Consider the following 203,580-nt stretch of genomic DNA (forward strand, 5'->3'; position numbering starts at 1 on the left):
CGCCAGCCACTCTGTGTAGAGCTGTTTCAATGCAAGGCTGGTTCACACAAACATCCAATAGCTGTAGCACAGAGGTCAGCCCTTCTGGAATTATTGCCAGGTCATTTTTTCCTTTACTTCTCAATTCCTTTACAGTGTCTGTTGTATGCCCGCGATAACTGTCGAGTACAAGCAGGCTGTTCTTCTCCAATAAAGCTCCCGGGCACCATTCCCCAGCACACTTCAGCCAGTCCTCAATTAGTTCACTGTCCATCTAGCTGGATTATTGGGTTTGAACTAAAATACCAGACGGCAAATTTCCATTTGGAAATTTTTTTTTCAGAACCACATATGGAGGAAGTTTAGTTCCGTCAGCTAACATGCATAACATTTCCGTGTAACGTTGCTTTACGTTATCACCTGTCCTGATAGTAATGCTTTTAGAGCCCTTAATGTGAACCACATTGATCAGCTTTCCCAATTTGAGAAAGCAAATAGGAATTTTGCTTCCGCAAACAAATAACGTTTTTACAATTTACGAACTTCATCATATAGATCCATATTGATACAGTTTTAATTAAGAACTAGTGTTAGGTTTAATGGTCCACCCAATCAATACACTTCAGTTTACAAGTAAAAACTATTTAATATAATACTATATTAAACATTTTTTGGAACATGTTTTGTTTCATTCGAGACTTCTTCAGCCATAACGTCTCCTAGCAGATCACGGTGCTCATTGTTGCTGTCTAATACTTTTAAAACGGAAGAACCCGTCCTTTAAGAACTGTTTGAGAATGCACTAAATATAAAATATACTGTATACATTATTTACATAAAATTGTCCATCACTTCTTGCAAAAGATTTTTTTTTAATCTCCAGTGTTAAAATTTGAATGACATTTGTTGAAAATATGACATCCCAGCCATAACGTCTTGTAACAGATTACAATGCTCATTGTTGCTGTCCGATAATGGTTTTCACTTGTAAAGTGAAGTGTATTGATTGGGTGGACCATTAAACCTAACAGTAGTTCTTAACAAATAACGTGGCGATGAAAGGCTATCAACTTTCCTTCATAGGCAACACGGAGGTGAAATAGATGTACGTCTTTGCATACACAATCCGTCTTCAATAAAAGTTACTTATCCACCCACGAGTTCCAGTAAAACCCTCCTTTTTAAGTTCCTTTGCAAACTCTAATGATTTTAGGTGACACATTTCAGTTGATACACCATAACAGGTTCACGTCTTTCATTCTAGTATTCATAAAGCCATTCTTCAATTTCACGAAACTGTGCACTCTGCCCTCTGAAACCTCTATGATCACTGTTACTTTTTAATAACATTTCCTTCTTCTTCTTCCTCCAGTCGCAAATACATGATTGATGAATATCGTATTTCTTCTTCTTCTTCTTCTTCTTGCGTTACGGCCTCTGTAGGACCACGGACAGCTCCTTCACGGATTGCATTTTCTTCTTCTCCTCCCAGAACCTCTTCATCCTTTCTCTTCTTCTCTCCCGCTCTTCTTCCGAGATATTCAGTATCCTCTTCTCTTGTCTACTCCACTGGTGACTCTCAATCCTTTTCCTGTATCCATCCCTATCATTGATCTCTGGCATATTAGTCGGTATGTACTTGCTTTTCCAATTTTCCTTTTCTTCCACCTTGATCCCCAATTCTGACCAATCTTTCCGGAGTTCAACTACCCACTTGGTTCCTGTCTTTCCTCGTGTCCTCGCTGTTGTTTCCCATACTCTTTTCGTCATTCTATCCATATTCATCCTGATTACATGTCCCGCAAACCGTGCTCTTTTTAGTCTGATTTCTTCTGAGATTGTCCTCATGTTCCGGTATAGTTCTTCCCTGGGTCTCCTCATCCATCTCTCACCTCCTCTCTTAGGGCCTAGTATTTTCCTCAATATTTTTCTCTCTTCTTTCTCTAGTTGTTCCGCACCATTTCTTCCTAGTGCTATTGTCTCAGCAGCATATAATACAGCATTTCTCACCGTTGCCTTGTAATGTCTGATCTTTGCGTCTGTAGATATATTTTTTTTTTTTTTTTTTTTTTTCTTCTTCTTTTTTTTTTTTTTTTTTTTGAATATCGTGTTTTCTGCTGGCGGCTCAGTTACCAATAGTTTCAGTTGCAACTTTTAAGTTTCACACTCACAGTAAACGACCGCAAATGCCTTTTTGAATTGATCCCTCCACATAGCGTATCTGGCCACAAGTCTCGACACATAATGCCAGCTCCAAGCCGTTGGAATAAGGCTAGGAAGAGGATGATTTATATGGTCTGCTGTTCCTCTTTGGAGCTGGCCTCCTCCCGTACAGTTGTTAGATGGTATTGACTATGGAAGATTCTGATGATCCTTATTGCAGTTTAAGAAGTGTTCAAGTTAAGATTATCAGCTTCTTGTCTGAGAAAAGAATGGTGTCAGGGTTGGACGAGAACGAGAGAGGAGTCGTTTTACAGAATCATCTGTGTGATGCGTGTAGAAGTAATGTTACAGTCATACCTCTCCTGGCAGGTGAGACTCATATCAAACTCTTGTTAACAATGCCTAAGAAAAGATCAAAGTGTCGTGTTACAGCCGTGATGTGCTTTTATCAAATGTTTGCAATAAATACTTTTTTAGTGCCTCTTTGAATTCTGTACTTTGTTATGGGGAGTAATCCAGCAGCTTATGATCTCGTAGACGTATGTACAGCACATGTAATAAAGTATAAGCTCTTTGTTATTCGCTACTTTTTTTCCAGCATGCTTCCAGTCCCCAACCTCCAATGTGGTTCCTTTCCATAAGTCATAATGGGAGAAATTGCTGCCTTACACCAAAACATTATAAAGTCACCTTCCTGGTAGGTGTCTGTGTTTGTGCGGGCTAATCTCAAGAATCACGGAACGGATTTTGATTGTATAGATCATTCAATGAGAAAGGTTTAAGTGCATGAAACATTGATCTACAACAAAAGGACCGCAAACCTGCTACGCTGGCGTAGGAGCGACCAAGGATGATCAAATTAGAACCATGAAACTACTTGTGATTAGTACCACCATGTGGGGTACACCATGGGTCACTTTTACTTGCGCATAGTACCACTATGTTGGGTACCAAATAGGTTTGTGATTAGTAGCACTATATGAGCGACACCATGGTTCTGGCTTGCCTATGATTAGCACCCACTACCTGAGGAACATCACGGGATAGTACGAGTCCCTGTGCTTAGTACCATACATTTGCGTTGCCTGTAGATGGCGCCGCAATGTGCAAAACAGCATAGGTCTGTAATACATGTGCAAATTTCCTTATCTGTGAGTAGTACCATAATGTGTGGAATACCGCGAGCCTACGCTACTCTTGATTAGTACCGCAACATGACTAATACCATGGTTCTACGATCAGTACCATTGTGAGGGGCCACTGACTTGGATTTTGGACCCCTTTTGACTACAAGTGTCATCGATTCAGTATTGTGCTATAGAAGTAGTCCCTTGGTCAGTAATTCTATTGTTCTACGCCAGCTTCTGTGCATATGAGGCACTGTGGATCGGTTCCACTGATCGTTTTAAATTCATATCCATCCATTCATTCTTTGTCCTCACGTTTTGAATTGTGGTCAATGGATGTTTTGGGGCTTTTAATTTGTCATTTCATTTCGTCTCATTTCATACCATTAGGGGCCGATGACCTAGATGTTAGGCCCCTTTAAACAACAAGCATCATCATCACAATAAAAGGAAGCTGATCAGTGGCCATTTTACTGGAGGAAATCAAAGACTAACCGGCCATACGAGCACTTTCATGCCTTACATTGTCTAAACCATCAACAATATACCCCAAATTTGTGTTGAAAATTGTTGAGCATATAAAGCCCTATCCTGAGCTCTCTCTTGAGAATCTGGAAACCTATTCTCCTGTGCTGCAATATGAATACTGTCGCAGTAAGTTCAAGCGTAATCTTGACAGTATATCAGCAGTAACCTTCTCGTATGGAAACGTGTGTGCCGATAATTTTGTCAAAAGCCTGGTAGTGTACTCAATGTTCTACCGTGAACCCCTTAATACTATTACAAAAGTGAAAACAGAATGTCGTGTCTTGAAAGGTTCACAAGTTATTTGATGTGGGCATTTTAGCTGAATAGCCCTGCATCTTCTACAGTATATACATATAAGAGTTTTGTCTGTACATTGCTCAGAATTTAAAAATGGTATTTCTCTATCGTTCATGTCCACAGTAACAAGGAAATGCACTTTTTACTTTTCTGTAATTTCTGCCTGTATGTATGTATATACATGCATCACGAGCAAACGGCTGAAGAGAATTTCTAAAAATTGGTATGTAAAGTCGGGGGATGAGCCACTACAATCTACGCTATAAATCATTTTATTCACGCTGTGTGAAATGGTAGTTTAGAGGAAGGCCTAAAATTTAATTCTCAAATATTTATATTATTAGTGATCCTATTGATAAATACTACATAACTAAGTTATATAGAATTAAATTTCTGATCATTTAAGTCTTATACATGTTTACCGGACCAGCTATGATAACACAGATATTCATGAATTTGTATTTTTGTTGCTAAATCCATATCAACGCCGAGCCACGAGAAAATGGCTTAACAGAATTGAATTAAAATTGGTATATAGAGTCGGGGAATAAGAAACTACAGTCTAAGCTATAAACAATTTTATTCACCCTGGATGAATTGTAGTTTAGGAGAAGGGACCTAAAAATTATGTACCTATGTTATTGGTCCTATCGAAAAGTACTACATAACAAAAGTTATGAGAATACAATTTCTGATCATTTATGTTTTATCCAGTTTTACCATACCGAGTATGATAAGAGTGGTATTTCAGAGTCGGAAGAAAACTAAATGTGTAGGCCTACAATATCGAAAGTACATAACATTGATCAGCAATAACGTTACATTGACTATTGTTTGTTGTGATGTTCTTTGTCTCTTATGCTGCCACTCAGTTTCGATAGATGGGATTATTGTTGCATACCGAGTATAACAGCCTGACTGAATATTGGCGGGAAATAGCTGGGGAGTTAGAAAACTTGAATTTAGCATGCCATTCCTCTGGTTCATACATTTTCTGATAGTGCTGGTACGTAACACACTGGTTCATCATAATATTCCAGCTATTCGATCCCTACTCTGACGTGCTGTTTTTAATCAGCAGTGTGGACACTTAAGGCAGAGGCTCACTTAGTAGTAGCCAAATTAGCAGTGAAGAGGGGGTTTCTCCTCTAGTTTGGAGGAAACTTTTGCCTCCAAGTCAGATAGATGTTTCCGTCGCCAGTGTAGTGATTTGAGATTTTCCGACTCATCAAGTACTCCTAGGAAACAGATCAGTAAAAGAGAATAGTTTTTGTTCTGTGACTCTCCACTATTCGCTGCCACCCCCCACCCCCCCGCCGAAAAAAGATGAAGTGTGTTCACGGATCATGGCTGGCTCTGGCTTGGTCATTCCAGCTCTGGAAATTTTGACTGTTAAATCGGCAGCGAAGTACTGTTCGTTAAAAGTGAGAAATATGTGTATTTTTCACTTGATCGAGTATTTCATATGAAAGCATTGTTTTTAATTGCGCCATTCCTACTGATGTTATTGTAATGTATGTTCATTTCAGTTGGGAAAACCACTAAGACAGTCTTTGAGGATGTAAAAAGGCAGCTTGAGAGTGAGTGAGTGAGTGCCATTATAATGGAAACTCCCCAACCTCATTTTGACTAATGGTAGGCAAGCAGGCCTAACATTACAATGAAAATTCCCTAACCCAGTCTTCATATGAGAAAAGGTATTTGGCGACTTCCCAGTCGCGTTTATAGGGTAACGTTAAGAGCTATACAATTTAATACAACCTTGCTTACCTAACCTAGAATTCTGTATGCAATGTGGAATTCCGTAGCGAAGCACAGTTTATTAATAACTGTAGATAGGATGTTCTGTACATCTACCTGGATACTTCACAGTTGTTGTCGACAGGGTAGCTTCTTGTGATGCAGATCGGGCTGGAGGTATTCTCTGTGACTATTCCCCTTCGGTGATATAATGTGTTTCAAGCGCTAGATCATCCCAGAAGTATTTCTGCTGATATATTTTACTTCTTTTGTACAAATAACACAGCAGATTGTGTTATGTGGCTTCTCTTTAAAAAACCTACATCTACAACTTATGTTGCATTTCGGACATCATCTTAAAGTTGTTGCGTACAATTAGACACAGTTACACATTGGACTATCACATACCAAAGTACCTTATTATGACACAATGCTCTATAATATTGTTAAGGAATTTTTTCCTTCATCACCATGATGTTGGTAAACACAAACACGGGGCATATGGATATTGAATGTGGAGTCTGATAAATTATGAGTGATAACGATGCATTCTGTACTTAGCGTGCTCATTGGTGTACTTACCGCTGCATACAATAATAGACCTCGGTAGAAGTGAACGGCCTAGTCACTTGTTGACACATATTTATGGAATGGAGAAGGCCTGTGGTTGGCTAATTCACATACTCGGCACATACAACATTCATCTCCATCTACCTGTAGGTCTACAACAAACCCTGTCTCAGACTGCACATTACTAGTGTATACGTGTGCGTAACAGGTAGCCCACTATGAAGGTTTATATGTTATTTCCCTTATTTGTTCTGCCTCATTGATGACTCATAATTCAGCCATCTAGCTGATGTCCATTTTCTCTATTGAAAGCCTTCAGTGCATTACTCGGAGAGTTAATCCATTGTGTTGGTACTCGTCTTTGTGGTGTGGTTCCTTGGACTTTTCCTTCAACAGTCAACCTTTGAAGGCTCATTATATGTCCAAAGTAGTGTATGATCTGCTGACATACATTGCACGACAGACAAACTTTTGTCTGAAGTTGGTTCAGAATCAACATGTTCGTGCAGCGAGCTGTCCAAGGAATCCTCACCTTTTACCTCCTGGTTTGTTACTGAAATATCTGAACTGTTTGAAAGATGTAAGCAAGAAAGATTGCTGTCACACTAAAAGAAAGATGAAAAGAATTATGGCACTGAAAGGTAAGTTGTCAATGACATAATGCTTTTCTCCACTGTATGCAAAGTTATAAACAATGAATTCCAGAACAAGTGGAGGCCTGACATAATTCTTTTCTCCACCGTTCCATGCATCTCGGTCTTATATCTCGAATTAAGGAAAAAAAGTAAAAGTTGCATATTTTGACATAATGCCTTTTTGCTCCGACCAGTTCAATTACAAAATCTGACAAGTCCAATAATGCAGTTGCTCAGCCTTATACTTAGAAGGGTGCATTAGAGTGCTTGAATCTGGGCGTTAACTATCCTTCAAAGATTACCATTTAACATATTTTAGTCATTGCAGTCGCTTAAGTGCGGCCAGTATCCAGTAATTGGGAGATAGTGGGTTCGAGCCCCACTGTCGGCAGCCCTGAAGATTCCGTGGTTTCCCACTTTCATACCAGGCAAATGACGGGGCTGTACCTTAGTTAAGGCCACGGCCGCTTCCTTCCAATTCCTAGGCCTTTCCTATCCCATCGTCGCCGTAAGACATATCTGTCGGCGCGGTGTAAAGCAAATAGCAAAGAAAATTTTAGTCATGCTATCTGCCATTAGCATTATCGTCCTAGATAATTACAACAACAAAAAGTACACTTCATTGTAGAAATCATCTGTACCAGGAATCTGTCACCAAGTATTGTTTCAGTCTTTGACATATAGGACCTGAAAAAGACATCTGCTTATATAGGGGAAGAGTAATAAAAAATTCCATCAAGGGCTATCCTAGGCAAAAAAAAATACGATGGATTTATACCGATTAAAGACATAAAATTTAAGGGCGCCGAACATTTGCTATAGTTCATTAGTCCGGAACACTTTTGTATTTTATAGAATGATTTCACCTGCAACATTAAACTCTGAAGAGGATCATGATGTATATGAGTGAATAAGACTTGAGATGCACACAACAATTAAACTGAGCACTATTGCTTGGTTGCACTTTTGAAAACAATTTATTCAAGTTAAAAATACCCTAATACATAGTAAAAAGTAAGCAAGTCCAAATTCATATTTCTAAAAATAAACTTGGTTATACAAATGATAAGTTCCTGTTTATCTTCTGTCTTGTCATTTTGTTAGTACAACATTATGATAATTGCACTGCAAAACTAAAAAATATAGGAAATGATTCATCTTGCATTGGAGACTCCAATTAATATTGTTTTCACCATGACACTCCCAACAGACAGGGTTGCAATTGATACCATGTGCTTATGAGGTACCCACCATATACAACGGATGTTGGTCACTTAAATATTTCTGTTATTTTCGTACCAAAATGATATTACATTATAAATACCAAGGAAATTGTCATACTTAATTCTAAACTTTCAAACGTAAAAGAACTCCTGCGGGACTAAATTCCGGCACTTCGGCGTCTCCGAAGACCTTAAAAAGTAGTTAGTGGGACGTAAAACAAATAACAGTATTATTAAACTTTCAAACATTACAGGATGTTGGTGTTCCAAATGTCCCTAATATTTTGCAGAACTTTTCTACTTCAGGTTTCACAGAGATCTCCATGGTCAAGCTGAACTCAGGATATCAATAGCGAGTGTTTCTCTAACGAACACCTGTCCGATTTGATTGAAGGGCATTCTTTGCTACCTGACTCAGCTACAGCTTTTTGTTTAAAATATGTTGATTTTTTTATTAAAGGAGAGAGAGAAAGAGTGGCCGAATATCAGGAGCACAAATCCATTAAGAACTACTCTCTCATGACATTTCAGTTAAAAACAATGAAATTGATTTTGGTGGGGAAATTGCCATTGCACTTAAACAACTGGCGTTCTGGAAGGCTGTCTTCCCAGTGGATTGCAAAACTGCAACTCCAGTAATTGCATCAACTTGTAATGCAGACAGGAAAAGAAGCAGAAGTAAACAAAACAGCAAACAAAGAGCCAACCTAAAAGTCAATTAAGCTTTAGCAAATTTCAGTCTTAATACCAGATGTGACCATCTTGGGGCACATCCTAGATTGAAATTTTTTTACAACTATTGTTACACAATGTAAAGAGAGGAATTTATAACGGACGAGGGTCATTATTATTATGAGTGATCCAAGCTCACTAGGGAGCGCTTACGACTAGTTCTTTTCAGATGCTTGCTTTCGTTCCCAATACCTCTTGAGCTCTGCTATTAAGTTTTGCTTCCTTTCCTGTGAAAGAGGTTTGTGAGATTTAACAACCTTAGGTAGAGGAGACAACAAGTTTAATATTTTACAGAATTTGGGGTGGTCTGAGACATCAGTATTAGAAATTCCAGCGGTTTCTGGGGAGCCTGAACTCGTCGTGCAGGGAAAGGCAGAATTCTCTAATACCAGTAACTCAAAATTGAAACCTAAAACCATTACAAACTTTGGGACTATTAACATCCAAACCTTCTGCAAGACCGGAAAACTTAAGCAACTAACAGACGTCGTGCATATGTTCACGAGAACAGTCTTCTGAAGAATTTTGCTCTGCGAAATGTAAAGAATTTCACCTTATTTTCCTGACACGGCATAAGCCCAAAAGTCTATATCATCTATATATATAAAATAACTCGTCCTGACTGACTGACTGACTGACTGACTGACTGACTGACTGACTGACTGACTGACTGATTCATCATCGCCGAGCCAAAACTACTGGACATAAAGAAATGAAATTTTGGGGATACATTCATATTAAGATGTAGGTGTTCGCTAAGAGAGGATTTTTGGAAATTCCGTCGCTAAGGGGGTGAAAAGGGGGGTGAAATTTTAAAATGAGTGTATCTATATCTCCAAACTTGCAAAGTTTACAGACGTAAAAATTGGTATTTAAAGTCTTCTCTAAAAATGAGGAAATACGTATTTTTTTGTTTTCAGAAAATCCCAATAGGAGGGGGGAAAAGGGTGAAAAATGGGTTGAATGCCTTTTATCAGGATACCGGTACTTATATCTCAGAAACTGAAGATATTACAGACCTGAAAATTGGTACTTTTGACCTCTTTTAAAAATAAAGAAACACGTGTTTTTTTGTTTTTGGAAAATCCAATTACTGGGAGGGTGGGAAGGGGGGTGAATTTTTAAAGTGACTGTATCTATATCGCAAAACTTTGAAAGTTTATAGATCTAAAAATTGGTACATAGAATCTACTTTCAAAATAAAGAAACACGTATTTTTTTGTTTTCGGAAAATCCCAATAGGAGGGGTGAAAAGGGGTGAAAAATTGGTGGATGCCTTTAATGAGGATACTTATATCTCAGAAACTGAAGATATTACTGACTTGAAAATTGGTGTTTGGGATCTCCTTTAAAAATTAAGGAACACGTATATTTTTGTTTTTGGAAAATCGAATTAATGGGGGTGTGAAAAGGGGGTGAATTTTTCAAATGAGTGTATCTATATCTCAAAACTTTCAAACTTTACAGATGTGAAAATTGGTACATAGAATCTACTTTCAAAATAAAGAAACGCGCATTTTTTTGTTTTCGTAATATCCCAATAGGAGGGGTGAAAAGGGGTGAAAAATGGTTGAATTCCTCTAATATGGATCCTTATATTTCAGGAACTGGAACCTGAAAATCGGTATTTGGGATCTCCTTTATAAATAAAGAAACATGTACTTTTCGTTTTTGGAAAATCCAAATAGTGGAGGGTTGAAAGGGGGGTGAATTTTTAAAATGAGTGTATCTATTTTTCAAAAATTTTAAAAGTTTACAGATGTAAAAATTGGTACTTAGAATGTCCTTTCAAAATAAAGAAACACGTATTTTTTTGTTTTCGGAAAAACCCAATAGGAGGGGTGAAAAGTGTGAATAAGTTGTTGAATGTCTTTAATGAGGATACTTATATCTCAGAAACTGAAGACATTACAGACCAGACAGTTAGTATATGGAATCTTCTTTCAAAATACAGAAACATGTATTATTTTGTTTTTTGGAAAATCTAATTAATGGGGGTTAAACAGGAGTGACAAATGGGGTGAATTTTTAGAAACACTAAATCTACAGTATATCTCAGAAACGTAAAATGTTACAGGTGTAAAAACTGGTATTTGGAATCTCCTGTTAAAGTAAACAAACAGGTATTCTCGGAAAATCCAATGAAGGGAGGGTGGGTGGTGGGGTATGAAAAATTGAAAAATTAATTGAATTATTTGTAAGAGGATACTTACATCTAATAAAATCTAAAGTTGTTATAGACGTAAAAAGTGGTATTTAGATCTTCTTTAAAAATAAAAAGGCGCGTTTTGGGGGAGGGGAGATCGGGGAATCATCTTTGGGGCGGATGTGAAAAGGAGTTGAATTCGTTTCATGAGGACACATATCTCAAAATCTGAAGATAATCGGTAGTTTGAAGATCCTTTACTATTAAAGAAACAAATATTCTTTGCCGGAAAATTCACTTAAGTGGGTGGGGGAGTGTGAAAGTAAGTGAAAAAAAGTTAAATATTTTTATGGGAATACTTATATCTCAAAACTGAAGGTAACACACGTAAACATTGGTATTTGGAATCTCCTTTAATCATAAAGAAACACGCCTTCTTTTTTTTTGGGGGGGGGGGTAAATCAACTTAACCGCGGTGGGGTGAAGACGGAGGTGAGACCAATTGATTTTACTGTTCCTAATGTACTTATCAGGAGCCTCCGTGGCTCAGGTGGCAGCGCGCTGGCCTCTCACCACTGGGTTTCGTGGTTCAAATCCAGGTCACTCCATGTGAGATTTGTGCTGGTCACTCCATGTGAGATTTGTGCTGGACAAAGCGGAGGCGGGACATGTTTCTCTCCGGGTACTCCGGTTTTCCCCGTCATCATTCATTCCAGCAACACTCTCAAATATCATTTCATTTCATTTGTCATTCACTAATCATTGCTCCAGAGGAGAGCGACAGGCTTCGGCAGCCGGCACAATTCCTATCCTCACCGCTAGCTGGGGGCTTTATTAATTCCTTTCCTGATGCGGTTGAATGACTGTTGATTTTCAATGGACTTATTCTGATCATAAACCGATCATTTTTAATCTTTCCTGGGTTTGTTTTCAAGAGCCATCTTTTCCTTTGGAGAACCTTCTTAGATTACAGTAGATTCTTCTGGCATATATTTAGAAATTTAAAAAACATTTGAAATAAACGATAGGTATAAGATTGACCGTGCAATTGTTCACTTCTCTAATAAGGTCAAAAATACACGGAAGTATGTCATTCGTATCGCCAGAAGTCCTGCGCACTTGCCTACGGGCGACAATGGTGCTGGTCATACTGTCATCAATGACAATGGCAGCAGAAGTAATTTACCGCCAAGTAGAAGTCTTGCATCTTGCTGTGGGGTCCAGAACATCAATAATAATAATAATAATAATACCTGAATTCAACTAATTTCACCCACCCTAATAATAATAATAATAATAATAATGTTCTGGACCGTCGTCAAAATGTGCGGACCGTGCTGGAAACGGGTCCTGGACGGGTAATGACTACGATTGCAGTCCGGCCGCCGGTTCAGTACCGCCAAGGCACCTAAGAGGACACCACGCCGGATCTCCTCAAGAATTTGATCCACATTAAAAATGCTTATAGGAAAGCATGGCCAAGATTTAGGGACCCGACTGACCGGGTGGAATACCTGGACCTAGCCCGGGAAATACGAAATCGATTGCTGGAAAAACGATTGAAAAGTAGGAGGAACTTCGCCGTAATCTCTCAGTAAACGAGTCAGATCACGAATATCGGCGGGTTATATATAAGACATTAAGCATTCAATTATAAATTTCAGTATAATACCGTAGCGAAGCACGGGTATCTTGCTAGTACCTATATAATAAGTTAAGAAGTAGGTGTGCTAACACTCCAATTCACTTTCGAAGGAGCTCTCTCTGCGCGAAGGCGTATCAGTTGTGGTGTTTGATATTTTTCAAACTGTAATTGAAAATTTCTTGATTTAATTTTGTTGTATATTTTTTTGTGTTGTAATCAAATAAATTATTATAACTGAGACTTTGGTATTGGTTCCAGAGTATAGTCCTGTATTTACTGTAAAATAAAACCAATAAGTACCAATAACTACGTAGTGAATGGTTCAGCAACTTAGCCTTTAAACGGCGGAGGCAGCCAAATCAAACATATTAAAGTTATTCTATAATAATCTTACAATAGTGAATAATACCTTTGTTTACATTATTTGATAATATATTGCATATTATATTTCTTTGCTTGCTTCTTTCTTAATCCGTTTACCCACCAGCGATGGTGAGCGATCCCACCTCTACTGCCTCAAGGCCAGTGTCCTGGATCATCAGACTTTGGGTCGGGGGATACAACTGCGAAGGAGGACCAGTATGTCGCCCTGGCAGCCTCACCTGCTATGCTGTACAGGAGCCTTGGTAGGGGATGGGAAGAACGGAAGGGATAGACAAAGAAGGGGGAAGGAAGTGGCCGTGGCCTTAAGTTAGGTACCATCCCAGCATTTGCCTCGAGAAGTGGGAAACCATGGATAAGCAGTTCGAGGATGGCCGAGGTGGGAATTGAACCCCCCTCTACTCAGTTGACTTGTTGGTGGCGGTGGTGATTATTGTTTTAAGAGAAAATATAACTAGGCAACCATTCTGTATATAACACTAATCAGAGAGAATACGTGGAAGCGATCCGACACTTCAAAAATGAAGGTATCGGCTAAAGAAAGACAAGGGCCACGAAGGGCGTGAAAACGAGACTCCCTAGGCCTCGAATGCTCGTAATACCGTCGGGGTCGGAAAAGAATAAGAATTGACCAAGTGAGGAGCCTGGCACATGTAAGTGGAAGCAATGTTAGGACTCAGCTAAGGGCCCCGAGGTCGCCAACCCACGTTCCCAAGTTGAGAGCCCTTTTCAGTCGCCTCTTACGACAGGCAGGGGATACCGTGGGTATTATTCTACCGCCCCCATCCACAGGGGGATCAGTTGACCTCCCGAGGCTGAGCGGTCCAGTTCCAGCACTCGTACCACTTCTCAAATATCGTGGCAGAGCCGGGTGGCAACGAATCACTCTACACCACAGAGGCGGGCTGCATAGGCTATTATCTACCTGCTGTAATTAAATTTATATCAGTTACCGTATTCGTAGGTTTTACATTTTATTGCAGGGGGCCCGTATCACAAGCGTTACGGCCCTGAATGAAGGGTAAGACAAGCACAGGCAGACCTATAAAATAGGTGGCGATGGTTTGACTTGGTTGTTGATGTTCACGACGTAACAGACTTAGAAACAAAGTAAGGCGCAGTATCGGTCTGTAATTAAAAAGTGTACAGTATCTGTACGTGGATCACTTTTTCACACACAAGAGAGTTTCCTGGTGTAATAAATTGTGTACGCAAGGCTGTGTGTATCTGGGCTGCGGAGAGGAATGTAAGACGACGAGGCGGAAGGAACAGAACTGGTTCACCCCAAACGTCCTTGTGACTCATGACGAGAATGTCACAGTTCCGGGATTATAACCGCTAGTTCATTACAGTCAGGAAGTTCACAACACCTCAGATCCGGGGACGGTGCGTTGCGGCCATAAGAACAAGAAACGCGTAGTGTGCCACCCGTGTTCATGTAACACACGGCTTATTGTTCTTCTTCAAAGAAGAGTTGTCCACAGAGAACTGTTCAACTGCTGCAGACGGAAGAAAAAGCCAACATTCTCTTCTTTCCTTTACAGACTCAGTACCGTCGCCAGCACAAAAATGAAATACTGTTTGTGGTGGCGTGGTTAAAATATTGCAGACAGAAACAGGCCTTTTCCTACTAGTTAATACGTCTAGTATGCATTTAACATTTCCTTATCCCTCTCAATCAATCACTACTGATCTGCATTTAGGGCAGTCGGCCAGTTGGCAGATTACCTATCTCTTTTTCACTAAGTTTTTTCTCAAATAATTGCACAGAATTTGGAAATTTATTGAACATCTCCCTTGGTAAGTTATTCCAATCTCTAACTCCTCTTCCTATAAACGACTATTTGCCCCAATTTGTCCTATTGAAATCCAACATCTTCATATTGTGATCTTTCCTACTTTTAGAGACACCATCTACTAATGTCATTCCACGCCATCTCTCCACTGACATCTCGGAATTGATTTCCTTCTTTCGCTTTTTCTTCTCCAGCAGAGTCTGTTGTTGGTGTTCATCTTGTGAAAGAATACATTTTATATTTATTTTAGGTCGCACCAACACAGACACAAAAGGATCGTGGTCTTACTTAAGGTATCTACATCCCCAGGATGTGCTTGGTGTGAAAAATCAGAAACAATGGTAAACCACCTTCAGGGCAGTCGACAGTGGGGTTCGAACACACTAGCTCCCGAATGCAAGCTGACAAGTACGTCATTCAAACCGCGAAGCCAACACGCTCGGTTAAAAACATACACAACTCTTAGTAATTCGTGTTGTAGACTACGTAAACTCATCCTACTGTATATTCCGAATGAAAAAGAAACTCCGTCTTAAATTTTCGACAGAATAATGAGGTCGCTGGATTGGTGCGGGTCGAGGAATTTAATATGTCTAGTAAATCCTTTTTTTTCTTTTTTTTTTTTACGTCGCACCGACACAGATAGGTCAGCATAGTTAATTCATCTGCTGTTTTATATGTCTCTTCATCTACACACATGCCCATACGGGTGGGGGTGGTAGAATAACACCCACGGTATCCTCTGCCTGTCGTAAGAGGCGACTAAAAGAGATCCCAATGGTTCTGAACTTGGGAGCGTGGATTGGCGACCACAGGGCCCTTAGCTGAGGCCTGGTATTGATTCCACTTACTTGTACCAGGCTCCTCACTTTCATCCATCCTCTCCGACCTCCCTTGGTCAACTCTTGTTCTTCTGCGACCACGACGGTATTATAACATTCGAGGCCTAGGGAACCTCTAATTTTCACGCCCTTCGTAAGCCTTGTCTTTCTTTAGCCGATACCTTGATTTTTCGAAGTGTCGGATGACTTCCAATTTTCTCTCTGATTAGTATATAGAGCATGGTTGTCCAGTTGTACTTCCTCTTAAAACAATAATCACCACCAGCATCATCATCTACACACAACACGCTACATCCGTGCACTTAGGGATGGCTTCAGGAAGGTCAGCCAGTCATAAAACACGGCAGTAGCGGCGATTAGGAAGGGCAGTTACCCCCTGACTTTTTGGAGAAAACATTGCATTTTTATCCCATTTTAGCCGGTTGAAACTAGGAATTATTTTTAAAAAAGGATATTTTACAAGCCATGTTATCTAATGAGCTCTTACTTTATTTTCTTAAATTGTTACAAACGTTTTGGCGGAAATACGCTGAAAATGTCGTTTGTCGCGGCTAACCGAATTGTATAGCGCCGCTGCAAGTAGTGAAGACTTTGCATGTGCTTTGAGGAAGGGTAGCAGGTTTTTTACGTAAGTTATGGACACTGAGGTATGATTCACCCGCTTGACGCGTGCATTTGTCAGTCTGGCAGTCTCTTTAGTATACACTGACTGACAGAGCAAATGCAACACCAAGAAGGAGTGGTTCGAAAGGGATGAAAGTTGGAGAAAAAACAGAGACGGCACGGATGAATAATTGATGTTTATTTCAAACCGATATGCAGGTTACACAATGCGCACGGCATCGACTCAGTAGGATGTAGGACCACCGCGAGCGGCGATGCACGCAGAAACACGTCGAGGTACAGAGTCAATAAGAGTGCGGATGGTGTCCTGAGGGATGGTTCTCCATTCTCTGTCAACCATTTGCCACAGTTGGTCGTCCGTACGAGGCTGGGGCAGAGTTTGCAAACGGCGTCTAATGAGATCCCACACGTGTTCGATTGGTGAGAGATCCGGAGAGTACGCTGGCCACAGAAGCATCTGTACACCTCGTAGAACCTGTTGGGAGATGCGAGCAGTGTGTGGGCGGGCATTATCCTGCTGAAACAGAGCATTGGGCAGCCCCTGAAGGTACGGGAGTGCCACCGGCCGCAGCACATGCTGCACGTAGCGGTGGGCATTTAACGTGCCTTGAATACGCACTAGAGGTGACGTGGAATCATACGCAATAGCGCCCCAAACCATGATGCCGCGTTGTCTAGCGGTAGGGCGCTCCACAGTTACTGCCGGATTTGACCTTTCTCCACGCCGACGCCACACTCGTCTGCGGTGACTATCACTGACAGAACAGAAGCGTGACTCATCGGAGAACACGACATTCCGCCATTCCCTCATCCAAGTCGCTCTAGCCTGGCACCATGCCAGGCGTGCACGTCTATGCTGTGGAGTCAATGGTAGCCTTCTGAGCGGACGCCGGGAGTGCAGGCCTCCTTCAACCAATCGACGGGAAATTGTTCTGGTCGATATTGGAACAGCCAGGGTGTCTTGCACATGCTGAAGAATGGCGGTTGATGTGGCGTGCGGGGCTGCCACCGCTTGGCGGCGGATGCGCCGATCCTCGCGTGCTGACGTCACTCGGGCTGCGCCTGGACCCCTCGCACGTGCCACATGTCCCTGCGCCAACCATCTTCGCCACAGGCGCTGCACCGTGGACACATCCCTATGGGTATCGGCTGCGATTTGACGAAGCGACCAACCTGCCCTTCTCAGCCCGATCACCATACCCCTCGTAAAGTCGTCTGTCTGCTGGAAATGCCTCCGTTGACGGTGGCCTGGCATTCTTAGCTATACACGTGTCCTGTGGCACACGACAACACGTTCTACAATGACTGTCGGCTGAGAAATCACGGTACGAAGTGGGCCATTCGCCAACGCCGTGTCCCATTTATCGTTCGCTACGTGCGCAGCACAGCGGCGCATTTCACATCATGAGCATACCTCAGTGACGTCAGTCTACCCTGCAATTGGCATAAAGTTCTGACCACTCCTTCTTGGTGTTGCATTTGCTCTGTCAGTCAGTGTACGTTAGTCTTTTAGTGTGTAGTCAAATAACAAATGATTTTAATTGTATTATTACGCCTTACTTCTATTTAATTGTAATGCATGTGTAATTGTTTCTTTGATGAAAGTTTTATTGTATAGTATTGAATCAAAATCTTAAATATATATAATAATATTACCGTACTTAAGTTGGTAAACTATTACCTCTCTGTCGAAATTCGCTCAGAGAGCATTAAAAAAATTTACCATTTTGTAGTTTTTTTCAGTTTTGATTTATATTCCGCCCCTGTGTACTTTTTGTTGTATGTACAGTTCTTTGCCTCCCCCCCCCCCCTCCACTTCTAATTCCCAATCGCTGTTACTGAAACAAGGCAATTCATGTGTGTGATATGACTCCACCGGAAAGAGCGAAAAAGCGACAGAAGAAGAAGAAAATAATCATTTGAACATTGACCAACATCCTTTCTAAGTAGTATAGAACAGCATTTATAACTGCTTTTTGTCCTGATATGGGTTTTTAGGCACGGCTGTTTTGAAGAGGGAGTATCACATGAAAATTCCACGTAAAAATGAAGATGAAAGTGTCCCGTTTTACTTTTTAAGATTTTTAGAAAATGACCAGCGAAAAACAGTGTCATTTGTCCCACAAATCATAAATTGTGCAACATTTCTGTTTGTACTTCTGTTAGGTCATCAGCCCAGAGGCTGGTTGGATCCTCAAATAGCATCACCAAAGGCTATGCAGTTACAGGGAAACCACAAAAACCAATGGCAGTACCAAAATGAGGCATACTAGTCAAGATGAGGAGTGAGGTAGTTTGCCATTGCTTTCCTCACTGGGCCAGACAGTGCTATTGTAGCACAAGTAACCCTATAAGCAACACCCTTCATGACACTCAGACATACTGTTTGTGCTCTGAATGTCATTACTCAGCACCACCCGTACCCCAGCAGCTTCCATATTGTCACAGCCATGAATGAGACTGGGACTTCAGTGGAAGCTACACTTTGCTCTGGCCTGTGCCAAGAGATGGATTCATGTTTGTACTTAGGAAGCATTATAACTGAAGACAATAGATGCACCAAAGAAAAAAAAAAGAACAGCTCTTGCTAAACAGGCCTTTCAAATTAGAAGAGGTCTTATAACAATTACGTATATAAGTTTAGAACAAGAATGGCTTTTGTAAAATCCTTTGTCTGGAGTGCACTACTTTACGGTTGTTGAGCTGGACTGCTGGAAGCAATTGAAATATGGATTTGGAGGAAAATGACGAGGACATGCTGGAATAAAAAAGAAAAGACAAATCGAGATGATCTAAAGGAAGTTAATGAGCAACGGAGACTGATAAAGTATATGGAAAGAATGAAGTTGAAACTTGTGGGTAGTATCCTGAGACATAATGACTTCCTAGTAAACGTCTTTGAAGGAAAAATACCAGGAAATAAAGCAAGAAGAAGACCAAGAAAGACTTGATGGGATTGTAAAGACAACAAGCGAAGAGAACAATAGGGACCAAGCGAGTTGGCCGTGCGGTTAGCGGCGCGCGGCTGTGAGCTTGCATCCTGGAGATAGTGGGTTCGAATCCCACTGTCGGCAGCCCTGGAGATGGTTTTCCGTGGTTTCCCATTTTCACACCAGGCAAATGCTGGGGCTGTACCTTAATTAAGGCCACGGCCGCTTCCTTCCCACTCCTAGGGCTTTCCTGTCCCATCGTCGCCGTAAGACCTATCTATGTCGGCGCGACGTAAAGCAAATAGCAAAAAAAAAAAAAAGAACAATAGTAATGAAAATAGAATGGTTCCAACGACAAGGCTTAGCGTTCAATACACTTTTTGTAATGACGTGTTAAAACTTACTAATGTCACTAACAAGCTGTCATTATTGGACGTGGTATGATCTAGGACGCCATAGGAATACCCTTGCTGCGAATAGAAAAGTCTGAGAGTCACTTGTGAGAGTAAATGTTGATCACTGAGAAATGATACCAGGAAAGGGTGGTCGCCATAATCATTTGCGAAATGGGAGATAGTTTGTTTAGAAACGGCGCACTGCAACTAAATATCTTGCCTTTCTTCGCAAACGAGTTCCATCAACCAGTCATCGCTGATCTGCATTTAGGGCAGTCGCTCAGATGGCAGATTGCCTGTCAGTTGTCCTAGTGTTTTCTTAAGGGGAGTATGAATGGCCTATCCCGCTAATGTTAAATTTGCTATTTTCATGACCCATTTTCTCAAGAAATACTTGATGAAAGACAATGAAACTTTCAAATATTATTTATACGTGCGTTATGTATATACTCCTCTAGTTTCATTCAATTACATATTTTAGAAGTTGGTATATACATTTTTTCTCTGTTACATTTTTTACACCTTTTTTTTTTTTTTGGCAAATGTTTGTGAATTTTTCTTCAAATATACAAGTTATCTCTACGCTTCTAGAGGTGTGGTATTACAAGAGTATTATACATGAACAGTGAAAACATCAAAAGTCTATCTTCTATATATCCGGAGATAACGGGTCATTTGAAAAAAAAATGTTTTTCAGAAATTGCAATTAAAAATTAATTTAGATTGTAACTCATTTTTCAACGGGAACAAGAGTAAAAAATCGCCGACTGTGTACTGTAGTTTTCATCATCTCCTACATTGTCCGAGTGTATCCTCTTCTTCCTCTTCAAAGATCTTGCCTCCTTGGTCATTTTTAGGCCTGTAGCTCTGCCTTGTCGACTCATTCCTTGTCCAATTCCTTCAGTATGACTCGTGTATTCCAACCAGTCTTCACACCCAGCTCTTCCAAGACTTTCAGTCTACCAGTATTGTCATCATTAAATGTGATGACAGCATCATACACACCAAGCTTCAATGTATGGTACCCAACAAATACACTACATCGTTGAATGACTCATTTATGTTTTGTGTTTTCCCTGTCAGACATTTCTTCAGTAGATCTGGATTTGCCGAATCTCTATAAACTGGCTTTATAGCCAACATAACACCCAGGTATAGAGTTTTTGTGGGTAAACTTATCTAAAGTTCGAGCTGCTTCAGCCTTTTTCGTATTTACACCAATCGCCAGAACAAAGGTTGTGGATTGGCTTGTCATCTGTTGATATTTTATGGAAAAAGGTTGCCCACACAGCCTTTTTCATATCATCTAGGTTAGTTTCGTTGCTTCTGATCGCTTGACCATAGTATTCTGATAGCTGATTTATGGCATTGTCTAGAAGACGACCCCTTTTGTTTTTGTCATGATCAAATGTACTCAAGATCAATATCAGATTAGCACAACAGCACAAAGAATGAAAAAAAAAATGCATGTTATACCAAGAATATAGCGCGCACAACGTAAACAATAAACCCAATTGTTATGCCAGTCCCACCAACTTATGCAGCAACGTTTCCACTAGAATTTAAATCAAACCACAGCCCTTTAGGCCTTATGGTTCTTGAAATATTAAGTGTTTACTGAAAAATTGTTTATGAAATCCTGAAAATGCCCTGCACAATTAATTAAATTAAATTAAATATACTTCTAATCAAGCAAATTTAATAAATCACATACCAAATTAATCAGCAAATTCCAAATAATGTTTTGCCATAAAAATAAAAAATATGATTTTTTTAAAAAAAATGGTCATTTATACTCCCCTTAAGTAAATTATTCCAATCCATAACTCCTCGTCCTATAAATGAATATTTGCCCCAATTTGTCCTCTTGAATTCTAACTTCATTTTCATTCTGTATCTTTATCCATTTCGGAACTGAACTCGGAGGTGGACACTCCGCCTGTATGTTATCTCATGTCATGTCTAATTGTGTGTGATGCTCCAGGTAGTTCAGGTATGATGATTCAACAAACTTCACTCTGTCTTGTCCGTTTGTCTTCCGAAACGACGTCCTTGTCTAAACCACTGGGAGGATTTCGTGACATTTTGCACATTCTCTTTTTGTGAAACTGTTTTATTTCAGAATATTGACACCTGAACTACTGGTCCAACTGAGCTGATATGATATATCTGATATTCATATTGAAGCTCAACTTATAGGATTCCAACAAGATATAGCAGATAGATTCAAGAGACTTCACGCTCTCCTTTACATCCTTCCCTAAATACCCTCATGACCATTGAAGAGATCTGTAACCTTTCTTTTAACTACTTCGTTAATAAGATTACCCAAGTGAAGATCATTCCTCATATTAACACCTAGGTACTTACATTGTTCCCCATGAGGTACTATCACCCCGTTAACACAATAATAGACCCAGTGTATGGTACCCTCACCAGGACTACTTGATACGAGAACTGGGAAAAAATCAAAGAAAAGCAGCACGATTTGTTCTGGGTGATTTCCGACAAAGGAATAGTGTTACTAAAATGTTGCAAACTTTCGGGCGGGAAGACTTGGGAGTTAAGGAGACGAGATGCTCAACTATGTGGTATGTCTCGAGCTGTCGGTGGTGAGTTAGCGTGGAATGACATTAGTAGAAGAATAAGCTTGAGTGGAGGTTTTAAAAGTAGAAAAGAAATCACAATATGAAGATAAAGTTGGATTTCAAGAGGACAGATTGGGGCAAATATTCAATTATAGGACGAGTAATAAGGGATGTTCGATAAATTTCCAAGTTTTATTTATTGGTGACAAAAGGTCCCATGAGCCTCTGGCTCGTGATAGGGACAATACAGTACATACTTTTTTAAGGCGACACAATAATTACATACAATAGCTTTTTCTGTAAAGTGACAAGTACATTTTTGGATAACTAACACATTGCCCCTTTTTTTTTTTTTTACATGGTAGGATCATAGTTTTTCATAAGTATATTCAGATATTGCATGGCTGTAATATATTAAATATGGACAATATAGATATTATTGCATTAAATAAAGCAAATTATACAGAGATTATAATTATTAAGATATCTGTATAAGAGTAATACTGTATTCCTTCAGTTTTTTCTTAAAACATAACCGATTTAGAGTTATTTATAACAGGAGGCAACACATTGTATTCCCTAAACATTGATGTTTCTATGCCTTTCACTCCATACTTTACTGAATTAGAGTGAGAGGGATATATCCTTAATGATCCTCTAGTTTCATATCCATGAATTTCACTAAAATGGGAGAAGTTAACAGTAGAATGGGTTAATTTCCTGTCTAGCTTATACATAAAGACTGCTGTTGAAAATGCAATTTGTTTATGGAATGGCAGAATATGTGACTCTGAAAAAACTTCATGTGACGGTTTGAGGAAGGGGAATCCATACCTGATTTTGATGGCTCTTTTTTGTAGGATTTCCAAATTATTAATGTAATCTTTCTACATATTCCCCAAATAAAGTTTGTGTATGTTAGATGTGGGTGGATCATTGCATAATATATACCCTTCAGTTGTTGGTGAGAAAAATTACTGTATCTTAATCTGTGCATTATTCCTATCAAAGGGGCAATATTTAAGAAAAAGCTCGGTAAACACTTGATAGGGAATCTGCCACCTGGGCGACCGCCCTAAATGCAGAGATTGATTGATTGATTGATTGATTGATTGATTGATTGATTGATTGATTGATTGATTGATTAATTGATAATTAAAACTGAGAGGACTTTTCTTCTTGGTGAAACTTACAACTTGACTTTTCATCCCATTCATACCATTGTCTGCTGTCCATCTCACTGCGTTGTTTAAAGTTCCACTGCAGCCGCTCACAATCCTGCAACTCATTTACTACTCTATACAGTATAACATCATCCGCAAAAAGCCTTAGCTGTGATTCCAGTTCTTTACTCATATCATTTATTATATATAAGAAAACATAAAGGTCCAATGATAGCGCCCTGCGGGACTCCACCCCCACCCCTTCTAATCATTGCGAGATCAGATAACACTTCACCTACTCTAATTCTCTGAGTTATATTTTCTAGAAATGTATCCATCCGTTCAACTCTTCTTTTGTCTAGTCCAATAGGCTTCATTTTCGTCAGTAATCTCCCATGATCTACCCTATCAAAAGCTTTGGATAGGTAAATGTAAATCATTGATTGATTGAGGAAATGTAAGGGTCTATTCTGCCCGAAGGTAGGTCTGAACCTCCGCAGAGGTGTGTCTGAGCCGGAGTTTACGTACGGTAGAGTGGCCAGTTCCTTTCCGCCCCTTAATCCCCTTACCCCCCACTAACAGCGCGTGGCAACCCATCCAAATCTTGACCACGCCCAATTTTGCTTAACTTCGGAGATCTCACGGGATCCGGTGTTTCAGCACGGAGATTGGGTATATTTTATCCGATAGACCCAAAATACTAACACAAAATAAAGCCTCGCTTAAATTCAGTTTTCTACGAGAGAAGTTATATAGAATTTTCTTCTTATTCTTGCGTTAGGGCATACTAGGGACCACGTTCCAATTTCAATTCTTCATCCTTTGTTGTTGTTTCTTCCAGTATTCCTTCATTGTTTCACTATGTTTTTTCTTTCTTCAGAGCATTTTGTGCCGGTTTTCTTTGCCTGCCTCCCTTGGAATCCTTCCATCTTTAAAACTTTCTTCCTGAACATTTTTTGTCCATTACTTCTTCTTCTCTGATGTTGTTTCTTTCCAAGTCTTTCTTGATCTCTTGAATCCAGCTGGTTGTTTACTTTTTCTTCCAAAGATACGCGAAGATGTTTTTATTTAATCTATTGTCGTCCATTCTGTAAATATGTCCAAAACAATAGGAGTCTCCTCTTCTGTACTGTTATAGATATGTTTTCTATGTTCTGATAAATTTCGTTATTACTTCTTAATTTCGAAACTTCTGTAGTTTTATAACCCTCAAGGAAATACGTGTGAAGCGCGCGTTCCACAGCAACTGCCAACCGAGCGCTTACCAGATACAAACAGGAACAACGGGTAGGTTCTGTCTGACAAGAGAGCATGAGAATTCTAAATATGCCATTGAAAGCAGGCGAAAGGCTAAAATCGAGGAAGCATGATCTGACGTCACTGCATGCAGCATTGTTTCCAACATTGTTGCACACGTTTGTGAGTATCCAAACACGTCTCGTTGAATCAACAAATCTGACATTTCGTGGACGTATATTATATGTTCCGCGATATGGGTAAATCTGCTTAGCAAGTTTTTAATGTATCTATAATTGCACTCAAGTATATGGAGTGGGGGAATGACGTCATGGTGGGCTGTCCAGGTAGAACAGCTGTGAGCGCGCTCCGACAGTCAGATAGTGAGTGTGGTTGGAGGACGTCGTGTGCTTGAGCCATGGATATTACCGTGCGGTGCTGCTGCCTCCTAGCGATCCTCCTCACAGCTGTCCGTAAGTCACATTGTTGTTTAAAGAACATGCTAAAAGTACCAGATTCTTTACTTCTGCAACAAACTAATCAAACGAGGTCCGGTACGTGTGGAACTTCTGACGCCTGAGGCTCAATTCCGTGCCAAAGCCCCCTGAGCAACAGCGAAAACGATTTAAAAAAAGATGTAAAATGTTTGGTAGGGAATTTGGCTTTGTACATTGTTTGGACAGAAAGGCGAAACCTCCCAGTAGTCGGTGCTGTGGTTAATATTACGCGTTTTTATAACACCTGTTTATATTCTTTTAATAATTCGAACAATATTGTCTCCGAATGAAAATATTTATTGGTACTTGTAACGAGATAGAATAACTGGCTCATTATCTTGTAAATGTTGTGTTTTTAGTTCACGGTTCTCAGTGAACAATATTGAATGTAGAGGTGTCGAGAAATAAGAATCTGCGCCCGGAGTGGATTGGTCATTCAGTGGAGCGAGGTTGCGTGACAGGTGTGCAGTAGTCGACTGTTGTCTCGATATTCCGAGCATTGGACTAGTGAAACCCAATAATAATAATAATAATAATAATAATAATAATAATAATAATAATAATAATAATAATAGTAATCCACAGTACCCGTCTTTGTGTATTTAGGACACTTCATTAATGAACTAGCTGCCGTGTACGAGTTAGTAGCAGCAAGGATATATCGTGGAGATGACAAATAAAAAGCACACAGTCATTGTAATGTTATCGTGAAGTTTTAGGACATTGTAGGGCTAGATTTTAATGAAGCTTGTAGCTATTTTTTTTTTCTGATAACAATAGAAACGTAGCTGCTGTAGTATTTAGGCTATTTGTTTCATGATAAATGGAATATTTTCTTCTTAATCTGCTTACCCTCCAGGGTTGGCTTTTTCCTCGGACTCAGCGAGGGATCCCACCTCTACCGCCTCAAGGCAGTGTCCTGGAGCTTCAGACTCTGGGTCGGAGGATACAACTGGGGAGAGTGACAGTACCTCGCTATGCTGAACAGCGGCCTTGGTGGGGGATGGGAAGATTGGAAGGGATAGACAAGGAAGAGGGAAGGAAGCGGCCGTGGCCTTAAGTTAGGTACCATCCCGGCATTTGCCTGGAGGAGAAGTGGGAAACCACGGAAAACCACTTCCAGGATGGCTGAGGTGGGAATCGAACCCTCCTCTACTCAGATGACCTCCCGAGGCTGAGAGTGGACCCCGTTTCAGCCCTCGTGCCACTTTTCAAATTTCGTGACAGAGCCGGGAATCGAACCCGCGCCTCCGGGGGTGGCAGCTAATCACACTAACCACTACACCACAGAGGCGGACATGGAATATTTTAATACGTGTTTGTTAGGCTATCTTGCATCTTTGTACGTATAGAATGTTTTTGTTTCCATTTCGAAGATATTTTATCCAGAAATGGTCATTAATCGCATGGTTTTGCTTTTATTTTAATTTCCATTAATATTTCATATTTATTGTACATTCTTTTGCTATGTTTTGAATATATTTGAATAGTTTTTCTCCACGTTCAGTATTTCCTTTTTAACATCCATCCTTATGTGAAGGAGAAGACCAATCACCCCTACGAAGAATTGCAATCATCTGCTCCATATGCAAGGTCCTGTTTGAAGAATTCAGTTCTCACTGGAGGCAGGAGATGACAGTGGTTTAGCGATGTTGTATATTTCAAATATTTTCGTGATTTCAGCTGAGGTAGAAAGGACATTTGCTGTGTGTGTGAGGCTCTGTTAGCCTACAGCCGCGAGAGTTTCAGTGAAAACTGACACATAGCGTTGAAGACCCCCTGAAACACTGAATCGAACCCAAGAGTTAGAAAAACCGGGCGAGTTGGCCGTGCGGTTAGGGGCACGCGGCTGTGAGCTTGCATCCGGGAGATAGTGGGTTCGAATCCCACTGTCGGCAGCCCTGAAGATGGTTTTCCGTGGTTTCCCATTTTCACACTAGGCAAATGCTGGGGCTGTACCTTAATGAAGGCCACGGCCGCCTCCTACCAACTCCTAGGCCTTTCCTATCCCATCGTCTCCATAAGACCTATCTGTGTCGGTGCGACGTAAAGCCATTAGCAAAAAAAGAGTTAGAAAATAACTTTAAGTATTAACAGGGGAGAAATAGTACGGTTGTACCCTTAAGTATATAAGTTTACATGGCAAGGAGTATATATAAAAGAGAACGTAATTTCTCACATTTTCGATATGTTGATTTTTCCCCAACTTTCATGATCCTCCCCTTTCAATCGCGAGTCATCAGTGAGTAAGCTTCACCACCACCGGACTTGTTACGATCTTATCTTCGTACCACCAAAGATACGTCGCTAGACTTCAAGTGTCTCTATGGTGTTAGTGAAATCACTCGTCTGTTGTCTCGTTCTTCATATTGTTCATACCAAATAAGAAGTCAGCTCTGTTAATCTCTACTTATAAACCAAATGAAACCGATCTGTTCGCCTCTGTGGTGTAGTGGTTAGTGTGATTAGCTGCCACCCCTGGAGGCCCCAGTTCGATTCCCGGCTCTGCCACGAAATTTGAAAAGTGGTACGAGGGCTGGAACGGGGTCCACTCAGCCTCGGGAGGTCAACTGATTAGAGGTGGGTTAGATTCCCACCTCAGCCATCGTGGAAGTGGTTTTCCGTGGTTTCCCACTTCTCCTCCAGGCAAATTGCTTCATTTAAGGCCACGGCCGCTTCCTTCCCTCTTCCCATCCCCCACCAAGGCCCCTGTTCAGCATAGCAGGTGAGGCCGCTTGGGCGAGGTACTGTTACCCCCCCCCCCCCCCCGACCCAATGTCTCACGCTCCACGCTCCAGGACACTGCCCTTTGAGGCGGTAGAGGTGGGATCCCTCGCTGAGTCTGAGGGAGAAACCAACCCTGGAGGGTAAACAAATTAAGAAAGAAAGAAAGAAAGAAAAGAAACCGATCTGCTAGCTACTTTTAGTGTGCCTATGTCCTGTTTTCCGGGGTAAACCTCTGCTTCATCTGCCTGTCAGGTTGTATTTGGAAGATGGTGGGTTCGAACCCCACTGTCGACACTCCTGAAGACGGTTTTATCAGAGCAGGTAAATTCTGGGGGTATACCTTAAGTAAGGCTACGATCTGTCTTACTCCATTGTCACCATCGGTGTAACGTAAAACAAATAGTAAAAAACAATAATAATCTTCCTCCGCTGTTCTCACATCCTGGTGGGATCGTCGATGCACACACTACGACCGGATGGTCTTCCTGAGCCTAGCCCTGCTTCATGTAGTATGTTCTATCTGAACGTGATGGGGAGTTTATTGGGACAAATTCAAACACCGAGAGGAATTTACCAAACCCTCAAGGCCGGGAATCGAACCTCGGATTCTTGTTAATCGAGGGTCTCGACGCTAAACATTCAGTCAAGAAGCGGTACAAAACACGCACATCTATTTATATAAAAGAAGAGTTTTGTCTGCACAATGCACCGAATTTAAAAAGAATGTTAGTTTTGTATCTGCCATGTCCTCAGTAACAAGGACATGCACTTTTTAATTTTTCGTTATCTCTGTCTGAATGGATGTATTGTTGGGAGATTAGAAGAATGCACGTGCCCGGTGAGGTACGGGGCGAAGGGGTTTTCACCAGCAGAGCCAGTGACGCAATGGTTACCATAGTAACTCCTCTACTACCCAGGAGACTTTATATTATCTTCTACTGGCAGCTCTTCGCTCTTGTCAGTTGTAATCCAGCAAACTGCAATGTATGAGTCAATGTTTTCGTGTAGCAGATAAGAGCCGATCTGTCTGAGCAGAACAGGAAGTTCGTGCTTGCAGGCCACATGCCCCATTCTTCTCATCTCTACACAGTACGCGCATCACGAGAAAGTGGCTGAAGAGAATTCAATGAAAATCGGTATATAAAGTCCACGAATGAGACACTGTAATCTAGGCTATATTGAAAATCCACAGCCTATTTCCAGTCATTCGACCGGGTCAGGAATGGAGTTAGGCTAATGAAGCCCCCATCTAGCGGCGAGGATAGGAATCGTGCCGGTTGCCGAAGCCTGTCGCACTCCACTGGGACAATGATTAATAACTGACAGATGAAATGAAATGATATTGGAAAGTGTTGCTGGAATGAAAGATGACAGGGAAAACCCGAGTACCCGGAGAAAAACCTGTCCCGCCTCCACTTTGTCCAGCACAAGTCTCACATGGCGTGACCGTGATTTGAACCACGGAAATCTATGCTATAAATAATTTATTTCACGCTGAGTGAAACTGTAGTTTAGGGGAAAGCCTAAAATTCACTTTACAAAAATCTATGTTATTAGTGGACCTATCGATAAATACTATATAACTAAAGTTGTATAGAATTAAATTTCCGATAGTTTATGTCGTATTCATTTTACCGTACTGTTTATGATAAAGATATTCATGAATTTCGATTTTTGTTGCTAAGTCCATATCAATGCCGAGCCACGAGAAATAGGATGAACAGGATTTAATGAAAATTGGTATGTGAAGTCTGGGAATAAAGCACTACAGTTTAGGCTATAAATAACTTTATTCAAGCTGGATGAAATGCCACTTTAGTACAAATATAATTTATAGAAATCGAGGGCATACGTTGATATTATTTTCCTTATCGCCCTTGCGCATTTTATGATGTGTTTAAGAAAGTCACCGTTTACAGGGAAATAAATGGTGAACTGGTCATTGGTTAGACGTCGTGCTGTTAATTTTCTTGCACTACCTCCTAACCTGTGTGTGCCCTCTTGTGACGTCAGTATTGGTCATGACTCGACTGCGTCATTTACATCTCGTAGCCATGTTCCTTCGTTATGTGTACACGTATCTCTGAACACAATTTCCACGAGAGCTCTAGATCAGTCGAGCTCCTCGCTTTTATTGTCTGATATCCCTTGGTGAACTTTTGTTCTATTCCGACCGCGACGACATTAGGTTTGGGACGCCCTTCCTGTTTTTCTGTTTTCGTAAGCGTTGGTAGCCTAGTTGTACTTTCCCTCACCACCAATGATGTAGGCCTATTGTGTTTCTAACTAGACCACAGCAGTCTGATAAGAGTTACCATGTCATCATTTTCAAATGCAGGACATTCTGTTTGAAAATGCCCGACTTTCGGTTAAAAAACAAGACGAATACAGTCAGTTAATGATGATAATGTCGATTATATTGTAATTTTATCTGAGACTGCAAAAGATTTCGAGAAGATACTGAATGGTATGGACGGAGTCTTAGGTAAGGAGTAGAAGATGAAAATAAGTCCAAAACTAAAGTAATGGGGTGCAGTGGAACGAAGTTAGGCAATACAGGTAATATTAGATTAGGAAATTAAATCTGAAAGGTAGTAAATGAATATTGTTATATGGGTAGTAAAATAACTAGCGATGGCAGAAGTAAGGAGGACATTAAATGCAGACTAGCACAAGCAAGGAAGAGCTTTCTTAAGAAAAGAAATGTGCTCACTTCGAACATTGATATAGGAATTAGAAAAATGTTTCTGAAGACTTTCGTTTGGAGCGTGGCAAGTGGAAGATGGACTATAACGAGCTCAGAAAGAAAGAGAATAGAAGCTTTTGGAATGTGGTGTTACAGAAGAATGCTGAAGGTGAGATGGATAGATTCTGAATCGAATTGGTGAAAGGAGATCGATTTGGCTAAATTTGACTAGAAGAAGAGATAGAATGATAGGGCACATCTAAAGACACCCAGGACTTGTTCAGTTGTTTTTTTGAGGGAAGTGTAGGCGGTAAGAACAGTAGAGGTAGACCAAGGTATGAATATGACAAGCAGATGTAGGATGTAGTAGCACATGATAGGGTGGCGTAGAGAGCTGTATCAAACCAGTCCATGGCCTGATGACTCGAACAAAAATGATCTCCATTTAGGGCAGTCACCTAGGTGTCAGATTCCCTACCACTTTTTTACACAATATTTTCTTAAATTATTTCAGACAAGTAGGAAATTTAATTGAACATCTCCCTTAGTAAATTATTTCAATCCCTAACTCCTCTTCCCATAAACGAATATTTGCCGTGATTTGTCCTCTCGAATTCCACCTTTATGTTATGATCTTTACTACTTTTAAAAAACTAGATTCAAGCTTATTCGACTACTAATGTTATCCCGCGCCATCTCTCCACCGACCAGCTCGAAACATTCCGCTTAGTCTAATATTAAAAGGAATTGAAATAGTTTTCGTTGAAATTGTTGAAGTTGTGTCGGTTGATACCCGTCGACATCACTTACTTTTCAGAGCATTCTCTTCTTCTTCTTCTTCTCCTTCTGCCTCCTGGCCTTGAGATCTGGAATGGCCTAGTTTTACGGCAGGATGCCCTAAGTAGAGGCATGTGTTGGTTGGTAGTGTAGAATGGTGTTTGTAGATGAGAAGAAGTTTGTTTATTAGGCCTCGGATGTTTAAGACATAAAAATAGCCCAAATAAGCAAGCAAATAAGACCTCAAAAGTGACGAAATATGACCTTAAACGTGACGAAATATGACCTCAAAAGTGACGAAATATGACCTCAAAAGTGACGAAATATGACCCCAAAAGTGACGAAATATGACTTCAAAAGTGACGAAATGTGACCTCAAAAGTGACGAAATGTGACATTAAAAGTGACGAAATATGACCTTAAAAGTGACGAAATATGACCTCAAAAGTGACGAAATATGACTTCAAAAATGACGAAATATGACCTCAAAAGTGACGTGACGAAATGTGACCTCAAAAGTGACGAAATATGACCTCAAAAGTGACGAAATATGACCCCAAAAGTGACGAAATATGACTTCAAAAGTGACGAAATATGACCTCAAAAGTGACGTGACGAAATGTGACCTCAAAAGTGACGAAATGTGACCTTAAAAGTGACGAAATATGACCTCAAAAGTGACGAAATATGACCTCAAAAGTGACGAAATGTGAAATGTGACCTCAAAAGTGACGAAATATGACTTCAAAAGTGACGAAATATGACCTCAAATCAAAAGTGACGAAATATGACCTCAAAAGTGACGAAATATGACATTAAAAGTGACGAAATATGACCTCAAAAGTGACGAAATGACGCTTAAAAGTGACGAAATATGACCTTAAAAGTGACGAAATATGACCTCAAAAGTGACTGAAATATGACCTTAAAAGTGACGAAATATGACATAAAAATTACAAAATATGACCCGAAAAGGATTAATCTAAATAAAATATGGCCATTTTAAAATAAGTTATAAATCGAAACGGCAATTCCTTTGATACATATTTGTTAACTAAATTCTTTATTACTACTTTCATATTAATTTTCTGAATATACATGTTTAGCAGTTATTCACAGTCTATTGTCCTCGATTCACTTATCAAACATTTGTGAATACGTACCTATCAAGTACTAAGTTCGCTAAGATTGTCAGATCACACAACATTTTAAAGGTCAAAACATGTTTGTACCCTTCATTGGTGGTTTGAAATACGAAGAAAAATAGAAATCAATCAATTTTTTTTAATATTTTGGAACGTTGAAGCCCGGATTACATTAATATTTCTCAAACGCGTTAAAGTGTAAATTGAGCACCACGAAACGAATTAAGCAGATGTCTTTCGATACATCATGATAGGACGGCTCGGCATGTAGTGCAAACTCGCATCACGTTTTTATTCTTCTCCGCGGGTGGTATTGAAGTGTATGACAAGATTCATCTTCAAAGCATCAGGCGCAAAAGACCTCCGATTATCACTTAACACATTCTTGTAAGAAGAGAAGCCCCTTTCTACGTCGCAAGACGTTATTGGTGCATATTTAAATAATGTTAAATCACTGTTGTTGAGTATAAACTCATCTTGAAATATACTGGTATTTTCTCCTCTAAGAACATCATTTATCTTGCACACACAGCAGAAACCGTCACTTCGATTAAGCACATTTTACAGTTTCCATTTTACACTGACGCCAACTATTCCACGTGATTGTTGTGGTGAAAGTTCACAACACTTCTCACAATTTCAATACTTGCATGAATTTCTAAGCTAGCAGCTTCTAAACGAGTAATTGCACTAGATATAATTCCAAAGTTCGACTTAATATAATGCCAGACTTTCTGACAAACTGTAGGAAAACAATTCCTACGTAATCTTGACAGAAGAGGCAGAGTATTCCTTTTGTATTAACTACAGATGTGATACGGAAAAGCAGTTTTGTAAATACTAGTTCTCATTCGGAAAGTTGAAGATGATTTTGCACAGCTACAGCTGTCATTCAACCGCCGAAATATGACCAAAATATGACGTTTCTATGAAAATAGCTCAAAATATGACCTTGTGACAAAAAATAGCCAAAATATGCATTTATACGACAAATAAAAATCACGTAATTGTGACTATAATCACCTGATTTGCATCAAAATCAAATCAGACAAGAAAATAGAGACAAAGAAAAAATATGACTTTTCCTAAACATCTGAGCCCTAATTATTATTATTCAATAGGATTAAGCGGTGGGTTATCAGGATATTCTCACGTAATTCATCTGTCAGTGAACGACGTACTGTATGTGGAAAACTTTTTGAATGTCGAATTAACGAGACCCGTATTTGTTGAGAAAGCTGGAGGAATGTCGTTAGCTTTCTCCACTCGCTGATCATAAACACGCATTCAGATCTGAAAATAGTGGACAGTTACGTAAACACGTGCCAGATGGAAATAGCTTCCTCCGAGGATGCAGTACGGGGGAGAGAAGGAGAGCAGCTGTGAGCTTGCATCCGGGAGATAGCGGGTTCGAACCCCACTGTCGGAAGTCCGGAAGGTGATTTTCCGTGGTTTCCCATTTTCACACCAGGCAAATTCTGGGTCTGCTAGATACAGAATTTTAAGGCAAATGCCTATTTCGATCCTTAAGAAATAACATGTTGACGTTTCATGATAAATCCCTTACATTTATAGAGTTTTATAGCGCCCTAAAATGCCTATTTTGACATTTAGAGCTTATTTTACTATTTTAGTGCCTAAAATGTCTATAATGAAGGCAAAATTTTCAATTCATCTAATGAAAATGTAAGTTTAAACTGACTGAAGTGTTTATAAACTTCAGTGTTCAATAGGTAGGGGATAAAATATGGATAAGTGGGCTAGTGTACTGCAGAAGAATCCAGGTTATTCAGTGCTGAAAAGGGTCGTTGGCTGAACGATCAACGTACTGGCCTTCGGTTCAGAGAGTCCTGGGTTCGATTCCCGGCCGGGTCGGGGATTTTAACCTTAATTGGTTAATTCCAATGGTACGGGGGCTGGGTGTACGTGCTGTCTCATAATCATTTCATCCTTATCACGACGCGCAGGTCGCCTAAGGGAGTCACGTAGAAAGACCTGCACCTGGCGAGCCGAACCCGTTATGGGATATCCCGGCACTAAAAGCCATACGACATTTCATTAGATCATTGATAGTGGAAAAGTAGACTTAACCTACTGAAATTTAACTGAAAAGTGTAGGTAAATTTTCCTATGCCCCTCTAACATCCGTGAGTGTGATTTTAACAGACAAAAGACATAACCTGACTGAAAAATTTGGAGATTTTTATTATTATTATTATTATTATTATTATTATTATTATTATTATTATTATTATTATTATTTACAATTTTGCTTTACCGTACGTCGCATTGACACAGATTGGTCTTATGGCGACGGTGGGAGAGGAAAGAGCCTAGGAGTGGAAGGAAGGGCTTAGGGCTTCTGACCCCAATTTGTCAGGTTCGATTCTGGTTCAGTCCCGTGGTATTTGAAGGTGCTCAGATACGTCAGCCTCGTGTCGGTAGATTTACTGGCACAAAAAGGAACTCCTGCTGGAGTAAACTCCGGCACCTCGGCGTCTCCGAAAACCGTAAAATTAGTTAGTGGGACGTAAATGTTTACCATTTGTCTGTCACTGCTGTAACGTGGAGAAACGTTAGCAAAATCTGTGCATAATAACTTCCAGTCAGTAACCGGGTCAGGAATGGAATGGATGAAGCCCCATCGTGCGGCGAGGACAGGAATTGTGCCGGCTGCCGAAGCGTGTCTCACTCCTCTGGGGCAATGATTAATGACTGACAGATGAAATGAAATTATATTAGAGATTGTTGCTGGAATGAAAGATGACAGGGAAAACCGGAGTACCCGGAGAAAAACCTGTCCCACCTCCGCTTTGTCCAGCGCGCTGCCGCCTGAGCCACGGAGTCTCTGTACATTATCATAATAATAAGGTTCTCAGTACGACTCAGTCTGTGCTTGTTTCAGCAACCACCCAACAGCTTTTCAGCGCTGCATAATACACTAATCTACGACACAAACAAACGAAGTCCTGACAATTTTAGTGAAAGAGGGCAAAGAGAAAGAAAGAAAAAAAAAAACCAACCATTCCAGCGATTTCTTGGCTTTGTTACCTAAACGATCAACAATGAACCACAAGTATCAGTTCAATAATTGAGCATACAAAGCTCTACAAAAATGTAAATAAAAGGACCGCTCAGTAACATTCCTTGTGTTCGCAGTTTGCAATTTACAAACAACCTTAAAACTGGAAACTAAATTTTAAGATTAATCACGTAACGCTATTGAAAATGCATTATATATATTCTCATCAATAATCTTATTAAAATAACAGTGGCGGCTGGTGGTATCTGAAGCTGGGTGTTGCACAAATATTTTCAGTGCCACATTTTTATAGCTTACAGAAATAACAAGAAACTCTTATCGTTAAGTAATGAACTACATTCCTAATAAAACTGTAATATATCTGGCAATTACAACCCAGGAAATAAGAGGCTTATTATACAATGTAACTATAGTTACTGTTAATAATAACGTATTGGCTTTACGTCCCACTAACGACTTTTTACGGTTTTCGGAGACGCCGAGGTGCCGGAGTTATTTTACATGCCAGTAAATCTACTGACACGAGGCTGATTTATTTGAGCACCTTCAAATACCACCGGACTGAGCTAGGATCGAACCTGCCACGTAGGGGTCAGAAGGCCAGCGCCTCAACCGTCTGAGCCACTCAGCCTGGCACAGTTACTTTTGCCTCACTTGAATTGAAAATTTGCCGCCCTGTTTTTCATTGAAGCAAGATGTTGGTAATATTGTGGGTGGTCTGGTATGGCGTGGAAGAGAAATTACCCAGCAAGTTGGCCGTGCGGTTAGGGTCTCATAGTTGGGAGCTTGCATTCGAAGTATAGTGGGGTTCGAATACCACTGTCGGAAGCCCTGAAGATGGTTTTCCGCGGTTTCCCATTTTCATACCAGGCAAATGCTGTGGCTGTGCCTTAATCAAAGCCACGGTCGCTTCCCTCAAACTTGTATCCCATCGTCACCATAAGACCTATATGCGTTGGTGCAATGTAAATGAAATTTGTAAATTAAAAAAATTTGAAATTAATTACCTTTGCGAGAGGAGAGAAAGTAGGAATGAAGTAATCTCCGCAGAGTGGCGCAATCTAACGGGGACATTTGGAACTGTTTCTCGGTAGGGGACTTACTAGTCTCGTGCAACTCCCTGAGACCGATATTGGCGAGCGTGCTACCTGAAGCTATGCGGGCTTAGGCTCGTCCCTGCTGAGGTGCATTGCGCCGCGCTGTCCGCTAGAGAGTTGCCGTAGGAAAGCAAACCCCCTAAGTTTGATTCGAAGCCGGCAGCGTTTGTTGGTCCATTACGAAGCATTAGTACAGCGAACGACTGAAGATGGTTGATTTTAACATGTTTTCGAATACATGTTAGGTTTATTAAACTAAAACATTAGAAGAAAAGACAACACATGAAGTGCAAAATTACTGGGAGTTGTACAACCATGCAACAATACCACGCACCGCCCCTGTAAAATAAACATATCCTTTACAATACTGTACGTCATTTACATGACTGATTTAGCAGTTATCGCTGTTTTACTGAAAGCGGAGAAATGCAGAAATGGTTTAAATACATCACGTGGGGATAAAAGAACTGCACAACAGGGGAAAACAACTCATGTCGTAACTTAACTTACGAAGCCTGTCATCGTAAATTCAAATAATGTAGTATGGGTAATTCTGCGCCTGTTTATCCTGTATTATTCATAAGGTAACTATTGTTCGTTTTAGTTCCCTTTGGGAACAATGCCTACTATTATTGTTTAGCAATGATGAAAACTTTTAAGTGGGGTCACCCGATGGGTTGCCTAGTGCAATATTAGTGCGTCATGCGAAACTGATTGCCTCCCCGAGGCTAGACTCTTGCATTTTGGAGCTCAGACTCCTGTGTATTGTACCTGTCCGGAGCAATAATGCTCTTCTCCATGTAATTTTAACGACTTGGTAGGCCTAATTATCTCAAGTTTTCTACCTTATTTCAGGACTTCTAAGTCCCAGATATTGTTACAGTTAACGAGCTCATTATTAACCTGTTCTATTGTTTTGTTATTCATTCAGATTTTCTATCTCTCAATTTTAAGAAAGCAAAGAAATAAAATGTTCAAACTTGTTATGTTAAACGCTACTCTAAGTAATTCCAGCCTTTGAACCCAGGTGCTTCCTATTCCTCTGTGAGCCACGGACAGTCCGTAACAAAATATATAACATATTATGGCGTGTGGCCTTCGGAGAGTTCTGGTGGTCCGTCTCCATGGCTAAATGGTTAGCGTGCTGGCCTTTGGTCACAGTGATCCCTTAACCATAATTGGTTAATTCCATTGGAACTGGGTGTATGTGTCGTATCATCACGACGCACAGGTCGCCTACGGGAGTCAAATCAAAAGACCTGCTCCTGGCGAGCCGAAGTCCTTGGACACATCCCGGCACTAAAAGCAATGCGCCATTTCATTTCATTTAGTTCTGGTGCAGGTTTTTCGTGTTGACGCGTCTGCGAGGATGGGACACACATCTGAGCCATTCAGCAATGGATCCGGACATCATTGCTGCGGAATTCATTCTTTTACTTCTCATTAACACATCTAAGTTTTGAGCGACGCCACGATGGCTTTAATTAGGGTACACCTCCAGCATTTTGCCTGGTGTGAAAATGGGAAACCACAGAAAAACATCTTGAGGGCTGACTACAGTGGGGTTGCAACTAGTGATGGGATAATCGAATACAAAATAATCGCTTATTCGATTATTTCATTTTATTCGATTATATTTCCATTCGATTATTTTTCGATTATTCATTAGAATGAATGAGGCAATCGAACAGTGAATATTTTTTCCATTCGATTAATTTTTTATTATCGACCTGAAACTCCATTAGAATCAATGAGGCAATCGAACAGTGAATTTCTTCATCCATTCGAATGAGGGGCTGCCTGGCCGAGGCGGTAAAGGCGTGCTCGGTTCGCCCGGAAGGATGTGGGTTCAAATCCGCGTCAAGAAGTCGTAAAATTTAAGAAGCGAGATTTCCACTTCCGGAGGTGCACAAGGCCCTGAGGTTCACTCAGCCTACACCAAAAATGAGTACCAGGTTAATTCCTCGGGGGCAAAGGCGGCCGGGCGTAGAGCTAACCACTCTACCCCATCAAGTGCCGAGGTTACGGATAGTGAAAGCTTTTACCTTCCACCCCTCCAAGGGCCTTCATGCCTGTACGAAGATGACTTGGCTTTGCTTTACTCCATTCGAATGATTGAGGCAATTGAATAGTGAATGCTTTCGAAATAATAGAATGAAAAGTGTTGTCATTAACACAGTTAATTCACTCATTTAATTTCAACATTTAATAATAATGTTATTTCCTTTACGTTGCACTAACTACTTTTTCCGGTTTTCGGAGACGCCGAGGTGCCGGAATTTAGTCCCACAGGAGTTCTTTTACGTGTCAGTAAATCTACCGACACGAGGCTGTCGTATTTGAGCACCTTCAAATACCATCGGACTGAGCCAGGATCGAACCTGCCAAGTTGGGGTCAGAAGGCCAGCGCCTCAACCGTCTGAACCACTTTTTTTTTTTTTTTAGAAAGCCGGAACGCAAGAAGAAGAAGAAGAATTTAAGTTTGAAAACAGGTCCTGTGTGTCTGAATTCTACGACACAATCTCACTTTTGTGACAAGATTTCTCTGGGAAAAGTGCATATTCCAATCAAGTATAAATGATATATATTTTCCTTAGATCAATGTTTCTCTTTTAGTCCACATTATAAAGTAACTTGAAGCAGGATAACCAATTCACTTGCAATATGATCTACATAGGGAAGGATAGGCCAAGAACTCCATTATGTTATAAAATCCCAGCTAACCATCACCAACGCCAAATGAAGCACTCACAGTGTTTCGAAGAACATTCTCCACATAATTTGTAAATACAACCACCATTTCTACTTCAGTCTACAAAACAAACACATTTAAGTACAGCAGGCCATATTTGTGATGTTACTACCCAGTGGAATTATGGCAATTAATTTCTTGGCTGCACTACCTAGGAATGTACAGATTTGGGCAATTAATGAAGATGAAGAAGACCATTTCAAATGTTATGACTACACTCTTGCTCTCGTCAAAAGTCAACATGATGGGCAGTTTCTTGTCCCTCCTTCCTCTGGAAACCTCGATCGATCAGTAGAGCATTGCAATCTTTGCGAGAAAGAGGGGCCAGGTCAATTCGTTCCAATTCCTGATTGAATTTGTTGAGAAGTATCAGCTCTGGAGAGGCTCCAGGAATTGGTTTGAAAGTCACATCCTTAAATAATGGAACGTCCTCAAAAATGAACTTTTTCACATCAGGCGGACGATTTAGACGGCAACCCTTGCACCTTTCAGTTCTAGCAGTGGTAACAGTCTTATCTTCAACACTGGCATTTGAACTACAGAGGGATAAGATTACAGGTAGCACTAACACGACAAACTTAACAGGAGCCATTTTGAATTGGGCCACTCGGCCCGGCAGAGAGTTTCAACATTTGGAGATACGTTTGGAAAAAGGCATATTTCTATTTTTCATAAGAGTTCATCTATTCGTTTATCTCAATCGATTATCCATCCAACACACTTAAACCGAAAAATTGATTCATGACGCATCCGAGTATTCTATGCGATACAATTGAAACTCATTCGATTATTTAGATAATCGGATGGAGCTTATTCGATTATTAAAAGTATTCGATTATCCCATCACCAGTTGCAACCCAAGCGCGGTCATCCTCGCTCGGCACCGTTCGTCCTGACAGTTACTACATTTCAGATACAGTATTTAAATGAAGAGGTACGTCCGTGTTTGCAGCTCCCTGCATCTTGAAATGTTTCCTCTATTTTTAGCGCTGCATTATTCTAAAAAGTGCCTGTGGAGGAGGATTATAAATACTGCGCTCACGTCACCAGACCTGCTCAGAAGAACTGTTCACAAGGGAATTGTTTCCGTTTGAAACTACCTTGGATGATCAGTTAAGATCTCCAAGTCCTCTCAGTTTTAATTAGTACTGTTGATGGAGTGTAAGTGCGGTGGAACATCGATATCTCGAATCACCTCGGGAGCTAAATTTTATTTCGAGCTATCGAAATTTCGCAATATAGTGAATACCGTTTGTGGGCATGTATAGCGCATCATATGTATCTATGCGCTTATGCTGAGTACATTATTTTGAAGAGTATTTAAAAATATACAAACAAGCTCTATTTTAGAGCATCACTTTAGTTATAACCCTTATTATAGTAAATTTTAAGACATACAGTAGTGAAAGAAGAAACATACCTCGGTTAACACCTTTGGAAAAAATCCGTTAGTCTCTTCTGCTTATTACTGTTACCTTTTCCTCCCTTCACGTTGAAACTTCTCGTCAATACCACGCAGCCGAGATTCGTAAATGGAGCTTGTCATCCGCGACTTCAGGGGTTGGTTTCGTACAGGGCCGGATTAAGAGGGGGGCTAAAGGGGCTGCAGCCCCGGGCCCCGCGTGCCAAGGGGCCCCGGCTTTTGGCTGAACCTAAAATTGTATTAAAAAGACCTGCTGCTCCACCTCCGTGCATGTATATGAATATTTACGCTCGCAAAATATCGAACACGCGCTCTTCCTTCCTTCTTATCAGCTGTCCGCGTTAATATTTCATCATTGCTAGAATCAAGTCTACGAATCCTCGCTACTTACGCACTCTAATTATTGTAAAGGTTATTGCTGACGACAATTTAAATCTGGCAGCTTGCGAGTACGGTCAGAGGGTGAAGGGGGTGAAAAGGTCTAGAAAGTGAGCGGGAGGGGACAGGGGAAGCACGGTGGAATGCGCATGTTATACTATATCTTTGCATCAGGAAGAGAACTTCCAGTTCACCTCTGATTATTATTGAACCCTTCTTAAGTTACAACTGTAATGTTTTTGTAAAATGGATAGAAAATATCCTAGTGGTGCCAAAAAACGTAAGTTGTGTTTTGTATGTCGATTTGATAGTGATGATGAGACAAATGTAAAATATGTTTTGGCATTATGAAATATTAACATGAAAAATATAGAAAGATTGTAGTCTATTTCAATACTTCCCTATTCATTAATTTAAGTGCAAGTAGTTCTATAACGACTTCAGTATGCTAGTCTTACGTGATGTTACGAAGAAGGGGCCCCACATTTTTAAATAGCCCAGGGCCCCCAAACACCTTCATCCAGCACTGGTTTCGTACGTGTCCGGTAATTAATTCCCACCCGAGAAACAGCGAGGCTTCGCCGATTTTCCGATCACTAGAAGATTTTTTTTTTTTTTTTTTTTTTGCTAGTTGCTTTACGTCGCACCGACACAGATAGGTCTTATGGCGACGATGGGGCAGGAAAGGGCTAGGAGTGGGAAGGAAGCGGCCGTGGCCTTAATTAAGGTACAGCCCCAGCATTTGCCTGGTGTGAAAATGGGAAACCACGGAAAACCATTTTCAGGGCTGCCGACAGTGGGGTTCGAACCTACTGTCTCCCGAATACTGGATACTGGCCGCACTTAAGCGACTGCAGCTATCGAGCTCGGTACTAGAAGTTTTAGTTTTCCGGTTCCCGTCATATTAGCTCCCAGCATCACTGTAACCCTTTCGTTACTTATTAACTGTTCCTCAGTCCAGCTCCACGGCTAAATGGTTAGCGTGCTGGCCTTTGGTCGTAGGGGCCCGGGTTCGATTCCCGGCAGGGAATAATTGGTTAATTTCGCCGGCACGGGGGCTGGGTGTATGTGTCGTCTTCATCATCATTTGATCCTCATCACGACGCGCCTATGGGCGTCAAATAGAAAGGCCTGCATCTGGCGAGCCGAACATGTCCTCGGACACTCCCGGCACTAAAAGCCATACGCCATTTCGTTTCATTTCAACTGTTCCTCACAAACCACAAATACCGTATTGCATAGTTAAAGTTGCACAAAATTCGAGTTACAGACTGTTTTTTGCTTCACGGGAGGGAATATTTGCTTCGAGAAATCGAGAAATTCGTGTAAACGAATAACATGAAGAATATTTTTGCTAGTGGCTTTACGTTGCACCGACACAGATAGGTCTTATGGCGATGATGGGATAGGAAAGGGCTAGGAGGTGGAAGGAAGCGGCCGTGGCCTTAATTAAGGTACAGCCCCAGCATTTGCCTGGTGTGAAAATGGGAAACCACGGAAAACCATCTTCAGGGCTGCCGACAGTGTGATTCGAACCCACTATCTCCCGGATCCAAGCTAAAAGCTGCGCGCTCGTAACCGCACGGCCAACTTACCCCTGTACGTGAGAATAGGATAAATGGCCGGGAAATTGAAGTTACTTCAAGATGCTGAAAATTCGAGTAATGGAAGTTCGAGATATCGAGGTTCGACTGTATCTCGTGGGGATCATTGTAAGGAAAGGTCTCCATTAGGGGAATCACAAAGACGGGATTGTACATAAAGGTTACAGATCTCTTCATATGGTTGTGGTAAGCTTCTAAAAGAAAGGACGTGTAAGTCTCTGGTAAGATCCCAGATAGAGTATGGTTCCGTTGTGTAGGACCCTCACCAGGATTACTTGATTCAAGAACTGGAAAAGATTCTAAGGAAAGCGCGTTTTTTTCTGGGTGATTTCCTATAAAAGTTTGTTGTTACAAAAATGTTGCAAACTTTGTGCTGGAAAGAGGTATGTTCCAAGCTGTCGGTGGAGAGATGGCGTGGAATGCCATTAGACAAATAACCTTGAGTGGAGCTTTTAAAGGTATAATAGGAAAGATCATAATCTATGTCCGGCTCCATGACTAAATGGTTAGCATCCTGGCCTTTACGCAGGTAGAGCCCCATCCTCACCGACGTGCAGGTTGACTATACGGCTCAACTGAAAGGACCTCCACCAGGCCCCTTCCAAGGGAGGTCATGCGCCATTATTATTAATATTATTACTATTATCATAATATCAGACGTGCCAATTCCCCCGATTTAAGCGAGAGACTCCTGATTTCTGGCCCTTCCTCCCTCTCTCCTGATCGCAGGCACTTATCTCCAGATTTTCCTAGCAGATTTAGTATTCCTGCATTTGAAAATCCCACGTTTTTTCCTTGTTCTTTAACAACCTGGAGAGTTGATGCCCAGCGCGCACTGACAGGGTAGATACAACCAGCTGGTCTCATGTATACCGGGCGAGTTGGCCGTGCGCGTAGAGGCGCGCGGCTGTGATCTTGCATCCGGGAGATAGTAGGTTCGAATCCCACTATCGGCAGTCCTGAAAATGGTTTTCCGTGGTTTCCCATTTTCACACCAGGCAAATGCTGGGGCTGTACCTTAATTAAGGCCACGGCCACTTCCTTCCAACTCCTAGGCCTTTCCTATCCCATCGTCGCCGTAAGACCTATCTGTGTCGGTGCGACGTAAACCCCCTAGCAAAAAAAAAAAAGGTCTCATGTAAGGCTTTTTATTTTATGATTTCACATAGTAATTGGCACTGTGAGACTATTGTTAGCATATGTACAAAGACAATAATACAGTTCAAATCAATGCTTCCAGGAAAATATCTGGGGAAAAAAACTTTTAACCTTTAGATGTGCTCAGCAAGGCAAGTGCTTTGAGCATAAATTTAGTTCAGAATTTCTGAAGAGGTCTAAAGCAGTTACGATGAAGAGTTAGTCATGTGTTCTAAAGCTCAGATATATGCAGTATTGGTATTTATCGAACAAAATAAATAAGCGGAATTACATAATAAAGTAGTATAATGTGTCAGTTGTTTCGTAACATGTCGTTATATGTCGTAAAAAGGTCTCCTGATTTTTGAATTTTGAAAGTTGGCACGTCTGTAAATATATGAGAGTTTTGTCTGTTTATTGCTCAATTCTTTTTTTTTAAATATGATATTTCTGTATCAGTCATGTCCACAGTAAGAAACAAATGCATGTTTTACTTTTCCGTCATATATGTATGTATGTATGCACGCGCATCACGAGGAAGTCCTTGATCAAAATTTAATGAAAATCGGTACGTAAAGTCGAGCAATAAGGCGCTACACTTTGGGTTATAAATAGGCCCTAATTTTATTCACGCTGAATGGAATGCTAGTTTAGGGAGAAGACCTAAAATATAATTCTCAAAAATCAATGATTTAGTCATTCTGCCGATAAATACTACATTAAACAAAATTTCCTATAATTTATGTCTTACACATTTTTACCGCACCGACTATGATGACATTTCATTCAGGTATTCTGCCTTTTGGCTGGTCTTCCAATTTTGCTTTCCATAGCCAAGTTTTTAATGTCCGAATATTTCTTTTCTTTGATGTTGTCCAGCATTTCATAACTTTTCCTGCTTTCAGTAGACAGTCCCTCCTCAAGCAATGGCCAATCCAGTTCATTTTTCTCCTAATGATTGTCAATATAGTTCGTTCTTCTCCAGCTGTTCGTAATACCTCTGCCGGGCTGAGTGGCTCAGACGGTTGAGGCGCTGGCCTACTGACCCCAACTTGGCAGGTTCGATCCTGTCTCAACCCGGTGGTATTTGAAGGTACTCAAATACGTCAGCCTCGTGTCGGTAGATTTACTGGCACGTAAAAGAACTGCGGGACTAAATTCCGGCACCTCGGCGTCTCCGAAAACCGTAAAAGAGTAGTTAGTGGGACGTAAAACAAATAACATTATTATTAAGACAAAATGTTCCTTTTCCATTAAAACTTTCATTGAAATTTAGTGCCGAGAGTCTCCGAGGACAAGTTCGGCTCGCCAGGTGCAGGTCTTTTGATTTGACTCCCGTAGGCGACCTGCGCGTTGTGATGAGGATGAAATGATGATGAAGACGACACATACACCCAGCCCCCGTGCCAGCGAAATTAACCAATTAAGGTTAAAATTCCCGACCCTGCCGGGAATCGAACCCTGGGCCCCTGTGGCCAAAGGCCAGCACGCTAACCATTTAGCCATGGAGCCGGACAGAACTTTCATTGATTGTTGTTCAATCGTGTTAACTGGCGAAAGTGGTGTCCTCTTTTTAACAGCACGGAAAGCGTCCGGCCGGATTTTTTAATAACTTTACAAAGGTATTCTTTTTTGGAAGGTTTAAAAAATGATTTAATCTTCACGCGGTATTTAGTTACCAACTTCACCGCCACATTTAAAAAGGCAGCACTTTTTGTTTATAACTATTGTTTGCTTTCGTTTTATTTGTAGGTCAGCATTGTTTGTAGGTTATGTCTGTGCATAAATTGTGTATCAATTGAATTCTGTAAGTTTTATTAAGTATTATTTTGTCGTTTTTTAAAAAAAAAAATCCAAGTCATAATACAAACACAGGGTGAATGTTTTCATTGCTTAACCCGCGAGTGTAACGTGAATGGTCGCTTGTGAGACTTTCTCTCACATTAAAATAAATATGACTTTTTGCACAGTTTTTTGGGGGGGCGTAAGGCTGAAATTTACTACTGAAATGAAACGCAAGTTCTACCTTATATATTTTAGATAAAAATGAAATGATTAGCTGTGTGAGAGAGAGAGAGAGAGAGGTGGCGTATGGCTTTTAGCTCCGGCTGCGGGCCTTCGGGCTGAGCAGCGGTCGCTTGGTAGGCCAAGGCCCTTCAAGGGCTGTAGTGCCATGGGGGTTTGGTTTTTAAGTGTCCGATGACAAGTTCGTCTCACCAGATGCAGGTCTTTTGACTTGACGTCCGTAGGCGACCTTCGCGTCATGATGAGGATGGAATGATGATGAAGACGACACATACGCCCAGCCCCCGTGTCAGCGAAATTAACCAATTAAGGTTAAAATTCCCGACCCCGCCGGGAATCGAACCCGGGACTTCTGTGACCAAAGGCCAACACGCTAACCATTTAGCCATAGAGCCGGACATGATTATCTGTTTATTAAAGACAAAAATTACTACTTAAACATATGCAATGAATAACAAAATAACTTCCGTCCTGAAGTTGTAAAAAAATAATTTCTCACACATGCATTATATCTAGTAATGTTTACGTAAAAAGCAAGGTTTCTGAACACAATGACATTTTCAGAAACAAGAAGTGCTCTTAATACAAATACTAACGCGTAGAAGAGGAGTAAGTTCCCCGCTCCACTTCAAAATAACACCAACGTTATTAGTCGCGCGATCAGAGAATCTCTCACGCAGCGCGCACGGACAAATAGGAACCTTTGTTTTGACTAAGAGAGGGGGTGCTTACCCTTCAAATGTGAATCGCTCTACTCACGGCAGTTATAAACTCAGCTAGAAGAGGGAACAGTCACCTCCCTTTCATCACTGTGAAGTAATATCACAATAAAAAAAATAACGTGAGAGAAAATCATATAGCGACCACTCGCGGGTCACAGTAGACCAACGAGAGAAGCAGGTTCACAACTGAGACTGTGTAGTGTGTTTGCAGTATAATTTCAAACATTTCCGTTGCATCCAGTTTCACCACCATTTGTTGGAGAACAATATATTTTTAGAGAAGATTTAATCTTCAGAAACGTACGAATTGCACACGAAAAAAAACAAAAAAAAAACATTACTGACAAAAGTGATAGCCCAATTGTCTGTGATGAAAGTGAAGCCGAACAAAAGTGATTTAAGGTGCAGTGATTCCATCAGTAGATTGTGTCCTCTTTTCTTAGGTTGGTTAAATGGCATTCCTAGTCATGATTGTCTTTAGGTGAAAAACCTCGTGGTCATCAGCCCATATCGACAAAAAAAACTGTGAAGATGATTATCAAAACGAGGGGCGAAAACATAAAGGAACGGAAGCTTGAAGAGGAACACAAGCGGGAACCATGAAAGCAGGAACGGGGACTGCATTTACATTAGATGCCATAGAGGGCGGTAGTGGCGATTATTGTTTTCAAGGCCAATCTAGGGAGGTCACGACACGAATGTTTCTTATGGAGCCGCCATATTGAGACTGACCTTCATTGTTTGAAGAGGAAGTACAACTGGACAGCCATCTTCTATTAACACTATACACAGAGGGAAAGCATGGAAGGGATCCGACACTTCGAAAAATTGTATTGGTCAAAGAAAGGCAAGGAGCACGAAAAGAGCGTAAAAATGTAGGACTCAAATACTCTAATACCGTCGGGGTCGGAAAAGAAGAGTTGACCACGGAAGGTCGGATAGGATATATGAAAGTGAGGAGCCTGGCACAAGCAAGTGGAAGCAATGCCAGGACACAGCTAAGGGCCCCGTGGTTAAGATCCCCAGCGGCCCCTTTCACTCTCCTCTTACGAGAGGCTGGGGATACCGTTGGTGTTATTCAATCGCTTCCACACACAGGTGGTTGATCGTAGAAGGCTGGTCGCCTTTTCCTCGTGGATGTGATAAAGTCTTTCTGATGATCACAGAACTCATTGTTGTGCCTGATCCTCTAGGTGCCATCCTCTTCTCTTATGGGTCCTAATATCCTCCTTAACTGAGCTCTATTTCCCTGAGTGGGCCCTTCCTCATTCCCATGAGACATTTAGAGGCGTAGAGCAGAGAGGGTCTTATTTCTGAGCTGTAATGTTTAAGATTCATGGAAAAGGTATTTGTATGTGTAAATGCTCTTTCAGGAGTGGTGGACCCCCTCCAACCAACTTGGCTCATGTTTCACTCTCCTAGGTACTTGACTGCAGGCACTCTACCAGTGTAGAGTGGGATCAAGTGGGATCAATCAATGATCTGCATTTATGACTGTAGCCAGGTGGCAGATTCCCCATCAATTGTTTACCGAGCTTGTTCTTAATCATTATCAAAGAACTTGCAAATTTATCGAACATTTCCCTTCATAAATTATTCCAATTCCTTACTCCTCGGCCTATAAATGAATATTTGCCTCAATTTGTCCTCTTGAATTCCAGCTTTATTTTCATATTATGATATTTCCTACTTTTAAAAGCCCCGCTCAAGCTTATTTGTCTACTTATGTCATTCCACGCCAACTCTCCGCTGACAGCTCGAAACATACCTCATAGCCGAACATCTCTTCTCCTTTCTCCCAAGTCTTCCCAGTCCAGAGTTGCCATCATTCTTGTAACGCTGCTCCTTTCTCGGAAATCACCCAGAAAAAAACAGTTCTCGTATCAAGTAGTCCTGGTGAGAGTCCCATTCACTGGAGCCATACTCTTTATTTTAATTTAATTTAATTGACCTTTGTTGATACAACATTTGGTCATCCTCTATGTACAAGGAACACTCACTGCACACATTAAAAAAAAAATTGTCAGTATTATTATTAGCGTATGGCAAGGAAATTATATACATAATATACAATATATACACCATAACAAAAACATTGCTTCACTTCAGGCATTAGTGTTATCTCTTATATCTGAATGTCCAACTTTTCAATCCGCTGTTGGAGATAGGAAGTCTTCCAAACTACGTACCTGGATAAGCCCGCAGTTGACACTCGCTTGCAATGTGGGGAATAGTCTGGCGAGGGGCTCCACAGTCACATTCTGGAGATGGTACAAAGTTCCACTTGTAGAGAGAATCCCTTCACCTTCCATGACCTGTCCTGATCCTGTTCAGTCTGGACCAAGTTGCACGTGGTAGTTGGGATCCATTTGCAATATTTTCCCCTCTGAAGATGTTATGCAGGGGCACGTTGGGAGAGCGGCCTTTCCACTCCTTCAAAGCATTGAAGTTGGTGGACGTTTTCAGAGCAGCATCACAAAGGGGTGGATGTCGTGATTTCAGTCTTTTGAGACTAAGAGCTGGTATGTCATTTAGAACAGGTAGCAGAGGATTCTTGTAGATCTTGTTGTACTCTCGAGCAAGAGCTCTGGATCTTCGTAATGGCCTGTTTACACGCGGACAGTAATTTAGTGGTAACTAAATTTTTAACTTAATTTTAAGTGACTTGCAGCGTGTGAACTGTGACTAGTGGTAAGTGGTAAGTAAACGATTAAGTAACAATTTAGTCAAGTGGAATAGAATCCAGTCTATTTTTCCTTTCAAGTAGACTTCTCACCAGCTGCGCGCGCACCCATCGGAGTAGTGGGGAAGCACTGTACTTGCAACTTACCACGTGCGAACGGGCGCAATTTAGTCAAGTTCATAAGTTATGGGTAAAGCTACGGAGCTGATCATCGTTGTGAGTTCCTGTTTTCTTTTGATCGTTCATTCTAATTGCCGACAACAATGGCTAGATGGACAGAAGCTTTTAAGTCACTGCAGAATGGAAACAATACTAATTATTGTGATAGGTTTTTGATGTGTATTCACTGAAATTTAAAAGCAATAAACCTTTGATAATAGTCGTTTTGCTAAACAATTGCTTATATATAATATTGTAACCAATATGTGTTTGTATTTTTCCTTACCTGTATGAAATATTTCAGAGCAGTATATATATATAGCTTCATATACTTCCGGAAACACTAGATATACTGGCTTTGGAAACTCTGAAGAAATGATGAAGGGTTGGGACATTATTTCCCATCGCGAGAATGTACAGCACGATATGCAGTTTCAGCTTTGCTGATAATGCTCTACGCATGATGGTATCTGTCTTTTGTATCATTGGTTCAACTTTATGCAGTAACTCATTAAATGTTACTTGTGACATTCGCAAGGATAACATAAATATTCCTGTCGATCCTCCTCGGCTAATTCTTAAAAGAGAATTGTACTTGCCCCGAGATTATTCCTTCTGGTAATCCATTTTCGCTCCCATTCTCTTTTTCTCCTAACTTTGGTCACCTCATCCTCAACTTCCTCTAAAATGTTATCTAACACGTTGTTGATGGCCGTCCATCTTATCTCTGCTCTAGTTGACGACACAGGAACGACTGAATCACGTGGCTTGAGTGACAAACTGCCATGTACCACTGTACTAAACGCTGTCTTACGTTTAAACAAGCCTACGTGAGTTAAGTAGTAACTTACCACTTACTACTGGACTAAACACTGTCCACGTGTAAACCAGCCATAAGTCAGGTGGCGTTATTCCTGTGACCTGGAGTTGATCTGATGGTGCCAGATATAAGACGCATGCTGGTATTCAATTGTGGGTCAATATACTTTGTATACGGACTATTAATCCACACTGGAGCACAGTAGTCAGCAGTGCTAAGGCTGAAGAGCGTAGGATGTTTGCAGTAGATCCCCAAGTGGTACCAGTTAGCTTCTGAATAATATTGTTTCGAAATTGTCAGTGTAAATGACAGACAAGAATGAAAATCAGATTGCCACAGTCTTCAAGTAGAGAACACTACACTGAATCTCTCTTCCGGAAGAAGAGGGGGAGAACAAACATAACACAAAACACTACACAACACTGGCAACAATGCGAAGAGCACAAAATCAAATTCTTATTTCCGCGGTTCTCAAAAAGTTCATCACAGCATTGAGAACTGAATTGTTTTCATCGTGCAACACTAATGCAGCGCTGGTCGGGAACGGCACTTGTAGATCAGATAGTTCAGAAAAAAAAAAGCGGCTGCGAGAAGCTTCATAAAGGCCACACTTAAACAAAATGTGGTTGAGATCTCCATCCTCCGCATACTGACATCGACAGCGTGGTGAAGCCGAAACTCCTGTGCGATAGAGATGTGAAGGGAATGATCCATGATTGAGCCGCATTCGGATGACGGATACCGTTAGACCTCGTGACCGATGAAACTTATAATACCATGGTTTATGAGGGATGTTGGGTTGTACGAGAACATAAGCTCTACCTTTATGCAGTTGAGATGTTTCCCATTCTGTAGACCATTTGTGACGAATTTGTTGTCGAATAGTGGGAATAAAATCCATCCATGGAAGTTGCAGCGCTGTAAATAGCCCTTCCGATGCACCACGTTTGACTAGTACATCAGCTTTTTCATTGCCGAAAATTCCACTATGTCCTTTGACCCAAAGAAATGCTATGGAGCAACCTGAAGAGTAGATGTTAAAAGCTTGCTCCGCGATGTCATAGAAGTAACCATGTGTTTGGAGATTCCACTTGAGATTTTGTAATTTCTTTATAACACTTTGGGAGTCCGTAATGATGACAGCAGAATCGAATCGCTTGTTTTGACAAAAACGAAGTGCAGCACATATAGCTAAAGTTTCCGTTGTATAAATAGAGGTTTCGGGCGGCAGTTTGAAGCTACCACATTCTCCTGTTTGTTGGCAGTGAGCCATAATCTAACTGCGGTCTTACCGGAGACTTACACACTCTCTCCTTTACGTCCTTACTTCTTCTTCTTCTTAAGACTTCCTCTCCAAACGGAGGTAGACGATCCACACGGCCAGCTCTGATCTTGATGTTGCAGCCGTGCCATGTGAATTTATTGGAATATCTCTCAGGATCTTTAATGCAGTGGTTTCCCGTTGCCTTCTGCATCCTAATGCCGTTGACCAAACTGGTTCCTCCGCCTTTGGGAACAATTTCTTGTCCCCAGGACAATAGAGTGCCCTTACACATACCCGCTCAGAGACTGTTGGCACTTGGTATAGAGGATCTCCTTATACCGGGAGATAATCGGTCCCTTCATTCGTTAGCCGCCTGCACATAAAATATTATTTTTATATGCAGTCGTTGCCCCTCTCTACCGCGAGGAGGTGAATGTCAGGATTTCACCATCACTGAAACAAGGACCAAATGGCATTTCCTTGTTTCTGTGGTTCTTTAGAGAGGACCACAACCCCTAAATACTCTCTAACCATGTGAAGAGATCTGTAACCTTTCTTAACAACCTCGTTAATTGGATTACTCCAATGAAGATCATTCCTTATATTACAGTGTTCCCCATGAGGTACTATCATCCAAGATAAATGGGGCTCCCTTAATGTTTATACAGTAGATGAACAAGATTCCATTCTACATAATATTTTAGCTTTTTGCTGAAGTATGAAAACGCTAATATTTTGGTGTATTCTCATACCGTACGTGTTACTAAAACTCTGTAGAGCGTGAAATTATCTACGTATTGTCAAAAATCTGATTTTCGCTATAGGGAATTTTCTATCAGCCATCAACTCTAACGTTGATGTTACGGTGAAATGATTTAGATTTAGGAGATAACTAATCGTACATCCAAGTTCCATTGAGTCTATCAGGTCCGACCCAGGTCTAGACAGCAGAGCTTCTGAAGTGTGGGAAAACCACCTCACATTACCGAGACCATGGAAACAAACCATCTATCATAGTGTCAAAGCTCGAGTATTTCCTGACTGTCACAACTGAAGCGGTGTATTGTATTCCTAATGTGATTTTTCTGTTTCCTCATTGTTATTAGACCTATAAGTTTATTCCATGTTAAGAAAACAGTATTGCTCTTATGACAACAGGGTTGCCATATCGAACGGCTCTGCTCAACACCATCACGGGAAAACGGCGGCACATAAATTTGTGAAATTAAGTTAAGTTCAAGATTTTTTTTTTGCTAGCGGCTTTACGTCGCACCGACACAGATAGGTCTTATGGCGACGATGGGATAGGAAGGGCCTAGGAATGGGAAGGAAGCGGCCGTGGCCTTAATTAAGGTACAGCCCCAGCATTTGCCTGGTGTGAAAATGGGAAACCACCGAAAACCATTTTCAGGGCTGCCGACAGTGAGGTTCGAGCCCACTATCTCCCGGATGCGAGCTCACAGCTGCGCGCTCCTAACCGCACGACCAACTCGCCCGATTAGTACAAATTAAATGAGACAGTGGAAAAAAGTGGTAAAATTAAAATGCGCTAAAGAAAGAACAGTAAAATAACAAAGCCAAGCGCAAATAAAACACACGGCTATTTTTTTTATCGGTACAAGTTATGCCATGACGTATCACTGCACACCATAACAACAAAATCGTCAATAATAACTTCTGTACAGTACGAAAATAATAGAACACACACAAATACTATGCAATATACAACCAACTCTCACTCAGCACAAGACAAGTACGCTCTGATTTAAAGTCTAAAAACACACACGCAACAAATAGGCTAAATACTGTAGATGACTTCACTACAGAAGTGAGCTACCGGCGGTTCACAGAGTGAGGGACTACGCGAGGCTTGTACCAGAGCAACACAGAAGAAGAGAAAGAAGGAAGGCAACGAAGCGATGGCTGTTCCTTCCATTGTGCTTCCTCCCTAAGAATATATTTATAAAAACAAAATGTTATGTAGTTATTTTAATAAATCACGAGCAAAAATGTCTCGTCCTTTTTATATGTCTTTCATAATGCATTACAAATGACAGTATAAAATCCCTTAATCACAAGGAATTATGGGTGTCTCAGAGGGGGTGTGTTCACTCCTTGTAGGTCCATAAGAGCAACACTGTTTTCTTAACGTGGAATGAGCTATAAATAAATCAGCCATCTCCCAAATAATATTGTCTCCATTTTCAGATTAGCAACAGAGAAAAACTGTTTTCCTAGGTTAAATTTAAAGTTTTATGTAGAACAAACATTTCGTCACTGAAATGCATTTTAGAGGTACCTTAAGTATGTTTGTTGTAGTATAAAGCCATGTCAGGAGGGAAAAAGCTAAGAGGAACAGGTGGATCATTTGAAGTACCGGTCCCCCTTTCAGTCGCCTCTTACAACAGTCGGCGATACCGCCCCAACTCGCAAGGCATAATTCTGAGATGGTTGGAGACAGAACACTGAAACACACAACATTCTTTTATGAAGCTGTCTGTCCTTGTGAAAACTATCTTTACCTCGAACTGTTTTCAGACAGACTTTACTATACGGGCGTGAAAGCTGGGTCGATTCAGGATGAATTATTGGAAGCAACAGACATTAAGATAGTAACAATGCTTGCTTGCTTGTACAAACAGGTGGAAACAATGGAAAGAGGGTACTCGGAATGAGGAGGGCTAAGTTAGGAAGGAACACCATGGATGAAGCGGTACGCAGTACCTGGGGGCCTGCTCCACGAACGAACTTTGCAACTTTGCACTTTGCACTTTTCAGTTCAGATTTTGTTCCACCATCACTTTTCAGATTTATCTTTCAAAGTGAAAAGTTTGGAATCTATTCACTTTTCAAGCCTGTTATGTTCCTCCATAGGTGCAGAAATGCAAAGTGCAAAGAAATGAAGTGAAAAGTTTTCAGAAATCTTGCAATGAGTCGATTCCCTTTTCAGCTGTTAATTAACACGCATCTGCACTAGTTTCTTGACGTAGAATTTGATTTAGTGATATAAACATGTTACAACGAGAGCCTTAATTATCATCTAGTGAGGATAGTGATGAAGAATCCAACAAGAGAATGTACAAAGACTGGATTTATTTTCATAACCTCACTTTGACGGAATTTTGCGAGTGTTTCCGTGTTATCCCAATACAAGCTGACTATATTCTTTAACTGATTGGTCATTTATTGAAACCTGCAGAAAAAAGAAGTCGATGCCTTTCGGAAAACCAATACATTCTTATATGGTGAGAAAATGGTGCCCAGCTGCACGGTGTAGCAGCAGTCCCTGGGACATCAAAATCAACTATTATTTTGCAGAACTCTTACTAAAAGTCCTAGATGCTATATTAAATGTCATATTTCCAAACATAGTATGTTGGCCTGAATAGTGAAATAATTTCTAATGAAGGGTGGCTTTCCTTCTGTGTGAGGGTGTGTTGACTGTATTCTCGTTATGCTCCTACTGAGCACAAAGAGGTTTATGTTGATAGACATGGGCATCATTCTTTCAATATTATTTTTAAGGTTGCCATACATGATGTCCCGTTTCTCCTTGACAACTTCTAGCACAACCAGCTTCTTGTAATTATCCTTCTTTTCCATTATCAAAACTTTAAAACTACCGGTGCGACTCCCTAGGCCTCCATACGTTATACCGTCGGGCTCGGTAAAGAACAAGAGTTGACCAAGGGAGGTCGGATAGGATAGATGGAAGTGGAAGCAATGTGATGACAGCCTAGGGCGCCGCGGTGCCAAGTTAAGAGCCTCTGGACCAAACAACTGAAGTTCACGGCCAGTGGACTCGTACACAAGTGCATCCTGTGTTTGTTGTAGTTTCCATGGAACCTGTGGCTGATAATGTCAAGGTCACCTAGAGATAGGTGACAGTCTAATGACCACCACTATCGCTGTCTGGATCAGTTCTAGCTGGGACACATGTTTCACATTTTTCTAACCTATTAAATTTGGCTTAGCGATAACAGGCAATCAGGCACTCGGGCAGCACTGGGAATGGTTGGTTCAAAGTAGTTACTCGCCATCGAACTGCGAGGACTGCAAACCTGACTAACAGAGCTACAAACATTGGCTGAGGTTTCGCAGTGGCAATTACATTGGTGTTCTCTGTCCTGCAGCATGGTAAACATTTGCGCGCAACCTTCCCAGTTCTATTTGGACTAGTAAGTAGTAGTAGTACGGGATTTTATGCCAAGCTTTTAACATTCGAAGACCGATCATTACTGCTTACTGACCACGAATAGGCTACTTATTGCAAGGCGCACGTATACTTGTACACGCATGCACAGAAATGGTGTCCCGGCATAAGCAATCAACACTGCCCCACCGAAGAGGAGGGGAAGAAGTGAACAGGTAGTGCTGAAGGGGTCGTGTGTGTATTTCTATACGCCCACCACTGTGCCCATTTTAAGCACGAGTCTTGTTGCGGGCTGTTTACCTACAACAAAGCGTTAAGCAAGGAGGTGGAAGGAAGTTGGTTGGGGGGGGGGGGGGGTGCCAGGCTGTGTTTTTATCGGTACACCACCCTTGTGTAGGCGTGTACGACCGTAGGTGACTGAATGTCAGGTTGAGATTAGGAAGCTGAAGAGGTGGATCATCTCAAGTGTATTCTCCCAGATTGCTACAGTACTATGTAATGTGAAACTGAATCAAGGTGCAGCAAAGCTAATCCATTGAGTTCACAGTTGCGATCTACGGCATTCTGTAAGAAACAGTTAGCCCTCTGTCGTAACTACCTTTACATAGGTCTGTTAGTTGTACGGGAGTGGGTTAACTCGGGATATCTTATTGGAGGCGTGAAGATAAGGATAATGATTTAATGTTTCGTTTCGAAATCCACTCGTTCACTTAATTGTTTGCAGTAGCAGTGTGTACAGTACAATAGTCATCGTTGCACTAATATTAATAATAATAATAATAATTTCGTGTGGCTATTTCTAGCCGGGTGCAGCCCTTGTAAGGCAGACCCTCCGATGAGAGTGGGCGGCATCTACCATGTGTAGGTAACTGCGTGTTATTGTGGTGGAGGATAGTGTTATGTGTGGTGTGTGAGTTGCAGGGATGTTGGGGACAGCACAAACACCCAGCCCCCGGGCCATTGGAATTAACCAATTAAGGTTAAAATCCCCGACCCGGCCGGGAATCGAACCCGGGACTCTCTGAACCGAAGGCCAGTACGCTGACCATTCAGCCAACGAGTCGGACATCGTTGCACTAATAATGAAAATCAAAATCCACAGCCTGTTTCCAGTCAGTGACCAGGTCAGGAATGGAATGAATGAAGCCCCATCTAGCGGCGAGGATAGGAATTGTGCCGGCTGCCGAAGCCTGTCGCACTCCTCTGGGGCAATGATTAATGACTGACAGATGAAATGAAATGATATTGAAGAGTGTTGCTGGAATGAAAGATGACAGGCAAAACCGGAATACCCGGATAAAAGCATGTCCCGCCTCCGCTTTGTCCAGCACAAATCTCACGTGGAGTGACCGGGATTTGAACTACGGAACCCAGCGGTATGAGGCCGGCGCGCTGCCGCCTGAGACACGGAGGCTCATTGCATTAATAACACTCGTATATAAATCGTTGCTAACCAATAAAAAACACCGTAATTCCACTCAAGAGAAAACCACAAAGACTCCAGTGGTGGAATAATTGGGCTATCATTAAGGTATGAAAATGCCAGATCAGTTTGCTGACTAAACTTTATGCCGAAGGAGTTATGAGTGTCCTTTGGCCAGCGACGAGTAATACAATAGGCTAGTTTATTGTTATTGTTGGGGAACAGGGTGGTATAGCATCTTAGCTGCTTGCCGCTCATCCCGGCGACCATGCTTTGATTCCTGGTGTTGCTGGGGTGCAGGCGCGCCGACTTCGGGTAATATTTGGGGGGGGGGGGGGGCATGATTAACGTGAACACAGGAGTGTGAAATGAGGAACAACTATTAATGCGAACATTCCTAGATAATAACAATATTCACAAACAAAGAGAAAAAACAGAATTATAATAGAGCTTGTTTCTCAAATAGATTTTAGAACAAGTCTTATGTGCGGAGTTTTCAATAATATTCACAAGTAAACAGAAAAATAGAACTTTTCATAAATCAGTATTTTGAAGGAATGTTTTATGTGTCCGCCTTTGCGGTGTAGTGATTAGTGTAATTAACTGCCACCCCCGGAGGTCCCGGTTCGATTCCTGGCTCTGCCACGACATTTGAAAAGGGGTACGAGGGCTGAAACGTGTTCCACTCAGCCCCGGGAGGTCAACTGAGTAGAGGTGGGTTCGATTCTCACCTCAGCCATCCTCGAAGTGGTTTTCCATGGTTTCCCAGTTCTCCTTCAGGCAAATGCCGGGATGGTACCTAACTTAAGGCCACGGCCGCTTCTTACCCTCTTCCTTGTCTACCCCTTCCAATCTTCCCATCCCCCACAAGGCCCCTGTTCAGCATAGCAGATGAGGCCGCCTGGGCGAAGTACTAGTTCTCCTCCCCAGCTGTATCCACCGGCCCAAAGTCTCACGCTCCAGGACACTGTTCTTGAGGCGGTAGAGGTGGGATCCCGCGCTGAGTCCGAGGAAAAACCAACCCTGTAGGGTAAACAGATAAGGAAAGAAAGAAAGAAAGAAAGAAAGAAAGAAAGAAAGAAAGAAAGAAAGATGTTTTATGTACGAAGCTATCAAAAATAATCACAAGTAAGAAAATTAGAACTTGTTTCATAAATACATTTTCTTTAAAAATGTCCTATTACTTTATATTATAGATTTCGTGATACGAAATGTGAAAAGCTCTACCACCGGATGTACCGTCTGAACAGTCTCCACTGGGAAATGTAGTTCGCTGAAGGAATGCCCTCTTTCTAATCTCATTTCTGATATAAAACCATCTACCACCTTCTCCGAAGATTACCAAAATCCATGTTTTAAGGGGACTTAACATCTAGGAGGAAAAATGTTTGGTGGGGGGGGGGGGGGTGATAATTGTTTTAAGAGGAAGTACAACTAGGCAACCATCCTCTATATAACACTAATCAGAGGAAAAATATGGAAGGGGTCCGACACTTCAAAAAATGAAGATATCGGCCAAAGGAAGACAAGGGCCACGAAGGGCGTGAAAATGAAAGACTCCCTAGCCCTCGCAAACCTAATAGCGTCGGAAAAGAACAAGAGTTGACCAAGAGAGGTCAGATAGGATGGATGAAAGTGAGGAGTCTGGCACAAGTAAGTGGAAGCAATGCCAAGACTCAGCTAAGGGCCCCGTGGTCGCCAACCCACGCTCCAAAGTTCAGAGCCCCTGGAGCCCCTTTTAGTCGCCTTCTACGACAGGCAGGGGATACCGTGGGTGTTATTCTACCGCCTCCACCCACAGGGGGATGGGGGGTTAAAATAGCATCCTGCCCCCCCAAGATCATTTGTGGTGGGACAGAAAACGTCTTGCCCCCCCCCCCCCCCAAGGTCGGCGCCGCTGCTAGGTTGGGATTTTCATTTGAATATCCCGTGGTACCAGAAGGGGCACCCGACATTAAATCTTCGGCCACAATAAATTCTTTCATGTCTCGGCGTGTGCGGGAACCACGAGAAAGCGGAATAAGCTGATGATTATAGTTATTATTACTTGGCATCCAGTAACAATCATTTGTCGTTTCTTGTATAATCGCAATATACTAGTACTTCGGGGGTGCGAAGGTAAAATTATTGGTTTTGGGGGTACGCCAACCAAAAAGTTTGAATACTTCTGACTTACGATGTACTTATTTCAGGAATGAATTTATACTGGGGCGAGTTTAAGTGAATAAAGCCTTTCTCTTTCGGAAACGAGAGACTTCACCTTCACAACGGCTATGAGCATGTTCTGCGGCAATGAATGGAAAATTGCGTAGCAACAGATCTCCGAGGACCGGTCTGCCTTGAGTGGGAGCAGGACAGGACACCACCTCGGGGGATTTTTGTCTGAACAAGTCACACGTTAACGCCGTCATCACGGGAGTGTTACATGTGGGTTTTAATGCCCGGTTGCAGAAAGGTCCATCAAATCAGTCCTTAATGGCAGATCAGTTGATTGCCAATCAACTTTAATTCCAGAGTGCATTGTAGAAAACCTAAACTCCGATCAACTTTCTCCAACTTACTGACTGAAGATCCGAGAAGGAAATAAATCTTGCAACAGTGTCCACTGCCGTGTTGATTCGTTAAAGATGGTGTCTATTTTATCCTCTTTGGTGTCTAGCAAAGACATCAAAGTGGCAGTGAATCAGGGAACAGCTGATCCTGATCGTGTTTGAGAAAGGTGAAAAAAAGAGCGGATATCTTGATTAGTTCATGGAGGCCAGCTTGAATAACACTGAACATTTTACAGAAAATTTCAGGATATTAAAAATATTCTTAACTCCTGTTAACCACAGGACAATAATTTTACTTCATCAGCTCAAAAAATGTTCAAATATCATGCATGCAAAGTTTCTTCGGTCTGGTTTGAGTATTTTCTCAGAAAAAAGGTACGGTACATCAGTTGAGGAAATTTTTAACAATATTTAAAAAAAAAATAATATTTATAATGTTCTTTCTGACACAAAATATTAAACGTAGAAGCATCATATTCTGCCCAAATAATGATGAGTGTATTCTGAATATATCCAAAGAACATTCAAGGAAATATTTCTGTTAGTTTCTGAGATATGTAACTAAACATCGGAAGTTGCATTTTCCTATCCTTTCACACTTCCTACTTCCTTGAAGTGGCTCTGTCATATCAGAGCATCAGTCTACCAGCATGGCGGTGGGTGGACCGTTTTATTTGTCTTGCGCCCAGCTGCTCATTGCTTACTTATAGAACGCGCCACCAACTGCAAATTGAGAGATATTGAGCTCATTTCCGTCGTTTTAACACTGAGCTCGTCTTGAAACACCTGTGAGTGAGCTTGGAGAACAAAAGAGACCTTGATAATGAGAGCGATGTTATTTAATGTTGACACTGAAAGGTATAAAGGAACTGTAGTCTTGGAGCGAGTACAGTTGTTAACATTATTTATCTAATCACACAGCTGCAAATGAACAAGTGTCGCAGGAGATCGGGGACAGCCAGCACAGAGGCGCCATGTTTAGACGGTCGGTCATTTCAGACACTCTGTTAAACAACCGCGAAAACTTTGAACTGTAACTTATAGAACAAGTAGCCTGCGGTTTGCTTCATGTGGATATAGTGTGCTCGAACCCCACTGTCGGCAGCCCTGAAGATGGTTTTCTGTGGTTTCCCATTTTCACATCAGGTTAATGCCGGGGTTGTACCTTAACTAAGGCCACGGTTCCTTCCTTCGAACTCCTAGCCCTTCCCTATCCCACTGTCGCTGTAAGACCTATCTGTGCGATGTAAAGCAAATTATAAATTTAAAACAAAAAAAGTGAATCACAAGGACTGCATCAGGCTAGAAGTAGCCACACGAATTTGAATTTTGACCGATTTAAACAGGAAATTCCAAATCATATTCTCTCTTCTTAGTTCTCAATCCTAAAATTGGATGACAGCAATTCGTCTTCTCCACTTTTCTCTGTAATCTGCTAATCTCTTCATTTCCACACATGAGCCTGTTCCTACGTCATCTCTGATCTGTCTTGAATATTGCAGTCTAGGTCTTCCTCTTTTACCTTGAATCATTCCTTCCATGACATTAACTATGAAACCATTGTGCCTATAGAGATGGCCAATTAATTTGTCACCGTGCGAGTTGGCCGTGCGCGTAGAGGCGCGTGGCTGTGAGCTTGCATCCGGGAGATAGTAGGTTCGAATCCCACTATCGGCAGCCCTGAAGATGGTTTTCCGTGGTTTCCCATTTTCATACCAGGCAAATGCTGGGGCTGTACCTTAATTAAGGCCACGGCCGCTTCCTTCCAACTCCTAGGCCTTTCCTATCCCATCGTCGCCATAAGACCTATCTGTGTCGGTGCGACGTAAAGCCCCTAGCAAAAAAAAATAATAATTTGTCTCTTCTCTTTCTTATTGTTTCTAAAAAGGATCTCTTTTTCACCTATTCGTCGAAGAACTTCTTCTTCATTTGTGAGTTTTGCGGTCCATGAGATCTTTTCCATCCTCCTCAGCACCACATTTCAAATGCTTCCAGACGTTTCTTATCACATGCACTAATAGTCCACGTTTCTGAGCCATACAAGGCCACACTCCAGACATAGTACTTAATAAATGTCTTCTTAGTCTCCACATTTAAATTCCTTGATATAAGTAGTATCCTTTTCTTGTAATAAGCAATCTTTGCTCGGGAAATTCTGCTCTTTATGTCGACTGAATTTTGGCCATCTGGAATGATTTTACTTCCTAAGTAGATAAAGACATTTACTTGCCTTAGTGGTATATCACTAATTCTGATGTCGACTGCAATATGTTGGCGGTTGCATACCAAATTTCGGTCTTTTTTGTATTAATTTTGATGTTAAATTTCTCTCTCAATATTATAGGATGAAAATCTAAAATATACGAAAATATTTCAGTTTTATCATTATAACTCCCCTTAAAGTTAACGTGGACGACTTTACTGACTGATGACCTCAATAAGTTCGGCGGTTGCCTTCAGAGAACTGTCCTGCCTCAACCTGTGGTAACAGCGGATAAGCACGTTCGATCAATCCCTTTGCCGTATCTGTGGCAGATAGTAAGAGATAAGAAGACTGATCTCATCAACTGAGATAAACTGTCCCGTGGCACTAGAGCTGCTGTTCTGTCGTGTTAAAGACGGTGTGTTCTACAAAGGAGTTATTCCTGTCTAGAACAAACGATAGCCTTGCGGTGATCAACACTCACTTTATTCCCACAATGCTTTGCTCACAGCGAACTTCTCTCAAGGAGATCCAACTTACGAATGGAGAAAGAACTGAATAAAAGTATAGTTACCATCAAGGAGAAGTTTCCCTAGTTGTGTGTTTAGCGTCTCGCTGCCTGCCATTTCTGTCCCACCGCACGTTTCCCTCGTACCTCGCTGTTGTGATCGAAATACGCCACGTTCATGCGTTCTCTCTTAGTCAAACCTCGCCTGACTTCATTCTGTTGAATTCATAGGCTACATTTATTTATTTATTTATTTATTTATTTATTTATTTATTTATTTATTTATTTATTTATTTATTTATTTTAACCTTGCACACCTTCTCAAAGACCGTACTCCATCACACAACAACTTCTCCAGATCCTTTCTATGGCAGATTCAGAGGAAATAAGCATATGTTTTGCCTTCAAGTGTCATGGCTGCCAGTGGTTCAAGTAGATTCAAAGATGGCCATCAGATAAGCAGTCTATATTTTTAATGTCGTTGATTCATTCCTGGTTGCATTTGATTTCGGAGTGAAACCAGGACCGAAGCAGCATAGAAACTGTGGAACCAAAGAGTAATGTACTCCTTGACGTTATGCACATTATGTACTCCTTGGAGGGAAGGAATGGACTGAAGGTTATCATATCTTCGGAGATTCTTTTTGTTGTTATGACTGGATATTCATTGCAAGTGGCGTTCGAGTATAAAATAAAAATTGTAGTATAAAATAAAGCAATCACACATCAGCAATGAAACCCTGTATAGGAAATCAGAAAGGATTTCCGACACAATGAAGAAAAGGAGAATTGACTTCTATGGCTACATCTTAAGGATGGATCCAAAAAGGGTAACTAAAAGAATCTTCGACTATTTCCGTAATAAGAAAACCAAGACGAACTGGTTTAAGGAAACTGAGAAGGACCTACGAGAATTCCAAATTACAGAAGAGATGCTTGTATATGGATCTGCAAAGAAAATAACCAAAGATAAAATAAAGATGTTTCGGGACAGGCTGAAGCCCAAACGACTGTACATAATTTCTGAAGAAGAGAGGAAGGCAAGATCTGAAAGAATGAAAAAGTACTGGGAGGACAGAAAAACACGACTCACTAACCATTGATAGATCTATCGTACCCCAAAGAGGGTGAAACGGACAAGAAGAAAGCATAAGAGCAAAAGATTGAAATAGTAAAAGAATTCAGATATATCGGAAAATAGATTAGTTGGAATACTGTGGAACGCAAAGCAATAGAGGCTAGGAAAAATGAACTAGAACTGGCCTTCATACATACAACAAGAAATCCCTTTCATGGGGGTCCAGAATGAACCATTATAAAACAATGATTAAACCAGAAGCTCTATACGCAGCAGAAACACCAAACATGAATTTCAAAGGTCAAATGGAGAAAATCGAGCTAAAAAAGGACAATTTTAAGAAACATCAAAGGACCAAAATTTCAGGATAATAAGGTCATCTTCTCAGAATGAACTCTAATAGATTAACCAAACAGATCTTTGACTTCTTTCATAACGCGAAACAAAACTCAATTGGTTTAAAGAAAGTGAAAAAGACCTAGTAGAATTAAAAATTACAGAATATTCACTATTCAATCGAACAGCTAAAGTAATAACTGAAGACGAAAATATAAGGTTCCAAGACAAATCTACATTAAAAACCGAACCTGTTATCTCGGAAGATGAAAGGAAACGAATAAATACTGGGCACTAAGATAAGATCAACACACAGAGAGACGATTGATTAAACGTATCCCACAGAGTGTGAAACGAAAGAAGAAGAAGAAAGCATAAGTTCTGCGTTATACTAGCCCCCCCCCCCCCCCCTACAAAACCATTAAGCTGATGGCTAGCAGCCAAATAGATAAACAGTGTAGATAATAATCAGACTCAAGATATTCAATATGGACTGCTACTGACGTAAATATGAACTAAATTTGCTTCATTCATTTAGGTCCTGTATAAACACATGGGTCACTAACGGACCGCTAAGGACTTGGTACCGAGCTCGATAGCTGCAGTCGCTTGCAGTAAGTGCGGCCAGTATCCAGTAATCGGGAGATAGTGGGTTCGAACCCTACTGTCGGCAGCCCTGAAGATGGTTTTCCGTGGTTTCCCATTTTCACACCAGGCAAATGCTGGGGCTGTACCTTAATTAAGACCACGGCCGCTTCCTTCTCATTCCTAGGCCTTTCCCATCCCATCGTCGCCATAAGACGTATCTGTGTCGGTGCGACGTAAAAAAAAAAAAGGGGACTTGGTAGAAGAGCTGAAATGTTTTACCAAACAACAAATTATTTTTATACACATTTTACGTCCATAATGGTAAATGTTCCCTTTCATAAGATTTTGTTCGCAGGAAACATAACTAGATCGCATAACGAGCACTGGCATTCGGATTTGCTCATGATAAGTTGCAAAAGAAGTGACAGGAAGAGGAAAATTCCACCTAGCATATGATTTCACTTTTTATTACCACGAATCTTGCATCAGTGCTAGGTTGTTAACCTATTAGAAAAAATGTATGGTGTTTTTTCCTGTGGCGCTCGTTTGTAACGTCAATCTGTTCTAAATATGTACAGAACTGTTAGGTAGGTTCACGGTAGAACTGTAGGCCATCTAGACAAATTCCGTAGCTGTGGCTAAGAACTCAGCCGTTATTCATGAATTAATCAAACGGCCAGTATTGAGGCCTACATCTACAAGAGCATCTAAGTAACATGGGAGACAGAAGGCATTTCTTATCGTCTATTTCCCTACAGAACGATTTTAGCCTGGCTGCCTCATTACTGCAATTTAGATCCAAGTGCTCTTCTGTTTGTTTGTCCACATTCTTACACTGAACAGATTTCGTCACTTATTTCCAAAGGATCTTCTAGGTTGAAACTATCGTTTAACAGTTCCTACATCAGTAACTCTCATCGAATTTGAAACTATTTAATATCTGCACATGTCTTCATCACCACAATCTGAATCTGTTTCGTCTTCTGGCAATCTTATAGAAATATCGAATTAATAATAATAATAATAATAATAATAATAATAATAATAATAATAATAATAATAATAATGTTATTTGTTTTACGTCCCACTACTCTTACGGTTTTAAGAAACGCCGAGGTGCCGGAATTTAGTCCCACAGGAGTTCTTTTACGTGCCATTAAACCTACCGACACGAGGCTGACGTATTTGAGCAACTTCGAATACCACCGGACTGAGCCAGGATCGAGCCTGCCAAGTTGGGGTCAGAAAGCAAGCGCCTCAACCATCTGGGCCGCTCAGCCCGGCGAAATATCGAATTTGTCTGAAGGATCGGCTACTTCAAGTTCATCTAGAATTTCTACTAGCATTTGCTGTTTTACTCTGCTGCCAAATGCAGACCAATTAGCAAATCCTAACTACAGTATATATTGGCCAAAAAGTACAAGTGAATGATAGTTGTCGGGGAACTGCCCAGCGGGCTAGAGTCACATGCACGTTTGAAAAGCCTTCAATTGCTTCAGGACACCATAAAGGAACACGACTTGTCAGCGAGTTTGGATTCTCAAATCACGATTGCACGGAGATGTTTGAATTTCAAGAACTTGCCTTTAACCGTGAAAATGTAAACATCAGTGTCCTCATACTGCTAGCGGCGGCCCGTCCTAATGTCTCGTACACAGTAAACAGTTACTAATACGATATATGCCTTGAGGAAACACTAATCGATGCGTTTGGTCCCAGTACTATTCTCTGTTACCGCCCGTCTCGAGGCTATGATTGTTAAGCCGTCACGTCTGTATGGTCTGACACCGTTGTTCCCATTCGTGAAAATAAATTTCTCCATCAGAATGTTGGGGAGGTGGTGGTATACAAATTCTAATCAACGCAGTGCGTGCGAAAAGCATGGATTGAATTCGAAACCTTTGCGCAGTGCTCATATCGAGTGAGGGGATGTGATACTGTTGATGGTGATTCATCCGTCGGATGGAGATGTTAAGCCCTGAGCAGACCCCTTGGAGTAGGCCATGTGCCGGCACCGGCTTTCAACGTCACGTCAATTCGCTTCATCGCGTTAGCTCCTTTTTTGAGGTTGACGTAAAGAAGGGCATCCGGTCGTAAAAATTTGCTGCTTCATTCCCCACCACACGCTGTGGGTGGAGGTGATAGAATAACACCCACGGTATCCCCAGCCTGTATTAAGAGGCGACTGAAAGGGACCCCTGGGGTTCTCAACTTGGAAACGTGGCCCTTAGCTGAGTCCTGGCATTGTTTCCACTTTCTTGTGCCAGGCTCCTCACTTTCATCTATCCTATCCGACCTCCCTTAGTCAACTCTTGTTCTTTTCCGACCCCGACAGTATTAGGTTACGAGGCCCGGGAGTCTTTCATTTTCACGACCTTCGTGACCCTTGTCTTCCTTCGGTCGATGCCTTCAATTTTGGAAGTGTCGGTTCCCTTCCGTGTGTTCTCTCTGATTAGTGTTATATAGACGATGCTTGCCTAGTTGTACTTCCTCTTAAAACAATAATTACCGAGCTCGATAGCTGCAGTCGCTTAAGTGCGGCCAGTATCCAGTATTCGGGAGATAGTGGGTTCGAACCCCACTGTTGGCAGCCCTGAAGATGGTTTTCCGTGGTTTCCCATTTTCACACCAGACAAATGCTGGGGCTGTACCTTCATTAAGGCCACGACCGCTTCCTTCCCATTCTTAGCTCTTTCCTGTCCCATCGTCGCCATAAGACCTATCTGCGTCGGTGCGACGTAAAGCAACTAGTAGAAAACAATAAACACCACCAGCACCGCTCTTCTTCCTGGTTTTCTTTCCAGCTTTGTCTGGGTCGACACTCTGTGTACGTTTGTCCCAGGGTTATAGCCGAATACCCTTCCGGACGCCAAACCTTATATGGAAGAATTGTATTTCTGAGTACCAAATATAGAAACAGGAAATGTTGCATTCGTTTTAAGTGTTGTGGTTACGTCAGAGAAGTCCCGAAATATCTGGCCAAACAGCTGTAAAGCCACTTACCAGTCCAGACAGAACTGCACCACAGTAGCTGGCCCACGCTCACCACAGATGATCCAAATAAAAGAGAGCAAATTCCTAACAAAGATCCTCGGCCCACGTCGCCTGAGGCTGTATTCTAAATTTGGAAAGCTCTCGCTTTCTATGAGGAAGCGCTGTCTCATGATTTGCCGTCGTCTCTCTGGAATGTCTTAACACTATCCTTGGAAATGTACCAATCAACTGAGGCACTTGGGCACACAGGATAAGGATCTTCGGAAGACGACCTTGTACAAAGTGGTCTGGAGAGCGAAGGACCGCCTTTTCCACCGCAGTGATCGAAACTATATACAGTAATAATAATAATCTTTGTCGTTGTAAGCTAGTTTCCCATCCGAGTTTTTCAACTGTAAACTTGTTGGATTATACTTCTTTAGAATGCACTTGAAGATTCTGTAGAAGTCGCGTGTGTTACTCCTCTGGAAATCTTGTTCAATCTGTGTTAGTTGATTCTTGTTGTAGGTGCGTTTTACATTGAGAATAGTTTTTGCCGCACATTATCTCTCGTTCACGAAGTTTTCCCAGTTATCTTGGTTCTTTACCGAATTCCATTTTTGCCGGGCGAGTTGTCTTTGTTTTACCACTGAGTCACATTCATCATTCCACCAAGCATGTTTCTTTGACTTCATCAGTGGGCTCTTCCCAGTTCTGGAGATTCAGGGATTCTAATTTCTTCGAAAATTCAGGATATGAACGTAGTATTTCAGTATCAAATCGATTGATCTTCTTTAAGTGGATCTTTCTGGTGTTTCTCGGAATCAGTTTAACTTTGATTTTGGATAGTGATCCGAATCTATATTGGCGTTATTTAGAACCTTCACATTCTGTATCTCTCTTTGAGCTTTACGGGAGACGGCGACGTGATCAATTTGGAACTCCCGAGATTGGGATTCGGAGAAGCTGTAGATTTCATAACCAACTTGAAGGCCTTACATAGTTCCACCAGCCTCTCTCTGTTGAGGTTTGATCTCTGGTGTGCCGGATAGTTTCCGATAATGTTTTGGAACTTTCTCTCTTTACCCAGCTGTGCATTGAAATCACCAAGAAGTATAATGGTGTGTTTGTCTGGGATCTTACAAAGAACGTCCTTAAGATCTTCCCAGAATGTATCTGTTCCTTCTGGGTCTCTCTTATTCACTTGATCGATTGGCGCATGAGCATTGACAGTAGTGTAAACTTTGTTAGTGCTCCGGAAGGAGAGTGTTGAAACTCGGCTCCTAGGTGAAGTGAAGTTAATGACTGAATCCAGAATCTTCCTACTGACCAGGAAACCTGTGCCAAGGTGGGGAACCGTTTTTAGAACACGTTTACCAGTTTTTCCCTTAAAGATTCTGAAACCCTCTGACTCAAAGACCACTTCATCAGTGAATCTTGTTTCTTGAATCGCTGCAATCAATATTTGATGATGGGATAAAGTGTCAGTTCCGGCGTTTGTGTTGGATCTTCCCTGCAGTCTCCGATACAGTGTTGTCAACTTAGCGGATTTTCCGCTAAATTTGGCGGAATTAGAAGACTGTCGGCGGAGAAATATACCATTTAGCGGACAGCGGATTTTTTGGCGGAATTCTAGATTTGTTATAGCGGAATTTAGCGTTTTATCCATTTTACTTTTACTTTAAAAAAATGTACTCCAGTCTGTCTCTTGAGCTATTCCGCATTTCTTGTCAGGAGCTAGCAGTCACGTGAGGACAACATGTTATTTGGATTTGATGTTATGAGATCGTGGTATCATAAATTTGTAATGCGTGAGGAATGGGTGCTTATCTCTTAGTTGACGAATGACGACAGATAATGAAACTGTGAGAGAGTAGCATTTATATTTATGCTATGAAGGACGACCGTTTAATGAACTGGCCTGTTCTGTGTATGGGCATTGAGGTAGGGAATTCACCTAGTTTGCACCCGGCAGTAAAACGCCTACAAGTTTTAGCTCGCCGGCTCGCTGGCACGGGGTTAATCCCAGTGGAACTCACAGATCAGGTGAGTACAGACATTTATTATTATTATTATTATTATTATTATTATTATTATTATTATTATTATTATTATTATTATTATTATTATAAATGTAAGGCTATTCTACGAAATCAGTTCCTTTGAAGAATCGAACTCGAATGTAGTTCCTGTAAATATGTAATCGATGGAAAAAAACAGGCTACGTACTTGCAGTAGACAGAGATCAAGCTTACAATATCAGTCGCTCTGGCGTTCCGTCATGTCCTCAGGTGTTGTGAAAGTGTTCCGGAAACTGGAAATTTGCTGATGTAACACTTGGTGGTTGTTGAGCGCGAACATAGTTCTGAAGAAAACAGGACAGTATCTCAGTCTGTTCGTTTTAGTCATATTATGTTCCGTTCTTCGAGATATAAAGCAACGTCGAACTAAAAATTACTCAGTTAAAATATCTGGATTCGTAGAACTTTGAGCGTCAATTCGTTATGGTATGACATCGCGGTATCTCTTGGTGGAGGTGATTATTGTTTTAAGAGGAAGTACAACTGGGCAACCGTCCTCTATTAACACTAATGAGAGGGAAAACATGGAAGGGATCCAACACTTCGAAAAGTGAAGGTTATCGGCCAAAGAAAGACAAGGGCCACGAAGGGCGGGAAAATGAAAGACTCCCTAGCCGTCACAAACCTAATAGCGTCAGGGTCGAAAAAGAGCAAGAGTTGATCAAGGGACGTCGGATAGGATACATGAAACTGAGGAACCTGGCACAAGTAAGTGGAAGGAATTCCAGGACACAGCTAAGGGCCCTGTGGTCGCCAACCCACGCTCCCAAATTAAGAGCCTCTGGGGTCCCTTTCAGTCACTTCTTACGACAGGCAAGGGATACCGTGGGTGTTATTCTATCGACCCCACCCAGAGGGGGAGTAGAATACATCTTCAGCCAGAGGCTCCTGATTGAGCCTGGCATTTGTTCCACTGTCCGGCCTCTCTTGGTCAATACCCCAGCGGTATTGGCATTCCGAGGAGTCTTTCATTTTCAATCCCTTCGTGGCTCTTCCTTAACTAATAAGCCTCTTCGTTTTTTTCTCTGATTAATCTTAGTCCACTTGTACCGCCCCGGACTGATTTCTGGTCGTTTAGTCACGTCCGCATAGAGGAGCGATATCATACTCTCTCTCTTGTGCAAGATGTTTGTGGGATAAGTACAAATCACCTTACGGAAGGTAGCGACGAATACCTTCAGTTCGTAAAACATGATTTTAAAATATAGCGAATGGGTTATCCGAGGAAGGTGATGTTTGTGAGGTAGGTAGTAGCTTTCTTTGCCCCTTTGCTTATACAACCCGCCGTACCATGCTTCTGGTAAATTGTATGAAAACGTTCTATACGTACAAGAAGAGAATTGTAATGTATGGCAGCAAAGACGTAAGTCGTTCATCATTAAATACTACCTGAGCTACAAACATCAAACTGTCAACTGTTTTTTTTTTTAAATAGGACATTATTTTGACATTACACGTATTCAGGGCTCTATCAATAATCAGCAGATAAAAAATATATACTCTTTCAAACACCTGCTTACACAGATTCGTTTTTGAAAAATAATTCCTTACAATAAGAACAGTTATGTAAGTACTTACAGCTATCGCGTCATCATTAATCAAACAGTAGACGTAAGAGCTAATTGTCAGTATTTTTTTTCGTACGAGTATATTTGTTTTAATCTGGCAATTAATAAGAAATGAATAGTCGTGTCTGATACGTTTCTTGCCATTTCACTACAAGAAATACTGCGAAGTATGTGGCTCCACAATTCCGGTCCTACTGGTTATGTGTTTGTTGTTCCCGGCAGAGTTACATTTACACGATGCGGAAAAATCGACCGAATTATTAGTTTTGTCTCTGACGGTACTGTCTATGTATTAGCCTACAAAGTTTTGTTGAGTTGGTGAAACCTTCGCCTCTATGATGCCAGCCTACAGAAGTGATTAATCGTGTATTCTTCTTCTTCTACTACTAACACCGCTTTTCCCACACCTGTGGGGTCGCGGGTGTGAGTGTGAGTTGAGACAAACACAAAAACCCTGTCCCCGAGCCAGAAGAATTAATCAGTCTCGATTAAAATCCCCGACGTGGTTGGGAATCGAACCTGGGACCGTCTGAACCGAAGGTCTGAACGCTGACCATTCAGCCAAGGAGTTTATTACTTCGGGATATACCATCTTACGGGTTCGCTACTCGTCTGTGAGTGAGAAGTTCCATTTTCCTTTTGATGCTATCAACAATAAATATTATCTACAGACCGCTAAATGACGCTTGCACGTAGCATTTCGACACTGCCTTCTTGTAAACAGGTCGCCATACAGAGAACAGATACTGCTCCTGTTGGCGGAACTAGAAACTCGCAGATAGGTTAATATTTAAAAGATAAAACGTACGTCGAACGGAGAACCGGGGGTTAATTTCAAGTTTCCATCGATCTCTGTTGGAGTCGAGCCCGTGATTTTAGGGGCAAAGTGCCATGACGGTAACCATTCTACCACTAACAGTGGCTTCTTCTTCTTCATTTTTTTTCGGAACTAACTAAGAATATTCAGAGGTAAAAACTGTGAAATGCGAGATATTCATCCCTCTAACTCCAGTCCGAATGGAGAAGGTACTCCAAATGCGGCGATAGAAGGCGCGGTAAGGAAAAATCCCCACTAAGCATAAGTGTAACTAGAACTTTTTCTTTACGGTGTGCCAATATTTGAACCTTATAATTACTAATAAAACTTGATGCGGAGATTGAAATATACTGACATTAAGAAATGTCATATACATTCCACCTACCAAAATCTTCCATGACTGCTTTTGCGTTTCTGCATTAAAATCGTGAATAAATATTTTAAGGAACCATCTTCTGCGATTTTCTTTAAAATCCAAGAGATTGCTTTTCTTTATTTTTTCCATTACACACTTTTAGCTGGCAATCTCTAAATTCAGGAAGTATTACAATTTAACATATATTACAACTGCATTGTTTCTGATATATATTATATCACAAATCATGCAAGTTTTAGATTCTCATTCTACGCCAGGTTTTATATTGCACATACTTGTTAGTTTACCTTTTGATTTTAATGAATGCAAACAAATTACAGCAGCAGGATTCTCTGAGAAGGAGACTACAATTTTAATTTCATCGACAGCTTCGCTGATATCGTTTGATGCTCCTCGTAAATAAACAATAACCCTTCTAACGTATCTTGTTCCAGATTTGCCCTTGAATTGGTTTTAACATGTGTAAATTTAGAGCAGAAACTGTTCGCTGGAATTGTGGCAAACTTCTTAAGTGCATGACAGAACACATTGCATATTTTATATCTGCCTTACTTCTCCAGTGAGTGAAGTCATCGCCGCCAAGCGCGCTGCCCACTTTTCTGTTCTTCGTAGGGCTGTGACTGCTTTAAAGTCTAATATTACATTATTTTGATAGTCTTACATTTTTAAGAGAGGAGAATCATTAGGGTGCCAGGCACACCACTTAGTTCTGCCTATGGACTTGATACCTTGAAGGACGAAGAGATCAACAACAGTGGCGAAGCGTGAACTAAGTAAGGGGGTAGACAGAGATTTTTTAAATTTAGTATTTTAATCATATGAGGCCTATATACGGAATTTTGTTTTCGACGCATACCGATCTATATTCAATATTATATTAATGACTCTGAAACTAAGGAAAACCCTATAAACAGCCTATAACCCCACCCGCACTAGTTTTATTTTTAAATATAGACTAGTTAAGAAGTAAGTATAAATAACCACCTAATCGATACTTTATTAATGCCTCAGGCAAAATTGAATAAAATTAAAACTTACAGGACATGTTTCGACCACTTAGTGGTCCTCTTCAGCTGTATAAATAAAGAACTGAAAAGAAAAACATTGACAATAAGCACAAATAAACGTTCTTTGGAGACTCCTTTGATAAAAATGGAGGTCATCAGAATAGGTCATCTTGCCTCTCGTTCTTGTTTGGAAAAGATGTTTATTCTGCGCTGTCTAGAGGGTCTGTCTTTGAGCGCGACCTGGTGAAGTAACGATGTGATACAGTTTGACAATTCATGGAAAGCTCTGGAGAGAAGGGAAGTAGAGTTTTATCGCCATCTAAAATAACATGTGAGGGAGGAGGGAGATTGGGCTGTGCTTCTGCGATGTCGTGTTTGATTATATCTCTTGTTCGTCTAGTCTGTTTCATGTCTACCCATTCTAAGTATTTGCTAATATTCTCATATAAGATGTTTTTATGCTCGTTGTTTTCGTTGAGATTCTCTTCACCGTTTTCCAATTTATCAAGAACGATGTGGATGTTTTCCAGGTTGTTCATAAGATTACCTTTATTAATCATACAGATAATTTGAAGGTCCTGTTTTATATTGGTGAATTTGTGGTTGGACTCTTTCATATGGGATCCCATGGCAGAGAATCTTTTGTATCTTTCAGCATGGACGTGTTCTTGATATCTAATTGAGAAGTTCCTTCCAGATTGTCCCACGTAAGTTTTTTTTTACATTGAGCACAAGTCAGCTTATAAATACCCGATTCCTGGAATTCGTCATCTTTAAGTTTATTAGCTTTATTATGACTAAAGAATCTATGTTTCGTGTTGTTGTTTGTAGAGAAGGCTACCTTGGTATTGTGTTTCTTGAATAAGTTGGTGATTTCGTAAATCTGCGGGTTATTAAAGGTGAAATTTACATATCTTTTTTCTTTTTCTGAATGCTGTTTAAGTTTAATTTGTTGTTGGTATTTGCATTTAGTGATGATTTTATTGATGAATTTCAAACTGAAACCATTATGTAGAGCCTGTTGACGAATGAAAGAAAGTTCCTTTTATCTGTCTGTTTCTGTTAGCGGAATTTCAAAGGCTCTGTTGACGAAACTATAATAAGCTGATTAAACATCGATACGGTCATGAAATGGACAACTTGTAATATAGACTAGTTGTCAAATAACATACTTTTAGAATAATAAAATAGCAATATATTTAATTGTTATGTAGGGTTAATAAGAGACATAAGAAATAAATAGATTTTCGTACAAGTCACTTTAAACAATATTCAATCCGCCTGCCCTTGAAAAATTAAAACCTACAACCTGTTTTCCAGTCTTTGACGGGGTCAGGGATGTAATGAATAAAGCATATATTATAGGGTCGCCACTCTCAAGGTGATTTATTAATGACTGATAAATGCTATGAAATGATATTGGGGAGTGTTGTTGGAATGAAAGATGACAGGGAAAACTGGAGTACCCAGAGAAAAACCTGTCCCGCCTCCGCTTTGTCCAGCACAAATCTCACATGGAGTGACCGGGATTTGAACCATGGTATCCAGCGGTGAGAGGCCGACGCGCTGCCATCTGAGCCACGGAGGCTCATCCGCCTGTCTTTCAATTCAGCAAGTATATCTATTACTCTCGTCTTGAAGTCAGACGTCTTGCTAAGATGCCACAGCAGTTCCTTCTCTATCGCTAAAGCTCCCAAGTTAGACACTCTCTGGTTGGTCATCGAATTCCTTAAGTAGGTTTTAATTCGTTTGAAGTTACTCATAGCGCGTTCACTAGGAACTAACGCTAACGTAATGTACAGCATCAAGTTAAGCAATTTTGTTGCTTCCGTATAAACACTCTTCTTCTTCTTTTCCTACCGATTTTCCCACACCTGTGAACTGCGTAGCACATGTGGATTTGGTCCTGTTGTACGGCCGGATGCCCTTCCTGACGCCAACCCTATATGGAAGGATGTAACCACTATTGCGTGTGTCTGTACTGGTTGGTAGTGTGGTGAATATGGTGAGGATAGGGTTGGGACGGACACATACACCCAATCTCTGAGGCAGAAGAATTAATCAGAGGCGATTAAAATCCCCGACCCGCCCTGGAATCGAACCCGGGACCCTCTGAACCGAAGGCCAGTACGCTGACCATTCAGCCAACACTCTGGAGTTCATCATTAAGAATGTAAATCAATAGTAGTTGAGGTTATAAGAACGTAACTAATATTGCTGGGCAAGAAAATGCATGTACTTGAAGGGTTGATGCTGTAATTCATTTATCAAGTGTACGTTTGCTATACTTCGTATTTGAATATTAATATTTTATTTTTAGACATGTCTTATAATGAAGTAAATTCAAATTAATTACGTCTTTATCAATCTAACGTGTGGTAGATCTGAGTAATTCCTTCTTCGTGTATCGTATGAGTGAATATTTCTACGAGATGTCAGATCATCGAGTTTTTATTTGAAATGAAGAATGCAATGAAATATGTATAGTGACGGCAGAGTCATAATAGCATATTCTTGAAACATAGGCGTGCATGGCCTTTCCTTTTATACATCTTATTGCCTTCTTTTGCTACTTTAACACATCTTGTGCGTCTGTCGAATGTCCACATAATATAGTACCGTATGCCAAATTTGAATGGAAGAAAGCATAGTATGCACACAACATCTGATTACTATTAACTGTCTCTTGTAGCCTTCGAAGTAAAAATATCCCCCTAGACAGTCTTTTACGTAACTTTTGTGAGTATACCAGGTTAACTTAGAATCTAAATGTATTCCCAATAACTTGACAGAACTATGTTCATTCTCAAGTGAAAAGAAATAACGTCTGTCTTGTTACTATTCAAATATAGTTTATCAGCCTGCAACCAATTGGATGATTTCTGTAGCATCTCTAATAATGTAATAAAAATGCTACTTGCTTTACGTCCCACTGACAACTTTTACGGTTTTCGGAGACGCCGAGGTGCTGGAATTTTGTCCCGCAGGAGTTCTTTTACGTGCCAGTAAATCTACCGACACGAGGCTGACATATTTGAACACTTTCAAATATCACCGGACTGAGCTAGGATCGAACCTGCCAAGTTGGGTTCAGAAGGCCAGCGCCTCAACCGTCTGAGCCACTCAGCCCGGCTGTAGCATCTCTAACCTTTTATTTTCCACATTTGTTGACTCCTTACCACTTGTTATGATAGCGATACCATCTGCATAGAGTGCTGACCTGCAGGGTAAGTTACTTACAATATCTTATATACACGAGGAAGAGAAAATGCCCTATGACTGAACCCTGAACTACTCCTGTTTCTACTTTGAATGTTATAGATGTTTGGTTTTTAACTTGTACGATTTCAGTGGTTTACACGTGTGCAGAGAAAAAGGAACACAACGAAAATTGTTCTGGTAGATTGCATAGCCAAATATGGCTGGGAAGCGTGAAGAGTTTTAAGAAAATTACTGGATAGGAAGTGCATTCTCAGATACGTGTTATTAGAAGTAGGTCATCGATATTCACTCAACGTATAATTCTCCATCAGCAAATGTGATCTCTGTACGGATTAATTACACACATATATGTTACGCATAAAATAGAAATACATGTTGTTAATGTTATAAAATTAATTTTATTGTCACAGTGTAAAACATGTAAAAACAACATCAGATTTATTGAGAATATTACATTTAAGTCTTCTCAGATCTGGGTGACATCTCATAGTTTAGTACAGCAGTAGATTGGGCTACTTTTTTAAATAACAATAGATTTAGTTCAAATACGAATTGAGAGGAAAGCACTCACAAAGCCTTTTGAGTGTTGTGTGGCTGGGAGAGCAATGTATTATGATGATGATGATGTGGTGGGTTTTTTTTTTTTTTTTTTTTTTTTTTTTTTTACGAGGGAGTGTGGAAAATCTTTCATGAGACACTTGTGAAGGGTCCGCACTCCACAAGCGTGTGGGATTCTTACCCACTAAAAACCACACACCCTTTCCCACGTTGTGCACCTCCGCCCCGGAATCCGCTCTCGCATTACTTCAGGGCGGCATCGTGCTTTTGCCCACTCAGGCTTCTTCTTTCTTCGTTTCTTCTTTACTGACGTTCATGAGCATCCAAATCACTCTCTTTCTCTCGTAGAATACTTTCTGCTTACGCAGCTATCTGATCTCAACATTCCTGGTTTCGTAACATCACTAGGACAATAGATTCTGGTGTAATTTCTCCTTGCTCAACTTCTAAACATCTTCGTGTAGATCAATACTCACATACAAGTACATCGTCAGCATCATTACAATAAACACACATCGGACTGTTCGCTTGCCTATTCTAAATGTTCTAAATTATCCATGGCTTGTCAAAAGCTGCGTAAGGTAATAATTAACTTCAACGTGGTATCAGCCGCTTAGTCCATTCTCCTCGTGGATCTTCCTGACATCTTTGATGCCATCGTTCCATTCGTTTGCCATAAGCCACCTTCTGTAATTCTTAAAGCTGATCTCAGCTGTACTGCAGCTATCCTTCGCCGGTATTTTTCATGATGATGATGGTGATGATGACGATAATAGGGGCCTAACATCTAGGTCATCAGCCCCAGATAAATAGACCCTTCTACACTGTTCGCCCCAGGAGCTCTGTACCGATTGCATAAGTAGTACCTCAATTATTTATTCTGGGCTGTGTGAGTCCTGGCAGAGCAGGCACCACCTTAGGCGAGAAGAACCCTGTACAGGGCTCGTAATTGAACTCAGTACCACCCATACAACAGCCAGACACTCTAACCCTCCCTTACCCAATAATATTCTAATGTATGAAATTTGTTACATAATGACGTTCGTACATTACTTCCGGTAAAACCCAGTACCCACACACCCACCCACAAACACACACACAAACCCACCCACACACACACACAAACCCACCTTCCCACACAAACCCACCCACACCCACACCCACACACACACACACACATACAAATACACATCTTAGGCTAATTCACATCTTCTGATGATCATCTGGTGATTCCAAAATCTTGTGATGGTCATCTGGTGACTCCAAAATCTTCTGATGGTCACCTGGCAACTCCAACATCTTCTGATGGTCATCTGGCGACTCCAAAATCTTCTGATGGTCGGCTGGCGACTCCAAAATCTTCTGATCGGCTGGCGACTCCAAAATCTTCTGATGGTCGGCTAGCGACTGCAAAATCTTCTGATGGCCAGCTGGAGACTTCAGAATCATCTGATTATGTCCATCGACAGTCAACTTCACGTCCATCTTGGTAACAACTTGGGAGGATGTTGGTTGCATACAGCAGTTCTGCTATCGAAGGAGTAACAGCCCCAAGCCTTCACAGCACGTATAATACTTCGTATGACATTACTGACATGCGTTGTTGAAGATCGTACTCCTTATGTAATTAAGGTGCGGACCGTACTGTGAACAGCGCCACACGGCAATAATAAGTTTATTATTTACTTCGGGCGTTAAATGTTCCCAGAGAAGAAAGTCTTTTAGGGGTTCCTTCATTTTGTGTGTCAGGTATTTCTTTTATATTTAAACAAATATATGTCAGTATGTAGTAAATACTATACGTAAATAGAGAACATGGTGGATTTTCATTGAAACTGAATGTAAATCTACTCGGCATTTATTTGCATTTTACTGTAAAGTATCACTTTTCGTATGTTACTATTTCTCATAGTATATTTGTCATATAATCATACATTATTAAGTCCCACGAAGGGCTAAGCATATTTAATTAGTTCAAAATCTTCATAGTCCAAAATAAACAAGTTATCAATAACAATATTATTCAAAGAATCAGAACTGTATCCGTGGAAACTAAAACTATTTCCTCCCCAGTGCATAAACATTTGTAATTAAGCTACTCTGCATTTATATGTTTTGTTGATACGGTGTTTGTACTTTCAAGTAATGAGCAGGGGTGTGACGGTTCGGTTCAAGAAAATTCCACATATGTTGCTTACATTGACTCCTGGTTGCCTGCTGAGATGCCAAGTTGTTGTTGTTACCCAGTTATACGCCCCTTAAACTTACTACCTCTTAAAACCGTAGTCGGTTTTTGGCCTCGCCAATTAGCCTCCTCCACCTTTTTCGATCCGTGTATCCTTCTTCGTTTAGTCCCATTCTACTCATATCCGCTCTGACCCCATCTATCCATCTGAGTGGTGGTCTTCCCTTTGGTCTTTTGCCTGTGATGTTTTCTTCCACCACCTGCCTGGTTATCTGAGTGTGGCAATTTGTACAATTCCTGAAGTTCTAAGTTTTTCCTTTTCCTCCATTATCCTCTGTCCTTCACTGGTCCAAAAATCTGTCTCAGCACTGCATTCTCAAATGTCATGAGTTTTCTTTCTGTCTTTTGGGTCAGAGTCCAGGTCTCTGCTCCGTACAGGACCACGGGTTGTATTACAGTCCGGTAGATCCTTATCTTCGTGTGTCTCGATAGAAACCGGGACTTGAGCAGCTTTCCGACTGCAAACCTTGACCTGTTTCCTGCTTGAATTATAGCCATTATTTCTCGGTCTGTCTCATTCCTCTCACTGAGTACTGCCTCAAGATACTGAAATGCTTTTAGTCTTAGAAAGACTTCTCCATCCACATCTGAGGATTTGTTATTGTTTTCTCTGCTCACTACAAGGTATTTGGTCTTTCCCATATTCATATTTAAGCCCACACTAATTGCTTCTTCTTCCGTTAAAACTCTTGTGATTTTAACAAGATCTTGCTCATTCTGTGCTATGAGTACTACATCATCCGCGTATGCCAGGGTGTTGATTCTTCTACCCAGTGAATTCCTATCTCTAGTTTGTTACTTTCCGCAGTACTCTTTCTAGTACCAGATTAAACAGAAACAGTCTCCCTCTCGCACTCCAGTCCTCACTTCGAACTTCTCCGACCTCTTTCCATTCACTTGCACTGAGCATGTTGCTTCTTGTATACATGCTTGTGTTAGTTTTTTAGTTTCCTGGGAACTTGTGCCCTTTCCAGTTCCTGCCATATTGCGTGCCTGTTCACACTATCATATGCTTTTGGGAAATCCACAAGTAGACAGCGTACATCTCTGCGAAATTTGTAATTAATTGAACCTGTTGTGTGTACTTCTTACAACTTAACCTGATGCTTGGTTCTTACACCGTACTGGACAAATAACCTATAAGGGGCGATCAACATGTTTCCGTTCGACGGCCGTACAGTCCTGAATCTGAAAGCCAAGATCCCCCTTGTGGTAAAACACCATGTCCTGCTGCGTGAAGAAGTCCGTAACCGTCTGCTGCATATAAACCTCGACCCATCAAGGCCTTTTTTAGGGAACCGAATGCGTGATAATCGCATGGGTAGAGATCAGGACTACAGGGCGGGTGCTCGAGTGTCTCCCACTTGAGTTGGCGTAATGGATGAGGCTGGCCTCCCAGATCGACCGGCGTCTTGTGTCGAAACGCGACCCACACGGAACTTGGTGCACCATTCCAAAACGGTGATTTTCGACAGACATGCTGCCCCATACACAATCTTCATTTTCGGATGGATGTCCACCGATGTTTATATCCTTTGGCAGCCAAGAACAGATTAGCTGCACGTTGGTCCTGTTTGGACGCATTTGGTAATAACGTCGCCATATTTAAATGGCCACATTTAACGCATTCACCTCGGCACGACACGACTGCCACATGAATCCCCTTGCCTACATGTCCGTGCTTGTATACCCGCATCGGAGTCGCGCTACGTTGCATGTCCGCTGTAGCAACGCCCTCATACGGAAACTTTTTGATCACGCCCTATATATTGGATTCATTTTATTTTTTGTACTTATGCTGGTTTTTAAAACATTAATTCACTTCTTTTTACAGTATTGTTTTTTACCATTACGTGGTGATTATAGGGACCGAAGACTTAGATGCTAGGCCCCTTTAAATAATAATAATAATAATAATAATAATAATAATAATAATAATAATAATAATAATCTTTATCTTTCATCTCACCACATCCTGATTCCGTAGCAGGAAACAGAACGAAGGGGTATAGAGCTGCACCCCCCCCCCCCACATACGGCTGACGTCAGAAAGGACGTCCAGCCGCAAAACTGGAACAAATCCTCATGGGCGACTCCACCAAGGAGTGGGAAAAGTGGTAGAAGAAGAATAGGGGCTGTCAGGACTAGATTTTCAGTAGATTCTATAAGTCTGAAAATATTTTGGGATGAATAGAGAGTAATAATACAACTTGAATCTATTAGCCATAATCTTACAGAGCTGTCTCCTTATAAATTAGATTACTTCCAAAAATACACACAAACCGCATCCTATAGAAAGGAAATATGCTTACTCTAGTCTTGTTCTACCGGGCGAGTTGGCCGTGCGGTTAGGGGCTCGCAGCTGTGATCTTGCATCCGGGAGATACTGGGTTCCAGTCCCACTGTCGGCCGCCCTGAGGATGGTTTTCCGTGGTTTCCCATTTTCACACCAGGCCGTAATTAAGGCCAGGGTCGCTTCCTTCCTACTCCGAGGCCTTTCCTTTACCATCATCATCATAAGGGTAAAACAAATTGTAAATATATATATATATATATATATATGTATGTATGTATGTATGTATGTATGTATGTATGTATGTATGTATCTTGTTCTACTGTGCTTGCGCTTGCCTGGGACAACTCCTTCTTTCCCCTTAACCTGTACGGATGACCAGTAGCTGAAGAGGGGAACCTATAAGAGTACTTCCGAGAAACGAGACTCCATCTGGACATACGGACAACCACTATGAATCTGATGACACGTCCTCCTTATCATATCGGGATGCCGACAACCACGCACGCGTACCGCTGTTCGAAAAACTTGGAGCTAGGGGGGGGGGGGGTTCTCTCGAGCTTGGTGTGTCCCTTATCAAACAGAGAGTACCGTAATAATAATTGAAGACGCTCGGGGGGGGGGGGTAAAAAGTGATAACCCTCATATTTTTGGCTTTTCAATTCTTTATTTAAACAGTTATATTCAACATGAAGTTCCTTTTTATTCTTCCTTATCTAGGGCGGTAAACAAAGCACTTCAGCCAGAACTTCAGAAACAGGTGTTTTCTTGCATTGTCAGTTTACTACGTTTATCAATATTGCATGTGAACAATTACAACCCTCAAATTGATAGGTACATTCAGTGTTTAATATACTCTAATTACCTATATAATACTGGTTCTGTATCTCAGGATGTTATATAAAGAAGGGTTGCATATTCCATTGTACTGAGTAAGATGTTTCAAAGATTCAACGTTTTAGCAGTAAATATTCTGTGAACATTCGTTCCTTTATATGTCAGGGGTTACAAAATGCGGGTTGTCATTATTAACCCCCGAAGTCTTCAATTATGTTTTAAAGAAATAGAGAAGATATATGTCAGAGTACCGATAAGATAGTCACATTTTCATTAGCTGGAATTCGAACCCCGGTCGCCTCGATGAGAAGTCAGTGACTATGCACTCTGTTATACGTCCATGGACACACACTTAAGTCGTATACTGAATGAACCCAGAAACATGTCCCCCCTCAGAAGTGGAAGTAGCATTTCTAGATGTATTTATTTATTTATTTGCGAGTGTGAAATGATGAGCATGATATTTAGGTAGGGAGAGAAGATGAAACCCCAATAACACCAAGGGGTCTGCTCAAGGCTTAACGTTTCCATCCGACAGACGAATAACCATCAAAAGCGTCACATTCATAGGAGGGGAAAAGGAGGAATGAGTGATGTTTTAGGAAAACCATTGTGTACTCATTGTAGATCAGAGGTGCGCTTCGGCCCGCGGGTGAGCACACACCATATAAGTGGGCGGGCGAGCGATCAGTGTGTGCGCTTCAGCGACAGCAACGTTGTGGTTACGTCACACACCGTGAAGGTCAGTGATCGCACTAATATATTTTTTTAATTTCTAGTGGACAGAAATCCAGGTCACTTTCAAACCTACGTTGAAAGAAATTAGTTGCTCCTGCTCTGTTTACGTATACTGAACGGATACAACAAAGACCTTACGCGCACCTCTAAATATTCTGGTAGCCTACGCAATAATTTACGATGTTCACTATTATATTTTAAGAGGTGTATACTTTACAAACATTCCTAACATAAGCAGTAAAACGGATAAACTGTGAGTGTTGTTGATTGAGTTTAAATGCCCTGATAAATTCATCAACAATCCAGTCATATATACCGGGAATAACATGACTTAAATGATATATTAGAACACATAAGTACTGTATATCTACTTGCTGTCCGACTCATGGGCTGAATGGTCAGCGTTGAGGCTTTCGGTTCAGATGGTCGCAGGTTCAATCCTCGGCCGGATTGGGGATTTAAATCTCCTTTGATTAATTCTTCTGGCCCGGAGACTGGGTATTTGTGCTTGTCCCAAAACTTTCCTCCTCATATTCAGACAACACACTACATTAGCAACCGCCACAAGAACACGCAATCGTGATATATCCCTCCATATAGGAAATAGGAAATCAAGCAAGAGATCAAAGGATGTGAACTGGACCGGGTCCTAGGTTCGTAGTCTGTGCAAACTGAGATCATGATCAAAAAATCGGTTTCTTGTTAAAATAAGTTAACTACTTAAGCCAAATGCGGGCACAATTCCGGGCAATGAGCAGCGCTCCGGCTCAAGAGTATGCGCTCTCACGTAAGGTACAGCCTAGCAGCTACTTGTACGGCTCACAGTTACAACTAGTGAAGGGGCGCGTATCTAAACAGATTTGAACTGTTAAGTTTTACTGTGCCTAATATCTCGTAGAGTAGCGTTACAAAAATGTTGCAAAGTTTGGGAGACGAGCTGCTCGATTAAGTGGTATGTTCCGAGCTGTCAGTGGAGAGTTGGCGTGGAATGACATTAGTAGACGAATAAGTTTGAGTGGTGTCTTTAAAAGTAGGAAAGATCACAATGTGAAGATAAAGTTGGAATTCAAGAGGACAAATTGGGGCAAATATTCGTTTATAGGAAGGGAAGTTAGGGATTGGAATAATTTACCAAGGGAGATGTTCAGTAATTTCCCAATTTCTTTGCGATCATTTAAGAAAAAGGTACGAAAACAACCGATAGGGAATCTGCCACCTGGGCGACTGCCCTAAATGCAGATCAGTAGTGATTGATTGATGTCTGAGATGGTAGCCAATAAGAAATGAAAATGAAATGTCGTATGGCTTTTATTACCGGGATATCCTAGGACGGGTTCGGCTCGCCAGATGAAGGTCTTTCTATTTGACTCCCGTAGGCGACCTGCGCGTCGTGATGAGGATGAAATGATGATGAAGACAACACGTACACCCAGCCCCCGTGCCATTGGAATTAACCAATTAAGGTTAAAATCTCCGACCCGGCCGGGAATCGAACCCGGGACCCCCTGAACCGAACGCTGACCGTTCAGCCAACGAATCGGACAGCCAATAAGAGCACCTTTATAACTGAGATCAAAATACTAGCCAATGACAGCAAGAAGAGATGCCGGTGAGTCTGTCTACTGGACGGAGAAATATTGCTATAGCAAAGTAATAGTTCCACAGTCAGCACCTACAGATAGCGTTAGTGTTGCTCTATCTGGCAACCTTGAAAATCAAAGAGAACATACACAGAATAGACAGCGTCTACTTTCGTCTAGCCCGAGCACTGCCGAAATGAGTCGAAAATAAGTAAAGCGGGGAGTACAATAATATCATGAATGTTGTAATAAATAATGTTCTAAAAAAGTAATTGAGTTAACTAGACAATATTTCGTTTTCACGAAATGTTAAGTGTACTTGCTGTCTCCCCTGACGCTTCGCCCTTGATCAACAAGGATTGAGCATGCGGGAGTGAGGGAGGGCCATGGAGGAGTGTGAGCAGGTTGTTCAACGTGTTGCGTGATCACAGGAGAGACACTTGAAGCCTTCGCACACCTCGCTGACGATCGCTCCTAGCATCAGTAATGATTGTCCACCTCAAGGGCGATCACATTGTTGTGTGGCGGGCGCAGTCGATATTACCGGACATCAATTAACTCAGCCAGTAGAATTCCGCTCTGCTAGACAACCGCAGTGTCGCCTGCATGTCAGGAAGTCTGACGCCATATTATTATTATTATTATTATTATTATTGTTACCGTATTTTTGTGGTAGGTAGAGGTGAAAGAAGGTGCGGGGGTGAACAGGTCTCAAGCTACGAAATTAAAGTTAATTTAAAATTTAACAAGGTTATATTTTCTTTCCAAAATTCAGAAAAAACACGAATGGCAGGTACAGAGTAGCAAGGTAACAAATTACAAGTACAGTATTCACAAGGTTTGGGCTTCGAGACCCTAAATCACAATTCTTGGGCAATTAGCCCAACTTTACCCCAAACACAAGTTTCAACAGAGGGGCAGAAAACCCCATTCATGCCCAGGAGCACTTGCTCCAAATTACACAGTAAGGCCTCCTTGAGGCGCGCAGAAAACAAAATTTTCAAGAAAGAGCAACTTGCTCTCAAAATTTAAGCCTGTCAAAGGCCACACCAAATTCCACCTTCATGCTGTCCACTAAGGACATATACACAGGGGTAAAATACCCAACCTACTGAGGTCTATTAAGTGAGAAAAAGGTTAATTACATGACCTCTAAAATAACAATTTGAGAGGAGGCGATCTGCACTCCTAAGACATTTTGTTTAAAACCTAATCTGGCTCTAGGCCGCTAATGCAAGGGCTAATCCCATACTACGGAGGTGACTTTAGAAAAGAACAATTTACATTACATTAAGGAAGAATCGGTTGTGAGAAATAAGTTCATCTCAAAACAATATGAGGAGGAGCTCGAGAGGGTTAAGCACTCTCTATCCCAATACGTAGCTTAAAAGAGAATAGATACTAAGAGTCTTTACATTTTAGGGAAAGTTTACATGGTGAAAAAGCTTCGGACCCGCCCCGAGAGTTAAACTGCTGAGCTAGCAAGAAAAGAAGTTATTATACGGCTATTACCTGGTTGTTGAACTGCTGTCCGAAGAAAGAGGCGCTTCCCGCCCCCTGCTATGTACTTTACACACTGAAAGATGGTACTGAAGTGGCGCAGAGACCCTAAAATCAGCAGTTTATATACTCTCGCGGAAAGTTCGAGTCGTTTCAGGAAAGAAATCACCCGCCCACAATCATTTATTGGTTAGGTTTAAGCAGCATATCCAATTTGAAGAAGAAACACCTTATTGGTCGTAAATTAATTAAAGAAATTCGGGATTGGCTAAATTCAAAACAAGGGGAAAGAAAGGGGAATACAGCCAACTTAAACAATACCAGAAAGAGATTTAACAAGAAACAAACTTTTGAAATAAAAATTTCTCCAAAAAAAACAGTTCTTTCACCTTGCACTAGGGTGCACCATTGTAGTTTTTCAGTAGTGTCCTCTAGAAGAGAAAGTTCACACTTCTTACTACAGGTAAAACAAAAATACATAAAAAATGACCCAGTTCAAAAACTCCAAAATTCCAAGTGGTGACATCTTCTGAGAAACTTGAAAATTAATACATTAGATAAAGTTCAGACTTCCTCCGCCAGAGGAGTTTCAAATGGCGCAAATTTTAAATTAGCGGCGTGGAGGTGTACCGCCCGGTACAATTATTATTATTATTATTATTATTATTATTATTATTATTATTATTATTATTATTGCTGTCCGCCTCTGTGGTGTAGTGGTTAGCGTGATTAGCTGCCACCCCCGGAGGTCCGGGTTCGATTCCCGGCTCTGCCACGAAATTTGAAAAGTGGTACGAGGGCTGGAACGGGGTCCACTCAGCCTCGGGAGGTCAACTGAGTAGAGGTGGGTTCGATTCCCACCTCAGCCATCCTCGAAGTGGTTTTCCGTGGTTCCCACTTCTCCTCCAGGCGAATGCCGGGATGGTACCTAACTTAAGGCCACGGCCGCTTCCTTCCCTCTTCCTTGCCTATCCCATCCAATCTTCCCATCCCTCCACAAGGCCCCTGTTCAGCATAGCAGGTGAGGCCGCCTGGGCGAGGTACTGGTCATTCTCCCCAGTTGTATTCCACGACCAAGAGTCTGAAGCTCCAGGACACTGCCCTTGAGGCGGTAGAGGTGGGATCCCTCGCTGAGTCCGAGGGAAAAACCGAACCTGGAGGGTAAACAGATGATGATGATGATTATTATTATTGCTAAACGGGCCTTTCAGAATAAAAGAAAACCCATAATTATAAGTTTAGAAACAAGAAAGGCTTTTGTAAAATCCTTTGTCTGAAGTGTACTACTTTATGATTGTGAGAGCTGGACAATTGAAAAAAAAAAAGGAAAGGATATTCATTGGAAGCAACTAAAATGTGGATTTGGAGGGAAATGACGAGGACATGCTGGACTCGAAAAAAGGCGAATCGAGATTTTCTAAAGGAAATCAATAATAATGGCGTATGGCCACCGGAGAGGCCTGGTGCAGGTCTTTTTCTAGTAGACGGCCTATTAGGCGACCTGCATGTCTGTGAAGATGAGGGGCCCTACCTACCCTACGCCACACACACCCAGCCCCCAAGCCATTGGAATTAACCAATTAAGGTTAAATCCCCGACCCGGCCGGGAATCGAACCCGGGACCCTCTGAACCGAAGGCCACTACGCTGACCATTCAGCCAACGAGTCGGACAAGGAAATCAATGAGCAACGGAGACTGATAAAGGATATGTAGAGAAGGAAGTTAAAACTGCGCGCGGCATGCGGGTGAATCAAACCTCAATATCCATGACCTTGGCAAATCAATATACCCCTTGTACCCCTGTGCGTGGGGGCGGTAGAATAACACCCACGGTATCCCCTGCTTGTCGTAAGAAGAGACTAAAAGGGGCCCTAGGAACTCAGAACTTGGGAGCGTGGCGACCACGGGGCCCATAGCTGAGTCCTGGCATTGCTTCCACTTACTTGTGCCAGGCTCCTCTCTTTCATCTATCCTATCCGACCTCCCTTGGTCAACTCTTGTTCTTTTCCGACCCCGACGGTATTAGAACACTCGAAGCCTAGGGAGTCTTCCATGTTCACGCCCTTCGTGTCCGACTCGTTGGCTTAATGGTCAGCGTACTGGCCTTCGGTTCAGAGGGTTACGGGTTTGATTCCCGGCCGGGTCGGGGATTTTAACCTTAATTGGTTAATTCCAATGGCCCGGGGGCTGGTTGTTTGTGCTGTCCCCAACATCCCTGCAACTCACACACCACACATAACACTATCCTCCACCACAATAACACGCAGTTACCTACAAATGGCTGATGCCACCCACCCTCATCGGAGGGTCTGCCTTACAAGGGCTGCACTCGGCTAGAAATAGCCCTTGTTTTCCTTTGGCCGATATCTTCATTTTTCGAAGTGTCGGATCCCTTCCATTCTTTTCTCCCAGATTAGTGTTATATAGAGGATGGTTGCCTAGTTGTACCTCCTCTTAAAACAAAAATCACCACTACCACCACCCTTCCTCACAGCACGTGCGAAGTCTCCGCTACTCGCTGTGGCGCTATACAAATCGGTTAGCCGCGACTAACGACATTTTTTGCTTATTTCCGCTAATAATTGTGTTAATAATTAAAGAAAATAAAAGAAAAATTTAGCTGATAAGAGAACAAATTATTTGCCTTAATAATGCCTATAATTCCTACTTTTAGCCGGCTAAAATGGAATTAAATGTAATGTTTACTCCACAAAGTGGACTACTGTTTTGTCCGTATTTCCCTGACATACAATAGCGCTCTCCACACAAGCATCTTTCTAATACACACATCTATGTTTGATGTGAGCAAATTTCTTTTCTTAACAAAGGCGTTCCTTGCTCCTGCGGGTCTAAGTACAAAGAAGTTGGAATTAGTTCAAAGTTTTCTTTCTGTTCGCTATAAATAAAGGAGTGTTGTTGAATTGCCTTTCTTGTCGTCTTAAGAAGGGAAATCCTGTAGTTCCCATGTTAATGACATACTGTACCGTATGTTACAGACAATAGCACGTTTTATGACCAATGTGTGTGTGTGAAACTGTCTGCTCCTGCTTCCCACGTTCTTTCGAAATGCTAGTGATTGCCTCCGGGTACTGCGACTTTCATCATTATTTTATATGTGCCATATTTTAACAGTATCATTACAGAACTCCCAAGTTCCCAGGATACATTCAGTCTTCCTTATTCCACTTGCGGCACAAGGAGTGGCAGGTTGTTCTCTTCTCTTCCAGCACGGGCAGTTAGTTCACTTTTTTTTTTGCTAATTGCTTTACGTCGCACCGACACATATACGTCTTATGGCGACGATGGGACAGGGAAGGGCTAGGAGTGGGAAGGAAGCGGCCGTGGTCTTAATTAAGGTACATCCCCAGCATTTGCCTGGTTGGGAAATGGGAAACCACGGAAAACCATTTTCAGGGCTGCCGACAGTGGGGTTCGAACCTACTATCCTCCGAATACTGGATACTGGCCGCACTTAAGCGACTGCAGCTATCGAGCTCGGTAGTTCACTTTTCTTACGCTTTATCCGTCCATTCTACGTAAAAATGCCATCATCATCATCATAATCTGTTTACCATTCAGGTCGGTTTTTCCCTCGGACTTAGCGAGGGATCCCACCTCTACCGCCTCAAGGGCAGTGTCCTGGAGCTTCAGACTCTTGGTCGGGGGATACAACTGGGGAGTATGACCAGTACCTCGCCCAGGCGGCCTCACCTGCTATGCTGAACAGGGGCCTTGTGGAGGGATGGAAGATTGGAAGGGATAGATAAGGAAGAGGGAAGGAAGCGGCCGTGGCCTTAAGTTAGGTACCATCCCGGCATTCGCCTGGAGGAGAAGCGGGAAACCACGGAAAACCACTTCCAGGATGGCTGAGGTGGGAATCGAACCCACCTCTACTCAGTTGACCTCCCGAGGCTGAGTGGACCCCGTTCCAGCCCTCGTACCACTTTTCAAATTTCATGGCAGAACCGGGAATCGAACCCGGACCTCTAGGGGTGGCAGCTAATCACGCTAACCACTACACCACAGAGGTGGTGGTGGTGGTGGTCATTATTGTTTTAAGAGGAAGTACAACTAGGCAACCATCCTCTATATAACACTAATCAGAGGGAAATAATGGAAGGGATCCGACACTTCGAAAAATGAAGATATCAGTCAAAGAAAGAAAAGGGCCCCGAAGGGCGTGAAAATGAAAGACTCCCTAGCCCTCGCAAACCTAATAGCGTCGGGGTCGGAAAAGAACAAGAGTTGACCAAGGAAGGTCGGACAGGATAGCTGAAAGTGAGGAGCCTGACACAAGTAAGTGGAAGCAATGCCAAGGCTCAGCTGAGGGCCCCGTGGTCGCCAAACCACGCTCCAAAGTTCACAGCCCCTGGGGCCCCTTTTAGTCGCCTCTTACGACAGGCAGGGGATACCGTGGGTGTTATTCTACCGCCCCCACCCACAGAGGCGGACGTAAAATGTCCACAGCAGTAGCGACGCTAAGAAGTCCTCCCTCCCCCCCCCCCGACCCAATAATTTAAAATGGGATCCTTGTTTCCTGATAAGGAACGTTACAAGTTTATTTCGTAATACACTGAACAACAACGACGACAATAATAATAATAATAATAATAATAATAGTAATAATAAGTTACACAACTTAATTTTCAAATCAGAAAGAATAAAAAAAGTACAAAATGTTACCAACACACACAATAAATGCATATTCCAATTATAGTAACCGCCCCAATATTAAGAAATAATAATTTACTACTACCTATTTACAACTCAACGACAATACTAATTTTCATTTTTTCTTTTTTCTCAATAGTATTCTTTGAGGTTTGGTTTGCGTTTTATATTAATAATTCATAGATCTCTCGGTTTTTCTTTCAAAGTGCCATAAATCAACGCATCTCCAACATTCAGTTCAGGTTATTCTTTCTCTGTTCAATTTCTTATCATCTGTGTTTATATTAATATTCATTGAATGTACCATTTATTAACACAATTTCAATAGTTATTTCAGGTTACTCCTTCTATACTGCTAATAATAAGAGTTGCGTCTGACATTTCTTAGAGGGAAGTCCGTTTACTGCCTGCCGAGGTGGGATAAAGGGAGTGGCTGTGTGGTTGCCATGGAAACGAGGGTGGGGTGACTGCGGTTGCCATGGAGATAAAACTTCAGGGTCAGCTCGTCTTGCTGGGAGTTGCCAAACCTGTCACTGTCACTGATAAGAACCTGATTGTTTGTATAAGAGTGATCGCAAATGGGACGACACCGCCTGGCCAGGTAGTCTACAACAGATCACAGCGGTCAGAATGAACGAGGGAACAAGTGAGCCGGAAGTGAGGGGTAAGATTATGTAGAAAGGAATGCTGGAATGTGGCAACATCGTGAAATGGCACGTGCAGTGCTCCTCCCTCCAGCCTTACCTGTCAGACGCCAACTCTTATTATTAGCAGTATAATTGTGTATACTGCATGTATCACAAATTACGACACGATTACAATAAACAGTTCTCTCTTCCTAATCTATGGTTTTCGAGATTAGGGGAGACGGGTATCTTTGACTTTGACTTACAACTCAGCCGTCCATCGTAGGCCTACTGAAATGAAATGGCGTATGGCTTTTAGTGCCGGGGGTGTCCGAAGACAAGTTCGGCTCGCCGGGTGCAGGTCTTTTGATTTGACTCCTGTAGGTGACCTGCGCGTCGTGATGAGGATGAAATGAACCCTACTTAGCTACACTGACTGCCGAGAGTTATAAACAGGCTGGAAACTTCAGTATTTAAAGTTCAGATAAGGAGGATGTCTTTGTTATCGCATCTTCTCTGACTGCTGGGTTCTCAGAACCGGCGAATTACTTCAAAAGCCTTGTTGATTGTTGTGAGTGGCAGCAAGGGATGGTTATTATTGGAAGAGGTTGGGAAACCCACATTCTTTCAGAAATAACTACCGTACTGCTATTGAGGAAAGAAGCTCTGCACTACGACGGCCTAAGTTTGGAATAACCCTCTGTAATACAAATAATACTGTGTTGTGTGCTGTAGCTTTACCAATATGTAAAATCACTCTTCAGCTACCGGGGTCCTTACCGCGGCCACTGGTCCAGAGAGGTATTGGTTAAGGTCTCGTAACCAAAATGTCCTCAGATTTGAATAATTTGGAAAGCACTTTAAGGAAATTGAAACACGGTATGAGGTAAAACAAGAAATAATCAAATCACAATCACGCCGTGAACATCAGACATTTGAACGACAAAGGATGCCGCCCACAACACCCGTCTACAACAACACTTTGGAGATCGCTAAATTTAGCGCACTCTTCACACTCCTCGCATAAGAGGCGTGTCGAAATAATCCGTTTGCCGGACAAATGATCTGCCTAGAAATGTTTCCGAATTTTGAGATAAGATAGTTATTGTTCGACAATCTACAGGACCGTTGTGAAGCTCGTGTTGCATGTTATTATATCGTATCTGGATGTTCTGAACTTCAGTTCGGGTTGTATCGCCGCATACTGCGCCTATTCACTCCAGTTAACACAAAAACACTATAATTACAAATTCTTTCTGCTGTACACCGGGCATTGCACATTTTCCGATCAAAACAGCGTCAATATATGGGCGTTGAATGATCATTGTTTAAATGATGTTCCTGTATAACAACATTGGTTTATTGTTCTGTGTTAATATAACGTAAGCCATCGGTTACGATTTTCGATAACAGACCCTTTAGTGACAAGACTATGGCACGTTAATAATGATTAGCTTTAATTTGACCTTTTTAACACTGACACTGCATATACTGGACAATTCAACATACTGGACAATATGTTTGTGAACTTTATGATAGACTGGACATTTTCCCTCTTGACCACATAAAGTGGACTAAACGTGTTTGGACGTTATAGTTTGGACCTCTTCTTTCTATGGACTTTTTGCATTGGGCCAAATTTCTTTGCTTATAGCGGCCTCTAATTACATTAAATTCGTGCTCAAATATTTTTAAAATAATATTTCTGATCGTAAAGTTAGTTATTAGTTATTACTTAATTGCCTTCTGTCAACAGTTAGCTAAACATTTGGATACTACACTGAAATTACGTAATGGAAAGAAAAAAAGAAGTGACAAATCAAGTTACATAGATAAGGTAAGGTAAGGGTGTATTCTGCCCGAAGGCAGGTCCGAACCTCCGCAGAGATGCGCCTGAGCCGGAGTTCACGTACGGTAGTTACATAGATAGGATAAACACAATTTGGGGGAAGGTGATGGTGGTGATTACTGTTTTAAGAGGAATCACAACTGGCCAACCATCCTCTGTTAACACTAATCACAGGAAAAAAGTGGAAGGGTCCCGACATTTGGAGAAATGAAGGTATCGGCCAAAAACAAGGGCCACGGAGGACATAGAAGTGAAAGGCTTCCTAGGCCTCGAATGCTCTAACACCGCCAGGATCAGAAAAGAACAAGAGTTGACTAAGGGAGATCGGACAGGATAGATGAAAGTTAGGATCCTAGCACAAGTAAGTGGAAGCAATGCGAGGACTTAGCCAAAGGCCCCGTTGTCCCAAGTTAAGGGCCCCTGGGACTGTGGGAGTAGGGACATAAATGATCTTCTAGTTCTGGGGATGTAGACCTGCTCTTCTCAGCTCTGTGCAGATTGTCCTCTTCTCTTCTTCCCACACTAACACGTCATTGTGTGTTCATTTGCATGTTTCTCTCTTTCTACATTAGGTTTTAATAATAATCGTATGACCTCAGCTACAATGTTCGGGGGACGGTGCGTTCCATTTCCACCGCCGGTAGCCCTGAAGATGGTTTCCTATTTTCACACCAGGCAAATTCTAGTGCAGTTGTTACGCCACTGCCTTCCCAATACTAGTCTTTTCCCGTCCTCGCGTCGCCGATGTATTAGTTCGACATTAAATCACTAGCAATAAACAAATCAGCTGCATTTAGTCTCCCTGCGTGTCAAGATGGACGCTCTATTTTCCTCCACAAGATGGCCGAGGTATCAGTTGGGCGATCTTTGGCTGTTTTGTCGGGTAAACACCAAATGTATCACCAGAGATGTCGACATCCTACAACATGGAGTTTTACCTCTATGAAAATGCACTGATCTATAGGCTTCTATCTCGGTTAAGTTCGCAAAACCGTTTTGGTATTTGTGTCATCTGTATAGGCTTGGTGGTGACCTAATGAGGATGAAATGAATGGCGAAGATGTCATAAATACGCAGTCCCCAAGCCAGGACCCCCTGTGGGTGGGGGCGGTACATTAACAGGCACGGTATCCCCTGCCTGTCGTAAGAAGCGACTAGAAGGGCCCCCAGGGCCTCTGAACTTTGGAGCGTGGGTTGGCGACCACGGGGCCCTTAGCTGAGTCCTGGAATTGCTTCCAATTACTTGTGTCAGCTCTTCGCTTTCATCTACATTATCCGACCTCCCTTGGTCAATTCTTGTTCTTTTCCGACCTCGACGCTTGTCTTTCTTTGGCCGATACCTTCATTTATGGAAGTGTCTGATTAGTGTTAATAGAGGATGTTTGTCTTGTTGCACTTCCTCGTAAAACAGTAATCACCACCACTACCGCAGGCCAGGGGAATTAAGAGTACGAGGGGGGTTGATTCTGAGAATTGAACCGGGCCCATCGGACCAAAGACAAGCATTTTATCCATTTCGCTACAAAGCCAGACTTTAATTTGCTAAACCTTGGCTAACATCTTGACTGATCAGGTGTTGATTATTGACAGTAGCATAGGCCAGGGCAGTGAAACAGCACTGACAAAACAGCAGTCTACTCCGTTGGCTATTGGCTGCTGCTCAGAACGCTTAGGGCTCGACATTCACTAAACGAAAAGTGGTAACCTAAGTCTAGTGGTAGCCTACGTCTTGTTCCCAGCATACGCCACTGCGTACTACAACAGCTAAATAACGTCCATGACGCTTGAGCCCGTGCAACAGTTGGCCGTGGATTTCCCTGGTCCGGGCAATATGGCGGCCGCGCGTGACCATTAACTTCAACTCCAGCCACATTCTTTCTGTATTCATGTTTCAATACGAGAATGAGCTACCTCTGATCACCTTGTGCTATTGCTGCGAGCTTTGAGTATGACCTAGAACCACTCACTTCCTACGAGAGGCTCACTTTTCTCTCTCTCGAGATAAGGGGAGAGAAAGAACTGTTGTAAGAGCTTACAAACGATCTCTCTGGTATATATAAATTTCAGATTTTGTATGGGGTTATTCCGTTATCAATGTTCCTGTCCGAAGAAGTATTACGAACATATGCGGTTGACAAATCTGATTGCCGTTGCTGAGGGGACCTAGTATTTACAGTGCACTATGTCTTCTGGTATGGGCTAGAGCAATTTTGTTACTTTCATTCATCTGTCTCTGTCTTATCCTTGGCTTTGACAACATGAAAGCGACTGAGGTATGAGCGATGCTAGTAATGCCATTCCTTCTGCAGCCAGTCCCTGTTATGAATGGTGTGAAAATGTTGCTCATAGGGTCGGTTGGTTGCATGCATTTCAATGGACTTGGCAGACTGATATGCCATAGCAACTTCTGACTCAGTGAGGAAAGCAACGGGAAACTACCTCACTCCTCATTTTCCTGCTATGCCTCTTCAGTGATGCCTAAGCCATCTATGACAGCTGACGGCGGAGCTGTTGAGGATCCAACCAGCCTTAAGGTTGAGGACTGAACATACATACGACAAATCTCAACTGTTTTACATTCTACCTCGATTAAGTTCGCTAAACCGTTTTGGTAGCAAAAGAACTGAAGCGTTTGAATTGTAACTTCAATAAAAACATACATTTCCCCCGGGTTCGAGCCCCATTGTTGGCAGCCCTGAAGATGGTTTTCCGTGGTTTCCCATTTTCACACCAGGCAAATGCTGGAGCTGTACCTCAATTACGGCCACGGCCGCTTCCTTCCAATTCCTAGGCTATTCCTATCCCATCGTCGCCATAAGACCTATCTGTGTCGGTGCGACGTAAAACAAATAGCTATTTTTATTATTACGTTTCCCCCGAAGCCATCCTAAACAATGTTAGATTATATCTTCTTAGTTCGGTAGATTGTCAGATAATATAAAGGCCGTAATTTGATTGCTGCAGTTGGTATTATAATAATTTTTCGCTTAATAAACTCTCAGTGTAAATCTGCCATTTGGGTTATGTAGAAGTTGTTTATTACCGTTTGCGAAAGAGAAAATGCACTACATCTATTCAGAATTTTTAGTCACACACTTCTTTAATTAAGTTAATTGTTTAATTTTGGATAGAAGCAACTTCAGCTAAATATAGTCCCGAAAACATCGATAACCTTCATAGTTTATTTTGACTTATGTTAGTCTTGTTACTAGTTAGATTTAACTTTTGCATGCTTTGAGTTCAACTACCGTTGCTGAACCAGAATGAATTTTGTCTATTTTCGTAAAAAGAGTCGCTAACTCACCGAAAATAGCTTGTTATATCTTATTGTTAACGCAGAATTCTCTTTCATTACGACTTACGTAAATATTTTGTGTGTTTTGTGACTTTCTGGTTAAATACAGGATAAGTGTAATCTCTTGAAACCTCCTCGAGTGATTTACAGTCAACATGGCAAATATCACTGAAGGAGTCGACATTGTGTGTAGAGATTGGGAGGGAAGTTTACTGTTTGGAGGTAAATTTCTACCATGTTCTCTTTTTTCCTTCCTAACAACACCTCTCAGAAAAGATTGGTCTCTATATCAATATGTAGACTTCAGATCTATGCCCTCCCACTTCGTTTCTTTTTATCTCAGATTGTCTCTCTGTTAAGTCTTGAGCTCAAGGGGAAGCAGCCGAAGTGATGGCGGCAGTGTGAGGGGTGCGATAGTTCGCGATTACTTTCCTCACTGGACCAGAAGTGCTACTGCAGTACGACTGGTCTTATGAGTAGCGCCTTGTATGACACCAGGGACACAAGTCCAGTGGCGTATACTGAGGGCTACCGAGGCTATCTGTGAAGCACAAATCTCAAATAAGAACGATGGAAATGTAAAGCACATTTTAATGTAAGCGTCCGACACATTGTTCCATTTACAAAAGTTGAAAGCAGTGAGGAAAGAAATGTCACACGTATTTCTGAGAGCAAGGCATCGGAGACCCATGCTGCAACCTTCGTGAGGGGATATGGGGGGGTGGGGGAGATAGGTGTGCAAGGCTCCCCCCCCCCCACTCATATTATAGCAACCTCAAAAGTTTTGTCATATAATTCCTATTGCTCTGTTTGAACCGACATACTTTCCATTCATTTCTCACCAAACACATCCAACTTCTTCAGAAGTTAAACAGAAAAAACGTAATGCAGAAAGAACTTCTGAAGGAGAAAGACTTATGTGTAATAATTCCGTATAATGCCTTCTCTATAGTTTAGGTAAAAACCCTTCAGTCATAATGACAATATATCGATATCGGCAAGTATCGCAAGTCCAGCAGAAGGGACTCATATCAAAGGACACTGCACACTTCAAGATACACTGGCAATATCCACCCATTACATAATCTAGCAAAAGGATAAAGTTCTTGACCAGGACAACAAGAAAATAAGTAAGAAGTGATGCTAATAAATAGTTTATTATTGAAGAGTAATAACTTCATAGCACAAATATAGCACACAGTATAAATCGAGTAACGTTCTAAATTCACAAAATACACAACTGAACACACACACACAAAAAGCGTCTGAGAAAATTGTGTCATTCCTCTTTAACCTACAAGTGCTCTTGAAAAAAAATGTAAACCTTGATTTACTTAATATTTTAGACTGAATAGAGTTCATCGTAAGTGGCTTGTAGAAAGCGCTTCTTGAATTACAGAATGCCACTACACAACATTTTTATGTTAACCCTAACCATTGCTCACTTTCACAAAAAGAGTTATACAAGTATTTACATAACTGTAAACATCTGTTTTAAGGTGTATTTTCCACTCAAGCAATTCAAACACTTCTGACTCAAAAATATATCTATGCATCATGTACCAGGTTAAACTTGATGGAAGCTGCAATTTTACAGAGTTTGTATTCAAGAAGTGGCCTGTGTGCAGGGTAGAAAAACAATTCAAAAATTCACACTCAAGTACAGTACGTCAAATACGTAAATTTAACCAACAGTTTTTAGCAGCGTCTGTTGAATTATTCTATTTACAGTAACTGAAAACCTGCGAGAGAAGGCTTAAGAAAACCATGTACTGAAAATAATGAAGTATAACAGTCAACGATTTCCTCGCGCACACAGACACATGTTCACTTTGTAGCGAAATTTTCACCACCAGATGACTTCCTTGTGAAAATGTTTACAGGGAACGCGGCATTTTTAATGCGAGAACAAGAACACCACAATAAAATTAGAGACCTTCCACAAGCAAATTGGTAGAAATTTCAGTTATACTCCATGATACCACTGAATAAGTAATACAGCGTTTACACTCTGAGTAGAAAATTGGGCGATTGTAAGCGTAAGGTTCTTAGAATGCTGTGAAAAGATCGGCAACACACACACAAAAACTGAAAGTAGTACAGAGTTTACGTTCACAGAACCCACAATTCTTGAAAATTACATGCTAAATTGATTTTAGACAATTTAGTTCACGAACTAAACAATTTACTTGCACAAACCGTCAGCTCAAGGAATTAGTCTTCTAATGAAGTTCCACAATTTTTCCATCAGCTAGTTGCTAGAAATGGACTTTACCGAGTTGTCCGAAGTCACAGGGATTTCCTTTGGTTTTTCGGGAGGCTGCACAGGTGCTTCAATTGACAATACTCCATTGGGGTTCAGGTACGACTTCAACTCCGCGACCTGCACGTTATCAGGCAAGGTAATCTCCCGAGAAACTTCTTGATAGAATTTGCTGCCATCGTCTCCCGTTCTTTCCATTTTAGCACGTATCGTCAAACATTTGTCCTTAACAGCAACACTTATTTCTTCGGGTTTGAAACCCCTGACGTCGATGTTCAGTCTGTAAGGAACAACTTCATTACCTTCAATAGGTATGGCTCGAGGAACAAGTTTACGGAGAGGGAAATTATCGAATATCTCCCTTTCGAAGCGCTCCATCTGACGATCCATTTCACGAATCATTGAACGAAAGTCTCCTGGACGGGTAAGATCCCACAAGTTTCGAATGTATGTTGCACGCGGTGCCTTAAACACATTCGTACAGACAGAGTTTAGAACTGGAAACAAGTTCTTTGAAGCTTGGCGAAACATGATGGCACAACTTCCACGGACACGTATACTTAATGAATGTAACAACTAACTGATCTCCGGCCCCACTCTCACTAATATTTATACTTCCGAAAAAAATAGACGAGCACGATTTCAGCATACGTAGAAACAGTGGGGTAGAAGTTACCAGAACAGCGACTGAAGCTCATTGGCTACAGGCTAGCATGAAGGGGGTGGGGTGCTTCATTTCAGGAAGTTGATTGGTTAAACGAATGCGCACCGCTTTTCAGATCGCGAAAGGTCGAGAGTCGAAATCTGAGAAACAACAAGTCTGCTGTACGAGAAGCTTCTATGTATATCGGTGGTTGAGTGACGCAGGTCTTACGCCTCGTGCAATTTGGTAAAATGTTCTATGACGCTGAGCGTTTATGATTTTGTTGGAAGAATTTTTATTAAAACTACCGTTCTTAGAAACTAAAGTACTTGTTGAATAATTATAAGATCAATTTACCATACTTGATGACTGCAAATATTTGGAGGCCAAGATTCATTTATGTTAGACCCAAGGAAGGTGATAATGTCACCACTAACAGTTCCATAAGCGTTCCGGAGATTGCATGTAAGTTACGTCAGTAGGTAGTAACATTGGAAACCATTTCTTGTTCAATCATCAATAATGTTTGCGCGTCTTTTTTGCATATTTTAACGGAACAGGAGTTAAAATAGTATTAGATAATAATTCCATCGTGTTTGTATTTTGAGTGATTTGGTAGGCTTTCCTGTCGAACTATTTTTTAATTTTTTTTTTTTTTTTTTTAGATTTGACTGTTTACGTTTGTAATATTTATTGCTGTAGTGTTGCATGCCATGTGTGAATGTAATCAATAGAGGGGAAAATGTGCTACATTTCGCAAACAGCTGTTTTATTGTCATGCAAATGAATAACAGGACTGCTATCTGCCTGATGCAAGATGCAAGTTTGGTTACAACATTTTCGTTAGATAATGAGAGATAAAAGTATGTTTGAATTTAAGAACAATTGTTATAGATGTCGTGAAATACGTTTCTTCTTCGTGATATGCGGTGTTTTAAACCCGTCATTAATGGATTGCTTTAACAAGTTACCCAAGGATCATTTGTTGACCCGTTTTATAATCTTAACACCTCAGTTTCTAGTTTCGTGTGTTCACTCCTTAATGAATCATTTCTAGGTTTCTTACGAATTAATTTCTGGGGCGGTTCATTGGTTATTCAACACATTGGGGCTGTGTGAAAACTCCGGTGGTCTGCGTCATTGTGTATTTTAGGAAGCGATTCGAGCCATAATCGCCCGGAGTTTGCCACAGTATATCCGTCAGATCGCCACTGCTGACTGTCAACCATGCGTTCCTCATCGTATATACTTCACCTCATACTAACAGGTAACAGAGTGCTGGTATTTAACTCCCGTTCACTTCTGCATCCTTGCAGGAAGACACTGCAGGGCTGCTATTATAGGAGTAAGAAAGTATTCTTTCTTATAGGTAGATCTGCTGAAATGAAATGCAGTCTTTCAGGTTTAGTGTTCTCCTTTGTTGGTTGGATCAAACCCGTAATCATGGGTCGCACACCACCCGAGGAAGCTAATAAACCAGAGAACGATGGGCGCGACCACTGGTAATGCTGTAAAATTCAACATTTGAATTTCATAATAATAATAATAATAATAATAATAATAATAATAATAATAATAATAATAATAATAATAATAATGGTGACCTAATGAGGATGAAATCAATGGTGAAAACGTCATAAACACCCAGTCCCCGAGCCAGGGGTATTAAAAGTATGAGGGGGTTGATTCTGAGAATAGAACCGGGGCAATCAGACCAAAGACAAGCATTCTATCCATTTAACCATCTCCACTGACCAAGTGTTGAGTATTGGCAGTGGCAGAGGCCGGGGCAGTAGCTTGTGAAGCAGCCTTGACAACACAACAGGCTTCTCCGTTGGCGATTGGTTGCAGCTCAAAACGCTTAAGGTTTGACATTCACTAAACCAACCATCGAAAAAGGGGACCTAAGTCGAGTGGTAGCCCGCGTCTTGATCCCAGCATACGCCACTGCACAAGTCGTCCTCCGAATGTCATTATTAGAAATTGTATTTATATGCTGTATAAATCGCCAATATAATCATACAACTATGCTGCAGTAAGTGGTGAAATACGGACTTCAATATGAACTTTTTTTTTTTGCTAGGGGCTTTACGTCGCACCGACACAGGTCTTATGGCGACGATGGGATAGGAAAGGCCTAGGAGTTGGAAGGAAGCGGCCGTGGCCTTAAGGTACAGCCCCAGCATTTGCCTGGTGTGAAAATGGGAAACCACGGAAAACCATTTTCAGGGCTGCCGATAGTGGGATTCGAACCTACTATCTCCCGGATGCAAGCTGAACTTATTTTCATGCTATTAAACACTTGTATGAAATACAAACGTAAGATTCCTTTTTACTACACTCTCGCGATTCATCTACACCGATACATAAAATCATGATAATGAATAAACAATTGAATGAAAAACAAAACATCGCTCTCTGCTTACACCTGCGGCTCTTCCACTAGAACAAACAATCCGTGCATGGGCGAGTTGGGGGCGCAGCTGTGACCTTGCATCCGGGAGAAAGTGGCTTCGAATCCCACTGCCATGAAGGTTTTCCGTGGTTTTCCATTTTCACACCAGGCAAATGCTGGGGCTGTATTTTAAAGCCACGGTCGCTTCCTTCGCACTGCTAGCCCTTTCCTATCCCATCGTCGCCGTAAGACCTGTCTGTGTCGGTGCGACGTAAAGCCATTAGCAAAAGCATAATCTGTGAGACGTATCAATCTATCTATATGCACTCTTCTCCTCGAAAAGACAGTGTGTTAATCAATACACATGATCAATCATAATGCTGTAAGAAAACACTAGCGTGAAGAAACACACTTAAATTTACATTCCTCTTTAATTTTACTTTTCCTGTCCATAATTTGCTTTTCAGTGCACTACAGTAACAATACACATATCGTTGGGGACAAAACATGACGGCCTCAGCTGTCTTGCTGACCTTCCCTCAGACAGGGGTGACCAAACTTGTAAATACCAAAAGTATTTTCGGTCCAAATTACATGGACTTCCCCTATATATGTTTCATTGTACGTAGACTGTTATGACTTCCCGTGTTCAGCTGGGAATGACCTACGCGTGTCTTGTTTAGTTCCACACCTAAGAGTCTAACCCTCCTCGCCTTGGTCTCCCTCTATTCCTCTTACAGTCCATGGCAAGTCGCTTATTCCCCTGGGTGACCTATCCCTGTCCATTCACCTCACGTGACCCCGTCAATGAAGCTGGTTTTTACGTACAGCTTCATCCGTCGAGTTTATTTCTAATATAACCTTCATCTCTTCATTGCCAGTACCCTTCTGTCATTGTAGTAGCAGACATCCTTGCTAGTTACATGTCCGTTACTTTCAAATTATGAATAAAATAACTTGAGTCCTCCCAGCTTTCACTGCCATATTATGTATGTATTAACAAACACATTGCAATTGGGCAATGGTCACTTACAGTAGTGCGATAAGTAAAGTTAAAACATAATTACCCAACAACAACAAGCAATTCCATGGAAATAAAATATTACAAGAAATACTACTAGTTTAGTATTCTAAATACAGCATCATGTATATATATAAAATAAGAGTTTTGTCTGTACATTGCTCAGAATTTGAAAATAATGGTATTTCTGTATCGGTCATGTCCATAGTAACAAGAAAATGCACTTTTCCGTACTTTCTGTCTGTTTGTCTGTCTGTCTGTCTGTCTGTACACGCATCACGAGAAAACGGTTGAAGAGAATTTAATGAAAATCGGTATGTGAAGTCGGGGGATGAGCCTCTACAATCTAGGCTATAGATCATTTTACTCACGCTGAGTGAAATGGTAGTTTAGGGGAAGGCCTAAAATTTAAGTCACAACTATTTGTTATTAGTGGTGTAATGAAAATCGGTATGTGAAGTCGGGGGATGAGCCTCTACAATCTAGGCTATAACTAATTTTACTCACGCTGAGTGAAATGATAGTTTAGGGGAAGGCCTAAAATTGAATTCTCAACTATTTATGTTATTAGTGGTCGTATTTTAAAGAAAATGGGTATGCAAAGTTGGGGAATAAGTTGCTACAATCTAGGCTATCAATAATTGTATTCACGCTGAGAAAAATGGTAGTTTAGGGGAAGACCTAAAATTTAATTCTCAAATATTGTTGTTATTGGTAGTCCTATCTTGATGAAAATCGGTATGCAAAGTCAGGAAATAAGTCGCTATAGTCTAGGCTGTAAATTATTTTATTCACGCTGAGTGAAATGGTAGTTTAGGGGAAGGCCTAAAATGTAATTCTCAAATATTTCTTATTAGAGGTGTAATCGATGAATGCTACATAACTAAGGTTATATAGTATTAAATTTCCTATTATTCATGTCTTATACATTGTTACCGTACTGGCTATGATCACAAACATATTCATGAATTTGGGTTTTTTTTTTGTTACTAAGTGCATATCAGCGCCGAGTAACGAGAAAATGGGTTAACAGTATTTAATGAAAATCGCTACGTAAGTCGTAGAATAAGAAACTAAAATATTTTACAAATCACGGAGTCGAAAGAAAACTAAATGTGAAGGCCTACAATATAGAAAGCTCCTAACATTGATCAACAATAACATTACATTGACCATTGTTCGTCGTGATGTGCTTTGTCTTCTGTTGCCCCTCATCTCCGGTAGATAGGACTACTGCTGCGTACAGAGTATTTTTATTTGATTTACGTCGCACCGACATAGATAGGTTTTATGGCGACGATGGGATAGGAAAGGGCTAGGAGTGCCTTAGGCCTTAATTAAGGTAGAGGCCCAGCATTTGATTGGTATGAAAGTGGGAAACCACGGAATACCATCTTCAGCGCTGCCAACAATGGGGTTCGAATCCACTATCTCTCGGATGCAAGCTCACAGCTGCGCACCGCTAACCACACGGTCAACTCGCCCAGTCGTACAGAGTGTGACAGCCTGCCTGAATATTGATGGGAAGTAGCTGGGGAGTTAGACAACTTTTTTCTTTGGCATGCCATTCCCCTGGTTTATAAATTTTCTGATACTACTGGTACGTAACACACTGGATCATCATAGCATTCGGGCTATTCAATCCCTACTCTGAGGCACCAATTGGAATGAACAGTGTGCATATTTAGCGGAATAATGGCAGATGAGTGTTCATGGAAATCTGCGGCCTGGTCATCCCAGCTCTGGAACTTTGGACTATTAGACTGGCACCGCAATCTAACCGCAGCACTGTTCGTTAAGTGATAAAACGTGCGGCTTTCCATTTGATCGAGTATTTTATATGATAGCATTGCTTTTAATCGCTACATTCATAATACGTTTTTGTAATGACTTATGTTGATTTCAGTTAGGAAAACAACAAAGTCAGTCTTTCTGAGAATCCCGTAGCGAAGCACGGGTACATCAGCTAGTCATATGTAAATATACACATACAACTTAAGTACTTCCAGTGCTTTTTTGCTAGTTGCTTTACGTCGCACCGACACAGATAGGTCTTATGGCGACGATGGGACAGGAAAGGGCTAGGAGTGGGAAGGAAGCGGCCGTGGCCTTAATTAAGGTACAGCCCCAGCATTTGCCTGGTGTGAAAATGGGAAACCACGGAAAACCATCTTCAGGGCTGCCGACAGTGGGGTTCGAACCCACTATCTCCCGAATACTGGCCGCACTCAAGCGACTGCAGCTATCGAGCTCGGTTTTCCAGTGGTTAACACTACGACTTACAATACTATAGGTTGAACTTACTAGTAGCTTAACACTGTCATATACAAATTCACACATACCTTAAGTATTTCAAAATTGTACAATGTAACTAACAACAACAACAATACAAGTAGCAATTCTATGGAAATAAAAATATTACAAGAAATACTACTAGTTTAGTATTCTAAATTATTAACAGAAAATGCGCACAATGTGCAAAAATTTACATGGAAGAACAGAATTTTGTCAAAGATTCTGTTCTAAATACACAGTACATAGCATGATACCTGTCTCAATGTAGGTTACATCTTTCACACACACATGTTCGTCCGGGTTCATGAAATCGTTTGTTCGCGCATATCTTGTAGTGGAACCCATGAGTAGCAAACCTTGTTATAATATGTCTGAAGTTAGTTAGCTTGCTTCCAATCATTGGTTGTCATAGCATCAGAGGAATAAAACTCACTCCATATTTCAGATCTTTTTCGTTGTCTGTCTTTAATTAATTTTTCATAGTTAACGGTAGAAGGTAAACCGTGAATTATCCTTAAATCTTCTATGAATAATGTTTCTCTGGTAAGTTCGTATGAGAGTCTTGAAAGGGTATATTTTGATAGGCCTAAAACAGCTTTCAAAAACCGAGCTTTCACTTTTTCCATTGTAGCAAGATCATGGAAGGATAATTTGGGCCATACGATTTTGATGCCATATGTTAGGCTGGGTACAATTTTGGCATAAACAATCTTCATGGCAGTTTCTAGTGAGAGCTGTTGTAAGTTTTGTATATCATGAATACCTTTTATTGCTGTTGTTGGTCTATCTTTTATATCAGGGCCTCTCAGGGTGCATGCGCCGTGCAGTGCACGGGCGCAAGGTGCAGGAGACGACTTCACTAGGTTGACCAGAGTGCAAACTCCCTCTCCACTTCCCCTACACCTGTCTCACCCGTTCGGCCTGTCTTCGCCTTCTCCACCCTCCCCGCTGATTCTCCACTCACTGCGAAATGTTTATGTGCGGTGAGCGGTGGCACTGTTGTATGAGACAATGTTACCGGTGTTAAAACACTCTTCTTTCAATTTGGTTTGAGCAGACAAAGTTATCTTCTCTGGCTCTTCTTTTCCTTTATCTTTGCAATGATACCAGTTATGCCTGGAACAAGGGACCGGCTGACAGCAATTTGAGAGCCTTCTTTAAATTACAATCAGAAATAGGCCTACTCGCACGCAATCTAGTTTTCGTACAAGTCAAAGCAGGAAAAAAATACCTTTCACATATGCATGTGGAACCAAATATAGAAATAATCTTAGCTGCTTCTCGATGCAGCTTAGGAAAATCTTCCTTCGACAAATTCTGGTAGAATTTGAGCTAAGCGTTTGTATTGGAAAATCTTGTCCCACGGATTAAGCATTTGGCTTTATCGTCACGACTGATAAAGAAATACGAAAGTTCCCAGTTCGATTGAAATGGACTTTCGGAAGTCTTTGCTTTCTTTGAAACAGGTTGCTCCATTATTGTTGTCTTGCGCTTATCCATTTCACTGATAAACAAGCCGTCTATCACCGAACGCTTCGTCGCTCTCAGCACACTACACCATCCGAGTCAAAACGAGTTGAGCCGAGACGGAACGATGCACAGCGCACGGAGTCGCTGCGCCTCGATATGCACGCGTGAGATTTTGAGCGTTTGAGGGGCCCTGTTTTATATGGATTCTGAAGGATTTGATTGTTGTTTGAAGAGTAATGCCTAAGTATTTAAATATGTTGACTATTTCTAATGGATTGTTCTTATGAAATATTTTATCATTTGCTGCTAAATTTCCCCCTTTTCTGAAGATCATTTGTACTGTTTTCTTATCGTTGATTTTGAATTTATTATAATCTGCCCAGGCAACTATGCTGTCCAATCCTTTTTGAAGATCTTCCTTGTTTAACGTTCTAAATCCAGCATTATCATATGCAAATTCGCACATACCGGTACCGTTTATAATTCAGATGCCTTAATACTACAGTGGATTGAGCGTTGCATTAAAATATGACGCCATCACATATACATTTACACACAGAAAGCTGGAGTCTGTTCTTCAAGCATCTTACATTTTTGAAAAAGGGCTCTAAGACAGCTGCAATTCCAGTCAATTCCCCATATAGTAAAATCGATCTAAAAACTGTAAATAGTTCCTTCCCGGAGCCAACTTATTTTTTTAAACAAAATACCGCTAATCTCAATTGCGAGCCCACTGCATGTATTATAATACCTCTGTTGCATCTTGATTCAGTCTCCCTTACTATAGCCTGCTATCATCCTGGGACAATACACGTTCTAAATAGGCTACTTGAATTGATCCACCTGTTCGAGCGTTCTTTTGGTTTCTTCCCTACTAACATCAGTTCAATTTCTTGAAAAGGGTCCGCCTTCTTCTTCTTGATGCTTTATGGGCTCATGATACTTTTACCCCAGCCACTACACATTTAATAATGAAGAGAAAAAAACGAGCACGAGAAAATATACGATTCCATAAAGTCACACATGTGATAAAGCTGATACTCACGTAAAAAACACAAACTATTATGAAATGATCAGTATTACTATGAGATACAGGAGTCACTTAGAGCACAGATCGTATACACAGTTCAAATGGAAGCAGGAGTCAGAATGAAATCCACAAATTCAAATGAGCGTCATCAAGAAATTGATCAAGAACCTGCATCGTGCCAGGGGAAGGGTCAGATAACAACAAGGAATACTTGTAAGAAAAGGAATTTTCATCCGTATGAGAGTATGGAGAAAATTACGGCGGGGATGTAAATAGACAGGACATTCGAAAAAAAAATATGATTAGAGTCACCATCAGAATCACCACACACACAACAAGGCAAAGTAACGAGCCGAAAACGATATTTACATTGAGGGGTAAGAGCATGATTGAACCGGAGGCGTATAATATTAGTGATATATCGTCGTGAATATGTTCCCTTATACAACCAAGGTTGTGAGGGGATGGAGGGTTGAAGCCTCCTTGTTTCCAGGCTTTCAGTACATTCTGCCATTAAGACCAACTCATTCTTCTTCTTCATGAAATGTTGTGTTGGGCTCCTTGTGAGTTTTGCCCAGTCAGTATTCTTATGAGAGTTATAAAACACCTTGTAAATGTGTATAAATATAAATAAACTAGCAAGATACCCGTGCTTCGCTACGGTATTATACTGAAATGTATCATTGAATGCTTATTGTTTTAGATATATAATCCGCCGAAATTCGCGATCTGACTCGTTTTCTGCGAGAATCCACCAAAATTCCCGATCTGACTGGTTTTCTATTATTTTACGGCACGTTTCCTCCCACTTTTCAATCTTCCTTTCCAGCAATCGATTTCGTACTTCCCGGGCTAGGCTCAGGTATTCCTCCCGGTCAGTTGGGTCCGTAAATCTTTGCCATCTTTTCCTATAATCATTTTTAATATGGCTAAAATCTTTCAGGAGATCCGGCGTGGTGTCATATTGGGTGACTTGGCGGCACTGAACCCGCGGCCGGACTACATTCTTAGTCATTACCCGTCCAGGAGCCGTTTCCAGCGCGGTCAGCACATTTGACGACGGTCCGGATTGTCATTATTAGTCTATTATTATTATTATTATTATTATTATGTGTTGCTGGAATGGCTGATGACGGGGAGTATCCGGAGAAAAACCTGTCCCGCCTCCGTTTTGTCCAGCACGAATGTCACATGGAGTGACCGGGATTTGAACCATGGAACTCAGCTGTGAGAGGCCGGCGTGCTGCCGCCTGAGCAACGGAGGATCCTTATAAGTACATTAATAACAGTAAAATCAATTGGTCTCACCTCCTTCTACACCCCACCGCCGTTAAGTTTATTTACCGCCGCCCCCCCCCCCCCAAAAAAAAAATAATTAAAAGAATGCTTGTTTCTTTATGTTTAAGGGAGATTCCAAACACCAATGTTCACGACTATTACCTTCAGTTTAGAGATATAAGTATCCCCCCAAAAAATTTACTTTTTTCACTTCATTTCACAATACTCCCACTAAGTGAATTTTCCCGCTAAACATACTTGTTTCTTTAATAGTAAAGGATCTTCTAAATACCAATTTTATCGACTCTAACTTCTTCAGTTTTTGATTTATGTGTCCTCATGAAAGGAATTCAACTCCTTTACACTCCCGCCCTCCAAGATGGTTTCCCCACCAAAACGCGTTTTTTTGTTTTGTTTTTATAGGAGATCCAAAAACGAATTTTCACGTCAATAACAACTTTAGTTTTTATTAGATGTATGTATTCTCATACAATTAAGTCAATTAATTTTTCAATTACCGGGAGAGTTGGCCGTGCGCATAGAGGCGCGCGGCTGTGAGCTTGCATCCGGGAGATAGTAGGTTCGAATCCCGCTATCGGCAGCCCTGAAAATGGTTTTCCGTGGTTTCCCATTTTCACACCAGGCAAATGCTGGGGCTGTACCTTAATCAAGGCCACGGCCGCTTCCTTCCAACTCCTAGGCCTTTCCTATCCCATCGTCGCCATAAGACCTATCTGTTTCGGCGCGACGTAAAACCTCTAGCAAAAAAAAAATTTCAATTCTTTCACCCCCCCCCCTCCCCCTTCATTGGATTTTCCGAGAATACGTGTTTCTTTACTTTTAAAGCAGATTGCAAATATCAAATTTCACGTCTGTAACATCTTCATTTTTGAGATATCAGTAGCCTAATTAAAAGAATTCAACACCATTTTCAGTCACTTTAACCCCCCCCCCCTCCAAGTGGTATTTCCGAAAACTAAAAATACACGTTTCTTTATGTTTAATAGAGAAAAAATACCATTTTTCACTTCTGTAACATGTTAAGTTTTTTAGATATACTGTAAAAATTCTCATTTTAAAATTTCACCCCTTTTGAGTTCCCCTTAAGTGGAATTTCCAAAAACAAACCACCTATGTTTCTTTACATTTACAGGAGATTCCAAACACCCACTTTTTACGTCTGTAACATTTTACGTTTCCAAGATATTCTGTAGATATAGTCTTTCAAAAAATTCACCCCAATTTGTCACTCCTGTTTAACCGCCATTAATTGGATTTTCCAAAAACTAAAAAATACGTGTTTCTTTATTTTTAAAGGAGATCCCATATGCAAATTTTCAGTTCTGTAATATCTTCCGTTCATGAGATATATGTATCCTCATTAAAGGCATTCAACCCATTTTTCACCCTTTAACACCCCTCCTATTGGGATTTACAGGAAACAAAAAAATACGTGTTCCTTTATTTTTAGAGGAGTTTCTAACTACCAATTTGTACATCTGTAAATTTTAAAGTTTTAAGATGTAGACACACTAATTTTAAAAATTTCACCCCCCTTTTCACCCCCCAATAATTGGATTTTCCAAAAACGAAAAAATACGTGTTTCTTTACTTTTAAAGTAGATCCCAAATACCAATTTTCAGGTCTGTAATATCTTCAGGTTCTGAAATATAAGTATCCCCATTAAAGGCATTCAACCCATTAACCACCCTTTTACACCCTTCCTATTGGGATTTTCCGAAAACAAAAGAATACGTGTTTCTTTATTTTTAAAGGAGATCCTAAATACCAATTTTTACATCTATAAACTTTAAAAGTTTTGAGATGTAGACACACTCATTTTAAAAAATCACCCCCATTTCACCCCTCATTAATTTGATTTTTCAAAAACAAAAAATACGTGTTTCATTATTTTTAAAGGAGAACCCAAACACCAATTTTCAGGTCTGTAATATCTTCAGTTTCTGAGATATAAGTACCGGTATCTGATTAAAGGCATTCAACCCCTATTTCACCCTTTTTCACCCCTCCTATTGGGATTTTCTGAAAACAAAAAAATACGTATTTCTTTATTTTAAAAGAAGATTCTAAATACCAATTTTTACATGTGTAAACTTTTAAAGTTCTGAGATATAGATACACTAATTTTAAAATTTCACCCCCCTTTTCACCCCCTTATCGACGGAATATCCAAAAATCCTCTCTTAGCGAGCACCTACATCTTAATATGAATGTATCCCCAAAATTTCATTTCTTTATGTCCAGTAGTTTTGGCTCGGCGATGATGAATCAGTCAGTCAGTCAGTCAGTCAGGACAAGCTATTTTATATATATAGATAAACAAATGGGAGCACTATATTATACACACGCCAGAATATACAGGGAGTTTGGAAAAAGAGGTGCGCGTTTTAGCCTTGAACTCACAGCCAAGGATCAGATAAGAGAAGCATAGAGCGGTCAACTCTATCGTATGCGAGGGATAAGCTTCATAGAGACCAACTCATCCTCATAGGTTCTCAGATAACAAACTTGAGTCGACACTATAGGCACATATTAGCGATTGGTTACGCAGCAGCTGTGCTCAGAAGGTAAATAAAATAATCAAAGTTCCAAGTTTCTCCATCGAAAGCCCCCACGGCAGGTTCAGGATACAGTGACGTCATGCTGCGATGAACTCACGGCCTGGCTGACACAACTCCATGATTTCAACAACAGCGCTGAAGGTGTATGGATTGTATTCCTCTGACACATGCCTGAGCTGTAATTACCGGGATATTTCCGACCTCGGATTCTTTGAAGACCGAAGGAAGTCCATTCGACACTCCGTGTCGTACAATGACGCCACATGGACGATCTCTGGCCACACGTTTGGTGTCATGGCTCATCTGGTAGACTCACTACGCCTCGCAAACCTAACATTGTCGGAAGGCTATTACAGCGGGATGCAGCCCTCCCATCTACAGGAAGCTGTGTCTTAGTGTTTGCATTAGATAGTCATTGAGCCAAGGGATCTAATAAGACCCGGCCGGGAATCCATTTGAATCGCAAGCCTGTTCACTGACCCTTTATCCAAGGAGAAAGCTGTTCGAAAAATACATATTGTAACATTATTGATTGTTACTACATTCTGCTCCTCGGAGTCGTTGGAGGATTGTGCAGCATTTGTTCTTGTTTTACCTACGCGCTGGACTTGCAATATGTTCCTTTAACACATAAAGAGGCGCAATTTTCTGGCAATTATTCAGAAGCCAAGCCGACTAACTCCAAAATTTTGACAAGTGCAAGTAATAACAAGGTTGGGTAGCATCACTGAATATTTGTCAGTGGCCAAAACAACTAACTCAACAGTTAAATGTTTCACAGCCAGAATGCGCTATTTCCTCTGGCAACGGAACATTTTACCAGTGGTTTCAGTAGTCAAAGTGATTAACTCCACAGCTTTTTCTTTTATTGAAAAAAAAGAACAGAAACTTGTAGCCACATCTATTCTCCAAGGGATTGGTATGATATCATTCCTGGCTGCAGGAAAACAAATATATCCTCACAGAAATGAACCATGAAAACTTGTATTCAACGGAAAACTTAGAAAAGTGTGTCACCGACAGGAAACGAAGTGTCGAAGGTGAACCAGTTAACTGGCTGACAATGAGATGGATCAGGATTGAGAAGGCAGAACCATTCACTATCAAATTTAAAACTACTTTCTTCACAGAAATGCCTTTAGGAAAAAATAATATCCAGAAGAAGAATGGAAACGGACGTCCTTTAGAAAGCCTAGCTAATGTTCCACAAGATCTTTATAGCACATCCAGACCGATCTCCAAGGCAAAAAAGAAGGATGCAATGGACCTCTTGATATTATACCTCCTATTCATCACCACTACTATAAAAACTTGAAGACTGCAAGAGATGGACCTGTCAGCGATGACTGATGACTACATCACGTATGCAGAATAGAGGCAACTAATAACGTATTTGTATTTTAGGCACTTTTTATGTGTATTTTAAGTACTACTTAATGACTTACAATAATACTAGTGCATTGTTCATGTAAAAGGGTTTTGTTTGAGCATATTTGTTTAATAAAATGACTTTTATACAAACCACTCAGAATACTGTTTCAAAACATTCAGTTGGCAATGTGACTAACTCCATAGAAAGTGGCTTCTTTAGGGGGAACAGAGACATTGAAATGTTTTTACATATTAGTAAAAGTGCTAAATATATTACCTTAATTGTATGAATATAAATGAGTGTATTGTAAATATGCTGAAGTATAAATTGAATTTTTTTACAGATCAATAACTTCAACTGTTTATACTTAACATTTGTATTTGATGGAGTTAGTCGGCTTGGCTGGAGATCAACGTTACAGCGAATGAAATCCCAAATCATGTACTGTATATATGTTTCGACACACAAATTACATAAAGTATGAGGCAGAACACAAAAAAGCTGTTAGATTTAAGTAGAAGATACATTTGAAGTTTTGTTGGATATTTCCTTCTTAAAAACCATTTACCCTTCAGGGTTGGTTTTTCCCTCGGACGCAGCGAGGGATCCCACCTCTACCATTTCAAGGGCAGTGTCCTGGAGCGTGAGACTTTGGGTCGGGGGATACAACTGGGGAGGAGGACCAGAACCTCGCCCAGGCGAGGCCATATGGGGGCATGGGAAGATTGTAAGGGATAGACAAGGAGGGAAGGAAGCGGCCGTGGCGTTAAGTTAGGTATCATCCCGGCATTTGCCTGGACTAGAGGTGGCAAACCACGGAAAAGCACTTCGAGGATGGCTGAGGTGAGAATCGATTATCGAACGCCCCTTTACTCATTTGACCTCCCGAGGCTGAGCGGACCCCGTTCCAGCCCTCGTGCCACTTTTCAAACTTCGTGGCAAAGCCGGGAATTGAATCCGGGCCTCCAGGGTTGGCAGGTAATCACACTAACCACTACACCACAGAGATGCCTTGTGATAGGCCACGTTTCCCAGATAAATTTTCATCTTACTTCCTTCATATTTTCTATCGCTGTGGTGCCCCTTCCGAGAGAGCGAAGCCCATGTGTTATCTTAGGTCAGACTGCAAATTGTGCGCGAAATTTAATCCAGATACACCTAGTCGTTCAGACGTGATCTGAACACATCATCCTAAGTGTTGTAATTTGTGTGATATCGCGCCATGATGTTTCTTGGAGTTTGTGTAAACTCTTGGGTGAAATAAGGTTTCGGAATGAGCGCACGAGAACATAATGGGCCTGGGAAACTGGACTACTGCCCTCTTCACCCAGTGAAAGTCATGTGGGTTCAGTTTCAACAACGCACTTGCTACACAGGAAACGACACGGCTCGATGTTGTCACCATAGTAAACCAAGTCCGCAGCGTTCGGTGGGCATAGAGAATTCAACTGAATAATAATAATAATAATAATAATAATAATAATAATAATAATAATAATAATGATCATTATCTAAAGGCTTCGCCTTGTCGCTGCAACCATTGATCTCTTCTCTCTGAGATCCTTTTCATCTCTCCATAACCTTGGCATCCCATCATCTCAACTACCTCTTCAATGATCTTCTTCCGTGGTTTCCCTCTGCCTTTCTTTCCCATCACCTTGCCTTTATGAAGTTATGCCGGAGAATGTGACCGAAAACTGACGCTTTTCTCCTTTTTATCGTTGTTATTAAATGTCTCTGGGTGTTTATTTCTCTAAGCACTGCTTCATTAGTTTTCTTCTCAAATATAAGGAAATAAAATAAAATATCAAGTTTAATGACAGGTTAACGTTGAAGCCTTCAAAGTTCATCTAAAGGTAACTAAGACTCTTGGTCCATTCTCACAGGAACAAGTTTTCAGGTTTTTTAGACTATTTTTTAAAGCAGCACACTGATAAGTCGTAAACGAACGTATAGCCTAATTTAAATACAGAATGATAATAATAATAATAATAATAATAATAATAATAATAATAATAATAATAATAATACACCGCCTCTGTGGTGTAGTGGTTAGCGTGATTAGCTGCCACCCCCGCAGGTCCGGGTTCGATTCCCGGCTCTGCCACGAAATTTAAAAAGTGGTACGAGGGCTGGAACGGGGTCCACTCAGCCTCGGGAGGTCAACTGAGTAGAGGTGGGTTCGATTCCCACCTCAGCCATCCTGGAAGTGGTTTTCCGTGGTTTCCCACTTCTCCTCCAGGCGAATGCCGGGATGGTACCTACTTAAGGCCACGGCCGTTTCCTTCCCTCTTCCTTGCCTATCCCTTCCAATCTTCCCATCCCTCCACAAGGCCCCTGTTCAGCATAGCAGGTGAGGCCGCCTGGGCGAGGTACTGGTCATTCTCCCCAATTGTATCCCCCGACCAAGAGTCTGAAGCTCCGGGACACTGTCCTTGAGGCGGTAGAGGTGGGATCCCTCGCTGAGTCCGAGAGAAAAGCCGAACCTGGAGGGTAAACAGATGATGATGATGATGATGATGAATAAAAATACACTTTATATCCAAAGAATATCTAAATGTATATCACAGCATCTAGTATCTTAAAGTAAAAAAAGTATTAACTAATGAATATGAGACCACAAATGGGCTTTCAGAATATAATTTTTAGTAGACTGTGTCAAGTAGGTACATGAAAAAAAGCTACGAGAGGAATAGACAGGTTCTGTTAACGTTTCGTAGATGTAGAGGAGGCATGTGACAAGAGTGAGGAGGACCGTGCGAGTTGGCCGTGCGGTTAGAGGCGCGCGGCTGTGAGCTTGCATCCGGGAGATAGTAGGTTCGAATCCCACTATCGGCAGCCCTGAAGATGGTTTTCCGTGGTTTCCCATTTTCACACCAGGCAAATGCTGGGGCTGTACCTTAATTAAGGCCACGGCCGCTTCCTTCCAACTCCTAGGCCTTTCCAATCCCATCGTCGCCATGAGACCTATCTGTGTCGGTGCGACGTAAAGCCCCTAGCAAAAAAAAAAAAAAAAAAAAAAGAGTGGGGAGGGAGCGGGATTGAGGAATCAGGGGTAGATTATTACAGACTGTCATAGGCATTTTCTAGGTTCACAATTGGGCCACAGTGAGAATTGATAGTAGAATGTGTTCTTGGTTCAAGGTACTTACAGGAGTTACACAAGGCTGTAATCTTTCACCTTTGTTGTTCATAGTTTACATGGACCATCTGTCTGTCTGTTAGGTCATCAGCCCAGAGGCTGGTTGGATCCTCAAATAGCACCACCAAAGGCTATGCAGCTATAGGGAAACCACAAAAACCAATGGCAGAGTCCAAATGAGGCGTATTAGGCAAGATGAGGAGTGAGGTAGTTTGCCATTGCTTTCCTCACTGGACCAGAAGATGCCACTGCAGCACGAGTGATCCTATGAACAACACCTGCTCCAAATGTCATTACTCAGCACCACCCATACCCGAGAAGCTTCCGTATTGTCACAGCCGTGGATGAGACTCGGATTTCGGTGGAAACTAAACTTTGTTCTGGTCTGTACCAAGAGACGGATACAAAAATACCGCATCCATCAAGAAATGGCAACAGGCGGGATGGACCATCTAGTGAATGCTATAAAATGGCAAGGAGGGATTCAGTTAGATGGGAATGTAGTGAGCAGTTTGGCCTATGCTGATGACATGGTTTTAATGACAGATTGTGCCAAAAGTCTGCAGTCTAATATCTGGGAGGATGTATTTTTGTTCATTTTTGCAATTTGCGATACGTCGCACCGACACAGATAGGTCTTATGGCGACGATGGGATAGGAGTGGGGAAAGAAGCGACCGTCGCCTTAATCAAGGTACATCCCCAGCAGTTGCCTGGTGTGAAAATGAGAAACCATGGAAACCCATCTGCAAGGCTGCCGACAGTTGGGGGAGCTTGTAAAAGGTGCAATGAGTATGACATGAAAATTAGCCCTTCCACCAAGACTAAAGTGATGTCAGTAGGCAAGAAACCTAAGGGGAGTGAATGTGAGGTAGAGTATACGAGACTGGAACAGGTAGATCATTTCAAGTATTTAGGATGTGTGTTATTTTTCTTCTTCTTTTTTGCTATTAGCGTTACGTCGCACCGACACAGATAGGTCTTATGGCGACGATGGGATAGGCACGGCCTAGGAATGGGAAGGAAGTGACCGTGGCCTTATTTAAAGTACAACCCCAGCATTTGCCTGGTGTGAAAATGGGAAACCACGGAGAACCATCCTCGAGGCTGCCGATAGTGGGATTCGAACCCACTACCTCCCGGATGCAAGCTCACAGCCGCGCGCCTCTAACCACACGGCCAACTCACCCGGTGATGTGTGTTCTTCCAGGATGGTAATATTGTAAGTGAGATTGAATCAAGGCGCAGTAAAGCTAATGCAGTGAGCTTGTAGTTGCGATCAACGGCATTTTTTAAGAAATAAGTCTGTCCTGGACGAAACTGTCAATGTTGTTGTACGGAAGTGGAAGCTAGGTAGGTTGCGGGTACCTTATACACTGGAAGTAAGACGTGCATGAGAGAATGATGGCTGGTGCAAACAGGTGGAAACAATGGCAGGGAGTACTCGGAGTGAAGAGATTGGTACTAAGTTAGGAATGAACTCAATGGATGAAACGGTATGCATAAACCTGCTTCAGAGGTGGTCATGTGAGGCGAATGGAGGAGAATAGTATAGGTCAGAGGAGAGTCGATTCAGGTATGGAGAGTAAGAAAATTAGAGGAAGACGAAGGTGGCGATCGTTTAACTCGGTTTTTAATTATTTAAGTATAAAGAATACACGTCTCGTGGCAGTGCACCTCTTTTTCAGGCGCACACACCGGGAATCGAAGCCGCGTTACCGAGTATAGCAGCTAATTATTAAGTGATTAGAGATACGGAACTAAACGAGGCCAAGAAAACAGATGTAAATTGGGGATAGGGGGTTGTGGAAAAACGTAGTTGATTCACAGAGACTTGCAGATTGAACTGTTTGAAGAGCGGTGTTGGACGATAACATATCGTTTAGAGACAGTGTGAGAACTACCGGAACGGCCGTTTAACGCTCTGATGTCATTGTGCCAGTATGACGCATCCCGACATCTTGGCCTTCGCCAGACAGGTCGACCGGGTATTCAAGGTGCGAGCGACGTTTATCAGCGAGGTGACTTTAACGGGATGTTGGAAACAAGGCGCAATGCAAATCGAGCAGCCAGGTTTGACCTCGAGTTCCTTGTGTCCCGGGGGTGATTGTGATTGCCGAAACATGGCATTCATTGTTCTCTAAAAGATAGCAAGAGGACATTCACCCACAAAAACTCTATCGTAGCCTGTCGGTTCCTTGTCTGAATGGTCAGCACTCAGGGGCCCAGGGTTCGATTACCGACTGAGTAACTTTGGTTAATACCTCGGGGGCTGGGGCTTTGTGTTGGTCTTCAATCAATACTGATCTGCATTTAAGGCAGTCGCCCAGGTGGCAGATTCCCTATTTGTTGTTTTCCTAGCCTTTTCCTAAATGATTTCAAAGAAATTGGAAATTTATTGAACATCTCCCTTGGTAAGTTATTCCAATCCCTAACTCCCCTTCCTATAAATGAATATTTGCCCCAGTTTGTCCTCTTGAATTCCAACTTTATCTTCATATCGTGATCTTTCCTACTTTTATAAACGCCATTCAAACTTGTTCGTCTACTAATGTCATTCCAGGCCATCTCTCCGCTGACAGCCCGGAACATACCACTTAGTCGAGCAGCTCTTCTTCTTTCTCTCAATTCTTCCCAACCCAAACATTGCAACATTTTTGTAACGCTACTCTTTTGTCGGAAATCGCCCAGAACAAATCGAGCTGCTTTTCTTTGGATTTTTTCCAGTTCTTGAATCAGGTAATCCTGGTGAGGGTCCCATACACTGGAACCATACTCTAGTTGGGGTCTTACCAGAGACTTATATGCACTCTCCTTTACATCCTTACTACAACCCCTAAGCACCCTCATAACCATGTGCAGAGATCTGTACCCTTTATTTACAATCCCATTTATGTGATTACCCCAATGAAGATCTTTCCTTATATTAACACCTAGATACTTACAATGATCCCCAAAAGGAACTTTCACCCCATCAACGCAGTAATTAAAACTGAGAGGACTTTTCCTACTTGTAAAACTCACAACCTGACTTTTAACCCCGTTTATCAACATACCATTGCCTGCTGTCCATCTCACAACATTTTCGAGGTCACGTTGCAGTTGCTCACAATCTTGTAACTTATTTATCACTCTATAGAGAATATCATCCGCAAAAAGCCTTACCTCTGATTCCACTCCTTTACTCATATCATTTATATATATAAGAAAACATAAAGGTCCAATAATACTGCCTTGAGGAATTCCCCTCTTAATTATTACAGGGTCAGATAAAGCTTCACCTACTCTAATTCTCTGGGATCTATTTTCTAAAATAGTGTAGTGTACAACACATGGCACTACGAACCAGCAGAGAAGCATGCAGTAGTCAATACATTCCTCCACATAGGGTTGCTGTAGGCAAATGCTGGGAGTGTACCCAGAGCTGTAGGCCCAACATTTATGCAGGGTATAGGCCTACTCTAAAGTTAGACCATGACTAATCCCGACTTTCACATCACCACTGTCCCTAAAGTTAGTAGTAGGTACTTCATAAACAACTGATATGGTGGCTTACTCATCTTAGTATCACTATCTTCGTATTCACATTTTCAACCAACAATCCATCTTTCTTGTTGCTAAACAGCGCGCTGGTTTTTTTTTTCAGTCACAAAGAAACTGTTACTAAACGCTACCACTCTACGGGACAGTGTTGCAAACTCATGAAATCATTTACATTCTTATGGGAAGATGATAGATCGACCCACAGCTACAAAACTGATCAGTATAATGTTATGTTACATGCATTTGTAAAATATTCAAAGCTATGCAATGGCAGTACCATACATTACAGAAGGTAGCTCCTTTTTAGGCACTACGTTATAAAATACGCCGGTAAAACGTATTGATAAAATAATATTGGTAATCTAAAGGCATGGTGGGTTGAACTGTGTATTGCCGTCTATACTCGTAAAGAACGCAAGGGGGTAGGTCGCTGCTAGTAACTTGCTACATATTTCGATGGTTACTTGTTATGTACAACGTTCATGATTAATATGAGCTTAAGTAGGAATGTTAAAACTTAGTGGAAGAATATCGAAGCAAAGCAGAAAGTGTACGCAACAAATCAGCAGGTATATCCTCGACTATAGCTCTGATGGTACTTTAATTATGGCATTGCCACTCCCAGCCCTTTCCTATCCCATCGTCGTAAAAAAATAAAAAAATAAAGGTGGGGGAAGCCGGGAGGATTAGCTCAGGCGGTAGAGCACTAGCCTTCTCAGCTCAAATTTGCGGGTTCGGTACCCCGGCTCATTCCAGCGGTATTTCAGGATGCTGAAATACGCGAGCCTCGAATCGGCCGGTTTAGTGGCATGTTAAACAAGTGCTGCGGGGCAGAATCTGGCACCTCGGCGTCTCCAAAGATCGTAAAAGTAGTTACTGGGACGTAAAACAAATATCATTTATTAAGAAAAGTGTTGGTGGAGAATTATTGTTTTAAGTGGAAGTACAATTGGGAAAGCATTCTCTAATGGAGGATATCACTAATCAGATGGAAAACTTATGGTCGGTAAAAGAACAAGAGTTGACCAAGGGAGGTCGCATGGATAGATGAAATTGAGGAGCCTGACACAAGTAAGGGGAAGCAGTGTTAGACTCTGCTAGAGAAACCGTGGGATAGGAAAGGGCTAGGACTGGGTAGGAAGCGGCCGTGGCCTTAATTAAGGTACAGTCCCAGCATTTGCAGAGTTCGAACCCACTATCTCCCGAATACTGGATACTGGCCGCACTTAAGCGACTGCAGCTATCGAGCTCGGTATATCGAAAATTTCCCTTGATACATTTTCCAATTCCTAACTAACCTAAATACCCTCATAACCACGTGAAGAGATCTGTAACCTCGTTAATAGCTGCCCCTGTGGATCAGCGGTAGAGTGTCAGCCTCCGGATCCCAAGATAACGGGTTCAAACCCGGCAGAGGTAGTCGGTAGTAGTAATGTCCATTCGACACTCCATGTCGTCCGATGTCGGCAAGTAAAAGATCTCTGGTGACACGTTCGGTGTTTACCCGACAAAATTAATTAAATCTGTCACAGACGCCCAAGAGAGATTCGGTTAATTTTGTCTGCCATCTAGTGGGCCTAGAGTAAAACGGAACGTCGAAATTGACGAGCAGACAGCCAGATGGCGGCAAATTAAAATGTCTGGACCCGGTAGCTGAGGCCATACGATTATTATTATTATTATTATTATTATTATTATTATTATTATTATTATTATTATTATTATTATTATTACCTCGTGAATGTGATCAGCTCAATGAAGACAATTCCTTGTATTAACACCTAGGTACTAACAGCGTTCCCCATGAGGCACTATCACCCCATCACCCCAGTAATTATAACTGAGAGGACTTTTCCTTTTGGCGAAACTTTCAACCTGACTCTTCATTCCCTTAATCCATTCTGTACAGGTGTCCGCAGAACATTGGTTTTTTTTTGTTTTTTTTTCTTTTCCTCGTAGTCTCTATCTGGCTATAAATCTCTTCTCGACTTGCTTGCAACAAATTTTTTTAAATGAATGATTCTTTCTTTATCTCGTGTAGTTTACCGATTCTGACATGTTGAGACAGATGCATTCTGGTTTATTTACTGCATCGCTGTTGTGACTTCCCCTCTCGGAGAACAATCATCAAATGAGAAATGCAACCATTCAAGCTAAGGGCGCCAATCTTTAAGTTGAGGACTTAAAGATAAAAATTTATAATCAAGCTTGGACGGACTCTTATCACAGGGGTGGGGTGATAGTGCACTAATCATTAAGCAGGAGAATTAAAAATCAAAAGGCTAATTAAGGCAGATTGATTAAAGTGAACTCGAAAAATACTATTTATTAGATTTAATATAAATGACGACGGTTTAACGAGAACTGAATTTAAATTAAAAAATGAATTTAACAGAAAATTGAATGACTCTACTTCGCGAAAACTTGCAATTGAATGACTCTACTTCGCGAAAACTTGCAATATCTTTAACTCGCTTGCTCACCATTTAGTCTTGTTCTGCTGGTCCTTGGGAAGCTTCCATCCTTGTAGCGGGAACCTCATCGGTCGTCTTTGATATCTCTTCATCTGCAGCTAAGTACCATTCCTGCCTTGCAAATTGCATCCACCACTAATTGGAAGATGACTTCAAAACTAACACTCCCTATTATGCTCTATCCCATATTGGAGATAAGCCCTAAGTCATAGTTAGCAGAACCACCTTGGGTTATTTGGAGAGGATACTCAATTAAGAATCCTTCCAACTTTACTGAAAATATTCTCTGAAGTTTCATTTCTATCTAGATTAATACTACCTCTTGACTTAGACTGGTTCAAACCGGTCTTGTAGCCGTGCTGTACGTAATTACTGATGAGAGTGGCTCTACATCCCTCATTCAGAATTTCTAAGTACCACGTTGTGGTAATGAAGTAGAATGCTAACGCAGAATCAAACGAATAATAATACCGAAGAATGCAGCAGAGTCCAGTAGTAGAGATGAAGCCAAGAGCTCCAGCATGCCCTTTTATAACCTTTACTGGTGCTAATTACAGGTCGCAACACGTGGTCCAATCAGATGACATGTCTCTCCCCACTCCAGATATTAGAGTTGACGGGTCTTAACTCTGATATTAACTGTTCTTCTATTGGTCCATTCACTCATTATCCATGGCAACATGACGCTCCTTTGAAAATATATGCGTTGATCAGTTTAAATAATTCTGGTCGAAATACGGTAGCTTACGTTAGGACGCGTGAACACGTGCTCGCTTTCCCAGAACTTGATGTCTAAATTTGTCCTTTCTCCCTCCTCGGTGATGTGGCAAGATAGCGGAAATCTACTGCAAGTTAATTTTAAACAAATGTCGCAAGAATCTAAGTGAATATTAGAATATTCAGCCCTCGTTTACAAGTCGTAGTTACAAAGTAATGAAATGATAGTGAGCAAATGATTAAACATGAATTATAATACAATTACATACCAAAATAAATATTATGACGTTAAATTCTTGAATTAATTACACATAATAAAATTAACATAATTACACTGTAACGTCTGGAACGTTACATACGCCCCCATGAGTTCTTAACAAATATCACATGAGTTGAGAACTCACACACTTACTCCCACATTGACTTGAAATACCTCTATTACCTGCCCATAACGAGCGACAGTATTTTCATACAATTAATTATCTCTCACTCTTTCCATCATATCTCTCTTAGACTGCTTACCATTGCGACTGTCTGTTATTTCAGTTCATCTTGAGGTTTAGATGCTAAATTATGCCCATCATAAGCAACTTTTCACTTTTGTAAAAAAAACAAGATTATCCTAGAGAATATAACATAATATATACAATTCAGATTACAAACTCTGTCTTTTACATTAAAAACATGGAAAACACATGATACAAACAATTTACACTTTTATCACTCTTTCGAATGTTTCAACCTTATCTTGAAGCAGGATGTAGTACACTTCACTCGAATACACACGTGATTTAAGCTCACGGTAAAATTATTGCAAGTTAGAAATGCACATACGGAAAAATTAATTATTTGCCGTCGTCAGCTTTAATTAGCCTTCTGTAACATCTCAGAAAACAAATATATAAAATTTCATGGCCTCACATACGGAAAACAGATGATCGATCGTCAATGAACGAGCGTAATTCTACCGCTACACAAACACCTCTCTTGTTTACAAACACAACTAGGAAATACCACCACAATTGAGACGTAAACACATACCGCTCGTAGTCTGACATAACAAGTAGCAACTTCCCCGAGTTACTGACCTATATCTCACAATCCGGTTCAGCCACCTCACACGACAGGTATCTCCTTAAACTACTAATGTTATATGAACCATTCATTACGCTCTCGCCATCCGCTAACTTGTAAGCACAGGGTCCAAGTTTTCTATGTACTTTATACGGGCCTTGATATAAAAGAAAAAATTTCTTAGTCACCTTATCCTCACTGTTTGACAACATGGGAACTCTTACCAAAACCATCTCACCTACCTCAAAGTTATCCAGTACTTTACGTTTCTGTTGCCTTTTACGTTTATCTCCAGATTTAATCAGGTTCTCCCGTGCCATTCGGACGTAAAATTCAGCATTACGAGGCGGTTCCTCAGGCAAACCTAACACTCTCACTAGTTCATTCTGAGGCTTACAACCAAAATGAACTTGTGACGGCGTCAATCTCGTGCTTTCATGTTGAACTGCATTGATCCAAGTCTCTATGCGGGATAAATGAGCCACCCAGGCTGTATGCTTATCGAACACTAAGCATCTAAACATGCGAGATAACTCTTTCATAACGCGCTCACACATATTACCCTGAGGGTATCTAATAGATGAATGAACCTGTGTAATACCTAGCTCTCTAATTATGGACTTCCATTTTCTCGAAATAAATTGCGGTCCACTGTCTGATAATATTCTAAGAGGAGTACCTAATTCAGGGATATACTTCTCTTTGATTATACGACTACAAGATTTTCCAGTGGCTTTTCTCATACCGTATAATCTGACCAATTTCGAGAAGGCATCAATAATGACTAAAATATATTGGAAGCCGAACTGTCCCTTTACCACAGGTCCAAATAAATCAGTACACACCAAGTCACCAGGTCTTTCTGAGATTACTGCTTGACGAGGTCCTTCTAAATAGCGGTTAGGAACTTTGCTACGCAGACACAGATCGCAAGTGGAAAGAATTTTTCTTATATCTCTTCCCATCTTGTCCCATATAAAATTCTGTCGGATCTCATACAGAACTTTATTAGCTCCATAATGTCCTAATTCCTTGTGGATAAACCAAATCAATTCCACACGTAGCGCTTTGGGTACACAAATCCCCCAGAGATCCTCGCCACATTTCCTGGCTAGAAACCCGTTAACCAGTTTGTACATGTGCCTACCATGCGACACAGTGAGCTGCTCTCCTCCCTGAAGTACAGACAAAGGTTCCCGACATTCTTCGTCTACCGACTGTTTAACCAATAGGTTACGTAGTCTATTTAGAGCAGTTTCATTTTCCTTAGACAGACATGTACATATAATAATGCCCTCACGTGGCTCTAGAAGGCTACCTTCTTCGCACAACTTCGGATCACGTGACAATAAATCAGCAAGGACATTATTCTTTCCCTTAATGTGAGTTACCTTAAAATCATACTCTTGTAGGGCGAGTATCCATCTACTAACTCTGTTAGATGATAATTTACACTTGGATACAAAAGAAAGAGCATGATGATCCGTCCTAATTTCAAATTCGGTACCTAAAACATACATCCTAAATTTACTGAGGGAGTATACGATAGCTAGGAATTCAAGTTCCGTTATAGTATAACGCTTTTCAGCAGCACTTAAACCTCTGGAAGCTAAAGACACAATCCCTAAATTACCATCATCATCTACTTGACATAGTGCCCCAGCGATACCACAGTGAGATGCGTCCGTCAGCAACACATACTTCCTATCGGGCATGGGGTATCTCAAAACAACCGCCTGCCTGAATCCTTCTTTTAATTTTAGGGAAGCTCTATCATGATCCTGTGTCCATTCCCACTTACTGCCAGCTTTCAATAGTTCTCTAAATGGCTCTAGTAAGTTACCAAATCTCACTACAAATCGTCTGAAAAAATTACATACACCAATATACGATCTGAGCTCCTTAATATTTCTAGGTGTCGTAGTATTCAATATTTTTTCAATTCTTGTGCTCTCAGGCGTCACTCCCATTGCCGATACACGGTGCCCCAAAAAAGTCACCTCTCGTCTGCTGAAAACACATTTGTCAAGTTTCAGAGTAAAACCAGCATACTCTAATTTAGAAAAAACCCTCTCCAAGTGGTCCAAGTGCTCTTCAAAGGTACTAGATCCTATAACCAAATCATCGATATAAATAGTAGCATAATCTCCAGTATCATCTCCCAAGGCCATACTAAGTGCGCGAATAAGAGCTGCCGAACTCGTACGGGTCCCAAAAGGAACACGCCTAAATTGGTACAAACTATGCTTATAGCTGAAAGCAGTAAGAGGCCTGTCTTCTGATCTCAAAGGTATCTGCCAAAAACTACTCCTAAGATCTAACGTAGAAAACCAACTCTTACCCTGAAAATTCTGTATCAACTCTTCAATGGTTTGTGATCTCAACTGATCAGCACCAATACGTCGGTTCATCTCCCTGCCATCAATACACAAACGTATTGATCCATCAGACTTAGGCACAACAATTAAGGGATTAACATATTGACTGTTTGATAATTCAATCACATCGTCTGCTAACATAGCTTGAATCTGATCCTCTACGGCTTTTGCATATTTGTGTGGTATCGGATACCGCGGTCCGCTGAATGGAGTCTTATCCAGCACAGAAAAAGAATGTTCATACAGATGGGTAACACCAGGTTTCTCGGAGAAAATCTCCACGTGTTCACATAACACTTCAAATAACTTGTCCTTCTGGACTTCATTCAACTCATTTCTACTTACGGCTTCTTTCAAGCCACATATTTTATCCTCATGAATCCACAACTGACACAACTTCAGGCCCTCACTAGCCTCTTCATTTACTTTAGAAACCTCTCTCATTCTCCACACTGTACTCACTTCCGTTTTCCTCTGAATTTCCTCCTCAAACTTGACCTTGATATCCTCATTATTCCACCTCAAATTTAGCACTAGATCATTGTAATTTAACTGAGCCAATTTTAACGTTAACCAGTCAGATCCCAAGATAAGATCAAATATTAAATGCGGAATTACCAAACATATCTGAACGCTAATAAAATTATTAATACAGATCGGGACAGCTACTTGTTTACAAATTTGCTTAGACCTCTTTCCAACAGCCGTAATGATGAAAGTAGACTTAACAGGCATTTCCTCCAACTGAATACCCTGTTTCACTAATGACTCATACCACTGAGAACTAATACATGATATTTGGCTACCAGAATCAATCAAAACTTTAACCCACGCCCCCCAAACTTTCAATTTAACCACGGGATTGACTACTTTATTACTTGAATCTCCATTATTCTGCTCGGGTTCATACAACAAATCGTCTCTAACATCGAGGTCATATGGTAACACTTTCATGGCAAGACACTTCGCTACCTTCGCACTAGGCTGGAATTCTGACCTAACATTACAGCCTCTCGTTAGTTTAAAGGTTCCCTTTGTGTATTGACGTTGGACTCATTAGTACATTGCTCTGGCCTCCGTTGGGGATTTCCTGTCCTATATTCCGATGCTCCTCTCCTGCTGTTCTGCTGAGGTCTGAACTGATTGCGAGTTTCGTGATTCTGTGTACTACCGTTATGTCTCATTCCGTTGTGATGACTAAAGTTCTGAATATTCTCCGTTCTACTCCTAAGGTTACCTAAAGTATCAAAACTGCCTAGTAGGTTCTCCATCTCCTGAATAGTTCCAACTTTTTGCATACAGGCCGCTTCTCTCACCCTGTCCGGAAAATGTCTCAAAAGTAGTCTTACTACATCAGACCCCTCGGTTATACCATCTAAGTTCTGACAAATCATGACATGTGCCAGGAAGTACTCGGTCATAGTAACTCCCTCATGCTGTTTGTACCTCCCAAATACCACCCTTTCTCTCTCCCTAGCTTGTATCGCTTCATTCCAGAATTTCTCTCTAAATTTATTTCTGAATTCTTTCAGGTTCGTCATCGTCTGCCTATATACCATGAACCAAGACCGTGTTTCTCCTACAAAAGCATGGTCAATATTTTCCATAACGTCTTCCCAGTCCATAGACCCTTCCTCTAGACGCTTTTCAAACCGTTTCTCTATCATCTTAAGGAAATCTAGCGGGTTCGTTTGTTTCCCATTAAATTTAGGTAGTTCAATTTCCCTAATGTAGCTATTTCCTAGACATTGCCTTCCCGTGAAAACCTGTTTATCCTTTGCCACCTGTTTTAACTGATTTTCTGCTTTCTCCATCCGGCATTCTACCTCTTTGTCTCTCCTATCAATTTCGCTCTCCAAGTTAACCTGCTTCTCTTTCAATGTCCTAATTTCAATCTTATTCTCTTCAGCTATCGCAAACCTTTCTTCCCTTGCCCGGGTCTCATCTTCTATTCTAAGCTTTACCGTGTCAATCTCTTGTTGGACGTGGTCTTTAAATACCCGTATTTCCCCTCTTTGAGTCTCAACTCTCTTATCAATACTAGTGACGTGCCTCATTACTTCCTCCCTAGTAGAGTTGTTTTCCTTCCCCATTAATTCCAGGAATTCACTTCTCTGTTCCGCAAACTTTTCTTCTACCTTTTTCCCTTGCCGTTCATATTCACTTTCCTGGTCCTCTAATCGCTTACTAAAATGTTCATTTTTTACCACCAGATCGCGTAACTGCTTACTGTGTTCGTCCATTCTCCGATTCGCTTCCTCCTTATTTTCCCTCATCTCCCTGCTTAATTCAGCTTTAGTTTGTTCTAACTGTTCTTTAAGTTCAGATTTAGTTTGTTCTAATTCACTTTTAAGCTCAGATTTAGTTTGTTCTACATCTGTTTTAATTTGTTCCAATTCATTTTTTATTTCAGATTTACTGTCCTCTATCTTACTTAACATTAACTGCATCATTCCCATTAACTGATCATTATTATTACTTTCATTGTTAGTGTTTACTTCCGCTTCGCCCCCCATCCTACTATCATCTGACTCCATACTGACTTCTTTCTGCTTGCCTTCACTCTCCATACTACTTACACTTCTATCTTCAATTTCCTCTACAAGACTACACAACTCTTCCTCTGAACTCAATACATTATTGCCTTTTATCGCCCGTCCACTGCGCAACATCCTCTCCTCTTTCGTCTGATCAGCCATGACCCTTCCCACAATCAAACACTCTTAATGAAACGTGGATATCCAAATTTTGCCCATAATACGAATTCTGATATTGTTACTGTTATTAACTGCTCCGTACTTAATGATTTTCTCGCCACACGTTGGAGCGGCATTTCTGTGACTTCCCCTCTCGGAGAACAATCATCAAATGAGAAATGCAACCATTCAAGCTAAGGGCGCCAATCTTTAAGTTGAGGACTTAAAGATAAAAATTTATAATCAAGCTTGGACGGACTCTTATCACAGGGGTGGGGTGATAGTGCACTAATCATTAAGCAGGAGAATTAAAAATCAAAAGGCTAATTAAGGCAGATTGATTAAAGTGAACTCGAAAAATACTATTTATTAGATTTAATATAAATGACGACGGTTTAACGAGAACTGAATTTAAATTAAAAAATGAATTTAACAGAAAATTGAATGACTCTACTTCGCGAAAACTTGCAATATCTTTAACTCGCTTGCTCACCATTTAGTCTTGTTCTGCTGGTCCTTGGGAAGCTTCCATCCTTGTAGCGGGAACCTCATCGGTCGTCTTTGATATCTCTTCATCTGCAGCTAAGTACCATTCCTGCCTTGCAAATTGCATCCACCACTAATTGGAAGATGACTTCAAAACTAACACTCCCTATTATGCTCTATCCCATATTGGAGATAAGCCCTAAGTCATAGTTAGCAGAACCACCTTGGGTTATTTGGAGAGGATACTCAATTAAGAATCCTTCCAACTTTACTGAAAATATTCTCTGAAGTTTCATTTCTATCTAGATTAATACTACCTCTTGACTTAGACTGGTTCAAACCGGTCTTGTAGCCGTGCTGTACGTAATTACTGATGAGAGTGGCTCTACATCCCTCATTCAGAATTTCTAAGTACCACGTTGTGGTAATGAAGTAGAATGCTAACGCAGAATCAAACGAATAATAATACCGAAGAATGCAGCAGAGTCCAGTAGTAGAGATGAAGCCAAGAGCTCCAGCATGCCCTTTTATAACCTTTACTGGTGCTAATTACAGGTCGCAACACGTGGTCCAATCAGATGACATGTCTCTCCCCACTCCAGATATTAGAGTTGACGGGTCTTAACTCTGATATTAACTGTTCTTCTATTGGTCCATTCACTCATTATCCATGGCAACATGACGCTCCTTTGAAAATATATGCGTTGATCAGTTTAAATAATTCTGGTCGAAATACGGTAGCTTACGTTAGGACGCGTGAACACGTGCTCGCTTTCCCAGAACTTGATGTCTAAATTTGTCCTTTCTCCCTCCTCGGTGATGTGGCAAGATAGCGGAAATCTACTGCAAGTTAATTTTAAACAAATGTCGCAAGAATCTAAGTGAATATTAGAATATTCAGCCCTCGTTTACAAGTCGTAGTTACAAAGTAATGAAATGATAGTGAGCAAATGATTAAACATGAATTATAATACAATTACATACCAAAATAAATATTATGACGTTAAATTCTTGAATTAATTACACATAATAAAATTAACATAATTACACTGTAACGTCTGGAACGTTACACTGTGAGCGATCCTCAAAAAATGAACGAAACTTGCCAGCGTCGCTCTGAAAGACGCTTCATTTTTTATTGTTTGAGAGGCTTCTAGGCTAAAAATGACGCCTAATCTTGGCATGACCATTAAAGAGAATTCAAGCTACCATGTTCTGACAACATTATCTTGCTTTTGTCTATCGATTATCGCAAGCGATGTTATAGTTCCTTGGATTTTTACCGTGACTCGTAAAGACATGGCGTCGAAGAAGAGTTGTGTAAGAGAACTAATTAGTCCTGGTCAAAATTCCTTTTTTCCCCAGTTACTACTAGTATCATAACTATCACTTGCTTGGTTATGTACAGTCACATTCCGCGCAAGTAATTCATTGTCTGAGGCGAAATCGGTACTTGATCCGTCACCAAGATCGAAATCACAGTTCACGAAGTCTGAGAGTTCACCAATTCACTCGCCAGTCATCAGCTATAAGGCTGTTTATTTTCACTGCCATCATTAAATTATTGTCTACTTGTGTGATTGCCACTGCTGGTGTATTTTTCAGTATGCTAAATTTTAGAATACCGGGCGAGTTAGCCGTGCGCGCAGAGGCGCGCGGCTGTGAGCTTGCATCCGGGAGATAGTATCAATCAATCAATACTGATCTGCATTTAGGGCAGTCGCCCAGGTGGCAGATTCCCTATCTGTTGCTTTCCTAGCCTTTTCCGAAATGATTTCAAAGAAATTGGAAATTTATTGAACATCTCCCTTGGTAAGTTATTCCAATCCCTAACTCTCCTTCCTATAAATGAATATTTGCCCCAGTTTGTCCTCTTGAATTCCAACTTTATCTTCATATCGTGATCTTTCCTACTTTTATAAACGCCATTCAAACCTATTCGTCTACTAATGTCATTCCACGCCATCTCTCCGCTGACAGCTCGGAACATACCACTTAGTCGAGCAGCTCTTCTTCTTTCTCTCAATTCTTCCCAACCCAAACATTGCAACATTTTTGTAACGCTACTCTTTTGTCGGAAATCACCCAGAACAAATCGAGCTGCTTTTCTTTGGATTTTTTCCAGTTCTTGAATCAGGTAATCCTGGTGAGGGTCCCATACACTGGAACCATACTCTAATTGGGGTCTTACCAGAGACTTATATGCACTCTCCTTTACATATTTACTACAACCCCTAAACACCCTCATAACCATGTGCAGAGATCGGTACCCTTTATTTACAATCCCATTTATGTGATTTACCCCAGTGAAGATCTTTCCTTATATTAACACCTAGATACTTACAATGATCCCCAAAAGGAACTTTCACCCCATCAACGCAGTAATTAAAACTGAGAGGACTTTTCCTATTTGTGAAACTCACAACCTGACTTTTAGCCCCGTTTATCAACATACCATTGCCTGCTGTCCATCTCACAACATTTTCGAGGTCACGTTGCAGTTGCTCACAATCTTGTAACTTATTTATCACTCTATAGAGAATAACATCATCCGCAAAAAGCCTTACCTCCGATTCCACTCCTTTACTCATATCATTTATATATATAAGAAAACATAAAGGTCCGATAACACTGCCCTGAGGAACTCCCCTCTCAACTATTACAGGGTCAGACAAAGCTTCACCTACTCTAACTCTCTGAGATCTATTTTCTAGAAATATAGCAACCCATTCAGTCACTCTTTTGTCTAGTCCAATTGCACTCATTTTTGCCAGTAGTCTCCCATGATCCACCCTATCAAATGCTTTAGACATGTCAATCGCGATACAGTCCATTTGACCTCCAGAATCCAAGATATCTGCTATATCTTGCTGGAATCCTACAAGTTGAGCTTCAGTGGAATAACCTTTCCTAAAACCGAATTGCCTTCTGTCGAACCAGTTATTAATTTCACAAACATGTCTAATATAATCAGAAAGAATGTCTTCCCAAAGCTTACATACAATGCATGTCAAACTTACTGGCCTGTAATTTTCAGCTTTGTCTATCACCCTTTCCTTTATACACAGGGGCTACTATAGCAACTCTCCATTCATCTGGTATAGCTCCTTCGACCAAACAATAATCAAATAAGTACTTCAGATATGGTACTACATTCCAACCCATTGTCTTTAGTATATCCCAGAAATCTGATCAATTCCAGCCGCTTTTCTAGTTTTCAACTTTTGTATCTTATTGTAAATGTCATTGTTATTACATGTAAATTTTATTACTTCTTTGGCCTTAGTCTCTTCCTCTATCTCGACATTATCCTTGTAACCAACAATCTTTACATACTGCTGACTGAATACTTCTGCCTTTTGAAGATCCTCACATACACACTCCCCTTGTTCATTAATTATTCCTGGAATGTCCTTCTTGGAACCTGTTTCTGCCTTAAAATACCTATACATACCCTTCCATTTTTCACTAAAATTTGTATGACTGCCAATTATGCTTGCCATCATGTTATCCTTAGCTGCCTTCTTTGCTAGATTCAATTTTCTAGTAAGTTCCTTCAATTTCTCCTTACTTCCACAGCCATTTCTAACTCTATTTCTTTCCAGTCTGCACCTCCTTCTTAGTCTCTTTATTTCTCTATTATAATAAGGTGGGTCTTTACCATTCCTTACCACCCTTAAAGGTACAAACCTTTTTTTCGCATTCCTCAACAATTTCTTTAAACCCATCCCAGAGTCTGTTTACATTTTTATTTACCGTTTTCCACCGATCATAGTTACTTTTTAGAAACTGCCTCATACCTGCTTTATCAGCCATATGGTACTGCCTAACAGTCCTACTTTTAAGACCTTCCTTTCTATCGCATTTATTTTTAACTACCACAAAAACAGCTTCATGGTCACTAATACCATCTATTACTTCAGTTTCCCTATAGAGCTCATCTGGTTTTATCAGCACCACATCCAGGATATTTTTCCCTCTGGTTGGTTCCATCACTTTCTGAATCAGCTGTCCTTCCCATATTAACTTATTTGCCATTTGTTGGTCATGCTTCCTGTCGTTCGCATTTCCTTCCCAATTTACATCTGGCAAATTCAGATCTCCCGCTACAATCACATTTCTTTCCATGTCGTTTCCCACATAGCTGACTATCCTATCAAATAATTCCGAAACCGTATCAGTGCTACCCTTTCCCGATCTGTACACTCCAAATATATCAAGTTGCCTATTATCTTTAGAAATGAGCCTTACACCTAGAATTTCATGAGTCTCATCTTTAACTTTTTCGTAGCTTACAAATTCTTCTTTCACCAGAATGAAAACTCCCCCTCCCACCTTTCCTATCTCTACGATACACACTCCAGCGCCGTGAGAAAATTTCTGCGTCCATTATATCATTTCTCAGCCATGATTCAACTCCTATTACAATATCTGGTAAATATATATCTATTAAATTACTTAATTCTATTCCTTTCTTTACAATACTTCTACAGTTCAGCACTAACAATTTTATGTCATCCCTACTTGATTTCCAGTTCCCTGTTCCCTTATCACCGCTCCCTAGGCCATCCCGTTTCCCTGAATGTACCTCCCTATTACCCTTCCAAACAAATTTCCTAACTTATACGTACCACTGCGGTTTAAATGAAGGCCATCCGAGCGCAGATCCCTATCTCCTACCCACCCATTAGGATCTAGAAATTTCACTCCCAGTTTCCCACATACCCACTCCATAGTCTCATTTAAATCCCCAATCACCCTCCAGTCAGTATCTCTCCTACAGATTATTCCACTAATAACAATCTCCGCTTTCTTAAACTTCACCCGTGCTGCATTTAGTAGGTTCGAATCCCACTATCGGCAGCCCTGAAAATGGTTTTCCGTGGTTTCCCATTTTCACACCAGGCAAATGCTGGGGCTGTACCTTAATTAAGGCCACGGCCGCTTCCTTCCAACTCCCAAGCCTTTCCTATCCCATCGTCGCCATAAGACCTATCTGTGTCGGTACGACGTAAAGCCCCTAGCAAAAAAAAAATTAGAATTTCGAATTTTTGACACCCCTGCAGATATTTTTAGAACAAACAAAACGCGTTTCTAGGTCTTTGCATTATGTATATGTGCCCTCTAACGTTCGTGTTTACTCCATTTGTAAGGGTGTCGTAATAGGAATTGCCAAATTTTCCAACTTTTATTTCCTTTAATAAATTATTTTAATTAATTAATAACGTGAGGAATAAATGTCATCATAATCGAAAAGTTATCCTGAATTTAGACGACTATATTTTGTACTCCCTGAAGAAGTTTCGTTTTCATATCTTTAAAAAGAGACGCGTTATACTCTTCTTTTCCCCCCGAAAACCTACATTTTTCATTAAAACAGCCTGAAACTTTTAGACCTCACTTTTACATTTCCACCTGTTTGTTATTGTAGTTATTTAAGTGTATGGTGAGTTGTAACGGTTTCCTAACTCTCGTTTTCTGATCTGCTTATTTGGATTATTTTTTTTTCTTGCCAGGAGCCCAACAAGGTATTCATTCGGCTCTGGCGGCAATGTGCAGTTTCTCGTACGAATTGAGGTCTTCGGACGTACTGCACCTGCTAAATATATCACTCAGCAATGTCAGCCCGCCTTGCCAACTGCTCCTTACAAATGAAATGGAAATGAGAGTGAACTTAAAATAGAGCAAGAGGCTTCACCAGTTATGGCCGACCCGGGTATTCCCTGGAGTACAGGCAGCACCGTCATTTTTTTCAGTACCTAGTCCACGAGGCCTACGGGAAGCAAGGTTACTATTAGGTGCGAACAATATTGCGACTATTTTAAGTTGTTCTAAAACTTGACGAATTAAGAAAAGGAAACGCAAGTATGATGTAGAATGTGTTTCAACAAAATAATAGTCTCTCTCCTTGGCTGAACTGGCAACGTACTTGGCTTCGATTCAGAGGGCCATGGACTCGATTACCGGTCGGGCCGCTGACTTGAATTGCGTAATATTTAATTCCTCTAGCTCGGGGAATGGGTCTTTGTGTTCGTTAAAATACACTTCTCTTCGTTTACATACAACATGCTACAGGAACACGCCAAATCCATATAAAGTTTCATTAGTTCGAGGTCGGCGTCGTCGTCGACTAACATCAAGTCTATTGTCCGGTTCCATGGCTAAATGGTTAGCGTGCTGGCCTTTGGTCACAGGGGTACCGGGTTCGATACCCGGCATGGTCGAGAATTTCAATCATAATTGGTAAATTTCGCTGGCACGGGGGCTGGGTGTATGTGTCGTCTTCATCATCATTTCATCCTCATCACGACGCGCAGGTTGCCTACGGGAGTCAAATAAAAAAATACCTGCATCTGGCGAGCCGCACTTGTCCTCGGACACTCCCAGCACTAAAAGCCATGCGCCATTTCAACAAGTCTATTATTTTAGCATCCAATTCCTATGATTCCGTGGCTCTTTCTTCCAGTACACCAAAAGAGACTTGCACAGCAATTTTATCCACTTCAGATGCTTCTATCGAGTCTTTCAGTTCATTTGAAGCCCTCGTAAACGTTGTTTTCGAGAAGTTTTTCTCTGCCGCACTAACCTATCCATGTTGCAATAACCTCAATTTTTCTTAAGTACTGAAAACATAATCCTGTCGCGGTCGCCAGTATTTTAGATTAACTTACATCAGCAGGTTTCAAAACATTTAATACATATCAAGGAACTACAGATGAATACTAACTGTCACTTCAAAGTTATTTACTTGACGAGATTCACCATCCTAAGCCTTCACTATACATTTTTTAAAATGGGAAAACATGATAGATTGTCAATGATAACTGAAAAAAAAGAAACAGACATTCAAATATCAAAAACACAACATTCTTATGGTTAGTCCACACCAAAGTTAATAAACAAAGTTAACGAAACAAAGTTAATAAACAATGTTAACGAAAACACTTCTCAAGATGTTAATAAACTTTTGTTAACAAACTTCTTTAACATTGTGTCCACACCAAAATATCTGTTTGTGAGGTTACAATGGATAAGGTCAGGAAGAAGAAAATACAGCTGCAGCTTTCATTATTTTAATGAGTGCAATTAGAGAAAAACGCAAAGTGTGGCAAAGAAAAATATTGGAAAAGCGTTTAGAATTAAGTTTGGAGAGGACACTTAGGCCTATGTCAGAACTTTCAATTCATGATGCAACAGGCTTTCAAAACTTTCTGAGAATGTCCCCACAAGACTTTCAGTTCTTGTTGACAGTAATTGAGTCTGAAATTGGAAGAAAGGATACAAATTTATCGGAATGTCATCTGCATTAATGTTAGGCTAAGTATAACTTGAAGATTCCTAGCAACTGGTGACTCCTACCAAGGATCATGTAAGAGTGTAAGAGAAATACTCCTACACTTCACTTATGTATTTGTATGGTGTATACGAGTTGCTTGCGATTCGACAGTCGATTTCGAAAAATAAAAAAAAGTATTGTATTCCGTGCTATGAATTTGCGTGTTCTAATTGAGTCTTTGCGCATGTGCGAACCGAAATGTTAACGAAAACACGAAATGTTAATGAAAAGTTTCATTCACAAAAGTTAAAGAAATTTTGTTTATCAACATGCTTATTAACAAAGTTAACGAAAACATCTTGGTGTGGACGCACCTTTAATAGAACTTCCCAGACAACTTTACAGGAAGGAAGAACTTAAAAAAGCCTCGTCTGGTGGTGAAAAGAGGGCGAAAGGCTGCACGCGTGGAGTCATCCTCTGTCATCACTAATCAGAGGAAAGAATGTTGCGATGTGGACGCCTGTTGCTTAACAACAGCGAGACTTATTAAAATAATATCGGTAAGTGTTCCTGTATTACTTATCGATTTCCTGCATCAGCAAGGACTGCAATGTCGACCTCATGGTCATCGATTGTTCGCGCGGTCCGGTCACTTGAACTGTACATTACGTGCCGAGGTCTGCTTTCATTTTCCACGAAGCAGGTTTGCAGGAATGCTCGATCAGTGGAGTAGAAAGTGCGTTTCTCAGAAACTGCACACAAAACGTGGGCGAATACACGGACAGTGCGTTGAGTCACTGGCGTGTGACGTCATTGTGGTCCCTACTTCCTGACGTGTGTTGGAAATACCATTCACAATTCCATGAGGCCATGTTCCTCCTGCCTTTCTGAATGGCCAGTGGAAAATCTCCACCAGTGATGACATAAATACCACCATCATCATCATACACTTGTCGCTGCAACTATTCTCCTCAATTCTGCTGTTCTTTTCATGTCCTTTTAATCTTTACATCCTATAGAGTTTCCCACATCATCGAGGTATGTCTTCCTCTTCCTTTCTTTCCTAGTATTTTTCCTTCAAAGATATTTGTTAGGAAGTCATTGTGTCTCAGGATATGACCTACAAGTTTTATCTTCCTTCTTTCCATATCCTTTATCAGTCTCCTTTGCTCATTGACTTCCTTTAGAATATCCCGATTAGTCTTTTTTTTTTTTTTTTTTTTTTTTTCAGTCCGGCATGCCCTCGTCATTTTCATCCAAATCGACATTTCAGTTACTTCCAATGAATCTCTTTCCTTTTTTCCAATAGTCCAGCTTTCACAATTGGAAAGTAGTACACAACAGACAAGGGATTTTGCAAAAGCCTTTCTTCTTTCTAAACTTATGTAGGTATTTGATACAAGATTTCTTTTATTTTGAAAGGCCTGTTTAGCAAGAGATATTTTTTTAAAAAATTCCTTCGTGCATCTATTGTCCTCAGTGCTTCATGCTTCCTAAGTAACAGAAATGTTCCACTTGTTCTACTTTGGATATTTCTATTCTTATGTTTGTATTAACTCCCCTTCAATCTTTGCCCACAACTAAAATTTTGGTTTTCTTACTACTGATTTTAAGTTTGTAATGTTTCATTGTATCACACAGAACAGTCGAAATAAATACCGCCAGTCATATTTTATCAATTACTAGCTGATGTACCCGTGCTTCGCTGTATACAGAATTCTAGGTTAGGTAGTGTACACGTTGTGAGCAAGATTGTATGAAATTGCATAGCTCTTAACGTTACCCTAAAAACATGACGGGGAAATCACCAAACATCTTTTCTCATATGAAGACTGAGTTAGGGAATTTTCACTGTAAACTGGTAGGCCCGCTTGCCTACCATCAGTCACAATCAGGTTGGGGAGCTTTCATTATAATGGCAGACATTCACTCTCCACCTGGATGTTTTCATCATCAGCAAGGCTGTCTTAGTGGTTTTCCCAACTGAAATTAACATACACTACAATGACATCAGTAGGAATGGCGAGATTAAAAGCAATGCTTTCATATGAAATACTTGATCAAATGAAAAACCACACATTTTCTCACTTTCAACGAGCAGGACTAAACTGCCGATCTAACAGTCCAAAGTTCCAGAGCTGGAATGACCAAGCCGCAGACTTCCGTGAGCCGTGAACACTCTTCGGTTTTTTTTTTTCCGGTGGGGAGGGGGTCGAATAGTGGCGACTCCAGGGCAAAAACTATGCCCTTTTACCAATCTGTTTCCTAGGAGTACCCGATGAGTCGGAAAGTATCAATTCACTACATTGGCGGCGGATAAATCTATCTGACTTGGAGGCAAATTTTTCCTCTAAGCCAGAGGAGAAACCCCGTCTTCACAGCTAATTTGGAACAAAATGAATGTAGCATTTAATAAAAATGAAGAGGAAGAATCTTTTCTTAAGATACGGCTATTTTCAGGGTTGAATTTTGAGTTATTTAGTGAATTGTGATGCTATAATTTGGAATAGCCCTGATTCTTATTCTAGACCAGGCCATACCACTACTACTACTACTACTACTACTACTACTATACTAAGTGAGCCTCTGCCTTAAGTATGCCCACTGCTCATTCAAAACAGCGCGTCAGAGTAGGGATCGAATAGCTGGAATCCTATGATGAACCAGTGTGTTACGTACCAGCTGTATCAGAAAATGTATGAACCGGAAGAATGGCAGTAATCTCATCTATCGGAGTTGAGAGGCAGCATAAGAGACGAACAACATCACAACAAACAATGGTCAATGTAATGTTATTGTTGATCAATGTTATGCGCTTTCCATATTGTAGGCCTTCACATTTAGTTTTCTTCCGACTCTGAAATACCACTCTTACCATAGTCGGTACATTAAAACTAAATAAAACATAAATGACCGGAAATTGTATTCTCTAGAACGTTTTTTTTGGTGTAGTACTTTTCGATAGGACCAAGCACATAGATATTTAAAAATTACATTTTAGGCGCTTTCCCCTAAACTACAATTTCATCCAGGGTGAATAAAATTCTTTATAGCTTAGAGTGTAGTTTCTTATTCCCCGACGCTATATACCGATTTTCATTAAATTCTGTTAACCTATTTTCTCGTGGCTCGGCGCTGATATGGACTTAGCAACAAAAATGCAAATTCATGAACATCTGTGTTATCATGGCCGGTACGGTAAAAATGTATAAGACGTAAATGGTCGGAAATTTAATTCTATATAACTTTTGTTATATAGTATTTATCGAAACGACCACTAATAATATAAATATTTGAGAGTTAAATTTTATGCCTTCCACTAAACTACCATTTCATTCAGCGTGAATTAAATGATTTATATCCTAGATTGTAGTGGCCCATTCTCCTACTTTGCATACAGACTTTCAATGAGATATGAACACTAATAATGTAAATATTTAAGAATTAAGTTTTAGGCCGTCCCCAAACTACCACTTCACTCAGTGTGAATAAAATTATTTATAGCCTAGAGTATAGCGACTTATTCCTCAACTTTGCATACCAATTTTTATTAAGATAGGGCCACTAATAAAATACATATTTGAACATTAAATTTTAGGCCTTCCCCTAAACTACCATTTCAATCAGCGTGAATAAAATTATTTATGGCCTAGATTGTAGCGACCTATTCCCCGACTTTGTATATCGATTTTCATTAAATTCTCTTTAGCCGTTTTCTAGTGATGCGTGTACATACATGTATACAGACAGACAGACAGACAGACAGACAGACAGACAGAAATTACGGAAAAGTAAAAAGTGCATTTCCTTGTTACTGTGGACATGATTGATACAGAAATACCATTATTTTCACATTCTGAGTAATGTACAAACAAAACTCTTATTTTACATAGATTCTGCGTCCGGCTCCATGGCTAAATGGTTAGCGTGCTGGGGGGAGGAAGGTTCGTTTCCCGGCCGAGTCAGAAATTTTAACCTTCATTGGTTAATTCCGATAGCTCCGGGACTGGACGAGTGTACAGTCTTCATGATTAGAATTCATCATAAGTACGGTCTCATCCTCATTGACGCGGAGGTCGCCCATACGGCTACACTTCGAAAGACCTGCAACAAGCCTCTTCGGAAGACACTCTCCAGAAAAATCCACAGTTCTAGCCTTCAGGCTAGTTGAAAACATTCCAAGGATATGAGCTACGACTTTTAGGTAAATACGATATAATAAAGTATGAGGATATATTCTTTATTTATTCCTAAACATTACAATCCTTTTCTTAATCATGGTTATCCGGTCGATTAAATTAGCAATTACCGGGCGAGTTGGCCGTGCGCATAGAGGCGCCCGGCTCTGAGCTTGCATCGGGGAGATCGTGGATTCGAGCCCCACTGTCGGCAGCCCTGAAGATGGTTTTCCGTGGTTTCCCATTTTCACACCAGGCAAATGCTGGGGCTGTACCTTAATTAAGGCCACGGCCGCTTCCTTCCAACTCCTAGGCCTTTCCTATCCCATCGTCGCCATAAGACCTATCTGTGTCGGTGCGACGTAAAGCAACTAGCAAAAAAAATAAAAAATAAAAAAAAAATAGCAATTCTCATTTTCTACCAATACGAGCGCTAATGTGAGTCAATGCAGAGTTTGACTTAAGCCGTGGCCAGACTACTAGTCCGGCCATGCTTAAGCCCTTATAACCACATTCTGTGTGGACATTAAAAAAAAAAATCAAACAACGTCTGTGGGTATTGAACCAAGGAACACATTACAGAAAGAATTATGTAAACAAGTTCATTTGGCTGGGATTTGAATAAAAAAAAAGAAAACGATTAAAGAAACAAACGATTTTAGGCTGTTTTTTCTGGAACTGCATTTAGGCCGGAAGTGATTTTCGAAATTTTTTTCTTTTTTAGTTTGATAGAGCTACCCAAGACTCACTTTAGACCTTCAACTTTCTGCTAAGAAATGTTTTCAATATTAAAATATTCTGCACCATCTTCTAGATGTGATGTTGGTGATTATTATTCTAAGAGGAAGTACAACTGGACAATGGTCCTCAATGCACACTAACCAAAGAGAGAAAATGGAAGTGATCCGATACTTCAAAAAATGAAGGTATCTGCCAGTGAAAGACGAGCGTGAAAATGGACTCCGTAGATGTCACAAGCCATGGGGGGGTCAGAAGAGAACAAGAGCTAATAAAGAGACGTCGGACGGAGGAGCCTGGCACAAGAGCCTTCGAGAGATGGAACCGTGAATGCTCCAGATTTCTCTCAATATTTGCGATACTTGGAATAGATTTTGACATCCCATGATGTCTGCTTCATGTTCAGCAAAATGGTGTTAAGTTCAAAGAGAAAATGATTACTGATCATTCAAGTAAATGGACATCAATCCAGAAAACTAAGACATTACAATAAGGTTAACAAACCAGAATGTCACCAGTTTGGAAGAGCGAAGCTGACAAAAGAACTCCCAGGCGTACAATGCACATTCACACAAGAATGAACCCTGGCAGAGTCAAGGATCACACAAGGCGTGCGCTCTATGTTCGGAACAAGACTTATGGCTTGCTAGTCAATGCGATAGGAGTGGACAAAAAAAAATCGTGTGATGGAAAATTTGATTTGTTTATATACCGAGCGGAGTGGCTGTTGAATCAAGTTCTGTTCTCGGGAGACGTCGGCTCTCCTGAGAAGGGTTTTCCGTGGTTTCGCATTTGCACTTTCAGAAAAACGCCGGGACGCTTCCTATTCATTGGCCATTGCCGATTCCTTTGACCTTACCCAATTACATTCACCACCATTCATTTGATTTTCATTAGCTCTTCAACTGAGATTGGCGTCAGGAAGGGCATCCGGTCGTAAATATGTGCCGTATAAATTTCACCTCATCCCTATCTGCAACCAACGGAAGTGAGGGACAGTCATACTGTACGCATATACTGTGGAAGGTTTCTGCGACGAGTGGATGATAATCCTACGGGAAGAAGTGGTAACAATGACACGGAGTGCCGGGTACGGTACCTCAGTCGCGATCGAACCCGGCAGCTTGAGACTGTGATTCCCGCTTTAGGGGCTGACCTTGTCAGAGCTTTGGTCACAAGGCTCGCCGGATAGGCGAGTTCTGCTGACTGCAGTGCACCACCTTCCTGTTCACTCTTTGGAATGAAAACAAGCTCTGAATAAGACGACTTGGAGATAGTGGCCACGATCATTGGCAGTTCTGGTTGGATCCTCAAAAAGTGCCGCCAAATGTTCTTAAAAGCCCAAAATCCGATGGCAGCACTGTAATGACGAGTGCTTTCCTCACCGGGCCAAAAAGTGCTATTCCAACACGAGTGGCCCTGTGGCATAGCCTATCACCGGTCATTATAGTAGGGCCCACGAGAGTTGAAGTCTGACAGGTGAGCGGCGAAAGCTGTAACTACGAAGTACGCTGCGTTGTCATAGTTACCTCCATTTGCAGCCTACCACCCTTTCAGACAGGCTGAGTGTTTAATAAAACATGTAGGCCTAGGCCTAATACAATTCATTTACCTTAACCGGTTCCTAAGCTCGTGTTAATAATTCCAGCATTTAAGACAGAACACGACATTATCGATATATATAAAAGATTTCATAATCACTAACAAAATCAACAGTTTCTGACAATAACCTCAACAAATGCACATGTTAATCACAGAATAGAACAACACTACCCACACTGATAGTTTTTTATTATTTAACTCCGATTGTTAACGGTAGCTGTACAATTAAAAAATAATCTACGGTATAATAAACACAATAGGAAGACGATACTTCATCGAGAAAAGAAATCAGTCAGAATATGAATGACAAAAGTGACTGAGAGCAAGCCAACCCACGTGGTGATAGCGTCCTAAAATGTTGCAACTTTGTTATCGTTGCCATAGCAAAAGGCCATTTTCGAGCAGCGTTAGTCAACTTTTTCTCGCCGGTGGCGCTAAACGTCAGACTTCAACTCTCGTGGGCCCTACTTTACTCAACACCACCCAAATGAGACTGAGACCTCTGTCAGAAATAGATACTTATAGCCAGTGTTGCCAACTTAGCGGATTTTCCGCTAAATTTGGCGGAATCAGAAGACTGTCGGCGGAGAAATATATCATTTAGCGGACAGCGGATTTTTTGGCGGAATTCTAGATTTATTATAGCGGAATTTAGCGTTTTATCTAATTCACGTTTTTAAAAAAAATTTGTACCCCAGTCTGTCTCCGAGCTATTTCGTATTTCTTGTCAGGAGCTAGCAGTCACATGAGGAAAACATGTTATTTGGATCTGACGTTATGCGTGGGGAAAGGGTACTTATCTCTTAGTTGACGAATGACTACAGATAAACTGTAAGAGAGTTGCATTTATATTTATGCTATGATGGAAGACCGTTTAATGAAGTGGTCTGTTCTCTGTGTGTGGCCCCTGAGGTAGGAATCACCTAGTTCGCACCCGGCACTGAAACGCCTACAAGTTTCAGCTCGCCGGTTCGCAGGCAGGGGTTAATCCCAGTGAAACTCACAGATCAGATGAGTGCAGACATTTTTTTTTTTTTTTTTCGGCTCCATGGGTAAATGGTTAGCGTGCTGGCCTTTGGTCACAGGGGTCCTGGGTTCAATTCCCAGCATGGTCGGGAATTTTAACCATCATTGGTTAATTTCCCTGACACGGGGGCTGGGTGTATGTGTCGTCTTCATCATTTCATCTTCATCACGACGCGCAGGTCGCCTACGGGAGTCAAATAAAACCTGCCCCTGGCGAGCCGAACATGTCTTGGAACACTCCCGGCACTAAAAGCCATACGCCATTTCTTCATTGTTATTATTATTATTATTATTATTATTATTATTATTGCTCATTATTTGAGATCGGATTTCTTGGCGGAATTTTAGCGGATTTTTAGTAGTATTTAGCGGATCTTGAAAATATAAGTTGGCAACACTGCTTATAGCCAGGGTCAGGATTTTGATGACCTAAACAGTTTTAAAACTGATTTCTAAAATGACGGCAAAAATCCGGTAAAATGATCCGAAAACTAAAAAAAAAAAATGACAAATTTTAGGTGAATTTAAAATCAATTCACTAATCTAGTTGTTACAACCTATATTTATGTTATAGAATTATAAGTTCTTGTCAAGAAAATAAGGTGAAATTCTTTACATTTCGCAGAGAACTTTGCTTTGCGGCGTCTTCCGAAGAAAATCTCGACTGTCCACGAGGAAGACTTCTCCAGTTGGAGGTGTCTCTCCTGCTAGGTGGACATTTCCGAGAAGTGGTGAACAGTTTCTTTAGTCCCCAGATTTACAAAGCGTTGTGAAGATCCTCAAGTCTCCGTATTAATGCTCACTTAAAGTTGCGATAATATCGAATACCACACGCGTAAATGCTTCAAAATCCTCAAACATGTAAGACAATGACTCGAAAAGTATAAAATAGTCTAATAAATTCCATAAAATGACCAAGGAATGTCGTATAATTTTAGGAAATGAGAAAATGACAAAAAAATGGCCTAATGAATAAGCATTCTACAATGTGGGAACTATGATCAAGATTTCTGTATAAGTTAGAAATGTCTGATGTGAATTCCCCCTGTGGGTGGGGGCGGTAGAATAACACCCACGGTATCCCCTGCCTGTCGTAAGAGGCGACTAAAAGGGGCCCCAGGGGCTCTGAACTTTGGAGCGTGGGGTGGTGACCACGGGGCCCTCAGCTGAGTCCTGACATTGCTTCCACTTACTTGTGCAAGGCTCCTCACTTTCATCTATCCTATCCGACCTCCCTTGGTCAACTCTTGTTCTTTTCCGACCCCGACGCTATTAGGTTTGCGAGGGCTAGGGAGTCTTTCATTTTCACGCCCTTCGTGGCCTTTGTCTTCCTTTGGCCGATACCTTCATTTTTCGAAGTGTCGGACCCCTTCCATTTTTCTCTCTGATTAGTGTAATATAGAGGATGGTTGCCTAGTTGTACTTCCTCTTAAAACAATAATCACCACCACCACACCATCTGATGTGAACCAATTAAAATATGACGTGTCATCACAGTCCTAGCCCGTCTTATAACGTTCAAATTAACAAAAAAAATGTTTTGTCAACAAGTGTTACCGCTAACAATTTTTTAAAGCTACGTGTTAACATCCTTGTTCCCCACTAATACTTGAACACAGTTCCGCAATGGCTGCTGTTAATCGTGTTTTGAATGAGGAATCGCTGTGGTTAGATCTTCTGAAGAACACTTTTTAGTGACTCAATGATTTTGAAAATCTGACGGATGGGAGTTGATGGAATTCGTGTGAGGTTAGAATATCTCACGAACTGTCATAAACGTTATTGTTGGCTATTACCTGATCTATCAAGAAAACTTTCATTTACTTTCAATCTACATTTCCGTAGAATTTTCAGTATTGTTAAAAATTGCCACTATTGCTTTTAGATCATCTGTCTTCTTATTTCGATTTCATCACTAGCTCTACCACTAAATCATTTTCGAAAGAAAAAAATAGTATCTCTTTTCATGTTAAGTTCACGCACCTTCTTTTATAGAAGTTTTAAAAAATACGCAATCATAAACGGCTCGGTCCAACCACTGCCTACTTGATCCGTACTGTTCGTAATTTTTGACAGAATTTACATGTTAATTACAGTAGCATTTCTCAGGAAAAACTTGATGAAACATGTGTTTTATTTTTAACAACTGTTAACAGATAATTTGACTGTCGATGAAAACCGGCGTAATGCTAATTCTGTATCTCTGTAGTGCAAAACGAAGATCGAATGAACTTTGTATCTGCGGGCGACAGGTTTTAGCAGAACCATCTGTTCATCTCGACTAACTTGCTATATCTATAGTTGGGCCCACGAGAGTTTACATCTGGCATTTAGCGCCACCGGCGAGAAAAAGTTGACTAAGGCTGCTCGAAAATGGTGTGTTTCTATGGCAACGATAAGAGATGCCACATTTAAGAACGCCATCGCCACGTGCGTTGGCTTGCTCTGTCATTATTAGCGGTTTGTTGAATACATTTGTTGCTTGAAACTTCGGCACTTGCAAGCACAGTTGTCGATGATGTTCGATCTTTTCGGATGAAAAGCTGACACCAGATTTGGGATTTAAAGAAACACCGACCTCACAGAACCGTAACAGCACAGCCCAGTGAGGGTGTTGGCAGATCGCATCGAACTGCAGAGAGTGTCCAACGAATCCTGAGATCGCTAAGTCGAGACTTATTTTGGTCTGAAGATAAGGGACATTCTGGACTTGGCAAGGCTGCGACAAAGGTTCAAGGCAAACTGAGCCACGGCTACAGTGTGCAGGGTTCAGTTACCCGGCTCAGTCTCCCAGTTTAGCAATGTGACAGCTTCATCCTTGATTACCTGCCCACCAAACGAGTTCCTCCAAGGTCATTAGCTGGGCGGTCCAGATCAATCAACTCTAACCTTTAACTCGCTGACCTCCTCTAGAACTGACCAGACTTTCAGATGTACCTATCCGTGCAATTTCCCGAGACTTCCCCGAATCTGAGCAACTTTTCCCGCATCCCAGATGAAAGTATTTAGAGTCGCAGAATGTCCCGGAATTCGGCTTGTTGACCATGAATGGCAGTAAACTGAACGAGTTCTGTCGCCGGACAAATGTTTTATTTCGGCAACACTGTATGATTATGAACTTGAAATGGACATGTCCTAGCAACAAATGTAGCGTAGAACTGATTAAAGAAATTCAAATTTCCGTACATTTGATTTAAGCTCTTCTGAAGTTGTAGATTTTTGTAAAAGACGACAAGCAAACGTTGGATGCATCTCGCAGCAATAAAAAGTGCAATGCAAGAGCAAGCAGCGGATGTAATGCAATAAAATCACGGTTAAATAAGAGGAAATGCGATATTTCATTTATGCGACAGTAAATACTTTACAGAATTTCATTTTGGATCAATCAGCTTTGACACTATTCTATACGTCCATCTCATCCATTGTGACATATGGTATAGAAATATTATGGTATCACCTCACAGTCAATGATCTCGAAAGATTGGTTTTTTTTTTGTTTTTTGTTTGCTAGGGGCTTTACGTCGCACCGACACAGATAGGTCTTATGGCGACGATGGGATAGGAAAGGCTTAGGAGTTGGAAGGAAGCGGTCGTGGCCTTAATTAAGGTACAGTCCCAGCATTTGCCTGGTGTGAAAATGGGAAACCACGGAAAAACCATTTTCAGGGCTGCCGATAGTGGGATTCGAATCTACTATCTCCCGGATGCAAGCTCACAGCCGCGCGCCTCTACACGCACGGCCAACTCGCCCGGTGAAAGAATAGTGTGTTTCAAGTTGTGTTTCTTAAAATGTTCTCTAAAGAGTTGGAAAAAAATGACCCCTACAAGATGAGTTTACGAGCTAGCGAAGAGGACCTTAGGGTGAAATTATCACTGCCATCTACAGGACGATGAGTGTAGACAAGCAAAGAGAAGAGAGATCGATCAAGACTTTTATATCACTGACGCCATGATGGACAGAACGTGGACCAACGAGAAGCAAGACCAAAGGCACATAATAACGAGACCCGCCATTCATTGTTTCCACCATAAGATATGTTCAGTCAGAACATTTCACAGTCCGAGTGCCAAATGTGTGTGTGTACTCAAGTAGCATCTGGACGTGCCACAAGAAGAACATCTTTTAGTGAATACAGTAAGAAGTAATGCCCATTCGGGCGATCCTTTTTCCTTTGTTTCAATAAAGGATGTTTATTATTATTATTATTATTATTATTATTATTATTATTATTAAGGGGTAAGCGGATCAAGCAACGATGTAGGAAAAATACTAGGAAATAAAAAATGTATTTATAATATTTTCTTGTTAGCGCTATTAACTCACTACAAAATGCATATGAAAAATCCCACATATCTTACGTGTGATTTGAGAATTTAAGTCCCGATTTTTACATTTCAAAAATGGCAACTCGGTTGTCCATGCAGTATAAGGCCTGTTTCCAAGTTGTGAATAAGTGACGAAGTAGCAGTGAAAAAGAGTACTAATACGAGGCTGTGAAAGAAACCTATTAAGAGCAAGTCTTCTTTGTGAAACTGCATATGAGCGAATAGTTTGTTTTGTTGGTTCACGGTCTGTGCTCTGAACTAAGTTTGTTCAGGCGAGAATATTATTCACTATTAAACAAATACATACGTACTCGTGTCACACTGCACCAAAATCGAAACTACGTATTATTTAGAGCCCGCCTGGTGACTGTGGTACGAGATCGTGGTTAGCTGGTTCGAGTCCTGTCAGCGGAATATTGGTGGTATAAAACAGAGTGAGGGTAACGACGCTGCTGGTGATGGGAACGTTGAGCTGTGCTGGACTAAGATAGCCTTCACCTATTAAGAGCATCTGTGGACCAGTGGTAGAAATATGGCTGGTAAACGGTCGGTCGAACTTCTATCCGCTATTTTACCTTGGGTCAAAACAAGTGGGAGTGGCTATCTACCGCATATCAGTGAAGGCTGAAATCCAAATGGAAAACTTAATAGAACAAGCAGGAAAAATAGGTTAATTTATAATAAACGTTAGTGTGTCCTGATAAAATAAGCCCCTGTAGGTGGGGGTAGTAGAATAACACCCACGGTATCCCCTGACTGTCGTAAGAGGCTACTGAAAAGGGCCCTAGGGGCTCTCATCTAGGAAGCGTGGGTTGGCGAGACGGGACCATTAGCTGAGTCCTGACATTGCTTCCACTTACTTGTGGCAGGCTCCTCACTTTCATCTATCCTATCCGACCTTCCTTGGTCAACTCTTGTTCTTTTCCGACCCCGACTGTATTGGAGCACTCGAGGCCACGCCCTTCGGGGCCCTTGTCTTCCTTTGGCCGATATCTTCATTTTTTCGAAGTGTCGGACCCCTTCCATTTTTTTCCTCCCTGATTAGTGTTATATAGAGGATGGTCACCTAGTTGTACTTCCTCTTAAAACAGTAATCACCACCACCACCACCACCCCCTGATAAAATGATCATAAATCGAAACAAAATTAAAAAAATCAACTCGTTTAAATATTTAGGTGAATGGATAAAAATAAACAACGAAAAACACAGTATGGAGGTAATAGCAGAGATGAACGTAGCATTCCAGATCACTAGACATGTATACAGAAACGGCATTGTCATGAGATATCAAAATTAAACATACAGTGGTGAGACCTGAGGCTCTCTATGGAGCCGAAACACTAAAATTAATGCGGAGAGGTGAAATAAAACAGTGTAGAAATCGAGAGATATGTGTAACAGACAAAAGGAGAAAGAAAATACGGAAATACAAAACCACAGAAATGATGCAACATATAAGTAAATACACTAAATTTATGATGGTAATTCCACATAGGCCCCCAGTCCAAAAACAAGACTCATGCAAGACCGGCAGAGATTACATTTCTGTCAATTTGTTTCGGAGAACTGGTCGATTTTCGAAATTCGATATTTGGCATAAGATTTTTTTATTGTCTGTGTGGTGTTCATACCATTCTGCTGGTTTTGTGACACACATATCTGGGTCTGATAGGCAGCCGAGGTCATAAATTGATTTTCCTTCGGCAGGTCAGTGCTGTTCAAGCCGCAGGCCGAAAATCGATCAACGTCGGCTGTGTTGTAGGTCATCGCCAGCTCGGCGATATTAGAGCATTGTAATTCCTTCCTTCTGAAATCGTGGAGTGATTATTATCTTCCTGATCGTGATGACCACAAGTTTTAAAGAACAATCGTCACCATCGCCAGTTAGCTCATTATTGTGAAGGCTGAACAATATTTCCACGTCAGCGGTGCTCGTCGTTGAAGGACTTAGTACTTTTCTTCTTTTTTTTTTCTTTTACAATTAACGTCGTACCGACACAGATGGCGACGGTGGGATAGGAAAGTGATAGGAGTGGAAAGGAAGCGGACGTAGCCTTAATTAAGGTACAGCCCCAGCATTTTCCTGGTGTGAAAATGGGAAACCACGCAAAACCATCTTCAGGGCTGCCGACAGTGGGGTTCGAACCCACTATCTCCCGGATGCAACCTCAGTGGTGGTGATTATTGTTTTTAGAGGAAGTATTGTACAACTTGGCAACCATCCTCTATATAACACTAATCAGAGGGAAAAAATGGAAGAGATCCGACAGTTCGAAAAATGAAGTTAACGGCCAAAGAAAGAAAAGTGCCACGGAGGGCGTGAAAATGAGACTTCCTAGGCCTCGAAACATAATACCGTCGGGGTGTCCGGCTCCATGGCTAAATGGTTAGCGTGCTGGCCTTTGGTCACAGGGATACCGGGTTCGATTCCCGGCAGGGTCGGGAATTGTAACAATCGTTGGTTAATTTCGCTGACACGGGGGCTGGGTGTATGTGTCATCTTCATTACTATTTCATCCTCTTCATGACGCGCAGGTCGCCTACGGGTGTCAAATCAAAAGATCTGCACCTGGCGAGTCGAACATGTCCTCGGACACTCCCGGCACTAAAAGCCATACGCCATTTCATTTTTCACTGTCGGGGTCGGAAAAGAACAAGGATTGAACAAGGGACGTCGGATAGTAAGTGAGGAGCCTGTCACAAGTAACTGTAAGCAATGCCAGGACTTAGCTAAGAGCCCCGTGGTCGCCAACCCACGCTCCGAAGTTAAGAGCCCCCATCTCTTACGACAGGCAGGGGATACCGTGGGCGTTATTCTACCGTCTCTATCCAAAGGGGGAAAGCAAGCTCACAGCTGCACGCCCCTAACCGTACGGCCAACACGCTCGGTCTTCTTTATCCTGCCGGTGTACGGTCCGCTTGATGGATCAACAAACTCCATTTCCCGCGATCGAAAACTCTGTACTCCATGTCAGATGCGGCCGATTTTTTAAACTGATGTCAGGTTGTGGCGACAGGCCGATCGGTTGTTTGGTGTCGAAACTCATCATCATCATCATCATCATCTGTTTACCCTCCAGGTTCGGTTTTTCCCTCGGACTTAGCGAGGGATCCCACCTCTACCGCCTCAAGTGCAGTGTCCTGGAGCTTCAGACTCTTGGTCGGGGGATACAACTGGGGAGTATGACCAGTACCACGCCCAGGCGGCCTCACCTGCCCTGCTATGCTGAACAGGGGCCTTGTGGAGGGATGGGAAGATTGGAAGGGATAGGCAAGGAAGAGGGAAGGAAGCGGCCGTGGCCTTAAGTTAGGTACCATCCCGGCATTCGCCTGGAGGAGAAGTGGGAAACCACGGAAAACCACTTCCAGGATGGCTGAGGTGGGAATCGAACCCACCTCTACTCAGTTGACCTCCCGAGGCTGAGTGGACCCCGTTCCAGCCCTCGTACCACTTTTCAAATTTCGTGGCAGAGCCGGGAATCGAACCCGGGCCTCCGGGGGTGGCAGCTAATCACGCTAACCATTACACCACAGAGGCGGTTGTGTCGAAACTATGAATCAAAATGGAACGTGTTGGTAATCAAAATCTAAATTCATAAATATGTCCATTGTTATTTCTCGTGCGGTGAAAAAAGCATGAAACATAAAAGATAGGAAATGGTATTTTCCACAACGTGTAGATTTTCGATAATAGTTAATATTAATGGATACACTTTAAAAGTTATGTTTTAGCCCCCTTAATATTGCAACGCCGCTATACACTAACCTATTCCTGAACTTAAATGCTGTACCAAATTTCGAGAAATTATCTTCAATGTGATGTCGATACAAACACACAGATAGTAAACTGAACCTGCTAATCCAAGATAAAAACGAAATATGCGAACGGACACTACTATCAACCGGGCAACAGATCTTAACGAATTTGGTTAAGGTATCACTAGCAGTTTCCCGCTGGCTCCGCCCGCAATGTACAAAGTATGGTGTTGTTCGTTACTATCCTCACGGATGTATTTGCAAAGTTTCGAGTTAATGAAATACAGCACATGATCTGCTGTGGTAATAGAATGTAATATTATGTCAACAAAACACTTGAAAATACATCACACAAAGAAATTGAATTAAACCATCCTTGGAACAACACTACGCGCTGAACTGTTAAAAAGTCCTTCAAAGATCTTCGTCATGGAGACAAATGTACTCATAACGTTTCTCAAAATCTACCGATTTAAGTAGTTATTACCTCAAAAGAAAGCGCATAATCCACTGAGTGTTTTTAGAATAAAACAAACTGCGTAGCTCAATTAGAACGAAAGGTATGATTACTTCAATGAGAAAACATGATGAAGAAATGAGACGTCAAATTGAATGTGCACTCATAACTTTCCACAGAATCAACCAATTTGAATAGTTAAGGGCTGAAATGATAGAGCTTGATCCACTGAATGTTCTTAGGCCAAAACGAACTCCGTACCTCAATTAGAACCAAAGATATGATTGCTTCAAAAAGGCAAAACATTGAAAACATCAAATAATTTGAGGAAGGCGGAAGTTCAGTGATTTGTAGTACCTGATGACAAATCTGTGCATGACTACCTTTAAGTTAAAACAAAAATGAAGGAAATCGACCGGATAGAATGACTGGACTGACTGACTTTAGTTTTCATTTTTTTTTTTTAATATATAGATTATCACCACCAATTCCTTGGCTGGATGGTCAGCTTAGCGAGCCTGCCAACCATGACAGGAGGTGAACCATCCGCTTTTAAGAAGGGACGGAACTGGAGTTGACCAAGGGAGGTCGTATAGGAGAGAGGAAAGAGAGGAGCCTGATCAACTTTGGTCTACGCCAGCAGCTTCTTTTTTTATTCTTTCTGTTAATATAAAAAGTTAATAGACAGCACACGTGTCAGAGCTCAAGGTTAGCGATAACGACCTCACAGTACCTGTGGCACTGTCGTTGGCTAACATTCGATCATTACCTTTTGGCCATCATTCGCGCCCTCAGTTCTAACGTCCTGAGGCCAAGAAAACATTTCTCTTTTCGTCAAATCGCATAAAAGTGTGTAAGAGTGTTTTGGTGGGAGACAGTGCAGTGAGAAGCATACCACAACCAATTAATTAAAAAGGAATGGAACATAAATATATACCCAATTTTTATACATATTCATAATGTCCTTTTAAAAGCATCCAGGTCTCAGCCGTCAATCCGTCCAAGCGTTCGTCCATAGGGCCCCTAGCTCATCTTGCTCTGTTCCGATACTGATGTTACTTTAGCGAAGTCTACGGTCGGATTGAAAAGTATGTACTTGTTGAGAACAGAGGGCAAAGCCATTTACATTATATTATGATTGGATGATGCGTTTTTATTTTACACACCTTTTCTGGCTACAAACTAACCACTGGCATGTGTGTTTTTCTGTCTCTGCGGTGTAGTGGTTAGTGTCGAGGCCCAGGTTCGATTCCCGGCTCTGCCACGAAATTTGAAAAGTGGTACGAGGTCTAGAACGGGGTCCACTCAGCCTCGGGAGGTCAACTGAGTAGAGGGGTTTCGATTCCCACCTCAGCCATCTTCCAAGTGGTTTTCCGCGGATTCCCAATTCTCCTCCATGCAAATACCAGGATGGTACCTAACTTCAGGCCACAGCGGTTTCCTTCCCTCTCCCTTTTATATCCCTTTCAATCTTCCCATCCCCCACAATGACCGTGTTCAACATAGCAGGTGAGGCCACCTGGGCATGGTACTGGTCCTCCTCCCCAGTTGTATAGCCCGACCCAAAGTCTCACGCTCCAGGGCACTGCCCTTCAGGCGGTAGAGGTGGGATCCCTCGCTAAGTCCGAGGGGAAAAACCAATCCTGGAGTGTAAACGGACTTTTTGTTCCGCTCCGTGTTTTCACAAGTTAGGTGGAATACTCTCATCACGATTTTCTTTTTACGCTGCTATTCCAGAAAATGCTCTGAACACACACGAGCGCCGTCTTTGAAGATTGCGGTTATTTGCGCATTACTGACACACACGTTACCTAAAGAACATACTAATATCTTCATATTAAATTGTTTTGCCTTTCAGCAGTAGGGGCTATTGGGGGGGGCGGAGGGCGAGGGGGCAGAAAATATTGAATTTTACTCCATTTTAGCCGGGAGAAACTAGGAATTATTTAAAAAGCTATCGGTACAAGCCCTATTGTCTTATCAGCTAATTCTTTTCTTTATTTTATTTAATCATTACCAGAATTATTAGCGGAAATACGCACAAAATGTCCTTCGTCGTGGCTAACCGATTTGTATAGCGCCACAGGAAACAGTGGAGACTTTGCCTGTGCTATGAGGCAAAGTTAGGTACCATCGCGGCATTTGCCTGGAGGAGAAGCGGGAAACCACGGAAAACCACTTCCAGGATGGCTGTGGTGGAAATCGAACCCAGCTATATATTTTTGCTAAGGTCATAGACACTGAGGTATGATTCACCACCTTGTCGCGTGCATTCGTCAGTCTTGCAGTCTCTTTAGTGTCTGTTGTCCGGCTCCATGGCTAAATGGTTAGCGTGCTGGCCTTTGGTCACAGGAGTCCCGGATTCGATTCCCGGCAGGGTCGGGAATTTTAACCATAAGTGGTTAATTCTCCTGGCACGGGGACTGGGTGTGTTTTTCGTCATCATAATTTCATCCTCATTATGACGCGCAGGTCGCCTACGGGTGTCAAATCAAAAGACCTACACCTGGCGAACTGAAGTCCTCGGACACATTCCGGCACTAAAAGCCATATGTCATTTCATTTCAGTGTCTGTTAGTTTTTTTTAGTGTAGTCAAATAACTAAATTATTTTATTTATTTATTTATTTATTTATTTATTCACGAAGCACAAGATACAGCTACACTGAGCAAATTTCACTTGCACTGTCAACAGACTATTTAACAAACGTAAACTTCATAATAAAATATAACAAATATAACAAAATATAACAAGATCAGGTACACAGCCTACTAATAACTGTCCAAATCGAAAACCATGAGAATGTCCATATTCATAGCCAAGTCGTCGTGGGTCAAGATGGCGGTATAATCCCTTCACATCAACTTATCTTTAAGATACTATTTACACACCTCTCGAATACACTTTTATTTGATGCTATATCAAGCTCTTGTCTCCTGTTAATATTGTTAAAGAGTGTTGGGAGGCGGATTAGGAAAGATCGTTGAAGTATTGAGTGCTGAGTGTGGGGAATGTGGAGAAGGTCTTTGGTTCTGGTGGAGCGGGAAGGAACGCGGATAGAGAAGAGTGAGACAAGATGTTCCGAGCGGTAATGCCCATTTAAGATCCCGTGGAAGAAACTCAGGTCAGCTACCTGTCGCCTGATGTGCAGCGGTGACATATTAATTGCCATTAATACTTGCTGCGTAGACAGATTTCTGAGCTTGGGGTTTCTGTTCCTTACAATTGCAGCAAAGGACACTGCTCTGTCTAACTGCTTAGTATAATTGTATAATTACGCCACGTTTCTTTTTAATTGAAATAAATGATCCGGGAGATAGTAGGTTCGAATCCTGCTATCGGCAGCCCTGAAAATGGTTTTCCGTGGTTTCCCATTTTCACACCAGGCAAATGCTGGGGCTGTACCTTAATTAAGGCCACGGCCGCTTCCTTCCAACTTCTAGGCCTTTCATATCCCATCGTCGCCATAAGACCTATCTGTGTCGGTGCGACGTAAAGCCCCTAGCAAAAAAATTGTAATAAATGTGTAATATTGTTCCTTTGGTGGAAAGATTTATTGTATAGTACTGAACCAAAATCTCAAAAATAAAAATATCTACCGCATTTAAGTTGGTAAACTGTCAATCTTTACCTCTCTGTCGAAATTCGCTGAGAGCATGAAAAACTTACCATTCTGTGGCTTTTTTTTTTTTTTTTTTTTAATAGTTTGGGTGTATATATCCTCTCCCCCCCCATCCCCGCTATATCCCACAAACCCGGGTACCGCTTGTTGTCTGTATATTTTTCCGCCTTTCAGCGTTCAATCTGAAATCAATAAATAAAAACGAGTGCCGGGCTGGGTAGCTCAGATGATAGAGCGCTGGCCTCCTCAGTTCAAGTTGACGGTTTCGGTCCGGTGGTATGTGAAGGTGCTTAAATATATCAGCCTCGTGGCGGTAGATTTATCGGCATGTAAAAGAACTTCTGCGAGACAAAATTCAGGCACGTCAACGTCTCCGAAAACCGTAAAACAAATTATTATTACTATTTTTTTTTTTTTTTGCTAGTTGCTTTACGTCGCACCGACACAGATAGGTCTTATGTCGACGATGGGATAGCAATGGCCTAGGAGTTGGAAGGAAGCGGCCGTGGCCTTAACTAAGGTACAGCCCCAGCATTTGCCTGGTGTGAAAATGGGAAACCACGGAAAACCATCTTCAGGGCTGCCGACAGTGGGATTCGAACCCTCTATCTCCCGGATGCAAGCTCACAGCCGCGCGCCTCTACGCGCACGGCCAACTCGCCCGGTATTATTACTATTAAAACAGAGTCTAGTCATCCTCGTATTGGTCTCCCTCTACTTATCTTATATTCCGTCGCCGAGTCCATTATTATCCTGGTAACTATCTTCATCCATTCGCTTCACAAGATCCCACCACCGAAGCCTGTTTATGTGTACAGCTTCATCTATCGAGTTTATTCCTAATTTAGCCTTTACTTCGCATTTCGAGTTCCCTCCAACTATTATTCCCACCTGTTTGTGCCAGCAATCATTCTCGCCATTTTCGTTTACCTGCTACTTCTACCTTATGAATACGATTTCCACCCAGCTTTCACTCTCATACGGCCAAGTCTGTCTTAAAACAGACTGATGTAAAACTAGTTCTTATAGATTACCTATCTAGAGCCAACTTGGATTACATAGGTTGTAAATCAAGCAGATGGATTTAAACAAACGTTTATATTAAATTCATTGCCTTACCTGCATGTATAAATCAAACTGGTTTTCTTGATAAATTGAGCCTTTCATATCGAATTAATTTAAACTTACCAGTAATTCCTCCCTGTCATTTCATACCTCTCAGCAAATGATCCGTGTATACTATGGACAACAAAGGTGGAACACTGTAGCCCTGTGAAACCCCCGTAAGTATTTTGAACCAAGTGCTGTTAAGTTTTTAAGCACCATAACTTACTGTAAAACAGCTGAAATAACGAACATGAGCACAGTTTGTTTGGAATTCACTTTAAAGTTAGTATCTGCTATGCAACGTTCTGGGCCGCTTTCTCTTGGTTCAGGCAAAAATATTTGTCTACTTATTACAGATGATGATAAATAAAATGGTGCCAAATGAGAAAATAAAATAATCAATTATTTTATTTATTTATTTATTTATTTATTTATTTTTGTATTTATTTATTTATTTATTTATTTATTTATTTATCAACAGCCATTTCTGCCCCTTACAGAACATTCCTTATTTCTAATGTTATAAATAATATAAAATTAAAATATGAAACCTAATACTATACTTATGAACTATGGACAGTGGTAAGTGGTGTTTCAACTTAATATTTTAATTTGTCCTAAAATATACACTGTTAATCTACTGTAAATGAAATGAATTTAAGGATGAAAACTATTCATGATGCACAAATACGGTACTCTATTTAATTTATGTCATCTCTCTTTGTAAGCTCCCTTCTGTTTTATATCTTTCGGTCATGTCCATCCATCAATGGTTGCTAATTTCAGACGACCACCAGCCATAAGACAGCCTGCACGGTTACTAGGTTACATTCCCATCACACATTTCGTTACATGTCATTATGTCGTTATAATACTTTTCGGCAGTGGCGTGCAGTGAACACATTCGTTATCCCAGCTGCAAAAAATGCTTTTTAAATATAAGCAATCGTAGCCCCCACTACACTCTGTAAAGTCAGCATTACCATGTTATAAGGCTGGATTTTTCGTGGAAAGGTCTACCTGAGAAAGGTCTTTCAAGAATATTTTCAACCACACACTCGCACATATTTCCAAATTGATATTCATGGCAGTGACGACACCATCATCACTTAATCTATAGCAGATTTTAAACAGTGTACTTACAGACATGATATAGGCTTTTGGTCTTACGTCGTGTAAAGAAAATAAGGCGAAATTCTTTACGTTTCGCAGAGAACTTTGCTCTGCGTCATCAAAAGAAAATCTCGACTGTCCACGAGAAAGGCTTCTTAAACAATGAGCTTTGAAATTTAAACATTATAATAGAAGTGAAAATGGTACGTTCGTTCGTCACCAGATGTCGGTTTCACCCGGTGACGCTTCGTGATAGTACAGTCATGTTTTTTTTTTACAAAAATATACTAGGACTAAATATTTGTGTTTAACTTAAAAAGCCTAACCAAAACCGAATCAGCAAAATTTGACTGGTATTTAACCGTCGCCGAAGTTCTATAGTTCCACTTGCTTACTGAGTGTACGCGCATCAACGACAAACGAGGGAAAATATTCGTCACAACGTATAACACACGTTATATTCATGAAGAATCCCACAGAACTCGCGAAACCTTCACCTGTGATCCCAGAGGAACACTACAAAAATTCACTATATGCCACCATCGCAGTCAACCAAATACAAAATTCTTTCCCTTCGCGCTTAACTCTCTGTTCATCCTGGGCAACCTAAATATTTTTCTGCGGCTATCGGAAAACATATTCTACACGTGCCGTCATTGGATTTCTCTAAAAAACTTTATACATTCCGAAATCCAGAAATGAAATATATTCTTCTATATTACATTTTATTTCATAAACTGGCTCTCTTTTTATTAGCAAGACGATGTTCAAGTGGCTACACTGTTAACACGTTGATATTTTTCTTGTAGCCTCTAGCGTGTGACGCTGAACACTTCGAGTGTCAAGTATTAAAACTAACATGCCTTACCTAAGCTAGCTGGCATGTCACCTAAATTGCTGTCGGGGAGGGCCCACAGCCCCGCCCCGCTCCCAGGAAAAGGAATCTTCAAGTGCATGCGTCAACGAAGCGACTTAAATTTCGCTGGGGTAGCTCTCTTTCGCGCCGGCAAAGAAACCCAGCTCGCTGGAGAAGCTGAACTGCGGTAGAGTGAGCGGATTGTCGAGACAGCTGTACTTGGCTTGGCTCAGAACTCGCAGTTTTTAAACTTTATAAAAAGCGTTCTAAGGAATAATAAGCAAATGTTAATTCAAAAGTTATTTTAGATGGGTTCAGTGCACGCCACTGCTTTTAGGACGTTTAGGTCAAAATTATTTATCTTATGAACATTGCACACAGATTAGTATTCTCTTCTCTAACCTGTGGATGTGAACATATGTAACCATATTAATAGACGCTGATGTCATCATGCCGCCATGGTATCTAGACACGGATAGCCATTGAGGACGCTGGTATTCTTTGATGAGCGGGCTCTTGTTTCGATGAACACGGATCGAAACGCTTGCATGGGAGGGAGGTTGTTTTCCTTTTGTAGGACGAGAAACAGCAGTGGAAGAGTAAGAGGCGAGTAGTTGCAAAAAGAAAGTAACCTGGAGTGGCAGCACACGCAATCAGCGTCACGAGGCACCTGAAGGTTAAGGGGCGGCCTTGATGGTCACAGAACTTAACTTGCATTAACTTGTCAATAAGCTGCTTCGTAACTGCATCATGGCCGTGGTGTTTCGTGCACCAGTTCCTACTGTAGATAATAATGGAATGGAAGTTGTCGAGAAACGTTTGACTTTACCGTAGGGTCCTGTAAAAATACGTCGTCTTAAGTGTGTGCTAGATCTCGGATTTTAGTTTTTTCTTTATATATGGCTTAACTAATAATTGAATGTGGCTATTGCTAGCCTGGTGAGGCAGGCCCTTTGCCGAAGGTGGGAGACATCTGCCAAGAATGTTGGGGGAAGCTCATAATCCCAGTGCCCAGCCAACCGGGAACCGAACCAGGAGCTTCTAGGACGGAATGCCAAGACGCTGAGTTTTCATATTTGTACACTTTACCCAACTGGAGATTGTCCCTGAGGACAAGGTATACTTCGCTTTTTCTCTCGGATTAGGTATACAGGAGTCAATATTTTCTCTTTGTTTTGGTTACTACATAACAGTCGCTTAAGTGCGGCCAGTGTCCAGTATTCGGGAGATAGTAGGTTCGAACCCCACTGTCGGCAGCCCTGAAAATGGTTTTCCGTGGTTTCCCATTTTCACACCAGGCAAATGCTGGGGCTGTACCTTAATTAAGGCCACGACCGCTTCCTTCCCACTCCTAGCCCTTCCCTGTCCCATCGTCGCCATAAGACCTATCTGTGTCGGTGCGACGTAAAACAACTAACAAAAAAAAAATTACTACATAACAACAAACAAGAGGATAGCCGGGATGTGTAGTATAGTGTCGTAGCAACGTTAGAGCCCCAACAGAAAATGTCAAATTTCTCCGTTAAGATTAGCTGTATCTAAAAACTGCACATCATACAAGTTGCGTAAAACTATAATTTACGATCGGAAAAGTTAAATTTATTCGACAGTAAATAACTAATGTCGGTATGTTGATGTTATCTTAGTCTTGTTCGTTTTCCCCTGAGCGCTGGCCTTCTGAACTCAGGTTGGCTCAGTCCAAAGGTATTTGAAAGTGCCTCGTATCGATAGATTTACCGGCACCTAAAAGAACTCCTGTGGGACAAACTTCCCGCACCTCGGCGTCTCCGCGAATCGTAAAAAGTAGTTCGTCGGACGTAAAGCAATATTATTACTGACCGAGTGGAGTGGTTGCAGCGACAAGCTGTGCATTTGGGAGATAGTGGGTTCGAACCCCACCGTCAGCTGTCCCATTTTTACTTCCAGGCAAATGCCGGGACAGTTTCTATTCATAGGCTATTTCCATCTCCTTACCAATTTAATTCACCATCATTAATTTTCATATTTTAGCTCAACTGTTGTTGGCGTCAGGAAGGACATCCGGCCCTAAACACATTTTATCTCACTTCATCTCCGACTCCGTATCACGAAACTGGACTAAGGGGGTAGACATACGTACAAATATTATTTCCAAAGGCGTGCGAAAAATGGTGTTTTAAGGGGAAGAACAACAAGGCAAGCACCCTCTCTTAAATCTAATCAAAATAATAAAAGGAAGAATGACGGTATCGCCTAAAGCTAGGGGCCCCGTAGTTCTTACGACAGGCAAGTCGCCCCCACCCAAGGGAACAACTGAACAGCCTTTTGAGCCCAAGGCGGTATACACCAGCGTCGTATCAGTACATTTACCGTACAAATACAACCAGTTAGTGAAACGTAAAACTAATAACATTGTCATTAACTTAAGGAACCTTTATAGTTAAATAAAACGGAGCTGCATTTGTAGGATACAGGTAACAGGGCCGCCACTGGGGTCAATGTAAGAATCCCTTACTTTTATATATAGTAGTTAATTGATGTAATGTCCTTTTGTTCCTTAAGTTTCTGACGAAATCTCTTAATATAATTTATTCGCAGTATTGCCATATTGATAAACCTATACGATGGCTGAATGTTCCTCAGTATTTATGTTTAAAAAAATAAAAGTTGCTTTACGTCGCACCGACACAAATAGGTTTTATGGCGACAATGGAATAGGAAAGGCCTAGGAGTGGGAAGGAAGCGACCGTGGCCTTAATTAAGGAATAGCCCCAGTATTTGCCTGGTGTAAAAATGGAGAAACCACGGAAAACCGTATTCAGGGCTGCCGACAGTGGGGCTCGAACCCTCTATCTTCCGGATGCGACATGACAACTACGTGACCCAAACCGCTCGGTCAACCGGCTCGGTCGTCAACATTTGGTCGTGCACGTGAATTCTCTTACGCCCTAGAACAGTCGTGTCCATGACCTGAGAGTACTTTTTATGAGTCGCTATTTCTCAAGAAGAATGTAACAGTACAATGTTTAATCTAATTTTAACAACATATAACGGGAGAACGCAACCGAACTTCCGGTGGTTATGTTATGCGGACTTCCAGCTTTTGTATAGCGGACTACGGAGTTTTTAGAACAGCCACTGCCTCCCCACTGATCTGCATTTAGGACTGTCGTCCATGTGGCATTATTTTCCTAGCCTCTTAAGTGATTTCATGGTGAATATTTATCTATGTACCCTAATAAATAGAAGTCGAAGCGTAGCAGTGTATGAAGGAATAGCTATTTTTTGGAGTTAGGGTTAGAAACACATTAGGCAAAACAAACTGAAATTGTCATTTTGGGCGTTCTTTAATATTTAGGCCTACTATGTAATAAACACGAATGCGTTGAAAAATTTCCGAAAAATGAGCATTTCATGGGACTAATCTCCATTCTGCAATACACACGCACTCTTGGTTTTGGCAACCATAGTTTGTTTACAAGCAGACGTTGAACGTCGCTCGACTAAGTGGAATGTTTCGAGCTGTCAGTGGAGAGATGTCCGGCTCCATGGCTAAGTGGTTAGCGTGTTGGTCACAGGGTTCCTGGGTTCGATTCCCGGCAGGGTCGGGAATCTTAACCATCATTGGTTAATCTCGCTGCCACGGGGGCTGGCTGTATGTGTCATCATTTCATCCTTATCACGAAGCGCAGGTCGCCTACGGGAGTCAAATCAAAAAGATCTGCACCTGGCGAGCCGAACATGTCCTCGGACACTCCCGGCACTAAAAGCCATACGCTATTTCCATTTCAGTGGAGAGATGGCGGGGAACGACATTAGTAGACGAATAAGTTCGAGTGGTGTCTAAAAGTAAGAAAGATCACAATATGAAGATAGAGTTGGAATTCAAGAGGACAAATTGGGGCAAATATTAGTTTTTCAGGAAGGCTTCTACTCCTTTTTTTGACTTAATTCAGGTATTCGATTGGAATAACTTACCAAGACAGATGTTCAATAAATTTCCAATTTCTTTGCAATCATTAAAGAAAAGATTGCCCAGGTGCCCTAAGTGAAGATCATTGACTGATTCGTCGATCGATCTTGTAGTAGCATTGTGATTTTTCGTTCTCCCTTTGTACAATGTGCCGTATTATGGGCAGATGAAGGTTACAGGAAATCGTGATACAAGATATCTTCTTTCTGTAAAAGAAGACGTAAGTGAAAGTAGTAATGTTTCGACCCTGGTGGAGGTTTATGTTGTCGATAAAGTCACGTGCTCACCTTGTGTGGATACATCGATATAGAGCTACCAGTTCGCATTGGCTCTGGCACAGGGGGTACTGGTCGGCATTGAAAGTTCGGGTTTCTAATGGGGCTGCTCCTTAGCTTATGGCTAGTGGCCGAAGTTTGTGCTGTTGAGTGTAGAAGTCTCTTGCAACTTGTGCTTGGCTATTGGCCTAAGGCAGGGACGGCAAACTTTTTCCGACTAGTGACTCAGTTAAGGTCGTGTCTATTATTTACTATCGTCTAGTGTGCCGTCGGTTACTTTCCTTTCAAAATCATCATGAAATCCCCTCCTTTGACTTTTTAGGTATTAGATTGCATTACATATAAATCCATTCCACCGAATGTGTAATGATTTTATTTTACAAACATAATTGAAAATTACATTTTAAAACAGGTAAATTTTAGGAATGAAATATATTTCTTTAACCTAATGACAACTAGCGGTGAGGATAGGAACTGTGCCGCCTGCCGAAGCCTGTTGCACTCCCCTGGGGCAATGATTAATGACTGACAGATAACATGCAGAATGTTGCTGGAATGAAAAGGTGACTGGGAAAACCGGAGTACCCGCAGAAAATCCTGTCCCGCCTCCGCCTTGTCCAGCACAAATCTCACATGGGGTGACCGGGATTTGAACCGCGGAACTCAGTGGTGAGGCCGGTACGTTGCCGCCTGAGCCACAGAGGCTCTGCTTTAACCTAATACAATTTGTAAAGATATAGCCATAGAATACATTCTAACATAATTCTTTATTGAAACGTAATGTTAAAATATGTTAGTATGTTGTGTGGTGTGCCACACAAATCGTGTTTCCGTGTCGCCTAGTGGCACGTGCGTCATAGGTTCGCCATCCCTGGCCTAAGGTCTAATACCTGTTTGGCTGAAAGAAAGAACTGCAAATGAGACCTACATACAAGGCCGTGCCCAGGAATTACATGTCATAAACGAACGTATCATGTAAATACAGAATCATAAGAAATATACTTTAATATCTAAAGAATATCTACATTCATATGACAATATCTAATGAAAATGAAAACCTACAACCTGTTTTCCAGTCATTGGCCGGGTCAGGGATGTAATGAATGAATCATATATAGGCTATTAGTACGATGGGGTCGCCACTCCCAAAGTGATTTAATAATGACTGATAGATGCTATGAAATGAGAATGGAGAGTGTTGCTGGAATGAAAGGTGACAGAAAAAAACCGCAGTACCCGGAGAAAAACCTGTCCCGCCTCCGCTTTGTCCAGCACAAATCTCACATGGAGTGACCGGGATTTGAACCACGGTATCCAGCGGTGAGAGGCCGACGCGCTGCCGTCTGAGCCACGGAGGCTCTACAATATTTAATATCTTAAAGTAAAACAATATTAACTAATGAATATGAGACCACAAATGGGCTGTCAAAACATCATTTTCAATAGACTATGCGTCAAGTAGGTTCATGAAAAAAAGCTACGAGATGAATACAGTTATGTTTACGTTTCGTAGATCTAGAGGAGGCATATAACAGTAAGAAGGGAGCGGGATTGAGGGGTCAGGGGTAGATAATTACAGACTGTCATAGGCATTTTCTAGCTTGATCATTGGGCCCCAGTGAGAACTGATAGTAGAACCGAATGTGTTCTTGGTCAAGGTACTTATAAGGGTTACACAAGGCTGTTATCTTTCACCTTTGTTGTTCATTCTTTACATGGATCATCTACGGTGTGGTATAAAATTGCAAGGAGGGATTCAGTCAGGTGGAAATGTAGTGAGCAGTTTAGCCTATGCTGATAAACTTGGTCTTAACGGCAGATTGTGCTAAAAACCTGCAGTATAATATCTGGGAGCTTGCAGTTTTGTTCCTTTTTGCAGTTTGCTCTACGTAGCGCCGGCACAGATAATTCTTATAGCGACGATGGGATAGGAAAGGACAAGGAGTGGAAAAGAAGCGAGCGAGGCCTTAATAAAGACACAGCCCCAGCGTTACTTTCAAATAGATTTTACAGAAAGAAAAGTTTGAGTTTTAGAGCAGTACCTTTTACAGATCAATGGGAGAAGTAGAAAGGTCTGGTGGGCAGAACACGCGCGTGCAGCGCGACACGAAGATTTGTTTAAAAATGGAGGTAGCAATACATTTCACTGTAAGTATTAAAATATTTAGAGGTTCGATTATTTTTTAAAATCTTCTAGCAGTTCGATAACATGAAAATATTCCTATATGTTTACTGAAATCGATCTTTATGGTGTAAAGTGTATTCAGAACATTAAATAAACAATCCGTATTCTCAGCAAAATTCAAATTTCCATTCATGTTTTCAGTAAATTTGTTAACTATATTCATAGAGAAACATTTAAAGATGACACGGATTTTATAGATTAATTTTGCAAATGCTTATTTTTATAATATTTCTAACTTATTGTAGGCTGTTTAAATATATCAAGTTCATTTTTATTTCGGAGGGGGTTTGAACCCTCATAACCTCCCCCCTAGATACAGGCTTGCCTACATAGAACAGAAAACCTTAGTTATCAGTACAATTTCCTGCGATCGACAGTTCCGGCAGTTAGAGTGCAGACACGCTATCCTGTTTGACTACTACGCTATCTAGGGTCAAGCACATCAAAAAGCGGAGGTAATGATAATTTATCTTTGAACTTTTTTCTTAAAATCCATTGCGATTAGCTCGCGTAGACTGCCGCTAATTGTTGGCGATCGTCAGGTTCCGGCTGAGTCTGGCGTTGTTTCCGCTCATGCAAGTCACTTCGTGTTCAACTTTCGCATCTAACCTCCGTTGGTCGGTTCATATTGTCGTTCCCGTGGTCGCGTCTTAAGGTCTATGCCCTCTTCCACAGTTGGACAGTTTGCACTAGCCATCCTTGATACAGTCGTGATTGCTCATTTATGAGGGTAAAACAAAATCAATCACAAGCCCTGTTGACATATTTGCCCCGTTTATGAAGTGTCAATTTTATGTGTCACGTATGAAATAAACATCAATTTTTAAACCATTGTATCTTGTTTTTAATGGCTAAAATCTTAAGTGTTTATAGAATTCTAAGCTGAAAAAATATAATTTTTAACATGTATTTACCGGGAGAGTTGTCCGTGCGATTAGAGTCTCGCAGCTGTGAGCTTGCATCCGGGAGATAGTGGGTTTGAACCCCATTGTCGGCAGCCCTGAAGATGGTTTTCCGTGGTTTCCCATTTTCACACCAGGCAATTGCTGGGGCTCTACCTTAATTAAGGCCACGGCCGCTTCCTTCCCACTCCTAGGCCTTTCCTATCCCATCGTCGCCATAAGACCTATCTGTGTCGGTGCGACGTAAAGCAAATAACAAAAAAAAAAAATAAATAAATAAATAAATAAATAAATAAATAAATCTATTATATTAACAGTTTACTATAAACAGGTTTGGCAAATCCGTCTGTCCGTTCTACTGGTTCGATTTGCTTTATTTCTCTCCGAGATTACCTGACGGTGAATCATAAGACATTGAGAGGTCCCTAAGTTCAGCCGACTTTGAGAAATCATAAAATCAAATCATTAAATGACATGTCGTATGGCTTTTAGTGCCGGGATATCCCAGGACGGGTTCGGCTCGCTAGTTGCAGGTCTTTCTATTTGACTCCCGTAGGCGACCTGCGCGGCGTGATGAGGGTGAAATGATGATGATGAAGACAACACATACACCCAGCCTCCGTGCCATTGGAATTAACCAATTAAGGTTAAAATCCCCGACCCGGCCGGGAATCGAACCCGGGACCCTGAACCGAAGGCCAGTACGCTGACCGTTCAGCCAACGAGTCGGACAAATCATTAGATGATCACTCCGGTAATTGCAGGCGAAGATTTACCCTAGCCCGCAATACATTCTGTACATAGCGGGTTGCTAAGCAACTTTCATTAATATTCTGATATGTGTTTTTCATCCTAAGTAATGTCATTGCTTGCCGCCATGTTTGATTACTACCTGTCAAGCCAGAGAGTATATATTATACTTCATCTGATCACGGAAGAATACTATTCCCTGCTAGATACTCTTTGATTCTCTAACCTTTCCCAGCTTCCAAAACATATTCAACAGATTGCAGGGCGTTCATAATATCTTATTCGCTGCTGAGGGGGAAATATAGTCGACGCACAAACAGACCCAATCTTGACATACGGCTTAGACATGATCTGTGAACACCTATTGAAGGATAACCTAGAAAGAGTGAAGACCCTGTATCTATATTAAAAGTACCATTGCCTTCAATGACACAATACCAAGCTTTACATCAAGAACTGTAGGATTAAAAAAAAAGCGAAAATAAGGATAGATTTTTATCAAACAGATGACATGATGACGTCAGAATGGATGAATTCTGACCACAAACTGCGGCATATCATAACGCGCATCTAATTAAATGTTCATAAAACCATTGAAAAGGGCAGACAAAACACTATGACCACGACTGACATATCAAGACGAGTTATCTGACTTATTTATAACGAATGCTGCGGACCAGCATGGGTCCTCTAGTATTTAAAATAAACATGTAGCTCATATTTACTATTGCGCACAGCTCTTGCAGTCGTCAGGTGCGCGTAGTTTTATGATGTATTTCAGATTTCCCACAGTCAGGCTACTTGTACATAGCAACTCACAGGACTTCAGGAGGCAAGATTCGCCCAAGGCAGATAGAGTAGATTCACCTACGTGATGTACGAAAGTGCCCCACAGAATAAAATAGTTTCTTCCCTCCGCGAGCAATTATATATTTAGCAAGGCAGCCCGTCAACCAGCTAAAGCGTCGTGATGTAGGAGGCTTCGTTGGAGGTCAAGGTAAGTTATCGGCGACCTTGGATACACAGGCAGCTGTTCTGTTCGTGTCGTCTCAAAACTCACGAGTCTCAAAACTCACGAGTCCCAAAACTCACGAATTCCAGGAAGAGGATTAGTAAAAACAGGGTTATCTACCTGGACCAGTCTCAAAACTCACGAGCAGGGCCAGTTCTTCCTTGAATGGATAAATGTCCACCCTATTAGTGATGGGATAATGGGATACTTTAAATAATTGAATAACTTCCATCCGATTATTTAAATAATCAATTGAGCATCAAATAGAATTCAGTTATATCGCACAGAATAATCGGATGCGTCATGAGTAATTATTTTCGGTTTAAGTGTGTCTAGTAGACAATCTATTGAAATAAACGAATAGATGAACTTTTACGAAAAATAAAAATATGCCTGTATTTTTCAAATGAATCTCCAAGTGTCGAAACTAAATGGGTGAATTAACTGTCTTGATCTTTAATATTTCTAAATAAAATTCCTTATTCAAGTAACTGCCACCTTCTGGCCGCATAATGGAACTAAGCCCCAGTACTACCAACTGACAGTTTATTTTAAGGGCCGATGACCTTCGATGTTAGGCCCCTTTAAACAACAAGCATCATCATCAGTTTATTTTAACTAACAGCGGTCAATAGACCCACCTTTAATTTATGTCGTCCGGGTGCATGCATACATAAATGTTTAGCATGCTGGCCTTTGGTCCAAGGGGTCCAGGGGATCTCAGGTTCGATTTCCGGTCGGGTCGGAGATTTTAACTTTCATGAGTTAATTCCTATGGGTCGGGGACTGGGTGTTCGTGCCGTCTTCACCATTAGACTTCATCTTAGGTCGGACCTCATCCTCACAGACGTGCAGGTCACCTGTACGGCGTCAACTCTAAAGACCTTCACCAGACCTCCCCGGAGGCCACACGTCATTATTATAAATTTATGTGAAAGGGAAAATGTTAGTTTTAAGACAACAGCAAAATATTTTAATAATAATAATAATAATAATAATAATATTATAATAATAATACACGTCGGTCTCTTTCATTCACCAGCCATTATTTTTCCCCTGTGGGTTGGGGTGACAGAATAACATCCATAGTATGCCCTGCCTGTCGTAAGGGAAGCGTGAGTCACCGCGAACCTCATCCTTTCTGCGGTCATCCCAAGCACCTGCTGTCCGGAGTCGTGAATTTTGAGACTCATTAGAATGTTTACTTTAGATACCAGTTTGTAGTCGTGAGTTTTGATACTATTTGTAACTAATTTTAGCCCGTGAGTTTTGAGACGTAACCGTTCTGTTGTCTCCTCTCATTGTTAAATAACTCGAATAGAGGGAAACCCCAATGCAAAACTTTCTGAACGTGTGAAATAAGAACTGGGTTAACTGCTCTCGCTGTGAGAGAGATTAAGCATTAATATGTCGTCTAGTGGGTTATTAGGCTAACACCATCACATCTAAGAATAGAATATGACGAATGCCAATTGCTTTTGAATAGCAAATTAAGGTTGAAATATTACGTAAGGTGTTTAGAAATACTGCCATTTATTATTATTTTTTAAATTTATTTGACTTTAGCAGTGGCGAAGTTAGGGCTCGTGGCCCTCTCCTGCACTTAACCACGTAAATTACAATATAATATATTCTTCTTCTTCGTTTTGCCTCATGACTGAGGCGTCGTGACTATCATAATATTCAGCCCTCTAGCCGATGAACCATACTCCGCCATTCTTCCCTATCTAAAGCTTTCAATGTGGTTACTCTGAGAGAACACTGTAGGGGGCCGTTCACCATGTCAATCCATCGCGTTGGTATATACCGGTACCGTATATAAAGGAGATGTACTATTCTATAAAAAAAAAATCAAGAATAACTAAGCTAAATGACACATACAAAACATAAAGAAGAATGAAAGCAAAGCTCAAGAAATAAAAATAAGATAAAAAGAAATCCAGAGCTTAAAAGTTAAAAAGAATGAGGAAAAGTCATAATGAAAAGTTACATAAAACTGAAAATAAATGCAATGCATAAACAAAACACAACAAATAATAAGGTAACGGAAATACAATTATGGCCGTCAACAGTGATCTATCTATGTTCATGAGTTAAAAGCTAAATATTATGCGTATTTATAACAATAAAAATATAATAATAACCTAATATTAATTATAAGAACAACAATGTTTTTCAGCTGAAGCCCCAGGGGCTCTGAACTTTGGAGCGTGGGTTGGCGACCTGGCATTTTTTTCCACTTACTTGTGCCAGGCTCCTCACTTTCATCTATCCTATCCGACCTCCCTTGGTCAACTCTTGTTCTTTTCCGACCCCGACGCTATTAGGTTTGCGAGGGCTAGGGAGTCTTTCATTTTCACGCCCTTCGTGGCCGTTGTCTTCCTTTGTGTTGTAACCAAGGTTGAAGTTTACAAAACACAACTTTTATTGCTTCACTTTATGATATTTACACAAATAACTGAAATTTATTTTGAAGCAAAAAGGAATATTGAATCTTGAGAAAAGTCTGTCTTTATACAATATGTACAGGTTTACAGTCTTTATATACACTTCTATCTTGAAAAGATAGTCTTTGTGAATTGACACGTTGATAGTCGAGAACTATCTGGCACACTAACATAAATGTTCATGAGAATCCTTGTTTGTTGAAGTGCCTGAATTCCTAAAAAGCAAGTTCAATTGATTGAAGAAATTCCACCTAGCGAAACTAAGGGAGCTTGCATAACTTAGGGAATGAAAATGGCTTGTAAAAGAATTACGGAACATAGGCAGCGGAAACAGGAAAGGGAGCGGTGACCAGAGGTGAAACCTCGTACTGCCAGAAATTCAGTCCACCTGGTCGAAGCACATTTTCAAGAGGAGTAGCCTCCGTGCTCGACGTAGGGTGTATTCTGGAGCTGGACACCGGGGCAAGTGGGCAAGTGAGCAGGCAGGGAGCTCCTATTTATAGTACACTCGATGGTCAGGCACGCGCACTGAGGGCTGCGCGTCGAAGCTAGCAGAATGATACACAGGCGCGCGTGCAGCTGGCTGGCGGAGGCGAGAAGGGAGCGCCGGACATACAACACCCTCCCCTCCTAAATACGCCGGTACGGCGTGAAACGGCGGCGGCGCTGGCGGCGACTGCGATGCTGGGGCGGAGCTGCTGGTGTCTCTGTTGTATTGTCCGGAGCTGGAACTGGGCGGAGTGGCGCTGTCTCGTCCTGAAAGGAACCCATAGTTATTAAATGATCTAAAGCTCGTTCAGCAATAGATTTATCTGGTTTAGCAATAGCATCAATAGCTGGACAGGGGCGGTAGCGCAGACGTATCTGATCTTGATGGCGGCAGATACGTTTCTCCGTAGTCTGTATCTCGTATAGACGATGACCCAAAGATCTGCAGATGACTCCAGGTATCCATAGTGGGTTGGATTTGAATGTCCTGGTGTAGACCTTGTCGTTGAGGGAGAACTTCGTTGGTGAGGTCTTATGCTGGGTCGGAAGAGGCTGTAACAGAGAAAGTAAAGTTCTGTGAGGTCGTCCATGGAGCTTCTGTGCAGGAGTGATATTATCAGCGCCGGGGAGAGTTCTGTAGTTGTTTAAGAGTTGGAGCAAGGCTTGGTCTTTAGTTAAGCCTGAAGAGACAGCTTTCTTCATACTTCTTTTAAATGTTTGTACGAAGCGTTCAGCTTCACCATTAGATTGAGGGTGAAAAGGTGGTGCGAGGATATGACGAATGCCATTATGTGTACAAAAGTTCTGAAAAGCAGTAGCTGTAAATTGAGGTCCGTTGTCCGAAATGAGTACTTGCGGTAAACCTTCTGTAGTAAAGATTTTCTGGAGAGCACGAATGGTAGCTTCGGTTGTAGTGGTCGATTGCATATCCACGACATATGGAAAGTTTGACAGTGAATCGATGACTATTAACCACATGGAATTGAGGAAAGGACCTGCGAAATCGATGTGAACTCGTTCCCATGGAGTAGTAGCAGGAGGCCATGAAGCAAGATCAGAAGACGGGGCGTTCTGATTCGTTTGACATTGCTCACAATGACGTATTAGCTTTTCGATGGCGGCATCAATACCGGGCCAGTAGCAGTGTTGACGGGCGAGTTGCTTTGTTCTGGAGATACCCCAATGGCTTTGGTGTAATAATTCGAGAACTTGTTTCTGTAGGCTAAGTGGGATAACCACTCGGAAGATGGTGCCTGCTTCTAGTAGTACAACTCCGGCACGAGTCGTGAGACGATGCTGCATACGATGATAAGGTGCCAGGTGGGCAGGAAGTGTGCTCTGAAGAGGCCAACCGTTGCGGATGTAAGTACGTACAGTAGCAAGTGTACTGTCCTTATCCGTAGCTTTAGCTATGCAGGTAGCATCAATAGGAAAACTGGATACAGTATCTTCAAGTTCTATGTCCAACTGAAGACATTCAGATTCTTGAGAATCGAAGGCAGTATCAGGACCAACGGGTAAGCGGGAGAGGGCATCAGCATTACAATGCTGGGATGTGGCTCGATATACAATCTGATAGGAATAATCAGAAAGGAACATGGACCATCTTTGAAGCTTTCGGAGGGAATTCTCGGGGATCTTATTACCAGGATGGAATAAGTGTACGAGAGGCTTATGATCGGTAATGATCAGGAAATGGTTGCCATAGAGATATTCATTGAAACGGCGAATACCAAAGATGATGGCTAAAGCTTCTTTCTCTATCTGTGAGTATCGACGTTGATGGTCATTAAGTGTTTTCGAAGCGAAGGCGATGGGGCGTTCTTGTCCATGACGATCCTTCTGGGAGAGAACGGCACCGACACCGTAGTCTGAAGCGTCAGTAGCTAGCGTGATGATCTTGTCGGGCTGAAAATGAGTGAGTTGTATAGCTTGAATTAAGGCGTTGTTGATTGTTTTCCATGCCTGTTGGCATTGCGGAGTCCACTGAAACTTAACACCTTTTTTTACGTAGAGCGTTTAATGGAGCTGCCACTGTAGCGAAGCGTGGAATGAACTTATTATAATAGTTCGCTTTGCCTATGAAGGACTGAAGCTGCTTGAGGTTCTGAGGTGCAGGCATGTTTACTATCGCTGAGACATTCTGTGTACTAGGACGAATTCCATTCTTATCAAGTATATGTCCTAGGTAGTGAACTTGAGGCTGAAAGAAGGTACATTTAGCGAGATTCGCTCGTAGGCCATTGTCTTTCAATTTCTGGAGAAGGAGGCGTAGATTGGTTAGATGTTCCTGATGATCTTTTCCAGTAACAATAATATCATCCAGGTAGTTAGCACAACCGGGAATGGAGGCGGTGAGTTGAGCCAAATAGCGCTGAAAAATAGCCGCTGAGGATGAAACACCGAATGGGAGCCGCTGGAGCTGGAGCAGTCCGAGAGGAGTGGTGAGTGTGAGAAATTTCTTAGATTCTTCGTCTAAAAGTAGCTGGAGATATGCTTCTTTAAGATCAACTCGGGAGAAGAATTGTCCACCAGAGAGACGACGGAATAAGTCTTCTGGACGTGGAATAGGAAAGATATCTGTGTCGAGTTGTGCGTTGACTGTAGATCGAAAATCGCCACAAAGTCGAACATTACCATCAGGTTTCTTGATTACCACGAGAGGAGTAGCCCATTGACTAGAAGTAACTGGTACAACAATTCCAGTTTGTATCCATCTTTCTAATTCTTTCGTGACCTGGTCTTGAAGTGCTAGGGGTACTGGACGTGATTTGAGGAAGCGAGGCTTAGCTCCGGATTTCAGCTGTATGTGAGCTGTATAGTCTTTGGCTGTTCCGAGCTGAGAGTCGAAGACTTCAGGAAACTGCGCTAGGAGAGCGGTAACGTCAGAAGTAGGATGCAATGTAGATACGACGTTAATGTTGTCATGTATCTGGAAACCAAATAAGTTAAATAGATCCATGCCCATAATGTTTGATGCAGTGTAGTTGTTAACTACGAGAAGAGGAATGGCCTTCTGAATTCCTTTATAACTAGCCTGAAGCTTGATTTGACCTTTGATGTCAATTTTCTTCTTGTTAAATGTCACGAGCTGGATGTCAGCTGGAGAGCATGAAGGTGAACCTAAGTCGTGGTAGGTAGTCAGGTTAATAATAGAGACAGGTGATCCAGTATCTAATTGAAAATCGACAGATCGATCAGAGAATGAGAGAGGGATGATGATTTTGTGAGCATCCTTTGTGGGAAGAATAAGATTGATCTGATCAACTTCCATGTCTTGGCGGGGCTGTATATGCTTCCGGCGTGCTGCAGTAGTCTTAGCAGGGCGGAGCGAACTTTGACAGACAGTCTTAATGTGTCCAAGTTTATTACATCGTTCACAAGTAGCTTTGAAAAAACGACAGTCACGACGTTCATGATGCTTGAAACAACCTCGGCAGGAAGGCAGGAGTTTCGAGGTGCTTTTAGAATTGGGCTTCCGTGTAGCATTACAAGAGGGAACCTGGCGAGAATGCTTGGTGGAGAGCGCCTTATCCGTACGGTTCACTGTAGCAGAGGACTTGCGGGCCTGAGGCGAGACTTGTGCAACTTCGTGTGGAGAAGCTATGGCTGCGGCAGTCTGGGTAGTAAGCTCATAAACCGTAGCAATACGCTGGACGTCTTCTAAAGAAGGGTTACTCTGCTTGACAGCGTCAAAACGTATTTTGTCTTCAGGAGTATGTAAAAGTATCATGTCCCGAATGAGAGAATCAGTGTAGGATGAACCACAACCGTCCTTGGAGCAGATGAACTGGCAGGGTTTAGCTAGACCACGCAATTCAGTTATCCATTCATTATGTGTCTGATGGGGTTGCGTTCTGCTCTGAAAAAATTTATAGCGAGCAGCCACTATGTGAGGAGCTTTGGCATAGTGTTCCGTGAGACGGGCCAAGAGCTGCGTGAAGGGTACCTCAGATAAGTGTTCTTCCGGACTTAATTTATGTAGTAAGTCACACGTAGCATTGCCAACCGAACTAAGAAATAGTGCGCGGCGGCGTTGATCATCTGTGACAGAATGGCAGATGAAATGCTGTTGTAAACGGGCTAGATAAACTGACCATTCTTCCTTAGCCGGATCAAAAGCAGAGAACGGAGGAATAGCTGATGGCTGGGTAGAGACAGAAATAGCTTGAATAGCCTGAATTAATGCTGCCTGTTGTTGTTGCATAAACTGTTGTTGTTGCTGCTGTAAGGCTTGGAAGACCGTAGCGAGTTGTTCCGCAGTAGCCATTGCGAGATGCGTGCAAGAAAGAGTAAGGTAAGCTGTGTGTCAGAACTGGTTGGAGTGTCGTTGTGGTTTAGCACGTCGCCGTAGAGGTGACAACTGGGCCTGTTGAATTGAAGTGTCGTGTTTACCTCGTTGCTATAGAGTTGGCGATTGGGGCTGATGACGTGTAGTTTGTTGCTTTTTTACCTCGTCGCTATAGAGTTGGCAACTGGGGTCGAAGAATTGTAGGTTGTGGCGTTTTTACCTCGTCGCCATAGAGTTGTGTTGTAACCAAGGTTGAAGTTTACAAAACACAACTTTTATTGCTTCACTTTATGATATTTACACAAATAACTGAAATTTATTTTGAAGCAAAAAGGAATATTGAATCTTGAGAAAAGTCTGTCTTTATACAATATGTACAGGTTTACAGTCTTTATATACACTTCTATCTTGAAAAGATAGTCTTTGTGAATTGACACGTTGATAGTCGAGAACTATCTGGCACATTAACATAAATGTCTTTGAGAGTCCTTGTTTGATGAAGTGCCTGAATTCCTAAAAAGCAAGTTCAATTGATTGAAGAAATTCCACCTAGCGAAACTAAGGGAGCTTGCATAACTTAGGGAATGAAAATGGCTTGTAAAAGAATTACGGAACATAGGCAGCGGAAACAGGAAAGGGAGCGGTGACCAGAGGTGAAACCTCGTACTGCCAGAAATTCAGTCCACCTGGTCGAAGCACATTTTCAAGAGGAGTAGCCTCCGTGCTCGACGTAGGGTGTATTCTGGAGCTGGACACCGGGGCAAGTGGGCAAGTGAGCAGGCAGGGAGCTCCTATTTATAGTACACTCGATGGTCAGGCACGCGCACTGAGGGCTGCGCGTCGAAGCTAGCAGAATGATACACAGGCGCGCGTGCAGCTGGCTGGCGGAGGCGAGAAGGGAGCGCCGGACATACAACACTTTGGTCGATATCTTCATTTTTCGAAGTGTCGGATCCCTTCCATTTTTCTCTCTAGTGTTATATAGAGGATGGTTGCCTAGTTGTACTTCCTCTTAAAACAATAATCACCACCACCACCATCTTCAGCTGAACAGTAAAATGGTACCACAATCACACAACCTATCACACGAAACAATCAGTGGTATTCAACAGGCAATCTCTGCATGCATTTAAAATTATGATACTGACTTAAGAGTTCCTGACAGCAGCTGGAAGTGAATTCCAAAGTCGTGACCCAGCCGCATACATTGAAGAGTGATTGATGGGGATAGCAAGGGAAGTGCCAGATCTAGTGTTACAATTATGGAATGGGGATAATAAATGGGATTTTGAAGAAATGTATTTTGGGTAGATTTTCCTTCAGAGTTCGATATATCGATGTATGTGACTTGTGCTATCGCGGTAGGATTACATCCTCACCGAAATATGTCATTCAGTTCAGCGTATGGATCCTCCGTGGCTCAGGCGGCAGCGCTGGCCTCTCACCGCTGGGTTCCGCGGTTTAAATACCGGTCACTCCGTGTGAGATTTGTGCTGGACAAAGCGGAGGCGGGAGAGCTTTTCTTCGGATACTCCAGTTTTTCCTGTCACCTTTCATTCCAGCGATACTGGGCGAGTTGGGCGTGCGGTTAGGAGCACGCAGCTGTCAGCTTGCATCCGTGAGATAGTGGGTTCGAACCCCACTGTCGGCAGCCCTGAAAATGGTTTTTCCGCCAGGAAAATGCTGGGGCTGTACCTTCATTAAGGCCACTGCCGTTTCCTTCCCACTCCTAGCCCTGTCCTGTCCCATCGTCACCATAAGACCAATCTGTGTCGGTGCGACGTAAAGAAAAATAAAGCAAGCATTCCAGCGACACTCTCCGGTATCATTTCATTTCATCTGTCAGTCATCAATCATTGCTCCAGAGGAGTGCGACAGTCTTAGACAGCCTATCCTCTTCCTATCCTCGTCGCTAGATGGGGGCTTCATTCATTTCATTCCTAACCGGTGTCTGGCTCCATGGCAAAATGGTTAGCGTGCTGGCCTTTGGTCGGGTTCGATTGGTTAATTTCTCTGGCACGGGGACTGGGTGTACGTGTCGTCTTCATCATTTCATCCTCATCACGACGCGCAGGTCGCCTACGGGAGTCAGTTAAAAAAAGACCTGCACCTGGCGAGCCGAACATATTCTCCGACACTCCCGGCACTAAAAGCCATACGCCATTTCATTTTTTTTTTCATTCCTAACCGGTCAAATGACTGGAAACAGGCTGAGGATTTTTTATTCAATTCAGCGTATTGCTTTCAGTGCCGGGAGTGTCCGAGGGCATGTTTGGCTCACCTGACGCAGGTCTTTCTATTTGACGCTCATGGGCGTCCGTCCGAGATGATGATAAATGAGTTAGGGAGGGAGTGAAACCCGGTGTCGGCACACAGCCTACTCCTGTGGGATATCTCCAACGCTTGTCGTCGCCATTCGACGGACGAATGTCCATCAACAACGTCTTATACTCTCACTCCATATGAACACTGCATAGAGGTTTGAAATTGAATCCAGGCTGTTGCCACGTAAGGTGGTGATTTGCCGGTCAACATTCTGATAGTGAATTTTTTCTCCATCATCGGGACTCGAATCAGCTAATCATAGTGTCAGATCATTGAAGGCTTGACGCCTATGAGTTGGGCTACCGTCAAAAATAATAGAGGCTAATGTTTGCAGCATGTATAAAACATTGCATATACGGTATACGGAAACAAAATAGGTAAAAATAGCCTATAAAGCATAAATACCGTATGGTTTCACATTAGTGCATGCAACTTGTGTGCCAAGTAGTAAATGTAGACAGAGCTCGGTAGCTGCAGTCGCTTATGTGCGGCCAGTATCCAGTATTCGGGAGATAGTGGGTTCGAACCCCACTGTCGGCAGCCCTGAAGATGGTTTTCCGTGGTTTCCTATTTTCACACCAGGCAAATGCTGGGGCTGTACCTTAATTAAGGCCACGGCCGCTTCCTTCCCATTCCTAGGCCTTTCCTCTCCCATCGTCGCCATAAGACCTTTCTGTGTCGGTGCGACGTAAAACAAATAGCAAAAAAAAAAAAGTAAATGTAGACATGTAGAAAGGATTTCTCATGGACAGTCGAGATTTTCTTCTGATGACGCAGAGCAAAGTTCTCAAGTTCTCTGAAACGTGAAGAATTTCATCTGATTTTCTTGGCATGGCATTAGCCCAGCTACGGGCCGTGAAAGCATCAATGGCAAGTACTAAATGCTTCATTTTATGAACATCCTCAGAAAATCTCTGTGACCATGTCTTTATAAATAACCGATGTCGATAAAATCATATTATTTGCATATTCCCTTTTTAATACTTCTTCTACAAGTCTCATTCGCACAATGATTATAGGGCCCAAGCAGTAGCTGCGCTAAGAAGCTCGGGGACCCCCCCCCCCCCCCACCGTAAAAATTGAAAGTGGGTCCCCACGTTTCCTGATAACGAAAGTAACAGGTTTATTTCGTAGTACAAGGATGTATATTACTACAATGAACAACAACGACGCAACGATAATAATAATAATAATAATAATAATAATAATAATAATAATAATAATAATAATACGGTAATAATAATAATAATAATAATAATAATAATAATAATAATAATATAGTTTTCAAATTGGAAGGGATTAAAATAATACTTATATGGTACGAACACACACACACACACACACACACACACACACACACACACACACACACGCATACACACAATAAATGCATATTCAAAGACCGTCACAATATTAAGAAATAATCTCACCGAGCTCGATAGCTGCAGTCGCTTAAGTGCGGCCAGTATCCAGTACTCGGGATATAGTAGGTTCGAACCCCACTATCGGTAGCCCTGAAGATGGTTTTCCGTGGTTCCCCATTTTCACACCAGGCGAATGCTGGGGCTGTACCTTAATTAAGGCCACGGCCGCTTCCTTCCCTGTCCCATCGCCGCCATAAGATCTATCTGTGTCGGTGTGACGTAAAGCAGCTAGCCAAAAAAAAAAATCTCGTTCCTAGGACCAAATAATTTACAACTCAACCATCCATCGTAAGCCTACTTAGCTACACTGACTGTCAACAGGCTCAAAACTGCATTTAGAGTTTAGATAAGGAGGATGTCTTTGTTATCGTATCTTCACAGGCTACTGGGTTTTCAGACCTGACTAATTACTTCAAAAGCCTTGTTGATTGTTGTGAGTGGCAGCAAGGCATGGTTGTTATTGGAACACGTTGGGAAACCCACATTCTGTCAGAAATAACTACCGTACTCCTATTGATGAAAGAAGCTCTGCATTATGATGGCCTACGTTTGGAATAACTGTAATAAAAATAATATTGTGTTGTGTGCTGTAGCTTTATCAATATGCCGAATCACTCTTCAGCGGCTGAATTAAGAAACAGTCATGGGTTCCTCACAAGCCATGGGCGAGGTCTGCGGGGTCCTTATCGCCGCCACTGGGGCCCCAAGAGTACTTTCAGTGCTGACCAACAATGACTAAGACTCATATTGTTAAATTATATATCTGTTTGAAATTTATTTTTAAAAATGAGTATAAGTTAGGACTTATGTGGATACTGAAGATCATGTGAATCTGTGGTTTGGTCATCCTAAGTGTTTGGCTACCCCCTGCGGGTGGGGGTCGCACATGTAGAATACACCCGCGGTATCCCTTGCCTGTCGTAAGAGGCAACTAAAAGGGGCCCAAGGGGCTCTCAACTTGGGAATGTGGATTGGCGACCACAGGGACCTTAGCTGAGTCTTGGCATTGCTTCTACTTACTTGTGCCAGGCTCCTCACTTTCGTCTATCCTGTCCGACCTTCCTTGGTCAACTCTTGTTCTTTTCCGACCCCGACGATATTAGAGCATTCGAGGCCTAGGGAGTCTTTCATTTTCACGCCTTTCGTGGCCCTTGCCTTTCTTCGTCCGTTACTTCATTTTTCGAAGTGATGGATCCCTTCTTTTTCTTCTTTTTTCTCTCTCTACCCTCTGTGGGTGGGGGACGCAGAAGGAAAACACACCCACGGTACCCCTGCCTGTCGTGAGAGGCGACTAAAAGGGGCGACCAAGGGATGATAGTCCTAGAACCATGAAACTACTTTTGATTAGTACCATCATGCGGGGAACATCATGGGTCACCTTTGCTTGCGAGTAGTTCCACTATATTAGGTACGAAATAGGTTTGTGCTTAGTAGCAGCAGTAGGTGTGGACTGTGGGTTTCCAGTACCCGTGAGTCGTACCCATGTGAGCAACACCGCGGGTCTGGGCGTTGCCTGTGATTAGTATCCACTATGTGAGGAACACCACGGGAATACCGGCGCCCGTGATTAGTACACCTAGGTGAGGAACCCCATTGGTTCGCGTTGGCTATGAGTGACGCTATTGTTTGAGAAACACCATAGGTCTGCGTTACCTGTACGATGTACAATACTTGTGAGTAGTGCCATCATGTGCGGAACACCGTGAGTCTTCGCTCCTTTTGATTAGTACCCCAACATGACACATACCATGGTTCTACTTTACTAGCGATAAGTACCATTCTGAGGGACCTTTGACCTGGATTTTGGGCTCCTTTCGACATCAAGCATCCCCGATTCAGGATTGTGCTTTAGAAGTGCTCCCTTGGTCAGTAATACTATTACTTATGATAGTTTTTTGAGTCGGATCCACTGATTGTTTTAAATTCATGTCCATCCATTCATTCTTCATGACATTTTTTATTTTGGTCAGTGGATGATATTGAACTTTTACTTTGTCATTTCATTTCGTACCATTAGGGGTCGATGAGATTGATGTTAGGGCCCCTTTAAACAACAAGCATCATCATCAGCATCATCAAATGTTTGGCTTTAATGAAGTGATCAGAATAAAAAACTACCACACTTCAAATATATCGAGCTGTATACTTTCAATACCAACATTCTTTGAGACTATTTCTTGTTTATTTTTAGATGTTGCTGTACGGGCGGACGAGCCGACCAGGAGAGCTGACACGGAGATTGATACATCGACCCCCGAGCCTCCACCATTGACCAGTGGTAAAAACTTGGAAGTCCCCGGTCTCTTGATGATTACAACATCGCCGCCAGAGACGGAAAGTGTGGAACATAGCAACGTGAAGGATCCCGGCAAGACCCACGAGCAAGGAGGCGAGTTACCCAAGGTAGGGTCGCAGAATATCACGGCTCTGGAAAATGAGACTTTGATCAACTCCAATTCTACTGAAGTGGAAAATGTAACAAACACTAACTCAACAGAAGAGATTTTTAAGACGAGCGTCATCTACACGTGTAACTTTCCCAAGTCATGGCTGAAGCAAGCGCGCAACAAAAGTAGTTCATTCAATGGCTGGATGGATAATGGTGAGAATGATACGAATGTCTGTTCATTTCCTCCCGACTGGCTGAACAGCACTGACACCCTGCACATCTGTACGATAAACAAAGAGTGGCTGAAGATAAACAACTACACGATCCAGAACGGGACAATCCCCAAGGAGTTACTTGCGGAGACCAACACCTCCAACATCAGATGTGTGACTCCCAAGGATGCGCTGGAAGGTGACGCTGATGATTTCGACAACAGCAACGACACTTCACACTTCAGCACTATTCTGCCGAGAGCGTGGCTCAGGGAAGGAAATGACATTTACATCTACCTAGTTCCATACGAGAATGTGACTGAAATAGAGGCTGAAGAACACACAACCGTGAGTCAAGAATCTTCTCCTGTCACATCTACTAGTACAGAGGATGTTCCCACATTATCACCATCGTCTGGCACAGAAACTGTGACAGTTAACATTACCTCTGATGCTACGACTGTAAAAGTGTTTGCTAATAAAACTGCTGAGGAAAGTACCACCAGCTTGCCTGCTTCTACAACAAATCAAACAACACTGGAAGCATCAACAGAATCTATGTCACCAGCTCCAAAAATAAACACTTCAGCAGAAGATTCTGCCAAGAACAGTACAAAGAGTGATGACTCTGACAAGAACAAGACAGTCCGGGAAAAGGAGGAAATGACAGAGCCACCCCCGACGACAAAACAACCTGGATCGACGTCTTCTACTACTGCAGATGATGCTGAGAACATCATCAACCACTCAGACAGCACGACACCTTCCTCGCCGTCTGCTCTGCTCCAGACACACGCGGACCACGATCACCTATCAAGCTCTGGGAAGACAGCGTTCCTGCAGCCAACAGAGTCTGCAGCAATTCTAGCAGGAGTGTTCGTGGGTATTGCAATCCTCGGCTATGTTGGACTGCTCGTATGGAGAAGACTTCTGGAGTAAGTAAAAAAGAATCAGTGTGGGAAGAGGGAGCAATAGGAAAGGAGGCAAGCATGAAAACACTAAAGGACAATATCGACATAGATGTGTTCTCTCCTGTTAACTCCATTTTTCTCAGTCCCCGACGAGCTCGTCAGGTGTACTTCCCAGCTTCATCAGGAGGGATGACTTTACCACTCATTCTGGGGTTGTCTGTTGTGAGAAAAGTAGGGTAAAAAGAAAACTGGATAAACACAGAGAAAGGCAAAATACAAAAAGATAAAGATTTTTGTTTATCTATTTGTTTTACATCATACCGGCACTGAAAGGTCTTATGGTCATGATGGAATAGGAAAGGCCTAGTACTAGTAAGGAAACAACCATAGCCTTAATCAAGGTACAGTCTCAGTATTTGCCTGGTGTGAAAAGGGGGAATCACCAAAAGGCATCTTCAGGGCTGCTGACAGTGGGGTTCAAACCCACCATGACCTGCACCACATAACCACTTCAATCAATCAATCAATCAATCAATCAATCAATCAATCAATCAATCAATCATCTGCATTTAGGGCGGTTGCCCAGGTGGCAGATTCCCTGTCTGTTGTGTACCTCATTTACATTTATTTACAATTGTTTACCGAGCTGTTTCTTAAATAGTTTCAACAAACTTGGAAATTTATCGAACATTTCCCTTGATAATTTATTTCAATCCCTCACTGCTCATCCTATAAATGAATATTTGCCCCAATCTGTCGTCCTGAATTCGAACTTCATCTTCATATCATGATCTTTCCTACTCTTAAAAGCTCCACTCAAGCTTATTCTTCTACTTATGTCATTCCATGTCAACTCACCACTGACAGCTCAAAACATTTAATTGATTTAATGTACATACCACATAGTCAAGTGTCTCGTCTCCTTACTTCCAGATCTTCCCAGCCCAAAGTTTGCAACATTTTATTAACACTACTCCTTTGTCGGAAATTACCCGAAACAAATCGTGCTGATTTCCTTTGAATTCTTTTCCAGTTCTCGTAACAAGTCTTACGGGAGAGGGTCCCTTGCTTGATAGATAAAAATATGGTTGGTAAAAGACTAGGAACCCAGTTGGCCAATATATGTGTAAGTACCTAAATGAAAGGATCAAACAAGTGACAAGTCATGACAGGATAAACACTACGACAGGCCCCCTCAAAGAGTGTTGATGCCCACCCTGCTGATGAAACTGGGAAGCAGCTGAGAAGAACTGGGACTGATGAGAAGGCCCATTTGTCTCCGACCTGTCATTGTGCTTATCCTGTTACTTGATCCTATCTATCTATTTATGACTTGATTTGTCATGTTTGTTCCCTTTCATTTCTCTAAGACACCGTAACTTCCTTGGAAGGTCAGACCCAGTCAGCTTCTTTGTGGCCACATGTTCTGCTCATTCTTCCCTTGTTGGTTCAAGTCAAAGCAATCCCCGATGACACCTGCTGGGTCCCCTAGATCTTGCCAGCACTTGTTCCGTCATTAGGCTAACTGTGGTACCGGAGGTAAAACACACCTACTGTCTGTAACGTATGCTCTTACCAGCTGCACAGGGGTTACAGTATTGACCACCAGACAAGAGTGAATGAGAGGCTCCCCATTAGCTTATCCTACATGTTATTTCTTATGGTTGTTTGAAGAGATGATGATGATAATAACTTTGGATTCATTGTTTACAATTGTGTCTACATCTAATTCATCCTGCCTACATCTCTTTAAGTCCACTGGAATTTTCTGAACTTTGGTTCCCTGTCATTTGGATACTGATCTGGTTGAGATCTTTCTCACATTCCAGGAACCGTAATATTAATAAAAATGAACAGCCCTTTAGAACTTTGACCTGCCATGATGACTGCTGCTCATCCTGATGGAAGTGCCACACGGTGGCCTTTTGTATTAGACAGTTTCTCAGTTGTTCTCGTGACATTGAGTGATACATGTTCCAGTCCTCAGTAGAGAATTAATATACATAGACTGATCAGGAATCAAACCTGGGCCTTCATGCTACCCCTAGAGTATGAAACTATGCTGTTACCTACGGAGTAGCAGAGCTCATGCTAGGCAACATTCCGATTGTGCTGTTCTCGAGCAACAAAGGCAAAATTCTACTGGACAATTTCTAGGTGACATGGAGTGACTACATTTTTGACCGTGAGCTCCCTCCACCAGGAACATAAGTCACTCTGATTGCTGACTTGATGTTTGTATATGAAGTTGTCTTCTTGGTCGTTTTTTTTTCCTCTTCATAATTGCCCTTTTCTCTCCTTGCACTGTGCATCTGCCTATCCTACTTCCTTTCTTACTGTCCTTAATGTACATTCTTATGACAAGTGTTTTATGGTAGACATGATATGGGCTTATGCCGTGTCAAGAAAACAAGGTGAAACTCTATATTTCGCCGAGAACTTTGCTATGCGTCTTCAGAAGAAAATCTCGACTGTTTATTAGGAAGACAAGGAAGGATGTACAAAATTCCCTGTACTTGTGACAAAGGTATACATTGGCTAAACATGCTGATCCGTTGGGACATGCATCAAGGAATACCAAAGATAATATCCATCTCAACGAGCCAGACAAGTCAGCAATTGCTGAGCGCACCCTGTCGTCAGGTCATGATGTCGTGTTCCAAGATGTTCAAGCTCTTACCCACACTAGGATTATATGGGAAGCGGTGGTAATATGTAAAAATCCGAACAATTTCAACAGGGACACTGGCTATCAATTAATACATGGTTGCCAGTCATTAAGGATTTACATAGGTAGTTCTCTTCCTGTCCTTTCTCATTGTTATTTCATTTCATTTAACATAAGAAATTTCATCTTTTATGTTATCTGTATTTCATTTTGGTGTTTTCCAAATTTGTACATTTGCCATTGCCAGATGGTTCATTCCGAGCTATGTGTTAATTGTCATACTTTCATAATGTGTGTGCACTGGTTATGCCTCCCCCCCCCCCCCCCTTTCCACATATTTTCTTTCCATTCTTCAGCTCTGTTCTATTCCATTGTGGCGTCGTTCATTGCATTTCATTTTATTAGTTTCTATTTATTTCTTCTACCACATTCATCCCTGATTTGTCTGACATCCTCTCTGTTACTTCTCATGCATCTTAATCAGAGCTTAATGTTGTTGTCAGCTCCCGCTTGGAGCGCTGTGAGCCACCTGGTGATGAATGAGTGTACCACTACAGCCCCAATGGTAAAACATTCTTAAATTCAAACCCTCGTTATTGCAGAAATCTTTCTCGTGAACAGTCGAGATAGTAAAATTCTCTGCGAAACATAAAGAGTTTCACCTTGTATTCTTGATATGGCATAAGCCCGAAAGCCTGTATCATGTCTACAAGTATGGGCCATGAAAGCATCAGTGTTGATAAGTGTTTTATTACTAAAGAAAATCAAAATAAAAGAACATAACATGATAAACACATTGACTGACCAGTGTGGTGAGCGAAAACAAGGACAGTGTGCTCTCTCCTGTCTTCTCAGTCCCCAGTGAGCTTGTTTCTGCTTCCTGACTTCATAAGGAGGGAGGGCCTTGTCTTCAGTCTTCAAGTGGAAAGTGTGGAAGAAGCTGGATAAACATAGAACAGACACGAGACAATGATAAAGCTGAATACTAGAGTGTTGATGAAGCAGAAATGAGCTTGTACAGGATAAGAACTTGGATTGATGGCGAGAGAGTCCATAGTCCTTGTCTCGTCCTTTCACACTGACCCGTTCCTATCTCTCTTGATTTGTTAGCTTCTTTCTTTCCATTTATTATAACGTCTTCATACTTCAGTTGTACGTATTGTAACACCAATGTTTCTTTGTTGCAGAAGACGGTACGGTCATCGAGAAATGCTGGTCAATGAGGACGACGACTTTGATACGAGTGACATGAGGCACTTTGAGGCAAGTATATAAGATATGGTAGCAACATGATGTTACATAATAGTTATTATTTGAGAAATATGAACGAAACAGACGGGGAGAGAACACACGGGTCCATGCAACCTTCACCAGTGGAGGATAGAATAAAGTGGTCGTTACTGTTGATAATTGGGGTGGGGGGGCTGGGGGGGGAGGTAGGAGAGACAGCACACACACACACACACACACACACACACACACACACACACACACACACACACACACACACACACACACACAAAATGCAAAATATCTCTGGTGACACATTTCGTGTTTACAAGACGAAATGAATTATAAACTCAGCATGGATCGCCCAAGAGAAATGTTTCTTTGCCATCTGGCAGGCAGTCTAGATGGTATCAGATCAAAATTCCTGTGATGCTGATTATTATTATTATTATTATTATTATTATTATTATTATTATTATTATTATTCGTTGATGAAGTTTGTACCCGTGTGTTTCTTTTGCATGTTCTGTGACCACAGAATATTGCTCATAACTTTCTAGTTCTGAAATTCATTTTAAAATGTTATTTATAGAATTTATTGGGGATATTAATATTATGGATACAAAATGGTGAAGTATCTGCAGGGTGTGACAGGAAATACTTCAGTGACAAACCATACCAGTATTTATGTTTACATTTTTGGACTGCTTTCAATTTTGTGTATGGGTAGTTAGATATTTTTATTTCCTTTTTAGTTATGTGTAATAAATCTTTTGAGTTTGACCAGAATAAAATAATCTGAGGCAGAGCAATGTAAATGGATTTGAAAATGTATGTGATCAGAACATTTACATCATCTCAAGGAAGAAGGTTCCATTCCATTCTAATGAGGTCTCAGAGTGTATAAAAAATAGCTGTTTTCAACCTGTCCCATGAACTGTCTCATTGAACTTCCCCACTAATGCACCTTGATGAGGATGAACATTGTTGTTGACGAAAATGAATTCAGCATCACATTCATCCCTAAAGGGTTGTACGAATGGTTGCTGGATTTCATCAGTATACCGCTGGGTGGTTAACTTCCCTCGAATTGGTATCAAAGGTGTATGACGGCCATGCATACCGTAATTCCAGCCCAAAACATCACACTACCCCATCCAAATGCTTGCTGGTACTTTACATCTCCATGCCCTTTGTCATCGTGTATCTGGGCTAACTTGATTCAGGAACTGGAAAAAATCCAAAGGAAAGCAGCTCGATTTGTTCTGGGCAATTTCCGACAAAAGAGTAGCGTCACAAAAATGTTGCAAAGTTTGGACTGGGAAGACTTGGGAGAAAGGAGATGTGCTGCTCGACTAAGTGGTATGTTACATGTTATAATTCTCATGTTAGGTCCGTATTGAAATGTACGTAAATACAAAGTATGTTACAAGTGTTTATTTATATATCCACCTATTCAATACAAAGAGATCTTTTTAGAAATTAAATATTAATATAAAATGTTAAGGGACATGTTTCGCCCATATTAAGGGCATCATCAGCCTCAAATTCAAACCTGTATGGTGAAAAATCAGGATCCTGATTGCTCTTACAAGCCATAAAAAGAGGATATCATTATAGGTGTCAGTCTAAACATGCAAAATATTAGAATGTCCTTGGCTAAAATTGCAGTATCAAGCTGCATGTCATAAGTTCACATGAATATACTTTCCGGAGCGTTGAAAAACTTGTTGGGGTAGGGCAGTAAACAGCTCAGTCTTTATAATGAAACAGAAATGTGCCTCCTTGAAGATGATAAGAAAAAGCAAAGCTGATACACTGTTACAGATGTCAATATCGTATGTTGTGATAAGACAACAGATCTCTTAAATGGCTGTTCAGCTGCCTATAGTCTATTTAACTGGCTGAAGGAGTGAAAGTCGAATGTGTTATGATAAGATAACAGTCTTCCTTACGTAATTGTGGGAGCAAGGAAAAAGCATTCGGTTGTCTATAGATGTATTTATCTTATTTGAAGGACGAAAGTCGAAGGTTTATCGACGTTGATAGAGCTCTTTGGTGTGAAGTCTGTAACAAGAGGAGAGTGAATGCTTAGGAAGGTATTTTTGAAGAGAATGTGGGTTTAAAGAAAGGTAAAACATCTTTTACATCTTCACAGACAAAAGGGTAAGTGTTTTTTATACATTTTCCATGTTTTACCTTTCTTTAAACCCACATTCTCTTCAAAAATACCTTCCTAAGCATTCACTCTCCTCTTGTTACAGACTTCACACCAAAGAGCTCTATCAACGTCGATAAACCTTCGACTTTCGTCCTTCAAATAAGATAAATACATCTATAGACAACCGAATGCTTTTTCCTTGCTCCCACAATTACGTAAGGAAGACTGTTATCTTATCATAACACATTCGACTTTCACTCCTTCAGCCAGTTAAATAGACTATAGGCAGCTGAACAGCCATTTAAGAGATCTGTTGTCTTATCACAACATACGATATTGACATCTGTAACAGTGTATCAGCTTTGCTTTTTCTTATCATCTTCAAGGAGGCACATTTCTGTTTCATTATAAAGACTGAGCTGTTTACTGCCCTACCCCAACAAGTTTTTCAACGCTCCGGAAAGTATATTCATGTGAACTTATGACATGCAGCTTGATACTGCAATTTTAGCCAAGGACATTCTAATATTTTGCATGTTTAGACTGACACCTATAATGATATCCTCTTTTTATGGCTTGTAAGAGCAATCAGGATCCTGATTTTTCACCATACAGGTTTGAATTTGAGGCTGATGATGCCCTTAATATGGGCAAAACATGTCCCTTAACATTTTATATTAATATTTAATTTTTAAAAAGATCTCTTTGTATTGAATAGGTGGATATATAAATAAACACTTGTAACATACTTTGTATTTAAGTGGTATGTTCCAAGCTGTCAGTGGAGAGATGGCATGGGAGGACATCAATAGACGAATAAGTTTGAGTGGTGTCTTTAAAAGTAGGAAAGATCACAATATGAAGATAAAGTTGGAATTCAAGAGGACAAATTGGGGCAAATATTCGTTTATAGGAAGGGGAGTTAGGGATTGGAATAACTTACCAAGGGAGATGTTCAATAACTTTCCAATTTCTTTGCAATCATTTAAGAAAAGGCTTGGAAAACAACAGATAGGGAATCTGCCACCTGGGCGACTGCCCTAAATGCAGATCAGTAGTGATTGATTTGATTGATTGAATGTATTCAAAACATTGGCAAACTGTATGCAATGTACAGAAAACGACGACGTTGGTTCAACCCGGAAGAAGAACTAAATAAATAAGTCCATTGTTCTCTAGTTGTTTAGGCAGCAAAATTCGTGGTCTTTGTCATCTCCAGATAATTATAAAGTCTAAGATAATTCTGGTCAAAATGAACAGCATTCAAAGAACTTTCTATTACACAGAATATTATTTAAATTTCTTTCTGCCATTGTGTATTGCCGTAAGACAAAGAATACCACTTACAATAAATTGCTATAACACAAAAATTTTAACCTGTTCTGTAAATTCACACATAGTTATCCTATATAAACAATATAAATGACTCTAGAATTTGTATGAAACTTTCCAGTGTGTGAAAGGCCACAAAATGGAGAGCAGCATCCAAAAATGTATACATAGTAAATATATTGAAGGGTTTTCTCTCTCACCCTGGAGATACAATTTTCCCATCTGCACCTCCTAATAAAAAGAGAAATATGTAATAAATTTTATAGTTAAAATTTTTAATGAATATTAATCTTTCTTACCTGAACATTTGTTGAGTTTCATCAGGTCCTAATACTACATGGTAGAGAATGAAAGTTTGTTCCTTTGTTCACCTTTGTAAGGATTATAGTCTTACTTAAAATCTAAAACTCAGCATTTCCCTCTTTGTTTCTTCACACTTTTACCTTCTCTCCTTTGGGTCAGACTTCTTGAAATCGCTCTCCTCCTAGCAACTCGATTCATTTGTGCTGCACTCGATACATCTCGCTTTCTGTAACTGCTATCTTTTTCTCTTTCATCGACTGCTCCATTTCCGTAAAATGCAGTCATTCTCCACACAGATGTTACGGTACAGATCTATGTTAGAAATGAACAAATAGCTCTTTTTTTTTTTAGGCAAGTAGAGTATAGAAAGATAAGACATTAATATTTTTTTTCTCTCTCTATCTTCATCCGTTCAGTCGGGTATAATTCTGGGTCTTCCTACGGATCCTTTTGGCTCTGTTGCAGACAGCAGTCATCACGCCAGTCTCTCTTGGCCACCCATCATTCTGATGTATTTCTGTTTTATATATGATTTGATTTGTCTCTTGCTTGACTTTGCCCTGTGTTCAGTCATTATCTTTATTCTCTGAATTTACGCTATTTGCCCAAATTTCTTCTTACCCTTAATGAAGACAGAAGATCTGTGAAGTGAAAGGGCTTAAGGGGATGTAAGAATTTAAGAACTTGTCCTCAATTAGTACTCAGGTGTATGATCGCAACTGTAATGTTAATGTTCCTCTACTTTCTATCCACAGATGCAAAACACAAGAACATCGTCTTCAGTAGTGTTTTAAAGGTACGGAGCATGTTGCCCTTCACCAGCCTGCTCACGCTTTCACCTAACACACACCCAGTGTTTGGCTCCTCTTTGGTGATTTGTGGTCGCTTCACTAGGACTGTCTCTACGACTGTAGTGCCATATGTTGACAACTTTAATAATTATTTAGCTCATACAACTTTGTATCAGTCGGATGATTGTGTCAGATAATGAACAAGTCGCTGTTAGGGAGAGAGTTCATTTGATTACATTTGGCATGTTATTGTATTTATAAAGCGTGATCAAAAAGTTTATGTTTGAGGGCATTGCTGCAGCGGACAGGCAACGTAGCGCGATTCCGATGCAGGTATATAAGCATGGACATATAGGCAAAGGGGCTGGTGTGGCAGCCGTGTCGTGCCGAGGTGCATCCATTAAATGTGGCCACGTGAAGTATGGCAATTTTATTACTAACAGGACCAATGTGGTGTTATTCTGATCTTGGCTGCCGAAGGACAAACACCGGTGGACATCCATTGGAGAATGAAGACTGTGTGTGGGGCAGCATGTCTTTTGAAAACCACCGTTGTGGAATGGTGCACCAAGTTTTGTGCAGGGCACGTTTCAACACAAGATGCTGGTTGATCTGGGAGGCCAGCCTGATACACCATACCGCAAAGGTCATCAGGGAGAAAGTACGCCAACTCAAGTGGGAGACACTCAAGCACCCGCCCTATAGTCCTGAACTCTCCTCATGCGATTATCACGCCTTTGGTCCCCTAAAAAAAAGAAAAGGCCTTGAAGGGTCAATGCTTCCTGTCAGACGAGGATGTGCAGCAGGACACGGTGTTTTACCACACGGGGATCTTCAACCTGGTGCGTCGGTGGGATGAGTGCCTCAGTGCTCACGGCAATTTTGCCTGATTGGTGTACAGATTCAGGACTGTATGGCTGTCAAACGGAAATTTTTTGATCGTCCCGTATATTGATCAATTCCTTCTTACATTTAAGGTTAGATAATATTCTAAATATGTAGAGAAAGGAATAAAGAACCCATGGTAATGCCCAGCATCTTTAACTTTTTTTTTTTTTTGCTAGTTGTTTTACGTCGCACCGACACAGATAGGTCTTACGGCGATGATGGGACAGGAAAGAGCTAGGAGTGGGAAGGAAGCAGCCGTGGCCTTAATTAAGGTACAGCCCCAGCATTTGCCTGGTGTGAAAATGGGAAACCACAGAAAACAATTTTCAGGGGAGCCGACAGTGGGGTTCGAACCTACTATCTCCCGAATACTGGATACTGGCTGCACTTAAGCGACTGCAGCTATCGAGCTCGGTCATCTTTAACCTAAACTCCATGCTTAAGAGATAGGTCTTTCATATTGTTATGAATAAAATCATCCAAATTACCAGCGGAGAGAACTTCACCACAATAAAAATGAACATATATGGTACATTGCTTTGCAAAAGAAGGAAAAAACAGTACTATATTTTATAGACTTCACTCATTTCTTAGAAAGTGATATTGTGTACCGATATGTAAACTAATTATTACTCAATATACATGTATTATTAATTCAGTTTTCCACTGTAAAATCAATTCCAGCATTTAGGAAGGAATGCTCTGCATTGTGAGATACATATTCAATAAATCATAATTTTCCTTGTCCGTAGGTTCAACACTGAAATGCTGAGTAATATGTGGTAAATTGATAACACAGCTTCTTTATTCATTTCTCTATGCATTTAGAATATTACCTGTCCTTAAAGAATTGACAAGTAAGTGCAATATGACAACACATGTAATGAAATCAGCCTTCAGCCTAACAACTTGTTTACTCTACTAAAATATGGGATGGAACCTTTCTCAAGGGCAGGACTGCTTCCTAGCCTGTACACTCACAGCAACAAGCAGTTACAGAAGTGGAGAGCCAAATATGTCCTTGGACACTCCGGGCACTAAAAGCCACACACTATTTTTAAAAAAGGGATTGTGCGAGTTAAATAATTTTCTACGTAGCCAACAGATGGCACTGTGGTTGTACTTCTGTTTGGACACTGCAATGAGACAGTCTTCCACTTGACATAATACTGCATGGCACAGAACTCCAGACTCCTAGGTCAACTGGAGTACTTTAAGAAAATCACCTGTTCACAACTTTCACAACTGGATTTAATGTGTTTGTTCACTTGCACAGGTTCATTTTTCCAAGTTCTCTCAACAGTGTTTGTGGTGGTGGTGGTGATTATTGTTTTAAGATCAAGTACCGTTTGAACACCATCCTCTAATAACACTAATCTGAGAGGGAAGAGAATGAAGATACAGGAAATGGTCACAGGGGTTGTGCAATTGAAAGACTCCCTAGGCGTCGCAAATCTAAAACAAGAGTTGACAAAGGGAGTTTGGTAGTGAAACCTCTGGTTTTTTTCTTTTTTACTGCCCCCTATCCACGCAAGGATTCTCCTCGTTATGTCCTCTTGCCTTACGACAATCATTATCTTGTTGTTTTGACCTCTTTGTAATTGTACTGTGTATTTTGGTGTTTTTCAAACCATCTTCCTTTCTAAACCTACATTTCCTGTAACAAATTACTTCGCTCCCTTCTTCATTGCTGGAGGCTCATTGGATCCTCAGATAGCACCACCAAGGCTTATGCAATAGTGAAACATAGGGGGATATGGAACTGTGCCCATAGTCGGTGGTATTTGCAGATCCTTTAATTAAGCCGATTGAACTGCACCCATAGTAAAGTCGGTTGTTAGCCTGAGGTCAGTTTAAGGGGAAGTGACGGACTGTCTCCCACCACTAGCTTCTGTACTATTGAGAATAACAGGTAAGCATCTGCACTACGGGAAACCCAACAGACAACATTCCAGGGCAATATTCCCTGAAGGGTGAAGAAAATGTGTGGTATAATACTACTCGGAAATAAAGGATTAAATTAAAACTTCATAAATATCAAGTATCGACTGATACTGCTAGCAAACCCTTTCTACGGTACATTTAAGCATGTATTACTCGTGCACTATCAAGTGTTTCAGGTTCGTGTCACTGTACTTGATTTTTCTTTCCTTTAACACCTTTGGTTCAGTTCAGAGGGTCCAAGGTTTGATTCCCAGCTGGGTTGGAGATTTTTTCCTTACAAAATTGTACAAAACTTATTTTAATCCTCCTAGTGAAAAATGAAAACCTGCAACCTGTTTTCCAGTCAATGACTGGGTCAGGGATGGAATGAATGAAGCCCTCATCTTGCGGCGAGGATAGAAATTGTTCCGGTTGCCGAAGCCTGTCTCAGTCCTCTGGGGCAATGATTGACTGACAGATGAAATGAAATGAAGTGATATTGGAGTGTGTTGCTGGAATGAAAGATGACAGGGAAAACCGGAGTACCTGGAGAAAAACCTGTCCTGCCTCTGCTTTGTCCAGCACAAATCTCACATGGAGTGACCAGGATTTGAACCATGGAACCCAGTGGTGAGAGGCCGACGTGCTGCCACGTGAGCCGTGGAGTAGTTTTGTACAATTTTGTAAGAAGTTCAACCGTCAATACGGATTTAACATGAGATTCATGGTCTGTAATCGGAGATTTTAATCATGTCTGATTAATTTTTCTGTCTCGGGGACTGGGTGTTTGTCCCAACACTTTCGTCTTCATATTCACACTACACTACCAACCACCACATAAACACACAATAGTGATTACATCCCTCCATATAAGGTTGGCGTCATGAAGGGCAACCAGCTGTGAAACAGGGCCAAATACACTTGTGTGACACAGGTTACACCTGCGACCCCACAGACGTGGGAAAAGCGGTAGAAGATATTATTTGTCACCTGCAAGTTTACATAGATTTGAAATGAGTCACTTAAAATTGACATGACTCAACACTACATAATCCAGTAGAAGGGAGGAGGAAGGAACCTTAGCTGACCACTAACCATGGGTGCACTTCCACTGCCACTTTTCGAAGGTTGACGCTAATGAGCAGGGTCATTAATGAAGCTTGGGTGCAGTTCCATACTGCTGGGGACATACTGGGCAAATGAACAGTGTGCTAGTTTGCCATTGCTTTCCCAACTGGGCCAGAAAGTGCTATTGCAGCACTACGAGAAGCCCTATGACTAACAGCTTTCATAACGTCCAGAAACGTTACAGTAGTTCAGCTAGCTCTGAACGCCGTACCTCGGTAGCTTCTATATCGTCACAGCCACATTCTGCTCTGGGCTAAACCAAAATATAAACTTACAAATAATCCATACTTCAAGAAGAAAGATAAAAAATTAGGAACACATAATTGAATAGGTCAGTATGCGAAGAGGAGGTGGTGGTGATTATTGTTTTAAGAGGAAGTACAGCTAGGCAACCATCCTCTATATAACAGTAATCAGAGGGGGGGAAAATGGAAGGTATCCGACACTTCAAAAAATGAAGGCATCAGCCAAAAGAAAGATGAGGGCCACGAAGGACGTGAAAATGAGACTTCCAAGGATCCACAATCCTGCTACCATTGGGGTCAAAAGAAAACAAGAGTGGACCAAGGGAAGTCGGATAGGATAGATGAAAGTGAGGAGCCTGGCACAAGTGGAAGTAATGCCGGGACTCAGCTGAGGGCCCCATGGTCACCAAACCCTGCTCCCAAGTTTTTTTATTTTTATAAGTTACTTTATGTCGCATGGACACAGATACATTTTATGGTGACGATGGGATAGGAAAGGGCTAGGACTGGGAAGGAAGCGGCCACGGCTTTAATTAAGGTACAGCACCAGCCTTTGCCTGGTGTGAAAATGAGAAACCACGGAAAACCATCTTCAGGGCTGCCGACAGTGGGGTTCGAACCCACTATCTCCCGAATACTGGCCACACTTAAGCGACTGCAGCTATCGAGCTTGGTCACTCCCATGTTAAGAGCCCCTGGGGCCCCTTTTAGTTGCCTCTTATGACAGGCAGGGGATAAACAAGGATAATCTCCTCATCAATCAAACTTGTTTCTGCTTCATCAATGCTCATTGAGGGGCCACCCTACACTGACTTGTCATTGTATCTATCATATTACTGTACGTGTTTCTGTCCCTCTCCTGTGTTCATGTTTATCTTTTCCTGTACTGATCTATGTAGTGTTGTGTGTTTCTCACCTGTCTTTGTGTGTTCTCTAGTCTGGCCTTGAAGACTGTGAGCTGTAGCGCTGCCCTCCTCGTGAAAAGACAGTACGTGTCAAGCTCGACCTACTGCATGTTAAACGGGAAAATCCACATCAAGTGGTACCTCTTTCTCTTCGTGATGATCTAACCAAGTTTTTCTCCTTTTTCCTGGCATGTGCCTGTGAGCTAAGTGATCTTTTAATATTGCAAGACAAGATACAAATGATTACTTTAATACAGAGTTATGTCTTCCAGCCTATCAAGCTAGGACGGCCTTCAGCAGGTGTTCAGTTGTCACATGGAACTGACCAAGTTTCATTCGGTGGAGACGTGAGCATTAACTGTAAAGAAATATGACGAGTTTAACAACCCAATTCGCCAGAAACTTTGCTCAGTGAAAGAGGGGTCGAAATAAGCAAACGCATGTTTCCGTAGACACTCGACAAGAAAACGACATTACATTACATGTCGAAGTTTCCAATGTGCTTTATGCACCTGTTAGCACATAGCGAGTTTAACGACGTCCTCTGCAACTGTGGATGGCAGTTCAACCAACCTTGCAAAAAAGAGGAGCCCGACACTTGGCTAGACGACCCATGAGCCTCTGAGGGTCACCTCATTTAAGCTGCGTTTACACTAGCGAAACTCCCTCGCGAAAGTCGCTCGGGTGAAACTTACTCGTTTCGAGTGTAATTTCGCACTACCCAAAACGGAGCACAGTTCAGAGCGAAAAATAGCGCGAGTGGGGTGAGCCGCCTTCGACAAGCCTTAAAGCTTCAGTTCTGGTTTTGCAGCGAACATGGAAACTTGTTTTGTCCCTCCAGCCGCTACAATATTTCATCATCATATAGTAGATTAGTGTCATAAAAATGTCATAAATTTAAAATCTCGATTTTTGTAGAGCTCGATGAGCTGCAAGCACTGTTTTTGATTCATCACTCGTGCAACTATGGGGACCACTTTTACACTGAGCGAAATTTGATGAGTGAAACCGTTTGATGCACAGACAAGAACAGACTGAGCTCTGGCTCGCAGCGAGGGTCCTCACTCCGCAGTTACTCAGAGGTGGGGGAATTGCGCTTATTGTAAACGCAGCTTAAGACCTCTTTAACAACAGGCAAAGGATGTGTTAATCACAGGCCATTATAGCTCATTTATCCAGCTCCATGGCTCCTTTGGTCCAAGAGGTCCTGGGTTTGATTCCTGAATGCCACCTGCCTGGAAGACGGCAAAGGAATCGGTTAATACACATTTTAAACCTGATAAAACATGAATGGTCTCCATCACACCCTCACGGCATTGTTAACATCAGGGATCCAACTATAAAATTGCCTGGGTTCAACCTTTGTCGCTCCACCTGGACCACACTTAACAGAATACACTGCAGAGTACGAAGAAGTGCTTCTGCTCTGCATCATTGGGGCTGGAAAGACTCTCCAGTTTGTGACTGTGGTGCTGAAGTGCAAACCATTCTGCACATTCTGAAGGACTGCCCTCTGCGAGCTTTTGCTGGTCCCATTGTGTGACCCCCCAAGGCCCTCTCTTGGTTGGAAGAGCTGGACATTCGTCTATAAGAGACTGAAAGCCCTCCACATTAACCTTCTTAATGTGGACTTTGTATATACAGTATGTGTTGTAACCAAGGTTGAGATTTACAAAACACAACTTTATTATTCGCTTCAAATGCAAAATACACTATTTACACAAATAAAAATGAAATTTAACTTGAAGCAAATGAATTAGGAATCTTGAGAAAGAGTCTATCTTTTGTACACTATATACAAGTTTACAGTATTTACATCCACTTCTATCTCGAAAAGATAGTCCTTGATATGAAAGTCGATAGTCGAAAACTATCTGAAGTACTGACATAAATGTTTTTGAAAGTCCTTCCTTGCTGAGTTCATAAAAGCAAGTTCAATGTTGGAAGAATTCTTACTTGGCAAAACCAAGGGAGCTTGCATTAATTAGGGAAATATAACGGTATGTAATAGTATGACTGGATATGGGCAGCGGAAGAGGAGCGGTGACCAGAGGTGAGACCTCGTACTGCCAGAAATTCAGTCCACCTGGTCGAAGCACATTTTCAAGAGGAGTAGCCTCCGTGCTCGACGTAGGGTGTATTCTGGAGCTGGACACCGGGGCAAATGGGCATCAGGACAGGCTGGGAGTTCCTCTTTATAGTACACATACGATGGTTCAGGCACGCGCACTGAGGGCTGCGCGTCGAGGCTAGAAGAATGACACTTGGCGCGCGTGTAGCTGGCTGGCGGAGCGAGAAGGGAGCGCCGGACATACAACAGTATATATTTTTTTAACCCTAGAACACTAACCCTTCGTAAATTTGACGACGGTAGGTAGCAGAGGTATAGTTTATTGCCTTCTGTGAATGCGTACCTGCCGCCATTCTGTGTAGCTGATTTTTTTCGAGCAGTTACTGACTGTGGCATAGGAACTCTAAATAATCTAAATATTGCCAAATATAAGCTGTTACATAGAAAATATAACAATTATAAATTGGAGTAGTCAAATGTACGAAGGGTTAGTAATAATGTGTGGCGAAATAGGGTTAGTGTTCTAGGGTTAAAGGTGAATATAGAGTCGATTGTCAATTGTAGCATCACACGCTAAATAAATAATAATAATTAGAAATCATTTTAGGTAGAGTCCCATCCTCACAGACATGCAGGTTGCCTATAGGCTGTCTACTAGATAAAGGCCTGCACCAGGCCTCTCCGGAGGCCATACGCCATCATTATTATAGTTCAATTGGGAGAGCATAGGACGCAGAAGCTACCAGTGTCCGGTTAGCCATTCTTGTTCTGTACTTGACATTGTTTGTATTTACTCAACACAACCTAGTGAACTGAAGGTCCATTTCGAGAACGAGACAATTATTCAAAGTATTTACGTTTTTTTGTCTCTGTTTTAATGAAGGCATATGATGTCTATGGCAAAAGCAAATATTGATGATTCTCTGTTGTTTTAACCCAACTCTCTTGCCTCATTCAGTGTTGACAAAATGCTGTATGTTTTACTTTAATAATGCTTAATTATTTCTCCTTCATATGGCTTTAGACTCGTAACACTGAGGACGCTAACTCTCGGAATGTGCATGTTGTCACTAAACATCTTACCCGCATGTTGTTTATATTTCAGTGTTCTGTGTCATTGCATGAACCTGGATATTTATGTGTTGCTAATTCTACCGTAGTAAAGTAAACATTCCTTTATGTGCCTTTGATAGCAGTTCCTTGAAGTGATAGACTGTATCAGTGTTGATGTGTAAAAGACTATGAGGTTTAATAATGGAAAGTTTCAAACAAGTGATCAGTTAATTGGTGTATAGAAAGACATGACAGGTCGGTGTGGGAAGAGGAGACGAGGACAATGTGCTCCTTTCTCAACAGTTCAAATTCATTTTCCCACACTTGTTAAAGAATCATCATGACGGGTCTTTAGTCTTGACGCGGGAAGTGTGGAACGAGAAGAAAGATGGATAAACACAGGGGTAGGGAAGGAACGAGAAAAGATAAAGATGAATACAGCCCAGTGTATGAAGATGTGGAGATTGTCCCCGCACTGATCTGTCATAGTCTTTATCCTGTTGTGTATTCCTATAAACACAATACAGCAAAACTTCAGCAGTGGATTCCTCATATAGAGAGGAGAGAGAAGGATATTGCAAAACGGGTCTGGAAATATTTAATTGCAGATTTATCCAACCTTTGCTTGGCCACCACATTCTCCTGACTTAACTCCCCTGGACTCAACTACATTTGATGATGAACCAACTCTCTGCTTGTCAGACAGTACACACTACACCAGGCATGTTTGATCGTGTTCGGCACACAGTGTGAAGACGAGCGGAGAATGTGTTCCAGCTGGCGTTACAGATATATTCAGTGTAACTTCACGGCATAACTTGATTTGTCACTTGTTTGTTCCTTTACATCACTACACTGAAGTAAATGCTCCATGGCTGGCCTCTGGTCCAAGGGGTCCCAGGTTCATTTCCTGGTCCAGTTGTGGATTTTCATTTTCATTGTTTGATTCCTCTGGCTTGGGGGCTGGGTGTTTGTGCTGTCTTCATCACTAGAAATCATATTATGTAGGGTGCCAATGCCACAGATGCGTAGGTCACCCGCAGGGCGTCAGCTTGATAGACCTGCACCAGGCCTCTCTAGAGGTCATATGCAATAATAATAATAATAATAATAATAATAATAATAATAATAATAATAATAATAATAATAATAATAATAATATATGTATGAAGATATTATTATTATTATTATTAGTTGTTTGAAAAAATAACTGAATTGTTGGTTTGTAAGAAATATCAGTGTACTCAAGAATATGAACATTTTTTTTAAATGCTGCCGGCAGGAAATTAAATACTGTGTTTTCCATACAAATGGTTCTGCATTATTGCCTCTGAGAATTTTGTCTTGAATATTTCTGTCCAGTCTGTACGATTGCTGCCATTCAACAACATTTCTGGGAATGTCCCTCTAGCGCCCAGAAGCAGTCCGGTATTTTTGGTGCATATATATCCTGTTTTTCTTTATCTATGTCATCTGGCTGGGAAAGAGAGTCTTCAAACCTTATCGTAAGGTCAATGATTTCTGCTTTATTTTTCTCCGACTGATGCTTCTGATGTACCCAATCACGTATTCTCTCTGTAACGACATTTAGAGATGGAAGCTGGCCAGGGACTTATTATTCATTTTTGTCCTGCATTTTGTTAAGTGTCATTTAGATGCTTCCGGTACCATTTTAAGACAGAATTCATCCTATTTTTTGTAGATCATCTTTTCATTTCATTACTTGTTTCCTGGGTGATTTGCATTAAACTTCTCTCTTCCCATCTCATATCCTACAGAATCCATTAAATATTTTCTTGCCCTCTTCATTGGTCTTCTTGCTGACCTGTTCTCCTGCGGTTTCTTGTGACAGAATCATTTCTATGTTCTTGACTAGGTGTTCAATGATTATCGTAGTACCTCGAGCAGATTATGGGACGGCTCCTTACTATCCAATTCTGGTGGTTCCAAAGATGAAATAAGGCGAAGAATTGAAATAGCAAAGGTAGCAATGATCCGTCTGCGGAAGATCTGGAAAGATAACATCACCATTAAGAAAAAAAAGCTCCTCATTGAATTTCTAGTCTTCTCAGTCTTCTTGTATGGCGCAGAGACGTGGACCATCCTCAAATGTGATCGTGAACGGATAGAAAGCTTTGAAATGTGGTGCTGGAGGAAAATGTTAAGGATTTCTTGGACAGCTCATCGCACGAACACATCAATCCTGAACCAACTTCAGATAAAAGTTTGTCTATCGTGTAAGGTTTCTCAGCAGATTGTACGCTACTTTGGATATATAATGCACTGAGATGGTAGTCTTCAGAAGCTGATTTTTGAGGGCAAAATCCAGGGAACCAGACAACGAGGACGAGTACCAACGCGATGGATTGACATGGTGAACGGCCCCCTACAGTGTTCTCTCAGAGCAATCACATTGAAAGCTTTAGATAGGGAAGAATGGCAGAGTATGGTTCACTGGCTAGAGGGCTGAATATTATGATAGTCATGATGCCTCAGTCATGAGGCAAAACGAAAAAGAAGATGAAGAAGAAGTTTTTAACTCCTTCCTGCACAATCTGCGTTCTATGTTGATCTTATGTGTGCGTCCTGCGAGAAAAGTTACTGTGAATCTTACTTAATTCTATCGCGCTTAAGTAATGTTTAAGTTGTTTTCCTGTGGTTGCGGTTAGTCCCAACCAGCCTCGACCGCTTCTCTCAAGTGTTCCAAGAGCTAGTTAAGGTCCCAGTAAACATGATGCCGATCTCTGTACCAGCGAGTTGGCCGTGCTGTTAGGGGCATGCAGCTGTGAGCTTGCATCCTGGAGATAGTGGGTTTGAGCCCCACTGTCGGCAGCCCTGAAGATGGTTTTCCGTGGTTTCCCATTTTTGCACCAGACAAATGCTGGGAATGTGCCTTAATTAAGGCCTTGGCCGCTTCCTTCCCTATCCTAAGCCTTTCCTATCCCATCGTCGCCATAAGAGCTATCGGTGTCGGTGCAACGTGAAACAAATTGTAAAAGAGGAAAAAATGACTAATGATATCTGTCTTTCTGTTTCAGCTGTGACCTCATTGTGATGAATAAAGGAGGACATTCCTAAGTGTGTTTGCTTCGAGCTCCTGTGATAGACAACACAAACGTGTACATAAAGAAAACTCTGGGTGTATATAATGCTTGTGTGATACGATAGTGTAAGAGTGATACAGAACTTTTATAAATGATAATTATATACCGACATTTGTTCTCTGTGGAAAATTATATTGAATATATCCTTTTTTTTTTGTAAACTGTGATGCTGTTTTGGTTTGTACTCCCTCTAAACCGCAGGGTGTCTTGTATCCATCCAACTTGACTCACACACATCAAGATCTTGGTAAGTACCTGGAGCCAGCCCTGCCTGCCACTTCAATTCCCAGCCAATTCAGGGATTTTAGTTCTCGACTGAGTAGGGTCCCCATAACATATTTTTCATAAAATGGGATTTTTACAATCTTTTTATTTAACCCTTTGACCGCCAGTCTCATACGTGGTGTCCATGTCCTATACCGCCAAGGCCTAATAAGCACTTTTTACCTTGCAGTAAATTATTCGTAATAACTTCTGTTCAATTCATGTAAATTGGATGGGCATTTTTTTGTTTTGAAGGTAATGCTTTGGACATTTTAT

General features: G+C 41.3%; 1 protein-coding gene across 5 annotated transcripts; it reads left to right on the forward strand.

Moving 5' to 3' along the window:
• Positions 1-25,084: 25,084 nt before the first annotated feature.
• LOC136882366 (mucin-22) lies at positions 25,085-203,192 on the forward strand. Of its 5 annotated transcripts, XR_010861150.2 has the most exons (6): positions 99,855-100,128; positions 181,918-183,262; positions 187,094-187,169; positions 191,688-191,728; positions 196,845-196,895; positions 202,975-203,192. XR_010861150.2 is itself a non-coding variant. In XM_067154982.2 (5 exons), the coding sequence occupies exons 1-4, from the start codon at positions 25,159-25,161 to the stop codon at positions 191,724-191,726; spliced, it is 1,515 nt and encodes a 504-aa protein (XP_067011083.2). In that variant the 5' UTR covers positions 25,085-25,158; the 3' UTR covers positions 191,727-191,728; positions 202,975-203,192. The 5 variants fall into 5 exon arrangements, 4 of the variants coding, with proteins under 4 accessions (XP_067011083.2, XP_067011081.2, XP_067011080.2 ...); XM_067154982.2 differs by lacking the exons at positions 99,855-100,128; positions 196,845-196,895 and adding an exon at positions 25,085-25,213; XM_067154980.2 differs by lacking the exon at positions 191,688-191,728.
• The last annotated feature ends 388 nt before the right edge of the window (positions 203,193-203,580 follow it).

This window comes from Anabrus simplex, chromosome 10 (genome assembly GCF_040414725.1).
Source record: "Anabrus simplex isolate iqAnaSimp1 chromosome 10, ASM4041472v1, whole genome shotgun sequence".
NCBI lineage: Eukaryota > Metazoa > Arthropoda > Insecta > Orthoptera > Tettigoniidae > Anabrus > Anabrus simplex.

Coding starts and splice junctions, on each gene's coding strand:
- LOC136882366 (XM_067154979.2), top strand. CDS start 100,029: ATGACTGCAAATATTTGGAGGCCAAGATTCATTTATGTTAGACCCAAG. Junction 100,129..181,917: donor AAGCGTTCCGGAGATTGCAT/GTAAGTTACGTC, acceptor GTTTATTTTTAG/ATGTTGCTGTACGGGCGGAC. Junction 187,170..191,687: donor GTGACATGAGGCACTTTGAG/GCAAGTATATAA, acceptor TTCTATCCACAG/ATGCAAAACACAAGAACATC.